This window comes from Macrosteles quadrilineatus, unplaced genomic scaffold, assembly GCF_028750875.1.
Source record: "Macrosteles quadrilineatus isolate MER2022 unplaced genomic scaffold, UCM_ALF_1.0 Scaffold_8__2_contigs__length_117827958, whole genome shotgun sequence".
NCBI classification, from domain to species: Eukaryota; Metazoa; Arthropoda; class Insecta; order Hemiptera; family Cicadellidae; genus Macrosteles; species Macrosteles quadrilineatus.
In genome coordinates this window covers 60514215-60758007 of record NW_026542601.1, presented here as the reverse complement: position 1 = coordinate 60758007, position 243793 = coordinate 60514215, and the positions used below count along the sequence as shown (strand labels likewise).

Genomic DNA, 243793 nt, shown 5'->3' with positions numbered 1-243793 from the left:
TTTATTTTATGAACAGAAATATATTTTTTTATTAAACCTTAATTTTATTTTTCATTATCAGCAAGTCTGGTGAGTTTGGTTAGGCTATGATAGTTTAATTTTATAATTAAAAAACTATAAAATTGAATTTGAGGCATTTATTATTTTATTTTATGAACAGAACTATTTTTTCGATTAATAAACCTTCATTAGATTTTTTCATTATCAGCACGTTTGGTTAGGTTATGACCGTTTAATTTCATAATAAAAAATATAAAATTGAATTTGAGGCATTTATAATTTTATTTTACGAACAAAACTAATTTTTCAATTAGTAAACCTTTATTATAGTCAATCAGAAGCCTCCAAATGACACTGTCGGCAAAACTAATCCTGAAAAACAAATTGTACAATTAGGTTGTAGAGGTGGATTGAGTAGATGATTTGAGTCCGATTGAAATTGAAAACTCAATACTCACAGACTCAGATCCAACAACAAACTCGAATCCGATTTTCCGATATCGATAGTGTACACAATTCAATATCGATAGTGAAATTGCAGACTCTCGATAGATCGATTCAATCGTATTCTGTCCGAGTATCGTAGTGAACCCTAGGCTATCCGACTTTGTCATCTTAAACTTTTTTTGTGCTGATTAACAATAGGCAACGTAGCCAACAGCATAACAAAAAATGTTCAATTTAAACAGGATTTTTTATACAACTCTGTAAGTACCGTATTATATTTTACTGCTGATTAGTAAAATAATGCAACATGCAAGTTGATCACATTTTTGTAATGAATTTGAACATTTTAAATTCAAATGCCAGAGCAAAACCGTTGGTAAGCTGAGATGACCAGCCGCCCAATCACAACACGTACGGAGTTAGCGTCGAAGCAAGAAGCTAGGAATCGCCCCATTCCTTCTGTGTTCAATGTCCGTACAAATAAAATCAAAACATATTGTGTTATTTCAAAAATCTTTACAGTGTATATACATAGACTAACCAGACTACTCATCCCATTGTAAATTTTGAAGCACGTTTTTCGTGTCTAGTTCATGTACGTGACACATGGGCGCTAGTGTTGACGAGACTTTTTTTCTATTATTTTAGGGTTAATTTCTTGATTTGTGCTTTACTTTTTGGTTGTATAACAAGGGGACAAGTTGTTGCTTATGATTAGATCGTATTATTTGGATGAACGAGGTTTTAAATGTCTGTAATAACGGGAAACAAATTGTAAACAAAACACGACCTCTACATAAACCGTACAGAACTAACAATAAAATTGTCTTCAGCTGTTCCATAAGGATGAGAAATCTACTTAAGGGAGTATGTTTTATCTATGGTATATACATATTAGACATACGAAAAATAGTCCCGCGTGCGCATATGCCATGCAAGACCTGTGCTTGGGACGATTTCCATAACTAAAGTTGAACATGATATAAAAAATAATCCTAAATTAATCAAGATATTAATTTAAAATAAACTATGAGACAGCTTCAGGGGCCCATTTCATAATAAACTACAAGTTACAAGTTACAACTTGTAACTTGTAATTTCCATTAGATTTGCATTAGGCGATCAGCTGATTTACTAATAATATTAGTTTGTACTTTATTATGAAATGGGGAGTGGTTAATCGTGAACTAGTGGTCGAGTGAATGGAGTTACGCAGTTTCAGTTTCACTGCCGGCCTAGCGTGGGCAGTGTATGCGGAAGGAGGGTGGAGGTAGGGAAAAGACCAGCGGACTGCAAACATTTCCGCTGCCACACGGGGTTCACTCCCCTTGTATTATGTACTCGAGCGCCTTCATATAGGTCGCGAGGACAGTTGATGAAACACAGTTGATGCAACCCGCATGATGGAACATATATATATATTTTTTAACTAGATACTATAGTAGTGATCGGCCAAGTGCCAGCTTAGATGTCACGACCTGTACTAATGTCTCCAATGTCTGTACGCTAAATATTGTTTGGTGTATTTGTGAAGTACTGATCTCGTTAGGTATTGAATACTGTACTTAACTGACTCACCTTTGGCTCGCTGAGGCTTCGCCTCCAGGCACGGCCGCCTTTAACTACCCCCCTTTTTGAGACTGCCAAATTACACAACTATGTGGAAGGTTTATTTAATCTAAAAATTTGTCATAAATTATTTATTCTAAAACTATGTCAATGATTTTATTTTATAGAAATAAAATACCCCCACCGCAGCAAACCTGCAGACTAAGCGAATTTCCATTAGCCTGATAGGATTTACACTAAAATGCCCCCTTAAAAATATCATATTTATTCCCTATTTAAATAGAATTAGTTTAACGAGTACTTAGGTTTGCTGCATTGCATTAGGAAGGGTAAAAAGGTGTTTTTTAGCGAATTTCCCTATAGGGAAGTAGCTATTACCGTAGGTGGCACGGTAAGACCTAGACCCGGGACCGATTTACTTTTTCATTTTGATGTCCCCAGAGGCCAAAAACACTATTCGTTCAAATTTATATATATATATATATATATAGACATATATATATATATATATACGTCCGTGAACGCGATAACTTGAGTAATTTTTGTCCGATTTTGATGAAATTTGGTTCAAAGGTGTAAAGCGTGATAAACTTGAATGAGTTCGCGAACCAGCACGATCGGACCATGGGAACGGGGCTTTACGGGGGGTTTTATGGGGTAAAAATTGGTTTTTCTCACTTATGACCCTCAAAACACAAAATTTCCCAATTTTTCTTTAGACCTTTTTAAAAAGCTTAAAAAAACAAATAATTTAGTATATAACAGTATTTTTGTTCGATTATTAGTAACGGAGAAAATTAAAAAAATTGTAAATTTAAAATTCCCATGTTATTCTTATGGAGAATATTGTCAAATGTTGTAGTTTGCTTGTTTATGAATATATTTTGATCAAACTTGGTAAATTTATTCATTTTGTACTAAGCTATCAATATTTTACTCAAAAACACACTTTATTAGTTTCCTTGTAGCAGCAAACCTAGGTACTCGTTAAACCTAATGTTATTAAAATATATTTAACTGAAAATCAATTCAGACGAATGGAAATTCGCTTAGTCGGCAGGTTTGCTGCGGCGGGGGTATTTAATGTTAATAGTTTAGTAAGAAATGAATGTATTTTCCAAATTCGATCAAAATATGTTCATAAACAAGCAAACTACAACAGTTTACTTATTTACCATAAGAATAACATGGGGATTTTAAATTTACAGTTTTTTGGAATTTTCTCCGCAACCATTAGGCGCACAATAACGCTTCAATATACAAAATTATTTGTTTTTTTACGCTCTACAAAACGATTTTTAAAAAAAAGAAATTTTAAAATTATATTGTGTTTTTAGGGTCAAAAATGGGAAAACCTATTTTTAACCCATAAAACCCCCATAAACCCCCGTTCCCATAGTCTGATCATGCTGGTTCGCGAACTCGTTCGAATAAATGTAGGTTTACACGTGTCTACCGAATTTCATCAAAATTGGATCATTTTTGCTCGAGTTATCGTGCTAACAGACATACACACATATATATGAATTTGAATGGATGGTGTTTTTGACCTCTAGGGACCTCAAAACGAAAAAATAAATCGGTCCCGGGTCCAGGTCTTACCATGAGTACTACGGTAATAGCTTATTCCTTATATGGGAAATTCGCTAAAAAGAGATTCTATAACCCACGGCCACCTTTAACTCCAGGCCACGGCCTGGTAGAATTGGCAACGTCGCACGTAGGGTTGTTTAGTGCCAGACGCCCCATAAGATAACATGGCAGACAGGAGACATTAGCTCATTAACTCGCAATTTCTGGATTTAAATTTATAAACATAAATTAATTAAAATATTTAAATTAAACCTACACTTCTGGTTCTGGCACACACCGTTGGGAGTGTCATGCAGTTACGGCGTACACGCTACGTAAACTACATTATTTCAGACTATACGAAAACAAAATGCGTCGCGGAGTGAAAATTTTGAAACGTACGTTTTTATGTCCCTGGCCTTTTACTTCGTAGATACTGAATATACATAAATAAATAAATTTCTATACATTTCTAAAAATAACAAGTTAGGTCCAAAACATGGCATCTTTTCAATCTATATATACAGTTGGTGTTATCCAGCAAATTTAAAGCAAGGTAGTTAATATGTATACTATAACTTCTTTAAGTATTTGGCATTTAACTTTGAAATTTCTTCTTTGGCCATTGGGGTTCGACTGTTCCTATGTTAAGCACTTCGTAACGAACCATGGTGCCTAGAGAACAAAGCCTCGCTCACACGGGGCGAGTTTACACGCTACTCACCGGCGTGTAAGCCAGCGAGTCGGCGAGTGTGCTAGTATTCGTTCACACGGAGCTTGTCCACTCGCCAACTCGCTGACGTGTAAAAAAGACGCCGGCGAGTTGGCGAGTGCGCTTGTAGTAGTTCACACGATGCTTTTTCCACTCGCTCAGTAGCTGGCTTGAACTAAATCCTCCGACATCTTCCGAATAACATGCGCACAAGCACAAGCAACTGTGTTCACACTGGGCTACTTTACACGCCTACTCGCTCAAAAGCTATGGCGAGTTGGCGTGTAAAGTAGCGGCAGCGTCAACTTTTTCAGCCCCGTTCACACGGGGCGAGTTTACAAGCTACACGCCGGCTTTTTTACACGCAGCTAGTAAAATAGCTCAGTGTGAACGACGTACTCGCTCAAAAGCTGCTTGTAAAAAAGCTCTTGAAAAAGTTGACGCTACCGCTACTTTACACGCCAACTCGCCAGCTTTTGAGTGAGTAGGCGTGTAAAGTAGCGCAGTGTGAACACAGTTGCTTGTGCTTGTGCGCTTGTTACTCAAAGATGTTGGAGGATTTGGTTCAAGCCAGCTACTGAGCGAGTGGAAAAAGCATCGTGTGAACGACTACAAGCGCACTCGCCGACTCGCCGGCGTCTTTCTACACGTCTATTGTGAAAGATGAACAATGTATTGTGAGTTCTTTGAGAAAATAAATATATATTCTATTCTAATTTTCGTAAACCGCAGGGCCGGATTTAGCATTTTTGCGCCCTTAGGCCCAAATAATTTTCCGCCCCCTAGTAAAATCACCTATGTGTGATTTTTGTTAGTAAAAAAATCATTAATCGTTGGCACTTCGGTTTCGTTTCGGGTTTCGGCTTTTGCTTTCGGCCCTTTGCTGTTGCTTCAGTTCGAGTTCAGTTCAGTTCAGTTGCTTGTTGTTGCTCACGCTCACGCTCACAGTCACAGTCAAAGTCACAGCACAGTCACAGCTTTTAGCGCAGCGCAGCACTAGTAAGTACTAGTAGTAGTAGTCGCGCCGCCGTTTTAACTTAACCTAATTTCATTTTACACTATCAGTGTTAATTTCTCATTAGCGGCTTGCATAAGTTACTCTTATCCTATAGTATTTAGTATTTGAAGAGTTCATAGCCACTAAGCAATTATTATAATTTTCAAGTAAGTATTTAAACTATTTTATGATACACCACCTGTAAAGACCAGTGCATACATGAAACAGGCAATTAGTTAGGCTTAGTCTTATGTAAAAGTCCCCTAGGCATAAAACTAAAAAAGTACAATTCATTTTCATATATTGTCACTAACTTGAATCGTAAATTTTATTTTTCCTGATGAAAAGTTAATCACAAATTTTGAACATTTTCTAATTAAGTAATTTTAGAACACAGAATGTTGGTGCCTAAGTTAGGTTAGGTTAGATCTCTTTAAAAAGCCTAAAGCATTGCCAATTTCACGTTGTATAGGTAGAGCAAACAGTAGTCTATGTAGGCCTACTGGTTCAGAGTATGATCCAGTTAAAATAGGTGTTTTACGTTAGAGGTGTAATAACATAAAATAAGTTAACCTAACTTAAACTAGGATTGCTTTCATCGCAGTGAAAGCCAGTTGAGCAGAGCGATCAGGTTTCATGGTTTAATCAAGCAATAAAAGTTTCTGGATCTTTCTGTTGCTTAGACCTGTACGCATCGATTGTGTAGGTTAAAGAGATCAGCTGGGAATTTTTGTTTTGCAGTCTGCCTTCATGTCTTATGGTAACACTGATTGTTTTGTTGCAATGTCATGGTAAGATAGGAGAAAGAGGCAACTGTTAAGGTTAATGACTGTTATAATTATGTTTTTAAACGTATATAATGCTAATTATTGCTGAAACTGAAATGGTTAATATGGTATTATGAAGGTTTGAAATCGTCAATATGCGTGATTCAATCTACTCGATATCACGGACGATCAGTTAATATAAAATATCAGAAATTACATTAATAAATGTGAACAAAAACCAAACCATATTCTTTATTTTTCATAAATCAAACAACAACTCAAACTCTTATTTTTTTTTAACCAAAAACAATTGAAAAACATATGACTGTTTTTATATTAATTACTAAACAGTCTTTTGGCAAACTTATATGAAATATATTGAGGGGTTTTCTTTATCAATGATTAATCATGGTACGTCAATCATCCCCCCCCCCCCCAAACCCTCAATATATATTTCAAATCTTCCTCTTTCTAGACCTTAAGTTATACCCAGGCTTCTTGCTCTTCGAATTCTCTTCGGCTTGTCGATTCATATGTTTGATTTGTTTTACATTTTCTTCATACCATGCAGTCAAATTCATAGTTTCAGGAGACTTTTCATGCATGAAGTTCTAATCACCAGTTCTTTTTATTTCCCGACCAAGAAAGAGTGGCCGACGTCCTCTCATGCTTGTACTAGCTTTTTGGTTGTTAGCCTTGGTACAGGCACAGATAGTGCAGGATTGGACGTAGTTCTTGATGTCCCGATGCATATCTTGAGTGTGGGGGGTTTTTCCCGGAACCTCAATTGAGTCAAGGGTGTCGCCACCTCTGGTGGATAGGTTCATCCGGGTGGGTCCCACTTCTATACCTGCCTCCTTTTGGGAAACCCTGATGGCCTGGCAGTGATGTTGGGTCTGACGGGCAAACGAAGTAGATCGGGTGCTGGGTCCGAGCCCGCCAGGGGTATCTGGGGATCTATCGCTCTGGTTATCTCTGGTTTCCCAGCAACTGGGTAAGGCCTCGATCGGGTAGTGGTGTAAATGGGAGGTTGGGGCTCCCCCCGTCAGCGTGCTGACGGTCCCCTTCCTTCTGGCTATCGATGGCGGGTTTGCCTGTCAGGGATTAGATAGGTCCCGAGTGTTACTTGCACTAAATGCGTCGGGGCGCTCTACCATGGACCTCTAGGTCCCGATCTAGTGGAACCCAGGTGGAGTGACGCTTAAACAAGTAGCCGGAAACCCTGGTTAGGATTGAGGGGCAACCCTCTTTCCGAAGGGTCTGCTTCGGCAGCCGGTGAGCCTGATGACCTTAAGTCATCCGCCCATGATGTGCAAAAGGTTGATGCGTAAGCTTCGGCCTACATCATGGGGCCCGGGTAAGTCTCACGACAGGTACCGGGTATGCAGTCAGGGGGCTTCGGCTCTCATGACAAATAATGTAATGTAATGTCCCGATGCATATTTACCCAGAAGAAACGACGCCGAATCGAAGTGTAGGTCTCATCTTGTCCTGGATGGCCAGCTTCAGGGCTGTCGTTGTACTTCTCTAGAATACTTACACTCTGAGACTTCGGAACTACAATCACAGGGGAAGATTCTGATAGATGAGATTTGTACATAAGTAAACTGTCTTCCAAGCGAAGGTTCTTATAGCATGTCTTAAACTGGAATGGGATAGCTTCGGAATTAGTGTAACGTTTGGTTATCCAGGATTTCATTCTACTACAAGCTGCATCTTCATTCTGCCATTTCTTTATCAGTTCCAAGTCAATGTCACAATTTTCCCGTTGTGCCACCATAAGAACAGGCTCAATCTGTCTTAACTTCATTGGGACTGGAACTTCCCTCTCCATGAGTTCTTTGGATATCTCACCACTGTCTACCGGTTTTCTTGACAAGCTATCAGCAATAGTTTTATTGTTGACTTGACGTAAATCCACACAAAGTCTGTAGTCTCCGTTCTTCTTTTTGGGTAATACTATTGGTGAAGCCCATCCTGAAGATGACGTTTCAATTAGCCCTTGATTATCCATTTCCTTTACTTTGTCGGGGTTAAGAGGGTAAGGTTTCTGTTTGACAGGAGTGTCATCTTTACAAGAGATCTTATGTTTTACCGTAGTAGTGAACCCAATTCTGCCTGTAATTACTTCTGGAAAGATACTGAGTAAATTATTCAAGTCTGTTCTTTGATTGAGATCCAATATTCCCGTTTTCAGTTCATCCAAAACGTTGTTTTCTAATTCTGCTCCCAAATCAAAGTGTTTGTCCTCTAACCATCCCAATCTGACTCTATTTTTAATGCCAAAAATTATTTCATTTGCTGTATAATCTATCAACACACCGTATTTGACAAGGAAATCATGCCCTAGTATGATTTCCGGGATTAAATCCTTAATCACTTTTACCGGAATGTGAATAGATTCTTGAGAACATTTGGCTTCAAGAAAAGTAAATCCTTCGATTTTGTAATTTATATCTTGTACTGCACCTTTGACAACAGTTACGCCGTCTGGACGAACAGGTTTTAACAATTTTGCCACCGTCATGCCAATAAACGAATGTGATGCTTGAGTATCAAGGATTGCAGTATAATATTTGTCACCAATCTGTAAACTAATTGCCGGTCGGGGATTACCCACACTCTCACTAGAAATTTGACCAATATAGGTTCGTTCTGACTTGTAGTTTTGGGACTTAGAAACTCTTCTAGAACCATTCTCGTCCCTATTAGAACGGTTCTGGTCTAGATAATTTTCCGGACAACGGGCCTTCACATGCCCAGTTTGCCCACTTTGATAGCATTTAAAGGAATTAACAAAGTTCAAAGATCTTGCTTTTGAGGAATACAAGCTTACCTCTTCGTCTAGCTTTGCTACTATGCTCCTGAGCTCGTCAAATGATTTTGGTTGAGCTACCTTAACGAGAGACCTAATCTTATCATGTAAAAGTTCCACAATATAAGTAACATTCTCGTCAATACTCCCACCATCATTCATTCTCTTAAACAACTGTAACTTTTGAATAACAAATGTCCCGGCTCTCATGCCACTAGGCTGAACATCTGTCAAGAATTTCTTAGTGATTAATGCTTTTACAAACTCTGAATTAAATCTCTGCATAAACTCATGTTTCAATGTGTCCCATTCTAGACTTAGACCCTTAATTTTTTGCCACCAAGTACCTGCCGAACCCCTCAACTGTTGGTTCTCAATCTGCAGATACTGACGGTATACACGTCCGTTTTAACAAAGACTCGCACGTAGCTAGAAACGCTGTGGGACATTCCTCCAACCTCCCATGAAATTCCGGTAGGCTGTCTTTGATAATTTTGGGATCTACAGTAGGCATGAATGATAGTTGGGATTCTGGATTATTCAAAGTAATTGTCTTTTCCTGTGAGGATATCTGTGTTCCAATAGCTTTAATTTTATTGTGAAATTTAGTTTCCATGTAATCAATTTTAGTTTCCAATTCATTTAATTTATCAGAGTTACCATCAAAATTTGTTTCTAATTTTGTAATTTTATCAATAGTCACGACAACATCTGACTCCAATGATTCAATTCTTTTGTCTAATTTTGAATAGTTGTGAGAAATTTGTTTCATAAATGATGACATTTTACTATTAATATCTATTAAGTTTCTCAGATTGGATATCTAGTTTCTCCGAAATTTTGGACAGTAGAGTACTCACCGGGTCAGGTTGTGATATTTGTTCTACCAACTGGGTATTTCGTCCTACCCGTGGTCGAAGCTCGTAGGCTTTGCTTCCTGTCTCCTTCTGCTCACTTTCTTCCAGGCCTTTCTCTTGCATTTCAGTTGTCAAATCTTCAACTCCTAATTTTGTCATTTCTTAATAAACAGGTCCTGTCACGGTCGCCAATTGAAATTGTCAATAAGCGTGATTCAATCTACTCGATATCACGGACGATCAGTTAATATAAAATATCAGAAATGACATTAATAAATGTGAACAAAAACCAAACCATATTCTTTATTTTTCATACATCAAACAACAACTCAAACTCTTATTTTTTTTACCAAAAAACAATTGAAAAACATATTACTGTATATTAATTACTAAACAGTCTTTTGGCAAACTTATATGAAATATATTGAGGGGTTTTCTTTATCAATGATTAATCATGGTACGTCAGGTTTTGTCTTTAAAACAAGCCTAATCAATAATTTTAGAATTTGAAATCTAGGTTAAAAACCAACATTTATGCAAAATTTGCTCAGGACTTAAAGCGGTCGAGATGACTAAGATTCCCGGGTTTGAAAGGGTTATAGATATGTTATAATACAAAATACAACTATTTCATCAATTTAACTTATCAGTTTTGCTCAGAACTATCTACATTTATGACAAGTTTCATGAGTAAAGATGTGGACATTACTTAAATCGATATTTTTCCTTTGTTTGCTTGCTAATGTCATCTGGTGAACCCACAGTTCTGGTTGAATTCGACCTTGAACCTAAACCAATTGACATTTTCTCAATCTTGGCCATATTTTGCAATTCAGATAGAAATAATCCTCCATGGACCCATACGATTCCTTTTTGATGGTGTGACCTTTTTGAAGAATTGCCGGGTACAGTTTCTTAACTGGGCTACGCTAATATTGATTGAAAAGGAATGTGATTGTGGAAAGTGGAAAGCGTCTCAAACTCATTGTCGAGTAAAATATTTTATTCCAAAACCATCCTTGGCCCACAACTCTGCAAGGTTTTGATGACCTGATCTCATGGCTACTGCCAATATCAATAAACCTATAAACGCCAATTTCAATTTTGTCAGTGGGCTTTCCATCTCTGAGCTTTGAAAAAGTTTGAGATTTACTTTCAATACACATTTGTGTACGTAACAATTACTTCAAGAATCTCATCATCAATCATTAAATTGTAACATTCAATTGGTTTTAGCTTACTTTCCAGCATTTTAGGGCCTGGTACCCGTTTTATAATATTCACTGGTCTAGCTCGAGTAGTAGCTGCTGCAACAGTTGGATGTTTTTTCCACAATGTTTGTTTATCTTTTGCAATAAAAATATAACACCTCTTCAATCTCGTTATCAACATAAACAATATTGTGAGGTTCAAAAGCATTCTCAAATTCGTCCACCTAGGCATGTTTAGAGATATCCTATTTTCTTCTCCCTTCCGTGTCATCTTCTGTATCACCCATTTGTATTACCCATTTGACAAAAAATCATAATAGAATTATCAAATCATCATCAACTTATGAACAAATTAACACGTTCGCGGCGGCACGTCAAATGGCGGGCGTATCCCAGGTCCGGTGCAGCCCTCAGCATCGAACAAACCCGATTGCCGCGTGTGATTGGCTTTCCAATTTCGGGCTGACAAATAGTAAATAACGTGCGAGGATGTCCTGCTTTACAACAAGAGTCGACGTAGTTCGCTAAACACCAACAGATAGCAGCACTGCTTGTAACGTAGCCGGTCCCATTGGAATTGTATTGCCAAATGGAGGGAAAAAGACGGGACAAAAGTAGAATTTTGAGATTGCCAGACGGGGATTTACGGGAAGATTTACTACCAACCAACACCACAACAAAATACAGTATACTATTGAGCAGTGCTGTGCAAGGTTTCAAGTTTCTAGCTCTAATCCTGGCTTAAAAACAAATCATTTCGTACTGCATTGCAGCTTGGGAGCGATCGCACCCACCAGGATGGCATTAGGGTACCGTTCCCATGCCGCCGCAAACGTGTTAAATTTGGGATGCCACAAGGTTTAATTTTGGGACCTTCGCTTTTTTTGTGTTACCATTGACTATATATGTGTTACCCTAAAGGGCATGGAAGATAGTAGTAACCTATAAGCAAAATTCTAAATTATTATGTGTTTATATGCTAATGGTTTTAATTTTATTGTGTTATCTAACCCTCCAGAAGAAACTGAAATTTTACATAATGTAGATTTAAAAAGAATATTGGAAACTATTTCTACAATCATAACGTATTATTAAATTCCCAAAAAACTAAATTTATAAATTTCATAACAGCACAGAAAAAAATCACAAAAGAACCAACAATAACGTGCAACTCAAATAACATTCAAAAGGAAAATCAATAAGTTGTAATCAAAACTAACTCCGGAATCTTTGCATTATCAAAAATGTCTTTTTATTGTAATTTGAAAACCCTAAAAAGTAGGCTATATATATTTTGCTCACACTCACTATCATCTTTCATTCGGTTAAGCATTTTAAGGGCCATCAAAAACATTACATATGGATAGCATTCGGAAGCTGCTAAAAGAGGCTATCAGATTTATGCTTAGGCCTAAGCTTAAACTAAAGGATTTGGCAAGAGAACATTTTAAGAAATTACAATTTTTTACAGTTTATGGGCAATATATTTATGAAACATTTCTTATCGCAAAACATGAATCAGAGGAAGTAATAAATTCATTGCATTATTATAATTTCAGGAGGAGAAGGGAGTTTGTCCAGCCCCACAAATTAAAATATTTCTAAAATTTGTCCCTGAATTCATAAAAAAATGGACCTACCAATATTTAAGAAAAAGAGCATATACTAAATTTAGCATTGTATTCTTTTGACAAGTTTTCCACCTCCCAGAAATAGTAATAGTATTTTTATTTTATGTATTTAGACACTATTCACTGTACCACAAGTATACAGGAGTTATCATGTACAAAGATGTTTTAATATGAATATCAGTGTTATGGTCTGACTCACGAACATCATCAATTTCGTTGTGATCTGACTGAACAGTCTCATCTTGTAAAATATCCTCCTCTTCTTCGTCTTCACTTCAAGTAAAAACAGTCTGATTCTAGCAGTCTGCCGATCATCTAAACTGATTATCAATTTATTATTTATAAATTAATGTCTTTAAATGTCCAATTTCAATACACTTTGCAAAAATTGATCTTTTTAGTAGAGTTTCTGCAGTGAATGTTTGAATTTTAACACAATTCAATTTGGAATTGCTGCAAACAGTTAACTCTGCTTTGACCACCAGTGTTCTACCATAGCTAGTAAGAAACATTAATAATGCCAACATAGGACACTTTCACCCATAAATTTGTTTCTCCTTTATCTCACCCACACCCATAAACTAACTCATTTAATTATACATTTTAATGCCAAAAACCTCTCATAAATTTAGAAAAGCGTCAAAGATGTACATTAGATATATTTTTACAGAATGCCTGAAGTAAATGAGGGAGTTTTGCAGTCATCTGTCGAAAAAGCAGAGGCAGAGGGTAGTACAGAACAAAAAAAAACAGCTACAAATGGAACTTCAGAAAATGGTGTCTCCTCCACCAGCCCTGAGAAGAAATCCCCTGATAAGAATGATCCTGAAGTTTTGCTGGCTCAAGGAAAAAGACACTTGTTCATCAAAGACTTTTCAACTGCTGTGAGTCTGTTGGGAGATGCTTGTGCGAAATTTGCTGAAGCACATGGAGATCTGGCCGACGAGTGTGCAGAAGCATATTTCAACTACGGGAGAGCCCTCTTGGAGCTTGCTAGAGAAGAAAGTAACGTATTAGGAACAGAGCCTGAAAAAGATGATGGTGAAGAAAATGAAGAGGAAGGAGAGGATGAAGGAGGAGAGGAAGAAGGAGAAGGAAAGAGTGAAGAGGGTGAAGCTGAAGCTAAAAACACAAAAGAAACAGAGGCTGATGATGATGCTAAAGATGATGATACCAAGAACGAAGACAAAGAAGCCGTTGCTGATGAAACCATTGATACAACAAAAGAGGTTAATGAGGTCGAAGAAGGTGAAGAGGAAAAGGAGGAAGACGTAGATAATCTCCAGCTTGCATGGGAAGTGTTTGAACTTGCCAAAAACATTTATGAACGCCAAAAAGAAGATGCTAAGCTAGCACAGACATATTTGTTTTTGGGAGAGGTTGGAATGGAATCTGAAAATTATGTCAGTGCAGTTGACGATATGAAGAAATGTGTTGAAATCCAAAAACAAATTCTTCCTCCCCATCATAGAGACATTGCAGAGACCTACTTTCAGCTGGGAATCGCATGTTCTTTGTCTAACGAGTTTGATGAAGCAATAGTTAATTTTAAAACATCCTGTGAAATTTTGGAAGCGCGAATCAAGGAGTTGGAGGATCATGGTGCCCCTGAAGTGGATACTGAAAAAGACCCTTTCTACTCAGTGGAAAAAGAGGTTAGTGAAATAAAGGCATTGTTGCCAGAAATCAAAACGAAAATCTCTGACATGGAAGACTTCAAGCAAGAGACATTGAAGAGAGTCATTGAAAAGATAAGAGAGGCGCCTCAAAGCAGTGATGGTGCTGGTTCTTCCTCTTCTTCTAGCTCAGTTCCAGTTACTAATGGAACTGTTCATAAACCAGCTACTGATATTTCACATCTTGTAAGGAAAAAGAGGAAACCGGATGAAGAGACTGTGAATGAACCTGTGGTCAAAAAATCTTGCACTGAAGAAGTAAAGAAGTAAGTAGTGTTGTTCAGTTTCAATTTCTAATGTACATTAGTATTTTTCTTAAATGGTCAAATGTGATTGAACTGTAACAAACTCTTTTCGCTCAACAAATGGAACTTAAACAAGGGAAAGACTGATTTTACTTGATCAGATGTAGGTTGTTTTAAGTGAATGTAGCTTTATTTAAATATGAGTAAATCTATGACTTAATTTTTAGATGTATAATATCCGATACTGAAACATGTTGATTGCTCTTTTTTGCTTCCAATTTACCTTATAGTGTTGAACCGCTGAATGATTTCTAAGTTATATAAATTCAAACAAAAAATAAACTAAATTCTAAATTCTATGATTGTTATGTTCTAATTTTTGGTTGTCTTCAATTCAATGAATTGTTGTAATGAAGGCATGAGTAAACTATTGTGTACCTGTAAGTTTTGAATTACCATGATTTTGCTTTGTATTAGCTGATTTTTGTACTAATAAAACTATTTTATTTCATATATGTCATTTTTTTATTTACATGAAAATGTCCATGAGGAAGAACACTCGGGCCGGCCTTGAAAGAGCTTTAAAATTGAGGGGGGGGGGGTGGTTGAGTCATTCCATGAGTTGTGGCTCGGATTCTGGGGTGATATGATGTTTCGTCTCCAGTACCGATTTGACTCACTATTTTTCCCCCAAATAGGCTAATGTTTTTTGAATTTCAAGAGCGTGAAATCTGGTCAATATCATTGGTGTGGTTTGTGCAATAATTTAATTGATTGCACAAAGTACTATATTGACCAAATTTGCAAAAGCTCCCCAAAAATAACATTTTGCGGAAAATCTGGTGTTACATAACCCCAATTATTCAGACATCAATCATAATATGGAAGTTTTACATTTCTCACAGGCCCGTTTAACCAGAAATACATTGGAATTGGAAGAGTGTGAAATATACAGAGCAGTTGAAACCGACCATCGAAACGTTTTGAACGATAAACTTTCCTTCCAATCGAACTATATTTATAATACAGCTATCAGGATACTGGTGGGGAACAATGAATGAATGGAGACGTCATAGGATAGACGACCTTGACCGCCAGTCTAGACTCTACTTCAGCCAGGTCACATTTGATTTTGTCAATGTCCCTTTGTGTGTTTTGTAAACGTTTGTCTGTTCTTTGTTATCGTGTTCATATAAGTTTTATTTATTGAACTCTGTTAATTACCTGAAACCTTGAGGCCTGATGATGGTTCAGAAGAACCGAAAGAAGTTTTTCAAAATAGCAACAAAGGATTACTATGTGCAGGTATCGTAAACCATTATAAATGTAGTATTCTGTGTGCAATATACTGAGGAGCTACATCCGACGACTGAAACATGCTGCAATATCATGTGTGGCTGCCAGGAGATCATACTGACATTAGTGGTTTTGGTCACTATGTCACTAATACCTTGATTATTTTTGCTAATGCACAACCACATTCAACATAATATATCTTCATTTTAGAAGTTAGCCTCCAGATTACGTTGAACATATTAAATTGGTGTAAATACCTGCTTCTTAGTAATGTACTAATTTTTGCTAGTGTCGCAACTAGTTTCGACTTTCTACAAAGTCATCTTCAGGCGTCAAGGATGTAAAAAGGGTGGTCACTTCATATGAAGGTCGTCATTACATACGAGGATGTCTAAAGGGTGGTCACTTCAAATGAAGTGACCACCCTTTTGACATCCTGGACGCCTGAAGATGACTTTGTAGAAAGTCGAAACTAGCTGCGACACTAGCAACATTTATAATTACTACAAAGCAGGTATTTACACCAATTTAAAATATATGCAATAAGAGGCGTTTTTCTGTTTCCCAGAATAAAACTGGCCAAATAAATACCGAATTGAGGTAAATTTGGCCATGCCCACAAAATAATGGAGGCTCATAATTTGAAATCTAATATTTTTTGTACATTCACATACATTGTAATCAATTAGCACTATTATCTTCCTTTGCGAACAAGTGTTGGCCTACCTCGTCTAATGCAAACTGCCGCTGAGTCAATTATCAATTCTTTGAGACCGCGACACAAACTTGGGTACATTTTCTAAGCTGAATATTAGTACAAGGTGAATGTGGAGTGAGTGAGATGATAAGGGGGATGTATGTCATAAAGAAAAACATTCTAACAGTTGAGCTACGTCTTTCCAGTTAGAATAGGTACATATTTAAGTTTCCTTCTGAATTAAATAGTTTTTGTTCCACAGAATTAAACAACAAATGTTTTGGCGACATCAATTACTTTGCTTTAAAGGTACGGAAACAGAACTAATATGTTGACAATTTTAAAATATATTTAAAAAATGTAATCGTTTGACCACTAAAAGTAAATACCATCCCAAGATTCCCACACTATAATAAAATATATTTTGTCTCTTTTCACACTCTAACATAAAAAATCTATGAAAACTATCAAAAGTTTAACTAAGACTCATTTCCAGTATTTATAATGTGATTATATACAGCTCTTTAATTGGAATTGGTGGCATTAAGAGGTTTATTGAAAAAATGAGACCTTTCATTCAAGTATGCGGGTGATAGGTTTACAGGTTACGGTTTTCTCAAAAGTTGGTGATCCATATTTGCCGTATGTATAGATAAATGATTCTACTTGGATTCAAAATAAAATGTTCCTTGAATTTTATAAAATAAATTTACTATAGTTGAAAAGACGAAAACCTCATTTTAAAGTTTATGAGTGCATTCTTTCACAATTGAGGTAGTTATTTGTGGAAACAGCTCGCAAAAAGCTGAATCAACTTTAGGTAGCCTACATCAAAAATCTAAATGAAATTTCACAAACATAATAATGAATCAAAATTTGAATATAATTCTTGGTTTGTAATGTTTATGTTAACATGCAACAACAGGTTTATAGGTTAAGTTTAGTTGATCGATGGTCAAAGGTTGGTTAAGTCTAAAGTGATGAACGACAAATAGACACTGCACCAGCTGATCGATTTAGCAGTGTTGCCTACTTGTTTTCAGGCATACTCGTATTAACTTACGTGCCTTATACAAGCACACTAGTTTTGTATTGTTTGGTTGAAATACCAGAGTGCGGGAAAGTAAGTAAATGCAGGAATCAGCTACTTTGTTGTTTGCAGAAAGCCTGCATTGTTAGGTAACTGTAGGAAATAGTTATTTGTGTAACTAATGTGTGAAGTGGCACTTTGCTGCACATGAAATGTTTAGCTGCAGGCGATTGTGGAAAATTTCGTGAGTGCAGCAAAGGCACTTTGCGCTCGTGTTACACATTATATTTTTCCTACAGTAACTAAAAAGCATTGAAATAATTAGTCTTTCAAACACCAAACAACAAGTTTTAGGTTTGATTAAATCCAAGCTTGAAGGAAATGGGAAACACTGCAACAGCTGATCGTAGTCGTAGTATCTTTAAGTTTTGCCAACAATCAGTATAAGAAAGCCAGCTTTGTCCAAGGCTACTGAAAAAAAGGTTGCCTCAGTTGTGTGTATGAAGTCACCTGCTGACCCCGTCGGTGCTGCTTTTAATTCACACAGCTGCCACATGTCAAATTCTTTGTTGTTGTTGTTTGCTTTTCTGAAGAGGTTCTGTGAAAATAAATAAATGAAAAACAATCAACAAAAACAAAGAATTTGACTGGTGGCAGCTTTGTGAATTAAAAGCAGCACCGACCGGGTCGGCGGGTGACGTCATATGCACGACTGAGGCAACCTCTTTTTCAGTAGCCTTGGGCTTTGTTAGGTAACTGTAGGAAAAATAAATTATAACTACTTGTAATACTTTAATACTTTTCTTTGAAATGGTGAGCATACGAAAGAAGATATTTTAAGCCAAGTTTGAATGGAGATGAGTGTGTAGGATGAGTGGCGCAATCTTGTGGTCTTGTTAGTGACTAAGGCCGACATATTCCTTAGACACAGCTGTTAATAAATAGCCCTTATTTAATTACAGCTGTTAAAATACTGTTCTGCTAGCCACAATATAAGATGTAATCAGCCGAGCTTTTGCAAAAACCTTAAACGGCAAGGTAAAAAAGAAACAACCATTTATAAAATTGTTATAACATTAGCTATAAAAGATGCACAACAGTCATTATATCTAAAAAAATAGATTCACTCAGTTGAAAGTCAAATTTTTTCTATACATTTATTTACAGTTGAGTTTCACTAACATAACATATGTTCTATCTTCTAACATTGACTTTGGATGTTGCAGTAGACGTCCCATGCAAATGGACCAGATGTAGCTTAAGTGTGATTACTCAAACTGAACATAAAGCAGTGAATCTCCCATAGAGTCGATAGAGTATACAGGGTGGTAAAATAGTCCCTGGACAGTTAAATATTTTAAAAAATAATGAAGATAGAGCTACAATACTTGGTACAAAGTTACAGGGCATAAAACTCTATTTTAACACATATTCAGTGATCCAATAACTCTTCAGGGGGACGGCCCACAAGGAGTCGGAAGAAAATCTTAAATGGAAGCATAGGTCAATATGCACATCAAATTAAAGGTCTTTTTTAGTAGAATACAATGCCGCAAACCGCACTTCAAAAAGTTGATCCAGCGCAAAATGGCAGATGTTCAAAGATTTCTTGAATCCGCCATTTTGAATCTTTAAACGACTGCCATTTTTTACTCAGGCATTTTTTTGAGCTTGAATTTACGGCATCGTAATCTACAAGTGAAGACCTTTAATTTGATGTGCATATCGACCTATTTTTACGTTAACAATTTTCTTCCGATTCCTAGGGCTGTGCCCCCTGAGGAGAAAGCGTATAATAGCAATGTTAATTAAATGAATCTTTGAACAACTGTCATTTTGCGCAGGATCAACCTTTTGAAGTGCGGTTTGCGGCATTGTATTCTACTAAAAAAGACCTTTAATTTGATGTGCATATTGACCTATGCTTCCATTTAAGATTTTCTTCCGACTCCTTGTGGGCCGTCCCCCTGAAGAGTTATTGGATCACTGAATATGTGTTAAAATAGAGTTTTATGCCCTGTAACTTTGTACCAAGTATTGTAGCTCTATCTTCATTATTTTTTTAAAATATTTAACTGTCCAGGGACTTTTTTACCACCCTGCTACTATTTAAGTTGCAGCTTATTTGTTTATATTGCTTTTCATAGGCCTACTATTATCAGTGGTGTAGAAGGGCAAGAATGTGTAGGAATGGCGTTCCCACTCTTTATAGGCAACCCATATTTTTCTACAATACGTTCCTGCACTGGAAAATTTACCACTACAACACTGCCCTACTCTGATAGTAGGTCGGCACATAAAAGATGCTACAGATGCGTAATAGAACAAAAAATAGAAAAGTGTATTTTACTGTATCATGCTCAAGTCAGTGGCTCAACTGAACTACAATCCTTTTTATTCTAGAACTACATAAAGATTTAACATGGCAATGTAATATCTACTGCAATGTACATACATAGTCAAAGATTCTACAACAACAAAATGTATTAAACAAATATTAGTGACTAGTATCCATATCAGTATTATTTATGAGGAACACTCACTTAGGTTACTAATAAAATAAAATGTCGATAGTCTAGTCAGTATATATAGATTATATAATATCTATTCTAAATCTACATTAAGATTAATTATTTATTTAACTTATCACCCATTTCAAAGAATTGTATATAGGTAAGTCATAACTAGAGTAGATATATACAGCGATATCTACTTAGTTGTTAGCACTGTGAAATTGTTTTAGGAAACAGATCAAGCTCTGGAAGTTTTCTCAAAAAGGGTAAATCTTAATTTGCAAATGTGTTTATACCTGTCGTTCCATTTGTGAATGTAACATTTTAAACAGAGGTTTATAGCAAGAAAATCTTATCTAGGGCATATAGAGTATGATAATTGTGCTTGTTTATAATTATTATACTCTGCAGACTAACCAGCAACTCAGAAATAAAAAAAAAATTCACCACAGTCAGAGCTCTCCCCTACAATAAGCCATCAATTTTCTACACCCTGGGCCAGAAATGTAGGTTTGGAAACTGCTCAAAGGCTTACAATCATGACAAATGTAAAATGTGAGTTCATCCGGGGCTGCAATTCTGACCATAGGAGGTTTAAAAAGAAGTGTATACTCCAACCAACACAACATTATACATCAATATTTTTAAATAAATAATAATGGATAGTTTACATATATTATGTTTAATTAAACCAACATAACCTTACAAATCTACAAGGATAAACAAATGTTCAACTTACTTGACTTCTATCTTTGAGTATTGATACCAATAGACATACCACCCCCATGTTAAAGTTGTCACCAGTTTTTCAATTAAAATCGTATGTCTAGTTGATATGAGCCACCGACAGATTATGCTGATCTAAATTACTAATTTCTGTCGAATACACAAACTATTTTACCAAGTCAAAATAATTAATTGACTTATTGTGAGCTATAACAACTGTTGTGACCCAGCAATTTGGCCTGCAATAAAATAATGAGGCTGGAAATAGAACTTTAGACACTAGCACATTCTGTGACTGGCTCATACAACTATGTTATTTTTTAATAAAACAAATTTGTGACACCTGGGGCCCATTTCATAATAAACTACAAGTTACAAGTTACAACTTGTAACTTGTAATTTCCATAAGATTTGCATTGGGCGATCAGCTGATTTACTAATAATATTAGTTTGTACTTTATTATGAAATGGGCCCCAGGGGCCTTTTTCATAATAAAGTACAAACTAATATTATTAGTAAATTAGCTGATGGCCCAATGCATATCTAACGGAAATTACAAGTTACAAGTTGTAACTTGTAAAATGTAGTTTATTATGAAATAGGCCCCTGGTCTATATAGATGGGATGTCTACTTCAGTATCTAATACTCAATGCTTGTATCTAATGATCCTATGTATTTTATCTAATTACAGCTGTTTCAAACATCAACGAAGCTCATTAGGTTATGATTGGCTTATGAATGATGCACTCTTGACACATAAAACAGCTGTTGTTTGATAAAACTACTCAGGCAAGATATATTATTACTCACTATTGAGATGAATAGATTATAACTGGAGTCACTACTCTCCAGTTGTAAATTAGAGAAAAGGGTGCCATCAAGATGGCCGCTTGTTGCCGTGGTTGGTCACACAGTCTTGGTTGGTTGGACTTGTCAAAAATAACCCCATCTGATTGGTTCGAATTTGACAGCTATCCAACCAACCGATCATAGGCCAACATAACAATACGAAAAACTGAAAAAGCAGCAAAACAGTGGTACCGGTACGCTTTTTAAACACATAGTGGTGACTCCAGTTGTAATTACAGCTCAGTGTAACTCCCCAACTGAGGAACATAGCTGGTGAGTAATACATCTTACATTTACCATTCAGGAGCTAACCCTGGCGTAAAAACTACCCATTAAAAAGGGTCAGGTAATGTAAACTGCTAATTTTGACCAACCCGAAGCCGAAGCGAATCCATCATGGATATTAAAGAACAGCTGGTGGTTGCCACATCAGCTGTCCAAGGATGATCGCGAAGGTCGTCTGCTGACTCCGGCTAGGGTGGCCAACTGTGTGATGTGTTTGTCAAAGTTGTAACTGACCACCGAGTGTTGTGGTGATATCTGGGTGTCTGACATGACTCCCAGCCTGACTGAGTCTCCATAGCTCATGATTGTCAGAGACAGACCTATGACAACAAAAACAAAGTATCTCAGATGCAATATGTAATAATTGTTGAACCTAATGACTTTTAGTGATTGAAATAGACATTCCATCTATCTGGAGAAAAGTAGCCAATTTGTTATCCTTATTGAATTAATGAATTTCATTAAAAAATCACACACAGTCAAGAGCTGATGTGATTATCTGACCAGCACAGAGTGTGTTGCTGATAACATTCAATTTCCTCCTTTAGTTTGTAACTATGATGCTTGAAGTAGCAAAGAATGCTTCATTGGCAACTCACTGGAGTCCCCATGCCAACTGAGGTCATTCAATGTAATTGACCTTTAGTTTGGCTTCATTAATAGTTTTTGTTTTCAATTACAAGTAATTGACACTAAAGCAATCCTTATGCGACTCGATAAATCTACAACTCATTTGTTTATTTTTCCATCCCAGTTTCAAGAACTTTAATTATATTAGATTACCTTTATTGCAGCCTGTAGTTCTTGAGTAGGCAAGATGTTAATTTGTGTTACACAATCATATGCATTTTTCCACCTGGTGAACTCATTAGGAGTCTTCTTCATTTATCTTCTTAACACTAACACTATAGTCTATATTTACACACACACACACAGTCATTCACTAGCATCGAGGTCTGGTTGGTCGGACAACGGACACGTGACAGAGTCACAGCAAGGTCTTTCTTCCTCCTTTCATTTCTAGGACTAGTACATACCACACACAATTCAATTATGAGACGTATGTGTGAAGGTATGTTCTTTTATAATAGCATATTTTTGAATTTGGGCCGTTTTTGAAAGTTGAGGGTAGTTAAGACTTTCTTGATTTATGGTCGGGTGGGTGCTTTGATCTATGTAGTGTTGCCGGTTTCTTGCTGTGTTTCCATTTTCGTTAGTTTCTATGTCGTATATTAATTTGAAAATTGTAGAGCTGGTGTAGTCTTCATACATTTGTATTTAAACGTTTCTATTTTTGGTACCTTTATTGTACTTTTTTAACGGTTTTGAATGGGTTTTCTTCAGAATCATGAAGGGACTGGGAAAAGTTATTTGACGTCTTAGATTATTCTTATGTAGGTATAATGTGTAAATATGTTTGTGTAATGTGTAAATATTGTCTATAGTGTTAGTGGTAAGAAGATGAATTAAGAAGACCCCTGAAGATGCTGCATCAGGAGGAGAATTGCATAATGTAACACAATTAATTATCTTACCTACTCAAGCATACAAAAACAACGGTAATCTAATATGACTATAACTTACCATTATTTGATCCAAATACTGGCAACAGATTAAACACAACTAAACTTTACATACCTCGTCTTGCAGTTCAAATATAGTGTTTGAAGTCCACTACATATGTTTCGCCATATATGGCATTCTCAAGTGGTTACAGAAAACATTTTATCCAATTTGGACTCGTCAACATGTTACTTCAAATTCGAAAATATTCAAGACGAGGTATGTAAAGTTTAGTCTATACTACGCAGTTCAGGGGCTACAAAATGGAATTTAATTAAACACGATCTGTAAATCCATCTATTAATAGTTGTTCAAGATATACCAGTAAAACAAAAAAATATATTATTAAGCTCAAATGTTTGACACCAAACTGTTTTAGCGAATTTCCAATATAAGGACCTATTTAATATTGTTACAAGAATGCATACTACTACTAAATACGAAAGTAAAGTTTCTTTTACTTATGTTGGCCTGTGGAGGCCTCCAGTACATTATCCCCTCCACTTCCTGTCCCCACAACATCCGTCTTCTCTTCTTCTCCGTGCTGGTAGCGTCAACCTAAATACCATTGTATAAAATGTAGATATAAAAAATACCCCCACTGCAGCAAACCTGCCGACTAAGCGAATTTCCATTTATCTGAATTGATTTTCAATTAAATCTATTTAAATAACATTCTTGGTTTAACAAATACCTAGGTTTGCTGCTACTAGGAAACTAATAAAGTGTGTTTTTTAGTAAAATATTAAAAGCTTAGTATAAAATAAATAAATTTGCCAAGTTTGATCAAAATATATCCATAAACAAGCAAATTACAACATTTTATAATATTCTCCATAAGAATAACATGGGAAATTTAAATTTACAATTTGTTACCAATAACCGTACAAAAACACTTCGATATAATAAATTATTTGTTTTTTTAAGCTATTTAAAAAGGTCTAGAGAGAAATTGGGAAATTTTGTGTTTTGAGGGTCAAAAATGAGAAAACCCAATTTTTACCCCATAAAACCCGTTTCCATGGTCCGATCATGCTGGTTCGCGAACTCATTCAAGTTTATCCCACATTACACCTTTAAACCAAATTTCATCAAAATCGGACAAAAATTACTCAAGTTATCGCGTTCACGGAGATATATATATATCTATCTATTACTTATTTATAATACGCAAGTAGGTTTTTTGTGACAATTACTCCTCCGAAACTACTGAACCAATTGACATGTTTTTGGTGTCATTGAAAAGAGGGTAACGTGAAGTTGTGCTGGAAACTTTCTTTTTTGGGAAATTAATTAGAGAGTGAGGTCCTGCGGGGCCCTTTAAAGTTTTGTATTTCTCAATAAGATTAACATGGGAAACAAACATTTTTATGAAACTCCAGAGAAGAAGAACATATGTTAATTAATTTTAAACAGTCAATAAGTTTGCTAATTTAACAGTTTTCTACAAACATTTACTGACTTGGTTGAAATGAAATATTTATTTACTATTTGAATTTGGGTTGGCGTAAATATTATAATGGAAAAAAGCGAGAGAGAGCCTTGATAATTTGATTTACTAAAAAGAAAACTGAATTTACACTGTGCTGCATTTCTTAGTAATCATTGATAGAGCCGATTTGCAAACTATGGAGACATAGGAAAGTCAGAACACCACCAAGGAGAAGAAATAGAAATAATGTTTTTTATTTTTAGAATTTATAATTGTTATTATGGACAACCTAATGCGGCTATGAGTAAGGATATTTGTAGAAAACACTAAAAAAAAGATCAGCTTTAGAAAAATTATCAGATATTATCAAGAAATGTTGATTATATTGATCTGTTATGTACATCTTGAGTATTTCCATAATCTTCGAGTTGAATCTTTTAAAGCCATCAGAAATTATGACTGTTATTTGTTTTAAAATAACGCCTGTAATACTTAGCAATTGCTCAAATTCGAGACACAGGTACAATAATAAAAAAAACCTGAGAATACCAAATTGTTAAAAATTTATGATAAGTAAAGGAAGTAAAACCATATTCTGGAAATTATAAGGGGAGATGAGAAATCAATTTGATAATACTTAAATTTAATAGGTAGGTACTCTTAGTTAATAGTACCCACGCTAAAAATATTGTTAAAACTTTGAATCAAGTTTCAACCGGACTCAGTCATTGCACAAGTTTTAATTAAACTCCCATTGGTTCATCATCTGAAGTGATAGTTAATCATCTGAAGTTATTTACAGTTTACTGCCTTCAACTTAGTTACTTATATTCCTTTCACAAAATTTAAGCAGTTGGAGGGGAAGTTCCCCCACCACTTTTTTGCTTAATGTATGTTGCAGCTGATTGACGTTTTGGCAAACCTCACCTTTTGAGTTATGGTGTTGTTTTAAAGGTAGTATCAAGTGGAGGGAATGGATTTCTTCTCCTAAAACCGCCTAAATTTTGTGAACGGAGTATAAAACTACTCGAAATCAATGTATTTCATAAGTAAGTACCCTACATACTTAACTGATGCAAAATAAATGAAAATGTGATAGTTAAATAGTAGAGTACAAATGTCAACCTAATTTTATACAAAACAAAAAACTTGTTGATTTTTAGTTATTAGGTTGAAGCAAAACATAAATTAATCTTCAATAAATCATGACAGGTCTACCAACCTGTGTGATTGTGACGGCATATCTCCGAGACAGGAGGTTTAGGATGATCCGAGCAATGATTGAAGGGAAGATCTTGGGAATTATAGAGTGGTCGAGACCAAACAATGACGCTAGGTAGAGAGGGGCCTGGTTAGCTCGCGCCCTGAACAGAGCTGCTTGTACAATTCCTACATGCAGAAAATACATATTAATGTCAAAGATATATACAACTGGGTTTCAATGATCAACAGCAAAATTGTTATTACCGCATGAACACAATCACAAATACCAAAACATTTTAGTTACAGTACTAATTTTTGTAATTTTGGCTTTGTTGTATGTTTACTTTCTACATAAGGATTCATATTTGTAATACAACGGCTGCCCATAAACTAAGGTCTCCATTGAACCCCCCATCATGGATCAAAACAAAGTACGGAATTGATATCAGGGTAAAAGTATCTCATTTGTAGCAGTAGAATAAAGTAGGTGCAAAAATCTCTGTTTTCCATTTTTATGCAGCATGAATACTCGTCTCTTATCCATTACAAATTCAACTATATTTACTCTTTTTTTATTGTATTTCTATGAACTGGCAACAGCACAGGCATCTGTTCAAACTTTCTAACAGAACTTAATACACATTGAGGTTCGTATCGCCTAATTAACACAGATTTATTTTGGATGTCATTGAGCTGATTGAAACCCTGCAAAACTTAGTTTATTTTAAGTTCGGTTTTTTCCCTGTGGTTGCATATTTTATGAAATACTCAATGTTAAAGTGTTAAAAAACCCTCGCTATTGTTTAGTTGAACATGATCCAGTGATTCACAGACCCAAGTTTTCGAAAGGTTCGTCAGGCAGCCACAATGGCAGGTCTAGGCACAACAAGCCTCCCTCGTGTGGCACAGAGCTGGCTGACTGAGCCAGTAGCTTCTCCTGAGGGATGAAGCGAGCCGTCGTCATCACCATTTGTGGAACCTGCAGATCACCACAGACATCCTGATTAAACATGGTTGTCTTCAGTATTTGAAATGTAAACATGTCCAATTCATCTTAACACCCTAAGTTCAGTGATCCGTCAAAACTTAACCTACAGTAGACACCCTGTAGTTCGGCCACCTTGGGATGGGAACACCGGCAGGACTACAAAACAGCTGGACTAACCGGATGTATTATCAAAGGTTAAAAATACTGTTTTAAATTAATTATCAATGGCTAAAATCAATAAATATAAATAATTTAATATTTTTTTTACTGAGACTAACCAAAATTAATCTTCTGTTTTGACATCTCTTTCTTGAATTAATGTCTTTTTGTTTCCATTTAATGATGAGTTTTTGCTACACTGGACTAGTTTTGCCTTATAGTCTTTGTTCGTTTTCACCATACAGCAAACACAACGCTCACCCCGTTCAAACCGCAAAACAATCTAATACACAAAAAAATATCTGCCTTAAAAAGGCATTATATGTTGTAAAATAAAATAACATACTCATATAAAATCACAGATTAGAACGGACTGTTTAACACACCCGTTTACCATAGGTAAAGTGCAACCGATCTGATTTAGAAGCAGAAGCACCCTTCAACTAAACTGTTTACTGCTATGGTCGGAAATCAAACATTAAGTTGAATTGTGTCGAAGGTCATTCGTCCTAGATGATGTGACTGATCCCCCTGAGACTGACCGGACCATCCAGCAACCAATCCAACCAAAGTTGAAATAGAGGGAGTCTACATACACATAAGAAATGCACTGGTAACTGTTGATTATTTTTTCCTCCATCAACAAACTCGGTTATCAAGTATGTTTTCAGTCCAGTAGCCAATTCGTCAGGCTGTCTTCAGGTTCCTTCCTAATATAATTTCAGTTCCTCTGGTTGTAGAGGACAGGACCCTTGTATGGTGGTTTCTGTTTGTAAAGAGTGGAATTTTGTTCATCTAAGCGGCGTGACCAATAAGTAAAGCCTACAAACATTGAGCAAAAAAGCTTCTAGAAGAAATATAACAAACATTTAACAAAACTCACTTTAAACCCTAAATATCTGAAGTAATCTCTGAGGCTGGCCGACACAGCCGCCAACATGATCTCACAGGACGAGGCTCCAGTGGCCGTGTGTATGCGATGGATGAACTCCAATGGCACAGGCTCCGACCAGCTGACTGCCTTACGACCACACAGTGACACGGTCTGCAAGTGGTGACTGTCCACACCCGGCTTAGGGAACAGTAACTCTCTCAGCAGCACCTGGACAATTGACAACAACAGTGTGAGGGTATAACACTGAGGAGTATGAGAATACACCTTTCAAAACTAGCAGTGGAAAAACGTTGTACCACTGTGTTTGCCCAAACATCATGTGTGAAGGTAAAAAACAGTTTGTGAGTTTCTCCTAAATCTCAATATGTATGAACATATTTAATTATTATAGTTGATTCGGGGTATCATTTTGATTATTGTTATTGATTACAATTTTTATTAATGGACAGTCTAAATGACATAATTGTAATATTGTATTGTACTAAATATGTTTTTGTTGAACCTATTACATAAATGTTTATTTTCACTTAACTTAAGAATGTTTCTGAATCACATCTGTATGGTATTAGACCCAAATGCTTATTTATGTTACGCAATTTTATTTTCCTTACCTGACATAGTGGGCTTTCTTGCACTGATTAAAGTAGCTAATTGCTGCATTTACTCACTTTTGTCACACTAAATCTTTTGCCACACTAATTTTTTTTTGCCGCACTCCAGTATTCCAACCAAACAACACAAAACCGTGTGCTTTTGTTATGCATGTAATAAGTGTATGCCTGAAAATAAGTTGGCAACACTTAAAGATATACTAGGGCCTACGACTATGATCAGCTCTGGTGCAGTGTCTCCCATTTCATTCAATGCTTGGATCTAACCTAGCCTAAAAACGTGTTGTGGTTTTATAGTGTTTGAAAGACTAATATATATATATGCTTTATAGTAACTGTAGGAAAAATATAATGTGTAACACAAGTGCAAAGTGCCTTTGCTGCACTTGAGAAACTTTTCACACTTGCCTGCCGCTAAACATTTCTCCCATGTGCAGCAAAGCACCACTTCACACACTAGTTACACAAATAACTATAGAATTAATGAATGCCTATAATTATTTTATTAAGAGGAATTTAATCTGTGACTATTAGCCTAAATAAAAAATGAGCAATTGCTTATAAAATAATGTAATAGTATATTACATTTAGTGATGCATGATTGTGAAATGCATAAACAATCTATATATATAATACGCTAAGCCGATTTTTGTGAACAGAACTACTCCCTCATTTTTGGACCGATTTTTATGATTAAAGTGTCAAAAGAATGGCCCTGATCTGTAGTTTTGCAAAGTGTTTTTATTTTTTTGAAATCTTTATTAGTTTGGGCTGGATCTTCCATCAAAGTTGGGTTTTCTCCCATAAGATTAACATGGGAAAATCTAAGTATTTAATTGGAAACTTTGTCTCCACTAATTTGAGAGAACGGCTGGGCGTAGAAACTTGGTAGAGGTGTCCAAAGAGAGGTCTTGGTCTGTAGATGAGTTATCAAAAGAAAAACGAAGTAAATTCGCTTAGGGCTCTACCCCAGAAGCCTTTAAAGACCCCTCCACAGATTTGTTTACATTTTGGCCATGTGGATAATACTTTTTAATGAAACAGCTGTTAATTTTTAAATTGTATTTTAAACAACACACATTTATTGGGAGTTACTGAACTGTCCAAAAGAAGTATTTGCAACGTTATTTTCTGATTTTAAAATTGATTTAATTCTGTATTATGTCATGTTTTGCAATATAACGTTGCACTATGAAATCAGTTGAAAATCCTTTTATCACTGTAACTCTTACAATTATTTCTTATTGAACTATGTTATATCTATTTTACGGGTTGGTGTCTGCCTTTTTCACCAACTTTGCCTATATTTTATCATATTATTCTAGACAGATCATCATAGGTTCATGAGATTATTGTCATACATGTTTCCAATCAATGGAAAAACCTTCGATTGTGTAATTGTAATACAATACAAAATAATACAAGTGCAGAAGGGCACGGTGCCCATTTTAGCCGTGTCTATATTTTGTTAAAATAATAGTAGTTTACAGCAACTGGATAAAACATTTTACAATGTTTATGTAGAAATATGTGCATGATTTAGAAAGTCATTAAGTTAAAACTGCAATGTACTGCAGACTTTTCAGAGAGGTTACTTCGATGTATTCATTCAGCTTAGTGAACACGTAATATAGATATGTATAAAAATAAAAACTTGAACTCTTAGAGAGCCTTTGAATGTTATTAGACAAACGAAAAGGATTGTGCATGTTTACTAGCGCTACTCAGCAACAAAAACAATTTAATTTATCTTAAAATATATATTCTTAAAGTGCACTGAGCAGCAGCCTAAAAAAATCTATGTAACTTACCCATATAGTTACAAAATGCTAAACTCGCATTGTGACATTTACAATTCGGCTTATATTTCTCCAACAGATAATTCACCTGCAGACAAATTTTATTGTGCTCTTACCATGTCTAATAACATCCAAACACAGAAACCTTGCCTAAAATGGTACCTATCTTGACAAATTATTTGCAGTGGCCTATATTACGGACCGTGGCCCACTGGGTTGGTAATATTATTGAAAATAACACAAACATTTTGGCATTTAAGCAGCTACTGTCATGACAGAAAGGTTATATTCCTTTTAAACTAGACCACATCATCCTTTATAAGATACGTTGAATAATAATGCATGTAAACGTCAATATTTATGTAACAGCCATATTAAAATTATTTTTCCTTTTTGGAAATGCCACATTGCTTTGTCATTTGCATTATTTGTTGCCGCACGACCATATAAATGAGGAGGCCCCTAACAGTTCCAGGTTTAAAGCCAACTTCACTTCGAGTATATTTCACTACACCTAACATTCTGTAGAGAGATTATTTTGACAACTTTATGTAATTGATAAGGCTGAGACAACTAAGGAAAAATCAAACTTACACTGTAATGGATATACCTCCCTTTGAAGTTAGGACGTGTCTTCCCAACAAACAGATTTTTTTTCAGATAAAATCCTAGATTATGCATTACACTGATGAAATCGCGGAAGTGTTTAACTACAAAGGATCTACCAAAACGATTTTAATACTATATAAAGGTTCTTCCAAAATACGTTCCAAAATATTCTCAATATATGTATAATTTCACTCAATTTATCGCAGTTAGATGAATTTAGCGTGAGCCTTGAAAGTACCTAACCGTCGATTTCGACGGGTTTCACCTAGTCAAAATGTTCCTTATCTCATTATGTTCCGTTTATCGATTGCTTTGATTGCTTAGCAAGAGGTTTGTACAATCAAAATATGTTTCTTTCGATTGTTGCATTTATTTAGCCTAAACGTCTGTCTCCAACTGTCTACAGCTCATGAGCTCTCACGAGGATGTTACGTATAATTCTTTTTGTCTAGATTTCTTATAGAATATTATTGTCCACTTCATATAGGCCTACTGCTGACATTTGAATAAAAACTTACGTCACTCCGTCATCTCAGCAGCAATAGAAAATCATTTTTGTTAGCATAACATTACAAGAACTTTCAGACTCACTATAAACATTTCAATACATACAATTAAGAATTTTGTTTATAAAATATCTCGTCAACATTTTTTATTGCAAACCTATTGCGACTAAGACGTAGATGTAATGCCTTCATCGTTTTTTAAGTAAGAAATTATAATAATAATAATCTTTATTTGTCATAAGGATACATTTAGATCATTGACAAAGTCAAAATCATGATCATACATCATTCGTCAAACAAAAGAAAACAACACTTTCAATATTATTAAAAAACATTAGGCCTTAATAATTAAAATATGTTTATATCAAGACTAAACAAACAACAATAATTAAGGACCAAGCAAACGAGTTTCACCTACTCTTGGTGCGGTTATGATGACTTTGCTGAGGTAGACTAGCTCACGAAGTACATGATATCCCAGTATCATCCAGTAGAAGTAGACCGGAATGTTGAGTGTGAGTCGGAGCAGTTGGAGGGAAGAGTTGACTAGGATCCACCAGACCCACATGAGAACTGCTCTGGTCACCACAACCGGGTGAAACGTCATAAGCAGCGATCGCCAGAACAGCCGAGCAGTCAATCTGTGAAATGGTAACATTAAGTCTCGGACAGCTCTTGAATTGTTGTCAGAGTATCAAGTCCTTTCCTTAGCTTTGAAATAGTTCAGTGTGTTCAACGTATTATAAAATAATCTGGAAAATTTAACAATCCTTCTTTTATAAAACGGTAGGGAAGATTTCGCACAGCAAAATAACCCAGAGGAGGATGCGTCAAAAAGAGGAGAGTCTGTCTATAGCAGGATTCAGGTGCTTTAAAACAATACTAGTCTAACCTCAGTTTATTAACATTATGCTTATTATTTTTGTTTTATACTGTATATAGATACTACGTTCTTCTGGTATATGATTCCCATTGAACTAAGTATATGTAAATTATCCTCCTACTAATATATTCACAATAAGGAAACCCTCCAATTCTCACGCTTTCCCTTCAAAACGACAAGAGATTCGAATATGAATCAAACATAAAACGCGTATTTACTCACCCTCTCCTCTTAGTCTCATTCTTGATTATGGCCACCAGGTTTCCGTTCTCATTGCGGATGTGTATCTTGATGATGGAGACCACCACAATGGCCGCGAGGATGATGAAGCTCTTCAGTGTAGGGGTGCTGCAGGTGATCTTCGGGTTCTCCAGGGGGTCGTAGACTGAGACAAGCTCATTCCAGGAGTTGGAGAACGATTCACACACGTGTTGGTAGACCTGGGGAATGGCCACAGGTGTTTTGAATGTTCCAGACAGCAAGTGCTCATGGTCTAGATACTCTTCTACCTCTTCCGACCTGGAAGTGAATATTGACAGTAAATCACATGGAAATTATAAAAAAAAAAATGCGTTGTACACAAATTATAGATTACATAATGTTTTAAAACGGAAAAGAATTAGGAAACTTGTTCATCCACAGTTAAAGCATTGTAATTATTATACTTTAAGCTGACAAATTAATTCAAAAAATTTTTCAAGGAATTTACAGAAATGAAATTTATTAATATTGTGTTTACTTAATCTTTGACAAATTTACTTCCTTCCATGATGAGCTTGATTCCAATTAATTAATGGTTTTGGGTATTTTAGTTGTTTTGTTTTAATTCAAGGCCACTGCCAAACATACATTCTGCAAACAAACATTGAATATCAGGACAAAAGTAAAGATACGGGTCAAAAATACCCCCACTGCAGGAAACCTGCAGACTAAGCGAATTTCAATCTGTCTGATTGGATTTCTACTACTCAAATATTTCCATTAACCCATTGAGTGCTATGCAACGATTCATCGTTGTTTACTAAAATCTCTAAGGGATGTAGAGAGGAAGGTTATTTTAACAAAAAGTAGCAAAACGGCCATTGGTGACCTGCATGTTCATAGAATACACTAACAACCACTTAGCTAAAAGATTCGCCCAATCCGATAATTCAAGGGGTATGTCTAAACGATGGAGTAAAAACTGGAATTTAAGCTGACGTCAAAAATTTCAAACAGATGGCGCACCCGACGGCACTACAACCTAGTTGTTCAATGCATTACTAGGTAGCAGCACTAGTTAGTCACGGACTATTTAAATGATTTTTTCAGCTGAACCACAACAGTGGGGTCGCCGGAATTTTATCCCCCTGGAATTTTACCCCCTGAGCAAAGCTGACGTCACTATGACGTAGAAACCTGAGCGTTCGCGGGCGGAATTCGCAGAGCGTGATTAATTAGATTAGCAATAAAAACCGGAATTTTACCCCCTGTCCACATAAATGGCGTTTAGAGAACTGAAGATGTACGGGCCGGATTTTTACCCCAGGAACTTTACCCCCGGATTTTTACCCCCCGGAATTTTACCCCCTGGCCTAAAATTTTTTATTTCTGGATATAGAAATTATTAAGAATGATTGATTTTCTTATTTCTGTTTTTATTTAATTGTAAACATTTAATTATTAAGTAGCCTATCTTTTTTTATTTATTTTGTAATCTCAACTAAGTAAACAGAATTCACTGTTTAATTTTGATGTTCGGGATTTGCGTTTGGGGCCAACTATTGGTTAATAAGGATGTAAAATAAACTGAGTAGCTACGGTATTTTAAATGATAATTGGGTGAACATTTCTTAAACGATTTCATTGTACCACCGTGAAACACAATGTATTTCGTTTCTAATAGTACAATTACCCAAAACAAAAACATTTTTTTACCACGGTTGTATAATAAATAGTCAAAAAAATCTTCGAAACAATTACCATTCAGATGTTTGTTGATACGTCATATAAACTAACAGTTTGGCTTCAAAGATCGAATCCTGATACTTGGATCTCAAAATAAAAAATTAAAACCTGTTTGATTATAGTTGATGTTACAAATAAATTAAGATAGGCTACTTAATTATAAAATGTTTACTATTAAATTAAAACTGAATGAAGATAAGTAACCATTCTCACTAATTAATATATCTGGTCTCGGGGGTAAAATTCCAGAGGTAAAATTCGGGGGGGTAAAATTGATTAATAAAATAGTGAAAACAATACAGTGACAATTCCAGAACAGGTAATGGAATTAAAAGGCAAACAAAAAACTAAAAAAGTCTTACAAAATATGAATTAATAGCCTAGCACTTAAAGGGTTTATAAGACATATTTATTCCTCATTTAAAAATCATTATATTAAATGAGTAGGCTACTTATTTTTGCTGCTAAGGGGATGTAATAGAAAATTTGTGTTCAAATGATAATACTGTACAATGAAATAAATAAATACTGTAAAGCCAAATTTTATCAAAATATTTCCATAAACAAGCATAATAACAACATTTTTCTTTTCTCCGATTCCTCGAGTTATCGGGATCACCAACACATATATGTATGTATGTATGTAATTATATATACAAATATACAAATATACAAACCAACATCCTTTTTTATACTTATAGATAAACATTTCAACGATAGTGTTTTTGGCCTCTGGGGACAACAAAAATGAAAAAGCAAATCAGTTGTGACATTGACTATACAGAGGTGTATACGGTAGTCAATGGTTGTGATTTTTATTAGCTCGCTTTCTTGTCCGGTACAAATTTTGCAATCAATTTTATACTAACTTCCCGATGAGCTAGAGACTTCAAACTTGAAACATAGCTCACAAATGGATGACAATGCAATATACATTATATAATTATATTTTCATATTTCCCTTGGGCTACACCCCATGGGCTTGTTTTATTAACTCGCTTTCTTGCAAATTTTGATACTACCCGATGAGCTAGAGACTTGAAACTTACTTAAATTTGACAGTTCGAAGAGCAGAGGTTAAGAGGTACAGGTTATGCTCCCAAGAGATTCTTTATACAAACAAACATTTAAAAAAAAAATAAACAATCTGGTTGCAGATATAAAGGTGGTGTTTGTTAATAATGTAAATTGTTATTTATTTAGTATTCTATAACGTAAACAATAAATTAAATAGATTGATATATTTATAGTTAGTAGGTAGACCATACATTCAATCTAATACATAATTATATGCAAATAAATCTTAGATTTCCCACATGGTTCTGTCTTAATCTGATATGGATTCTTGAAATAGATTTAACATCCACATTAAAAACTAAAAAGTAGAAAATAATTTATAAATAAAAAACATTTTTTAAAACAAAACGTTTTTAAATGCACAAAAAAGTAGAAAATAATTTATAAATATGTGGAGAGTATTAATACTTGTAAGATTTAAAAAAAAACCCGTGGAGTGCATGCAATTGATACCGTAATATACATAAGCTCAATAGGTGAAGGTTTTAAATCTTACAAGTATTAATACTCTCCACATATTTATAAATTATTTTCTACTTTTTAGTACGTTTAAAAACATTTTGTTTTAAAAAGTTTTTTATTTATAAATTATTTTATTATCATTGCTACAATTTAGCCTATTTTAAGTTAAAATCTGATTATATAAATAAATGTTAGAGTTAAACGTCCAACGAGTACCTATACAATGTGTTGTGTTATGTTTGAATACCATGATAATAAGCTGCAAATGCTTGTGTTATTTACTGCCAACATTTTTTCCCACAGACTGACTATTTTGGGATACTTTAAACAGGCCGGAATGGTGGATTATAGTTTAAATTTTACAAATTAAACTTATGCCCGACCTTATATAAATAATTACATATTTTGATCAATTATTATTTTGAATCAGATTATGTGATGAAACTCATACCAGACGTGGGTATCTGGCTCCAGCAACAGTAAGTCTCCTAGACCGAGCCTCTCCTCACTGAGGTACAAGTGGTGCAGACGTATCAGCACGTAGAACTTGTCTGCGGAAGGGATTACCAGGAGATGCCACGGAGGATGATCTGGACGGATGTACTTGGACACCATCTCACTGATGAACTTCTGTTAGGACAAAGTAGAGAGAGATGCTTGAGAGTTCTGTGTTGGATACAACTTTTCTACTTACATTAAAATAGGGTTTTGAATTCATATTACAGTAGACTCTCAGTAATCTGGCTGATATAGGACCGTGATACTGTCGGATTACTGGAATGTTATCAATAAAAACACTTAAAATGCATTTCAAACACGTCTCCGAAGATCGCATGATCGGAAACCGCTATTGCCGCGATTGGGCATGACGAAGATGTTTGCCGCGATATTGCGAAATACAATGATGACGTTTCTGTGACTGCGGGAGTGGATGATGATATCTACACGGCCGCGGGAAATAATCAGAATTTGCCGCGATCGCAGAAGACCTCACCCGTCAAAAGACACCCGATAACTGGAAAGCCGGAGTGGTGCCGGATTAGAGAGGGTCTACTAGGAATAAAAGTATTTTTATTCAATCAATCAATCAATCAATCAATCCCTAATAGCCTTAGGTATACTGTATATAGAAATTTCTTTAGAAGAAAAAAAACATTTTTAGTTGAAGTTTTGGAGATGAAATGATGAACCAGTCCAAAGAAAGTTCTAAAATTGGTGATGAATAATTTTGTTTGGGTTGTTTAAAAAACTATAAAAATCTGTCTTTGAACCAAAGGTAGATATTGAGTAATATATGGATTACAACTACAATTCCTGAGTATGTATAATGCCACAAGTCACAACTTCCCCTTAGGGTAGCGGTAGAGGGTAGACCTACTCGAGATTTTACTTCTCCCCTTTAAAGTCAATTTCCACCCACTGTACCAGACTTTTTCAAAATAAATTATCTTTTTCATATGCATTTATAAAGAGCAAATCATCTTTTTAGCGAAAATGGTTTTAATCTTTATCTTCAACGATCCCCATCATTGATTTTTTCAAGTTGAAAAACAGTAAAGAATATTTAGCAATATGTACATGCACTCTTAACCTGACCTGACAGTTAAGATCATCTCGGAGTCCACTGTTATAGACCGCCTCCGTAACTGCTACATGGTTGTTGATGTTGAAGTTGATGTCGGATCCTCGGCACCAGGCGTACCAACCCCACAGAGATGTAAGTCTTGTCCGCAGGTGCGGAAACACTAGTTGTCCATTCTTCTTGCGGTCCAAGATTTCTGACTGTATACAGTAAGGATTGCATTAGAAACAAATCAGTCAGAAATAATAGTCTAGACTCTACATCCATCCAGTGGTGACACATCATTCCTCATTCTGCTGTTACCACTTTTTATTAGTTTTTTACTCGTTTTGAATGTACCATATTTTACCGTTCAATATTTGTGTTTGTGTGTCTATGTACTGTATGTGAATCGACGGCCTTCTGAGGAGTGATCATGACATCTTTTGTCGCCTGAAGATGACTTCTTGAAAGTCAAAACTACTTGTGGCATTAGCAAAGTTTTTGATTACTACGAAGCAGGTATTTACACCAATTCATAAAAAGAAATAGTTAATTTGGGGTGAAATTCATACAACCTTTTAGTTGGTGTAAGTTTTTGGGGAGATTTCTTCATAATTATCGAATAGGGGGGGGAAAAGGCTAGAATTGTAGTGGATAAAGTAATACAGAACACTCCTGCTGTTGTAAGATTTTAACTAGTTCACAACCGCGACGGGAGCTTGTATGAGACTATAGACATCCTTAACATCTTTACTCACCTGCAACTTGCTCCGAAACTGATGTATGTCACAGTGGCCCTTGACTTGCAGAACGACAGTGATGATCCCTTGGTTGCGCAACGTGTCCACAGTCGTACGAACAGACGTGGATGAGACGAACTCCAACTCAGGGTAGAGCCTCTCCAACATACGCAGCCAGAACATGCGACAAACGTTGATACCTGAAAAACAGGTACAGTAGATCAATAATGGGTAGACTATGTGTGACTTTAACAGGATGAACCTGAACACATGGAACCGATGCACACATGGAATCTAGCATAGAAAATCAGGAAAAAATTAACTTCAAAATATGAGTTATGTAAAAAGCTTTGTCACAGCAGATTTGTTTCACAATGGTCAGAATCATGGTGGAAGGAAAATACACAGGTGTGCTATTCCCCTCATATTCTGACGTCACTCAGATTGCAAACAAAAGATCACCTGATTGTTACTGTCAAATTAGTATGTATTTTTTATTATTTGATTGTTATTGTTTTTATAATGTTTTCAAAATAGTTAAATGTGTTCATTATGAAAACAATAACAACCAAATCAAAACAAATACTATAATTTAATTTGACAGTTACAATCAGGTGATCTTTTGTATGCAATCTGAGTGAATATAACGGGAATAGCACACCTATGTATTTTCCTTCCACCATGGGTCAGAATTGTGTATAGTTATAGAGACTTGTATATGTTATAATAAAGAGGTTAGAATTTTCAAAATATCCAAAATGTTTTGTGCTTTGAAGTGTCATGAATTTAGCACTGTATTTTAGATTCAGATAATAGTTGAAATTTTAAAAACATGTAGGCTAATTAAATCTAGATAAAGAGTCAGAAATATAAAACAAATTTACAAAGAAGACCACTGACTCACCGAGACACAGCAGTATAAGGAAGGGCGTCACAGAGGCTGCCAGGATGAAGGCGGAGAAGGTGTAGAAGGTCCTGAAGAGTGTAAACCTCTGCCTCAGCGACCCTAGAGTCCTACGAGCCTGAGACGACATCTTGGGCCACTCCCCCTCCATCACATGTCTGCGGAAAACCCTCACATCACTCATATATATTAGAAACTGGTTGAGACCTTTGACCTATTGATGCAAGAAGAGATATCTATTATCATCAAGAGGTTGAAGCCAGCAGTTAAAAAAAATTAGATTATACCGGGTGTACACAAAAGAAGTAAACAGCTTTGCTTAAAAATTACTGTGAAGTTTTTCTGACTTATAAAGAGTAACATATACACCATTAGAAAAATAAAAACCTCAAGTTTTTTCCTATATACTACAAGTGTTCAATATGTGAACCACAGCTTGCTTTGCAGACATCTATTATAAAATCAAAAACATCTGACCAAACATTTTGAAGAGTGGCCTCATCAACACTTTGTACTACTCCAGTAATATGATGCCTATTCTCCAAGACATTAAACGGCAAAGGAGGTATAAGACTCTGTCTTTAACCTAACCCCACAAGCAAAGCCATACTCACCCTCCGCGTTGATATTCTTGGAGTGTTTACAACCCTTGCACTCAACATAATCATTAGACATTGCTGGTCTCCCAGAGCTCTTTCCTTTTCTAAAGTAACCTGTGGCCTTGAATTGCCGATGCCAGTCGTAGATTGACTTCCTATTTGGAGGGTCTGTTATGATGTTATGACTGGGACGGGTGGCGTCGTCCTGTAATCCGGCTACTAGGAGGTCACGAATTGTGGATATTTATAGGGATGCACTGTAGATGCGATGCTCCCTGGTGTGGATTAACGTCCGCGCTAGTGAGTACTACGACTATCCGCAGTACTATCCTAATAATTAGACCAATTTGTTAATTACGAGGAAAAATGTGGTTCGGATTCCACAATAAACTGTAGGTCCCTTAGTTGTCATTAGCTGTATGGGCTATTAATTAATTAACAGCTGTGTCTAAGGAACATGTCGGCCTTAGTCACTAACAAGACTACAAGATCGCGCCACTCATCCTACACTCATCCTTCACTCATATTTGGGTTAAAATACGCACATAGTGGCGTCCCCATCTTAAATAATTGATAATTGATGATAAGTCGTCCTAAAACGTTAAACAGGGGCCAATTAAAAATTGGCTTTTCAAATTTTTGACCCTCTAAACACAAAATTTCCCTATTTCTCTCCAGAGACCTTTTTAAAGAGCTAAAAACAAATAATTTAGCATATCAAAGTGTTTTTGTACAATTATTGGTTACAGAGAAAATTCAAAAAAATTGTTATTTTAAAATTCCCAGGTTATTCTTATGGAGAATATTGTAAAATGTTGTAGTTTGCTTGTTTATGGATATATTTTGATCAAACTTGGTAAGTTTATTTATTTTATACTAAAGTTATTAATATTTTACTAAAAACACAATTTTTTACCCTCCCTGTGTCAGCAAGCCTATGTACTCATAAAACCTAATGTTAAATACATTTAATTGAAAATCAATTCAGGCAACTGGAAATTCACTTAGTCAGCAGGTTTGCTGCGGTGGGGTATTTTTAAATATTGGGTAACAGAGATAATATATTTTTTTAACAATTACTGTTACAAAATTGGGTTTGAGAGAGGCACATCACCAGGATAGGGACATTTTAAGTACAGTATTGTAATCACTTGTAAGTACATACATGATATCCTAAAAATATGCATATTAAAAATTATTAAAAATATGCTCTTGCACCTGTGTACATGGCGAAGCTGTATAATTTACTACGAAATAAACTCTCAAACAGTGGGATTTAGGTGCCTGAAATTCTATGTTGGCATCAGTGTTTATTTATCAAAAGTCAAAGTTCATCAGTTTTCTTGATACTGTAGCATGTGATAAGCAAAAGTCTTTGTTATTGGGTTTTGAACACCTCATTCTCACACACTGACACTGATATAGGGTAAAAGAGCACAAAGTAATAGTGTTTTCCCATCCTTGGTATGTCAATCCAACCTTTAATCTGCCTAAATGATTATTGTATACAACCTTTGGGTGAATATTTCATAAGCAGGATTTAAATGGGCATAATGAGTCCAGAAACAAACTTGGTAAATGAAATCTATAAATGGATTTGTTACCAAGTATGTTAAAGTTTTACCAAGTCGAATACAGTGATTAACACTTAGCATGTCAGTATTTTTTTTATTTTTCTAATAAGAACCCAGAAGAAATACAGAAATAATAAAAACAATTGAGTCGTTTAAGCTTGTTATTTTAATACTTGAAGTTGAAGTATTTTAAAATTTAAAACAAAATAATCAAACGGGTTGCTGTTTTCAAGCCCTATATAAAGACTCTCTATGAGCAAAATCCAGCCAGTTGAAAAGCTGCTGTCAGGTGATTTTATGGGCCCCCGGCCCCAGCTAGAGCCCTCCACAGAGAAAATGTTGATCATAACAACAGTAAACTAAATTTGAGGCAATCTGGAAGCATAACGTGTATACTCATAATGCCTATAGGCATGCCTATACTACTTCGTGTTTTGTGTGTTTTGTTTACACTATATTATTCCATTATCCCCCCTAGGGCCCTAGGACCAGCCCATAATAAACTCTACCATTCAAATTGGTGTTAGAAGAGGGTAAATACCATGGGAAAATATTATTTTAATAGGCAGAATGGAAAATCAAGTAGGCTAAAGGTCGGCTTCTACAGGGATGGGAATAGCTAGGTCTTTTTCCAAAAAATTGTAATTGGTTACAGTAAAGTATTATGAAATAAATAAATTTGAAAATATTTATCAAAATATGTAACTATAAACAAGCAAACTACAAATGTTTAATTTTTCTTCATAAGAATAACATGGGAATTTTAAATGTAGGTAGCCTACAGTTTTCTGGAATTTCCCCCGTGTTTAAATAAATAAAATGAATTTGTTGTTTTAAGTAAATGAAATTATTTGTTGTTTTAAGATTCATACAATGGCTGTTTTAAGGGTGAAAAAAAAAACAATTTTTGGAACAAATTTAAAAACTACAAAAAAATTGCGAAATCGTTGCAAGCACTAGTGGAGTGCACTTCCACTCTATAGTTAATCATGCTAGTGCTGATGAAGTGCAGTAGTTCCGACGCGGTAGTAGACCACTCCATCGCGTCGTGATTCCTTATCTACAAACGTGATTGTATTAACCAGTTATTAACACAAGGAACAAGGGACACGGGCCAATAACACAACTGGCAGCCTGTCAATTCGTGGGTACTGGGTAGTGGATACGCTTACGGTAAATCCTGAAAACTTGTGACATACGTGAATGTATCGAAAATTGTTGACTTATATTTATACCACAGAACAAATATTTGTCTGACTCTATTTGTTTTGCCTTGGTGTTACGCATAAAAACATGCATGGAATAAACATTTATACATTTCTTATCTGTGATTGTAGTCTGCAGGGTTCGATGAGTTTCGCAGCGTAATGTACAGTATAGCGTCTTTGTGTTATTATACTTCGATGATAGTTAGCCACATTCGCGGGAACTTTTGTCATTTGTATACCCGAATGAAAAAGAGGTTCCTAAAAATAATTATCAAACTAACATAGGTCATAGATTATTATTAGATGATAAATAATTAGTGATACCGCAGTTGGGTAAAGTGAATGAAATGCCTCAAGTGGTAACTTATGCGGTGATTAGTTAACGAGGGTAAAACAACTGTCAAACTGGAGAAACAATTAAATTCTACTGTTATTTTTAATTTCACTTAGAAAACAACTACCAGACCAGAAGGTGTTTCAGGTTTTGAGGTACCATTTTCAATCTTTCTTTAAAAGCTCATATGAGTTGTTACCAACGTTGGTTGTTACACGGAGATGGTGTAAACGCAAACCTACTCCGTTTCGTTTCATAACAGAATTGCTATTGTCTTAATTCACGGCGACGCCCGTCCTCTCGCGTTTGTCTGCCATCCACAGGAAATGGGATTTAGTTTGACTAAACTAGTTTTTACAGAATAATCTAGACTAGCTTCGTTCGTGATAGCGTTTGCGTTACAGTGTATATTTTGTTAGGCCGGAAGATGATCCATCAAAGTGACAATAATAATATATTTTCGAGCCAGTGTTTTAGAAATTAAAACAAATATAGAGCCTGGATTATAAAATTCCTACTTCCAATCTCTTTCGAGCATCTAAATCCTTATAAGCTTTACTTTTCAAAGAGCTACTGGGTGAAATTTAACGTTTGACATAACAACGTAGCCTGACGTAGCCCCATTCGAAAACAAAAGTGAATTCCACACGCTGGTCATTCCAAAAACTAACGGCAACAGAGATAGAAAAACTATTCCTGAGACAATTCCTATTCTCAAACCAAATACAGTAAGTCTAGATAATATGAATGTGCAGTTTTCATATGAAGTACTACTTATGGCTAGCTCTTTTAATATTCAATACTTTGGCGTTTCGATAAATTAACAAAATAAATATTCTGTTATAAAACAACATAGTAAGAGCAAAGTAATATCTTATGAATACGTATAATTGTGTAAAGATACCATTTTATACTAACACCGCGTGAGAGCGCGTAATAACTCTACTAGTTTGACTATTTCTAATTTAAAATAGGCTAAATATGCTACAAGTAAGTTTCATAACTAATTACTAAGAAACGACCACCCGCTGTTTGGTAAAAAAATGCACTGCGAACAATTCTAGGCACTTTTATAAATCAAATATTTTAAAGATTCAAATTTTTACTGAGAATAATACAGTTTTGTTCAAATAAAGGTCTATAAAGGGGCATAATTAATTGCCTCTATATGAAATGTGTAAATAGTTTGTTCTTTGTATTATATACTTAGGTATGTTGGTATGTTATTCAGTCCATTTAGCAATAAAAATAAACCATATTAAATTTGTAAAAAAAAATTATGTTAATAAATTGTTAAATTTGTTTGAAAAATTACTCACGTCTGAGAATGCGGTCGGTTGGAGTCCATTATGTAACCATTATAAAACTAACGGACAATACCTAAATTCACTGTAAAACATAAAACTATAACACTTATAGTATGCAATCACACTGGAACAACATTGTTCTTACGACTTGGCTGCAACAAGTAAAGGGTCTGATCTGATACTATACTATAGACTTCGACTCTATAGCTTACAGTGTTGCCAATTGATTGGTAAAAATTCCCTGGCTAGGTATTTTGGTAAGTGTGCGGGTATTTTTTAATTTCTGAACGAACGTTGAATATAACTACACTTTTTAAATACGTAGCAGGAAATATATTAATATGAGAGTTTTAAATATGGGAACAAAGATAAATTATTGGGGTTTCTGGGAATTTAAAAGTAGGTTGGGCGTAACAACTGTTGTTTATTATTTGGAATACGCATAGTGCCTAAATAAGTTACCCTTCGGATCAATGTGTGATGAATTAGGAAAAACATTACTGTTATAGCTTGAAATATTGATAGTGAATGCACATAGGTGGATTGTTTTGTAATAGTCTCTGTGTTTTTTTTTATTACCACAGAATAAGGAATAAAGTATTGCATTTCTTTCAAATATTAAACTATAAATATTGTAAAGATATTGTAAAGAATTACCAGTAATCACTCAAAAATCTAATAAAGATCAATTTGCTTTGTTACTTTTTTAAATTGCAACAATCTGTTGTTGTTACTTATATCTCCAACAAGTTTATGATTTTTTAGCTTTGATTTGTTTGTTAACTATATTAGCTGATTATCTTTAATAATCATATTTGATATTGAAGCTCACTTGTGCAGTTTTGATGATAATAAAAACGCGCTATTTTGTAGTTGTGATTTTCTAGATTAAAACCAACAGTAAAATCCTCGTCAGGGTTTCGTCCAACTTTCGAAGTATTTATTCATGTGTTTTCTATGTTTATGTGACGGAGATCGGAGATCTATGTTTACCGGATAATGTATTGGAGGTGATGGTACTGTCGGGAAAATTGGTGAATATTTCCCAGGCCCATCAACACTTTTTGTAGTGTGTGCGGTTGGCAGCATTACACATTTCCCTACTGCTACTCAAACAGCTGATTATGGGTTCATTGTTGACTCTGCCACCGTTTATCAGCTGATCAATGTTTTGAACAAATATTTGGTGTAAATGCTGTTTGTTCTACATGGTTCCACAAGCACCTCCGTCACTTCCGTGAGCATTACACATTAGTTTGAACTAAAACAGTAAATTTGCGTAAGAAGTAACCCTTTTTAATTTGTTATTGGCCTATGAATGGAAAATACAGTATAATAAAAATGGTTACCTCTAAATATTTTTAGTTAATCTGTTATCGCATTACACGTTGATTTAGAGGAGGTTTAAAAATATAATGCGTTTGTATATCATTGTTATTTTATGTATTGTACATGCTTTTGGCCGCATTACTATAAAACCAAAAACCTTGCTTGATGCTGCTACCTGGTGGCAACACTAGAAAGTTTTCAAAAGTACTGCCGTACTGCTTTGCCGACATATGCTGCATTGGCATTACCATTGACTTTATATCTCTACACCCAATACCATAGATTAAACATACTCCATCTATGCCAGTACCCAGTACCACTGGTACGTACCACAGACAACAGAAACCACTACTAATATTGTCTGTGCCAGACTGCCAGTACCATCTATGCCAGCTAGTACGAGTACAGGCTACTACTACTAGTAAATACAGTAGTACAGTATTTAATACTGTAATTACTTTATATATTTAGTGATAACTAGAAAATATCTGAGGCGATTAGGCCATTTATTAGAGCTTAAACAACTATAATGATTAAGTATATGAAGCTTTTATGTACCCTTAATAGTTAGGCCCAACGGAGAAAATTCCAAATAAACTGTAAATTTAAACTTCCCGTGTTATTTTTATGTGTAATAAGCAGTACAGTAATGAATTGTTGTTTGTTTATAGATAGGTTATGATCAATAACCTGTCAAATTCGTTTAATACTAAGCTATTACAATTTCACTAAAACACCCTCGCAATGTAAATAGCATCATGTTAAATTAGAACTTGCCAGGGACCGATTTACTTTTTCATTTAGATGTCCCCAGAGGCCAAAAACACTATTAGCTCAAATTTGTATATATATTTTAATTTACTTAATAATTATATACATATACAGGGTGATTGATATAAGTGTGCCAGCCGTTTTATTCGAAAACTATAAGAGATATCAAAAAAAGTTAAATGGTAAGTGCCTTGGATTTTTTATTTAAAAAATTGTAGTCAAGTCAACAAAATTATTTTAGCCGCCATTTTTCCAATATGGCCGCCAACTTTGATTTTTCTTATGGAACACCCTGTATTTTATGATGTATTCTGGTAGAAAATGTAATTTTAAGACGATTTTATTCTTGTAATTTTTTTCATAAACCTAACCGTTTCAAAGATAATAATGGTTAAAGTTTTAAAATTTCTGCATGAGAAAGAGTTTCGATAAAGGCCTTAGCAAGCATGCCAGCTGTTTTATTCCAAAACCATTCAAAATTTCACAACTTAAACCATTATTATCTTTGAAACGGTTAGGTTCATGAAAAAAATTACAAGAATAAAATCGTCTTAAAATTACATTTTCTACCAGAATACATCATGAAATACAGGGTGTTCCATAAGAAAAATCAAAGTTGGCGGCCATATTGGAAAAATGGCAGCTAAAATAATTTTTTTGACTTGACTATAATTTTTTTAACCCTTTACTTCCCAGAATTATGAAATTTAATAACAAAAAAATTTATTGTGAATTTTCTTTTTATTTTTGGTATTTTAAGGCTAAAAATGTGTTTGTTTTCAAATTTCCCTCATAGAATTAAAAGTTAGAAATATGTATCCATATGGATACCATGGAAACCTAAAGTACCATTGTTCGCTAATTTTCATACGTTAATAATTTTAATTTTACTTTGACACTCCCATAGTATCCATATGGATACAAGTTTCTTAAAAGTTGTATCAAATTGAAAAATAAGTTACTTGTTCATCAATTAAAACAAATTAATTTAGAATGAGTACAAATAGACATATTATGTAAAAAACTTAATTACAATATCACTAGATGGCATCATAAGCCACTCGTCAATTTTTTCATTGTCATTCATCTGTAAAACACATCATTATTATATTTAATGATTTCTAATATCGGACTGAAACAATCATTACAACACTTGTAGGCCTATATTTATCATTGTGCAGACTTAAAAAAACAGACTTATATCGAAGAAAATACAAAAGAAAAACAGTATCCATATGGATACTGTGGGAACACAGACGACACACCATAGCTATTATTAAAAATAAACCTGTATCCAAAAGGATACTATGGGAACACAGAGGACTCTTTAAATATTGTCAGCATACTCTGTGTTCCCATAGTATCCATTTGGATTCAGTTATTTTATACAAAATATATAAAAAGTAAGTAACAGAAAACTATAATTCTATGTATATTTCAGTAGCTAAAGGTGCAATGAAGTGCAATATAATTTTTCCCAGCTTCGTAACTAATTATAAACATAAAAAATCTTATCTTGAAAATCTTAAATTTCATGATGTGTCAAAAACCTGGTTTGCATCACTTTGAAATGATATTTTTCTTCTTTTCGCAGGCATGCCAACACTAGGAAAATTAAAAACCCTTTCTAATAAGCCTAGAAACAAAATGCATAGAGGTATAGACTCAAATCTCTATCTACAGAGAGGTAAAAAAATGAGAAATAATATGTATCCAAAAGGATACTATGGGAAGTAAAGGGTTAATAAAAAATCCAAGGCACTTACCATTTAACTTTTTTTTATATCTCTTATGGTTTTCGAATAAAACGGCTGGCACACTTATATCAATCACCCTGTATAATAGATAACTTGAGTAATTTTTGTCTGATTTTGATGAAATTTGGTTAGAAGGTGTGAGGCGGGATAGACTTGAACGAGTTCGCGAACCAGCTTGATCGGACCATGGGAACGGGGGTTTACAAGGGTTTTATAGGGTAAAAATATTGATTTACCTCTACAAATTTTTGATCCTCTAAAAACAAAATTTCCAAATTTCTTTCTAGACCTTTTTAAAGAGCTTAAAAACAAATAATTCAGTAGGTCTATATCAAAGTGTTTTTGTATAGGTAATTATTATTGTTTACCGAGAAAATAAAAAAAATTGTAAATTTAAAATGTCCATGTTATTCTTATGGAGAATATTGTAAAATGTTGTAGTTTGCTTGTTTATGGATATTTTGATCAAACTTGGCACATTTATTTATTTTAAATTACTTAAACTTAAGCTATAATTATTTTACTAAAAAACACAATGTATTTGTTCCCTTGTATGTAGTAGCAAACCTAGGTACTCGTTGAACCTTATGTATTTAAATATAATTATGCTAATTGAAAATCAATTCAGGCAAATGGAAATTCGCTTCTAAGGCGGCAGGTTTGCTGCGGCGTAAATCTACACAAATTTTCATTGTCTTCATTGTTTCATTGTAATTCAGGTGGTTTAGCAGCTATATAATTATAGTAGAATAATAAAACACCTAAATATCCAGTAACTATATTATAACGTGACAGGGTTTTTTTATTTCACGATTCTGAATCAACCACTGGACGGATTTTCATGATTTTTGTCTTGAAAGAAAGACAATTTTGAGAACTAGGGAATGTCGAAGCCATAATGTTAGTTTAGGGACCCAGTTTTGTAGATATTAAGTTTTATAGTTCTTATAAAGAAGGTATTTGATGCGGCACGATCAAAAAGTACTAGGTCCCACCGAGATTTGAACTCGGATCGCTGGATTCAGAGTCCAGAGTGCTAACCATTACACCATGGGACCCGTGTGGTAGAGCTACGTAAATTTGTCAAAATTAACCTGTATCAAAATAATTTCGACAAATAAAAATTTTTTTTCGCACTAATTTCATAATTGCGTATTTTTGTGGAAATGTATTACTATAATAGAAGACAAGTAACGAATTTTTTGAACTAACGTTTTGTACAATCTATAATTCCCTCTTAAAACGGAACAATTTTCTAAAATCCCTACAGATTGTAATGATTGTAGTGATAACGTGAAGTAACTTATGCAATACAAATGCAAACATTTACAATGCAAGTACTAGAGGTAATGAAGATATAATCTTATTTAGAACAAGCTGTAAAACGAATTCCCTCCAGTTTTGTATAAATTAATAAAGAAGCACAATGTGTATAAGGTTAGGTAAATGGCAAATGCCATTAATAAACAAACTAAAGAAGAAACGACCGTTAAAAAATTCTTTTCCGGCTTTCCATAGCGCAAAAAACTATTGGACCGATTTGGATGAATTTTAACAAAAATATAGCCCAACTACTGTCATAGATTAGAGTAGGCAAGATAGATAGAGCTATAGGCTTGTAGATAAGGTCTACTCGTTCTATGCTGATGTACAACGTGTAGAGATATAAAGTCAATGGTACAACCGAGTGCGATAGATGGTTTGCTGTTTTGATTTTATAATAAGACACAGACAATTAGAGTAACGCTACTCAATGTTTTGTCAGTGCTCAAGGTTTCGCTCTGGGCCTTCAGAGTTTCGTTTCGTTTCGAGGTGGGGCCTTATAGTAAATATTAACTTCCTTGATTGTCTTTACATTACAGTATATTCAACGGAACTCCGTTTTACAATTAATTATTGACGTATGATACTATATGGTTTTGTTATCTTACCATGCATCTGGATAATGGCTTTCATGCATTCGCACAAACTACTCCATTGAAATTGGCTTATTGGTTGCAAATTACCCGTTGAAAACAAATCCCTTTTCACTGTTGTACAAAATGTTATTGGAGCCCATTTGGACTTACGGGACATGATGATACAAGCACCGTTAACATAAGCACCGTAAACAAGCACCGTAAACAAGCACCGTAATCCAAGCTCCTGGTGTTTATTTATTCTTTGCTAATGTTACCCATGGATAAAGAGAAGAATTCAGATTATGCAGTAACAAAAATTTAGAAAATGATAGAAAATTTCCTTACTTATCGTCTTACCTTCTTGTAACCATAACAGTGAAGTAACATCCTGAAGTCTGCAAATTAGTCATCCACTAGTAAACCTTTCATACAAATTTTTAGTTAACATTGTCAGAATAGTTCGAACTTCTTTGAATACATTGAACCAGAAATAAATGTTGTAAAAGAGATACCGTATAGCACACTGTAAACAAATTGTGCCGTTGGTACTAACAAGAAAATCAGCTGTTTTCATTTTAGCTGTTTATAAGCGTAAATGAAACTAAATAAAAAATAATGATATACAATCAAGCGATACAGTTTCATTTCTATCATTGGGTACCTAGTAGGGCAGGGCAACGATCACGTAGGTAAGATCTTATATGATCGTTGGTTAGTTGATCGGATAAACAATAAGGCGGGTTACACACCGGTGTCGCGGATATTATGTCGCCGATATTTCTGATGTGCGGACATGATGTCTGCGACATGTAATAAAATGCAACCATGGGAGAAGGGACACGTGCTGGCGACATGAGAGGGAATCAGTTCAGTTTTTCATCAGTTTCAATAATGTCATCCTCTGAAGAAGATGGTGTGTTGTTGCTGCTGATGCTACGGAGACGAAGACGACTACGAAAAGTAAATGTGAGAAGAGAGTTCTGGACCGATCCTTATTGGAAGGATAATCAGTTGTCCAGTCAATTCACATTGACTCTAGTATAATATAACCACCACTCGAGTAAACCCACCACTCAACTCACAAAACAAAACAGAAGTACCAAGACTATGTGACAGTGCCGAAACTACTAGAAACGTGTTATGCGAATGCGCGGGCCCAAGAGACACGAGACATGTCTGTCCAAACACCGACCGGTTGGTTCGCTCAAGACACGCGTCTGCGACACGAGTCGCAGACAACGTGTCCGCGACACTGGTGTGTAAAGCTAGGCGCCCACCGGGCAACCCAGCGGGTGACGCGACGCGACGCGGCACGGCGCGACGCGGAGAAAAACTTCCGTCCGCTTCTCCAGGGTTCGCGCCCACCAAGCAACTCTAGCGGAAGCGCGGGGCAGCGCGGAGAGTTATTCTTTTGGAGGGGATGCACAGTGCACTTCGATTCGGACCCGAACACTCCCGAAGGGCTCACGATACTTTCCGAAAACACCCGAATGAGCGGCAGACGAGGGGCAGACGCCGTTTCCGTGCCTCTACCACGCGCCCACCAGGCAACTCAACGGAGGCGCGGCAACACGAGAGGAAGAAATTGTCCACCGAATTCTCACTGCCGGATTCGAGAAGAAGTTTTTTTTCCGCGCCGCGTTGCGCCACCCGCTGGGTTGCTAGGTGGGCGTCAGTCCATAAGATAACATGGCACGGATACGTGGCAACTTTTTTCCACGGCGTCGCGCCGCGCCGCGTCACCCGCTGAGTTGCCCGGTGGGCGCCTAGCTTAAAGCTTCATAGATAACATAGGTTGGTTTTCGAGGGGCATGTCGCGGACACGAAAAATATCGGCGACATCATATCCGCGACACTGGTGTGTAACCCGCCTAAGAATGGGGACATTCTTAGTAATGTAACCTTGCATTTTTTAGTAATAAAGTTTTTGATTTTTTTATTCTTGATTCTCATCGAGTCATCCCATTGCAAAATCTGAAGCTTATTTTTAAAATTCTGGTTCATGTTGGTGAAACTGAGCGCTAGTGTCTACGATATTTTGTTTATCTTATTTTACGGTAATTTGACGGGTTTTGCTTTACTTCTTAGCTATAAAAGCAGAGGACGGCCTAATGTTTATAATTAGAGCATTTAATTTGGTTAAACCAGTTTTAAAATAACAAGAAACGCATAGTAAACAAAAACACACACCAGACGAAACTAAGCTGGATCCTTAAGAATGATAAATCTACCAAAGATGAAGAAATATAATTATATTACTTCATCCATGGTATAGATTTACTTATTTAAGTCTATACAATAGATGAAGTAATGAGTAATTATTATATTACTTCATCTATGTATATACTAAAGGATTATGTTTAATGTATTTGATTTAATCTACGGTTTTAGCACGTATTGAAGTTCGCGAATAGCTTATACACTTACTATGTAAGCATATACTAAAAACACAAGTAAACTTTTCATCCCATTGTAAATTTTGAAGCTCGTTCTTCGTGTCTAGTTCACGTCCGGTGACACTGATCGCTAGTGTCGACAAAACTTTGTTCCTATATATTATTTTAGGATTAATTTAATGATTTTGGTCGTGGTTTTGCGTTCAGATAAACTTAAGACCAATTATAAGATAAGTCACTTATTAGAAGAGACACGTGTGTACATTCCTCTAAAACCGCAATAAAAAAAATAATAATACAGTAAATACTGTTACTCTAAATCTAAATTCTTGTACTCCTGTCACAATAAACAACACACAACTTCCTGAAGTAACTTTTGTTAAATACTTGGATCAATTTAGACACGAAATTAACATGGAAAACTTACATTATTTGGAGAAAACGGCAACAACTAAATTAAAATCTAATCAGTTAAATTGGCTCATATCGGAAGAAAATTTAAACTTAATCTAGAAAATAAATTATTGCTGTATAAAACGATATTGAAACCAATATGGACATACGGATACGGAATGCAACTTTAGGGCTCGGCGAGTACTTCAAATATCGAAATCATCCAAACATACCAATCGACAATGCTGAGGAAGATAACTAAAGCACCATGGTACGTTACCAATAGAACGCTACATCAAGGCCTTAAGATGCATCAGGAGGACGAAATCATAACCTTAAGTGAAAGATATATTACTAAATTAGAATCTCATCAAAATCATTTAGAATTGAACTTACTCAACAATACGGATACAATTTACAGACATAAGAGGCCCTCAATTCTGGACCTGCCCTTCAGATTTTTGTGATGTGATTTTTTTAAAAACATTTGTTGTTGACAGTGCTTAGCAGCTATTTTATTGCTCAAAAGTTACTTACAAAAGTTACTGGCATTACATGGCATTTACTTATTGTTCAACATAAAATATAGAACAGATTGTAAACAAAAAATGAGGTGTTAAAAATGACTGAAATAACAAGAAACAAATTGTAAACAAATCACGACCTCTACAGTGCACCGGACAGAACTAACAACAAAATAATTGTATTCAGCTGACCTGCTGACCCAAGGAATCGCCTATGCTATCGCGATGGATACAGTATTCGTGACGTGGTAATCTGACACGTTGTTACAACCAATTCAAGAGATAAAATTTCTCTCAAGTAGGCCTATCGGAACAAAAATTCGATAACATATTTCACGGTACTCTATGATGTAGATGTTCCACCATAGATAAAAGGAGTGTCTTCCACCCAAAGATAACAACACAAGTAATCTTTACAATTACTGAGGCTATTCATTATTTGTTCAAATTACGCTGTTGTTATCAATCTGTTTGAAGACTTTAAATCGTGTCCCTTATCTTATCTCTGAGCTTCAACCAAAGTATGCCTCAATTTTACAATTACTGTCTCGTTAAAGTGAATCCATTAATTTAATTTTACCTACGACCGTTTTTTAAAGTAGCCATTTCAGTTTAGTTCTTAGATATGAAAAGTTTCAGCTGTTTACTTTCATAACAGCATAGTTTCATTTCATAACAGCATAGTTTCATTTCATAACAGCATAGTTTTTCTCATAACAACACGGGTAACGGACCAATGAGATTCAAGGATTGAGAGAATATAAGTAAGATTGTAATGCTTCGAACGTCAACTAATAAGCTGATCAGTTGAGAATTTTAATTGTTGATCCGACTTGTTCCTGTTGATACTCGCGTATTTATAACCTAAGTTTGTGGAAGTTTAAGGAAGGTAGATTAAAATGATTTAAAAATGTCAGTTAGTGAAAGTGAAGTTGACGAGATAGAAATGAGAGCACATACTGTTTGCGATAATTTTTTGCCACCAAAATCGAAACAAAGGTATGAAATTACATACTTTACTAGCAATTCATTAAATGTACGAAACAAAATAAGGTTAAACTGATAAATGAAAATGTGTTTCTTGTTTATTTTGAAAACCTCATAACCACTTTTTCATCCAACTCGTTGCGGACCACATATTCGATGCTTTATTATTCCCAACTATATTATTCAGTTGTTAAAAAAAAAAAAATGCAACATTTCCCTAATTGTACCTTGTACCTGATACAGTATTTATGGTAAGAATGCTGCTAGCAGAACCTATTCCCTGAAAAAGTAACGTATTATTTAACGAACTTTTACAAACACGTAATTACATGAAATCAGCTGATTATACAATAAGTCGTTGCATCACTTTCAGTGGCAATGACAATAAACGAAAACATAACCTCTCCAAGTAGTTATGAGTAGTGATTGTTAGTAATTAAAAACCAGATTGTTAGTAATTAAAAAACGGTCGTAGGTAAAGTAGTGTACGCAACTCGCGTTAATAGTCTTTACGACACTCGTAGAAGTTTTTAAGGCAGTTTTTAAATTTTCTACTCGTGTCGTAAAGACTAACTTAACGCAATCGTTGCGTAAACTAAACTACTATAAACATCTAATTATTAATTTATTTGTCTATTTATTTACTGCGAGAAAATATTTTAAGCGTTACTGTAATTTTCAAGCTAAGAATGTTTTACCATTTTGTTGAAGTTTCTTCTCATTACAGGTTTATTTTATATCCGACATTATGGTTGTTTAATCACAGTCAAAAAGTGATCATGCATCGAATGTATAGGTGGAAAAGAATACATTATCCCGAAATGTAATAACAATACTATAGCTTACTCATATATATTACTTAAAACGAAAAACAATTGTATTAATTACAAAATATAATTAGAAACTTAAACCTAAAGAAATAGTGTAAAACAAAGATTTTTGCTAAGTACCATTGGTTTATTTGTATAATGCCAACTTTTGCATCAAATAATTAACACAGTACTAATACTGCATACTGTACTTAGAACAATATGAGACTCAGTGGCTTTGTATAGAGTACCGCCACCGTTATGAAAATGTTTATTTATTTTTGGAAGAGCAACGATTTCAGAATATTGAAATACGAATCCCTGTTCCTTGGCGCCTGCCTCCCTGCCACTATGACGCAGACATGTGCGCAGCGGGCGCATGCGCGAAAAATTGTTACGGCAAGCGAGCAACAGCAAGCCGACTGGTTGACTCGATGTTTCAGTTTCGATCAGTCACGATCAGCTGTTTTGCACTTTCGCAGACAGCGCCTGCCGCTAGATAGCGTTCGCGTTTCGCCTCACATTCAACGAGTGGCTCAGGCTCAACTCTCTTCTCTTTGTCAGTTTGTTTTGTTTAGTCTACACTCTACAGGCAGGCAGACAGCTTTTGTTGTGTGGTTCACGGTTTTCATTATTTCCTCGTGAGTGTCAAATTCAGTAGTTATCATGGGGACAGCCAAAGGGAAATTATTGCAATAACAGGAGTAGGTGTGATTTGTGTTAGTCAACCAAGTGATCTTTATAGTTTGTGGCAAGGATCCAGCGATAGTTCTCAATTTAGTGAGATTATACTGAGCTGTTGATAGGTAAGTGTGTTTAGGTACATTATAATTTTAAACATAAATGCTCGTAAGTTTTACTTGATTATTTTTCTCCTGACATATAACCAACAGTAGCGTATAATCAATTATTGTTGTTATATCTGATTTTTAGGTTAAGATCAAGCTGACATTGCATGTCTATTGTGCCTACTTTGGAACAGGTTTTGCATTTTTATCACGGTATATAGACACTGGGTTACTGGACATTTCAACTGAACTGTAATTAAACAGTTCAAGATGAACTTACTTAGCAATGGTTTATAATATAGTTCTGTAGTCTTCTATATGTTTTTTACGATTTAAAATAGACTAATCGTCGACATTTCAGAAAACATTTAGTTTTTTTTTGAAGGAACTGAAAGAGTTTATTTGAAAGCAAAAACATATCTTACCTAATCACAAGTTCACCAAAATCGAGTGAAGATATCTTTGACGTTGTACAATTAAGTTAAAGATAGTCTATGTGTAAGTTTTTAACTTACCTATCATAAAATGAGACTAAAGTGATGATTATTTTCACATATAGCAAGTCTTATCTAGGTACTAATTTATCGTGCTACATAAAATCAAGGCATAAAAAGATAATGACACTAATGACAGGAATCTTTTCTACAATTGTCGTCTAGTTATAATCCATATCATGGCAATTAAAATAGGCTATTGTTCATATTTTCGTTTAACGGGTGAACACGATTAGGGTCACACAGATTGTACAAAATTAAGAAATAGGCACAATAATGATTCCCAAGAAACGTTATCACATCCCCGCACCTATGCTCTACTAACTGTACACAATGTCAACAAGAACAAGTCGTAAATCGGAAGACCAAATATTATTCCAGTTTTTGTTTTATAAACAAAATGTTATACACGCATAATTTATCTAACTTCACAGTCCATTGTATGAAATATTCCCGATTCCCGATTACCTATTTGCGATCAAGAACATATGGTACCGGAATTAATAGGCTACATTTATTAAAATAATTATGTCTTGTTAAGTTACGATGAGTATAATTTCGTGATATTATTGTTTAAATAGTCTCACGCTTTTCAGTCGGTTAGTAACATAGAACTAGTAGCTTAGTATCTGTAGCCAAAGTTATCATAAAATCTAATGTAACGGAGAACATTGAACGATGCCAAATTACTGCAGATTCAATTGACTTCCCTGGATACTACAACCAGAACACCGCTTATCAATTTATTCACATGTGTTACAAACACGTGATAAGTTATCTGAGATCGCAAGGTCAATGACATGTTCCGTATTCATTTCGCTTTTGCACGTTCAGCAAAGCGTCGCGTCGCGCCGCAGCTGCGGGTGTTGGGTGGGTTGGGGATTTTCCACAGTATAGTTGGTTGCCATGACAACCAGGCGTTGCCGGTTTTTGCGAACCTTAGGCCCCGTTTATGCACCAAGTGCGGGAGCGGTGCGATAGCGGGCCCGCTCCCGCTGTAAATGAGTCTGTTTATGCACGAAGAGCGATAGCGGTAGCGGTTGGTTAAAGGAGAATGGAAGGGGGACACAGTCTTGCCAACTCAAACTCTGCCAAATAATTAACACAACTATTTGTCCTAAGTGCACGTGCGCGTGGGTCAAGTTGGCAACCCTGGCTTCAGCCCAAGCAACCGCTGCGATTCCTAACTACACAGCGGGCGAATTAGAAATCGCAGCGGGAGGTCAACCGCTACCGCTATCGCTCTTCGTGCATAAACAGACTCATTTACAGCGGGAGCGGGCCCGCTATCGCACCGCTCCCGCACTTGGTGCATAAACGGGGCCTTAGACAGCTGGTTAGTGGCTGCAACAGCTGTTTTGTTCTAAGACAAAACATCTGACACGATTGTCTGGGGAAGCCGGGAAGGCATGTTGTGAGGTTGTGAAGCGGTGTTGGTTGGTGTTGCCGAAAACTATTTTTAAATTCTTGTTTTTACCCGGTGAATAATAGGCTACATACAGAAATCTGTCTTTATTCCGTAGCAAAACCTACCTTAAACGGAATCTTTTGACGATATTGTCATAATTGTTTCTTGCCGATAGGTAACTATTAACTAATGTATGTATAGCCTATCTTCCTAAGTTACTGTAAATTCATTGAACGCACAGTAAAATTGAACCCCCCCCCCCCCGATCAATGTATAATTTGTACCTAGTGTTTTTTTTTAACGTTTCTGACAAATTAACACATTTTGACGCTCAGATAAGATTTTATAATGGGACAATGGTGTTGTAAAGGTGCCATCAAGTCTATAGCCTACCATCAATGAATGTCTTGTTAGCCGAGTGGTTACAGTGCTGCCTTAAAATCCTGAAGGTCGCTGGTTAGGTTCCAGCATTCCAGCCATGGTGCAATTTGTCATTGGGTTATCAATATTGATTAGGCCTAATGATGTTATCTAACAAAAAAAGGTCGTCGTTAGCATAAAGTAACAAGACCAGGGTTTGGATTAGGCCTACTCCCTTTCAAAACGTTAAAAATTCTACGAAGTTGATGATAAACCAGTAAGTTTTTGTTCAAATGTTTATTGTGGAAATTTTCCATCACAATGGTAAAAAACAATACACAATGTTTCGGGATCTGGAATCTGTAACTTATATAACTTATGTATCATAGTTATAACATAGGTCAAAACTATGGTTCACTTGAGGAGTTTTAGCCAGAATCTCAGCAGTGTTCTAGTCCACAATGTACTAACACTAAGCTTATTTGTGGTACATGGTGCATATCTTTAACGGAGTGGTTTAACTTTGGAATCAATCTAGTCTGGAGTAGTTACAACTAGATTTGCCTCCGACGGGTTGACCTAGTAAAGAAAAGGTCGAGTTATAAATATTTGATGGATGTAAACCCGTAGTTTGTCGGCCAGGACGGATGCAAGACCGGCGAAGAGGTTTGAACCGGATAAAACCGGATACAAGTGGATGTAAGACGTCGAGGCTGGGTAATTCAAAATAAGTCGGGAGTCGGGAGAAGCTGCCAAGAACGGTTTGTTTGTTGTTCTCCTTGGGGCATCAGACATGCAAAAATATCGCACGACACCGCGACCTATGTAGCATGTAGCCCGCTATTGTGTTGGGTTTTCACGTTCGAGTGTTTTTGATACATAGAGACGGACTCAAAGCAAGATCCTAATGTAATTTTTTCTACTCAGTAATTAAGTCTATACGATTATTTTCAAACGAAACCTGTGCGTTTCACTTATTGCGATAATTAAAGAAGGGGTGATTTTATTCACAATGTCGTGGCAGAATGAAAGAGAATATAAAAATTTGCCGTTAAAATAGTTGAATGTGGTTTTTATGGACGTGAGGGATATTTTGTCTTGTAGATTGGGAACACTGGATCTGTTTAGATTACCTTTACACAGCTGTTAGATTAGCCTTACACCTTAAGTACAGCTGCTTTTGGAGATAGCCAATCAATTAACTGAGCAGATGTCAAAAATAGGGCCAGCTGATCCAACATGGTTGATGTTTTGAGAAATAGCTATTGGCAATAGTAAAACTTACTCAGGACTACTTTTTTAAACTACTTGCTCATTAACTTCTTTTTGTTGGAACTAACTAGGTAGTTATAGTCAATAAGTCTTTTATTGGGCCAAACCTCAAACTGACAATAATTTGCATTAGCCAAGTCAATAAAAGAAAAAAGAAAACCAAATTTCTTTACTAACCAACACTGGAAAGTTAACATATTGGTATAAAACTGCTACTAACTTGATGTCCTTGAGTATTGTCGTCAGCCAATTTATTGTTACCATTAGACAACAGGTTTTCTACAGGAAGCCTGCGATTAGCAGTTTTTTTTCACATGAAATAATAAACCAGTTTTCAACTTTTATATTTATTTTAATTTGTTGTAACATGATATTTAGTTTTGCACAATGTTTACATACCAGCATCTTAAAATTCGTCGATAAAATCACGTTTTAACAGCGATATATTTTGATTTTATTAGTCATGTATAGCCTACTACTCAACTGTGTGCTTGATGTATAAACAAGAATATCTATGGTAAAACTGTTGTGAAAACCAAAAGACAAAACAGTATGATTGCATTATTATTGAAACAATGTAGACTATAAGTTATGTTGGGTAAGTTTGTTTGTGTTTAAAAAATGCCAAATTTGTATAAACTGTATTTCAAATGTCTATCCTTCTAACATTTCGTTGCTGAATTTGGCTTACCTACTAAAGTTACAGATATTGTTGCAGCATAGCTTGTCATAATAAATTAATGGGAAAAACATGTTTGACATAAACCGTATCACCGTGCGTTCTCAACATAAGTTATCATTAGTGACATGACGGCCCGATTGCAGCGTTATTACTGGAAAGGGTAGAAAATGCACAATGCATTTTACTGACGGTATTTAGTCTTTTATGAACAACAGTTATGCTCGAACATAATTGTATAAAAAAAATGTACGACATAATTTTTGTGGCTGACTAACAATAAACTAGAGTTCAATTCTATAATTAAATACCCCCGCTACAGCAAACCTGCCGACTAAGCGAATTTACATTTGCCTGGGTTGATTTTCAATTAATCTATTAAATTAACATTTATGTTTAACGAGTACTTAGGTTAAACTTAGTTGTTACAGGGAAACTAATAAAGTGTGTTTTATTAAAATATCAATGGCTTAGTATGAAATAAATAAATCCGCCAAGTTTCATCAAAATATATCCATAGGTAAACAAGCCAGCTACAACATTTTACAATATTCTCCATAAGAATAACATGGGAATTTAAATTTTTTTTTTATTTTCTCCGTAACCAAGCACCGTACAAAAACACTTTGATATACTAAATTATTTGTTTTTTAAGCTCTTTAAAAATGTCTGGAGAAAAACTGATAAATTTTGTGTTTTAAGGGTAAAAAATTAGAAACCCACATTTTTACCCCATAAAATCCCGTCCCCGTGGTCCGATAATGCTGGTTCGCGAACTCATTCAAGTTTATCCCGCCTTACACCTTCAAACTAAATTTTATCAAAATCGGACAAAAATTACTCAAGTTATCGTCTGGACGGACACACATATATATATAAATATTAGCAGAACACCCGTCCTTTGTACGGGGTTGGAATAAAAGTATAAAATGCTTATTGCAGTTATACTCAAGCTTTGCGTTTGCAATAAGGGAGGACAAAGTTTGATAAAATTTGCTTTTTTAAATTTACAGTATTCTATAGTATTGCACATCTACCATAGCCATAATGTTTTACCACTTCACCTAAACAATAGAGAAAAATAAATTATTGACAATTCGCAAAATATCACAAATTATTCATGAAATGAAAAACATAAACATAACTGTAAACAATCCTACTTTGACAGTTCTCATTGCGAATCACAGGTTTTTGTTGCTGCTTAGTTCAAATTAGCTGTTTTCATAAATGCAAAAAAATATAGTGCTGCACCCTGTTGGTAAATCTTATAGGCTATTCCATAATAATTTAATGCTTTTCCATATCATAGAACCAACTTTTTTAGTTGAAACAGCTGACTAAATTCTTTAATTCCCTTTAAATATGAATACTCATAAGGTTAACATGGGGAATTACAGAGCCACTGGGCTGGAGCCCGAAAGGATTTGTGAGATAAGAAGATGCCTATATGTTAATCGGGGATGTAAGCTATCATCATACCAAATTTCAGCCCAATCCGTCCAGTGGTTTAAGCGTGATTGAACTTCAAACACACAAACAAACGAACACACAAACTTTCACATTTATAATATTAGTAAGATATATATTTGAACGAATGGTGTTTTTGGTCTCTGGGGACATCAAAATGAAAAAAGAAAAAAGTAAATCGGTCCCGGGTCCCGGGCCTAGTAGTCCAGGAGCTGAGGGGGGTTGAGCATGCATGAAAGTAGTACGCAATGTTATTACTGATTATTGTAATATGGACTGTGGTGATCAAAATTACGTATGTCGCCCTGATGTCGCCTATTTCAAAAGTGGTCGATAAGGTGGGGGGGAGGGGGCAAACATGGCGGTTTGCGCTATGCGTTAAAACGCTGATAGTTCGAAAACGGTAAAAGATAGAACATCTGTTAGAACGTCGTTGTAATCCTAACAATATGGACAACAATAATGGTCATTGGGTCCGAGGTCGTATCTCTATAAATAAACAAGTTATTGTATAAAATATGTAAAAATGGACTTTTCGTGTAGATTTTTTACCGAAAGTAGAATTAATTTGTGAATGTCGCAAAGAAGTAATATCAAAAATCTTTGCTGATAGTTGTAATATGGACTGTGGTGATACAAAATACGCATGTCGCCTACTTTTCAGGTGGTCGAGAACTTGGGGGGAGGGGGGCAAAGATGGCGGAACGCGCTATACATCGAAATGACTGTAGCTCGAGAACGGTACGAGATAGGACATCGGTTAAAACGTAGTTTTAATCCAAAAAATATTACCAATAGAAAAGGTCATTGGGTAAAAAGTCGTATCTTAACTAATAAAAAAGTTATAACAATAATAAGTTTAACAAAATCTACATCGTACAGCTATTTTTTTCGAAAATCGTATGGATTGTTGATAAATAATAGTGTAATTACTTAATTACTCGGCTATGTATTAACTAGATGCATTTTCTTATAAGAAAAAAATATATTATTACGAATACATTTGGTTTAAAATGTAAAACACGGCCTCCAAACTACTGTACATATAATACTTGGGGTTTCGCCGCAATCAAATGCATAATACAGACTACCACTACAAATCCAATTTTAATTATTATAATGTTGTAGGTTATTACAATATAATTATGTAACAGATTCTTATTTAATACAGTTATATGAAATAAAAAACATTACTACAAAAGTAAATACCTTATAATAAAAAATACGGCAAATCTCTTCATTCTATCCATAACAATTACACTGGTTGTTCATATTATTTGTTGAATTTAAATAGGTACCTTTTTAATTTCTCTTAGCACCTGTAATACAAATAAAAAATTGTAAATATTTTCTTTTATACAAATGTATATACATCTATATATAATTAATGCATGAGAGCGGTCAAGAAATTTAAAGTTTATGGTGTTTATATTTACAATGGAATTAAACTACTATATATTATATTTCATATTTAATTATTATCTTATTTGTTTGATTATTTATTTATCATTATTTCATTTATATACTCAGTGTATAATGAAATACAAAATACAAGCAATCATTATTTTAATACCCCCGCCGCAGCAAACCTGCAGACTAAGCGAATTTCCATTTGACTGATTGGATTTACACTGAAATGTCTACTTAAAAATATAACATTTATTCCCGATTTAAATAGAATTAGTTTAACAAGTACTTAGGTTTGCTGCATCAGGGAGGGTAAAACTGTTTTTTTTTGTAAAATGTTAATAGTTAGTAAGAAATAAAAACATTTTCCAAATTTGATCAAAATATGTTCATAAACAAGCAAACTACAACAGTTTACTCATTCTCCATAAGAATAACATGGGAATTTTAAATTTACAATTTTTTTGAATTTTCTCCGTAACCATTAGGCGCATAATAACGCTTCAATATACTAAATTATTTGTTTTTTGAAGCTCTACAAAATGGTTTGGAAATTATTGCTAAATTTTATGTTTTTTGGGTCAAAATTGGGAAAAACCTATTTTTACCCCATAAAACCCCCCGTAAACACCCGTTCCCATGGTCCGATCATGCTGGATCGCGAACTCGTTCGAATAGACGTAGGTTTACACGTTTGTACCAAATTTCATCAAAATCGGATAATTTTTGCTCGAGTTATCGTGCTGACGGACACATATATATATATATATATATATATTATTTTCTTGCATTTTTAGGGCTACTAATATAATAAAATTAAAACATATATAACAAAGTACCCTTTTAGTAATTATTTTATTTTTCATGACGACATGTTTCGGAACTAAGTCCATTGTCAAGTCATTTTTACCATAACCTCATTCTTTAAACTAACAAAATTAAAAATATAATCATATGTAAAAATAATAAAATATGTTAACTAAATCTTAATACATTTTGGTATTAATTTTTTTCATTATACTATATGAATGTTTTTCTTTCTTTCCTTAGTTTTTCAATTTTATCGTAGATAGGTTGGTTTAATTTTGGAATCATTGTGTTGAGTATGTTGTTGGGGTCCTTTTTGTTGTGTATATAAATATTTAGCTCTTCTTTCACATTAAGTTTCTCACGTTCTTTTTCAAATTCTAAAATAGTTAGATTGTCTTTCATGTTTTTATAACTGTGGTCTGTGTTCATTATATGGTCGGCGAAGTTCGACTTCATTGATGTCTGATTTTTTGATTTCAATGCTTGTAGATGTTCCTTGAATCTTGTTTTAAAAGTTCGAGATGTTTGACCTATATAATACTTGCTACAGTCACTACAGTTTATCTTATAGATTCCTGATTTGTTGTACTTTTCGTCTTCATTATCTTCTGTGTGTTTGATTTTTTTATTGATTAATTGGAAAATATTGTTCTTAGTTCTGTAACTTACCCTTATATCCGAATTTTTAAACGTATTTCTTACTGCTTTAGTCATATATTTGTTATAAGGTATACATATATATTTCTTTTTCTCTTCATTTTCCGTTGTTTTATTTTGCTTTTGTAATTTGTTTTTCAATTTATTCTTTATCATATTGTCTATCATTTTTGCCCTGTAGCCATTTTTCTCTGCTAAGTATTTAATGGTATTTTTCTCTTTTTTGAAATTTTCTTTATTCAAGGGAATATTAATAAGTCTGTGGATAAGTGAATGGAAAGTAGCGATTTTATGACTCCAAGGATGATTAGAATAGTATGGAATAATGATGTCTGTGGTCGTAGGTTTTCTAAATATGTTAAATGTATGTCTGTTGTTATTTTTTGAGACCACAGACATCATTATTCCATACTATTCTAATCATCCTTGGAGTCATAAAATCGCTACTTTCCATTCACTTATCCACAGACTTATTAATATTCCCTTGAATAAAGAAAATTTCAAAAAAGAGAAAAATACCATTAAATACTTAGCAGAGAAAAATGGCTACAGGGCAAAAATGATAGACAATATGATAAAGAATAAATTGAAAAACAAATTACAAAAGCAAAATAAAACAACGGAAAATGAAGAGAAAAAGAAATATATATGTATACCTTATAACAAATATATGACTAAAGCAGTAAGAAATACGTTTAAAAATTCGGATATAAGGGTAAGTTACAGAACTAAGAACAATATTTTCCAATTAATCAATAAAAAAATCAAACACACAGAAGATAATGAAGACGAAAAGTACAACAAATCAGGAATCTATAAGATAAACTGTAGTGACTGTAGCAAGTATTATATAGGTCAAACATCTCGAACTTTTAAAACAAGATTCAAGGAACATCTACAAGCATTGAAATCAAAAAATCAGACATCAATGAAGTCGAACTTCGCCGACCATATAATGAACACAGACCACAGTTATAAAAACATGAAAGACAATCTAACTATTTTAGAATTTGAAAAAGAACGTGAGAAACTTAATGTGAAAGAAGAGCTAAATATTTATATACACAACAAAAAGGACCCCAACAACATACTCAACACAATGATTCCAAAATTAAACCAACCTATCTACGATAAAATTGAAAAACTAAGGAAAGAAAGAAAAACATTCATATAGTATAATGAAAAAAATTAATACCAAAATGTATTAAGATTTAGTTAACATATTTTATTATTTTTACATATGATTATATTTTTAATTTTGTTAGTTTAAAGAATGAGGTTATGGTAAAAATGACTTGACAATGGACTTAGTTCCGAAACATGTCGTCATGAAAAATAAAATAATTACTAAAAGGGTACTTTGTTATATATGTTTTAATTTTAATATATATATATATATATATATAAATATATAAATATATATATATATATGAATTTGAACGGATGGTGTTTTTGGCCTCTAGGGACCTCAAAACGAAAAAAAAAATCGGTCCCGCGTCCAGGTCTTACCATGAGTACTACGGTAATAGCTTATTCCCTATATGGGAAATTCGCTAAAAACAGCAGCAATTATAACGCAACCTAACGGACGAACCCCAAGGCGTTTGGAGGCCGTGTTTTACATTTTAAACCATATGTATTCGTAATAATATATTTTTTTCTCATAAGAAAATGCATCTAGTTAATACATAGCCGAGTAATTAAGTAATTACACTATTATTTATCAACAATCCATACGATTTTCGAAAAAGATAGCTGTACGATGTAGATTTTGTTAAACTTATTATTGTTATAACTTTTTTATTAGTTAAGATACGACTTTTTACCCAATACCTTTTCTATTTGTAATATTTTTTGGATTAAAACTACGTTTTAACCGATGTCCTATCTCGTACCGTTCTCGAGCTACAGTCATTTCGATGTATAGCGCGTTCCGCCATCTTTGCCCCCCTCCCCCCAAGTTCTCGACCACCTGAAAAGTAGGCGACATGCGTATTTTGTATCACCACAGTCCATATTACAACTATCAGCAAAGATATTTGATATTACTTCTTTGCGACATTCACAAATTAATTCTACTTTCGGTAAAAAATCTACACGAAAAGTCCATTTTTACATATTTTATACAATAACTTGTTTATTTATAGAGATACGACCTCGGACCCAATGACCATTATTGTTGTCCATATTGTTAGGATTACAACGACGTTCTAACAGATGTTCTATCTTTTACCGTTTTCGAACTATCAGCGTTTTAACGCATAGCGCAAACCGCCATGTTTGCCCCCTCCCCCCCACCTTATCGACCACTTTTGAAATAGGCGACATACGTAATTTTGATCACCACAGTCCATATTACAATAATCAGCAATAACATTGCGTACTACTTTCATGCATGCTCAACCCCCCTCAGCTCCTGGACTAAAACAATTGTTGGGGTTTTTTCAAACGTTCCATGGGATTTTGAAAGGCTTGACGTTTTTTTCTGTTCATTCTGCACACGATGAATATAGTTTGTTTACATTTTCATTTCATTTCCAACAATCGTGTAATCCGTTGTACAAACGATCAAGTCACAGACACTCGTAGTAATTAGTTTAAATCAATTAGTGTCAAACCTAAAAAAATTATTGAAACTTAATTTCAACGATAATTAATTTTAATAAGTTTTAGTGCATTATGTGAATTGTTAGTTAAAACGAATTTATTCACATTTCAATCTTGATATTTACCATTAGATACAGCCACCAAAATAAGTTTAGAAATTGTTATTTTATCCAGTTCGACCCAGTTCCCACACTTTGTAACATATCCAGATATTTTCGCCTGACTGACCTCAGGTCAAATGTGACTTCTCACTTGGTATATTTTGGGACGACAGAAGTGGGGGTGGGTAGATGACGTCATTGTACGTCACTACAACCTTCTGACGTCACACATCTGATCAATACAGGAATCGGCTTCGTGCCTCCGACCTCCGACCCATGTAGGCTATACTTTTTACTTCTAGGAAATTTTCTAGAAAATGAAAACAAACGAGAAAAGCTAAATTTGTTCAGTTCTTGAAAAGGGGTGTGTTACGATGGCTTGTCTAAGTAATTTAGGCCTAGTTTAATTATCGGTACTGTATTTCAAACTGACTTGTATTGTAACCTACAACCAAGTAAATATTTTAAAATAATGATTCATTCATTATGATATTTGTTAATAGTACTGTAGTAAAATAAAATATCACTTAATACTTAGTGCAAAAAAGGGTTCACGTTCCTAGAGTGATACGTTAATGTTTCAAAACGCCTACTCTAACGAAATACTATAAAAATAAACTACTTACTAAGAAATAAACTCTAATGTTCCATATTAGTTTTTTCATGGCCATTTAATGTGTTTATATTATGTTTCCGTAAATTTTCGCCATAATCGCTATGATGTTGGACCGTGTTGCTTAGTCTATGCTGATATGTACGTATTTGATTGATAATGTGTTGAATTTGACTCGATGTGGTTATAAGGTAAATCTGACTTTGCGGAGCGCTCTACTAAAGATTAAACAATTATAAAATACTAGCAATATTTGTCGAATAGACAATTGCTGTGATTTAAATTCGGTGTTATTTATAGTGTTATAATAGTGTTATTTCATTTGCTGTTCGGTGTCAATTATGTATTAGTGCCAGTACTGTATTGTTTTGTTATTATGATGTAGCTAGTAATACTAGATAGAAAACATGAATAAGCTATAATCGTGAGGAATACTGAGATATGCATAAATCAATCATTACTAATAAACAGCTATTTAAAAAAAGTTCCTAACTTACTCGAATCAAAACACTCAAAATTAGTTCTCAAACCATTACTGGTTATAAGTACTGCATTTTGATTGAAGAAAAAACAACGTAATTTTGAGTTTTTTCTTACCTAATAAATACTCATCATACTCCAAACTTTAAATGAAGTTGAACTGGAATTGGATTTAATGAGTCGATGAAATAGCAAATGTTAAAGATTTACGGGTTATATTGTACCGCAGACAAATGGAAATAAATCAATTGGTCTGTGACTTCACACAATACACAATGAACTTTGTTCTACACTTGACCGCATGTCTTACGTCTACCACGGTGGTTGTGTTTACTATTTGAGCTTCATATATTTTTAGTACCCCGAGACACCAAGAGTCTTCCCAGATGTACGATGTTGCCAGATTTTCGACCTCGACAATTTCAATTTATTTTTTTTTTAACGTAAGACATGATTTTGTTTTGCAACAGTGTTAAAATGGGTATTTACTTTATGGCTTTTCCGTATTGGTATGTACAAATGCCAATCGTTTTACTCAATTTATTTGCATTTGCAACGGTTTTGTAAGGCAGCGGTCCAAACTTTTTGATTGTTTATATTGTAGATTAACTGACAGCGCACTTACAAAATTATAATATAGGCCTACTGTATTTATTTTCAACTCCCACGGAAGCTCCAATTTTTAATACATCCATTAGTAGGCAGCAGCCTTATTACATAAGGCAATATAACTTTAAACAACAACTACGAACTCTGTACAAAAGTAAAATAATAAACTAGACATAAATAGATAAATATCTATGCATTGATTACATCGAGCACATGATATAAATTATGTGCTCGATGGTTGATTATAGCCACAGTGAAGTTAGGTCCTTACTTATCTGTGATGATAGATCTAAGCTCTCAATCGGTCCAACTCGGGCTCGAACCAGCAAGTAGACTACTGAATTGCCCTTTCTCACTTGTAAGATACCAAAGACAAAAGATACTCCCTATATTAATTATGTTATTTTATTTAGCCAAGTTGTATATACTTGTCTGCACGCAAATTTATTTCGTTAACAATATAAAATTCTTTCGTGAAACCTCTTATATGTAGTAAACACATCTATATCTATACTATTATATAAAAATCTAATGGTGTCTGTCTGTATGTGTATTACTAATAGGCTCAAAAACTACTGAACCGACTGGGCTTAAATTTTACAATAATATAGCTACCATACCAAGAACCATTATAGGACGATTCACACTTTGATACTGACCATGGGCTTTGCCCCTTTGGCTTTAAAACTTCTGAGGTGAGGATTTTAAAAGTAAATATTGATTTGTCTCCATGGCTGCTATGAGAACACTAATAATGTTTGTTTACATTTGCTTTGACATTTCAATTTAAACAAGAAGAACTGCTAAATTGCATATTTCACAATTTCAGACAGCTGATACAAAGAAATTAAATATAATATTTTCCATAACTATTTATGATGTATATTTTAATCTTAAGTTTTATCATGGATTATTTATTCTAAAACTATGTCAATGATTATAAAAAAAGATTCTATAACCGTTGCTGTATCAACTCCGGCTCTGCTTTGGATTTTTTAAAGCGTCTTAAGTTATGAAAATAACGTTATTGGTATGTTTTCATGGAAACAGTATGAAAATTACAGTGTATAGATGGTTTGTATGAATTTGGAGGATTTTTTTTTATAAATTCGAACTGCTTAAAATGTGTTGGATAAACAACTTGCACTTCACATAGATTTTTGTATATTTAGGTAAATTTAGTAGTTGTGTTTTACTACACCACTGATTAAATCAAACCAAGGAAAATATCATAAAACTTAGCTGTACACGGTGTTCTTTTGTTTCTAAAATCAATGAAATATTTGTTATTATGTTTACTTAATGGTAAGTGTGAAAATGTAAAGGCAGTAGACTATGGAACTAAATAAAAGAACTGGCTTCTATATTATGTTGATGGTTGAATTTTTTTTAGAGAAAAATAATAGATGCAATAAAACATATACCTAATGCCTATTACTATTAATTTTTTTGTCCTCTGATGTTTTGATAATAATTAGTTTTGTCTGCCATCTTAAACGCTCAATTTCATTTGTAAATTAAATAATATGTACTAAAGATATAAAACAAATGTGTTAAGAATGTGGATGGGTTTGTTTACTTTGGGGCAGAGCTGAATAGCAAAAACACTGTTGCACAAAAAATCACAAACTGAATCATGGCTGGTAACAGAGCATATTACGCTAACCTCAAATCCAATCTGATGACCCCCAAGACAAAGATGAAGGTATTCAAAACTCTAATTAGGTCTGTTGTTATGTACAGTGCAGAAACCTGGTCCCTTTCCACATTGAGCACAAAGGCCATTAGGGTTGAATTTTGTTTGTAAAAGCGTTGGCGGATGTGTATATTTTATACAACAGATTTTAAGATAAAAATGTTTCTATTTCGGGTCCTCTTCCCGTTGCAAAGCACGGGTACAAAAGCTAGTATATCATAATTGGTTCAAAGTTTTTAAAAGTTCATAACAACACATGTTCTTAATAATTTGTATAGTCTGCCATTTTTGAACGTTGAAGGTCAGGTCGTGGTGGTGAACTTAAAATGAACTGACCTTCCTTATAGATCAATGTCTAGGCTCTGGCTATGTGTGCGAGGGACGGGGTGGGTTCATTGATCGTTAACTGCGGGAGTGTTAAAATGTTGAACGCTGAACCACAGAGACTAAACTTTAATAATGATGCTGATAAATGATAATGTTCAACCTCTAAAACTGCCAGTATTTTACTTTATACGTGTAAACTGTAGCTGATCTGAATTTTATCAAAGAAAATATTGTTTCGTATTGTAGTTTTAATAGACTACTTGATTCCCGTATGTAGGACGGGCTAACAACTAGTTCGAAGCAAAAAAGCAGTTTAGTTTCTTTTGATCTTTAAATTTTTATCTAATTAAGAAATAATGACAGATAATAATGATTACTAATTATGACACAGACAGGAAATGTTTTGCTTGAAATAGGCGTGTGCTCCCGCCATCTCCGCGTCCCGCCACCTCCTTACTTAAGTACTTTTCAAGGTCTTATACAATAAAGTATCTCTTGACTCTAAATTAGCCCTATAAACTAACTAACAAAACAGATGTGGAATAAGTTCAGTTAAATGCTCAATCAATGGTTTTACCGTTGCCTTGCTAATCGATTATGGAAAAGCCCGCAACCTGAGTAGGTTAAACTATGTTACATAACTTATTTTGCATGAATTGCTGAACATAAATTAGTTTGCGATTTGGATTTCACAGTACAAATATTTACGCCAATCGTGGTTGTTAATTAATACTGTAAATCTGTAAACTGCAAGGTCTTGTTCTATCGGAGTTTTATGTGTTTAGTCCATGGCTGTAAAGCAAAACAAAGTGCAATTTTTAATCTTTTAACTCTCAATAAGTAAAGAAAAGAGATCCACAATAAAGACATTGCGTGGCCTTACACTAATTAAGAATAGCTCCTACTCTCAATTTTTCCGGAAATCGGGCTCATCCACTGATTTTCATTCTGTGGTCGCTGGGCTCATCTGTGTAGATTTGCGAGTAGCCTATCTATATTTTACTACACAACTGACGTAGGGTTTGAGAAGGCGTATGTTAATCTTGCCAGAGTAGCATAACTTGTGATGGGCTTACGTTGCAAACTAGAAGTTGTGAGTGGTTTTATTTAGCTCACTGGAGTATGCCTTGTCATCAGCTTAGACAGCGCCGTATACACAATGACAGAAGGTGTGTGTGTGTTGTGCGTGTGCTTATTCAGCGCAGCACATCAATGACGTATAGTATGCGTGCATGTGTGTGTTATGCGTGTACCACGTGATGTTTATGCGGCGCGTGACGTTCTAACATGAGGCCAAGCGTACACAGCACGACACGGAGGCTCGATATGCAGAGTTATTGCTATTATATTTGTTACCTTTTTTGTTTCCTTCGTTTTTACCTAAGAGATGTTTGTTTTAATTTTATGTACATTTTGCCACTTTATGTGGCATATTCAGACCATAGAGCAAATAGTATATATATCATACAATACAATATTTAAAATATAATATGAATATTATGCGCACAATGATTCAGACCCCCTGAAGAAATGTCAAAATTTTGCACTTATTCAGCTAAAGAACGAAGGCGACAAAAAAGCCAAGAAAAGATTGATAGCCCATGCGTTATCTATATGAATTTGAACGGGTGGCCTTTTTTCCACCTGGAAACGTGAAGATGAAAAATAAAATCCGTCCTGGGCCATGATACCTTTGGTAATAGCTTATTCCCTAAATGGGAAATTCGCTAACAATCATTACAGATGTAAAACCTCCAAATTCTGTTTTAGCTCAAAATTTTTAACTTTTAACTTAAAATGTTGAAGGAAAATGAACAAAACTTTTTATAATAACAACAATGAGTCATGGCCATTGCAAAACACCACCGAGCACATTTGCGTTTTACTGATAAGATGAAAGTGTACTGCAAGCTAACTGATAATGGGATTTTATCAGTCAGATACATAACTGGTTTGAACTGGTTTAAGATTGTGCCTATGGCTTCAACAGAGGGAAGCCGTTGTAGCAATGGCACTGAGGCACTGACCCCGGCAGAGTTTTATGTAAGTTGAGGTCAAGGTGACGTAGACTGCCCTAGATGCAGCGCAGCGTCTCTTGGCAACAAGCTTTGTTTTGTAAAAACATAAACATCAATAATTTAATTTATATTTACTTGTTTTTTTTACACCCATTGCCAATTTTATCTTTTTATACTTGTTACCAAGGCCGACCTTTTTTTAGATAGCGTTTTTAATTGATAGCCCAATTACAAAATGGAATATAGGACCAGAATCGATCTTGCTTGAGTCCAATAAGTGCCTACAGATGGAATATGGGACCAGAACCGATCTTGCTTGAGTGCAATAAGCGCCTTCAGGTGGGGATATGGGACCAGAATCGATCTTGCTTGAGTCCAATAAGCGCCTTCAGGCCGGTATCCACAGTGCGAGGCAGCTCGCTGCGAATGCCTCGTTGCGAATGCTCGGCTTTGCCTCGGACTGTGTATACCGGGGTTGCTCGCTGTGAGGCACTCGCGTCGCACAATGTGAGGCGAGCCGTGTACTTGTCGGTCTCAGAGCAGTGCTCAATGAAAGGTGCCTCGCTCTGAGCTATGTGTCATCATGGATAGACATGACATCAGAGATTTATATAGTAAAGTTTATGGAAAGCAAAGCGGGTGGTTCGCGTGCTCGCAGTGAGCATTCGTGGTTACAAACTAACTGCCAGCTAAAGAGCTCACCCTGAGGCAGATGACACGAGGCATTCGCAGCGAGCAGCCTCGCACTGTGGATACCGGCCTTTCAGATTTGATAGCGAGCACTAGCCAGTTTACCCAGGCAGTCAACAAAGCTGGTTTATATTTTATTCGAGGAAATTACGTGTAAAGTACCGGGGTATCGAGCCATAGCTCAGTATAATTTATTACGAGAGTAAAGCAATAAAAATGAAACTCACTTTTTTACAACTAATTTTTGGCTTTTATTATGTTCTTGTGTCGGGAATATTCTCAGTGGGAGGGATCTTACCTTTCAATTACAGCTGTACAAATTAGGAAACATATAAGAAACTTATAACATATAAGAGTGCATACAAATTGTAAAATCTACCCTTTAAATAAGAGTGAAACATTGGCACTCAAACTGCACCAACACGAAACACCATCACTCATCAACACCATTCAACACTACTTGCTCTATTTTCCCCTATAATGAGTAATCTTCAGTGTAATCTTTGCTCAATAGTTACAATTTTTTTTTTTGCTGGTATACTGTGGATGGCTTGTTATAAACACATGTGACAAGTCTTTGGTTTACTTTTTCCTTGTTATGTCGTTCGACCAACATAGTTGCATAGCAACCCCTATGGGCCCTATGGCCAATTTAAAAGTTCAAATGAGTTGTGTATCGAAATATGAATTTTCCTGAAGCAGTGAGTGGCTGTTTGTTATCAATCGTGTTTTTTTGGCTATAAGTCCCTAATTAAAAAATTTAGTCAAAATCCTTCTGCTGGATTTGGAGATAGGTAGACAGATAAACATACCTTGCTTTTATTAGAGTATAGGATTAATGGAAAAAATAACCATATTTATATGGTACTGTATTTTTATACAAAATTAAGATTGTTATGATACTTCTCTCATATAATATAATACTAGCTTTGCAAAGTAACACTGATGTGCAATGTAGAACAACCCAAGAAAAAGGAATGAACACAGCAGCCCATAAATCAAGTGAGTGATTGAGCAAAGATAAATTACAATGAACAAAGAACAAAGTATTGCCAATTGGCATTTAATTTGCTGTATGACAGTGCTCAGTGTAAGTGTTTTAGTAGTTGTCAATTCAAAATAAATGCTACCGTACTTATATTTCAGAAACTACATTCATCCAAATAATTTAGTAGATAATTAATAAGTTATTATTTTTAAGTGCTGCCCTCAGTATGTTAGTTTGTATTCAATTTTTACATTTGCATAAGGGAAACTTTGGTCATTCTTGCATTAATATTTTGTCTTGATGTCCGACAATTTTGTTAAACTTTTCAAATACAAGTACGATGAAGATTTACCTTAATAACATAATACTTTTACGTAATAATTTGCCTTAACATTCTTTTGAAAATCAAAAATGATACAATCAATAAGACTTATTCAGATTTCAGCCAGTGGTGTAAACATTTTACAAAATCCTCATTTTTCTATGTTAATTTGAGCAGAACGATAAGGTTATTTTTATATATTTTTCAGATCAACCAATTGGTGTGACTTGGAGCAGTCTTGAACCGTGAACCACCTCTACATCAGCTAGAGACATCCTAGATAACCTCAGTAAGAATGCAGTGCTTCTAGTCTCCAAGGAACAAAAGTCTGCTAGGAAAAGGAGAGTGACGGTTGAATTTCACCAAGGAAGCCCAAAGTAGCCGGTCCTTATGAAAAATTTGTTCGGTCTTAGTGTCTCTAGGAGTTTCATTTTCGAGTTTTCCGCACAGCCGCAAACCCGGCGGCTCGAGCATCTCAATAGGTATCATCACCAGTTTCCGTTAGATCTGCAAGGTTGGCCGCGAAGATGGACACAGACTGTATTATTATCGTAATTTAGTTAGCGAATTTGAACTTATTTTCAAATTTTCAGTGTGATTAGGTTTAGTGCGATGGAACCGTTACTGGACAAGGAGAATAGAGTGAACGGGTTGGCTCCCATTGTGCGATGGAGCAACCCCACTCCTACTTCAGCGTCACCCTCCTCCAGACAATCTCCCACAAAGTCCGGAAGTAGTGGGATCGGACCAGATTCTCCTGCAGGAACTCCCACAGTGGCCTCGAGTGGAGAAGAACCGAACCTCTTTGCCTCCACTCCGTCAGCAATATCTTGTAACAATAATGAATCTCCAGAGAATGCGACGACAATAATTGAAAACCCAGGGTACGAAGTGAAATTCAAGGAGCCAGAGATAGCCGACTCTATCATCAGTAGTGATTCCTACATGGATGAAGACAGTGAGGAAGATAAACCAAAGATCCCAGATGGAGGGTGGGGATGGGTTGTAGTCATGGCCTCTTTAGTTATCAGTATGATTGCCGACGGAATTAGTTTTTCATTTGGGCTGCTCTTCCTAGAGTTTTTGAAAGAGTTTGAAGCTAGTAAAAGTGCGACCTCTTGGATTGGAAGTCTATTCATGGCTGTTCCACTGATGTCTGGGCCAATATGTTCTGCCCTTGTGGATCGGTACGGATGTCGATGGATGACAATACTCGGAGGGTTGATCTCAGGGTTGGGATTTATCTTAAGCACATTCTGTGACACCATATATCTCATGTACCTAACTTTTGGAGTTATAGCTGGTATTGGGCTGGGCTTGTGTTATGTCACCGCCGTTGTCAGTATAGCTTACTGGTTTGACAAGAAGCGTACCCTAGCCACCAGCTTGGGGGCCTGTGGTACAGGTATTGGAACTTTCGTGTATGCTCCAATGACTCAGTTTTTCATCAACGAGTTCGGTTGGAGAGGGACTGTTCTCCTCCTGGCTGGAACATTCTTCAACATGTGTGTCTGCGGCGCTGTCATGAGAGACCCTGAGTGGTGGACAGAGGAGCAAAACAAGGGCGGTACTTTGTCAAAACAGTCTAAAAATACTTCCTCCTGTGGATCCATCTCTGGAAGATCAGCTGCCAGTGAATTTCCTGGAGTGGAAGAAATTCGGAAAATGATGAAGTCTGGAGAAACTCCAGAGTATTTACTGACTGCTTTGGCAACGTCAATGAAGAAAGAGGGAGAAGAAGCGCCCGCTGATGGTAACATTCATAATTTCCACTCTGTGGTCAACCTACCAACCTTCATTCGCCAAAATGAGAAGGTGATTTTAAAATTTTTTTTTGATATTGTGTATAAAATGTTATATCACATAAAACAGATTTGATTGTGGCACATTTATCACATCTTTATTATATAACATTTACCTCACTAAATACTAGTAACATTTTCTTGCTGCCAAGCTAATATGACATTAATTACACCATTCATGGTAACAGCAACAGCTTCATGGTAACATTTACCTCACTAATAGTCCAGTCAACGAAGCTGAATGAGTGGGAAAAAATGGTGCAGTCCCGGATTTTTGCACAGTTGTAGGGGATACCCTCCAGAACAACATACTAAAAGTCCTGACTGATGGGGTGTGAGCTATGGGGGGGAGGAGGATGTAAATACAGTACACAATTTTTTCGTTTTCTGTAAATATCTCGAAAACGGTGCCCTCTAGCGGTAAAATGTACTTATACAAAAATGAAGAGCATTAAATTTCCAACCATAATGTCCATTACATCGTGTTCCTAAAATCAACACTTAACGAGATACATGGGTCATAAGAAAAAAAATATTCAGAGTAACTAGTATTATTGTGGTAAAGTGATTGTTTCATACTACATCAAGTTGTATAAACTGATAAAAATGTGCTAAATACTCGTCTATGCAGTACAGCTGTTGAAACAATTGAGGGGAGAAGAAGTCGGGCCGGACTGGAAGCTGAGAGACCAAACAGTGGTAACCACAATAACATACTGTAATATTAAAACTAAAATAAACTTGCAGAAAATGTTAATACACCTGTCTTTTGGGATCCCTCTTGTACTGTACAATAATAATAATATATGAACAGCTGATAGGTTAATGTTTACATTTTTTAGTAAACAACTTAGATTTCACAAACAACCATCAAAATGCTGTTGATTTATTGTTTATTTTTTGGTTAAACTAACAAACTTATAATCTTACTAGCTGTAACCCGCGGGCTTTGCCCCGTTTAACTTCTTAATTTTCAAGATTAATTCGTTCGCATGGCTCAATCACATCCTGGTTGAAGTTTGTTCGCTACGCTCACTCACCTTTAGGTTGGAGCTCGTTCGCTACGCTCACTCACCTTTAGGTTGGAGCTCGTTCGCTACGCTAACTCGCCTCCAGGTTGAAGTTCGTTCGCTACGCTCACTCATCTTTTGGTTGCAAATTAGCTGTTGTCATAAATGTAAAAGAAATAATAGTGCTGCACCCTGTTGGTAATCCTTGTAACTTTAATGCTATTGAACATCATAGAACAGAACCAACTTGTTTAATTGAAACAGCTGTTAAGATTCAATAATTCCATTTCTCATAAGTTTAACATGGGAAACTCCAGAGCCACTGGGGCGGAGCCCGAAAGGATTTTTGAAATAAGAATATGCCTATATGTTAATCGGGAATGTGAGCTATCATCATGCCAAATTTCAGCCCAATCCGACCAGTATTTTTCGCGTTCACTTGTCACAAACATACATCCATACATCCATACATCCATACATCCAAACTTTCTCATTTATAATATTAGTAGGATTGATTTAATAATAGTGTATATATGGTTACCACTGTTTGGTCTCTCAGCTTCCAGTGCGGCCCGACTTCCTCTTCCCTCAATTTTTTCAACAGCTGTACTGCATAGACGAGTATTTAGCACATTTTTATCAGTTTATACAACTTGATGTAGTATGAAACAATCACTTTAAGAAAATAATACTAGTTTCTCTGAATGTTTTTTTTCCTTATGACCCATGTATCTCGTTAAGTGTTGATTTTAGGAACACAATGTAATGGTCATTATAGTTGGAAATTTAATCCTCTTCATTTTTGTATACGTACATTTTACCGCTAGAGGGCACCGTTTTTGAGATATTTACAGAAAACCGAAAGATTGTGCATCTACACCACCCTTCCCCCCATAGCTCACACCCCATCGGTCAGGACTTTTAGTATGTTGTTCTGGAGGGTATCCCCTACAACTGCAAAAATCCGGGACTACACCAGTTTTTCCTGCTGAGGGTCATATTTTGAGCTTTGTTGACTGGGCTATAAGTAACATTTTCTTGCTAATTGCCAAGTAAAGCTAATATGACATTTATTACACCATTCATGGTAACAGCAACAGCTACAGTCTTAGCAATTTCATCTCCACTTAGATTGGCATTCAAGGCAATCATAAAAGTAATCTCGATTACAAATTGATTATATATTTAAATTAGTGTAACCAATTAATCAGTTTTAGTAATGGTTATTAATTTATTCCCTGTCTTTTGTCACAACTATGTGTAGCTTAATGGTTCGTTTTCAACTATTATAAGACACAGTGTGCACATTGGACATATTATATTAGCTTGAAAACTATTTAATTATACATTTAGAGGAAGAGTAAATAGGTGTATTTCTTATTGTGGAAACGTTGCTCATAGGATTTTATATTGTGTTGATATTCTAAAAAGTTTTGGAAGAAATGCTTTTGAAAAATAATTTAATTGTTTATAAACTTTAAGTACCATTGGTTGTAGATAGTATTTATAATATTTTTCCATCGGTTGGGCAGTATGCCCTTGCAGCACAACTGTTCACAATAGCCTTTTTTTTATTCAGGTACCCCTAGAAGTGTTGGAGTCGTTGAAGGCTAACCAGCGCCTTTACAATCTCATCGTGGAGAACTACCCTAGTCTGTTGTTATGTCGCAGTATCAGCGACCACGGCCATCTTAACAAGGCGGTGAGTGATCAATGCCATATCATTGCAGAAATTCTTTTGGTTGTCTTCCTAAGCTCGATTTCACGCTCACTAAGCAGTACAATTCTTATGAGGTATAATTGAGCTATTAAACTTATGTTTATCATCATGTAAGATGTGTCAACTGTTTGCCTTGTGAAGGTGCTGTGTACTAAAAGTTACTTATTTCTCTAACTTAGTGCTTTTTATTGGTTAGTTAAATTGTTGATTTAAATTTCAACTTTAAAAATTAGTAAAGAATTAAAAAGTAAAACAGCAGAAAAAAAAGGAAATGAAAACAATAGTTTTGTTCATAGCATAGTATTATTCCATGTAGTATTATTGTACAGCAGTTGTAGCACACTCTTCCTACTATGAGAGCGCTGTAGTAACTTACCGGTATGTGATGGCGAGGGGGGGGGGGGGAAGGAGAGCAGGAGGGGACGACAAATAGAATCTGCTCTAGACACCAGCGACTGGTGCTAAACACTACTTAAGTGTACAATTAAATGTATCCTCTGTTTCTTACTTATCTGTGGTTAGTAACAACTCTACAAGGCATCTCGCTCCATTCTACACTCATCCTTCATTCATTTTTGGGTTTCTGAATCACCATACCCTGTGTTAACTATGTAAAAATAATAAAACTATCTGATATTTATTGTCGTAGGGTATGGGTGAAGTGATCAGTACTCGAGTGCCAGTCCCAGTCACTATGTCAGTAAAGGTGAAACCTCATGCGAAGAAAACAGAAATCACATCACCACTGAACGACTCAGTAACACAACCCCTGGTGCCAGAGGCTCGAGAAGTCACAGTGATCGGTAAGATGTCATTTAAACAAAATTAGAAGTTATACATAGAAGTTGTATTAATCTAAGTGATGATAATTATAACCAAAATGCCTATAGTTATAGCCTTTAATCTAAAGTGTGTTAATTTATATCTTCATAAATAAAATTATCTAAATCATTAAATTCAAACTTTGATGCAACAAATTTCTTGTTTTCTTGATTTTTCTCCCTTGAGCAGATTCAAAGACTTAATTCATTAGAAATAAATAGGTTATGTTACCTGTAACCGTCTTCAATCCTTATAAATTATTAAACTAGCCTATATAGTCAATAACTTTCTGATGAATATAGTGAGGCCTTAGTTTACTTCGGTTTAAAACAACTTGTGTCACATACTGTCTGACTTTTAAAAATTTTGAATGTCATAAATATAAAAAAAAAACACACACACACAAAGCACACAACCAATTTCTACAGATTTATCAGAACGTACGTCATCGGCACCTGTCCAGCCTGGAAACTTTTAGTATTTTGGCAGCAAAACATTTGAAATGTCGTTGTGCTTGAATGTTGTGTATACAAACTGTATGTTCAACAGTCAATAAAAAATATAAAAAATTGACTATCAGGTTATAGAAGCTTTATAAAAGTATTGTCCAAATCTAAACTCACGAAAAACTGTCCCTCCCAAAGATCTGTTTGATCAGATTATAAGCCAATTCTTACATTTTGCACAGTCCAAATGTTAAGATATTTGCTCAAAGTTACTGAATGTGCTGGAATTATTTGGTAATAAATCTGTAAAGCTACTAATATAGCGTGCTTTATTCTGTTCAAAGTTACTGAATGTGCTGGAATTATTTGGTAATAAATCTGTGAAGCAACTAATATAGCGTCCTTTTATTCTAATAATATATCAGGTATTCTAATAATATACCTGTTATTCTAATAATATATCAGTTATTCTAATAATATATCAGTTATTCTAATAATACAGGGTGTCCGGTCATAAGTGTTAAATAAAATTTTGCAGCAATCTACATGGTAATGGTGACAGAATGTCGCACATTTGAGGTTCCCAACTTCAACAGTTAGAGAATAACAAATAAATTAAGATTTTTCAAAAACTATTGTAGTTGTTATGAAAAAGGTTAGATTTCTCTGTTAAAAATGCACTTACTGTCAATTTCAATGTAATTTTCAGAATCCTCACAAAATTTTAAATAGATATAACACATAATCGTTGGGGTACGGAAAAATATTCTATTTAAATTTCTTCGTTAAACAAATTATTTTTATAACGATGAAAATGCAAATAACATTCAGAGCTTTATTTATCGGTTGCCGAGTTCCGGTGAGGTTATCAAATATTACTAAAAACTTTCTTATTTAAAGGGCTTTACAATGATGTATAACAACATTTACCTACAGTCAAATCCATGGTGAATTTAACGCACTATTGTGAAAATCACGGTTAAGCCAAAACAGATATTGTAAAAAAAATGAATTTTACTTACTATATTTTATGAGCTGACCACTGATGACGAGGGTTTGTGTAGTTTATGATTGACCAGACTACACTTCCATCAAACTTAAGAGTTTTTTTTAAGACTTTGGAAAATTTGTTATAAACAAAAAGTACAATACATTAGTAAAAAACACAATACACACTTGAATTTTAATACGAAAGGATAGTTAACACATTAAACAAATCAATGACATACTTTGTCCGAAGCACAACTTTTAAGGTGGAATCACAGTTTGGGTGTAAAGTGCCCTCCGTTTTCCCGCAAGCAGGCCCTAGCTCGCTTGCGAATTGCGCAAACTGTGACCCCATACGTCAATTTTTCCCTTACATCCCTAGCAGCCTTAAATATTCTCTCCTGTAACTCAACTTCACAGTTTACAACAGTTAAGTAAACTCTAGTAAACACCTTAGTACTGGGGGTGGTGCGATCAGGATACCGATTCTGGTACTCCTTCTGAGCAGCCGACGCATTACCGTTACACAAACCATAAATAAAATGCATTTCAACATACTCCTGAATCGAAAAAGACATAGTTGACCGATCACTGTCAACATGTGACTGATAGATTTTTTTACATATGACTACGTTTTGTTTTCTTATCGCTTAGGTAAAGTATTGTAAATCAGTAAAATACCTGAATCTATTGACTAATTCCATTCAACAAAATAGAAATTCCAGGAGTTAATTGAAATCTTATCTGAAATATGAAAAATATACGATAACCGTAACTTTATCACAAACACATTTTACTACTATATGTTTCTTTTTTTAGCTTGATAGTTATAAACAAAGCTTTGCATGCGAGAAAAAAAATACAAATTATTTGTTGCCTGCACTTAAATGTATTATTATTCACAATAGCTTTTCTTTGCCCTACCTTGTTTTTTTCACAATAAAGATTGAATTACATTAGGAAATTTTAAAGTAGGTAAACACTATTATACACCATTGTAAAGCCCTTTAAGTAAGGAAGTTTTTAGTAATATTTGATAAACTCAGCAGATCTCGGTAACCGAGAAATAGATTGATTAATATTATTTAAATTTTCGTTAATATTAAAAATAATTTGTTTAACGAAGAAATTTAAATAGAATATGTTTTCATACCCAAACGATTATGTGCTATATCTATTTAAAATTTTGTGAGGATTCTAAAAATGACATTTAAATTAACAATTGATGCATTTTCAACAGAGTAATATAACCTTTTTCATAACAACTACAATAATTTTTGAAAAATCGTAATTTAATTTTTATTCTCTAACGGTTGAAGTTGGGAACCTCAAATGTGCGTCATTATGTCGCCATTACCATGTAGATTGATGCAAAATTTTATTTAACACTTATGACCGAACACCCTGTATATCAGTTATTCTAATAATATATCAGTTATTCTAATAATATACCAGAGATTATTCAGACGAGTTTTAAATTTTAAAAATTAGCTTGTAGCCTACATTTAGTTGATCTTTTCACTTAATTTCAGAGAATAAAGAGGAAGATGCCACAAGCCCTAGCGAAGGTGAAACTGATGCATAGGCACTTTTGAGAGTTTAGTTTTTCACGCTTGCATGACATAAGACTACATCACTGCATGATTTACATCTCATGCACATCATGCATGCCATCAGTATTTTGCACAGTGATGGCTAATGAATTAGATAACAATGTCATTGTTTTTTTTGCACATGTGTCAGCATTTTATACAATTAAATAAGAGGTTTTAAAGTTGTATAATGTTGTGGATTTAAATTTCGGAAACGTCTTGAAAAGTTTCCTTAACATATATTTCAAAATGAATATATTTAAAAATTTTACAAGGAGTTTTATTCCCAAGTCAAATATAGGAGAATCAACAATTTTTGAATATAATTTCAACAAAGGACTTTTTTTAATGATAAGTTTTGAAAGAGTAGGTCAAACCTATAAAATAATTCTTTTCATGTTTTTAAATTAGTAAAACAACGATAATATTTCAAATTGGTTGATTATTTTTTGTAATTTTCTGGATCAAAAGTGTGATACACTGTTAATGCTGATACATGTATTACAAAAATCAATGAAATACAATCTTTGATTGATTACTTTTTTTGCCCACTCTCCTGTAAATAATGCAAAACCTTAGACTAAAATGTTCATAGTTAAATAAACATTTGTGCAATATTAACTTTTTTTTAAACATTTGAACAGAGTTTCTTTCTTAGAAGAATTTACTTTCTTGATTGGTATGAATCAGTTTGATTTTGAAAATATTCCCACCTTAATCTATATCACTGGGTAGTATCTGCTTCAGCCTTTGTTTAGGAAAAAAAATCTGCATTAGTTCAACAGATTCTAGCTGAAGAAAAAAATTGATGAAACAATGGCTAAATAAGCTCAATTCATTTAAGAAAAATAACCTAAACTTGCATTCCTAGAAAGTATTTGTTTGCAGTTTTCTATTAAAAAAAAAAAATCAATACAGAGAAACACATTGAGAGTTTGGGTGTCAAAAACACAAGTGGTGGGATGTCCATGTTGTAGTTCTTGGCACCTCCACAAGTTAGGAGCAGTCGTCTTCCAGCTCTGTATTTTCCTTTTTTTTCATCGTTAAGGCCAGTCTCTTGGAAGTTTGTTCTCTATGGTTTGTGCATTTGAACACAGATTAAATAAAAATCTGAAATTGCTACCACAACCTTGACTGATACTAAAAGGACATTTATTTCCTATCGCTTCTCTGTTCTCATACTTTCGGCCCCTTCTAGAGTTTGGTTGATAGCTTCTCTAATTTACTATAATATTAATTATCCATTAGAACCATTAAAAAATATTTGAGTGGTGGTGACAGTTATTTTCCTCACCTAATATGCCTTTATTGCAAAAATGGCATACTGTTAAGATGGAATGGAAACTGGTAGATAAAAAATATGAATTATTTAGTAATGGTTTATAGGCTAGTTCTTATTATTTATAGAACTCATAATAAACCTAACTAAAGAATATGCTGGTCTTCATACTTTTTATAGTGTGTTTTCTTAATTAAGTTAACAAGGAATGAGACTGAATTTTCAATGATTTTAATGATTTAAGTCAAGAAGGTTCAACTTGGTTTTAAACTTGAAGTACAATAACATTTTTTATAATTTATTTTTATCTAGTTGGCCATCGTGAGCTCAAATCGCGAGGCGTTCCTCCAGCCAGAGTAGACAGCGTTCCTTGGCTACGCAGACAGTTCAGCCTCAAGGAGAACACTAATCCCCACTATCTCAAGCACATCAAGGTCCACAGGTGAGTCATGTCTTGAGACTAACAAGCACAAGTAGACTTCTCATCCCATTGTAAATTTTGAAGCTCCTTTTTTGTGTCTAGTTCATGTCCAGTGACACTGATCGCTAGTGTCGACGATATTTTATTTAAGGGTTAATTTAATGGTTTGTGCTTTTGGTCGTGGTTGTTTGTGTTCAGATAAACTTACGACCAATTAGTAAGAGAGAAGTCTTTTATTTGTTTGAAGTTGAGTTCAAGTGAAGTTATTTCATGATTTGTACTTTACTGTTTGGTTATATAACTAGGGGACGAGTTATTTTTTATGATTAGATCCTTTTATTTGGTTAAAAAAGGTTTTAACCCTCCCAGTGTTACTTGACGAAAATTCGGCAAGCACCACACTTTGTATAGTGTTACTTGCCGATTTTTCGACAAGCAGACATCGTTTACGGCGAAGGCTCTATAACTGACTGAATCGGATTGAACTGGATCGAGTTAGGTATCGTTCTTTCCGTTACATTCTAAGCTGTCTCCAGATGTCTGTCTCTAAGCGCTATTCATTTTAGTTCTGAAAATATTGTAGCAGACAGCTGACGTGCGTGTATTTGTAAACAGCTAGGTTCCCCCGGACCGATGACTGATGTGTTTTATTAGGTACGTTTATCATTGTTTTAGTGTTAAAAATCAAAAGTAGTGATATACGTGGTAAATTATAAGAAGATTTAAGTGGTTTTGAAGTGCTGGTTGATGATCCTGAAGAAGTAGGTAGTGATATTGATGTAAATTATCAGCCAGATTCCTAGCTATGGTTAGGCTATGCATTCTTAGCTAAACGCTATGTACTGAAATCAGTTTTTTGCCCATAACTTATTTATTTGCAAATATGCTTCCTTATATTATTATATATTTGTAATCCTCATAAAATTTAGAACAAAGTGGCTATTTTCAAATATTTATAGGCCTATAATTTATACAATTTCATTAGGCGCGAACTTATTTTTTTTTTGAAAATTTTCGAAATTATATTTTTTTTACCTAAAAATTTTTTTTTTTGAAAAAATGTTCCTTATGTTTTATATATAATATTGAAGCCCATGATTTTCCAAACAAAATGGTATATAGAACATTAGAATTAACATTGTTTTAAGCTTCTCAGATCCGTTTTAATAAAACCTTGCAAATGCGCCAAAAATAGGTGGACATTAAGGCCTAAACTATGGACACTTGGAGGGTTAAATTACTTAAATAACAAGAAAAAAATTGTAAACAAAACACAACCTTTACAGTGCACCGGACAGAACTAACAATAAAATTGGCTTCAGCTGCTCCATAAGGATGAGAAATCTACTAAGGGAGCATTTTTTATCTATCTGTTAAAATTGAAGCCGCTCACTGTGTAGATCAACAACTGAGGCAAAAATTAATAAAATAAAGTATCGCAAAGATAAGATAAACAAAACCGTTTTAAATGAATACCAAAACAAACTTATAACTTATAATCACTCAAGAATTCATCTAAATATATGGAATTCCTAAAGTTGAAATAATACAACTGTATAATGCAATTCAAATGTAGAAATTAAATTAAATTTGAAAAAGGTGAACTAAAACTTCATATTTAGGCATCCAAAACCTACCACATCACTAACACTAACTGTGCCGTTTTAACAACATGCCCTACTTAAAGCAAATGCTTAGTGCCTGTCAGCAAACCAAGATATTGTTTCAACACTCTCACATATTCACCAAGCATTTTTAAACATTTCCCCATCTCTATCTTGTAATAACCTACATACCATCACAGGAGTTTGATTTTTGTTACAAAAACTATTACCGTCATCAGGATTAATTATTCTACTTGATGATCTTTGTTAAAAAATTAGATGGTCTCAGTAATAAATTTGTTAAAGACTACTTACATTTCTTTGACACACTTTTTTTATGTGAAAATGTGTACTCACTTGTATCAGTGTCTTAGGATGGGAAATATTATTAACATATCAATAATTATGTATTATTGACCACATATTCTTTGAACTTTTTTATAACCTTGTTTTATGTTTTTTGTGTGATTCTTAGCAGCTTAAATGCAATTCCCGTCTGCATGTTTGTAATGGTAGTACACTTTTTGTTCATTAACTAACAGCCAAAGTTGAGACCATGCAAAAAAACCTGAAACATTGTTAAAAGGCTTCCTACTTTTTTGTCTATTTGTTTTCTATTTAAATCACCTCTAATGAGCAGTTGCAAATAATGATAACTTACTTTCTGGTTTGACACTAAAATAAGATTTCCTCAATTGCTAGTTCACCAATGAAATCAATTGGAATAGAGGGAAATATGCTAATAATATCCTTGGGGAATGAAATATACCCTATAAATTTATGTTAGCATGAAAGATTGGGTGTGGCTATTGATATAAGGAATGGAAGAGGGTTGGCAGGGGGTGGATTCATTACAAGACAATTGTGTCAAGGAATTTCAACTATCTTGATTTATTCGTTTCGACATTCTAGGACCTTTAATTTCCAAACTAACCCTTTTCTTGTTTTTTTTTTATGTTGATTGATTCAGAGTTGAACTTTGATATTTCATTTATAACAGTTTTACCTTTGTGTGGGCAAGTTATTTCAAATGATTATGACGTTTATGGTAAACACCAAAGATGGCTTTTGGCCATTGGTTTTAAGGATTTTGTAAGATATTAGTTTAGCAGCAGGCTTACTTCTGACAACAATATATGGAAATGCACAATTAAAATAAACACATAATCCCAGAATTTCCAGGGCTACTGACTCTTTCATCAGTAGTAGGCTACTGTAGTTTTTGTACTCGTAGGGTTTTCTGGTTGGCGGTAAGTATGCTTAAACCTCCATTACAAAATCTTTCAAATGGTTTGTTTTTTTATTCAACAGTTCAATAAGAGTATAGCCTAACTCTTCAAAAATATTAAGAATGAACCAGAAAATTTTAACTTAGACAATTCTTTTGGAATATAAAATTGAAAATCTTTTGTAATCCATAAAAGAATTAGATTTACTGTTTCTAATTTTTTACAGACTTTTTAGTCTCTTATGTGGTGGTAAGGAAAAAAAAGTTATTTTAGCTTTTTTTATATGCCTCATAAATTAAATTTAAACAAAAGTTAGTAAACTAATGATATTTGGTAAATTTTAGCTAAATGTTAGTGAACTGAATATAAAAATTAGTTTTTACAAAATTATTTAGCATTACCTACGATTGGATTGAATAATTAATTAGATGTGAGATCTTGATTTTAAATTGTAACAAGAGGAGGGTCGTTATCACACTATTTGTCACTGCAGTACTAAATTTAACCAAGACCAATGGAATCCTTTTCATATTAAATTAAAGACGGTTTAAAATTTTGCACTAACAAATGCCATTTTCCTCTTTATTGCAAATTGCAATTCATAATCACTTAAACAAAATCTATTTCAGGGACTCTGTGATGTACCGAGGAGCGATGTTGAACATACACAAGTACCACCTGAGAGCAACGTCTTGCCCTGACATATATCGCAACTCCATGACAACCATAGCTCGGGAGGCACCTGAGGTGAGAATCATTGGCTAAATATACGGTAAAAATAGATGAAATCAGAATCTGTTGAATGTGTTGGTGAGTTAGTGATTCAGTTGATAGTGTGACAGACCACGGATCCCTGGCAGCAATGTTGTGGGTTCGGATCATGGTACTGGACACAACAATTGATCTGTACAGTTTGACTCTCTTACTCTACCAGCTTACGCCTTGCTTTGCTGGATACGTTCCACGCTCAGTCCCGAGGCCTACGTGGACAGGCAAATGCAAGGTTAAAAGAGGTCGCCGAAAACATAAAAAAGTAGGTACTACCTGATGGAGAATCATATAGAAATGTTATCAGAAGATGGACGGAGATCCCCGTACAATTATTTATTCACATATTGTCCTATCTACTTTGCTGTATTGGAAGTATCTCTTTTGCAAGACTCCTTCTCAAGACTAAACCAAAGACGAGATAATAATTGTGATCTAAGATGATTTAATCAATATCACGATATACTCGTGTATTGACCTAACTATATAACTTTCATTATCTCAACAGACAATAATTAATTAGAAATCACCTGGAAAATAGAACATAAATAACTGTCTAATAAGATAAGATGTTCAATAACCCAACTAGGTGAGCGATTTTTATATCAATTATTTAAGATGGGGATGCCACTAGGTGCGTATTTTAACCAAAATATGTGTAAAAGAGTGTAGATTGTTAAGAACCATGCACCAAACGTGGAAGCCCTTTCAGATATTCTCTCTGCCTTAAACACAATTGCTCCCTGGCATCAGCATGTACAAGGCATTTAGCCACTTAGCATTGTTTACTAGCAAGTGTCAGAGTCAATTGGTCAATACAAACACTTCCTTGCCACTTGACAGTCAATCAAACATGAGTCATCAGCTGGCACTTTGAGTTGTGGTTTATAGGCTTTGATAAAAAAAAAAATAATAAAAAAATGTAGTATTGTTAATCCTTGAAACTCCATAAATTAGTGATTTAATTATACTCAGTTTCCGGTGGAGACACACACACACTAACGAAAAAAAAGTAGCAAATCACCTGATTCAAGATGACTCACCAATAATTTATACCCATCACGTAAACCTCCGCCAGAAGTTTAATTATCTTAGAATTGCATCTGATATCAATTCATAGACCTACCTTAGGGCTATGCCTCATAGATCTATAAAGCATTTCTTTTAGTTTAATTGATGGATATAATATATGGACCAACATGATTCGGGTGACATTTAATTGCGTATCATTTGCTTTGGCTTGAAACTTTCAGATGTTGTATTTGCCCAGGTTTATGTCCTATAATAAATAGTTTTGCCAGAATATCTACCAACTGTTGTTCTGAATAGCCTATAAGAAGGTTTCAACTGACTAAAATATCGCCATGTGTAGAACGAGCACACAGCTAGTATCAAATAATATCTTTTCAGCTCTAAGTACTTTTTTAGACACAAACACCCTGTTCAGAAGTTTTTTGGTACTACATTCTTTTGTCGGACATTGTCTTTAAAGTCCAGACTAATTGGGAGTTAAAAAACAAGCACAGAGAGGAATAGAAACTACAACTAAAGGAAAGTGACAAACATGCAAGTATTATTTTTACTCTAATAGCTGAATTCATATCTTATTATTACTGCTTCGCCACAATGTTACAGCTATTCAACCCACCTTGTGGTTTGTGACTTCTTATTATTATTACTACCCAGCCCCAGTCGTAGGTCTCTGCTTGTTTTACTGAGTCACAGTATTTTTACTCATCTGTTATAGAACTGGCGAGAGGATCTGAAAGAGCTTCTGAGCGATATGATGGACTTCTCTATGTTTCTGGAGCTCCACTTTCTGCTTATGTCCCTCGCAACCATCCTTCTGTTCACATGGTTTATTGTGCCGTACTTCTACATCACTGACTTCATGAAGGTAAAGCGCCACTCTGGTTTCTCATTCATAATACAATTTAGCTGTGTCCCTATTCCATCTATTGTACCTTCTTGTTATAACTTACACTCAAAAACAGCTTACCATGTGACTTACAGATCGTCTGTAATGTTTGTCACAAATAGACTGATGGCTCATAAATTAGCCCAACCATTTCATTACCATATGGCTTGTTCACCAATTTATAATGGTTTACGATACCTGATAGAATTCCTTTTTTGCTGTTTTGGCAACTACTTTCGGTACATCTTAACCATCATCAGGCCTCAAGGTGTCAGGTAATAACTTCCAGTACCTAAACGGAGTGCTAAACATCCGGAAACTAAACAACTCTTTGAAAATGAACCAATTTGACTTCCGGTATAATATTTCATCAGTGAAAATTTTATTCAGAAAGAATAAATTTCTAAATAAATACTAAATGGTGTTTTTTGCTAGGTCTATGGGATGACAGAAGACCAAGGATCAGTTATAATCAGTGTCATCGGAATAACCAACACCATTGGAATGGTGAGTACTGTTATAAAATGTATCTCCTTAGGTACCCTTAATAAACATCTAGATGAAAACATGAACGTTAAAATCTGAAAATAGGTAAGTTATTCTTATTTTAAAGTCAATACCTCTGCATTTTTTTATTATTTAATTTAACATTGATTTTACCTGAGAGAAAGTTATTGCTATTTGAAATCAAAATTCAAACATTTATATTACTTTCAAACTGAATCTAGCAAGGCTAATTTTATCCAATTATCCAATTTAGAAAAGGAAAATTTGCCTGGTTCGTTTCACGATAAAACTTGAAATCTTATCAGTTCAATGCTTTGCTTTTTTACAAGTATAAATCTGGATGTTTACAAACTGTTATGTTTAAAAAATGAATCTAAACAACAAATCTGTTTCCTTATTTCTTCCTTTCCAACTGTTTTGAAATCAACTAATGTTTGATGATAATAGCAGCAGTTTTCTATTTTTCAGTAACCAAAGAACGAAGGGTTTTCTCAGCATGACATTTGATTAATTATATTTACCATCCACACTCCTCATAACCTTGCCAAAAACAAGCTGTTGTTCATTTGAAATACCTCAAACCTTGCCAAATTGGCACATAGGTTATAATTTATGGATGCATTTTAGTTGTGTGATTATAAAGACAATTTTTAGATTTTTACATAAAATAATATTTACTAGAGTACCTGTTGCTTGAAATCGAGCAATTGTCAAGTACCGATATTATACAGAAGTTATTTTAAAACTACAGTAATAACAGTCATAATTTTCGATGAGTTTAAAAGACCCGACTAAATAAATGCTTAATTGAAATACTCATGCTATTTTAGCGCTTTGAAATAATAAACGCTTCTCGTAAAAATATTTTAGCATTTTTTTGGACCCGGCCTTATTTTTAGTGTTTTCTACAAATGTTTCCCGACTTAAAGCTGTTACCAGTAAACATTTCTTGCATGTATTTATTTGATCTGACTTTAGGTGGGTTTACTTTACCACTGTGACAACATGATGTGTATATTCTTCATGGTTTTTTTACTTCCAAAATAAGTTGCTTAGCATAACTGGCAAAAACGATTCATCTTCCCAAGTGATTGTGTACCTGGATTCCTTACTGTTAGACTAGGCCTCTCCTCTACTCTTCTCATACGTATACGATTTTGCCCCCTCCTGTTTTCAATATTTCTCCTTTACTTACTTACTTACTGGAGTGGCCACTGGTACCCTAAGAGGTACTTGGCCTCGCCCACACACTGCCTCCAGATCTCTCTGTCTTTGCTGTCATTTTCACTCCTTCCCAGTCTTCTTACATCTTTTTGTACTTGATCCTTCCATCTAAGTTTGGGACGGCCTCGTGGTCTCCTGCCTTCGGGGTTTCTATCAAGTACATTTCTCGTAGTGGAGTCCTCCTCTCTTCTCGAAATATGACCAAACCATCTCAATCTTCTGCTCTTGACTTCCGCTATGATGTCAGGGTCTTTATAGCGCTCTCTAATCTCGATGTTGTGTCTCATTCTCCATATTCCATCTTCGAGCGTCGGGCCATATATTTTCCTGAGAACCTTGTTTTCAAATGTTATAATTTTCTTTTCTATTTTTTTCTATCATTCCTTTAAACTCAAGAAATCTTCTGTTCTTCCAACAAAACTGATTGTCTATAACCTCCTACCTATTATAAACATCAATATTTACTCCCAAAAAGCTGGTGAGTTTCTTTTGATATACAGCTGTTTTTTGTTTTTAAATTTGTTTTCAATGTAATTCTTATGGGGAAAATGCGACCTATGAGCGTGTCTCGTGCCTTTAAGGGTAAGAGTTATTAATAATGCTAAACCCTTTGAGCAAAACTACGAATTGAGACGAATTATTTAACACCTCAAACGTTAAAATCGGTCCAGAAATAACTGAGGAGTTTTGTTCACAAAAAACAGCCCTCACGTATTAATATAAGAGATTACTTTTTATACTTACTTAAATAATTTTCTTTGAAATGGCGACCATAGGAAAGTAGGTATTTTAAGCCAAGTATGAATGGAGATGAGTGTAGGATGAGTGGCGCGATCTTGTAGTCTTGTTAGTGACTAAGGCCTACATGTTCCTTAGATACAGCTGTTAATTAATAGCCGATACATCAAAACATCCAAAATTTGGTGGCAGAGACTGATTTATGTATCTGGTTTGGTGCCCTTAGGCACTGATAGCCACCATCTCCATACACTTTGTAGGTTGTCCATGGAACTGCGTACGAAAATAAATTGCAACTTCTTTGATGTCAGTGGCCGCTGCCTCTGTACTGTTCGTAGTCACAACAACCAGCTGTTGCGCATAGGCATCATTGTCAGGCCCCACAGGCCATAAAGTCACAAATATTTCTCTGGGTGTTGGTGTTATAAATATGTTACCATATCAGAGTTTTGTAAATGCAGAACAGACACAAATTAAATATAAACATTGTGTTTGATAAGGGAACCTGCCTTTTTTTATTCATGCATATTCAAAAATTTTTTTAACCTTTGTAACTAATGTGACATTAAAAGTAAAAAAAAACAAAAAAAACATATTCTTGCCTCATTATTTTGACTTAGGCCCCAGTGGCTATCTTGCATGCTTTAACACTAGACTAGAATTTGTTCCAATTAATCACACACAACAAGCTATGAGGTGTGAACAATTTAATTCCTCAGGTCAGTCAAATAAAACAACATTTAACAAGGAAGCGCCGAGTGGTTAATAAAGTGTTGACATTTGGTCAATCAACTGACATTGGACGTCTGTCTGTGTCAACACTGATGAGTCAATTGGTTTAAACTTTTTGTGACTCACAGACTAAGCAGTTTGATCTAGACCTCTCTAACTCAATTGCCTCACTCAATGTGTTTATTGAAGTAAAACCAGTTCTTTCTGACTTTAAATTTGAAATATCCGCCTATCTTAGTAATTTTAAACATGTCATGAAAAAAAATATGTGTATTGTAATTGTAATTTGGATCAGTAGGCTCTCTCTGATATTTGTTGAATTAATCATAGTTTGTTGAATAGTCACTGCAAATTTACATTCTGGCGATCTTGGCGAGGCTTTGGTACTCTAATAACATGTATTATACCACAACCTTGTACTGTCTCATAAGTTAATGTGTTCAACCATTGAACTGTCATATATTTTTCTATTTCTCACCCACCACCACACATATTTGCTGTAAGGCTGACTTGTGGTTTAGGTAGAAAGAAATTGTGGTATCTCTATCATCGGCATGCCGCTGATGATGTTCAAAGTGTTACCTATTTGTTCACACATTGTACAATGTTGCCAGATTGGGCTGGGGTGGGCCGGAGACCAGCCCTGGATGAATGTGCCCAAAGTGTACGCAGTGTGTCTGGTAGCTTGTGGTATCTCTATCATCGGCATGCCTCTGATGATGTTTAACTACTATCTGCTGATGGTGACTTGTGCTCTCTTCGGTATCTTCTTCGCCTCCAACTTCTCATTCACCCCGACCATCCTGGTACAGTTGATACCTCTGGAGAGGTTCACAACAGCTTACGGCCTTGTGTTGTTGTGTCAAGGGATTGGCAATCTTCTGGGCCCTCCGTTGGCTGGTGAGTAATATTACTTCCATTACTTACCTTACCTCCTTGGCCACTCAAACCTAAGAAGGTTTTTGGCCTCGCCAAAAAGTTGCCTCCACTGCTGCGTTGATAATAATTTAATATTAATTTACTTCCATTAGCGATAAAATATTTTGTAGTTTTCCAAGCTCAAGTTTACCATTTTCCTTTTCATAAATTCAAACCTGCAAGATGTTAAATCACAAGATGTGATGATTATGCTACAATTTTGTGAAGAATAAAACATGAAAATGTACTCCTAGTCTTTTACATGTGATATTCCCCCTACAGAGTACAATACCCCTCTATGCACCTTGGGACCTGACTATTGTACTAACAACATGAATGCCCAAACTGTCAAAAGTCAGTAAAAAATATTCAAATATGCCTCAAACGTCTATTTTATCATTGACTATTGGATACAGAAGTTAAATAAATAGTTATGGATTTTAAGAAAACAGTTGACTGTTTTGGTTTCATTGTTCCACTTATAGACTAAATGTTGCAGTTTATGTGCTTCTGAGCACAGTTTATACAAAAATATTGTCTGAACCATCCAAAAGTCTGAAATTTGTTAATTAAAACTAGTTAGTACAGTTATTACAGATTATTGCAGACGTCCCGATTGGTAAAAGAAAAACTTTCATGATGTTTCATGATCTGGATGTTTCAAGAAGATTTAACAATGTTCTCAGATTATAAAATATTAAACAATTTAAAACAACAGAACACAAACCCAGCCGAAGCTGAAAAAAAAACCAATAAAAACCCCCCACAAAACATCATAGTAGTTAAAAAACAAATATCCAAACAACAGAATGCAGAATCAGTATTAGATTCTAGATCCCAAATCATGAAAACTTTACTTTTCACTAATTGTGATGGAAAATCTCCGCAATAATCTTGTAGATAAGATAATGTAAACTCGCACACAATCACAATAAAGAAACTTTGAACAAAAAACCAGTTAGAATCTACTATTTATTCTCAGGTGGAATCACATTTAAAGTTAAAATTTATAAGGCTGATTGGTGTGTTGGTGTTTAGGTTGGATGTTTGACCTGACACAAGATTGGGACTTGAGTTTCTACATGGCCGGGGTCTGGATCATTGTCAGTGGAGTGTTAGTCGCCTTCATACCTTACACCAAAAACAGGCTCATCTGGGGCGAGGGCACACTAGAGAAGGATAAAGATAGCATCGCTTAAACATTGTGAGTTTTAGTTGTAATTATCCTGCATACTTTCGGTTTAGAGTGCAATGGAGTCTCAACTATCCGATCTAAACCAGCCTTGGCAATGCCGGATAAACGGAAAGGTTGGATAGCTTGGGAAAGGTTAATAAAGTTTTTCTATTAAGCCTTTAAGTTTGTTTTTTTACTGCATAGTTTCAGTGCAATAAAACAATCAGAAAGATGAAATATGAAAGACTTAGTATAAAAAATTCCTAAAGCCCTTGGGAAGCAAAACAGGTTGTCTCAATGTACATTACCCGCTACAGTGTTCAGTCATACCACACAAAAATAGCTGAAGATTTCTTGGTACAGATCTTGGTTGTTCGTAGCTGGAGAAACCTTTTATGGTTTGATATACCATTTGAGAAACCTTTTGGTCTGTGTTTTATTGTTTCTTTTATTAATTTATTATAAAATACAAAATTTTTATAAATACATAGTACTGAATACCGTACTTTTCTCGTGAGGAAGACACTATAAGGAACTCGTTTTAAATATTCATTATTATGGTCAATAGTTAGGATTAATGATATAATTCTGGAACCTTTTCTCTGTCCTGTACAGTTTTTATCACATTATTCTAGGTATTTTCTAATGTAAGAAATTTGTGAATTTCAGGTGCTTCAAGCAGTCTTTTTAAGGAAATCTTTCAGTAAGTTTTTCTATAAGATATCGGTCAAGCTTTTAACTCTACGTTTGGACTCCAAATTTCCAAATTTATTTTTAAAAATAGTTTCTTAATAGATTCTACATATTGTTAGAAAGAGCGTACCATTAATTAAGTAGCAAATGCAAGTACTTAAGAGATGTTTTAGAGCTTTGTACATCAAAATGATGTTTAATAGCTTTATTTTAGCCAATAAATATGGTAATATACTGTATATTTATAGTCCTGTGTTCTTTATGTGTAGGATTCAGTTTCTTAAGTAAAACCCTAAATTACTTAAATAGTGTTTAGCATTTTATTTGTCCTTGTGATTAGCTTAGTGTATCAATTACACACTAAATAATAGTATGATCAATGAAAATATGTTTAACATTGTATACTTAATAGTTTTAAGTTCAGTATTTCAAGGGCAGTTGAGAAAAAAAAAAGTGTTTTCTCAGTAAGTAATGACAGTTAGTTAGTTACAGCGGTATAATCTTTTCCAGAAAAGATTCATTAAAACTTAATATTTTGTCCTTAAGAATCTTCCTCTTTGGTAAATTTACTTAGGAAATAATAGGTATTTAAAGTTAATAGTTTTATCTAAATGTATTTTTGACTGAAATAACTACCCTCCAAAACAATTAATTTCTCACTGTAATTTTTTTTATATAAAAGTGAAACCCGTCATAATTTGTTGGTATTTGTTGATATTGTTTTTAAAACTCGTAGATTTTGTGATTGTTTTGTTGTCTGCCGTTATAAATTATTAATAAGCCAAAAAGAAATTACCCACATATCTCATTAGCTTAATTTATATTGTTAGAGTCTCTACCATGAATAAAATTGAACTAGATGCAGAAAAAACCGGGTTTGGTCAATCAACAGTGTAAATGGTAGAGTTATCAAACTTGCCTACTGTTGTGGTGCATCAACAATTAATTGTATAGGGTAGTTAATTGTGTGTTTTGCACATTTAAGTAATTTTTCTTAATGTCCACAATTGTGTACAAACCATTTACATTGTTTGCTAGGAGCATAATATTGTACATTATGTTTGTGCTTCCATTCAAGTTTTAGATTTTTTTGTTGTTTTGGAGTACCAATGTTAACCCTTTGGGTGCCAGAAATTTATTTTGGTACTTTCCAAAAAGTGCCAAAGTTTTTTACTAGGTATGTCCGAAAAGTGCAAGGCTTAGCGTATTGAGCAAGAATGAAAATCTTTAAAAGTATAAATTTTCATCCCAAAAGTGCCAAGGAACAATATATTGTGCCTCGATCGTATGAAAAATCTAATGAAATAATCGTTGTTTTAAAATAACAACTGAGTCGACCATAATCGAAAGTCGCACCGGCCCGATAATATTGTTGTGAAGTAGTTTTTGGATGTTCCATGCAAAACGATATATCGTTGCATGGCACTCGAAGGGTTAAGAGTTGGTGTTGCAGAGGTTTATAGATTAGAGAAGAAACTTATTGCAAAAAACTCACAGTAAATTATTTATGATAGAACGATAGAAGTTTTAGCAGCATAAACGTACATATTTTTCTTAATATTTAAACAAAGTTGTGAACTGGTGTAATTTAACCTCTACGTGAAAAGTTAACTTTACTTTCTCAATTTGAATCTTGTTACTGAGTCTAAATTTAATGAAGCTTAATAACGTACTGCTACATTTGTATTTTGGAGCAGAGGTAAAGAATGTATAATTTTATGATCCTAATTGAGAAATACATATTTATTTGTGGGTGATTTCTTTTGACTTTTCAAAAATATGAGTCTAAAACTTAATTCTGATTAATACGATCAATGTATGGAAACATTTACTTGGAAACTTTGAAATCTAGTTTTGCGTATTTGTTACTTTATGGAGTATTCTCGCTTGGGGATCTTTATTGTGTATCGTATACACAAGTTTTATTGTTTGTGTTACAAGTGCTTTAAGTAGTATTTTTAATTAGTTTGTCTAAGGTTTGTACCTGTTAGTAATAAGGTGCTAGATTTTCCTGAAAGACTGTTAAAACACTGTCGATATTTCAGATAGTTTTTTTAGTTAGTTTTTGTTAGTTTAGACTTAACCTATATAATGATTGTAGAAAGTTAAGTTTTCTCAAAGGAATATAGTCAAAATCAAAACAATCAATATAAACAAATAACCATACAGATAGCATGAGTGATCTAACAATACTTGTCATTCTAGTTCTGGCCGGTGAAAATTCCCTAGTAGTTAAAAATAAATTTATCTTCTGTATAGTATAAAACATAGTTTAGATCAGTGGCGGCCGGTGCATCAGGGATTTTGGTCGGAGTACTTTTATTACAGAAATAAACACACTAAAAACGTGTTTTGGAATAATACAGAATTTTTGACACACAAATTATTGTGCATCGAAACTTTAAACAGATAGTGATAAAGGAACTCTTTAATATTACATTTGGTTAAGATCATTTAGTTAAATTAATTGAACTACATTGTTTGAATCTTTTATCACAGACCCATTGTTGTTGTTGTTATGGTTTGGTGATCCCTCCAGTCTCTTCTGGTTTGTAACACTTGTTTTACGTTTACAAAATTGGAATTATAAATAGTACTTTTTAGCTCAGAGTTATTTAATTATGGTATATTGATAGTTTTTTACAAATAATATTTTGTTTTTTGCTTGGTTGGATTTTTTTTTACCAGTTTTAACTAGCAGTTAATTATAACTATTTTTCTTATTTTGTTTCTTTTTATTTCCTATTATTTGTAATATAAGAGAAAATAAATCAACGAAACTAGGACTTCCATAAAAGTTTGAAATGCAACCTGCAACTGAAAATAAATTATCTTTTCTTACAGTCACCCGACAAAGTTGGCTTCCTTGTACTGTTCATAGTACAGAAAGCTGCTAATTGCTGCATATTTATACTTCGTCGTACGGTTTATGCTTTGGCGCACATCAGGATTCCAACGAAACAACACAAAACAGCGTGGTTCTACTGTATTATGCACGTAATCCGTGTACGCTTGGAAATAGGTTGGCAACACTTAAAGATAATAATACCATGAGCAGCTGATTGACTATTATAACTACGATTTAACCTGTCATTTTGTGTTTATAGTTTTGGTATTTCTGAACTTTCTGGACTTTCCTTTAAAACGTTTTTAAAACATTCCTACGATCTTAATAAACAAGAAAATACCTTTAAAGCATTTTTTGTAGGCGGGGAAACCACTTCAAATTACAAAAACATACGGAACTATATTCTCAAGTTGCGGAGCACATTTCTTGCCGAGGAAAAATAGCGGAGTGATACGGACCGGGTACTACTTTCTCTAGGGCACCTATTTGTGTTGCCAGCTGAACCTAAAAACGTGTTGTATAGTGTTTGAAAGACTAATTATTTATATGCTTTATAGTGACTGTAGGAAAAATATAATGTGTAACACGAGTGCAAAAGGCGTTTGCTGCACTCGAGATCATTCCGCACTCGCCTGCGGTTTGTGCGTAAACATTGCTCTCGTGTGCAGCAAAGTGCCACTTTGCCCACTAGTTACACAAATAACACTATATTCTACTCTCAATAACAATTTCCATCAAACGGCGTCTAACTGTCACTGTGACCTTTTCATCAGTCTAACAAAATAATTATAATTACAAAAAAGTTAACCACACATTGCTTATGGTTACTTATAACTAGATCATAAGTATTTAGTTTCCTGCACCATCATAAAAAGAAGGCTGTGCTTTTATTAGTGTTTGTTTTATTCTTTACACATTATTTGTTAAAATATTGCTAATCAATCATTTTTTGTAGACTAGGAACCGGATAGGCTTAGATCTTCATTTGCAATATTAGACTGGACAATCAGATAACGATTTTAGACACAAAATATTTCCATAGATATAAAATAGTATATCACTTTTTGTTAAAAACAAAATAGTAAGTCTTTAAGGTTGGTCAATGATTTTGTTATCAAACAGGTACTGTTTTGTGTGAGCATCAAGTAAATTTTTCTTGTGCTGCCATTATCATAAATTATTAAGTGTGACAAAAGTTAGACATTTTGTCCGTGTTGGATTCACTATGGAAATAAGAGCCTGTGGAGAGAACCTAGAGCTGTAGACGATTCCAATTTGTTCCTACTTTTAGTTTACACATAGATTTTTCTACAATTGAAATCATCACCATGGTTAGTTTCCTGAGCAAGAACAGGTTTTGTTTTTGACTTGCAATGGCCAAAAACTCACACCTTCAGTTATGTTATTAATCAGAGTATCAGTCACGTTAGGAATTGGCAAGAAAATGAATAGCTTGACTCTAGATAAATAACTTATTTTAAGGCTCTGGTCTGTAATCTATAGATGTTAAGTGAATGGAAGATATGTGTAGAAATGAATAAGGTATTTTAGCAGCCTAGACCAACCTAAACTATTGGTACCTATTGTCATTTACTGTACTTGATCAATAACTTTTTGTTTTTATTCTTATTTTAATCATCATAAGTTTATTTCAATAGGATAAAATCGTATAGCCATTTCTAAGGATTTGAAAAACATTAATGTTTCAATACTACCTACCTACGTCAAACAACAGAGTCTTATATACTGCCTATAATGCCTTTGTACTATGTAATGCCTTGCCCGTATACTGTATAGACCTGTGAGTAAAAAGTTGCATCGAATGTTGTCTTTAATTTATTTTTCCATTGTTTGTGAACAATCAATAGTATTTTATTTTTTAAGACATCAAGATTAAACTTAGCCACTGTGTGAACGTTATTAGCAAACCATTTTGAAGTTTCTTAACTCTGCCATATGATTTTTTCATTCTATTCGATTTGCATGTTGTGAGCAAACTGGTCTATTGGTAGTGTGGGACTTCAGTCTTTGGGCTCAAAACCCACCAACCACCAATAGATTTTTATCTAAGTGAAAATGGCCCAAGCTTTTAGACCTTGTCTGAAGTAGTATTTAAAACAGTACAAGGCTAGAGCCTTCGTCCTAGGATGGGAAGTAAAGAAATAGTTGGATACTGTCCGCGAGAGTAAAGAAGTCCCCTGAGCTCTGGCCTATTCGTAGTTTGAAGGCGTTAGTCTTGAACGTTTTGCGCGACAATTAGAGCCGTCTTCACTCTGCTTTGCTAGTTGTTAGGCTTAATTTTTGTATGTAATATCTGTATGATTTTTATCAATGTATATCATAATATTTTTTGCATAGTGATACAATCGAAGGAAACCCTCGATTGTAACCTATTCCTCTCAAAACAGGTAATAGTTTTTTTACATGTAGAGACAATTCCTTTGTTCGTGTAAAAATCGCGTATTAGGGCCAGCGCGCACTATCCCGACCACGACCACGACCACGACTCCGACTGGTCAGATACGACCAGTTTTATAATAGGAATAAATGGAACAGCGCGCACTGGTCGGCTGGTCGGACCCTAGTTGGGCCCTGGTCGCACGACCAAAATTTTCCAGTTTGGTCGGGCCCGACCCGCTGGTCGTTGCAGCCAAAAATAGCACAGAATGTAATGGGACGACGCGCACTACCCCCGACTTGCCTCCGACCCAACCAGTACACCACTCAACCCCCAGTATTCCTAGACTAATCAAACGGCAAGCACTAGTTTTTTGCGCCGGTCTGTGAAGTGACTCATTTGGTAAAATGTCGCAGGATTTTGACACTTTTGAAACCCGTCTTCATATTGACGTAGCTCTTCATAAAATGTTGCAAAATGCCCTTTCAGACTGTTCTAATAGTTAACATTGGATATACCCAGTATAGTGTCTTCTTCCGCTTAACCACAGAAAACGTACTACTATAACCGGCTTAACGTACTTACAATACAAATGCACCATAACAACTACTTCTTCAACAATCATCTTGACACTGAAGTTTGTAAAACATTCGTTGCCTTGGTCGGGTCGTGCTCTGGTCACATGGTGAATGACAACCACTGGTCGGGCGTTTGGTCGTGGTCGTGGTCGTGGTCGGGATAGTGCGCGCCCGGCCTTACATCTACGATTACACGCCTATCAAAGCTATCTATTTGTACTCTATGGTTGTCAGCCTTTTTGCGTTTTTACCGGGTGTACAGAGTTTTGTATAGTAGCACCACGTTTTCTTAAATCCATAGCTACAAGGACCATCCAAAACAAAACAGAACACATGAGACTGCACTGAATCAAATTACGTGACCACATGATGATAATCCACTTACCAAAACAAAGATATGAGTAATTATGTTTACAACAGTTGTTTACAGACAGACATCGAGGCGAGGCGCCCTGATGCTTAGCGCCTGCAAATAGTACGCGATACCCTCCAAATATAGCTGCGTATCGCTCTTGCTCAAGGGACTTCTTTACTCTCGCGGACAGTACACATGTTGAGACTCTTTTATCACCTTCCGAGCTGTGAAACTTCATTTTCTTCATATATTAATATGATAGCTTTATGCATAAAACACACACAAAAAAAAGTATCATAGACAAGTGGAACTGTATTATTTGAGTTTGCATAGTCTATTACCTTTTTTCACAAAACTATTAAGTTTTTTTTCCATTTTGAAAACAACAACAAACGGATTGAAAACTTATGATTAAAACAAATATTTTCCTGAAAAGTTAAGTCTCAAAAAGAGTAAACTCAAACAACAAATTTTAGTTAATTAAATGTAAAATATACCACTGCATTGCTTTCAGTGAATAAAACATAAAAAGTTTAACAACTACACAATTTACAATATTGATAAGTTTCTTTTATCCCTATTCAGGGGTTGAAGATTCAATTAAACAAGAATAAAAAAGTATATACATTTATTTACACATTAATACAATAGTTCACAAAAGGTACCTAGAGTAGGCTACAAAGTTTCATTTAAATAAATTTTATTTATAATGGTGTTAAACAGATGCAGACTTCATTAAGTCACAATTTAATTGGTCAATTGGTTCTTTATTTCAGAAGTATTTTAAAGTAAAGGTACATATTATAGTAAAAATTTATCTGGACAAAAATATATTGTTTTCTATATCGTGTTAACTTTGTAACTGCATAGATTTTTTTAACCTTTCTAATTTTTAAAAGCAATAAATTAATATAGATATACATAAAAAATTTTACAAGTATGAAAAACAAAGAATGAGCAAGAGGGCAAAAATTAATAAATTAACTTGAGGTGATGTTACCAAATTTCCAAGTGGCCTCTCAAAATTTTTAGGCAATTGTACAACCATGTCACTTTGAAAAGCTGTGTCCCACACCACTTTTTATGATAGGTATTGAGAGTCAAGATTAGTTCATTTCATTGCCTTTTGGTTTCTGAAGTAGTAACATCCCATCTATGTAGACCAGCTGTAGCCAATTTGATGGAATGGTTCACAAAATGGAGAAAAGCTATAAATCCGATGAAGGGTGAAGCAAAGATTTTCACCCTCCAAAAACCGTCAGATCCTCCAAATATTGAACTTATAGGTGAACAGATCACATGGAACCCTCCTGACCAAGCAATAAAATATTTAGGTATATACTTCAACCAAAAATTAAATCGGAAATTTGGAAATTTCATATAAAATATAAATAAAGAAATAAACACTCTATCAACTGTATCTGAATGAGCCAAGAAGTGTCCTATAGACAGAATTAAGTTAGTGTAGTAGCATGTAGTCTTTCGTATTTTGTGTTCAGATACACCTCAATGGCGGTAAAATGTAAATCAGCGAGACAAAAGTGGCAACACCGCTATCCCGTCAAACCGACACAGATGTAGCACTAATTATTATAATAATTATAATTTTTATTATAATGGACAGTATAGGAAATTTTTATGTTTACACTTCTGTTATTTCTGTTATTGCCATGGCAATATGCATGACATTGCAACGTTGCCACACACCAACGCCGCCTTGTGTCACAGGAGGAAACTGGGTAACACTAAATTCTGACAACATTTTGATAGGTAGTTGAAGTTACATGAATGATGCAGTGATTTCCATTGTTAGTTATGCTTGGTTTAAAAATTGGCATATCCAACAGCAATCACTCTGTCGGTGGCTCAATTATAATTTGACTTGTCCATTTCCATTCCCTTAATAGCTACAACTATAACAGGAATGGGATGTCTACTTCAATCAATAGTCAAAGATAAGCTGACTATCTTTTCAAATACCTTAATGCTTTTTAGGACATTTCTCGACCGGTTCACTTGGTATGTTTGCTCCAGGTTCACACACAGTCCCCTTGATGGCCTCTTTCACCGGAACCGTGAGTAGTCGGAAGTTGACGTCAGTAGGGTCGAGAGAGCTGTAGAGGTATTTGTGCAACCTGTTGCTCAACACCCAGATGTTCTGTTCCGGCTCTTGGTCCACCTTGAGATCGTTGGGGAAGTTGAGAGTTTTGCTGTTTCTCTCAACGACACCCTGTGACCTCGGAGAGTAGTGGGTCTGGGAGTTCCAACAGCCGACAGAGTTAGCTGTCACTAGGTTGTAGAACATGATTCCGTTTCTGGAAAATGAAACTTTTAGCTGTAAAACTTGAAGAAAACATTTGCTGGGTTTACGTGAACACCTAAATTAAAAAATATATATATATGTGTCCATCCGCACAATAACTTGAGTAATTTTTGTCCGATTTTGATGAAATTTGGTGTAAAGGTGTAAGGGAGGATAAACTTGAATGAGTTCGCGAACCAGCATGATCGGACCATGGGAACAAGGTTTTACGGGGGGTTTTATGGGGTAAAAATTGGGTTTTCTCATTTTTGACCCCTAAAACACAAAATTTCCCAATTTATCTCTAGACCATATTAAAGAGCTTAAAAAAACAAATAAATTAGTATATCAAAGTGTTTTTGTACGGTTATTGGTAACGGAGAAATTTCAAAAAATTGTAAATGAAAAATTCCCATGTTATTCCTATGGAGAATATTGAAAATTTTGTAGTTTGTTTATGGATATATTTTGATCAAACTTGGCAAATTTATTTATTTCATACTAAGCTATTAATATTTTACTAAAACACACTTTATTAGTTAGTTTCCTTTTGGCAGCAAACCTAGGTACTCGTTAAACCTAATGTTATTTAAATAGATTTAATTGAAAATCATTCAGAGAAATGAAAATTCACTTAGTCGGCAGGTTTGCTGCGGCAGGGGTATTATGAGTTAAATGCTGTTAACGTTGTGAGTTTGCTAATAATGTTGATTAAATATGATTCTCTTTTATTAAAGGGTTTATGCTTAACTGTTTTGTTATACAGTACAAGCTACTGTTCATAATTAGGGTCTTTTACTTGGTTAAAACTGCTGTAAAATAAGTTAAATAATAAGAAAACAAATGTAACTAAATACAAATTTATTTGTAAACTATTTATTGTCTTCTGGTACTGTACTTGTTCAGAATAAAGCATAAATTGTCATATCTATGCTGAAATAAGAGAACAAAATTTAGTCATTGACATCAGCACAATCAGATGTAATTACTAATTAACATAAAAGATATCTAAACATGCTTCATATTTTACTGTAGGACAAGAAGTCTACTTGCAATATTCAAAATCATTGGAAGTATCAAGTCAATGATTGGTAAAACAACTTTTTTTATGTGATGATTTTTTTATGTGCGATTTTTATGTGACCAACTTAAAATCAAGACTATTTCTCACCTGTCCATTGCGGAGGCGCTAGCATGACTGTTGCTCTCTCCTCTCGGCTCTCCTAGGAGGAAGAATGAGTCCTTCTCCTCCTGAGTTAAGTTTCCACCTTCCCGTCTGATGATGGACGTTGCTACCTCAAACTCGCGGAAACTCGACATCGGATGGAAGAACATAGTTCTGTCTTTAGTTACAGGGTCAACCTAAGGAGAAATCGATTAGTTTCAGTAAATGTTACTATTGATGCAATTCTTTAACACTCTTGTACCTGTGGTTTAATGTCGACAACAATAAAAGTCATATTTATAAACTAAAATGAAGCTGTAAAAACAAAATGTATACCTTACACCTGGTTTAAAAAATTGCTTATCTAAAATGTGTTCCACTGCTGTCATTGATAGCTGTTATTGAAAGAGACAATTTATTAGTTTAATTGAAAGATAAAAAACCAACTGATGTAATAGGTAGGATAGGCTAGTCAACTGAAATTTTAAGAGAGTGCCAACTATAAGCATCATCATTCTTTTGAGGGAATTCTAGAAGTTGTATTGATAAAGAACAAGCAGTAGGCAATTGCAGTTTATTGGAAGCTGTGATACAGCTAGTGATACAACTATGCCGTGATAAATTTTTCTCTATTTTTACTAGGTTTTTGACCCCGGATTGTTTTTTACATTACTTCAGGCTGGGCCAAGAGGTTGCGGCATAATCACATAGATAAAATTCATTGGTGATTGGAGGGACTTGGACTAGGGCCCTCGAGGACCAAAGTCTGGCGCTCTACCACTATACAAGCTTGCTTTCTACCCTGTGATACATTGGTATACAAATAATCAAATAATGTTAAATCGCCAAAATCCTAATCACCGTTATGAAAACAAAATGATTGTACTTCTTTGACACTCACCGGTGACAGACTCAGTCCAAAGATTCCGTCGGTCCATCGGAAGGTGAGCCCATCAAGGCTGTATCTGCTGACGAGAGGGTCAGGGAAGAAGTGGGGGTGAGTGATCCTCCAGGAACTGTCTGTCTTCCAGCGGTAGGTGATCAAACCGTATCTAAATGGGGAAGATAATTATATTTTACAAATCAAATCAAAAGTGAAGTTAAAACACATAACACACACAAACAATATGAATAAAATTTACAAAAACTATCAGGCCTGTCGTACAAACTGTACTGGTTGACATTTTTCCCGTCCAAGCAAGACACCGACTGCTAGCAGCGAATAAGTAAACTGTTGTAGTTTGCTTGTTTATGAACATATTTTGATCAAATTTGGAAAATGTCTTTATTTGTTACTAACTATTAACATTTTACAAAAAAAAAACAAACAGTTTTACCCTCCCTGATGCAGCAAACCTAAGTACTTGTTAAACTAATTCTATTTAACACGTTCGCTGCTGCCCATCAAATGGCAGGCGTAGCCCCAGTGCGGCGCAGCCCGCAGCGTCGAACAAACCCGATTGCCGGGCTATTGGCTTTCATATTTCGGTATGACGAATATCAAATAACGTGTGGTGATGTCCTGTTTCATGACAAGAGTCGACGTAGTTTGCTTAACACCCACAGTAGATGCCATTATTTTACAATAAAACAAAATTAATATAGCACAAAATTACAGTTAACAAACGTAATGAGTGAGTCAAAATCAACCAGGTATAGTTTCGGAACGAGTAACGATAATTACAAATGGATTGCACCACAAAACTGCCACTGTCATCCACGAAGCACGGACAAAAATACTCCGACCTACACCGGAGTGCGGCTGCACTCAAACGGAATAAGTTTGGCGGGTGCACATTACCGCCCGGGCGGCGCGCCGCAGCGTGGCAGAGCGCGGAGCTACCGCCCGGGCGGTAACCCGCAGCGAACGTGTTAAATAGGGAATAAATGTTATATTTTTAAGTAGACATTTTAGTGTAAATCCTATCATCAAGGCAAATGGAAATTCGCTTAGTCTGCAGGTTTGCTGCGGCGGGGGTATTTTAAATATTGAACCGTCCCCGGACTTCCACCCTAAATAATCTGCTATCAGGTAAATAAGAAAGTTGACATTTTCTACACCAACCTGAACACATCAGCAATGTAAGCGTAGGCGTCCTCACAGTCATTGTCCCTGATGTCTACAGTGATGAACGTGAATAAAGCACTCTCTGGATTCTGATCTTTAGGGATCTGAAAAGTGAAAATAATTATATAAACATTTCTTTTTCAAAGTAATAAGTTGTGAAAGATAAATTCTAGCAAATTACTACAAAAACCAAATATAAAAGCAGAGTTTCTATAGCAGATGTACAAAAGTTTTATTCATAAACTAGAATTTCATTAGGGTTTTTGTTAACACCAGCGAGAAAAGTTCCACCTAATATCAAAATGTATGAATACCACCTTTTGTAACGGTATTTTGGAAGTCAGGATAATACTCCTAAATTGATTTTATTGTAAATCAGACGTCCTCTTGTGATTTGTGAGCTATTTTTAAAACGTTTTTATTAGCTCGCTTTCTTGTCCGGTACAAATTTTGCAATCAATTTTATACTAACTTCCCGATGAGCTAGAGACTTGAAACTTGAAACATAGCTCACAAATGGAAGACAATGCAATATTATATCATTTAATTTTCATATTTCCCTCGGGCTACGACCCACGGGCTTGTTTTTATTAACTCGCTTTCTTGAAAATTTTGATACTTTCCGATGAGCTAGAGACTTGAAACTTGAAACATAGCTCACAAATGGATAACAATGCAATATTATATCATTTAATTTTCATATTTCCCTTGGGCTACGCCCCATGGGCTTGTTTTTATTAGCTCACTTTCCTACAGATTTTTGAATCAATTTTATACTAACTTCCCGATGAGCTAGAGACTTGAAATTTGAAACATAGCTCACAAGTGGATGACAATGCAATATTATAGCATTTAATTTTCATATTTCCCTTGGGCTACGCCCCTCTGGCTTCCAAATTTTTCATGTTTACATTTTGAAAGAATGTAAATATATCAATTAATTAAAGTCAGCTGTAAATACTTAAATTTGACAGTTTAAAAAGCAGAGGTTAAGAGGTACAGGTTCTGCTCCCAAGAGATTCTTTGTACAAACAAACATTTCAAAATAAAGATAAACAATCTGATTGCAGATATAAAGGTGTTTGTTAATAATTTCATTTGTTATTTATTTAGTATTCTATAAAGTAAACAATAAATTAAATAGATTGATATTTATAGTTAGTAGGTAGGCCATACATTCAATCTAATACATAATTATATTGAAAGAAACTCAAATAAACCTTAGATTTCCCACATGCCTCTGTCCTAATCTGATATAGATGCATGAAATAGATTTAACATCCACACATATTAATAAAAACTAAAAAGTAGAAAATAATGTATAAATATGTGGAGAGTATAAATACTTGTAAGATTTAAAACGAGAAACGTGGGGTGCATGCAATTGATAATAATACATTAGTTCAATAGGTGAAGGTAATTGTAAATTATCTATTGCATGCACCCCACGTTTTTCGTTTTAAATCTTACAAGTATTTATACTCTCCACATATTTATAAATTATTTTCTACTTTTTAGTGCATTTAAAAACGTTTTGTTTTAAAAAAGTTTTTTATTTATAAATTATTTACATTGAATACCGGGAAACTGAGCTTTGCCCGGATTGAATAAAACATTGAAATAAGTGAATTATTGACTCCTTCTCATGGCTTGGTAGCATTTGGATAATTTTGTTGTTTATCTTTCCAATTTCAGCATTCAACGGAGCAAGGATAGCTTGAGTATTAAAAATTTTCTAATATTGTCCGCTAGCAATGTGGGTACATAATGCTTATTCAATAATAATTCTCATCCACCGACATGGCGACTTTATAGGTTTGAGGAATTTCAGACTTTAGTGCGCTGACGTTTTTGAAAATGTCAAGCTGCGATTCATTGACTCTCCTGCTCAAAATGATCAGCGTGTTGTTCATCATATTGCTCGGCCATAAGATCTGAAATTATTTCACTACTTTCATTTATTCATGCAGCACTTGAACGAGATTCTGAAACATTTGGTGAGATGTATGTACATCCTGTTGGATCTTGCTCGGCTGCAGACGAAGTGGTAAAGTTTGTTTCGTTGTAGTCAATTGTAGCTTCCCTCCCTTGCAGATTCTGTAAATATTTTCGCTTCCGAGGTCTTCCACGTTTAATTTTTAATCTTGAAAATTAACCTTGAAAACATTAAACACTGATGTAAACCTAACTAAATACAACCATTCTTTAAAATGTTTAGTCCAAATTGACCAATGCAGCTATTTTTATTTACACCTCAAATAAAATTATGACAGTAATGATAACATTTATCAGCATTTTTAACTGCCGCTACGAAAAGGTATTGCTGATAACATGGTAACTTACAAGGGCTGTAGGACAGAAACTGGATTTTTCCCAACATGGTGACCGACTCATTTCACGTGGCCAAATACCCCTCATTAAACAAAAAAAATCAAAAATCCTTGGACGAAAATAACAGTTTGTCCGTACACACGCTTGTTTTAGATTATAGGATTACATACAAAATAGAAAATCTCCACACTACACTATTTAATCAGCCCCTGTTATTTACTATACTACACTTATTTTATACTTGTATCCATTCTAGATTATCAACTTAAAATAGAGTAAAACAAAATAAGTTAACAAATAACAGCCAGGCGAGGTGGTGTATGTGAGAAAATAAGTTTTTTTTAGTGGTTCATCCTTGTTGTCTTATTTTCTTCAACACCATTTGGATGCTTCTCATTTATTGCCGTATTGCCTTGTTGAAGTTTTGATGATAATGAATATTTCTTAGTAAATCTGTTATTATACATTGGCTGTATATTATATATGGCTGAATGCTAACATACAATACGGCCAAACCCTACCTCATACTTCCACAGAAGCCTGTCGGTCTCCAGGTCGAACACAAAGAGTTGGGGTGGACAGATGACTTTGACAGTCCGAAGAGCGTCAATGATTCCAGAGTCAATCACCCACAGTCTTCCACACTCGTCAGCCTGGTGGCAGAAACAGAAATAGTCAAGTAAATGCATTTTTACTTAACCCAGAACCAGAATAGCAACAATTGTATACAAGGTTTCTTTAATATTCAGGTAGGTAAATATAGCTTTATTTACAATGTTTCTGCTTTTGCATATTTGAAGCAAGCTAAATTTGAATTAGAGTGGATGAAGTCTTGTAGTTTTGTTACAAAATAAGCCTAGGTGCTCCCAAACAGTAGCCAAACTTATTTGTTAAAAGCCTAATCACAGCTGAGTCAGTTTTGGCTTCACGATTTACATAAAAGGTTGCGTTATCATTTTTTTAGGATCAAACTGGCAACATTCTGACTACGGGGCAAAAACTATCACTTAGCTATCCATATACTGTATATTGTTATATTTATTAGGAGTGAGATAATACAGAAAATGTGTACAGTACCGGTAGTTAGTTTACGTTTAAGTTTTAGAAATATTCTGCCTAAAACATCATTTAAGAGCAGCAAAAAACAATGATGCTCAGGACAAACCTTCATGCGGAACACAGAGGTGAGGCCGTTGCAGTTCCCGGATTGATGCCACTCCCAGGAGGGGTACGGAGTCAGCAGCGGGCTGGGGGAGGGATCGTTCATGGAGATGACGTTCAGAGTGGCTGGAACTCCTTCCTTCCACCGGGGCACTGACACAAACACTCGGTCTTTCCATACCTACAATGAAACATATATGAGTTAGCAACACAAAAGATATTATAAAATTATCAACAACATAATCCTCCAACATGTAAAAATTAAACATCTATATATTTAATACGCTAGGCATATTTTTGTCATAATTGTTTTGGAGCGGTGGTGCTACCGATCACCATGTTCAAGGTGTCGTTAGAAAGGTCTTAGCATGTAGTTTTGCCATCAAACAAAAAAAACTTTGGAATTCCATCAGGCCTCTGCCCCAGTGGCCTTCAAAGTTCCCATGTTATTCTTAGGGAGAAAATGTTTGTTTACATTTGAACAGATGAATACTTTGAAATGGACACTAATATTTGAAACAGCTGGCTATACTAAAATTGATTAGTTGAAAATATTGATGTTTCACTGTTTTTAACCAGTTTTTATTTGCACAAAATCAAAACATAACCAATAGTATATTTCATTACTAGGACCGAAAGTGGCATTTTCCGTCGCGCGCTCAAGTTTTTGTGTGAGGCGAAGCCGAACACAGGGAACCCCAATTTCACGTGCGAGGCGAAGCCGAGTATGTGAGAGCTATTTTCACGTACGAGGCGAAGCCGAGGATGAGAATAATGGAGCAAGGGCCGGTAATAACTTTTCGGTACGAGTTATGAACGATACTTTTCATCACGACGCAAAAATACACAACCACAGATTAGCAAACCTCAGTAATATTACAACTATTTTATTTCTCAATTAATTTGATTGAACATAAAAATAAAATAAAATCTTCTAAAAGGAAACCTACATATATTTCTCAATAAATTTTGTTTAAACATGAAAATAAAAGAATAAAACAACTTTTAACAATACATACAGCTGATTCAAATCATTAAATTAAACCATAATAAAACACTAGCGCGTGTAGAGAATAAATGGAGAACTAATTGAGAGCGAGGGAAAGTAAATTTAGAGCGAGGGAAAATCAGCTGATCGATTTTCCCTCGCCCTAAATTAGAGCTTGGGAAACGACTACTTTCATTGATGTCAGCTGTTATCAAAAATAGTTACTTTCGTTACGGAGTGATGAAAAAAACGTTTGACATAATAAAGACGATAAGACGTAGACCAGGACAGCCAATAGGATGAGACCGACGAACTGTAACTGGTAGACGCGAGCGAAATACAAATAATACTATTGTCGTTGATAGCCAAATACAGCAAGCACCCTTCCGTGTTGGGTTTAAGTGTGCTCCCCAATAGGCGCCTGAATATTTCACATTCAATTTAGGACTGTTGGATAATCGCTGCATAAGCTGTTGATTTTGGAAGACAAGGAGGCGGGTATGACTACATTGGAAACAGAAGAGAGGAGATATTAGATGAGTGGCAAATGCGTTGGGAGCAGAGTGTTTTATGTTAACATTTTAAAGGTTCGGGTATATACCTAACACCAGAAAGAGACTGGAACAAATTTGGTAGATGGGCCATTATGAAACGCAGTTTGTAACAGGACATGGAAAATTTCAAGTTGAATTTGTGAAGATTTCACATGGTGGAAGAGGAAGTATGTATATGTGGAGAAATAAAAACCACGAGTCACATATTTTTTATAAATTGTTCACTTCAGGAGACAAAGAGGAGAGAACAGGAATAAGTCTTGGATAAGATAGGTCTAGAGATGAGAAAATAAAACATGATGAGTGACAAGGAAAAAAAATTGAGACGTTTACAAAAGTAGCTAGAGAAATAGGAAAAACCAGGAATACATACAGGCGTTAAAATTTAAAAAAAAAAATTAAGAAAGAAAAGGAATGAAAACTTGCCCATGAAGGGGAGAGGAAAGGTTAGAGCGAATCTCAAGGATCCCTATCGCTCAGGGCTGTATGGGGAAGGGAGTCGTGCTGTTAGGCATTTGGAAACCTAATGCGGCTATGAGTAAGGATATTTGTAGAAAACACTATACACAATAAATGTTGATTTTATCAATCTGTTATTTACATCCTGAGTATTTTCATAATCTTTGAACCGAATATTTTAAAGTCATCAGAAATTATTACCGTTATTCGTTTTAAAATAACGCCTGTAATACTTAGAAATTGCTCGAATTCGAGCAACGGGTACACTAGTATTATTAAAAGTACTTTGTTTTAAAACTGGCTGAAACAATATTGTTATTTCTGAATTGCAATTCAATATTTACTCTGAAACCAAATTAATTTAAAAAAAAAACTATCATGTCAAGTGAAACTGTGCAGAAGTTACACGACTGTTACATATTTTTCTATTTGCATTCAAATAATTATTCAAATACTAATCATCAATTATTAATACAAGTATTCTAGAACTACTATTATTAAATTATCCATCTACTTTATTGCCCGTTAAAAACATGTTTTTAAATTTGTGAGCATGCTTCTATATTCAACTATTGACTTAAAGATGCTGAAGTCTATCAATGGTCAAAGATTCAACACGTTCAATGATAACTCACCTCTATCCCCAGAGGGAGGTTGTTTTCGGGTATAAATGTCCCGTCAGCTATGGCAGCCTGTCTTGCTTGGTCGGAGGGGTACGCAAAGTCCACCTGACCCCAGCCGAACACCTCTTGGAATTTAGGCTTGGTACTCTGTGCTCTCGGCTTGGGAGACTGTCGGGAGCTTTGTCCTCGTGAAACTTGTCTAGAAGGTTGTCTGGAAGATTGTCTAGAGGATTGTCTGGAAGATTGGGGATCAGGCGAACCCAGTGAGCCCATGGCCTGGGTCCCCAGTAACCAAACGGAAAACATCCATGGAACCAACATTCCTGGAAAGAAAACGTGTTTGAAATACTCGGTTGAAAACACTAGGTAGTGTAATAATTGCATTTTTCCAGGTGAAAAAAAAACAGTTCTGCCAATCATTAATGGCTTTAAGATATGTATTATCATTGACTATATAACCACAACTTTATATAGTCAATGGTATTATAGTCTGTACGATGGAACCAGTCTCTTGACTTTCTGTCTACCCGAGTACCTGGGGACTGCCAATGGACTAGTCCCTGATAAACGAGGGTCAGTAGACAGGTTGCATCATACAGACTATCATGTAAAATGCTCTCAGAGCACAGTCAAGCATTATGACCACCAATTAAAAGAAAAAAAAGATATGTCACCTAGGCAAGGAGAACCTCTAAATTGAACACTACCCTTCACAAAAATAGAAATATACTTTTTACCGTTTGTTTCTTAGACCCCACAATTTTGGAGTTTTTTAAATCGCCTTTTCATCTAATGCCGGGCCACCAATGGTGCTCATATCGAGTTATAATAAGTTTCTAACGCAACTTGAGAATTTTAGCTTAGATTAAATATATAAAACATTAAATTACCGGTAAGTCTCTCATTTGGTATCAGAATTTGCCTTTAAAATGTTTCAGTTCTTTTGTGGACACCAATTTCAGAATACAGTATTTCTGTATTTTGTTCAGAATACAGTTATGATTAATATAATTACATTGCAATAATATGATGATACACCATGGCATTAATGACTACTAAGCCCAACGGATCATGTACACAGGATGTTAATTGGTATCCTTCAAGTCTCAATGACCTAGTGTTTGTAATGTGTAGAGAAGGTCGCCATTTGTAGTGGACATGTTTTGTAGAGTAGGTCATTGATACTATTGTATTACTAAAGTGGCATTACTAAGCGATACAACTCTAGTACAATAGTGAACCAAATGAATAGGCTCCAACACTACAATACAATCGGTAACCCAATATTACTTCAATCATGTTAGTTGTTATAGTCCCCAAAAACTTGGATCGCGTCTCATTATAGCGTAACCCTGAACCCCCTGAACTGCTCAACTGCCTTTCCAAAACAACCGTGGGTTTGACTAATACCATACAATGCTAGGAATGACCTCCAGTACGCAAAAAACTTTACCTTGCTTTTGAAATTGGGCCCTTTATAAGAGCTATGTTGAAAATCCAACTATACTTGGAATTTTACAGAATAAATTAGAATTTTTAAATTTGAGTATACACATTGATTACCAATTGTATACACTAGAGGCCGGACAATTTAATATGTGCACAACATTAATAAGCTTATGATTGAATTTAAGTTGATTTAAATATTTGGGCTAATAATTGCAATAAAAGTTGGTTTTAAATAAACTAGCTGTTTTACCAGTGATTAAAAAACGGGACGAGGACGCAGATAAAATCTTTATTCTGCGTCCATAATTCATGAAATAAAATCATTATTACCAACCATAATTGACAATGTTAACAAAACTCTTAGTTCTATAAATGTGTCGTGAGATCAAATGGAGCTCTAGCTGTTCACTTCAATAATTAGTTACTTAATACTTCATCAAATTAATTCTTTAACACCGTTGAAAACGTGTCAGTACATATATTAATTTGAAACTGTTTTTCTTTGTCACAGCTATTTTGAGAGAACGGCTGGGCATAGAAACTCGGTAGAGGTGTCTAAAGAAAGGTCTTGGTCTGTAGATGAGCCATCAAAAGAGAAACATGGTGAATTCCCTTGGGGCTCTGCCCCCGTGGCCTTTAAATTCCCATCCCATGTTATTCTTATGGAGGAAAACGGTGTTTTTGTCACAGCTAATTTGAGAGAACGGCTGGGCGTAGAATCTTGGTAGGGGTCTCTAAAGAAAGGTCTTGGTCTGTAGATGAGCCATCAAAAGAGGAAAGAGGTAAATTCCCTTGGGGCTCTGCCCCAGAAGCCTTTAAAGTTGCCTCTTCAGATTTGTTTACATTACGACCATATGCATAATTCTACACTACTTTTTAATGCAACAGCTGTTAATATTTAAATTGTGATTTATTGAATTTGTCAAAATAAAGTACAGTATTTGCAATGGATTTTTCTGATTTTAAAATTGATTTTCTTCTGCATCGTGTCATGTTTTGCAATATAATGTTCTATTACCAAATCAGTGGAAAATCCTAATATCACAGTAACTTTTAAAATTATTTCTTATGGAGTTAACTTATATCTATTGTATGGCTTGGTTTCTGCCTTTTTTACCACTTCTTGGATATTGCACGTAGAAGATATTCTTTGGCGTATTGAATCTGTCGTAGACGATACTTGGTTGGTGTAATTTTTAAAATTACAATGGGAAAAAGTGAGAAATACTGGACAATTTGATATAGGCCCAAAATAAAAGAATGCTCGAATTCGAGCAACAGGTACACTAGTTACAGTTTATGTTTAGCTAGGTTTTAAATATTATAGTAAACAAATACAAAGGTTATACCTTTGTTTAAAGCTTTTGTCATAGTTTATCATACAAACGATTGATTTTGGTTACCATGGATATTTAAAACTGAATTTAAATTCAATCAATGGAGGCAAAAGTTTTAACAGAACCTAGTTTATATATATATATATATATATATATAACTTCTTGGTATAAACAAGCAGATCAGCCTTTTCCTATAGAAAGACTACTCGACCTGGAACACTTAGATTAGAAGATAGGGAATCCACAAAAAAATTTGAGACCTCAATATGCTATCTAGATGACCAGACGTCACATCAAATGTGTGGATATAAACGGTAATGTAATGCAATATTTTATGGAGTAGTAAGTACTCGAGTATGGAGTGTTTAGAACAGTAGCCTAAAGATAAATAGGTTGTAATTGTATGCAAGTATAATAGTACCACATAGAACTAAATCTAAATCAACATAATTAAATAGCTTGAAAAGTAGTAAACTTATTTGTAGTTTAAGAAAACTAACTTAGCACCGCATCTACAGATGTGAAACGAAACTTTTACCTGAAACAGTTGTATCCACAGTACATGAAAGCCACTAAGACACTGCAACAATATTAAGCAGAAGGATGTTTTTAACGATCACAAGTTGGCGACCCTGACAGAGTTCCTGTCTCCCTTCTTCTTGCTTCCGGTTCCGTCACGCGCATCAACCGCTTTGATTCTCTCCTAACCTAAAAATCTGCTCTGGCGAAAAGGGCATTTGATTTGATAAATGTAGCGTGCTTAGTTATATAGTTTATTTTTAAATATAATTAAATTAGGAACCAATACAGACCATTCAAAGACCATAACGGCTGATTAAAACATATGTAAACTATGCGTGTTTCTTAGTATTTGTTTGATGTATAATGTTTAAAAACCAACTAGCTGTTACCTTTCTGTTACCCACGGGCTTAACCAAGGCAAGGAATTACGACCTTAAAGGGCAATTTATGAAAAATGGATAGTTTTGCGCAAGGTTTCTCGTCATGACGAACACATTAGGTACATATATGGTTAATGGAGGAGTGACTTATGGTTTTGTCAAAAGTTCATGGGTACTTTGGGATTTATATATGGATACCATTTGCTTAACGTAACAGCTGTAAACATTCAACGTGACACAAATTCAGCATTTGGATAAAAATTAAATGACATACGTAGGGTTCACTTGCTATAAAATAATTGATACATTCATTTATTCGGTAAGGGGATAACAGATTATTTAAATATACATTGTAATATACTTGAAAATCGAATATACTTGTAATATACTACTTACTTGTATTTACTGTAATATACTTGTAATCTAGTTTTTAAAACTATAGAAACACTATTGACAGTTTAAACAAACAAATTTAGTTTCGGTATTTCGTACAGATGCATAAATACAGCTGCCATAAGTTTTTTTTTCTATTTACTAAATCAGCACTATATTAAGGAACCATAGAGGGAAAAACCACCTCTTTCCATTCTTCAAAAATAGAAGATAATAACTTATCTAAATAGTTACTGTAGTCTACGGTAATTTTGTCCCTTATACTTAATCAAAAAATATATACATATATATTTGTGGCTACAATAGGTAGGCGTTATTTTGAAAATAGCTTAAAAATATCTAACTAATAGAAAAAAAACACGTTAATGCAATAACAACATCCCCCCCCCAACATTCTCTATTTTTGCTACTGGTTATACATGGTTGATTTCCTAAAGTACATTACATGAGTAAATCATTCCAATTAATCATTTTACAAACAAAACTAAGGTCTTAATTGAAAAGGTGATACTAAGTAATCGTTAGAACAAATTTTAAAGATCGAAACCCCAAAATAGCACAGCAACCGATCATATTAGAAATATTGTTACGTAACCTTAAAACCTCTTCATTCTTCAAAGACTTGATTGAAGGTCCTTGCTGCCAAAATTGTTATGTTATGTAACGAGTTGATCCAATAAGGATGTGGAAATCGGATTCAGGAAGCTATATATTCTGTCAGACCTTTTTATTTCCTGAATTTCTGTTGTATTTTATTGCAATTAGTGTTTTATTTCTTTTAGAACTAATCTTAAAAATTGGAACTAAAATATAACTAGAATAAAGTAAGGAATAATTTGTAATTTAATTTTAAGTGGCAAGTGATAATTTTAAGGGTGTCAAATTATACAGGATAGTTTCATAGATGAGGCGATAAACATAGACTACTACATAAATAACCCTTTAATCTTTCAAATTACTAGAGAATATAATTCAATAACGTTCTTCTAAATTGTTAGGATTTAGTGAATTCCGAAGAAGCAAATGATAGGTTAAAGAACTATGGTAACATGATTAGGGAGAGGCGAATCGGCTTCTTCTATAATAGAATATTTTGCTGCAATATAGTGAGGGTAATGTTTGTGGAATGTAAATAATGGTTTTACATTTTGAGCTAAAGAAATAGTGTTTAGTGAACGCGTCCTGTGTGAATGTATCCTTATTATTCTTACCAAGTCTGTACGTACGTAGAAGGAGAAATCGAATACCAATACGTACACCTTGTGTTTTAGTCATGAACATCATCTCTACGGCAGTGAACTTTTGATGGATAATTGACATTACTGGCAGAAGATAGCATATAACCAGGTAACATTTGTAAACTGTTAAACATCTGTTCTCAAGAAAGTTGGTCCAGAGCGCTCCAGCCTACCGCTATTATTTATCTTGCAGGTTACTGTATTTTTGTCGATTAAATATAATTGAAACGATTGATGGATATTCTCAACTGCTGTAAACCATGGCGCTATTAAAAGCTGAAATATGGTTGCACAAGTATAAACCAAAGAAAGTTGGCTCCTGTCTTGGATTCTTTGTCTAGTAAGACCAAGGATCAAACATGTAGACGGGAAGAGTCCTGTAGTCATGCTGCAGGATGGTATCTTACACTTCCGCAGTTTGTATCTCACACGCAACAGATAGGAAAGTACTTCCGCTCACCTTCACGTCTGCAGTAACTAATGAAACTATTCCAATCAGCTGTTGTTAAAACCAGCTGTTGTTGACTCCACAAACAGGTGATTGGCGGTATTCCGTAACGAGGATTTGGTTCACGCTTCAAGTAACTTCTGGTTGCAGTCTTCTTGGTGCAACGTCATAATAAGTTGCCTCGCCTTTCAAGGAGTTTAATGTGGTAAGGAATTCAGAAGGCCTACTTTGTTGGATTTACTGGCTGATTAATATATCGTTGCATTAAAATATATTTTGTGACATCATTATTGAAGTGGGTATATAGAATAATTATCGTATTCTAAGTCCGAGTCATAAAACTTGATTATTATTAAGCTCTTTATAATTTAAATTACTGGTTATCTAAATGTTATCAAAAAGTCTATTTTAAAATTTAAAAAAACCTCAGAGATTTCTTATAGAAGTCCTTGTGTGACACGGAGAACAATGTAGGTTAGCAACTTTTATTTATAGTTGTGTAACATTGGAAATTCGTTTGGTTTCTGATAGACCACCTAAGTTTTTATGATTATCAGGGAATTTGTATGGCATAGTTACTTTAAGATAACTTGAGGAGTTATGGAATTACAGTAGTAGGGTCTAGACCAGTATCTTTATATTTCACGGTTGTTTCTGGTTGGAATCGAAAAGTTAAATCGGGTTGGAGACGTCATCTGCCAGTTGAATAGTCTACAAGTACAACCAAACTGTCTACGAGTGTAGAGACATTACATGTTGACTTGACGAAGTCTCTCGACCATGACCGCCTGTTGTCTTCGGGTTCTGGACTCTTGGTGGCCTTCCGTAGTCTGTTGTTTGGGTGTTTTGCAACTGCCTCTCTGTTTCGTTACCAATTTACACCAGGGCCCAGACCCACGTAACATTTTGGTGATTGTCCATCCGAGATTGGACCATTGTAAGCCATAGGGGTAGGTAGATAAACTTACATCCACACCAGACATGGGGCTGGGGGCAGTTCCAAGTATGCTACGAGTATAGTGCAATTCCATTCCAACCTCTTTTCTACCACTTGCCCACGCATAGTTCAAAGAACCGGTTACCGCCAAAAACATATCTTGACTGAATCAGCTGATTAGCTCGTTAGAAAATACAGCCGGTAGCTGCGGCCTAGATCCAGCAGACATGCCTGGTACGTTCACTTTCATTGAGGCCTGTACTATCTAATTTGCGATTGAAAGGGCACGAATGCTCGGTTCAGACTGGTTTTATGAGGCCGATGTGTCTACAAATTGAGCTTGAAAATTGATAACTATAGAACGCACCGGTCTGTGGTATTTCCACAACAATATATCAGATGTTTTGTAAGTTTTTTGGCAGACTTTTTTGTAACAAAAACGCACAAAAACACGAAAGCTACTTCGTTATTATTCTCCTTAGCTTTTACTGGTGTTTTGCATGAAAATAAGAGACATCTATAATTTTCATTAATTTATTCTATCCTCCAAATCACTGAGAATATATTTGACAAATTGAACTGGTGATAAGACCTTTTCAAACAGTAGGGATTTTGGTTGAATGGAAATTGTCTTTATATTCGATGTATAGTATGACGGATATTCTTTTTTATGTGCGACATGAATTACTTTGTATCCTGTGTGCTATGCCGTTCTAAAGTACTGCACTTAATCTTATTATTACACAACATTGGTTTGTTTCAAAATCTTTATGGTCAAGTTATGTTATAAGTAGCAAAATTCAAGCCCTGAAATCACATAAAATCGATTTACAGCAGTCTAGCTGACAACTGTTGATTACCTCAATCAATCAATCAATCAAAATCGTGCCGATTACGCTATTACGTTCAGTAACCAACCTACATTTGATATTTCTCGTATTACATCACAAACACAGATCCAATTTTACGTCAGCAATCAACCTCTTAGAAAATGCAATTCTGCCCGAAGACCTCAGCAGCGGCGGAAGTGTTGTGTTCGCCCGGGAGCTACTTTTAAATTACACACGAGACTGGGTAATCAGCCACTTAAATATCAGCTGTCCTTGACCGACAGTTTCACCAGATCAGCTGTTTTTAGATAATGCCCACCAATCAAATGTTTTGCACGGACACCCTTCCGTTCCGCGCTTGCCACACTTAAACAATAGGCTGCACCGAAGAGGAAGAAATTGGAAATGTCTAGCAAAGAGAAATGCCATATCGGTTGCGACTGGAGAATGCAGTAGTGTTAGAACTGTTGTTTTTACGACTATTGCATCGTGGCAATTTGTGGATTTTTATAGGTTTCGAAGTTACGAAACATCGAGATTGTGATGTGCTCTCTAGAATGTGTTCGACGAACCGGGATTTGGTGCAATACTTGAGTTATTTGATTTTTTTTAATTTCATTTCATGATGCTACAAAACAGCATATGCCAATGTTAACAATAGCAAATTTAGAGTCGATAATTTCCGAAAAGAGTCTGCCTATGTTTTGTATTTAAAACAATAACTTTGACACATGACAGATTAAATTCGTTGGTGAATAATAATCACCTGATCTTTATTCATAATTTTTTTTATCGGGTATTTGCCCTGTCTAGCCTGTCTAGCTGAGTAGAATCGGACGGTTGTTAAATAAGTCCATAATAATTGTTAAATATAATAGTGATGAATCAACCTACAACATACAATTTAATAGTCATAATAAGTGGGACAATGACGATTATTGCCCGGTTTTGGTTTATTCGTGCAGTTTAAAATTTATACCCATTTCCCCATTTCTGTGGATTTTGTACAATGACGGAGTTGTTTACTCCGTTTGTTACTCCAGTCAACATGTTTTAACCCGGAACCATAATTTACACAAAGTAGGAAAGCGCAACACAATGACCAGCTTACAATGTGATTATACACAATGGAGAAACCCAACCTTGAACTTGAGTTGCACAATTTTCATTGAGAAACCGGAGCAGAACTAAAGCCAGAGTTGCGGAGAGAGAATGGAACAGGTATGTGAAGAGGGAAGGGGATTGATTTGGGTAAAGTGTCGTATCACTCGGGGGTAGAAGAGAAATAAATGTTAGCATATGAGCATATCACTGAATATTGCGGATACTTCGGGAAATGGGACAAGTATCGGGAGAAGGGGTATTTGATGAGGAGGAGTTATTCTAGAAATTGTATGACGACTACAGTGAGTTGGTGTTTTTGTTGGAATTTTAAATTGGGTAAATCAACATAAATATAAATATATTTAGTAGGTATTGTAGCGTACCGTATGCAGTACAGGAGGGATATTTTTGGACATCTATAAAATTGTTGCTCAATGAATAAAATTTGGAATTATTATCAGCTTTAATCAGTTATCTTAAATAATTACTAATTAGGGTAGGGAAATAGAACAATTCAATATACCAAACTTTGAGATGGGTTACCTATTTCGTATTTTAACCAATATGAATTAAGGATGAGTATAGAATCTAATGGAGTGTGATGGCTGATGCCTTGTGTAGCTTTGTTACTGACTAAAGCTGTTTTATTAGTAAGGACCAGTTATTAAAAGTCCAATTATCAAGGTTAGCTGGTATCAGTTCGTTATTTAATGCAGATCACCACCTAATTCGGACTTAACACCAGGTTCTAGTAATTGTGCTATCTACCAAAAAAAATAAGTATATTTCACGTAATATCATGGAAAACTATAGGGGTTTCTAAAGAAACTTTAATATCTGTTATTGATTTCTTTTCAAATTGGGTTATTGTATGCGTTATTTTAAACCTCTTCTTCGACATCCAGCGACTGCCTCAACCTCTGGAGCTAATACTCCCTGGACGATAATCCTGATTAAATCAAAGTCACGACGTCGCCGTCGCCGATGACGACTTTATGGTCCGTCACAAAGAGTTGCCACCTTCTCTCAGCTGAGATCATACGTTCACTTTGCTATTATACTTTTCCTTACGTAACACAGCTGTCATCACTGTCATCACCCTATTCCTTAACACCTTGATTACTTGACTCCTGAATGAGAAACGCAAAGTCCATGTGTTTGAATAAACTTGTGATATCGGTTCATTATTATTGTTATTACTACGAATCGAGAGGGGGCGCCACGTAGGTGCGTATTCCCGAGTATGAGTAAAGGATGGTTGTAGAATAAAGTTTGATGATCCGTGTAGCTCTGTTAATGACTAAGATCAGCTGTTTCGTTACCAAGGATCATTATTTAAAGCCCAATGATCAGGAACGGCTTGTCCAGTTTCGAAAAATCAAAAAGCTACTATAAACCTTTCTCAGGATTGAATTGAACAGGTGACCTTTTGATTGTTAGGCGACCAAGAACCATTAAAACAGAAACACTAACACCTACTGTGTTCTTTAAAACTGTCATTGTAAACAGAAATGTTTGGAAACTTGAGCCAGTAATTAGTCATGGATCATGTTACTGGTTGTATTTTATCTCATGAATATTTCTGTAGATAAATCCCTGTGGCTTCTATAAAATATAGTAGGCCCTGTGCATACACCTGCAAAACTTCAAAAGAGTTAAACTAATTATTAAAATATTATTAACCTATTATAAGTATTAAGTATAAAGTATTATAAACCTTATTCAATTATTAAAATAATTGAATAAGGTTTATTTGATTGTTTTGAATCAACATGCAACCTACTGTGTCCATTTTCAGTGTAGCTTGTAAAACTATTGCGAAAAAACTCTAATGCAATCGTATATGTTTAGGACGTTTGTTTTAATTGTGACGTGTTTTAACCTAAAACCTTCAGGAATAAAGTAAATTAAAGTATTAGAGTAAATAAGTAAATAAATAATACGTCTAATAACACATAAAACATGCATTTACACTTATACTGTTAACTCACAATACAGAGAATAAGCATAAAAGATGGTAAGTGGTGATCGATTTCTATTGGACACTCCAATCATCATCAGACCCAGTACGTGAATTACCATCAAAATGAATAAGTCAAGTGTTATTAGACGTATTTTATATTTACTTTCTGTAAATTTAATAACACATACAATGCTGATCAAGAAACGATATCCTTCACAAACTGTTACTTGACATCTTGTGTAGAATGCGTACTATGTACACGCGCGTATCTAATGCGTGTGTAGAATGAATTAAATTATGCATTATAGAGTGTAAATTGATTTCAAAGCTATATTATTTTGTTGCATGATTCCTTAGATCGATATACTGCTCGAAAGATTTCGAAGTTACAAAAGATTACCTCTAGTTAATTCAGTGGAGCAAATCGAAACAGGCCAAGTCATCTTAGTATTCAAATGTCCGTTGGTTTCTCACACGATTAAATCAACTCACTATTACGAATCAGCAAATCAGATACGATCATTTAGAGCAGCCTAAAATCGCCGCAAAGACCTTTCACCGCCTGATGCGACAATTGCAAATGACATAATGTTACAATCAAGTGCGGAATTGCACACGCGTGCCCCAATTTGGGGCTAAACCTAAGTGTTGTTGCGCAATCATGTAATGGACATGATAATACTGTCCTGGGGGTCCTATAATGAGATTATCTGAACGTGATCTAGGATTGACTTATGTAAAGTTACGATTGAGGGTTGTTAGGAGCGATCATCATCTCACTCACACAGATTTTCCACTGTTAATTAATTAATTAATGTAATATTTAATAGAATTACTACAGCTTTCTCACTTAAGTATCCTTGCACTTTCATGGCTATAAATCAGTGATGCACTTGGTGTGTGCATTTAAAAATGTACGTGATGCAGAGTGAGAGGGATTGAATTGTTGTATGATCAGAAAGTTTACGGTTCGATTGTGAGAAAAGTAATAAGCGTTTTGATGGTCCGTAGCTGGGCCCAAGTCCCTGATCGTTTGGATTTTAAAATGGTCCTGGTTAATGAACCAGCTGATCCATGTCAGTAAAGCTGTCATCTAATTCACTCAACATTTTCATTTTCACCTTATCATACGCATCCTGTATGTCGGCGTCGCTAAGATGCAATCTAATCTGTGTAGCTTTGTTACTGACTAAGATCAGATGCTTCTTATACAAAACCTCCTTATCATGTCATTGTTTTAAGAATCACCACCGGAGAATAGATACACACAAATCCTCTCTCTTCTACAAACAGGCAGTAGGCATAACCACGCCATCACGACACGAAAGGAACGGGGTTTCTATGGACCTAATAGGGTTAGGTAAGAAGTTCCGTGGCTAGCACACTGTTAAAAAAATGACTTATTACTAACAGTCGGCCTGTAATGAGAAATGTGTAGCTTGGTAGAGCAGAGCAAGGATCCCTTCAGCATCTTTCCCACAAAAATTTAATATTCTTCCTGAGAATCTTTTTTATTCAGGATATGATCTGTTTTCTGATGTTATCCTGTTTCAGAATTGCTCAATATATTAAATAGGGTGTGATCACCATGTCAAAAACCTTAAAGAAACCAAGTAAAAGAAGATCGAACATGTAATTTTGTGGTAGAAGAGTATAACACTCAGTCTCAGCATTGCAGTAGATGAGTAGTCCAAGTGTGGAAACGTGAGTGATTTGGCCAGTTGAAAGGTACGAGTCGTTGCATTTTTCAGCGCGTGAATAACAGCGGAGGACACCTTTACAAAAAATATACAGTATACAAGTCAAGTCAAGTCTTGTTAAGTCTAATATTCTGTTTATTATCGATCAAAGACTTTTAACTTAACCTTAATATGAAAAGTGAAATCAATAACGAGTTTTAGTCAGTTATGTGAATTTGCATTGTAGTGGCCGACCAAACATTGATTGTATGTCAGGATTACTAACTTTTCCATAGCAACAATATACGATAAGAAACTGTAAGTGGTCTTCTAGTATACTAGTATACTATTTATTGCAAAAAATAAATGCACGTTTTACTTTAATTACAAGAGGATTGCAAGAGTTCTAAAACCGTATATTGTGGGTCGAGAGAGTTGTACGAACCTTGGGAGCAATGTTAGACATTTTAAAATCGACTCAAGACTATTTTAAACGTTACATACATAGGCACGTCAAGTGGAGAGTAAATCCGACTGAAGTAAACTGTAAGCACTTTACCATCATTATATGATATTTTCTAATTTATCGTCGGCAGGGAATTGTTTTATCGGCTCTTTCTCTTTACTTTTGCCCGTCGCGTTTTGTGTTTTGCGTTGTTTTGCTCCAGATCAGTTGATGAGATTCTTAATTTGTTACTGTTAGGTTTATGTCTGGAATATGAATACTTTAGGGGGATTCAAAGTTGTTTATTCATTTCTTATTATTTTACTTACTTGACAATACAACTTAAAATGAACTTTCTTGTAAACTATTGCTTGTTCTCCTATTATTACCGTACCAAAGACCACTTTAACTAACAGGACACAGTAAAATGGAAAATATTTAAAATAAGAGAAAAACATGTATCGTCATCATTCAAGTGCCTCAGTGGACCCTCAGAGACAGGGTTCATATTTAAAAAAAAAAGGTACAGGGTAAACACTCTGCATGTAGTATATAGTTTATGTACAGCTTTTGATTATTTAGTCTGTGAAACTATCGTAAGATTGGCTACGGAATCAACTGATGGTCTTAAGCCTGTTGGCTTAACAAAGCTAAAGAATACTCTAATTGCCCCACTACATTCAATTTCAGTCATATGTCTGTCAAAATATGAAGCTACGTACCAATGATGTATTGTGTTGATCTAAGGTTTACTTATGGATGCAAGATAAGCTCGTAAAAAGATAAACTCTAGTTCTTCAATAGCTCGTTTTGCTTGGCGAGAGCTATACCTGTGGTTATACTCTACAATTATCTTTATCGTTGTGCTTTCAATGCGCCATCAAACATTGCAACTGACTACCCGCTGTACTTACTGAACAGTAGTTTCGTCCAGTGGAAATGAACGACTACTATAGTAGCACTATTGCTATACTTGACATCTGTTTTTTAATGACTACTAAATTGTAATTTTAGTAGGTAATTTTTATTTAGTAGGGTTGTAACATAAGAACTCATCTGACTACAAATGCTTAAAATATAAGATAAATTTTTAACATTATTTAGACTTACATGTTATTTTTACTACAGTCACCTGACAAAGTGGCCTTCCATGCACTGATTATATCACAGAAAGTTGCTAATTGCTGCATCTAATTACTTTTTCCGTACACTATTTACTTTTACCGCACAGTTTCTTTTTTTTGACGCACACCAGTATACCAAACAACACAAAACCACGTGCTCTTATTAGGCACTTAATACGTGTACGCTTGAAAATAATATGGCAACACTTAAATATAATACGACTACGGTCAGCTGGTACAGCGTTTCCCATTTCGTTCAATGTTTGGATTTTAACCTAGCCTAAAAACGAGTTGTACAGTGTTTGAAAGACTAATTATTTATATGCTTTATAGTAACTTTAGGAAAAAATATAATCTCTAACGCGAGTGCAAACTGCCTTTGCTGTACTCGAGAAACTTCCCACACTCGCCTACGGCTCGCATTTAAACATTTATCTCGTGTGCAGCAAAGTGCCACTTCGCCCACTAGTTACACAAATCACTATTTTTCAGCATTTAGCGGGTGTTTGTGCATCTTTTTAACAACTTCGACACTAAGAAAAAAATTATTACGGCACAACCGGCTCCCACGACCAAGATTTGACAAATTCAATACTGGTCGTATTTATAAGGTCGTAATTGTAAAGGTAAGATAGCTTGCATTATATATATAATATCTTTGACTATTAATACTACAACTATGCTCAGATAATTTAGTGGATAAAATGCTTAACGGAAATCAGAAGTCGCCGATTGGATTCTGAGAAAATTTAGTTGGTCCTCTGATGGTTCAAACCTGAACCAAGCTGTCTTTGATAGATTCTGATTAAAGAACAAGCAGATTTTTGTCAATACAAGTCTTTCACCTGTCGCCTTAAACTAAGCATCCTGGTGTGTTGACGTCAGAGAAATTAAATTAAAAAATATCCCATCCCCAATCAAAGAAGATAAACAAAAAATACAAATAGTAGTACTATTATTCAGCACACCTCTTCAAGTTGTTAGTAAAATCACGCTTATTTACTAACTATTGATTTAAACCCAGCCCATAGTCTTATCACGGTTATGTGTGAACTAAGGGGTATTTTTCTCAAAATATTCAAGTACTGACCGTGTTCCAGGGGCGGTCTAGTAGGTGCGTTGTACAAGGGCTGGGCGGCCAGGGCGGGCGAGTTGAGCCCACTCGGCGGCTGAGGGGGTGCCGCCGCCCAGTGGTAGTTGGCTGGCCACACGAACGACGACATGGTGTATCCCGGACTATACGTATGGCACTACACTGTCACCGGCACCGTGGCATGTCCACTGGCTAGGGTGTGGGTATGTGGGTACGGGAGCTCTCTCTCACTCGGGGAGAAGGGGGTGGGGGTACACATCACGGCACGACACTGTAGTTTTATCATACGCGATTCTTTCACTGTCACATAGAAGGGTTGTCATACAACATATGCTAAGTTGACATGTCTGCGAACAGTTAGCCCGAAAAATGTTTGTGAGTTGTGAATAATTGGTCAAATCATGAAACGTGTCAAAGATAGTTTTCTAATTTGTATACTATTCGTTACACTCTTCAATATCTCGAGAGAAGGACGAAAGGCGCTCCTCTTCGGATGTCATTGACATTACTTCCTCTGGACCACGCAAAAATACATCTTCTGGTAGATTGCGATTTCCAAAGAGTCAAGATTTTGATCATACATGTAAAGTCTTTGAGATGATAAAAAAATTTAATTTTTTTCTGTTTCATAAAACTGATCTAATTTACGTGTAGCCTATTATATTATTTGAGAGATTATTTTAGCAATCACTATAAACTGTGGGCCAGTTGCGATTTTGTCAACCTTACGCATTAAGTAACTTATAACTCTATAATGTGCATGGCCAAAGTATTAATGAACGATCTTTTGAAACGTGGATTCGTAACCTAATTAGTTGGTGAAGTACAAAATCTATAGATTTATTGTTTTACAGCACTCTGTTATATAAAATCTATTTACAATGTTTACTACTTGTAACACGAACAAATTAAAATATGTTCAAGTAAACAACCACATATGCAACTAGTAGTACAGTATGACAAACAGTTCCACAATGAAAACTTGATTACGGCAACAATGCAACGGCCGACTAGATTACGTCGCCACGGCCGCGTGCGCTCCGTCGCCGATCAAGACACTACTGTCCTACTGTAGTGGCAAATAGCGAGCAAACCGTCACGGTACAATGTGTTCACTGGTTAACAAAAGCTCTGGAGGGGGTATCACGTAATGGTACTTCCTAATTATGAGTATTTAATTACGAAATTTGATATTTGATAACCAATATTGCAATTTTATTCTGGTAGAGCGCCGCGGTGTATCAAAGTAAACCGATGTTTGCTGAGTTGATCATATGTGAATATTTAAAAACTTTTTCATCATTTATCTTAATAGATTTTTATAAAGCATGCTTGTACCATCAAGACGCTTTAATTGATAGTCAAAATAGAAGTGGCATTCGGGCTAGTCATATTCTAACTATTTTATGTTGGGGTGGGTGGAAAGAAGTGTTCTTAAGTTGTTATTCATAAACAAATCGAGCGATTCACTGCGTCAACAGAAATGAACAAAAAACATTTATTCAAGCTGTTATCCACGGGCTTCACCCCGTTTAAATTCATTAGTATTAACAAAACCATTGATTGGTTAAGTTAGGCTGAAATAAACAAAACAGAATACAGTAATACAAACAAATAAGTACAGCTGAGGTATTTTTAACATTAGGTATATGGAAAGTTCCCTTTAGAAAGGAATTACGACCTTAAAGGGCAATTTCTGAAATAATGGATAGTTTTGCGCAAGGGTTCTCGTCATGACAAACATTTTAAGTGTATGGTTTATGGGGGTTTGACTTGTAGTTTTCTCAAAAGATCATGGGTACGTGATATAAATGATAAAATGTTTGCTATCTATATATTAATATGCACACATTGATTATTGAAAACCTTTTTTCTCAGCTCGAGTGCATCGCAGGGAAAATCTACACATACTCTAAGAAAGATATATGTCTGTAGATGTGCAGAACCCATTAATTAATTAAAAAGGCTAAAGAATAAGCACAAAAAATTAATTTAAAATTTAAAAATTAAAAAGTTAACATGGGCCTTATGGGTTGCAGAAGATCCATCTTTGAAAAGATTATTTCGGTTTACAGGCTTTATACGCCACAATGCGCTTTACAATATCCACTTTAGCCGTATTGGTGCAATCGAACAACTGTACTGTATTATGGTCTGATGAAACGAGGGAATAAAATACATAAAATACTTGATTAATAATTGATGTAAAAAGGACAAATATTAAAACATGAACACTTCAAACTGTGAACATATTAGAACAACATAATAATCACAAGCAGCTGATATTAAAAGATACATTAAAAAGATATTTGATTATAAAGCACAAGCAAATCAATCTACTATTATAAATAAACGGTATCAGCGAGGTGGTTGCTGTATGTGTGTATGTGTGTATGGGAAAAGTAAACTCGAAAAATACTGGTCGGATTGGGCTGAAATTTGGCATGATGATAGCTCACATTCCCGATTAACATATAGGCATATTCTTATTTCAAAAATCCTTTCGGGCTCCGCCCCAGTGGCTCTGGAGTTTCCCATGTTAACCTTATGAGAAATGGAATTATTGAATCTTAACAGCTGTTTCAATTAAACAAGTTGGTTCTGTTCTATGATGTTCAATAGCATTAAAGTTACAAGGATTACCAACAGGGTGCAGCACTATTATTTCTTTTACATTTATGACAACAGCTAATTTGCAACCAAAAGGTGAGTGAGCGTAGCGAACGAACTTCAACCTGGAGGCGAGTTAGCGTAGCGAACGAGCTAACCTGAAGGCAAGTGAGCGCAGCGAACGAGCTCCAACCTAAAGGTGAGTGAGCGTAGCGAACGAGCTCCAACCTAAAGGTGAGTGAGCGTAGCGAACAAACTTCAACCAGGACGTGATTGAGCCATGCGAACGAGATAATCTTGAAAATTAAGAAGTTAAACGGGGCAAAGCCCGCGGGTTACAGCTAGTATTATATAAAATCCTCAACATGGTCCAACTTAAGAGACCCAGACTATTAGTGCAGGTCAAATTGTCGCAACTTAACCTACACCCCAAAAAAGCCAGGATACCTAAATTGGTTGCGGGGTTTTTTTAACTGATGAAAACACACCCATCCTCTATCTGCGAAGGCTTAATAGTTCCCCTGTACATATTATTCTTCGATTTCACTACTATAACTTAACAATCTAACCACTCACATCTAGAGCTATTATTTGTGAACTTTCTTCATAAACATTTTTACTTTACCGCGAGCAACAAAACCACTTTCAGAGAAAGTAAACTCGTTCACGCAACTGGTAACAAGACGGCGGAATTTTCCTGACTTAGCCGTTCTTATCTTTAATACAGTAATCATGGTAGATCATTCGTAAAACCACAGAGTAGAAGGACTAGTTCTGCATAGTTGGATTGTTGCAGTTTGCCACGAGATGGATTGGTGCAACTGAACGAAAGTCCCGCTGAATAGCTTTGTCAACGACGCGGTCACTCTCTGACCTCTGATCAAGTTTACTTTGATCGTAGAAGCCTACCAACAAGTTTACTTCTACTTCTACGCAGTTTACATAGATAGACTCAGAACATTTTCTTATCATCCGTGTAAAGCATTATTCTTAAAATTGTACTTTATTTTTTTACAAGATACAATACTCGTTCACCATTTTCGTAAACATGATTATTTATTTATGAATACATTTATATAAAATACTAGCAGAGTACCCGTCCTTCGTACGGGATTTGCATAAAATGCTTATTGCATTTATATTATACCATTTTTATACTCAAGCTTTGCGTTTTCAATGGGGGAGGAAACGGTACCTATACTAAAGTCTTACACATCTACCATAGCCATAATGGTCTACCACCTCACCTAAACAATAGAGAAAAATTAATTATACAAAATTCGCAAAATATCACAAATTATTCATGAAATTAAAAACATAAACAACTGTAAACAATCATACTTTGACAGTTCTCATTTTTGTCTGCTTACTTCATATAAGCGGTTTTCATAAATGCAAAAAAATAATAGTGCTATTAGTAAGATTACGACCTTCATAATATTAGTAAGATTACGACCTTAAAGGGCAATTTATGAAATAATGGATAGTTTTGCGCAAGGTTTCTCGTCATGACGAACATATTAAGTATGGTTTATGTGGGTGTGACTTGTAGTTTTCTCAAAAGTCCATGGGTACTTTTGGATTAATGTATGGATTAGGCTTAACAAGTACCTAGGTTTGCTGCTACAGGGAAGGCAATAAAATATGTTTTTAGCATTATATTAAACGCTTAGTATAAAATAAATAAATTTGCCAAGTTTTATCAAAATATATCAATAAACAATCAAACTACAATTTACAGGGTTATTACAAATGATGTTCCTGATTTTGATTATAAATATTACTGGGTCAATTTGTTTCAAGACTATTTTAGTTGGTACCATTGGAAAGAAAAACTCACAAAGTTTCATTTACATTGGTTTGGGTGCATATCAGCTGTTTGTCAAGTCAATTGTTGTAAGTGTTGTGTAATGGCTGAATTTGAAGGCAGGACAGCTTTTTGCCAGTTGGAATATTACATTAACCAATCTGTTATTAGTGTGCAACGACACTTTAGAACCAGGTTTAACGATGATCCCCCTAGTAACCACTATATTGGCAAGTGATACTTGAAATTTAAGAGAAATGGCTGCATTTGAATGTTACTTGTAGTAGGGCTGAACTTAACAATGTGCTGCCTGAGATATGAAACGAGCTCGGTGGTCCGAATAATGACACACCCCTGAACTGCAAGACAAGATCTCCGGACATCACCCCCTGATTTTTTTCTTGTGGGGATACATCAAAGATAAGGCGTACACATCACCATTATCAGATAGCATACTTGAGATCCAGCAACGGATTACCAATGCTATCGAAACAATAGACCTGGACACACTTTTCAAGGTCTAGCAAGAGCTTGACTACATTATTGACATCTGTCGTACCACAAGGGTTCCCGTATCAAGCATTTACAGTTCTGTGTGTCTGTGTTGAAACTTTTTGAGTTTTTCAAAAATTGTAACCATTTTAATTATTTGCATAACAAATAAAACTATATTTTATGTATGTATGAAATCATGAACATCATTTGTAATAACCCTGTACTTAATCTCCATAAATTAAAATACGAATTTTAAATTTAAAATTGTTTGTTTAATGTTTTCCGTAACTATTAACCATAAAAAAGACACTTTAATGTACTAAATGATTTGTTTTTTAAGCTATTTTAAAATCTTTTAATGAGAAATTGGAAAATTTTCCGTTTTGAGTGTCAAAAATTAGAAAAAAATATCACCCCCACAAAACCTCCCATAAACCCCGTTCCCATCATGCCATCCAATCATGTTGGTTCTATTATAATGTTCAAAATTTCTACTTATACTATTATAAAGTCAATGGTCCTACTTACTGAACGTTTGTCTGAAGATCTAAAGGACTATAAGGACAACTTAGACTTAAACCCCACAGTTACTGCAGAAGGGTGTGCCAAGATTTGCAATCAGGATACATTGACTGGTACACCCGTGGACACCTCGCCTTGCCCTACATCTGGACGGGAAACTAAAAATTGGCGCGCGCGTGGCAACGATATCCGTGCGGAAAGGGCTTGCCATAAATACATAACAAGCTGCAACTTGGATCTATGCCATGTGAGGTGCTTCGGGAGTAAAATTAGTTGTGTAAAAAATTAATGTGTAGTAATTTGTTGATTGTTTTTTTGTTGAATGCAGTTTTTAAGGTGGAGTTCCTAGGTCAATAATATGTAAATGTATTAAAAAGTATGACATTTAAAAGCTGGACGAATTAGTATGGTTCTCGAAGCACGACTAATATGACTGCATCATCAATTATATTACAAATTATTCACAAACATCGAGATCCATCACATCTGTATTCAAATTTGAGATTAGAATTTGCATTTTTAAGAGCTCGTTTTTACGTGAAAACAATTACAGTTAAAAGATGGTATCAAACCTTAACACTTATCATAAATGTAGATTTAACCGAATCCTGAATCGAGATGCACCGCACTCTCCAACCCCCTATTTCTGGCGACACCGTATTGAGGATAATTGTTTTCACTACTAAACTGATGCTCATCTCTAATTTTTTACAAAATGATTCCCCGAATTGAAACCTATTTGAAACTCAGATGCGTTATGATTTTGCTTGGAAAGAGTTTAAATTTTTAAAACTTTTACAACTTTTAAAAACTATTAGCCTAAAACTTCCTGCAACTCGTGTAACGCGAAATGCACACTCTGTCTACTCCAAAATCCATCATTTTCAGATTTATCAATGTTATTTTATATTCAATAATACAGTAGTATATTATATCTCATATCTCAATCATTTGAACCATGTCTTTTCATTAACAAATTTCATAAGAGAAAGGTCTTAGGTTACAGAAATGTCATAGCAATATACATTAAAAATAATATGTGACTTTAAAATTAATTTCAGCTTCATGGGGACCGTTCACTTATTTGCAGGCCTACTCTTGGTCGGTCACAATGTTGACACGGGAGAGTGGGTGACGGGTTCTGGGTGTTACACGTGTGGACCGGTTAGCACCTTTGCACGTGCCTTGGTGTGTGTGTGTGTGTGTGTGTCGTGTGGCAGGTCAAGGTATAATGTTTGTTCGGTCAATGGCTCTAGTCAGGCTCTGGAGTCTGGACGCAGCAATCTAGATTTATCTTGTCCAAACACCCACAATCTCATATGGTACGGGGAAATAGATTCGGTGCGCCGAAGATGCGGATGCGCTCCTTGTCTTCTCAAAAAAGGATCACCTATTTACCACCGGGTTATGCTGTTGCGTCCTCATCACCCCGACCTGAGTCCTTAGCGTCCGTAGAATCTGGAATCATTGACTAATGTGTACGCATTAGTCAATGATTACAGAGTTTACGGACCAATGCCAATGCTGGAATGTAGGCTATACTTGTAAAAATAAATTGGGAATTATTACATTGTTCTCATGAAAGTTCCATATCGCATGTAATAAATTAAGACAACTTTAAAGTATTCTATGTTAACACTATCCGTTGTACCAACAGTGTATTTTGACGTTTGTTCTTGTCATTTCACCAACTATAAAACTTACAATATATATATATATATATATATATATATATATATATATATATATATACAATATTTAAGCACACGCATCGCCATAACCCTCGCGCTGAAATAAGCTTTATGCATTAAATGTAAATTTTAGATTATACGTACAATACGATGAGTAACATACTTACAGTTTAAACAAATTAGTGATCTCCGATTTGAAGAGTTGAAATACGACTGTAGCAAGGAAACATTCAATTCAGTCCACAGTCAAGAAAACACCTCAGTGATACAAGAATATCAATAAATGCGTTTTTGTATGCAATTAATTATTCAAACATCAACAAGAATGACTACCGGTATTTAGTACGTAAAAGGGAGCGAGTGTTCTTACAATCTACTTCGCCGTGCAATCCGATATCATCGTTGAAAAGTCGAACGAAATACAGAAATGAGCGTTTAAAACAAACATAAACTAGTTAAACATACAATCTCTCATATTATTTATTTAATTTCCACATACTGAAAATATAGGTATTAGCAAGTATAAAACATACTCCCTCGGTAGATTTATCATCCAAATGGAACAGCTTATGCCAATTTTATTGTTAGTTCTGTGCAGTGCACTGTTACAGTAGGCCTACGTAGAGGACGTATTTTGTTTACAATTCTTTTTCCTGTTATTTCAGTCATTTCAAACCTTGTTCAACCAGATAAAACGATCATAAACCATAACTTGTCCTCTAGTTATATAAGCAATCTGTAAAGCACAAATCAAGAAATTAACCCAAGAATTATAGAAGCAAAATTTCGCCTACACTTGCGATCATCACCGGGCATCAACTAAACACGAAAAACGAGGTTCAAAATTTACATTGGGATGAGAAGTCTACTTGTTGATTAGTCTATGGTATAGACCACAACAATAGTACCGTATAGGGTTAGGCATCTCTGATTATGAACTACATAGTAATTTTGATGACAAAAATATTGTTAACTTTCAGTACATTTTGTGTTTAATTTTTATATGGAAAATTGGAGAAAGTAAAATCAATGGTATTTATCATTTCAAAAAATGTAATTAAAAAAATAATACTGTTAACTCTACCAGTTATAATAGTGTAGCTACATCGATACACATGACAGTTAACAGAGTTTTTGAGCGGAGCGAGCGAAGCTCTTATACGTCTACTCTTATGCATTTCGTAATACGCAAACTCCTCCTAGACGGTTGAATCAATCGTTTTCAAATTTTGCATGGTGATAAAGACCATATCGGTGAGTGCCAACATCTATATGGCGTTTAAAAAGTCCCTCAGGAATCCGCCCCACTGGTAGTATCAATGTAATCCTTATGGAAACAGTATTTGACATTGACACATACACAAAGACATATGATCAGCTGTTGACTTTTGAATGCAGTAGATAAAGAAATAGCTGATAGCATTATTCCACAGATATTAGAACAGAAACTGTATGGATCATAAATATAATCAAATGACGACACTAGCTTGAGGTCCGTGACGTAGGAAGTGGTGAAGGAAGTAGTATAGGTGAGCAGTCTGGAGTGTGGAAACTGTTTATGACGATTAGATTTAGGTATCTGCATTCCTAAAACTCTATGGGAAGGGAAGGAAACAGGTCCAAGACGTAGGAAGTGGTGAAGGAAGTAGTAAAGACGAGCTGTTCGGGTATGGGATCTGTTTATGACCATTAGACTAAAGGTATTTGCAATCATGATGCTATGAGAAGGGGGGGAAACAGGTCCATGACGTAGGAAGTGGTGAAGGAAGTAGTAAAGGTAAGCAGTCCGGACTGTGGGAACTGTTTGTGACGATTAGATTAAGGTATCTGCAATCCTAAAATTCTATGGGAAGAGAGGGAAACAGGTCCATGACGTATGAAGAGGTGAAGGAAGTAGTGGTGAGCATTGTGGAGTGTGAGAACTGGAAACCGTTTGTAGTAATGTTGTTCAAAGGTTTATTGCGGACATTTTCCATCACGATTGTAAAAAACAATACACAACATTTCGGGATCTGGAATCTGATCCCGTCCTCAGGTAAAAAATCTTAACTAACATATTACAACTAACAATACACAAACGCCCAACCTAAGTTGGAATACAGTACAGAAGGTAGCAGTCAAAAATATGCACTGTATAGCAGTTGTGTATTGTTTTTTACAATCGTGATGGAAAATGACCGCAATAAACCTTTGAACAACATTAACTCACCATCACCAACAATGAACTTCAAACGTTTTTAGTAGTTAGATTAATGTATCTGCAATGCTGAAATGCTATGAGAAGGAATGAACGCATCCCCATGACATAGAAAATGGTGAAAGAAGTAGTGAAGGCTAGCAATGCGAAAGGGGGGAACTGCCTTTGGCAATTATTATAATGTATCTGCAATCCTAAAATACTATGGGAAGAGAAGGAAACATGTCCACGACGTAGGGGGTGGTGAAGGAAGTAGTAAAGGTGAGCAGTGTTGAGTGTGGGAATGGATTAATGTATCTGCAATGCTAAAATGCTATGGGAAGAGACTGTAGACTGTAGGTTAAAAATGATTACAAAGCACGAATCTATACATATTTCGATACATGCAATCGTTTACAATAGAAATTTACAACTGAGTTTACATCAGCTGATTTTTACTCCATAGAGACTACAAACGATTTTTAATCCCTAAGGAATAAAAATGCTACTTTAGACCCGCAACGCATGCATTAAAAACGACTGTATGACATATTGTACAGTATGACAAAAACAATATGAACCCTTGATGACTCCACTCAATTTTGTGGAAGCCTCTGCGAACGCCACCTAGAATTAAAGATCTAGAAAGAAAGAAAGGATAAATAACTATTAGGAATTTGCCAATTCCTAAACATGCTACATATTGCAGAAAAACATACTCTTTACAATGACATCCAACTGTATATAGCCTTCCCATTTATCTTAAATTGGAATCAGACCAGAGACCACTCAAAATTTAAAAGATGCATAAAAAGACAGTTAGTTAATATTATATCTCCTGTTACAGCATCCAAGAATTCTTAATTGGACCACAGGAATTGGGACTGCTGTAAACCCTGGCTCATAGCCAGATAGCCACAGTTGAGCTTTGTAATTATTGTTGTCTAGCCATAGTTTGTAAATAAATACCTTACTGTATAGTTTAATAAAAATAAGGAAAACTGTACAATTTTAATAGTGTACGTTTGTACCATGACTTAGCTAATGCAATATTGTCAATTTTAGCTCAATAAAATGATTTGATTTGATTTGAGGAGGAGACTACTGACATTGACTATATAGTCAATGCTAGTATGCTACTGAGTTGAGAGTGGAGTGGGTTGGGTGGATACAGGACAGGACTGAGCTGAACGAGTGAGAGACTGAGACTGACTGAGCTGATCACTGGACTGCACTCCTGCACTTGAGTCTGGTCCTGGTCTCCGTCTCACTTGACTCTGAGTTCTGAGTACTCTGACTGTGTGACAAGAATGAGACAGAGACCGAGTCCGAGACCGTCAGCAGACCGAACCGAAACGAAGAGAAGAACGAAGAATGAAGATGAAGATGAAAGAAAAAGCAAATAATTAAATAATACAAAAAAACTACATTTTATTGAATTTATTCATCAAATCAGCGGGTAAATAGATTTGAGGAGGAGGTAGCATTTGCATAGCCTATTCTGACTTAAAAATTATGGAGACAATAATGGACAAAAGGTGTGTAAAATAATTATAGCCTCTAACTTAAGAACATCATTTTATTTAATTGTTTGCATAGGCGTAGCCTAGCCCTAGGCAGTTTACATTTTATTAAATAATTATTTTAATACACCTTTATTTTGGCTTAATTTGGAAAAGATAAACTCATTTACAGGTCTGTTTCTTTCTGAGAGTTTAGATTATTAGAAAATACTGATCCACCTACACAAAGCCAAGGCCCAGATTTTCTTTTTTAATAGTTAATAACCTCGGTGGCAATTATTTAATAAGTTATGTCTAACGCGATACCATGTAATTTTTTTATGTCTACTTACAGTTGTTTTTCACGCTGAATCCAAAAATGCAATCAGTTTTTGTTGAGAGTTTCCTATGTGGATGTAAAACGAAGGTTAAAATTTCGAATCTAAGGTTCATTTAGTGGTACTGATGGTATTATAGCGTGGTCTGGATGGGTCCGAATGTGAACTGAGGCTGCACTTTACTTACTCGGTCCTACACTCATTCAAATGAAAATATCGATTATTCGATTGTTTCATTCGATAGCCTATATCGTTTGGTTAGTTAGGTAAGGTTTAACAATTTATCGAATGAAACAATCGATTAATCGATATATCGATCGATATTTTCATTCGAATGAGTGTAGGACCTAATGTAAAGTGCAGCCGCACTGAGGACTGAGTGAGGAGAGCAAACAGCTGTTTATACTCTACTTAATGCGGAATAAAATCGATTAGTTTTGAAACCAAATACAGTAGACTCCCTCATATCCGGACACCTTTTAACCGGACATCGGTTTAACCGGAAATTTTTTTATCAGCACATAGGTTTAACCGGACTAGATCTGAGCTGAAAGCTGGCGGTACTGAAACGAGTTTTCTTGTGGGAAAGATTTGAGACAAGTGATCACATGTCAAGAAGAACTCAGACGACAAGTCTCGGGGTACAAACCAACGAAAAACAAGAAATAATTTAGACGTAATAATTATTTGTTAAGCAAATAAAACTTTAAAACGAATTAATTAAAATAAAACTAAACAATAGCCACTGCTAGTCACTGTCAGGCAGGAACTGGCTGGTCTAGACTCAAGTCTATAAAATTTAAGCTAGCCTACTTAAATTTTTTTTTATCAAATTTTGGAACGGAAATATGTGGATTAAAAGGAAAAGATGATCGTGAAACGCGATAAAGTAAGATTAACTGATATATCTAACCTTCCGATTACCGGTGTGTAGGTAGATATGTTGTGTTGTTGTCGGCGTTAAATACTCGTAAAATCGGTCGGTTTACCTTTATTTGATGAGTTGGCGTGCTGTTACTGATAAATATGTCGTCTGAGTGTGTGATGTACTTCACTGTGATTAAAAATAGGCCTACGTTCTTTGGCCCATGGCCCAAGCTAATGCTACATGGCTAATGTTATGGCTTTTTAGTTTTTACATAGGCCTAGGAGTAGGCCATTGTGGATGAAAACTGGTAAGTTATGGTGTTTGTTGAATAGAAATACAAATATAACAAATACAAGAATAACATACAAATAAGTACAGCTGAGGTATTTTTAACCTTATGTGTTGGGAAAGTTTCCTTTAGAAAGGAATTACCACCTTAAAGGGCAATTTATGAAATAATTGATGGATAGTTTTGCGCAAGGTTTCTCGTCATGACGAACATTTTAAGTATATGGTTTATGGGGGTGTGGCTTGTAGTTTTCTCAAAAGTTCATGGGTACTTTGGGATTTATACATGGATTTTTCTTTCACATGATTAAATCATAATACCCCCGCCCCAGCAAACTTGCAGACTAAGCAAATTTCCATTAGCCTGATTGGATGTACACTAAAATGCCTCCTTAAAAGATCACATTTATTCCCTATTTAAATAGAATTAGTTTAACTAGGACTGTTAGTGGTTAGTTTAATGAGTACACGGTACTTAGGTTTACTGCCAAAAAGAGGGTAAAAAAGAGTTTTTTTATATGTTAATATTTTAGTAAGAAATGATGAATGTATTCTCCGGATTCGATCTAAATATGGTTATAAACAAGCATACCAGAATAGATGACTTATTCTCCATAAGAATAACATGGGAATTGTAAATTTATAATTTTTTAGAATTTTCTCCGTAACATTCAGGCGCACAATAACGCTTCAGTATACTAAATTATTATTTTTTTTTTTTAAGCTCGACAAAATGGTTTGGACAGAATTGTGAAATTTTGTGTTTTTAGGGTTAAAAATGGGAAAACCCTATTTTTGTGCCATAAAGCCCTGTTCTCATAGTCCGCCTAAAAAAAAAGTACGCTAAATCAGCTTGGGGTCCAGGTCTTACCATGAGTACTACGGTAATAGCTTATTTCCTATATGTGAAATAAGCTAAAAAGTTAATTAGTAAATATGAGAAAGAAATACTGTATGCATCTGAAAAACGTGCATTGTAACTTATGTGTAGTGCATGGAATCCAAAATGCTTGGATTCATTTTTAAATATTATGTCTATAGAATTTAGTCACTATGTTTCAAATGTTTTTGGTTTTAGGTTCCATCAAGGATAAAGAGTGATTACAAGACAAACAATAATGGAGTCTGCTGATGAACGTGAAAATGCAGCAGGCGGAGTAATAGAAAGCACCTCCAAAAATCTTACTTCTCGATCCGACTATTCTTACTCTGACACTAAGGAAGAGTCTCCGAGTCATTATTGTAAGATTTGTGATAAGTGTTTCCTAAATGAGGACCGCTTAAGTTCCCATTTATCAACCCACTTAGAACATTATCAGTGTTCAGAAAGTCTTCAAAACGTTAAACCAAAGAAAAAATCCAGGAAAGGTAAGCTTACGACCAACAAAAATACCTACCTCTGTGAGATCTGCTCAGAAACATTCGTCAGTAAAAAAATGTTAACACTACATTTAAGTACTCACACCAACGATGAGAGTCCTCCTGAGTGCAGTTTTGAATGCCTGACTTGCAACAAAACGTTTCTATCCAAAGCAATGGTGGAGAAGCACATGGTAATGCATACAAGAGAAGTATTTTTATGTGATTCGTGTCCAAAAACATTTTCAAACATGAAATATTTACAGTCACACTTGTCAACTCATTCTGGTGATAATCTCTTTCTGTGTGAGATATGCTCTAAAACCTTCACATCTGATAGTCGTTTGAGGGCGCATATAGCAAGTCATAATGGCGAGCGACCTTTTAAATGTATGATATGCAGCAAAAGTTACGCCACCGAGAAAAGTTTAAAAGTACATGTGATGTCACACACGGGGGAGAGGCCTTTTAAGTGTACTGTGTGTGAAAAGTCATTTACATCCAAGGTAGTGTTAAAACAGCATATGCTCATTCACACAGGTGAGCGAAATCATCATTGTACGGAGTGTGGAAGGGCCTTTTTGAGAAGAGGATTTTTGAAGTTACATATGAGAACACACACCGGGGAAAGACCTCATACTTGTGAGGAATGTGGAAAATCCTTCACTCAAATGCTAGTGTTGAAGGCACACATTCTGACACATACTGGTGAGAGGCCTTTTAAGTGCCATTTGTGCCCGAAAACAACCACACAAAGGTCACACTTGAAATCTCACATGCTAACTCACACGGATGAGCGACCCTGTGTATGCCCGCATTGTGATAAAACTTTCAGACGAAGACCTGAATTGAAAAGACATTTGTTGAAACATGTTAAGGCAGAAAATGATGATTCGACACAGTCATAGGACTATATGAGGAACAAACTTTAGTGTTGTTGGCTCGTAAAAATCTATATTTATGAAAGTTATTATTTTAAATTAGTAAATTATTTCTTACTGTATATTTTTCTAAGAACCTACTGCCTTTTTACTCTGCTTTTTATTTGCATTTTGTGTTGAAATATTAAGACATCATTATAAATAATGTATTTTTTTTAATCATTGAAGATTTGTGTCACATTTAAGTCTAGTCAATAATAACAAATGATTGATGTGAATTAATTACTGATTTAAAATTTGCCACTCTTTCAACTTCAATATTTGCTTTGACTCTCTGAGAATGTTAAACAGTTCTCAAACTTTTTGAGTTATTTCACATAGGAATTTTTAAATATATTTTATATTATGTTGTTTATTGTAGTGTAAACATTTTCTATATGTTGTGCAAAACCTAACAACGGGCAATAAACAAATGTTTCTGTATTCAAGATACAGTATATTTTACCTACATGAGTAGCTATTGATAAAAACATTCTCATATAGGCCTAACTCAATAACTGTAATCCGTGCATTGAACGTAAAATAAGAGTAAAATAAGAAAATCCAATGTACTCTATTGAAGACTTCAACAAAAAATGCATCAACATTTAATGAGTTTTATTTAATACAGATAAGTAAAAAAAAAAGGTAGGTACTTGTTAGGCCTGTTGACTAAATGTTATTCGGTTTATCATCACATCATCATTAGTCCAGGATCTGAAGGGGATTGAGTATGCATGAAAGGCTGATGCAATTTCGTTTCTGATTGTTGTTATAGGCACTAAAGTGATTGCGAAAACGCATGTTGTTGCCCCCCAGTGTGGTCGACATCCCGTTGTGGAGGGGGGCAATATTGTGGGGGGCGCTGTTTACTAAAACTAGTGATGTGCGATATGGGTCAATGTATCGATACGTATCGGAACATGGTTCATCGATACGTGTATCGTATCGTATCCTCATGTATCGATTTTTACCCGTATCGGATAAAATATCGTATCGTATTGTTTATTTATACAATAAAAAGAAATGTAAATATCTCAAATATACAAGCTGCATAGACAAATACTATGTTACTTATAAGCTTGTAAAGAGGGTTAGTGCATGTAATCTTACCTCAGAAAAGCCCTTTCCTTTCTGTGTGATTTTATTTGTATCGAACTCACATACATAACCCGCAAATTCCGGTAAAACCTCAAAATTGTAAAACATTTTGTTATTGTTTCCTTGTTTTTTACACAGGGATAATTAATTGAACCAAAAGGTACTTATAATGATGGTGGGTATGCCACTTACACATTAAATAATATAATATGGATAATGAGTGACCCCAATTCCATTAATGGTGACCCTAGTTTTGAGGTTATTTGCAAAACATAGCTGAAAATACATGTTTTATCAGTGTTTTTGAGGATGGTAGGGTAAAATATAAAATTTCCCCTACTACTTTTGAGGGGAGGAAGATGGGAAGACAAATTTCTTACCTTAAAAATAAGATTTATATTAATAAATAAACAATACGATATTCGATTTTCGATACGATATTGGCTATAGGTGTAGTGTAACTACCACGTATTGAATATTGATACAAAATATCGATATTTTGCGGTCCTTGGATCGATATCTGTATCTATACGCACATCACTAACTAAAACGCCTATAACTCTAGAAGTATTATAGGTAGAACATTGCAATAAACGTCAATTTACTCATACAATTATGATCTTTAAAAATGTACTGTGTTGAAATTCGTATCTTTGTTGGTTTTTTTAGCTATTTTATATTGAAGCTAAAAATCAATATATGGGGTAAAAATAGGTTTTTCCCATTTTTGCCTCTGAAAACATAAAATTTCACAACTTCTTTCCAAACAATTTCGTAGAGCTTAAAAATAAATAATTTTGTATGTTGACGTTTTGCTGTATGCCTAACGGTTGCGGAGATAGTAAAAAAAAAAAAAACACTTTAAATTCAAATTTCCCATGTTATTTTTATGGAGAATAAATAAGCTGGTGTAGTTTGTTTATTTATGGATATATTTTAATCAAATTTGGCAATTTTGTTTATTTCATACTAAGCTATCAACATTTCAATAAAAATAGCTCAATACTTTCCCTGTAGCATCAAACCTATCAACTCTTTAAAATTAATTTTATTTTAATAGGAAATAAAGCTGACAATTTTCAGTACAATTGTCAGAAAAGCTGACAATATTTTAATAGAAATCCAGTCAGGTAAGTGTAAATTCGCTTAGTCTGCAGGTTTGCTACGGCGGGGTTATTTCTTTAATGACTCTGATAAAATAACTAAAATAAAAAACCTACAAAGATACGAATTTCAACGCAGCAACATTTTTAAAGATCAACATTTTATGAGTAAATTGATGTTTATTTCAATGTTCTACCAATAATAGTTCTAGAGTTATAGGTGAAACGGCGCCACCCGCCAGCATATTGCCCCCCTCCCCCCGGGATGTCGACCAATCTGGGGGGCGATAACATGCGTTTTCGTGATTATAGTGCCTATAACAACAATCTATATAAATAAAATTAGAGTTTTGTCTGTACATTGCTTAGAATAATGAACTTTTTGGTTATTTTTACATTTCATAGGTCAGAGAAACCGAATCAAACCTTATCTCAATTTCTGTCTGTCTGTCTGTCTGTCTGTCTGTCTGTCTATCTGTCATTCTCTTGGTAACGCTAAAATACGCACTTTATTACAACTACTCCTCAATAACTATAGCACTGTCCCGCCTGAAACTTATTTTCCAAATACTATACATATATGAGATGGTTTTAGACGTATTTCATCGAATATGAGACAGTTAGATATTTAACAGTAAACCCTTGAAAATCAAGTTTTTGTCGATTTTTGACGTGGAATTTCTGGAAGAATGTTGCTTTGTTTACAACTAATCATATGCACATGGTTTTAATTGAAATACAATCTTAATTTTGACATTGGCATACAGCTGTGATTAGAAAACGTTAGCCTATTTGAACTCAAGGTTAACCATAGCCTTATCGATTCACACAACTTAAAAACCATACGAAATGTATACTATATTATATAACTGAACACCAGTTCTGCTAATTATAACAATGGGTTTTGTACATTTCATCCATTACCGTACAAATAATTAAAATAATAATACATTAATTGGTAAGAAGTAAATTTAATTCAAATTACAGATTCAATACAAAGTATCTATATAAATAAAATTAGAGTTTTGTCTGTACATTGCTTAGAATAATGAACTTTTTGGTTATTTTTACATTTCATAGGTCAGAGAAACCGAATCAAACCTTATCTCAATTTCTGTCTGTCTGTCTGTCTGTCTGTCTGTCTGTCTGTCTATCTGTCATTCTCTTGGTAACGCTAAAATACGCACTTTATTACAACTACTCCTCAATAACTATAGCACTGTCCCGCCTGAAACTTATTTTCCAAATACTATACATATATGAGATGGTTTTAGACGTATTTCATCGAATATGAGACAGTTAGATATTTAACAGTAAACCCTTGAAAATCAAGTTTTTGTCGATTTTTGACGTGGAATTTCTGGAAGCCCATGTTAACCTTATGAGAAATGAAATTATTGAATCTTAACAGCTGTTTCAATTAAACAAGTTGGTTCTGTTCTGTGATGTTCAATAGCATTAAAGTTACAAGGATTACCAACAGGGTGCAGCACTAGCACTATTATTTCTTTTACATTTATGACAACAGCTAATTTGCAACCTGGAGGCGAGTGAGCGTAGCGAACGAGCTAACCTGAAGGCAAGTGAGCGTAGCGAACGAGCTAACCTGAAGGAAAGTGAGCGCAGCGAACGAGCTCCAACATACAGGTGAGTGAGCGTAGCGAACGAACTTCAACCAGGACGTGATTGAGCCATGCAAACGAGATCAGATAGTAAAAATAAAAGTAAGCCTACCGTTATAGGATCGACCGGCAGACACAGAGGTAATTTAACCTTTTATTGATTGTCATACCGATCCGGAACAACAAAAAACAACATAAAATGAAGCTATGTATAATAGTTTGGCCAGCATATCTTAAAATATGCAAACCAACTGCTGTTCGTTATATAAGAAGGTTTCAACTGAATATTATAAGATCCCCGTGCGTAGAACGGGTACACAGCTAGTTCAATATAAAAGTTAAACATTTTAGATAACAAAATTACGATCAGCTGATTGTTATTCTTTAATATCTGTGCGCTACTAACCAGCAAACAAACTTGACCAGTTTATTATTGTTCATTACTCTTTACACCAAAATAAAAGTTATAATAGTTAATAATGTCCTAAATTATTTCACGTTTATAAATAAAAGAAAATCTACTCTTCTTTTAATTTATTTTTTTTTTGAGGTAATGTTTTTAAAAAAGTTCATATTCCCATATGAATTTGCATCAATCAGATGTTTCATACTGTACAGTAGAGATATTCGTTGACATAGTGTCAAACACAAATTAAATTTGTTTACAACTAAACATATGGACAATATTTTTGTTGCTTTAGTTGAGAGGTTACAAGTTAATCTTTAATACATTATTTGTTGAAATATTTTCTATTGTTTCTAAATAAATATGTCCTGAAGAGTATGCCTCGCAAGAGAAAAAGCAATTTGGGTAGAAAAACAAATAATGCCAAGAGACAAAAATTGTGTGTATCCACGGAATCAGTTGATTATGATGATTCGGACTCTGATGATGGTGTACATAGCAATAATGAGTCGACAATTTTAAGTTCCGTTGTGGTTGAAGATTATGCACGACCTTCAACCAGTCGAGAGCGTGTCGCCCTATTTAGGTCTCAGCAGAATGAAAAAGAACGTGAAAGCAGGCGAGACACTGAACGTTTAAGATTTAGCCAAAGAATACAAAATGAGACGGAAGAGGAGCGAGAAGCTCGACGGAACAGGGACCGAATACGGCACGTCCAGAGAAAAGAAAATGAGACAGAAGAGGAGCGAGATGCACGTCGGTGCAGCAACCGAATACAGCAAGTTCAGAAGAGGGGAAACGAGACAGAGGTTGAGCGAGAAGCACGTCGGAACAGTGACCGAATACTACACGTTCGGGGGAGGGAAAACGAAACAGAGGAGGAGCAAGAAGCACGTCGGGAGAGTGACCGAATACTACATGTTCAGAGGAGGGAAAACGAGACAGATGAGAAGCGAGAAGCACGTCGGAACAGTGACCGAATAATACACGTAAGGAAGAGGGAAAATGAAACAGAGGAGGAGCAAGAAGCACGTCGGGAGAGTGACCGAAAACTACATGTTCAGAGGAGGGAAAACGAGACAGATGAGGAGCGAGAAGCACGTCGGAACAGTGACCGAATACGACACGTACGGAAGAGGGAAAACGAAACAGAGGAGGAGCAAGAAGCACGTCGGAACAATGACCGAATATTACACGTCCAGAGAAGGGAAAACGAAACAGAGGAGGAGCAAGAAGCACGTCGGGAGAGTGACCGAATACTACATGTTCAAAGGAGGGAAAACGAGACAGTGGAGGAGGGAGGAGCACGTCGAAACAGTGACCGAATCCTACACGTTCGCAGGAGGGAAAATGAAACAAGAGAAGAGAGAGAAAGTAGGCAAGAACGAGATAGAGTTCGGCAAAACCAACGTAGGAATAATGAAACTCCTGAAGAGCGGGAAGCTAGACATATAATCGACAATGATAGGTACCGTCGCACTGTTGAAGAGCAAACTCTACTTTTGCATGACGAGGCGACCCGAGTGGAGGAACTTCGAGCAAGCCAGGACATTGCTGACAGAAATGCCCGTGTTGCCGCTGATTCTGAAAGACATAGGGTGAACAGAGTCGTTGAGAGCGACGCAGAAAGACAAACTAGGATCGCGCGGGAAAGAACTCGGCATGTCGAAAGAAATTTAACAGAATGGCGAGACACACACAACAGTGGATTCCAATATGATCCTTTTACACGTTACAGTGAAGCTGCCAATATTGGAGATTTTGATAAAGTTTGTAGGTTTTGTCACGCTTTGAGTTGGTCAAAGGAACCACGTGGAATATGTTGTGCTTCTGGTAAAGTGACCATACCGTCTATTTTGGAAGCACCTGAGCCGCTACGTACATGGATATCGGACGAATCACCTCAATCGCGAAATTTTCTTAGACATATCAGGGCCTACAATAGTGCGTTCCAAATGACTTCTTTTGGAGGTAATGAAATCCGTGAAGGACCATATATGCCTACATTTAAGGTTCAAGGACAAGTGTACCATTTGATCGGCTCTCTTTTGCCACCCCCTGGACTTCCGCCGTCTTACCTTCAGATTTACTTTGTTGGGGATGACCAAGTCCAGCTTCAAAGAAGGCAAAGTTTATTTCAAGACCTTGATCATGACATGTTGGCCGCTTTGCAAAACATGCTTCAGAATAATAACGCCTACTTGCTCAGCTTCAAAACTACTTTAGAAACATTTCCTGTAGATTCACCTGATTTCAAAATTGTTATTAGAGCCGACAGACGCCCTGCAGGGGACCACCCAGGTAGATACAATGAACCAACAGTCAATGAGGTTGCTATTTTGATGATTGGGGATCCAAGTGACCATCGAGACATCATTTTAAATTCAAGAGAACAGGGTTTGAAACGAATATATGAAACCCACCGATCTTATGATGCCCTACAATATCCCCTTATGTTTTGTAGAGGCGAAGATGGATATAGTTTCAATTTATATCATGTAAACCCGGTTACTAAACAACCAACCACAAAGAAAACTAGCTCACGAGAGTTTTACGCCTATCGCATTATGGTTAGAGAAGGTGAAGCAAATCACATTCATAAATTCAAACAGCTTTTGAACCAGTACTTGGTGGACATGTACGCTAAAGTTGAGAGTGAAAGGCTGCTGTATCTTCGTACGCACCAAAAGGAACTGAGAGCAGAGAATTACATACACCTTCAAGACGCTTTAAGACGAGACGACAACGTAGAAGAAATGGGGCAAAAGATAATTTTACCTGCCACCTTCACTGGAGGTCCTAGATATATGCATTCTCGCACACAGGACGCCTTTTGCTATGTTCGGAAGTTTGGTCGTCCAGAACTTTTCATAACAATGACAACAAATCCAAAATGGATAGAAATCACGAGTGTAATTGGAGAAAGGCAGTCTGCTCACGACCGGTATGATGTGGTATCACGAGTTTTTCATTTGAAGCTTAACTGTATGATTGCTGTTCTTATGAAAGGCCAGATTTATGGCTCAGTTCGCTGCTACATGTACTCTGTTGAATGGCAGAAACGTGGTCTTCCACACGCTCATATCCTGATTTGGCTTGAAGAATCCATTCCTCCAAATAGAATAGATCAAGTCATTTCTGCAGAGCTTCCAAATCCTGAAACTGATCCTGAACTTGCAGATATAGTCAAGACTCACATGCTGCACGGACCATGCGGAGCTTTTAATGTGCGACAGCGCAAGCTTCCCTGTATGAAGGATGGTCACTGTAGCAAAAGATACCCTAGACCATTTGTCAATGAAACGGAAACAGGAGACAATGGATACCCAACATACAGAAGGCGCTCCCCAGATGATGGAGGCCATCATGTCCTAATCAGAGTAGGTAACGATGAAATCCCTATGGACAACCGATGGGTAGTACCTTACTCGCCTGTATTGTCCCGAACATTTCTAACACATGTTAACGTTGAGTACTGTAGCAGTGTAAAATCTATAAAGTACATCTGCAAGTACATAAACAAGGGCAGTGACCAGGCCACATTTGCAGTAAGTAATGACACAGACGAAATTAAAATGTACCAAAGTGGTCGGTATATATGCACATCTGAGGCGGTATGGAGAATTTTATCATTTCCTATACATGAGAGGTTTCCCGCTGTGTTGCATTTAGAGGTCCACCTTCCAAATGAGCAAAGAGTATATTTCCAGCCAGGCAATGTTCGGGAAAGAATGGACCAAAGTACAACTCTTTTGGCCTTCTTCAATCTCTGCCAGACGGACGCCTTTTCAAGAACCCTCCTCTACAACGAGTTGCCCTATTATTACACATACTCTAAACAAAGAGGTTGGTCCAGGAGGCGGAGAGGACAACCAGTACCAGGACATCCTGACGTGAGACAAGATCCGTGCATCGGTAGGGTGTACACTGTCCATCCAAGCTGCAGTGAGCGTTACCATCTCCGACTCCTCCTACACACTGTTCGAGGTCCAACATCTTTTGAGGATCTCAAGACTGTTGATGGTGTGCTCCATCCAAATTTCCAATCCGCATGCCGTGCCCTTGGTTTACTAGAGGATGATGCGTGCTGGGAGGGCACTCTTGCAGAAGCTGCTGTTTCTGACAGTCCCACCAAGTTGAGGGATCTCTTCAGTGTCTTATTAGTATTTTGCAATGTGAGCAACCCTCTTGAGCTCTGGATCAGATTCAGAGATTCCCTCTCAGAGGACTTTTTGAGATCTGCACATCAAGTCGACATTAACACCACCTTTGAAAACAATCCTATCATATATGACCAGTGCCTAGCAAGCATTCAAGAGACAATCACTCGCATGGGAGGACTTGGGCTCGAAAGCTACAACTTACCAGTACCAGCCATAGATGTCAATCAGTTAAACCATGATTATATCAGAGAGACAAGTTACGACCATCCCGAACTCATTAGGTTTATTGAACAGTGTACGCCAACTCTCAACGAGGAGCAGCGCCAAGTGTATGAGCAAGTTTTGACGAGCATAAATGGACAAAGAAACAAGATGTTTTTTCTTGATGCTCCTGGAGGTACTGGAAAGACCTACCTCATAAAGCTGATTCTCGCAAAGGTTAGATCAAACAGTAAGATTGCTCTTGCTGTGGCCTCTTCTGGCATTGCAGCAACCCTTCTGCCAGGTGGAAGAACTGCCCATTCCATGTTCAAAATCCCAATAAATGTAGAGCATATGGACATCCCGATTTGTTCTATATCGAAGAGCGCTCCCATGGCACGAGTTCTACAAGCAGCCTCCTTAATAGTCTGGGACGAGTGTACGATGTCCAATAAACTGACAATCGAGGCCCTCGACAGAACACTCAAAGATATGAGGAACAGTAATAAGATCATGGGTGGAGTGACGGTATTGTTCTCTGGTGACTTCCGCCAAACTCTGCCAGTTGTAGTGAGAGGCACAAGGGCGGATGAAATTAACGCCTCTATGAAAAGATCTACCCTATGGCCAATAATGAACAAACTGGCGTTAACAAAGAACATGCGGGCCAATATTGGAAATGAGGTGGAAGAATTCTCCAATGTTCTGTTAAAGTTGGGAGATGGAAAGCTGGGTAACGTTGATGGAACTATCGATATACCACCTTCTCTTGGTGTTATTGTTCAAACCCAAGATGAACTCATCGAGAAAGTCTATCCAGGAATTGAAGACCTCCCAAACAAGAGCAGTGCCTGGTTATGCAATAGGGCTATTCTCACTCCAAAAAATGAAGTTTCAACAAAGATAAATAAGAAAGTGATGTCCCTATTCCTAAGCGAGGACAAGACATATTTGTCGGTGAACACAGTTCTAAGAAATGATGACGCAGTGCACTACCCGGCAGAGTTTCTTGACTCGGTGACAGCACCTGGACTACCCGCCCACGAACTTAATCTTAAAATTGGTATTCCCGTTATGCTTCTAAGAAATTTAAACCCTCCTAAATTATGCAATGGGACTCGGCTTCGAATTCGAAGTCTCCAGCGAAATGTCATAGAAGCCGAAATTCTAACAGGCTGTGGTGCGGGAGAAGTGGTGTTTGTCCCCCGGATCCCCCTCATCCCAAGCAACTATCCCTTTGAGTTTAAGCGCCTGCAATTTCCCTTAAATCCATGTTTTTCCATGACGATCAACAAATCGCAAGGTCAGACACTGTCAACAGCAGGGATTGAACTAGGTGACGCGCAATGTTTTTCACACGGACAGCTGTACGTGGCGTGCAGCCGAGTGCGATCGCCAACCAACCTTTACATACATGCCCCAGGCGGTCGAACCACTAATATAGTATATGAAGAGGCATTAAGTTAGGCAACCTTTTAATTTTTTGTGTTTTTTGTTTTTCTTCACTATTTAATATTTATTTTCAATGTATGTCATTTGTTGTTTTTGAAATTTTGATATTGTAATTTCGCTGTGACAAATGTTAAGCGCTTCAACTCTGCTATCTTTGCCAACTTTGTTATTTAAAACTTTCGAATATTTTTTAAGATTTAAGTTTTTTAATGTATTTTTATGTACTAAATTATGTTAAAATAAATTAATCATTGTTATTACAAAAAGTTTGTAACCTTATTCTTGAATAAACCCGTACGAAGAACGGGTACTCACAGCTAGTCAGAAATAAAATTGCGTCAGCCTTTTCATGCATACTCAACCCCCTTCAGATCCTGGAGTACAGGTAAAATTAGTTGTTGTACGGAAAATCGTTTAACTAAAAATCACCGATTGACGCTAAATGCTATTCAGTATTCAGTTTCTCGTTAGATAAAAATAAGTTGTGGTTTGGGACAGTGAATAATGACTAAAATTAATTCGGCGATTCTATAAACTAAAAATAACCGATTGACGCTAAAAATAACTGATTGATTATTCGTTCATGAAAACTATTGAATACTATTGCAAGAGGGGGTCCACCCATTTGACAATCTTTTTGAGGGGTTAAATAAATAAAGATAGGCTACTAAATAATGAAATGTTTACAATTAATTAAAAACAGAAATAAGAAAATCAAACATTCAATTTCTAAAATCGGCCAGGGGGTAAAATTCCGGGGGGTAAAAATCCGGGGGTAAAATTCCGGGGGGTAAAATTCCAGGGAGATAAAATTCCGGCGACCCCTACTGCTGCGAGAGAGACGGTTATTATTATAGCTCAGTGGTTGTGGTGTTTGTGACGGGACAAACGACATTAAAAAAAAAGATGAATGTAAGAAGAACAAGAACAATATCAAACAATCATTGGAATGAAAACAAAACAAACCATCATCTCATCACCATCACAAATTCTTGCGTTGTTTAGGTCGAATTTGAACTTAAGCATAGCCTCTACTAGGCATTTAGTTTTTGTTACTGTATAATTCATGCGTTGTCCGCCCAAATCCAAATTAACCAAGAATAAATCATTTTGAGGTTATGTTTCGCTATTGGATCCCAGGCTACCTTTGCCTATTGCTAGGCCTAAATTGAGGTAAACACGTATGTTTAAATTTGGGTTTTAGTTAAAATATTATTCTGAAAATTGTAGCCTATTATTGTAAGGAACTAGCTTATTAGTTTTAGTCATGCTGCCAAGTACAATGTGTAAATAAGGTCTAGTACCAATGCTTATTATTGTTAAGTAATTCTTTTTGTTAGGTAAAGTACAATAGCACATTCATTGGGCTAGGCCTACTTACCTATTCCTATTATGTCTTGCCATGTTTTCCACATTTAGCCATCCTGCATAAGTTACCCTAAATAAATATAAACCTTAACTGACATGAGTTCAATAGTGTTGGCCACCATCTCATTTTCGCTAGAGGTTAGGTACTTAAATGTCTTCAATGAAGTCGGAGACTGTGTAGTATGTCTATCTATTAACTATTGTTTTAGTTTGCTATTGAAGGTGACAGGTTTTTTTATGGTTTTGAGTTGTGGTGGTAATAAATTGAAGAAGTAAGAGCCGGGAATAGTGAGGACTAGGCCTATTGTTGAATTTCTGCAATCGATGTTGTGGCAAGTCTATGCTATGTGTCTTGCGGAGGTTGTATGAATGTTGTTCTGATCTTAGGGTAGGTGTCGATTTTTTTGAAGTGTGATGGATTCCAACAGGTACAGGGATATGACTGTAAGGATTTTGTGATCTCTGAAAATCGGCTTGCAGTGTTCATGGGATGGCAGTTGAAAGATTGTCCTTATGGTCTTCTTCTGGATGGTGAGGATGCGTTCCATGTTCTTGTCTGCTGTGGATCCCCAGACAACAACTCCATAGTACGCAAATGTGAAGAAAAGAGGGAGTGGTAGGTTATTAATGCTGTAGGTTCAGTAGTGATGGCTCTAATTCTTCGAACAACGTGGTGTGCAGAAGATAACTTCCCACAGAGGTAGTCAACGTGGTCCTGCCATCTGAGATTTTGGTCAACATATATTCCGAGGAAATTTTGTTGAGCCCGATAGGGGTATGCTGAGGTCATGCCAATTGCCACCAGATTCGTTTTTGTTGTTTGGAGTAAAGTTTACAAGGACAGTCTTTGCTTTGTTAATATTAAGTTTCATAGAGTTGCATGTAGTGTTTGCTCTGTCAATTGTTGAGTTTACTAGGTTACTATTGTCAATAAGATGGTTGGTGGGTACTACTATGGTTGTGTCGTCTGCAAATAAATTACAATTTATGTTGCCTTTGAATGATTCTGGTAGGATGTTGATGTCAGGAAATACAGTGGACCGACTATCAAGCCCTGTGGAACGCCTCTGGTAGTCTTCCTCAAACTTGACTTAATACTTGATACGGTGTTTTGTTGCTGGTGCTGAATTTCTACAAACTGGAATCTGTCTGTTAGGTAGTCTACAATCAAACGCCGGGCTATGTCTGTAATGTTTAATTGCTGCAGTTTGCTCATAAAAATATTCCAGTCTAAGTTATCGAATGCTTTTTGCAGGTTTAGAAAAAATCCTGTTGCACTTTTTTACCTACCCAAATGTCGTTTATGTCCTTGCATAGCTTAGGTATTGCTGTGTTTGTGCTAAACCCCTTCCTAAACCCATGCTGGCAAGGGGAAAGTAGGTTGTTGTCTTCCAAGTAGGCTATCAATTGATTATGGACTGTCCTTTCGAGCAGTTTAGAGATGGTGGGTAGGTTTGAGATAGGCCTATAATTATTGGGGTCTGACCTTTCGCCCTTTAGGTACTGGGTAAATTTTGGTAATTTTCATTTTACTCAACCTTTTATATAGGTTTTGCCAAAGTTCAAAAATTTAAGTGTTCATGGTACATTTTTTATTCATTTTGCTTCCGACTAGTTCATGGATCATAAACAGACTTTTCTTAGCACTGCACTAATTTTTTGTAGGCTACACAAGTTATGAAGAAAATAAAATTTAATATGATGGATACCACAATATGTGTCTTAGGCCCACAAAAAACATTAGGTGGACGTAACTTATATATCTATCTGCCGCCCTTAGTGATAATCACAAAATATGAACACTTTGCCAATAATCTTGAGTATTCTTGTGGGCGGCAGACGGATATATTCGTCAACCTTAGGCTATTCCTACCCTTTTTTGATTTTTTATCCATAAAAATGTAGGCTAACTATAATTCTGAAGTAGGTAAATCTGACCACTCAGTTCTGCTCCCATAACCTCATAGGTACCCATTCCCCACCAAGACTTCCACTACGTAACGACTGTTCTTCTGGTTCATCATATCCATCACATTCCATACTATCATTTTCATTGCCAAAAAATCCCCTCAGTAATAATAAGTTACTTTTACCAAGCATCTCAAAACATCTTTAAATTTCAGATTGTTCCAATTGGTCACTTTAGCTCAATAACAAAAAATGAAGCCCAAAACACAAATGTAAACATCACTCACTAACAACCACGTGTGAAGTGCCAGTTTCACAATATTAACTCTATGGTGAAAAATAATAACTGAAGCAGCTGATAAAATTATTATTGCAAACCACGAAAACAAAATACATTTATAATGCAGTGTAATGTTTATTTTTGCATTATAAACAATGAATATCAATTAGTTTAATGGGCGATTATTGTCTTTAGCCCAGAAAAGAAATTTCTCGGGATGGATGTATCCGTTTTCAGCCTGCAAAGTAAACGAAGATTGACGGAGATATCCGTCCAAAGCCCTGGAAGGGTTAAATCAGCTCACTTGAGTTTTAAAGATTCTAGGCCTAATGCTAGTCAAAATATTATGGGATGAGTTTTAGACTTTTTGAGTTTTAGATTAGCCTGAATATTTATTGTTAGGTCATAGAGTTATTAAGGACACAAAACTGTATGCCAGTGACATTTGGCCAGTGAGTTTTGGGGGACGTTGGTATAACCAGAAAACCCGTTATCCGGACTGGCCTCGGTCCCGAGGAGTCCGGATAAGAGGGAGTCTATTGTATGCAAGAGGAATACCCAACAACTGACTTTTCTGAAGTATCAATAATCTTTCTATGTATTTATGTATAATATTCTTTCAGATGTTGTGTAAATGACGCCATATAGATGATCTTCATAAAATCACAACCAAGTTAAGACTCCAAGAATCAACTTATACACTGCCCTAACTTAGAAAGGTACTGAACCGGATATGTGAATTCTCAAAGAAACTGTTGAAATAACTTCATACAAAAAGAAGCAGTTATAGGTGAATCGGTTAAGGTAAACTGATAAATGAAATGTGTTACTATTAAAAAATTGTTTTGGAGAACCATAAGTATTTGCATACTTAAATATTATCCTGATAATTGGAGATAACAATTTGTACAAATGCCAAATCATAAAGATCATGTATACATTTTGAAGTCTGTTGTTTGAGAATTACTCACACTCATGTATAGTCAAGGCAAAAGCCCTAACCAGTGTCTTACATGTCAGAAGTGTTTCACAAGACGGTCCGATTTGAAAAGACACATGTTGAGTCATTCAGGCGAACGCCCTTACGAGTGTCTTTCGTGCAATAAAGCGTTCACACGTCAGTCGTACTTAAAGACACACATGTTTAGTCACACCGGAGAAGGATCCCATCAATGTCCTGTATGTGATAAATGCTTTACACGCCGATCTGATATGAACCGGCATATGTTGAGTCATACTGGACAGCGACCTTATGAATGCCCAGCTTGTGAGAGAACATTCACTAGACAGTCGGACCTCAAGAGACACATGTTGAATCACTCTGGTGAACGGCCTTTTCAGTGTTCTGTGTGTACCAAGTCATTCACGAGACAGTCAGATTTACGGAGGCACACTTTAATACACACGGGAGAGCGGCCCTATCAGTGCATGTCGTGTGACAAGTCATTTACTCGTCGATCGGACCTACGAAGGCATGTTGAATCACACTGGAGGGTAGAGTTTGTCAACACGTAGCATGTATGATTTATAATAGAAGTTAACATGTAGGTTACCTAATATAAGTTCTGCTACAGTGATACTAATTTAATCTAAAATAGCTAACACATAAGATAGAAGAGAGTTTCCTCAAGTCAAATTGTTGGCTTTTTTACTGCCAATTTAACTATGTTGTAGCTTGGTTGTATTAATGTCTAGTCAAAAGATGTAAAATCTGAGGTAATCTCTTTGAAAACTACATGCCTGACAAACAGTCAAGCGCAACAGTAACTAAGCACTATTGTTTTACAACAATTGTTGAGTCTTAAACTCAACCCCTAATCAATCTTCTTAATTGCCTACCACTCTAAAGAATCTCAACCCTCAACAGTAATTGAAACAATTGCCGAAGTCTAGAAGTTAATTACACTAACAAATCTTTTTATGTACGGTACAGGTTTCTGCTTAACCAGAATAAAGGGAAGAAGTCTGTTTTGGATGCAGTTTTCCCAACATTCATTGGTTATTGAAGAGTTATTTTTGTAGGAAATATACCCCAAATTGTATCCCTCTCCCTGAGGTCAGATGTGAAATATAGTTCAGGTTGTTGAAACTACCAAAGTGTAATGCATGTAACCTTGGTGTAATATAAGCCACAAGTGTCCACTATTTATAATTTTGTTTGGTATCAAAACAGAACCTTCTCCCGCTTAAACTTGATTTGCTTCCACGCTATAAGTTCGGAAAACTCTTTCTTCAAACTCTGTGCACTCTCAACCGCTCTAGGTCAGCTCCCTCAGGTACCAACAACCCAGCATGCCCATCAGTAATGTTGACCTCAGTGACTTAGTCATGACACTCGCAGGTAGGAACAGATTGGTAAACATAGAGGCTCCAGTCTGGTCTGGCCAATACTAGTCGTGATGAAGGTGTTGTGTAGTTGGCACCGCTGAGGCACAGCTTGTGGTACTGCAGTGTGGTGGCCATGGCTCTTAGGCCTACGGGATTTAGGATACACAGCCACACACGCGCCTGCATCCACCAACACAACTGGTTGATGTGTGACGTACTTACAGCTGCAAGTCAGGCTCATAGGGCAACCAGCCTACCATCTCCTGGGTGTCACAAGGCTTTAGCTCTTTTGGACTGTCCACCTATGTATCCCTGTCCCTCTTCGTGACCTGATTAACTCTGGAGAAGTTCAGCCAGTTCAGAAACAGGTGTCCCTTTGCCGAGTCACCTCAGCCAGCTAACACCAGGCTAATCTTTCGGCATCACTGTTCTCTACCTCTGCATTGCCTTTGCCTGTCCTGGTGTCCAGGAGCTCTGTCTGAGAGGTGGGAGGAATGTCACATTTTGAGTAGTCAAAACTGGCAATTTCTAGTCGACATTGTGAAGTGACACAGCTAAAAATCACTAACTTTTTTCATTGTCTCTAACAAAACTGATGGTCTAGCTCAGCAGGCCAACACCGTGCAAACAATGCTATCACTGTGCAAATTTTTATGATCGCTTTCAAACTTCTACTACCCTTTACGTACATTTTCAATGTCCAAAGACTTTCTCAATTCTTATCTGTAGATTGATGATGAACTTTAATAGGGAGACCCCTTAAGCCACAGAAATATAATTTGTCTGGAGTGTTGATCTTACCTCACATTGTTATTGGCTGTTGGCTGAGTGTTATAGACTAATCATTGCAAATGGGTGGGAGGCAGATAGAATAGTAGTGGATGGAATAACAAACAAAGTCGCTAGAGTCAGATTTGAACTCGATTGCTTGGCCTTGATGGTAGCTTGTTGGAGACTTTAATATGTGCACGATACTTGAATATGTATTAGATCATTATTGTTGCATCTTGATCTGTGAGAAAAAAATGACATTTTGATAGTTATGTGACCCTGAACCTCATGCTGTGATCCCTGGAGGTGTAAACATAAGCTGAATAGAAAATCAAGATTTAAACTTTTTAATCAGAGTAGCTTATTATTTTATTTATTGTTTATTGAGATGACATTGTTCAAAACTGTTATTGGTACCGGTAACCAAATGTGAAAATATTTAAAAAATCAAAGACATCAGTTTTGGGGCTACTCTGTACCAACTTTTATCTGTCCATATTGTTAACCTCATAACACGCAAAGAAACGACTATACTGTACGGTATATCTTATACCCATGTCCGGATGGAAATTTTATTTACCGATTTACGCCAGTGGTATTTTTTACGTTTTGAAAGGGAACGGTCCAAACCCTGGTCTTGTTACAATCTAACGTCGACCTTTTTGTTAGATAGCATCATTAATTCATAGCCCAATGACAAATGGCATCTGGGTCTGGAAACATTCTCGCTGGGATTCGAACTAGCGACCTTCAGATTTAAAGGCAAGCTCTAACAACTCGGCTACCATTAACAGTTGAACGTATTCAAGGCAAACCTACCCGGTTATTTCGACAAACAGTAAGCATGTTATTTAAAAATTAAATTTAAGTTTGATAATGACTGTACAATTTAAGACTAATAATATAAAATTGTTAACATTTTTAGCCTTATAAGTTGCTATGATGGTTACGAGATAACAATGTAAATGTAAACAAAGAATCATAGCACATGCTTATAAGCAAACTAATATAAGATCTAAATACAGTACAAAGGAAAAAAACATTTGGTTGTAAACTATTGTTCAAAGAATATAAAGAAAGTATTAAAGGGCATTAGGAAAACACCACTGATTAAATAGGTAGGTACAGTATTTTACTGATTTTCTTGATTTAATCGAAAATTTGAACTAGAACAAAATGTAAATCAACTTTTTTAACTTGTATAAGCAAACTCTCGAGCCAATATTTATCCAAAGTTACCACAAGGCTATTAGAAAACATTGTTTACCTTTACCATTGCCTGAAAATAGTTACTGGTTTTCATGCTGGTTTGATTCATGCTGGAAATGTGTGCTTATGTCAAATAAATGTTTTTATTTGCATTGCAAATATATATAGATTCATAGGCTAAATGGGAACCATAACAAGCGTTTTGAATCGCTGTTTTAACTAGATAGCAATAAATTGTGGAATCAAAATACTGTACAGGGCTATTCAACAATATGGACCCAGTTCTGGGACTTTCTTTCTGAAAAAGTATAAACTAGAAAAAAATAAGTTTTACCATTGTTTTACCCTAGGAAAGAAAAAATGATTAAAATTGTAATTACACTGATTACAATTGCTAATGTGCCCCCCCCCCCCCTGTGCTGTATGGCAAACATCTAAGCGATAGCCCAATTCATTATGTATATTGCATAATGAGCATATTGAGTGCCCACACACTCACACTGTATGTAAAAATTTGAAGCAAAGGAAATAGATGAAGTTCATTGCACCACGGTTTTTGGCTTCAAATTTTTACATTACATGGAAAGTATTCGGTGTGTAGTCAATGGTACTAAACCATAGTATCTAGGCGTTTTTCATTTTATTGAACATTTTATGTGGTGATTTTTTTTTGTAAAAACCCATAACAATCCGGAAGAAATTGAATATTTTTTTAAATGCCTGAAGGATTTTGATTAAAACTTAGTATGTTATAGTCCTTTCAACTCTAAACAAAACCGTGCAACCCGCATTGCTGAAAAAATTGTCGTTCAAAAGTTATATTGCAATTTTTGTGATTTTACCACTAAAATATCATATTTTCTCTTACCACTTGCCCATGATAAGGGTTGTTGACTAGCTAATGGGAGAAACGTGTCAGATTGCTGATATCATTATATTGGTTATATTGGTCTTAGTTATTTGTTCTATTGATTAGAGTATACTAATTTGTAAACTTTATTTTAGTAATTTAAATTGGAATGTCAATTTTAATAGATGTGACATTAATTTCCCTCCAAAATATGACGGAAAGGGGCAGGGATGGATTGTTGGCACTTGGAAGAATTTTGAAATGTGTGTAAAAAGTCTTTGTGAATACATTATATAAAGTATAAATGTATATCTATTTCAAGGGCAAAACACTTTCAAGGAATCTAAGCATTTGGAAATATTAACTGCAACCTGTTATTGACTGTACTACTATATATTCTATTTATTTGTATTGTATAAAATTTAAAAATGTTATTTGCTTTAACTTGTCATAGACAAACACAAACCTGCATTTAGTATTAAAATTTGTTGTATTATAACCTTTTCAATTCTGGAATCAAAGAAATGCTTTAAAATAAATGTGTCCTTTAACGATAATCTCTTTAAATACATTTGACCTGTTTGTGTGGATTGTTGGAGAGTGAAAATTTAAAAACGTACGTTTTTATGTCCCTGGCCTTTTACTTCGTAGATACTGGATTTGTAGTTTATTATTATGTGTTTTAATATTTTTTGGGACGGGGGCAACATGTTACACACATTTATTTGGTTTTAAATAGGTTCTAGGTATTTTTTTCGTATTTTTAAAGTCTCGAAATTCACGACCATGACGTGTCCCTAGGGTACATTTTCCAACTTTCACGCTGTTTTTAGACTAATTATTCATGCCGAAATATATAAAGCCATATTTTTATATCATCAATGGTTATTAAACTTACAAAAAAGGAGCATATTATAATTTTATTGTCATTGCAGACTGACTACTATGACAAAATAAGTCTGTCCCTCGATTTGGCGTCACGACCATTTGGGAAAAATTTTCAACTTTGGAGCACGACAGTGGCAAGCCTGGCGTCGATGGAGTCAGTTGGTTTTAGAGACTAGTTCGGGGTGTACGTCAGGATTGTAGTGCCGGTCGTTTTGAGTTGAAAGGAGGAATTACAAGATTAATAAAGGAAAGATTGTGTTTTTTGTAATTTTGGTGTGTCCATGACCGTACGTAGCCATTCGATGAAGTAGACATGGTGTTAATTTTTGTTTATAAGATATTTCAATTGCTAGATTAACCTAGAAGTCCACTTTGTATCCTCGAACATGAGGTGCAGGGCTACCGCCAGAACAGAGCCAAATAACACGTAATTTCACAACCAAAGTTTCACGACCATCGCGGTTTTTTTCACGACCAATCCAGCCTTATGGATTATAGTGTGTTTGGTCGTGACAATAACTTTAGTATAATTGTAAATTGAACAGTTTAGTTCAATTGAAACACATAGTTTTATTATAACTAACAGTATAATTGAAGGATTGTTTGGAAAGATTTAGATTATTCCAGACAATTCACGACCGTACCGCTTGTCCCTGACCATCACGTTTATGATTTCTATCATAAAAATTTCAAAAATTAAAATATCGTCATATTTAAATGTTTTATACACAAAAGAAGCACACCTCTATACAAACATAACGATTTTTCGGGTCTCAGGTAAGTTTTTTGGGAGTAATACAAACTTAAAAAGATTTTATTGGCTTTTTTCTATTTTTTGAGTTTGTTTTATTTTTTTCTAGAAAGACCAAATATACCAAAAGCTCAGTGACCTTTTTATTGTATAATGGTCATAAAAGTAAACTAGTTTATAGCAAAACATAGTTATAAAAATAATATTAACTATTTTAAATATTCATTTAAACGTCCGTTATGGTCGTGACAGGATTTTGTGTTTTTCTACTAAAGATGCTCTTTAAAAAGAAAACTACCAAAGATATTGCGTTACCATGGACATTTTATGAAACTTCAAATGTTAATGAAATAAAAAAAATAATAAAAGTTTTGAAAAAAGGGGGAAAAAATTTGCAAAGTGCTTTTCCTGAAAACGTACGTTTTTAAATTTTCACTCTGGAATTTCCAATTGAAATTTATTACCTTTTACCATTGACTATTTTACATATACGTACCATTTTTTATGTACATACCTACTTTGTATTTGTAAATATATCTTTAAAGTATTACAAAAGGAGTTTAATTTACTGTGTTATTTAAGATAGTCTTTATACTCCCAATTGTTATTTTTTCCCTGCTTGACTTCATAAGTACATTAATATAACTATTCATTACTGTACCGCACCGGTTTGGGGGGGGATTTTGAAATGGTTACTTTGCAGAACAACATTGTAAGTTGTCAGAGCAGATCCCTAGTAGAGTATTCAAATAAAAGACTATGACATTTTAGCTGTGGTTATATCGGCTCTACTCATGGAAAAAATCAGCTCAATATTGGTAAAATAGTTTTCACGTTATTGACATACTCCAAACATTCATATCATAATATTAGTTCCTTCCATCCAAATCATTGACTCGATCATAAATGTAATAGAATTATTAACATGCTAATCTGTTTCCTGGAAATTTCTTTGGGGGAAACAAACACAATACTTTTTTATAAACATTTTGGAAAAAAATAAAGTCAATAAAGTTGATGACTTTTGCAGTTAAAATATAAAATCGCCCTATTTGCACAATACCACAAATTATTTATTAAATTAAAAACATAATCATAACTTTAAACAGTTTTAATTTAATTCAGTTAATTAGTGCTTATACCAGGAAAGTTGTAGGGTAGTTTTGATTTTGTCCATTGTGTATGTTTTTTGGGGTGCTCAGTCCAAATCTGAAGTTTGCTAACAAAAATTCCTGGCGCAACATTGACAAAAATGTGGAAAATTGTATTTTTTTGCAATTTTTGCCTTATAACTCAGGAACAATAAACTTTTTGTAAATAGTATATATTATTAAAATTAAAAGTACAAAAAATTTGCTACAAAATGTACACCTTAGGTGTTAATCTCCGATGAACCGTTAAGGCTCCAGAGCTATTTGAAAATTGGAGCATTTTGTGTTAATTTGAAAATTTCTTGTATTATTCTATCAATGTCATATATTAATTCTATATGCCCAGGTAAAGGTCTTATACAAATCCATATTGAAGTTGTTTAATTTTGTGTTACTGGATCGTTAATCTTTTATTTCCAGAATGGTTTTTATGAACCTTGCCGTTTAAATTTTCCTGGCTAAGATGGTTGTATAGGACAGGCTCTGGCTCATGTTTTAATGCATCAGTTGTGTGTGAGCGTCCGAGCTTCAGAAAAAGCAGATGAAAAAGCTCGGACGCTCAAAACTGATGCATCAAAGAGTGAAAATTTAAAAACGTACGTTTTCAGGAAAAGTACTTTGCAATTTTTTCCCCCTTTTTTAAAAACTTTTATTATTTTTTTTATTTCATTAACATTTGAAGTTTCAGAATGAAAGTTGGAAAATGTACCCTAGGGACACGTCATGGTCGTGAATTTCGAGACTTTAAAAATACGAAAAAAATACCTAGAACCTATTTAAAACCAAATAAATGTGTGTAACATGTTGCCCCCGTCCCAAAAATATTAAAACACCTAATAATAAACTAGAAATCCAGTATCTACGAAGTAAAAGGCCAGGGACATGAAAACGTACGTTTTTAAATTTTCACTCCAAAACGTGTGCCAGAGCCTGTCCCATTAACTTACAACTTTGAGCCAGGATAATTTAAACGGCAACGGTTCATGTAACCATGACATGAAAATAAAAAATTAGCGGTTCAGTAACACAAAAATTAAACAATTTCAACACTGCGGATTTGCATAAGACCTTTACTATCACTCTTGATTATAGTTGTTAAGATAAGTATAAGGTGTAAAATTATAGCAACCCGATTCCTAAAATCGTCCACAGGTTGGGAAACCCTGAACCATAGACTAACAAACACCTAATAATCTATGACTGAACTTAAGCTCTCACTGAGTTTTTTATGATGCTCGCAATCCAGTAGAACCGGATTATCTTGGATTTGTTAAAAAATGAGCAACTGTAAATCTAAAATTTTTGAAATAATATTCTTTAGCTGTTATATAAATACTAATTGGAATATAATCGACTGAAAAGTTTGGCAAAGTTAAATTTTGTTTGCTTACGGCTTACAGTTACTTCCCGAGTGTATCCGATAAACTTTTGTCACATTACATCGTTGCTGTTTTTGGGATCATAATTCATCAACAATGTTCTTTCTCTTTTCGTAGCAAGCAAATTAAATTAGAAGTTTGACAAAATGTTAACTTTTCAGGATAGAGAATATCCACAGTTTTGCTTTGATTATTATCGAAACATTGATCCGTATCAGGGTGGAAGATCCTTATCATTGATAACAAAACTGCAATTATACAATAATCAATGCCCGTATCACAAAATAAATGTACACTAATAAAAACAAAGTACACCGTAAATAAATAAATAAATGTTGTGTTCTTAATCAACGACCATTTTCCGATCTCCAGAATATTCTGAGAAATAAAATAGTTATGAGCATTTGCTTACTCTATGAAATTGAGTTTTTTTCGTAAAAGAACTAAGAAAGAAACATTTCTTTTTCTTTTCTAATAATGTGTGAATTGTCAATGTCATGTCATGTCACTCATGTCATAGTGTATCGTTTATTGTCATATTTTGTAGTTTCCTTCGTACGTAACCTTACCATCCCAAAAACTTTGTTTAAAATACGTATTTAGATTATGAAGAAGTGTTAAGTGTTGATATCTTATTTGTATTGACCATACAAATAATACTATATAGGGCCTAGTAGAATTTCCACTGAAGTGATGAATATTACGTTTATATTTTAGTCATCCGATGAAGGCTAGGCCTACCAGCCAACTACGGAGGCTTAACAGAAAAGACATTAATTTTTTAGACTTTCATTGTGCTGTGCTAGTGAGTGGGTCTGGGTTCTAAACATCAAAATGTACTAAACTTACTAGCCAGTGCCAACAACTTGTTGCATTTTGTGCTTGTGTTATGAATGAAAAGCCATATTCATTTACAATGTAACAGCCTAAATAATGCTGTTTCTTAAGTTTAATGACTAAGAACCAACTCCAAACCAGTGAAACATTACGTTGGTTAGTCTATGGTGAAACTAAAATCTAACTTACACAAATTTAGACTGTTAACTATCAAGGTCTTCAAAGTACTACCAATGCTCAGCTGGATATCTACTAAAGGGGAAAGCCAATATTGTAGTTAGAGCTGAATTAGGCCCGTTTCATTTTGAAATAATGTCCATTGTATCTCCAAGGGCAACACTGAGATGGAAAGAGTGGCTTCCTTTACTCACACAACAGGTTTGAAAATAATTGTTCTATCATTAGCGATAAGTTCCTATTTGTTTTTTACCTAGTACCGGTAAAGGTGATCATGATGTGTGCGTATGGTCTGGTAAATAGTTTTGTGATACTAGGCCTGCGCTATCATATATTATAGGTATCGAATTCGTTAACATCAGCCTGGAACAGAATGCTAGCCTATCCGTTTGGTCAGAAACTGTTCAAATCCTTCATGCCTGATAGAATCTGTTCTATCTGTTCATGGGTGACAGACAGAAGATATCCACTGTCCATTCTATTTTTTGCTGTTGAAGACTGGTGATGGAGATTTAAAAAAAAATATTTGTACCGTAGGTTTTTAAAAGTTAGACAAGATCTCATGAACGAAAAACCGAAATTCCTGCAAATTCTCTTAGTACCTACAAAGCTTTTGCTATTAATTGGTTAGCTTAGGTCATTTTAGCCTACAGTAGGCCCATCCAGCAGGTTCATGCTGCTGTTTTATATTAGCACCTCTTTCCTGTGATCTGTAGGATCACTGTAACTTAACCTTTATTCTTTCCTAAACACTTAGGCTATCTTAGGCCCTAGGCTTGAAGTTTTGATACGAACAACTTTCTAGAATACACATTACTATTTTTTTATTTATTGCCAACAGATTTTACTAACACCAATTTTACAAGTGAATTACCATAAGTTAAAAGTTACATATCAACTGTAACAGTGGCGGCGGTAAGAGCGGGCCAATGGGCCTCCCGGCAAGTTTGTTCGCCGGGCCCCCTCTCCAAAAAAAAAAAAAAAAAAACATTATCACATGCATTTTCACCTAAACTTGACCTTAAGCTTGGCACGGCATCTCCCGAGGCGTCATCAATTTTGTGTCGCGTGATCCTCACGGACTTAAAAGCTTTGACTTTGAATTGGGCATTATTGTAGCCTATTGAGTAGGCCTACTGAGAAGATAGGCCCGAGCTTGATTTTCTGACTTTGTGCTTGATATATCAAGCTTAGGCCAGGCTCTGCTCGGCTCAAAAATCAACAATTAAATATAAAAATCAACAGTTTCCAAAGCAAACTGATTTTGAACCAACCTGATTTGACCCGAGGCTCATAGGTAGGCCTAAGTACCAATTTTTGACCTGACTCAAAGTAAACAAATCTAATGTGCAGCCTCCTAATAGTAGGCTAAGAAATGAAAGAAATAAATATCCTTCTTTATCATCAATGAAGGAACCACGACTGCCGGATCAGTTGTTCCTGAACATCAGCGGTTCAGGAACAGCTGATCTGGCAGTTAGGCGTTCGGCTCGATAGGCTACTCGAGAAAAATCAAATTTTAATTCCCTGAGGAAGCGGGACGTTAATTTTGGTCCTGCGAAATGTCGGAGTAGGGGAGAGGGGGGTACATTTGAACGTGGGGCACATTTGAACAAGTTCAAATTTCCCGCCATAATAGCAGCTGATGAATCTTTTTTCAAGTCAATGTGTAGCTGTATAACCTGTGAATGTCTGTCAGTGATTTCCCTCCAATTTCTTCAACCTTTGTCTGCAGTTCAGAGGAATGTTGGATTTTAAAGGTAAGTTAGAAACTTTATGTTCTCTATTCGTAAGGATTTTACAAAGAGTTGAAATAGTATAGAAGAACATGATTAATACCACTGAAAAGTGTGTTTATTAAGCTATCTGTACATATGTAAAACTTATATTTTACTCAGAGTATAACTGAGATAACCTTACTTTTAAGAAAAAATGTGCTCTGGGGCACATTTGAACAAGGGGAATGGTGTACATTTGAACACAAGTCAAATTGTTACAGCTTACTTATTTCAATGTATTATTATTAATTAAAGCATATAATTGTTGTTCTTATGTTTTGTAGAGCACTCTACACCAGATAGGCCTAACCATGTGGCGCATTCTATATTTAAGAATTACTTACAACCAATAATAGGCCTAGGCCTTCACTCAAAGTCTAATGTTAGAACATAATATTCTCTAAACTGAAACCATGTTGATATTATTCTAACTTATATATATCTAACCTAATACTTATAAAGAACTAATAATTAGACTAAACTCTTAAGCCTATGATAATTTTCTTAAAACTAAAACGAGTTTGATTTCTTTCAGATTGAACTGAAGATGGTCCGTACTTACAAAAGAAAAAATACCCATCCAGAAGTCAATGAAGCGGATGTAGAGGCTGCAATAAATGCAGTTCTTAATGAGAACATGCCTTTACGACAGGCTGCAGCTGTGTATGGCATTAAGCACACCACCCTTTTTTATAGACTGCAAAAAAAAAAGACCTAAAATCGGCCCAGAGCCTGAGGTTCCTGTCCCAGACTGCGAGCCATCGAAGAAGTACTCTTCAAAGTATACCGCAAATCAAGTCTTTGATGAAGAACAGGAAGTGTTATTAGAGCAATACATAGTTTCTTGTTCTCAAATGAACTATGGACTGACGTATCGGCATATTCGAAAACTTGCGTTTGAATATGCAATTCACCTTAATCAATGCCCGGAAAAATGGAAGGAAAATGAAATGGCTGGAGTGGACTGGATGAAGGGGTATATGAAGAGACATAGTTCTCTTTCCCTCCGGAAGCCAGAGAACACAAGCTTGGCGAGAACTCTAGGATTTAATAAGCAGATGGTAGAAGAGTTCCAAACAAATTTGGCAGATGTCTATTCAAAAGTTAAATTTGATCCTGACCGAATCTATAATTTAGACGAAACGGGCATAAAAACTGTTGTCCAAGCTCCCAATGTTGTCGCCAAAAAAGGTTTAAAGCAAGTTGGACAGGTTGTGTCAGGCGAGAGGGGTAATATGGTCACAATGTGTGTTGCTGTGAACGCCGCAGGTAATACTATACCTCCAGTCTTTATATTTCCGCGTGCAAGAATGCACGATACCCTCATGGTTGGATCTTTAGCAGGGAGTTTGGGATTGGTCAATTCACCAACAAGTGGGTGGATAAATGGAACTCTATTTTTGAAAGTGCTACAACACTTTGCTAAACACACACAGTGTTCGAAGGAATCACCAGTTCTTTTATTAATGGACAATCATGAATCGCATTGCACGCTTGATGCAATTTTGTTTGCCAGAAAAAATGGCATTATTATCTTAACAATCCCTCCTCATTGCAGCCACCGTCTCCAGCCACTGGACGTATCCATTTTAGGACCCTTTAAGAGACAACTAGCTGTGGTACAAAATAACTGGCTAGTAAACAATCAAGGGAGAAAAATCACTATTCATGACTTGGCGGCCCATGCATCACAAGCCTTTGACTTAGCATTCACTCGTAAAAATATCACAGAAGGTTTTAAAAAATGTGGAATTTTTCCTTTCTCAACCACAGTGTTCACAGACGAAGATTTCGTGACAGTAACAACAGAAATAAGTAGGCCTAGGCCTGAAGATTCGCCAGTAACTGAAAGTGTAACAGTTACGCCTACCAATCAACAGCAGGTTGACTTAAACAGAGCTAATCCTCAGCCTACTCCGTCTACCAGCAATAATGAACTTAATTCCGCTCAGAGCTCTCCAGGACTGAAATCTGCTTTGCTACCTAAAACAACAGTGTCTCCTGGACCTGAAGTTGTGCGGCCTTTACCAACACTGTCAACATTAACTCTTACAAAAACAGGCAAGATTTCTAAAAGAGAGAAAGGGAAATCTCGAGTCTTAACCTGTACGCCAGAAAAAAACCGAATAGAGCAGGAGGCAGCAAGAAAAGAAGAAATGAAAAAGCTAAAAGAAGAAAAGAAAATGGCACGAGAGAAAGCAATTAAGAGGAAACTTGAAATGCCTAAAGGAAAATGGGGGTTAAATTCTAAACAAAAATCCAAGAAATATGAGAGTGATTCAGCAAGTGAAAATGAAGATGATATTTTTTACATGGAAAGTGAAGATTCTTCAAGAGATGATGTGTTTTCTGATGCCGATTCAGAACCTGATCTCCAAGACATGAAATCAAAGATTAATCCTTTGCTGGAACATTATTATGCTGTGTTTTATGACTTGACGTGGTACATTGGAAGGGTTATTGACTTTCCAGATGAGGGACTTGTTAAAATGAAGTTTTTATGTCGAGGGCTTGGCGAATTGTACTACGAATGGCCTAAACATGACGACATTCAAGTAATTGAAAATAAGTATGTATTTTATGGCCCCATTAGACTAACAGGTTCCGGACCATTCCAGATCGACGACAAGTGCAAGAGAAGAATTACAATGAAATATAAGTCCTTAAAAAAATAAGTGTTTTCAATTGACCAGACTTAGGAACCAATGTTTGTGGTTTTATTAAAAACTATTTGTTACTTTAATTAATGTGAATTAAGTAGCCTTTATAACTATGCCATTTTTATAGTTGAAATTACATAATAAAGTGTGTGTTCAAAACTACCCCTGGTTTGTTCAAATCTGCCCCCGGGATGTTCAAAGGTACCCCCAGGTGGGGTACATTTGAACACTTTGCAAGGGTTAAAAAATTATTTTTTTCCCTTAGAAAATATTATTATATTTATTTGTACAACCAATATTAGATGTATGAAACCTTGAACTATATGTACAACCAGTTGTTGATGTCAAATAACCTTTTTTAAAAAATACAAAAAAAAATTCTGAAAACCGTTCAAATGTACCCCCCTCTCCCCTAAATAGAAGGACGATTTTTTTATATATGCGTGTATGTTGTGTGATTGTGTCTTCGTTGTGTTTTGTGTTTCATTTTGACGAGTCCAGGATTAACATAGTAAGGTGAGTGAAGCCCAAGCGGATGGATGTTTGTGACAAGAAACGCGTGTGACAAAAAAAATACTAGCAAACAGGGTTGAAATTTGGTATGATGATAGCTCACACTCCCGATTAACATATAGACATATTCTTATCTCAAAAATACTTTTGGGCTCCGCCCCAGTGGCTCTGGAATTTCCCATGTTAACCTTATTAGTGTTCATATTTAAAATTAATTACCTAAAGAATTTTGTCAGCTCTTTCAACTGCACAAGTTGGTTCTATGAGATTTAATAGCATAAATAGCATATACCATATGATATTAATAGTTATGATATTAAATAGCGTAGTATATCATATGAATATTAAAAGTTATGACAGGGACGTATTTAACTATCTGCCGCCTCTAGGCAGGGAATAAGTTAGCCGCCCCCTCCCCCCACCATCGTCAATGCGCTCACTGACCACAATAAAATTACCCCAATAACAACATGCCCTGCCAGCTGTTTTTGTAGAAAAATAATCGGCAATTGCATCAATTTACATGGATTTACATCAATAAATCCAATAAAATTTTGAACCCTCTTACGGATGTTTTTCTTTCCCCATTTTTATGCAAAACGCGATTATGTTTTGCATACATGGAATGCAATGTTGTTTTGTCCAATCAGGAAAGTCATAATCGCTATACATTTGGACAAACTGATTGATGATCTTCTTCTCTAGTTTCTTTTAAAAGCCTTATAGCGGAGGGATTTTATTCGGTTGGACATTTGGACATCAAGTTCGAGTTTAATATCATTTTTGTTCTCATCTTAGCTGGGGTTTTCTTTATTTTTCAAGTCTTGCCTTGACACTTTTAATATAGGATTTATGGTGTAGGCCTACAAGCTCATCAAGGAAACTATCTTCAGTGATTAGATTCTTTGAAAATTTTCTTAAACTGTGTCGCATCCCATAACTGCAATAAGGATTTTATACTTACCCTAGTCCTATACGCCAATCCCGTATGAAGGACGGGTACTCTGCTAGTATGTTATGTTGTAAAAGGTATTTTCATCGACTCGGTAAATCCCGAGCAAGTAACTATAATAACAGTGAAAGCAAAGTTGGAGGGAGTAAATTAAGATTTATTGTTTACATTTAAAATTTTTTATGTTTGCTTTTATACATGGTAGTTCGTATAAAATTATAGCAGCCGCTAGTAATCTCTCCCGTGAACTTATGTTACGCACCAACCATGTGTATGGGCAGTCTAGGAAACCACTGACGGCGGTTGCGTTTTGAGACCTGGATAAAAGCCACAGCGCATCTATTACGCGTAGGAAACCATAGCCTTACTCTTCAGGTCTTTATGTTGAATGGCACTGGCAACAGTGTGGTCTCTTTGTACCATCCTTTCCTCCAAGTGTTAGTGGCTGTCAATGTAGTTTTGTACAATTTAAAATATGCTACCATCTGAACCAAACCATTGTCAACTTCACCTAACTAAAGTTAGCCTACACTGATGTAGACTTAAGGAAGTAAGTTTATTTTTATACAGAGTGTTTCACAAAGATAAGTGTTAGGCTAAGTTCACAAGCGTAATCGCCACTCATCCCACACTCATCTCCATTCATACTTGGCTTAAAATACCTACATTTGTATGGTCGCCATTTCAAAGAAAAGTATTAAAGTCAGGCCTAGTCTGGCCAGGGCGGCTGGTCGGCGATCCCCAAGGGCCTCCGGCTCAAGGGGGCCCCAAAAGCCAAAAAATCAATTCAAAAAAAATTTAGTTATGATAAAAAAATATTTTGATTAACTGTTTCACAGCGACGTAGTCTTGCAAAAACAATTTTAAATAAACAATACTCTTTTTTTAAATTGAATTACAGTTAGGGGTAGCCCCTAAGTACAGTGATAGTCACTCGGTACTAGAGGATAGTCACCGATCTCACTGCAACGCACCGTTCGAATCAGCTCAGTGCCCAGCGCTACAACAACAACTGGTGGCGTTCAATCGGTGCAGTGGTTTCAGTCATTACAAAGAAAATTATCGAATATAATTTTACTTTAAACATTGGAGTTTTCCCGCTTGATTCCTATTGTTTGTTGTCATTTGCATTAATATTTTGTTACTTTGGTATAAAACATAATAGAATGACAACATTTACTATTAATTAAAAATTTTTAGTTTATTACATGACTGCAAGATTTAAATTATTCAGTAGGCCTAATGTCTCTAACTCAGTATAACAAATATTCCTGTTTATTTATTACCTGGTTTTTAAAACAGATTTTACTACAGGCATTAAAATCTAAATCATCAGTATATAAAACACAGTGTCTTGGCAATTTTATATTTTTTTAAACAACAAAAATAAATGCAATTACATTTTATGTATCATCCCTATAAACTGTTCCCAATTCCTATCCGTCAGTTTATCTACAACTGATTTTATTCGACCAGTCAGCCTCATCTCAACACCAAAAGGTCGAGTATGGTGTTACGACTAGTTTAATCACCGACGACTGTTTCCAGTCATTCCTACGTACCGTAGTGGGTTATGACGTATTGTTTGAAAGATTACTAACGCAAGTAGTGGCTCAAGTAAAATAAAAATGGATAGGAAATATTTCAAAATAAAAACAAATTAAAGTCAAACTGTTTGAACTTATGGTTAGCAGGTTAGCTGGTTTCAGTTCCGATTCTGCTAACAATGAGAAGTCGCAAACAGGCAGGCGGAAATCATCAGAAGTTTTTTGTAAGCCTTACAACGTTTAAATTAAAATATTTTTGATTATTTATGTTTGTCTTTGTTGCTGAAGTACAACTATGGAGTAAAGTGTGTGATAAACAGTAAATGTGGTCCATTCATAGATGTATTCAAAATTCAAAAGTGGTACGTGATATGCTTTTTTACCATGTATGGCAAAAACTCCAAGAACTAGGTTTTGGTCTTATTTTTAAATTTAAGACTTAAAACAATTATAAGAATAGGCCTTTAAATTTGGCAGCTGTAGAGGTGAATAGAAATACGAGCAAATTTTATATCAAATTTAAATTGATTGATACCTTGGAATTAAATTTATAAATACAAAGATTTTAATCTATGGAAATTTAGCAATTATTAATTTAATCAAAGTTATCAAAAACGTTTAATCATTTAAAATCACCTTAGGCCCCTTTTATGCACCTGCGACATGCAGCAAACATATATGCTAACTAATTGTTGCCGTGAGAGCACCCCATGGTCCTTGTTTTATTTCTGGCTGGGGGCCTCAAATCAACATCTAGCCGAGGGCCTCCAATTAAGCCAGACCGGGCCTGATTAAAGTATAAAAGTATTAAAGTACCTATGTATAAAAATACCTTATTAATACAGAACTTAAAACAAATGCTTTTTTACTGAGGTAGTGATGGGGAAAGACTTCACAACGTTTATGGCCATCAATGGCAGGCCTACTTAGGCTAACTAAAAACAATAATCCTGGTAGCCTTGTAAGGTGCTATGGCGCGCCGGGGTCACGGCCTTCCTATCTGAGGCTCTCCTGACTACGCTCCTCTGCCGTATCGCCTTACAAATAAAATGCTCGGAATCGCTCGAGTCGAGCTGGGAACCTCCAAGGTCCTTCCGCTACTCAATTTTGAATCAAACGTCTTTATTGTCTGTTAAAGCTCAGAGTGACACCTCACCACAGGGGGTCAACGGTGTCATCACACTCATCATCGCTTTAATGATCACTTTTAAAACAATTGCCAACGCTGGGTTGTTCTCGTGTGTCTCGTGCCAGGCTAATTCGCCGGTCTTAATCAGATTAACCGATGCAGTATGCTAAAATGTCACCCTAATTGCCAGGCTAACTCGCCGGTCTTTCTAAAGTAAAAATGATTAAATAAACTAAACTAAATTCCCTACTGGCCAGGCTAACTCGCCGGTCTTTCTATCATACAACAATTCAAATAAATAAAATAATTCCCTACTTGCCAGGCTACTCGCCGGTCTTTCTAAAGTCAAATTAATTATGTAAACTAAAATAATTCCCTACTGGCCAGGCTAACACGCCGGTCTTTCTAACAACCTACAACAATTTAATAAAATAAAATAAAATCCTACTTGCCAGGCTAACTCGCCGGTCTTTCTAACCTACTACAATTTAAATAAAATAAAATAAAATCCTACTTGCCAGGCTTACTCGCCGGTCTTTCTAACCTACAACAATTTAAATAAAATAAAATAAAATCCTACTTGCCAGGCTAACTCGCCGGTCTTTCTTAAGTAAAATAATTAATAAACCAAAATATCTGAAATATAACTGCAAGGGCTTTACTTCACAAATAGTCTAAATTACACTTACAGCACTACTCGACTTGAGATTGAAGAGGGCCAACACCAGAGAAACTAAACTGGGATTTCAGTTGGGCTTCTTCGCTATTTGACTTTGATCATCTCAATTACTGATTTTCACTGTCCTCGGACGGCCAGCGGCTCTGGTTTTATCAGCCGCAGGAGTAGCGAGCTCCAGCGGTGATATCACGGATTACTTCCGTGTTCAGCGGCCGCTGTTATCGGGGTTGACCCTTGTCCCCGAACCAGCTTGTTGTCCGCGCCGCTAACACCTTTTGCTTACACTAACGGTTTTAAATATCAACTTAGAGCTGGTCAACATTTACAACCGTTACAGCCTACCTAGTTTTTTCAATCCTAGTTTTAATTTTTAGAACTGAATCTTAAGTAGTACAAAATAGCCTAAATGAGCTGTGTATAAGCCTACATACATTTAAGAATTATAATTGGTAACCTATCTTATTTTTCTTTGTTTCAGCAACGTCTTCGCAACCTAATACAAATAATTGGATTCAATGTCAATCCCTTTGAGAAATGCACTCATTTAGTAAGAGGAGTGGGTAAATTGAGCTACTATTACACATTACATCTGACAACAATGTCAGCTCCATTTTATACAAGTGAAAAACTTGAAAGTGATAATCCTAAATGGGCGGATATTGAGATCAGCCAGGCAATTGGTCCTGCCACAGGTGAGTTAGAAACTTCTGTACAGGTTAAACAAATTAGGATTTATAAAATATTTATTTCTCTACAATTATCCATCTCTATTCACTATTGTAAATTGTTTTTGTGTGTCTTATTTTGTTATCAATTAGGTCTTAGAATGACTCTCGCATGTTTGTGGAAAACGCCTTGCACCAGCCTTGACTACGCAATTTCATTAATTTATTGCAGGCTTTTAAAATTTGACATAAATAGACTCTTGATAATTCGAAATTGGTGGGCCAAGCATATAAATTTGAATTATCAAGAGTTTTGAATTATCAAGAGTTTGATTTATCGGGAGAAAAATAAACCATTCGAATTACAGAGAGTTTGTTTGTTTAATACATACAAAGGTACAGCACGTTACAATAAAACATCATACCGTATTTTAGTACACTTTTAAACAATCAACGGCTTATTTTTCAGTTACTGTAGTTGCAAAGAAATCTGTTATTTAGCGCTAGATATATTTCGCCAATAGCTGAACTATCAGCTGTCGACAACTACGTTTGTGCTCAAGGAGATGTCGCGCAATCTAGAGATCGGATTGCCAACTTAGAAAAACAAGTCAGCGAACTAACTCAGACTACTGCCCTAACTAAAAAAACATCAAAACGTCCAACACTAGCCTACCATGGGAACAGGATGTACTGTACTGTATAGTTTCCTGTTATAACAGGAAGAGATCACTTCGAATTATAGAGTGTTTTACCGACTTAACTTCGAATTACTGCGTGACTTTGATTTATAGAGTGTTTTTTCGACGAAACTTTGAATTACAGCATGACTTCGAATTAAAGAGTGTTAACCTACGAAACTTCGAATTACTGAGTTACTTCGAATTATAGAGTGTTTTTCCGACGAAACTTCGAATTACTGCGTGTTACAAATTGACCTGCCCTCTATTTGGACTTTGAAATACCGAGTGTATCAAAATGCATGGTAAAAATTTGAAATATTGAGAGATTCTCTAGGGACTGAGCCTTCATTTTGAATTATCGAAAGTTTTGAATTATCAAGTGTTTGAATTACCAAGAGTGGACTGTAAACACATTTTTGAATATTATTTTTTGTAGCAACACATAATAAGATTTACGCCACACTACATTATTTTGACGAACTTCCCACGCAAGGATTTAGTCCAGAAAACAGCTGTTTGCCGCCAGCTTATTCGAATGGGGTTTCATTGCGTAATACTGTTCTGCAATGAGTTTTACCGGACACCAATCAGCTGATTATACTGTATTTGCGTGGCAATGATTGGTTATAAACAAAAATATAACCTCTCTTAGAGGTTATGACTGGTGATGTTTAGTCCTTTAGTTGGTGGAAATATATAAGGATTTGTACGAATTAAGTAGTATGGCGTAAACTATCGTACGTAACTCGTCCAAAATGTGTTTACCGGACTCGTATGGTAATCCCGTACTCGACTTCGTCTCGCACGGGAACGACCACACTCGTCCGGTAAACACTTATTTTCAGGACTAGTAACGTAATATACTATTGTGCTTTTACCCTCAAAACATATTTTGCAATCTCTTTCTTTAAAGCATTTTTTTACAGTAGGCCTAGAGCTTTTAAATACTGACAAGACAAGTGCCACTATGTTGAAGCTTATTAGGCCTATTAGCTTTGAAGAACATTAAGAAATACAGTAAAACTAAATTTAAATCCCATAGCTTCATCTTATATATTAAAAAAATTTGGTTTTTCGTTTCCGAGTTCGTTTGGCTCTTCTACCCGACCGATTTTCATGATTGAGGTCTCGAATTGTAGGTATGCACGCACAGATTTGCCAGCAAGCATCGGCATAAATGTATCTAAAATCCCACTCGACATACATGTAAACGAAATTTGCTCCCCATGTATTTCTTATGGGAGTTAAATTTGGTTTTTCTTTGCCGAGTTCGTTTGGCTCTTCTACCCGACCGATTTTCATGATTGAGGTCTCGAATTGAAGGTATGCACGCACAGATTTGCCATCAAACATCGGCATAAATGTATCTATAATCCCACTCGACATATATGTAAACGAAATTTGCTCCCCATGTATTTCTTATGGGAGTTAAATTTGGGTTTTCTTTGCCGAGTTCGTTTTGCTCTTCTACCCGACCGATTTTCATGATTGAGGTCTCGAATTGAAGGTATGCACGTACAGATTTGCCATCAAGCATCGGCATAAATGTAACTATAATCCTACTCGGCATATACGTAAACGAAATTTGCTCCCCAGGTATTTCTTATGGGAGTTAAATTTTGTTTTTCTTTGCCGAGTTCGTTTGGCTCTTCTACCCGACCGATTTTCATGATTGAGGTCTCGAATTGAAGGTATGCACGTACAGATTTGCCATCACCCATCGGCATAATTTGATTCGTTTTTTGAATTTACGTTAACTTCATATTAAGATGTATTTCACCAGTTATAATTATATAATCCTATATATTTTGTTCTAAGAACCTTCAGTGAAATATCAGCTTTCTTTTATGCTATTAGTTATTCAAATCGGACCAGTTTCAAGCAAACGCAAGGTGAACAACGAACATAAAAATTATTTTTCATAAGGGATTTCCGTGATTACAAATCAATAGCTTCAGTATTGTTCATGTTTTTTAAAAGTTTTAGACTCAAAATAATAAGTAAATTATAGGCTTTAATTTGAGCTACTGATCGTTTAAATCAGTTAAGCTCAAGATACTGTATTACTCAATTAAAAATCATAAATTTCTTGATTATTTCTTGGATATTATATTTATTTTAACGCTGCGGAGCAGCATGGGTCGTCTAGTATTCTTTTAAAAGTCATAAAATTTGTTTTTCATACTAAGCAATAGCTTACATTTTACTGATACATACACTTTTCTTACCTTCCATGTTGCAAAAAGTACTCGTAATCTAATTCTTTTTTAGAAAGGGAATAAATCTGAAACGTACCTAATATACAATCAAACAAATGGGAATTTGTTTAGCTGGCAGGTTTGCTGCGGCGGGGGTGAGCTCATTTTATTGTGTTTGCCAGGGGTGGTGATCAGGCTGTGGTGCCACTCAGTGACTGGGGAGGAGAGTACGGAGCTGGTAGTGGCTGTATGGGGCATCTACTTCAGCGGCTTGGCGTACATCGGTCCAAGACTTGTCACCTCGGACCCGTCACAGTTCCACAGCAACACGCTCATATTGCACATGCAGGGTGGATACTTCACAGCACCTCACTGCTTCAAGGAGCCCAGAGTCGAGCCTCGACGCGTAGTCTCAGTGCTCATGACCCCAGTAGAGTTACGTCAGAGCTACTCCGTCAGCCGACTGTTGAGGTGAAGAGAATTTAGTAATCAAAGCAGTATTGTCGAGATTCACTCAACCTTGGGGAAAATGTTGTATTTTTATATAGTGTTTTTGTCTTGGTTGGTCAATTATTAATTTTTATGATTTTTATTACTGGAATTTCACAGGTGTTTATAAAGGCTATTGCGCGGTAGAAGAGAAAAGTTTCTAACATGAAACAACTGTTCACATGAAGCCTCATTTCGTAAGATAGTGAAGATTTAAAAATGTGTAGTAACTTCTAAATATTTTTGAATAATGATAATAATAATTAATAAAAATTATTAGTAATTGTGTGTTTTCCATATGGGTTTTTGTGCACAGTTGTTCCTCGATTATCTGACAGATATGGGGCTGGAAGTTAGATTACCGAAATGGTGGTTTTGTTGATAATTCATTTGATTAAGATGAAATATAACTAAACTAGGTTGTATTTGGGACAGTATAAAAACACTATGTTTTGAAGTTGATGAAACTAAGCACTACGCAGTATGTGTAAGCCCAATTTCATTTGATTAAGATGAAATATAACTATACTAGGTTGTATATGGGACAGTATAAAAACACTATGTTTTGAAGTTGACGAAACTAAGCACTACGCAGTATGTGTAAGCCCAATTTCATTTGATTAAGATAAAATATAACTAAACTAGGTTGTATTTGGGACAGTATAAAAACACTATGTTTTGAAGTTGACAAAACTAAGCACTGCACAGTATGTGTAAGCCCAATTTCATTTGATTAAGATAAAATATAACTAAACTAGGTTGTATTTGCGGCAGTATAAAAACACTATGTTTTGAAGTTGACGAAACTAAGCACTGCACAGTATGTGTAAGCCCAATTTCATTTGATTAAGGTGAAATATAACTAAACTTGGTTGTATTTGGGACAGTATAAAAACACTATGTTTTGAAGTTGACAAAACTAAGCACTAAGCAGTATGTGTAGGCCCAATTTATCAAAACTAGCCACACAATGACAGTACATACAGAATCCTATAGTGCAGAGAGAGTTGTATTTATGTCACCATGGATTTGTTTTGCTCCTACCGATTAAAAACTGCCTGCTACTACATCTAACTAGTACATCTAAGCCCCTGGACTAAGCTAGGTACTGTAAGCTGGGCATTTTTCCAAGGCAGTCCATATAAGAAATGTTTTTTTTTTAATTGCCTGTTAAATGTGTGTTCAGGCTGCATTCACTCCAGCAAGCTATCAAGCAACATTCAGTTGCAGCTGCTTCTCTTAGAGAGAGGATCTCGGACGGAAGTTTGAGTGGGAGTAGCAGTGAAGGAAAGGTACTGTAGCCTAAATAATTCCTTTTCATATTCACTCTTCACTACTTTTGCAGTAACTATTCTATTGTAATGCCAATAACCACTATTATAATACTGTTCTTGCAATTCCTATGCAATATAATATGATTGAGGTTTAGATGCTTAGTTCACTCTTTTAATGATCTATTTTTTTAATAAATTAGGCATGCATAAAAATTGTGTCTTAGCAGATCTAACATTTTAAGAGAGAACTTCTTATCATGCTTCAGCATGGATAAAAACTAATATGTTTTGTTGAACCAACATATAAAAATCTATTTAACCACCTAAAATAAAAGTAAATAATAGCTTACATATTTTTTTACACCCTTAGAGTCAAACAAATGTAAGGGGAAGTTCTACACCTTGAGCTTGTTAAATACTAATTGCTTACTATTTCTGTTTGCAGACAAATGGAAAAACATGTTGACTGGTAACAGAAAGAAATACATTGAAACATTACAAAGAGTAGATGGACTGTCATTAGGCCTACTAGTTTTATTATGTAAAACATTTTTAAATAATTAAATAGGTATAATATTCAAACAAAATTGTGTACAGTTATATCAGAATGTGAGTATGTCAGCAGCATTGGTACAAAGGTTTACACAGTTTTTCTTGAGGAAGAACATTTTTAGGGTCAAAATATACATTATCAGAAGTAAAGCCTAATCTTCAAGCACTATATATATTTACTGCATAAACTTTCTATCGACCTTGTCAAAATGTTTTTCTATCACATCTTCATTTAGGCTCATTAAACTGTGTGTGTGTAGGAGAGCGCCATGTTGCGTCGGGTGTTACATCGTGCCAAGCCTACAGGTGCAACACCACGACTACATCAACAGCTGACAGCTGTGAAACGAGAAGTGGAGGAGGTGAGGTTCAGAGTACATCTGCTGACTCATGAGAGGGATAAGAAGAAGTCAGCCTTGCGCAGGCAGCTGGAGGACAAGAGTAAACTTACCGATCGAATGTTGGACGAAGGTGAGGCTTGGACGTCTGGTCAAAAAGTCATAAAGATTCTAACTTACCAAGATAGGGTATTGTAAACACAAGTGTCATGTAGTTCTTCTTTGGTTATGTTGAAACTTTGACTTTAGGTTACTGAAGTAGACATCCCATCTATAAGGCATATACGGGATGGACCAGCTGTAGCCTATTTTTATCCAAAAAGAATTTTGTTGAATGACATACGCACAGAGTGTGATACAGTCTTGCATTCTTTTTTCTCCAGGTTACGACGTTTTTGGTCAAGATAGCTGTAGGCCAGGGTTTTAAGGATTTTGTGATTGATAAGCTTACCTTACTGATGAAAATAGTTGAAAACCACAAATAAACACACAAACACAGAATTTTCAGAGCTACTATATCGGTAGTCAAGTCTTTCAGGTTCTTTAGGTTGTAAAAAGATACAGAGAAAGACTATACCTACTACTTGTTTTTATTACTAAGATAGTTGATGTTGCAAAAACGATGTTAGGCCTTTAGCTTACAAAAAGTCGTTCCATCAGGTTAAGTTGGTGTATTCAACAGAAATCAGTGATTTAGATTAGCGAATTCTGTCAGTGGCTCAATTAAACTATGTCAATTTTGACTCTAAAATTGGCAACAACTTGAACAACTTTAGAAGCTGGAATGTCCATTTTTATGAATATTAGTCAAAGGTTTTGCTAAAATTGCCAAGCAAGGACACAATACTTGTTTTAACTGACACTTTTTGGAGGTTTCGCAAACCACCTAGTGGAACGATTAGGTTTGTTGCTTAAGAAGGTTGATTAAATCATAGGTAGCTTAAAAGAAGATTTCAGATTTAGAATTGATATAAAATAATTAATAATTTTTTTGTAAATTTTAAGTGCCGATTATTATTTGTTAATATGTTTTCTATTTAATAATCATCATGGTTATGAATTATATTATTCTCTACCTTAAAGGACCTTGAACATATTCATTGCTCTATTCTGATAACAAAAAAATAAATAAATAGGGTTGAAAATATGTCTATATTGAGTTCCTAAGTTAACATATAGCAATCAGTAATCATCTTTAACCTTCTGTCGGGCGCATTGATTTTCAAACACCAAAGGGCGCTCACGGATGTTACCTCCGGGAGTACAAAAACTATACAATGATGAGTAAAAAACATTTTAATAGCAATAAAACTCTATGAAAAACATTTATTATGAGTTATTACACTATTACTTAAGTTAGTTAGGTATTAGAAAGAAAATGTTATAAACAAATTAAAATACGTAAGTGTTGTGGATAAAAATGATTAACTTTTTGTTCTTATACAGTCGTATATTAGAAAACAAATTTTAATATTCTATGGCATAAAAACACGTAAATGGTCTAATAAAAATAATAATTTTGTACAAAGACAATCCATTCAATTAAAGCTCTTACACAAAAATTGCATCAGTGTATGGCATAAATATACCAATGATATTATGAAAAAGATTATTATATCAAGGATAACTTACTTTATCCAAGCTTTTTAGAAAAAATTGCAATGGTGTTTGAAATAAAACACCTATTGTCTAATGCAAAAAATAATTTGTTAGAAGACTACTCATTTTGTCAAAGCTCTTTTTCTTGAAAAAAAAAGGTTTCCAAACTCATGCACCATTAGTTCTTTCTACTAAATGTTGTTCCTTGTGTATTCCCTTTCAACACTAGCCAACAATCTCACAATTAGTTCTGCATACATTTTGTAATATCGCTAATAAGGTCAATAAGGTCAAACACAAGGGCGCACACGGAACTAGGCTCCGGGAAACCTGTAGCGTCACAGGGCGCTCTCGGAAGCTACTTCCAGTAGCGACGCGAACCACCCCCCCAAGGTCGACTGACAACTGGGAAAGGGGTAAGAGAATATAAAACCGATTCCGCAAAAGAGGTTTGTGAGGTAAATCAGGCCACAGCCCTGCACACATACTATGGATTTTATAACGAAAAAAGTAGTGACCCGGAGGTAACTTCCGTGATGCGCTCGATGGAAGGTTAACTAATATTATTTATTTCAGATTTAGAATTGGTGGAAAAGAATCGGATGCTTCACAAAGAAATGGAACGTCTGAAAGATCTTAAACGTGTTTCTATTGATGCCAAAGAAAATCTGTTTTCTGTCAACCAAATGCTGTTAGCTCTGAGACGAAAGCGCATTTCAGAGTTAAATTATATATACCCCATCAGTCAGGTAAGAAAAAGCTAACATGCAAATGAAATTTAAAATCTTTATTTCTTACACTAACCTGGCTTTATTCATTGTAATAGTTTTTGATTGTTTTTACAACATTTAAATATTTTTCTGTAAATTATACAGGGAGCGGCAGAAATATCTGACGGTTTTCAAACGAGTACAGTCCGGCAGCCGAGTGGAGGGGGGTGGTGGGGAGAGGCTCATTCTCAAGGCCAAGTGACCCCATTTCAGTTGCCATGGAGCAGTGGACCAGTATACATCGCGCGTTTGCCGTTGAGGCGTTTTTTAAAAATGGCGATTCTGTTGTTGGTACGCAACGTAAGTTTCGTAGGCATTTTAATGTGGCTCTTGGGGAACCTATCCCATCCCGAAACACCATGAAATTGTGGGTGGATACGTTTAGATCACAGGATCAACTGCAAAACGTAGGCCTACAGGCCGTCCAAGGGCAGTGAGGACGCCGGAGAACGTGGAGCGAGTGCGACAAGCTGTGCTAACGAGCCCGCATCGTCCGGCGCGTAGACAAGCTGCTGCTCTTGGCATGTCTGATCGCTCTATTCGACGAATTTTGCACTCAGACCTTCACTTTCACCCGACGATTGCTATTTTATATGGGTGAAAGTGAAGGTCTGAGTGCAAAATTCGTCGAATAGAGCGATCAGACATGCCAAGAGCAGCAGCTTGTCTACGCGCCGGACGATGCGGGCTCGTTAGCACAGCTTGTCGCACTCGCTCCACGTTCTCCGGCGTCCTCACTGCCCTTGGACGGCCTGTAGGCCTACGTTTTGCAGTTGATCCTGTGATCGTAACGTATCCACCCACAATTTGATGGTGTTTCGGGATGGGATAGGTTCCCCAAGAGCCACATTAAAATGCCTACGAAACTTACGTTGCGTACCAACAACAGAATCGCCATTTTTAAAAAACGCCTCAACGGCAAACGCGCGATGTATACTGGTCCACTGCTCCATGGCGACTAAAATGGGGTCACTTGGCCTTGAGAATGAGCCGCTCCCCATCACCCCCCTCCACTCAGCTGCCGGACTGTACTCGCTTGAAAACCGTCAGATATTTCTGCCGCTCCCTGTATCTATTTTAAAATTAGTTTTAAAATACGTTACTAATAAGTTTAACTCTATGTATAATATTATATAGTATTATTTATTAAAGTTACAACAGTCATAGAATTAAGTAGTGTTACTTACCTGCACCTAAATTGAATAGTTAATGTATATTATTTGCAGTAAGATGAAGTGTTTTAAGTTGAGAATATTACAAAATTCTGTTCCATTAGTTCTTACCCCAGATCGGGAAAAATAATTCTGTTCTGTGTTTTTAGTTTTTTCCAAGTTTATTGATTTTAAAAAATCTGAGCGACTTTTACAACATATTAAGGGTTTTGTGAGAAAGTTTTGCATATAAATAAGCCAATAATAATAAAAGACTGGACCCAGTAAATTTCAAATCAATAGAATAGTTTTCATCATCCATTCAAAAATATGTGTGTAACAATTTGTAGTATGGATTATGATATGAAAAAAATAATTTAGTGCTTGTATATTGCACTTTTATCAGTAAAACTGCCAGATTTGGATGTATTCATTGCAAAGCTAATTTATACTCAATGTAACACTAAGCCTCTTGTTGATCTAATTTGATGTTTTTTTTTTCAGATTGGAGACAACAAGTTTGCCATCTGTGGAGTCCATCTGCCCAACTCAGAAGATTTTGCTGGACATGATGAGATTATGATCTCAGTAGCGCTGGGTTTTGTCGCTCACCTGGTCCAGATGATTGCGTATTTCTTGCACGTTCCTCTCCGTTACTCCATCGTCCACGCAGGCTCTCGCAGTAAGATCATCGACCATATCACTGACAAGATACCTGATAAGGAGAGAGAGTGAGTACCATTTTATCTCTTCATATCTTTAGAATGCCCACAAACTCAGTTGAAACAATAGGCTCTTCTACCAAGTTAGTGAAGGTTTAAATTCCAAGGTAGTTTTATTCCACTAAAGTTTTGTTCATTCAGTTGGGTAGGGAGTTGAATTTATGGTGTGTAAAATGAGGTTTGGAAATTGAAATTACAAAACCAAACACTTCAAAGACACTGTATTGTCTTTGTGGCTATTCACAACCCTTTAAGCTATAATTGATTACCTTGAAGAAGTGCTTGATTTTTAGGATTCAAGACACTGGAAGTAAAACATACTGAATGCTTTAAACTTTAAATCCCTATTTTACATCCTATATTATTCACTTTATTCTCTTTTTTTAATAGTTCAACACATTTTTGTGCAGAGAGAAGCTATGGAACTAAGTTTTAATTCCCACCAAATCAAGGCAAAAAGTCCTACATTTTTTGTATCAAATTCATGGTTCTTTTTTAGATGAAGACACTTGTTCTTTTTGTGGGCTACAACAATATGCCTCCAGGCTCTTATAGATCCAATATTAACGAAATGAAGTTGTGTTTTTAGATCAAATCAGGCTGTAATTAATGACTGAATAAACACTATAATAACTTTGACTATTATACCTGAATATTCATAGCTTCATTCTTTACAATAATTTTACCCTGCGGCAATCTCTTGCAACAATATGTGAAACAACATTAAAAGCATGAATTTAACCTATAATCAGCAATATAACATTGTACAGACGTCCTTTTACAGTATTGAATTTGTTTCCAGATTTCCTCTATTCTCTAAGGGCAAGGATAAGCTTCAGTTCAACTACGGAGTGTATTTGCTCAACAAGAACATCGCACAGTTGAGATGGTATTGTAGCCTCACCACGTCAGATCTCAGGTGTACACTGCCTAACTTGCTGGCTCTGCTGAACCTCAAGCCTAGCCTCAGCGGGTGAGTTGGGTTTACGTTAAAGTCAAACACTGTCCGCCAATTATTGAAGAAACAGGAGGTTTATGATGTTTTGGGATTTGGAATCTAAATAATTAGTCTATTAACAGCAAATTTTGAGTTGTTCTTTGTATAAACAGTCCTATAAATCATCTCTTATTGTTTAAATTGACTTAATGCAGGAAATCTAGAAAACCATATTAGATGGCATATACCCTGGAAGCATATATCCTGTGTATTTTGCCAGTTTGGACTCTTTCCCATTCAGGTAAGCCTGCTATCCTTTAAAATAAAATCCTAAATACCTAGGCACTTGTGCTCTATGTTACACCCTTAGTAGTCAATTGATTTTTTAAATTCAGGCATGCAAGCTAAATAGGTTAACATCCTTCTGTAGGAAACTAGTAGATTTGACCTGTATGTGTTAAAAGTTTGGTCACTCTAAGTCTAAAGATAATATAAAAAAAGATGCACAAAGATTAACTCTAAACAGCATACGGGAATGACAGTGGTGACTGGTGATGATGTTACAGGGCTGGACTGGAGGCAGGCAAGCGTACAATGTCCAGCTCTACACTTGAGCTGCAGGGTGTGAGAGGCTTGCGGCCGCCTCAGGCTCCTCTCTGCTACTCCCTAGACAAGGGCTTGGACCGGCTGGACCACGGCAGTCCACGCCTAGTGCCTCGGCAACGGAGCATCACACACAACAGCTCCGAGCCCAACGAGATCTTGGTAGGTCCTTGACAAGTGATGCTCAGACAGGATTAATAATCAACCAATTGATGGAATTGTTTATTTCAGTACCCAATTTTAAAAGTATATCGAAGAAATCTGAGGATAAACTGCAACTTTGTGACTCTTAATCAATTTAATACTTAGGGTTATGGACTTTGTCATTGTAATCATTGAACTCATTTCTTATTAGTAAAATACAAATTAAAAAAACAATCTTTTAAAGTGTCTGAGAAGTAGTTTATTCATATTTTGTAAAAGCGATTTTCATAGTTTTACAATTTAACTTTCTATAATTGTAAACAAATCTCACTAATCCAACGTTAGCTGACAAATTCTGTAATCAGACCAAGGAGTGGCTGTAATACATAGGACATGAGAGATTATTGTGCAATGTAACGTCTTTGTCAAAATATCTGTTAATCTAGATAAATCAAAAATATAAAGTGTATATAAAAATATATTAATTTGGTCATCTCTATGTCTAAATAATTTGTTATAGTACAATCTGTTTTATTGTTTTTTGTGGATTAATTTTGACTACAGTAATGTGGATTTTTCATTACATGTTGTCTGCAGTGCCAACGTAGCATTCAAGATGTTGCATTCATGTTTTGGCAAGATGCCTTGTCAAACACCTCAGTATAGTAAATACAAGTTTTTGTGTGCGAATATAAACACTTGTTAAACCTTGATTGTTACCTTTGAAACTGTAGACAGGCATCTTGAATCAGAATTAGTTACTATGAATATCCACTTCCAGGGCTGTTACAATACAATGAAATTAGGGATTGACGGGTCCCAAAATTTCTGGAAATTTTCTGGAAAAAAATATTCCTGATTTTCGGGATGGGATTACATTTGATTCGGGAATTTTTCGGGACACGACTTGATCCGATCGTCGGCGATTTTACCACTTAGCGAGTGTCGATGACGATAAGAGATGTTCGGAATAGTTCCGTGAACGCAGGAGGTGAAGTCATTTCGACGATCACGCCGTGACCGCGGAGTCATACCTACGATTGTGAAGTAACCACGGAGTCATACCGACGATCACGCCGTGACCGTGAGTCATACCGACGATCACACCTTGACCACCGAGTCATACCGACAATCGCGAAGTTATACCAACGATCAATCACGCCAAGACAGCGGAGTCATACCAATGATCCCGCCGTGACCACGAATCATTTTGACGATCGCACCGTGACTGCGAGTCATTTTGACCGCGAGTCACAAGTTTCTACACCTGTACATTTTTACCCATTTTTATTGTTTTTATAGATCAGTGCCACAAATGGTAAAATTTGATTTTTTTTGTCTTGTTTGGTAAGTGCAATAGGTACTTAATACTTTCTTTTTATACACAGGAAAAAATCCCGCCCCGTCCCGTCCCGAAAATTAGGAAGGAAATACAAATCCCGTCCCGAACTAAAAATTCAATACCGTCCATCCCTACATGAAATGTAGTAATTTTCATACAAGTTATCTATAACTATGGTTGTTTCTATCTCCAATAATCCGGCAGGTACCATTTTATTATCAACATCATGGAGTACTCTAAGGGAGTTCAGTGACTCGATATTGGGTAAAATAAATAAACAAAATAAATAACTGTAATTAATTTTCAGGTACCGCACAGTTCAGAAGACGACGGACAGCGTGAGTTCCTCAACTCCTGGATGGCGCAGGGCCCAGCGCCGATATGCTCTGACTCTGAGCGCAGCTTGCGTTCCAGCAATGACATCCTGCTGCAGGAGGAGAGTCTGGCAAGCATCATCAACAAGATCAACTCTCCTTCCAAGTATCCGACAAACATATCCAGAGACTCCACGGATGCCTTCACTTACCAGAGTATCCGTCAGGTCACGTCCCAAAGTACATACGCAGATTCATAGCACTTGAAAAGGCACTAGGCCAAATTCGTTGTAACAGTGTTGGGATGGATTGACATTTTTGTGTACAATTGAAAGGTTTGATTTAACAATTAGAAAAGTAAAAGGTCTCGTTTCAGATGTCCTTTTCACTGTGCTTTGTTCACAAAATAAGTGGCGGAACATTTTAGGCTCAGCTTATAAAAATATTTTTTGTCAAAATGATTTATGCTCATTATTAGGACACAATGTCCGCAGAAAATTACAGTAAATTTGTTTGTGTTCTTTTTTTCAATTTTTTTTTAAATTTCTTGTGAAAAATCCACACTGTTTAAAAACTGTGCCTTTTCAAGGAACCAATATTTTGACTGATGTATTATACTTTCCACTGTGTATTATATAATTTATGTATATTTAGATGATGATTATTGTGTACTATATTTTTGTGAATGCCCGTTAGTTTATCTCCGTGGGCTCCCCAAGATTATTCTTATTCCAGGTGGCTGTGCATTTTAGGTTTAATATACCATAGTTTAGTGCAATGATTTAATTAATGTTTTTTCACAATTGCATCGATGCCAATGACCTTGTAACACTGATTCTTTAATTTGCTAAACACGTTCAAAGTAATCTTGTTTAAAATGTCTATCAACAGAAAATTTGTTCCTCAGTATTAAAATGCGACATTTGCTTTGCCAAGCTTTGATACAATGTGCCCCACACTTTTATGTCATTTTTAAATATAGAAAATCCACTTAACATAAGCATTTGTAAACTGTAGACTCATAGTAGTTTTTTTACACTTCGCCCTTTAAAGTCCCAAAACAGAGAACCTAATCTTAGTTAATTATATAACATTATTTTATGATATGAGGGCAATCAAGAAAGCAAGGAAGGTTTTGGAATAAAATAAAAAGTTTGTACAGAAAAATAATTATAATGCCTACATTTTAAAGAGCAACTAAAATACTACTTTTCTAAATAGGCACTTATCATAGCGGTGGATGAGCATTGAAATTTCATTGTCGTAGAATTCCGCTGCCTGCGAGCTGAGCCACCTAGTGAAATGCAACTGGAGCTACTTGTCATTAACAAAGTGCTGTGCTGCTTACCAAGTCAATTCTGGGAAATAAACTGAACTGTAGGGTAGTTGCTAATTGAATGATTTTGTGTGCAATTGGAATTGGCCGCATGAGGTCAGGCATTGTAATGCAAAAACAAAATGTTGGACATCAACTTTAGTATAGCCGTTTTGAAACTAAAAGCACTATATTTTTTCATTTATCAAGTTGTTTCCGTACAACTCCGCAGACTTGACAATAAAAAAGTGTATAGGTTTTAAGGTTATGACTGCACCTCATAACTAGTGAGATTTTCAATTGCTGCAAACTTTTAACACAGTAATATTGCAACAAAGTGTAACACAAAGACATTTCCACAGTCATTGAGGAGGTGAAAACGTCTGTACTCTGTTCAGAGTAAATGTTCCTTACTTTCTGAATAGCCCTCATACATGAGACATCGTTAAGATTTTAACTGGATATCTTTTCAGCTTTTAGGTTTGATTCAATTTGGTACTGTGTTTGAAGCAATTTGGCAACTACCTTTAAGCTGCAAAATTGTATTGATTTAGAGTTGATTTGTTAAAAAATGGAGGTGTTACTTTTGCCTTTTACCATTAGATAGGCATAACAACACATCATTTCACCTGATTACTAATATTCTTACCAGCCATTGCTTTTAATATTTGGGCTATCCATTTAGCCAAAAATAGTTACTGTATGTCCAAAAATAGCCACTTAAATAAAATCTACCACAAATAAAAAAATAAATCAAGGTTAAAAATGTTAAAATGTTTTATATTTGAACTAGTAATTAAAAAAACAAACTGGTAATGTTTGAGAGGATTATGGAGAGTTGTATTTAAAATAAATAAATTACCAATGTGGTCACATAAATAAACAAAAATAAATTTCCTTGAAGATTATTAGCCTGTAAATAATAATCTCAAACAGCTTCATAATTAAAAATAGAACACAGACCGTAAAAACTGCAAAACATTATACACTTAGAATATAAGAACTATGTGAGCTTATTTAGTTACCGGCAGTAAAAAATTAATGGCTTGATGACATTCCTAACTTCCTAAACCTAAAACCTTCCTATACTATATGCGTATTTTGCTTGGTTGAGTAATTTTACCATAAAAAACAGAATATGAAATTACTATTAGCTAGGTTCGTGGTATTGTAATGTTAAAAAAAATTATGAAATATGGTTTTGTATAACAACTTAATTCCACAAATCTCATTTATAGTTTGGTTTTGTAAAACTGGAGACTGGCTAAAGTATTGTAATTTAAACTTTAAAAGAATATTTATTTGATTGTTAAATTAATAGGTATTTTTTACTCATATGTAGTTCACTTAAATCTAGTCAAAGACTTAACTATAAATATTCGTTAAGTAACTATCATCTTGTTTGATTGTACAGTTAGGCTATAAAATAATATTTATCAAAAGAACTATTTTCCAATTATTCACTGAAAACATATCTGAATCTTATTAAGGTTATTTTCTAACCAATTGTTACCAAAACAATTTAATAAATTAAAACTTTGGTTCAATTCAAATGTTATTATTTCTTGGGACTAAAGTACCTAATTTGGGTTATTAAACTTATTCTTCTTGTTCATATAAATAATTGCAACTTTATTTAAGCTTTAACAGTCATTTCTACAAATTTTACATGAGGTAGTTTTTGTAATAGGTATAGTAGCTTACTGAATTTGTTGCCTTTTTAGTGTTAATGCTATTTTTTGATTGATTTTTGTTGTTATTTTAGTAAATCAATTCATTTATTAAACACTATTAATGGTATATAGTTTGAATGTTTTTGGGATTGTTTGTCTGTAACTATTTTCATTCATATATTTACACATATTAGTAATTTCCTTTGTTAATCATTTTAAAGTGTTGATTGTTTATATATTTTGCTCTACTGGTTCAGATAAAGTTATCTGTGATATATTGTTAACTTTGTATAACTAATTGTTCCTTTGAATAAAACCATATTACAAATTTATTTACTTATATTTGAACTAACCTCTCGTTTTTTGTGACACAACTATAAATATTTTTCAAACTAGAAAAGTATCATTGTTGATCCAGTGAGAGATTTTTAGTGAATATTAACTTAACTTCCAAACTGCATCAACCTCCACCCTCAATGAATAATTCTCAATTAAAAAAAAGAGCGATTTGGAAAATAGTTATTTGTGCAACTAGTGAGAAAAGTGAGCAATTGACTCACTCGAGAGTAACCCTTACTCACGAGCCGTAGGCGAGTGAGGAATGGTTTCTCGAGTGAGGCAAATGCACTTTGAACTCGAGTTGCACATTATAATTTTCCTACAGTTACCATAAAACAAATAAATTGGTGAAGAAACATAACCTATTTTTACACAGAAGTGATCTTTATTATAACATTTGATGTGAAGTGACAAATACAACAGTACAACAGCTGACCAGCTGATTTACAGCCAGTGCTGCCAACGTATTTCGGGCGCATACGACGTTGCCTGTATGTTACGCGCTCACTATTTCGTGCCTTCACGTTGCAAATCTGGAGTGAGACAAAGCAATTAGAGGGAGACAATGTTAACATTGTCTCACTGATGAGCGAATTGGCCACTTTGCTTTCTCAAATCAGTGAGAGAACATGTACATTGTTAGGTAACTGTAGGAAAAAGACAATGTTGTAAGGAGTTTTCTTTTATATTGTAACAACAAGATAACCAATAATTAAATTCAAGAGCATACAAAAATATCATAGTTGAGGCAATGTTAGTTTTTTTATTTAGGCCTAACTTTTACATTATTTTATTTAATCAGAAAGTGTTTTCAACATGTCCTATTTCCTGTGAGGATGATTTTTATTGAAGTCTCGGATAGGTGGATCATAGCTGGAAAAAAACACATAGGATTTAGGAACTCTAAAATAAAATAAACCCCCCCCCCCCACCACAAAAAAATGGTTGAGCTTGGTGGGTGTGGCTTGTATTGACCTTGGTCTCTAATCTGTATTGGACCTATGATTCCGAATGATAATCTATATTAAGTGTCTCTAAAGTAAACAGAGTGTTTTAGTAATCTAAACTTGCCTGTCAGATGTGTTGACATAGTGAGATGTGGATAGGACAGTGTTGGAGCCCTTTAGCCGCAGTCTAGTCTCGTAGGCTAGTCTAGCCTCCAACTCTTGGATGTAAAGCTCTTGTTTCTTTCTAGAAAAAGGTTAGAAACACTATAAATATCAGTTTTTCATGACTGAGACCTCTTGTCAGTATGATTGATTTTAGTGACACAGGATTAAACCTTACACTACTAACATGCAATTTGTTCTATAGCAGGTTGAAGTGTATAGCAGTAGAAACTATACCGATCTTAAAGTTATGGCCATTTATCAATCAATGGCGCTATCATCTGTCAATAATGATATTAGGTAAGACTTGGAGTTGGGACACTCCCTTACAATTAACGTTAAATATGTTGTTGATGTTGTAAAACATTAATATAACATCAACAGTGTTTTCAGCAAAAAGCTAGTTAACCATAATAAGTAGTACCAGTTAGTAGTTCCTTTACTGATGGGGAAATACACATGTAATTGTCAAGTAGGAACCGTCTTTATATTTAAAATTTTATACACACACCATATGGTACCTCAGGCAGTAAGAAATTATTGGTAATATGGTATTTAATATCTTGATAAATGTTTCATTTATCTACATCTCACTTCTCAGACTGGACGCTGAGCAGCTGCTGTGTGTGGTTATGTCTCTCAGTGACCAATGCACTTTTGGTCTCTCGTAATTGTACTGTCAGATTATCCAGTTTATCCTAAAACACCATTGTATCCATCACTTACATAATCTACTAGGTTTGGTCTACATCCTACAGTGCTTGACTTCAAAATAACAAGTAGAACCTTACTTGTTCGTAACTTACATAGCATAGCCATAAAACATGTGACATTGTCAAAGAATTACTAAGTCTGAACTATTGAGATTAGAGTAATTACAATATGATCTATAGAGAATCGATTACAGTTTCAACTTGTTATAAACATGTGATATGTATTTATTTTGAACTTTTTACAGCTGCAGTAAAATTATGAATCATTATGTATTTTTTTCACATTGCTAAGTACTAACGATGACACATAAACTAGATAAAAAGTGTAAATAATGGAGAACTGCTAAGTTGGGAGTGAGTTTTCTTTGAAATTTTTTACTTTACAATTATAACCCATAGTACCAAATTGTATGAGCATACAAAGATGACTGAGAAATTTCCCCTTATTATTGATTTCAAATATTAACTCTCTACAGTGCCCAGTCAATTTTATGAGGAAATACTTGATACTATTTTGCTTTTTGGGGCCGGTGTGACATCTGAAACTTATTGTGCATACTATTTTGCTTAATACTATTCATTACTTTGCATGTTGATTTTCCTGAGAAATACTAGTTGAAAATATTGATTGGATACCTGCAGAGAGCGAATGTGTTTGTGTTGATCTTTGATTATAGACTCATTGTCTTTAATACGATGAAGAAGCATTTCCCTCTCACGAGAATTCTGCTCTTCCGAAATAGCTTTGTCTCTTTGCAGGGACTTGAGCTAAACCAAGAAAAGTTGTTTTATTCCTTTATGAGCTAAGTAAAACCTTTAACTGAACTGATTTTTGTAATTGATTGCAGTATCCAAAAGTTAAAAGACATTTATTTTTGTCTCTGCTGTTTTACAGTTTATAAATTATCTGGTATGAACATAGTTTTTTAAAATTTTCTATAAACTATTTTTATAATAGGCCTATAATTATTTTGAAATCAACAGTTCAAAAAGATTGATTACGAAAGATATATACGAGTTTATTAAAGTTATAAAAACAATCTAGTAAGACATATTTTAAATAAATTAATCCCTTGAATTTCATTTTGTTAAATAAATATGTATATATTGCTGTGATCGTTTTTTTCTATTGAAATTTAAAGACATTGTAGTCAAATGAATCACTAACATTCTTTTTCTAAAAACTCCATCTTCATAAAGCCCTTGGCCAAGTTTGAACAAATAAAGCAACTGACATATGAATTTTTTATTTCCAAAACACTGTTGTACCAAAACCATCTAAGCAACATTTGATTGTGTCATTTGAAAGGGTGACATACTTCCTGGTGCACTGCTCGTTCCGCATGACAGTGCATGTGGTTGGACAGTTTATCCTCCAAATCCTCTCTGTCTCGATACAACAGTTCAATAGTTTTCTTCATTTCATGCAATATATCCTTCAGTTCCTCTAGTCTGTCTTCTGTTTCATCCTGAAAACAATTTTGAAATATGTAGGAATAAGATTTAGGAAAAATTCAAGAGAAACTACGACTCTGGCAATGGTTTACCCAAATTTCAATTTTGCCTGGCTAACTGTCTTGTTCTATCCTTTCTTTAATGTCTTTTGTAAGTTTGATATCAGCATGGACCATCATACGTCATGTATGCCTAGTAATCAAAACTTGGTGGACACTTGATGGTTTGATCCTGAGAAAAGTGTATAGCTTTTTTATGGTTTAAAAATCTAAACTGGACCCAGTTGGCCTTGATCGTTGGGCTAATGGTCCTGACTAATGAAACAGCAGATCTTAGTACCAAAGCTACACAAGGCATCACAATCCATTCAATGAGCATAAACCCTTTAAGAAGTGAAATGCTTTTGAAGAATTGTCAGACTGGAATTTTACCGCCGAAATGAGCTTTGCTCAGCCGACGCTAGGATCACTCGTCCGGCAGCCGTGCTACTCTTTCTCTCTCTCTCTCTCTCTCTCTCTCTCTCACTCAGCCAGCTGACTTGGCCGTGCTACTCGCAATAGTAGCACCTTCGCTACCTAGTGGCCGCCGTGGGAAACTATCCAAAATTAAAATATTCCCAGGCTGAATTTTTAACAAAGGCATTGCGCTTCTCAAAGGGTGAATAATTGTGTTAAAATATGCTCCATCTCAATGATTGATAGCTGATGTTAAGGGAATATAGTCATAAACTTTCTTTTTAAAGAGGTTGGACTGCTTCTTTCAATCTAGCATTTGCCCGCTCCCATGGGCTTGGAACATATCCTGCAAAGCAAACACAATGGGTGAGCCATTCCAATACAAGAATTAACTGTGATGGCGGACTCCAAACCTTGCCGCCGCTGTGTTACAGTCTGCTGCGCTACCAACTGACACACCAAGTGACCAAACTCACTATAGATAGAGTCTCAATCAGTTGGTTTTGAACCAGTGTTTTTTTCAAAAAGTGTTCATTGACATTTTTTTTCTATAATATGTTTGTCTTTTTAGAAAGGTCATCTAATAATTTGTTACTTCAGTTGTGTGTTTCCTGGCAATGCTTGGTTTTTTATGCTCTACATTCCTTTTCACCTGTAAATCCTGCTCATGAATCTTGTGTTTTACTAATATGTGATGGAAAATGTCTCCCATAATCCTTTAAACAACAAATCTATACTGCTATCAAGTATAATGTTCATTAGTCATTCCTAATTCACTGTGAAAATGTGTAAACTTGTTGTTACTGAAATTCGTCTTAAAGCACAAAAGGGTATTCATTAATTAAAATTTCCCCGGCTACCTGGCTTCTCTGTAGCTTCAGAATGGTGTGCCCTCGTTGCTCTAGTCTTTGTTCCAGTTCCTCCTGATTCCTCTTGGACTCCACCATCACCCTAACAGCGTGTCTCATCTTGCTGTATAACTCCTCGTGGTCCTTCTGCAGCTGTTCCTTCGTCCTCTGACTCTCCACTAGAATCCTCTCCATATACTTCCTGTTCTCTAGCAGTTCTCGGACTTTCGACTGCAACTGTTCAATGTCCCTGAAATGAAGCAATGTGAAAAAATAAAAGAAAAAGTGGTGATACTCTTATACACTCTACAATTCTTCCTTAGTAAGATATGTGGAGGACAACTTTTCAATAGTTGTGTTTGTGGCCTTTGGGTTGATTTTGAAAAAAAAATTTTGGGCACACACATTTCTTAGCTTCACAAAGTTTCAACCATAATAAGGCCATTTATCATTACAGTAGTGAAATAAACTGTTAGCAAGCCAGCAAAGCTTGCTAACAGTTAATTTAAAAAAGGACTGTCCAATTTATTAATTCATGTATTAAAATATCAGGAAAATCTCACTATTTTATTCGATGTTATTATACATATCGATCTTTTTGTGTGAACAACATTTATTTGTAAAACTCTACAAACAAATGAAAATGAGGAATTACATTTTTTTTATTAATGCATACCTGGAACTTAGACTGCTTTTATCTGAATGAGGTGTTGATGCTTCCACTTTTCCCTGAAGTATATTTTTCAAGTCAACTAGTTCTTTGTCTAGCTTCTTTAATTTTCGTTCAGTATCCTTTCTTTTTCTAAAACAAGTCAAAATCCATGTTAATACAAAGTAAAATATCTTATCTGTAGTTAAATATGTATTTAGTTTAATGTTTCATAGCCTATTATAAAAAATACTTTTTAATTAAAGCTATTTTTGAGCCATTTCCATAATTTTGGTAAAATAGGTTGTTTTACTGATCAGCCCTGAGAACTATTTTTACTTTTGTTTACAAGATTATCTATGATCATATAGTTTGAAATGTCATGTTGTATATGTTATATACTATTCTAGAGTCTAAAATATGGTTTTACAATTTAAATATTCAAATGTTATAAATCATTGACTTCTACAAAATAAGACAATGTTTTTCTATCGCTTTCTTTGATATGAACTTGTCATGGAAAAAGTAATCTTCTAAAGTACTGTAGGCCTACTTACTGTACAAAAATACTAAAGTTATGGAGGTTATAATTTAGTTTGCTCAAGCAAGGCAAATTAAATAGCAAACTAACCATATTTCCTAGTTTAATTTAAAAATAAAACTAATAATAATTTTATCGTCTCAAAACTTACTGAGTTTCCTTAGCTAAATCCTCAGCTGCTTGAACATTGGTTCTATTTTTTTCCATGTCCTCTAAGTAGTTAAGCTTACTTCGAACTTCCTCGTTTTCCTTTTTGGAACTATCCAAAAGTATTTTATACGTATTCAAAGCTTCCTCGGCTGACGCTTTGTTTTTCTTTTCTTGTTCGAATACGTTTACTACCTCCTGAAGCTGCATGTCCTTTATCCGTATGTGATTTTCAAACTCATACAACCTCTCTGCTGTAAATTGCATTTCAGTCTGCATTGCCTTCAACTGTGCCTCTGATATCTTCTTTGTTTCCTCAAGAGCTTGGTTAGTGTCTCTTAACATATCTTCTATCTCCCCAATCCTGTTGGTTTTCATCTGGCATTCTTCTATGAGATTTTTGAAAAATCTATCCCTAGGAATGGTTTTCTTACTGAGAAGCATCATTTTGTTGTAAAAATCTCTTTGTTCTCTGACCACACTGTCTCGTTTCTTCTCAAAATCCAAGAAAACATCTTTTAGCTCATTAAACTGTTGTCTCCTTTGTTGCAGTTCGTTTTGTACTTTCTCAAAGTCTCGTAGAGCACAGTCGCCTTGTGACCGTAAGGTTTCCAGATAATTCTCCTGTAAAAGTCTTCTGTTTTTAGTACAGAGCACCCTTGTTAATCTGAACTAATTTGAGACTAGATTAGTCGGATGAAATAAAATAAAAAATAAAAAAACAAGGAGTGAAGAAAAGCAGTGATATTCGAAGAATTAAGAAAAGTTGGTAGTAATAAGGATTTACTGTACATGCCAAAAATATCCCTAGTACCCAAGCACTTGTTCCCTACATAATTAGGAAATAAATACTAAAAAAAACATCATTCATGATTACCATGATTCATGATTATCATAAATTACATCTGGAATAAATTTCAAAATGTAGCAATAGTTATATCCTATTACATGACATTGCTAGGCCGTAAGTGATTTGTATCTTTCAAACCCACACTACATCTTACAATCAACACTAATGTGGTAAAAGTAACAATGATTTACAATTATCTCAATATGACTCATAATCACCTTGTCTTGCAAGCTGGCTCTCAGATCCTCTATTATCCACTGATCATGTTGGTACATGATTTGACAAAAGATGTCTCCGTCTATGCTCAACAACTCTTCCTCCTTCATCGCCTCTAGTTTGGCCACCTTGAAACATGGCAGTATCATACAAATTACTAGTTTTTTTCCAAAGCTACTACAACAGGGACACAGTGTTCTGCGTAATTGCATTGATTTTAATATAATACACTATTCTATATGTGTTAACCAATTTAAAAGACAGAAGGCTAATAATTACTAGCCAGTATCGCCCCTTGCATTCATAGTAGAAAAACTACTTTTGTTAACACCTTTTTATGAGTATTGAACCAGTTTAAAACTTTGAGGTGCCAAAAATATTGCACTAACATTTAATTGTACCTACATAAAATAATATTTCCATTGTGATGAGTAAGAGTCACTTTAAAAGTTTACTAATGCATTCGAGCATATCTGCATTCGAGCAAATTGAGACGGTAATTACAAGTGTTCATTGCTACACTATACATTGTTTTCAGTCTTATTATGTAGCTGACTATCTTATTAAGTATAAAGTCAAGTCCTTTTGTTTATTTCAAACACTCTACAGTATTTTTTAGCTTCTTTAATTTCTAATCCAACCAATAGTGACCTGACTCTTCAGTGCCATGACTTCCTGGGTTTCTCGCACCAGTCGTCGCTCAGCCACAATACTCTGTTCGCGAGCCTTGGTCACGTCTCTCTCTAGGGCTACCAACCTCTCTTGCAGACTCTTGTTAGCATCTGATAGGACTGAGCTCTCTTTTTTACACTCCTTAAATCAAAAACACCATTCCGGTTAAAACTGCCTTATCTGCCAAGGGACCAAAAACCCTTGAAAATAACCATTTTCGATTTACATTAAATCTTCCTCTTATCCATTATTCCGTGCATTCAACAAAAATGTTTTTACATTTTTGTATCTATTGCCGAGGAAATATATTATGTGTGTGTGAATCAGTGTTTGCAAAACTTTATGACTTTGGAATGAAGAATAAAACGACGTTCACCTGAATAAGATTTCAAAAGCGGTTGCCTTTTCAAGGATTTGGATCACCAAAGTTTAGTCAAACAAAATTATACTTACAGGATCCTCAGATGAAATGCTACACTAGAATTTGAATCATTGGTTTTATCAGTGTCATTATAGTGATTTGTAACACCGCAAAACAGAAGTGATTACCATTCTGGATATAATGTATAACATGTTAAGGCGGCTTCAGACATGCGCCATTCGCCAAGCACTGAACACCGACTCGCCAAATTGCGAGTAGTGTGGATATGTGTTTGTCTATTTGGCAAGCAGCAAACATTCGTGCTCGTGTTTTATCGTTCATTGTTGGTATTTTTGCACACATCAAAGTGAACGAATATTTTTGCTATTCCCAAAACGAACAGTTGCTTGGAAAACAACACATATGTGTAGACGTCTACTCGTTAATTGGCGAATAGCACGACATCTAGTAAAATATTTTGTGCTTTGCGGATGGCGTATGTCTGAAGCGGGCTTTACATCATAATATTCCAATCATCTTTACTCAGTAAATTATAGTCCTGCATTCTTTTGTAGATTTTCTCGTATGTTTTTTTTGCCTAATTTGATTCAACATTTGACAATGGTTTAATGTATCCAAAGTCTATACTGTGACTAAATAGCATGTCTTCTGTCAGCTTCCTACTGACTTTCACACAGTTAAAATAATTATTGATAACTTACTCACCCAGTGCATTATGCTCACCGTACCCAACAAAACACTTGCTAGTTTTGTTCGTAAATCGTTAAACCGTGAGTTATTTACTTGGTTATTTATTACCAATACCGCAAATCCTTTTCATCTTACCTCCAACTGGGCAACAAAGTTTGAAGACCTTTCCAGAGCTTTGCTCAGCTGTTCGTTAGTTAAAGTTTGATTTTCACACAAAACAGCCATTTTATTCGCGTGGTCCTGTTCTAGTTTTGTTATTTTTGATTTGTATGAGGCTTGAATATCTTTCACGTGTTGTTTGCTGCTTTCCAAACTGTTTTGCAACTCTCTCATATCATCCTAACACAAAGAGAAAATATTTGTGTAGTTAATACTATGAGCTTTGATCCAGTGATGCTTTGGTGAATAGTTGTAATTTATTTATTGTTAACTTTCATAGTTTATATTGATTTGTTGCTAATTGTTAATTGTGATGTTTTATCTGTTAGCCTTACAAGTGCATTGTACTCTTACCTTTTATACTGCACTTTGATGTATTTCTTTTGTTCTTTGACGTTGTCTATAGCAATGTAAATTGATAAATGACAATAAATGGATTCTTATTCTAATTCTTACTACTAATTTTAACAATGTTAGTGTTGTATATTTACTACTAGGTTTCAACTACAGGGAATATAATTAAAATGGTTCTACCTCTTTGGTGCAACAAATTTTTAAAACGTGATCCATAGGTTAAAATGACTTTTGCCAGTCAGACAAGTTTAATAAATCATCCCAGTTCAAATTGATTTATTACACTTCATTTCTGTATTCCATATCTCATAATTAGGCTAATTGTAGAATGGACTCGAATACATTGTTTAACTTTGTCACTAGGACTGAAAATGTCTTTATCCAGACCATTTATTAAAAACCTAATGATAAAGGACCCTAATCTAAAGCAGTTAAATCATACTCATCAAGAGTAACATGGTGTAACACATACTTTTCTAAGCCATTTTAATATCCCACGTTAAAATCCTGTATGTGTGAAATCAATATTAAGCTTACTAATCTGTGGCTTAGCCAGTGGGGGAGGGCCCAATAAATAAATGGTGTACAGATTGGGTGGAAGTTGACGGCATTATATGCCTACTCCATTCACAAAATTTAGACGGTTTGAGGGAAAGTTCCCCCACCACTTGTTTTTGCTCAATGTATATGTTGCAGCTGATTGACGTTTTGGCAAACCTCAGCTGTTCTATAAATATTTAAAAATATAGAAGGTTTGTGTAAAATAAAAATTTAAAAAATACTTACTTCTAATTTTTTAATGAGGTAAGTCTTTTCCTCCAAACTTTTACTTAGCTTATGATTAGCTTCCTTTTCAATGGATAGTTCAAGTCCCAGTTTATCTATTTTACTTTTGAACAATGCCTCCGTATCTTTTAACGTTTTCTTTCCTGCTTCTAAAGCCTCCTGGAGTTTTCTAACTTTTGACTGGAAAAAATATTTGAAGACAATTACAAATTAAAAAGTAAGATAGATTAAACAAATTGCTAAATAAATCTTTTAAGTGTACAAAAGTCTATTTTCTTAATTGTGTTGCAATCATAAAAGTTGCTGTGGAAAAATTATTAAAGAGTTTCAATTTCTTTCTGGTAGACTTTTGATTTACCTGCTACAAAAGGTTGATTTTCCTGAATTTATAACACAATCCAATTCAACGCTTGCAAGAAAAAGTAAGAACATATGATAAGCCTTTGTACTTACACCTCTTCATCACGCAAGCGACGAATATATAGTCAAAATTGTAAGTGGTCTGTAAATCAAGGGAAATATGTTTACTCCTAATGTGACCACGGTTGTCAAAGTAAAGTTAAAGACGATTTATTGTTTTATTAAAAAATACTTCCATTAAATATTATTAATATACTATAGTTCCTTCATAATATTTAGGCGGTTTTAGCTTTAGGGGAAGAAATCTATCCCCTCCTCTTGACCCTTCCCTTTAAAATATGGCTCAACCGCTGAAAAAGCATTAAGTGTAATATCCTACTACTGTGAAGTAGATTTCTTATTTCTATGTGAAAGCCTGGCAGCCTAAAGATTGTGTTGATGTAAAATAACTTGATCTTTCTTTAAAAAAAATCACAAAGGTGCCAAAATGGACAACATTTTTTAAACAGCATATTTTAAGTCTAGAATATTTATATCAGAATAAAAAAAGCAAAATTAAAACTCAACGTCTCGTTCAACTACACTGTATTCGAGTCTAGCTGCAGTTGGCCCATACAGATGGGATATCTGCTTCAGAATCCAACGGTTATGTAATAGATTAATTTTCTGAGCTTATAGAGGGGGTAGGAGACTATTTATTTATAACTAAAGTAAAGTACCTGTAACTGTGCACTATCTTCCTCTTCATGATTTACTTTATTAGTTTGCACGTCAAGTTTCCGTTTCAGACTCAAAATCTTTTCTTCTTTATCTAGTTTTTCTTTTTTCACAGTGATCAGTTCACTTTTCAATGTTTGCCTACAAGAAAACCATTATTGACAACATAGTTTGCTAGCTTAACGTAAATGTGTGAAAAGTTGTGCAAGTTTTTAAAACTCACATGTCAGCTTCAGTCTGTTTCTGAGTCGCCAGCAAATGTTTTCCGAGCTCCATAAGACATTTACGACCGAGGTGTAGAAAGTCAGCTGGGTCCTCTTTTTTAACCTGAAACAATGAAAATTGAAAACAGAATACTCAAAACATGAACACACATGAGAACATGAGAAATATTTTATATTATATTGACTACGTTTTATGATTTGCTTTTTTATAAAACATGAAATAGTGCTAAGTGCGCATTACATATTTCTGATTGGTTTGTAACACTGTCTCTTGATATTGTTCGTCATTGAAGTTTTATTTGAAAAAGATTTTATGCTTCCCTTTTCTTATAGCCAATGTATATAATTTTAACAAGCCATTAGCTTAGCGATAGCGTATTAGTGCAAGCTAATGAAACATTTGATCACTTTATGAAGCAGAACTTCCAGAGAACACATTTTAAAATTTCCCCTCTGAGTTAGGATACACTCCTCATCTACTACCAATAAGAAGTTTGAAGTGAGGCTCTTATACTAACAATACAGTATTGTGCTCATGTTAATATCCTAATCATAAATTTTAAATATTTTATTTATATTTTTTAGATACAGTAATTTATTCATTCTGGTATTTTCAGATAATTTTATCTAGTAGATAAATCCATCATCCAATTCAATTCATTTAGTTCATTGTACCATTGACTATTTGTACTTCCATCTAAATAATATTTAACTTGATACATGTTATTTTGAGATGCTTACGCTTACACTTAAACATGAACTGATGATCTCAGGAATCTTTGAACTTCCACTCAAATGTCTCTTTATTTTCTCCAAATCATCCAACAGCAGATTTCCTTCCTCTAAACAACTCTTTACTAATTTTTCTTTTCTTTCAAGTTCTTCATTTAGATGTGACTTTTGATTCTCTATAAAAATAACCTTTAAAATAATTATTATTTAATTTCTTGCAGTTCCAATAAAATAACATTAAATGAAATGTTTTTTCATTTGGAATAAACTTGAATGAGTTTGCGAACCAGCAGATCGGACTACGGGAACAGGGTTTTATAGGGAAGATTTATGGGATAAAAATAATTGGGTTTTCCCATTTTTGGCCCTCACAACATAAACTTTCCCAACCTTCTAAAGCATTTTGAAGAGCGTAAAAAAGAATAATTTACTATATTAAAGTATTATTTTACTATTAACTACGGAGAAAATTCAAAAATATTGTAAATTTAAAATTCCTATGTTATTTTTATGGAAATTAAACCACATAAAATAAACGTATACGAGTGGAAATTTACAGGATCTGTGGATCTTTGTGAATTGCACCACAACCCACGCATTACACTGCTTTTTTACTCATCCTAACTGTATGTGAGTTTACAAAAGATGTCTTAAGATGAGAAGTTGACTAGATAAAAATTGGTAGGGTCTATAATAAAATTAAAGAAAAAACCAATCACAAGGACTGAAAGAGTTAAGATTAACTCACCACAAGAAGGTAGAGCACATTCCCTGTGTTCTGGTGGGTCAGTTCCCATGTCTAACATGAGAGGTCTCTCTGGCAGCAAGTCACACAGGTCAGTGCCTCTGTCGGTGACACTGACCACTTCCAGGAAGGATTTGTGTGGACCAATCCTCCTCTGCTCTGTGTTCTGTCCATTACTATACTCTGCATAAGGTTCGCCCTGTTGATGAAATTAAGTTCTCATATAAAGCAATACATGTTATCATACACAAACTACCACATAGTATACAAACTTTGTCGTATCATTGACTTCTGGATACTGAAAGACATCCCATATATATGAACTAGTAGGTATAGTGAGCCAATCCCAGAGTGTTCTATAGTCTGAGATTTCGTTTTCTCCCTTAGGCCTATTATTTGTTACGCTGGTAGTGGTAGTCGTGACATAACAGATCCTAGAGTTAATGCAACTATAGTTCTTTCAGTTTGGCTGGATTAAAAAGCAACAGGAATTAACACTCTTTGTTGCTGGCTTAATTAATCTAATTTAATTTGCAAATTCTAAAACTAGCGAGAAATAAAAAAATGTGAATGTTATGTATAGTTCTATGTTATGGTCTATATAGCTTACTATACTATCAAATTAACGCCAGCGGTGGTTCCAAGAGGGGGTCTAAAGAGGCCAAAGCCCCCCCCCCCTTGGACCTTGGAAATATAAATATAATCATGCATTTTGTCATACACCTGCACTGGGGGATTTAGACACAGTCCTAGATATTTAAAATGGCTTTAAAAGTCACCAATCTGCTTTAAAAATAAAAAAATCTTTGGGAGAGAGCCCCCAAAGCTCTTTCCTGGTATCAGACCGCAGTGGGGTTTTGGTCAGACACCCCCGTTAGCCAGGTTAGCCCCCCCCTTGACAAGATCCTAAAACCGCTACTGTTGAACACCATGTCAAATACAAAAAGATGATCTGTATCTTCATTATCAGTAATTTGTTTTCAACTCAGTAGTAAAATCAGAGAGCAGAACAAAGATAACATATGTGTATAAGGTTTCCTCTATGGCTCTGTCTCATGAACTGATACTAGCACCACATCAAACAAAATGGAATGTCTGTTGAAATAAAATAAAATAAAATAGAATACTCATAGAATTGAGACTAATTATTTTCAAACTTAACTTAATGTAGACTTAAACTTGACTCAATCATGGTTTGCTATGATAAATTGTTTATTTCTTACTGTCTATGATGAGAGTAATTGGTCTAGATTGACTGAACCAATAACCTTTTTCTGAGAGTGTTTGTTGGATTCTGATTGCTATTGTTAACAGATTTACTGACATTGACATTAAGTGTGCACTTAAATTTGGTCTACTGAGAATTCATTTGTAGTAGGATCTTTTAGGTATTACCTGCATAAATTGACGGCTAAGTGTGTTTGCAGGACCTTCGATGAACATGAGGTTGTATCGAGAGTCCGATTTTGAACAAACCTCTTGGTCTTCAAAATCAGCTACAAAGAGACAAACTACTGTACTCGTCAGATAGTTGTGTTTTAAAATAAATGTTGGGAAACCAGGTGTACAAGGAAGTGTAGCCTACTCTGCTTCCCTAGACTGTCAAAAGGTTTTGCCTGAAATTAGTCCTTGATTGTATGGCTTTTAATAAAGTGATCCTGGCCACAGAAACAGCCGATCTTTGCCAGTAATAAAGCTATAGATAAACGCACTTCATTCATCACTAGACTTGTCTTGAATTTATATTCACTTTAAAATACACTCCTATATTGTGTTGTTTGCTGTCAGAAAAATCATGGCCAAGCTATTATTCAGAAGTAACTAACAGAATATTTCAATTTCCGAATTTATATGATGACTTTGAAATGAACGAATGGGGTTGAAAAGTTGGCCACACACAATAATATATGTCAGGAATATTAAATATGTGACTTTATGTAATTTAACTAATCCAAAAAACACCTAAGTATGTGTTTTAAAATGTATATTGAAGGTACAAGATATTGTATGGTAGTTGTATAACCTTTCTATGATTCAATGAATTATATTTTACCATGGTACAAAGCTTCGTCCCTGTCATCCTCAACGAACACCGTCTCTCTTGGATCAGAGTGTGGTTGAGGCTCAAACCTGAAATCAAATATTTAGAATTTTTTATTCCCGTACAATAATATTTCAGTAATGTATTCGACAAATATGTGTTGAAACTTAAGATAATCAATACCATAGAATTAAAAAAAAATCAATGATAGGTTAATTTTTATCAGAAAGAAACATAACTGCTTACCTTCGTAGAAATGGGTTTCTAGCACCATTAATCAATTTTGGCTTTTTTGATGAAAATATTTTTGATAAAAAGTTGAAAGAAGGTTTATCTTCATGTGTTTTGTACTGGTCTGATCTGAAACATGATTACAGATTTATGCACGTAATAAAACATAATTATAAGAGAAAAAATCTGTCCTATATGATTTTTTCTTCCAATCACTATTGAGTTTTATTAATGCAATATTATCAGCCTCATCTATTGAGGTTCATAAACACCCACTGAATTTTGTAAATAGGTACCGTAATTAAAATCTGAATGCATGAATAGTACTTGTTTTGATTACCGAGGTCATAAAACAATTAAATATTTTCAAAATAAAACTAGTTTGATTACTAAACGAAAACTTCAGCTAATTATTTATTTGCGATTTTAAATGTGACAGAAATAAACACAAGAGAAAATTTGCCAAGTGGGTATGCAATAAATTTTAGTAAGTTGGTCACATACCGATTACTAAAGTAAATTTAAGTAGATACATATGTTTTATTGATTAATTCATATCGATATATTAACTAGGCCTACTTACTCAGTGTATTCATATGCATTCGCATCTCCTATTTCATTTTGCTTAAACTTTGTAAACATCGCTGATGTGGTCAATCCTGGCAAAACATGTCAAACAACTAAGTTTAAAATCTAAAATCAGAGATGGAAATTTTATAAAACTGACTAACTAATCTCCACATAATTTACTGATAAATCAATCAAAGGAGTGGTACAACTATATATTTTTTTTAATGTCATATTTCTTACACTTGCAAAGTATTAAATATACAAAAAATATTACAAAACCGTATTTACTCTTCTAAATAAAAAAAAAAATAAACTGACTAAAAGTCTCAATAGGTTGGAAACCTACCTGATGAAATGCAGATTCAGGTTAATTAATGCAGGTTAATCCTACCTCTTTTTTCACAAAAAAAAAAAAATACCGAAATATTAACAATTAAATATAGGAGAGAATAAATAAATAGTTTGGGTTGTAGTTAATTTAATATTAAAGTGCAAAAATAAGAAAGCAAAGATTAATTTTGTTAGAAATAGGTTATCACAATTTTTAAAGTTTATTCATAATTGTTTACTAACACTGATTTAAATAAACAAAATTTGTTTGTTTATGTACAAACAGTTGATATTTCAAATTTAATCTTCTTAGTACATGCTCAGGCTAAGATGCAGACCTAAAAATGTACTCAAGAGAAAAAATACTTAAGACTTTGTTTGATCATTGGTTGTTTTATAATCATTCACTGCCTTAACAGTTTTATCTTCCACCCAAACAAACCGAATAAGCTCAATCCACACCCAAAAAAAGATCAAACAACTGGTCTCTTAAACTAGTTCTATCAACCAACCTGTTACAAATTACCATCATTGACTTAAACATTTTACAAGTGGATTTCTCATCCCATTGGAAAATCTAAAGCTTGATTTCAGTAAATTTGCTTCATGCCACTTACAATATTAAAGGTTCCAATGTCATTTAATTTATTCATTTCCATTTAGTTATTTTTCACTACACCATACAAAAAATTAAATCCGTTGAAACAACACTCAAATACTCTGTGTAATTTATTTGATCTATATTACAGATACAAAAGGGTTAGCTGAATTTATTTCTCTCTCTTTATTCTGAATCGAACATTCCATTCAAGGAATATCTAATTGAGAATTCATTTTTAGAAAAGTTTTAATAATGCATTTTAAAGACAAAAGTTTGGTATTGAAGATTTTTCATTGCATTCAGGCACAAATTGTATATTGTTGTCACGTCACCTGCGGAAAAAGTAGTCAAATGGAGTTGCAGTGTATAGGCTCCTGAGCTTCGTGTGTGATAAATTGCCTGCTCGTATTATCTCCAACCAGCCACAAGTTTGTCATATATTGAGTCTAACCTTCTGTAAGAAATGTAATAAATATGGGAGTACAATTTTTTATATGAAAATATTGACTTTTACTTTATGGATCAGACATCTCATCTCAACTTTTTATTAAATAACCGGTATCAGCAATCTGACACACATTTTCTCTCATTAGTTGAATAAACCATGCAGAGAGTTATCTGTAAAAATGTTATTTTCTCCTTATTTTTGTTACTACGATAGTTTATGTGTCACAAGATGATATTGGGTACAATAAGCTGTCCTTTCAGTTTGGTTTGGTCAAAAAGTTGATACAGTCAGTCAAGTGAAATTAGTAACTTTATATTGAGGGCAATCTGAGTTCAATAATTCAACTACGTCCATTTTCATTTTATACAATAAATTGGTTACAACTTTAATATGGAAATGGAATGGAAGGTCTAGTTATGTTTATTGACAAATATTAAATTACATTAACACTAGTAGAATAGTTTTCCTACCCTTTTTAATCTCCATTTTTTATCTCCCTTTTACTTGCTGGTAATAATTGTAAAATAAATCAATCGATGAATTGTTCTAGAGGTCGTTAAGTGGTTGAAAACTCAACCAAAAATATGTAATGTACATACTTCTATTTCCCCCACACGCTGTAAATAAAACATGTGATTGGAATTTCTTTCATTTGTTTTGATTTTCTGTTTATGTTTCATTGTTATTTCGTCACGGGCATGGCAACCCATAAGCCCCATGCATTTTTTTTAAGTTTTAAGTTAATTTACTATGTTTATTTTTTAGCCTGTGTTAATTTATAAAGGTATTCTGCACATCAACAGGCAAATATCTTTCTAACAGCATTCGTAGATTTTCCCTGCGATGCATAGGAGCTGATAAAAACGGTTTTAGAAACATACTTGCCTAGATAAATTCTATTCAAGAGCTAGACAACAATGGTATTCCAACACCATGTGTGTTAAAAGCCCTGCAGCTATAAAACACAACTGTGACAGCTGTATAATAGAAACGTCACTAAAATTTCAACTCTATATCTGCATAAAGTTTACAAAAGTTGTCATGTGACCAAAGATAAACACAATCACCTCAAGTCTACCAGCTGGTTTGATTGGTTGTAGGGGGGTGTGTGGGGGGGATGAAGCTGGTTGCTTAGCAACAGAGAGTGTTGTCTAATGCAACTCACATGTATAGCACTCCACACTGGATGACCACACTCGAATTCATCCTTTTTATCGCTCTTCATTCACGCATTATTTTGGAATCTTTGCACTCAAACAATATGATGCACTGAACCACCTCAATTTCATAGCAACCAGCTGGTTATCCAGTTAGAGACTTAATTCTCTCAAAAGTTGTACATACTTTCAATGAGGATATATCCTCGCCTTACTTACAATTGATCATACAGTATTTTAATTTGATTTGTATTGCATTTTAAATGTATATTAACCATGAGTTAATATTTTTGTTAAAATGCTTATTCTGTTGATAAGTGCTTTATGTTTACTTTCAAATACTGTACTATACCAATTAAAGATTGTAATTAACCGTAATTAAGAACAGTTGTCCAGGTATTTATTAAATTTTTGTAGTAAATGGGTTCTTAATTTGTAGTAGCTACTGTAGAACTAAAATCATCCTCCTAACTCAAATTATCAATTTTATATCTTGTGATATAAATATAAATTTGTATTTTAAACTGCAGATGATAGAAACACATATTCTTTTTTAACATTTAAGATATTGTAGCAAGGAAGATGATTGACTCAGTAGGCAGCATCTGTAGCAATAAGTTGGTCTCCTAGCAACAAGTCTTGTTCGGCTTCTTCCTTAAATATAATTTATCTCTGATTTATTCCATGACATTTATTTTATTTTTATAGGTGCATTCTAAAATAAATTTACCACAATAATAATATCTATGGTTCTTAAATAAATTTACCTACGACCGTTTTTTAAGTAGCCGTTTCATTTCAGTTTTTAGAATTGCAAAGTTTCAGAGAGGTAACAGCATTGTTTACTTACATAACAGTATAGTTTTACTTAACGACACGGGTAACGGACCAATGAGGTTCAAGGAATGAGAGAGAAGGAGTAAAATTGTAATACTTTGAACTTCAGCTAATCAGTTGTTTACTAATTTAACTGTTAATGATTGGTGCAACTGATACAACTGATACAAATAAAAATAACTCGTCTTCACAAACTCTATCTTCGCTGATAGAATAGTTATTTTTTAGCTTATTAAATTCCAATGGTTTACAAAGGGAGTGAGCGGCTCTTGTGGCAGAATGCAGCGAATCACCATTGGATGTATCTCACAGCTTCTATGTCTAGCCTGAAGTAATGTAAAAACCATTCTGGGCTACAGCTATATAGCGTCTGAGGATGTGAAGGTGGGAGTGGGACATAAAAAATATGATATCCACAAACAGGTCATACAGCAAAACACTGGTATTTCATCCCAATATCAGTTTTGTATAAAAGGAGTGATATAATTAAGTTACAAACATTTTCATCAATCTTCTCTCTAAAGAAGTTCTATACTGAGGGAAAACATCAGTGTTATATGGTGTAATTTTTAATTCTGTGGTCGCTGGGTGTAATGTAAATTTTTTTTAGGAGATATACATGCCCTCGACTCAAATTTTCTTTGTTGAATTTACCAATCAGTTAAAAAAAAATATCATACACAGCAAGGTGTTGTATTACAATATTTCGATAACTGTTTTCCTCTATCAAAGCCAGTTGTGCATTATGTTTTTAAAGAGGTTGGTAGGAATTTAAAAAACTTATTTAGATGTATTGATACGAAAAAATATGAACATTTGTTATGCAAAAGGAGGCATATTTTCCATTCCGTTTTGATTGTTAGCAAGTTGACCAACAGATCTGTCAGTGTCACAGGTGTATGTGAGTCAGTTGGACTCAACAGAGACTGTTGCTAGGCAACCAACCTCCCTCCCCCCTCAGTCTCATGATTGCTCTTATCTGAACATTGTCTTGCCTTTTGATGTAAATTCTAGTGATTTCAGCTCCTCAAGATTGAGTACTTTAGACCTTTTCAGTATCAGATAAACGTTTTATTTTTGTTTCTACCACAGAAGAGAAATTATTCTCGCAAAATTAATATTTTAGTACAAAGAGCGTCTAGATTTTTACTCTATTATTTTGCTGCATGGAATAAAATATTATTTAAAAGGCTTCTTTCAACCGCTGCCATTTTTGATCAGTTGTTTTCTGTTTAAGTTTGAGTTTGTGGCATTGTATTTTACTAAAGCCGGCTCTAGACAAGCACCATTCGCAAATCACGAAATATTAGACGTTCAGCCATCTAGTTGTACTATTCTCCGATTACCAAGTGGAAGTCTACACACATGTGTTGTTTTCCAAGCGACCGTTCGTTTCGGGAATAACAAAAATATTCGTTCACTTTGATCTGTGCAAAAATACCGACAATGAATGAAAGGGAAAACACGAGCTCGAATGTTTGCTGCTTGCCAAATAGACAATCACTTATCCACTCCACACTAATTGCGATTCGGTGAGTCCCTGTTTGGTGCTTGGCGAATGGCGAATGTCTGGAGCCGCCTTAATAAAGAATTAATTTTATTTTAATCCCTTTCAGTCCGTATCCATGAGGAGGTAGTGCACCACTGAATATTGTGTTAAAATCATGTTCATGCTAAGTACCCTAACTTTGTTTTTAAGTTTTGTAGCTCCATTTTTTATTATCTTTTTTAAATATTTAACTGTCCCTAGACTTTTTTACCACCCTGTAACTTATTCAATAAGTATTGTACTAATATGTAGCATTTTGAAATTGAATTGAAGGTGATACTAGATGAAATAAAATGTGTTACATACAGGTAGTGCTCAGTGTTTTTAAATATTGTTTGAACTGGCATAATTTGTGTTTCATGATTAGGTCTGAGAATTGAGCAATGAGCAATCGTGGTTTGAAGTTCTTTATCTGTAATAATCAATGTTGAACTAGTACTATGTAACTGAGCATATTTTAAGGGATTTCCACTGGGCGACAGTGGCGCCGGACTTACCAGGGGTCTGGGGGATATGGAATACCCCGCATCAAAAAGGGGGTCCAGGGGTTTCCCTCGGAAGTTTTTGCATAAGTTAAAGTGAAAATCACCCATTTCTATGTATCTTTTAATGCATTTTTCGATTATATTTGCATGTAAATAGTCCATATAATCTCACTTAATTATGTATTCTTTGTAACAGGCCAAGGCTCCCTTCACAACCTCTTTGTGCCAAAATTATAGCTCAATACTCTAAAATATTTACACAATGTTATTTTTTTTTAACTCCGATACATTTAAAATGTGACTTATAAAAAAATATGCCGGCACCACCAATAGTCACTGGGCGACAAAATCTCAGCACTAGTGTTGCCCAGTTAACATGTTATTTTATGCCCTGCTATGTAATATCTTCAAGTGTAAACTAAGTATGACAATTGTTCTTAAATTTTGACTTCAAAGGGATTGAAATAATGTAATACATGTTTTCATTGATTGTCTTCTCATAAAAAAGAGCACATTTATAAGTGACAGCAGCATTAATTTATTTTTGTCATATTGAATTAAAAGAGTTCAAATTAGATGTCCTATAATTTTTCTAATACATTTTCTGTGTAAAAGCCAAGGTAATTGTTGGTTAGAAGGGCATTGTTGTAAGAGCTTATGTCAATTGGTCCCTAGAGTAGTTTGGTTAAACCTTACAATTGAGACACATGATGGGGCTTGAAGCTTAATGTTGCCGACTACTAGCGGATGTACATAGCTGCTTTAACTTATTTTATTTAAATTTCTAGGCTCTCTTGTAAGAAAATGTTATCAAAATGATACAATAGGAATAAACTTATTAAAGAGTACTTAAAATTCTATAGACTTGATGATTAATTTTTACTCGTTTAGAAAGTTCGATTATTTCCTTCTGAAGAAGCCTCCTAATAGGGCAATGTTATATTTCATCACTACAGATACTCTTTTCGACCAGAGTTCAAGTTTAAGATGGAGGTGAAACCGAGGTTGGAAAATGAGCGAGGTAAAAGACACATATTTTGCCTGTGTGATGAACTAAATTTTTTGTCAAATTGTAAAATTATTTGAACAAACTACGTTACAAAACTAAAAAAAGTTTTAATTTAAAGATAACCTTTCAGAATTATTTCAAGCTTTATGTTTTCAATTTAATTTGCTAATGGAAACAAAAGCAGCTGTTTAGTAAGTGATTCAATCGTTTTGTCTATTACGATTGTGTTAGTGTAGCCTACTACTATTATATTATATATTGATATGTCGAACTATTTAAAATAAGACAACAATTAACTACAACCGATTAAACAATCAATATATACTTTCGATACACGCAATTGTTTACAATAAAAATTTACAACTGAGTTGACAACAGCTGATTTTTACTCTCTAGGGTCTAAAAACGATTTTTACTCCCTAGAGAGTAAAAATGCTAATTTAGACCTGCAGCGCATGCATTCAAAACGGCTGTTTTTGCTGCAGTATGATGAAAAAATATTTAATTGATTGTGTTCTGATTTATTGTGAGAACTGTCAACTACTAAACACCTGGAACTCCTTTATGGTTTGATTAGTTGTGATGGTTGTGTATACATTTCTTTTTCCTTAATACAATGTTGGTGCCAGAGAAGGTTTGTTATGACCTAACTCAATTTTACAACTTGTGTTTTGACAACAACAAAAATAAACAAATTTGTTATGTATTTTGTGGGTAGCCTAAGAAATAAAGCTTACAACATTTAATGCTGTAGAAGAGGAGATGAAATAAAAGAAACCCAACAAGTGGTAGCATTTAATGTCAAGAGAGCCTAGTGGTAGGAGGGTATCTCAAAGTGGATGGGGGGTTGTAGGAGATGACAGGGGGTTAAATACATGGGGAGAGGGGTTAAAGCAAAGATTCAGTAGACTCTGGTTTCCCAAGTAACTTCATGTTTTATTTAATTCCGAGGAGATAAATTTTATCCTCTCTGCTTTATGTGAGCTCCTTCTTTTACTTTCAAACAGATAGGTATCCAGAGCCTACCATGATATAATAATGATTGGGCATTGGGGAACAAAAATGCCATTTAACATTATTTTAATCATCCCATGCTCAATTTTTTTAATGTTTAACTAAGACACTTGAAATAAAGGTTAGTTAACTTATCGATTTGTAGTTGTTACTAAATTTGTTTGTACATGTTACATTGTACTGTAAATATTTATTTACTTATTTTAATATTTTTACACAGATCAGGAGGAAAAATCCTATTATAGTGACTACAAAGTTTAACTTGAGCATGAAGCATTCATTAAACTTTACCTATTGACTAATGACTATGAATATTTTTATTTGTAATCTTCTATATAAAGGGTCACAGTCTGAAAGTATATAGTAAGCCCCTGTCCCAGCAGAAGTAAGATGACTTTCTTTACACAAAAATACTACAGAAAACCCATCTTACTAATATTATAAATGTCAAAATATAATTTTAAAATAATTTATAATTTAATTTGTGTAACAATCTGCAGTTTTATACCCTAAATACAACCCATAGAGTCGGCTTTTGTACATTTAAGTGTTTGGAGGAAAGTTAAAAAAGTCACTAAATTTAAAAAAATTCTAAATTGTAGTTGTACTTTGTGTAATAATAGCTAGCACGCTCAATGAGGGTTCTGTTCAGTTCAGAAGACGACAAATCCCAACATTTACTTTGAAATTCAATTAGTCCATCCTCCAACCATTTCCTTCCTTCTCTTCCTTCTCACTGTCTCTTTATTTCTTGTCACTTTTTTATTCTTTTCTGTTCTTGCTTTTCATCCACGTCCTCTAAAGATTAATCATTTTCAAAGCTCTAATTAACCTTCAACTTGATTAATATTTTAAAGAAAGATGATAATTTTTTTAGCGAATTGAATACAATTTGAAATATTGGACACTTTTCACAAAGTGAAACAACTATTAATATCCTCAACATTTTATGTCCAAGTGTGCCTCAGGTCAAATATATATGCCTCTGGAAAACTATAGGCTTCAGAATCTCACAGATCCATTTCACTAAGTATGTATCAGATTAATTAAATTCCCTGCTATTAAAAACAAGAAAATTCTGTACTTTAATTGAGTTGTATGTTTAAGAACCACATTGGATTGAATTTTAAAAGTTGCTATCTTAATGTTATACAATAAAAATATTAAGTAAAAAATTGAGAGAATTACTCTGGAGGATAAATAAGAGAATTGTTGAAAAATAAAACAAACGTATCCATAAAATATATGTTTAATAACAATCGTAACAACTGCACACTATCAGCTTAGAACTAGGTTGGTCCTCAATCATACGCAAACAATTCCATTACAACTGGAAATAGTGAAAACAACTACAAATATAAAAATATACCTATCTAAAAATACAAACAATTTAAATACTTCAACAATCAAAACTCTTAAAATTAATCTTATAAAGCCATCACTGGTCGAGTATTTTCCTTGTTAAAATGAATTTGAATTAAATGCAATTGAAAGACAGGAATGTTTTGTTGGTCACTTGTGTGAGTGTGTTATTGTCTCTGATAATACTTGGCGGGAGGTCGTTGTGCGGAGGTGGAGAGGGAAGTTAGCGTTGCTGAACCAGGTTCAAGAACTCCTCGCGGGTCTTAGGGTCGTCACGGAACACTCCCAACATGGTGGAGGTGACAGTCTTGGAGTTGATCTTCTGCACACCTCGCATAACCATGCACATGTGTCTGCAATAACACAATGATCAGTAAAAATACAAAATAAAATGTTAGAGTGGAAACTTGTGTGGAATAACTTAGCTGATGTAGCAACTAGTTAGGGTAAATGTAATGTGTACATTAACAGAATCAGTAGATATTGGTTTAGTTTGATTCAAAATCTTTGGTTTAAAATGAGTTAGAGAAGATGATATAATAATCTCTTAAAAATGTGCAAACAACTTTAGAGAAGTAGTTACCCAGTAGCTAGATAACTTCATTTGTATTTAGGTCTAAAGTGCATTGTTTATTTGTAAGATGTGTGTATAAATGAATATGCATTAAATTAAATTCATGTAAATCAAATTCATTTTAAAATTATATTTATGTAAATAAAATACCTATTAAAACCTATTAAAAAAATAAAATTAATACTTACACTCCCTCAACAACAACGGCTACGCCCATGGGTTGAACTGCTTTGGTGACTGCGATCGCAATTTGCTTTGTCAGACGCTCTTGTACTGCAATGGAAATTTAGCTGTTAATAAGCAACTCTCCTTAATATGACTTTACCATAATTACCTAATGGGTTAAATACAATAGATAAGATGGAAGGAAGATATATATTGGTGTTTTTACTCTTATCACAGATGGTAAATAGATTGAAGAAAAATAATAAGTTTGCAAACAATAATTTGCAATAAGTATTTTCAGACTTGTTCAACAATATTTTCTTGTTCTATGCTCATCCCAGCCATTTTCAGACTTGATTTTTTTAAATAAGCACAATGAGTGATTTGGCCAGTACAGGTCAACTATATTACAGTTGATTTTAGTTAAATTAAGAGGCAATAGAAAAATTGGTATCAAACCAAAATGACAGGTTGCCATCACAGTTTTTTAGTTCTAACTTAAAATGACTACCTCAAAAAGTATATGATCCGTTGAATAAGTAACAAACCTTGAAGCCTCCTGCTGTAGATTTCGACGATCCTGGCCAACTTGGACAGACCAAGGATCTTCTTGTTAGGAAGGTAGCCAATGGAGACTTTGCCGTAGAAGGGCACGAGGTGGTGTTCGCACATGGAGAACATTTCAATATCCTTTACAACCACCATCTCATCGTGGTCTTCATCGAACACAGCGTCATTCAGAACATCTGCACATAGAAGGAGTGGTTAAGTTATCAGTTATTTTAATGTCTGAATTACAGCTTCCCATGTTTGAAAGAAACGGAATACTGTATATATTTTTTCAATAATGACTTATAGAGTTATTTAAACAGCAGAGTACATATTAGTAATGAGGAATTTGAGGGATCCATCTTGCCAAGGCTTTGTACTCAACTTAGTCATTCATCTCTGCGACCTTCTATTAGAAATTATCCAGATATTATACTGACTTACTTCTTGGACTATAAAAGCCTGAATGGAGTGTATAAATGATATAATTAGTGGAAAATTATATAATTTTGAGGATTCAATGATAGCGTAAAATGTTTACCTTCAAGACACTGGTCGTATCCCTTGGTGAAGAAGAGCATGGCCTTGGCAGCCCTCTCAGGTGTCTTCAGGAGTCCTTGGCGGTCAGGGTTCTCTCCTAAGGAGCCCAGCAGCATGCGGTAGCTGTGAGCCATGTCAGGCAGAAGTGCCTCCCTTGTAGGTGGTCGGTGGTCCAGCTCCAAGTCATGGTGGAATGTGCACTTCTCGTGACCTGAAACAAGATGATTTAGGGAAGGATTAGTTTTGATATAGCTGATGGAAAGCAGTTTAACTTATGTGTAAATATCTACGTCCATCCTTTAAATCATGAAGACATCTGACTTTATGTTTTATACGAGTAAAAAACGCTGGATGAGTTATTGCAAAACTAAAAAGTAACATACACCTAGCATAAAAGTAATATGACCTTGACAGCGCACATTGAGCTAAAGAAAAAAGTGTGACACAGATGTGGAGTGAGGTGACACCATTAATTATTGGCAAGAATGAATGTAATATAAATGGGATGGTACAAGTCCAGCTCCATTTTTTAGCACTTAGCTTTTATAATCCCATTACTGTATTTCATAAACTCAAGCTTTGAAATATTGGTTAAACAAAAAACATTATTATTATATAAAATAGGTATTATAAGAAGAGAATGAAGTAGGTACAAGAAGAGTTACCTCCGCTAGGGCGCGAGTTGTATTGGGTATTGAAGTGTATTGGGATATTCAGCTATAGCTATAAACCATTGGAGCGTTCTCGTTCGCCATATTTTAATTGCGTCGGGTTGTAAAGGAAACACCATTACGTAGACAATAACTATGTGCGATAGAGGACAAAAACATAACCTCGAAGACTACATAGAAAGTTGAGCAATGCCAATACCCTTGACTATGGTTTGTTTTGCTAATTTGCCATGCACGACCGCTATCAAAAACATTCCAACCCGTCCGTGGATCTTGTTTAACAACAAAGGAAACCGGTGAGAAAAAGAAATGAACAAACTTTAAAACCGAAAAGATAAAGATCAGTTATTTTATAAGAAATATGAGATATTCCTTTAACCTTTCAGGACTAAATTTCCAAAGTCCTTTTAATGATTTAAAAATCGGTAAGCTGATTTGTGTTCTTATAGATACAGTACTGTATTAAATAACATAAATACCATAATGCAACACAATAAACAAGGGCTTTACAACATTTTTGTCATCATCTGATGAGATAAAGATCTATGATTTGTGGACAAAGACTGGGTGTCTTGCAAAAGTAATCAATAAAAACACAGTTGCAAATTCAATTTATCTCCGTAAGCACTGTTTATAGTCCATACAGAAGTTATGTATATATGAAAGCAACACAGATCACTATCGAATAGCAGAATTTAAAAAAGAAAAAAACATATTCACTTCGTAGATTAGTCTTTGACAAGGAAAACGTGTGCGATAAATTGAGGTTGTATGCTACATAAATCAGTTGACAAAAACGAAAATAAATCACTCATATTTACAGGGTTAGAAGCATTCCAGTTAAATAATTCTAAATTACAAGATAAACATGACGCACTCTCCACTCGAAGTTAAGTATTATTTATCTCGTTATTATTCAGTAAAGAAGATTCATTTCCAAGACGGGAAATTCGCAAACCACTTCAAGAAGCCTTTGCTTGACAGTTTCAACAGACATGATTTAATCCTATCGTTATTTATCGATATTAATCTTCGAGTTTTAAGAGTGGGATTTCCTCGTTTGTTGTTGGTTGTTTCCCTCTTTTATCGTCGTCGTTGGTCGTTCAGAGGTTGTAGCCGACGAAGGAGCGGCTTGAAGGAAAACCACTTATGGAATGTTAAAAAGCTCCTTTCCTTCATAATGATTGGCAGCAATAATAGCATTGCAACTACCCAGGACTTATAACCTATATTGCAAAATAGACACTGAGGTCTAAACGTTTTGTTTGTCTGCATGGTTAAACTATTAACTAGTTTGTCTGCATGGTTAAACTATTAACATTAATTTGACGAAGGCAAAGTATCAAAAATCACGTCCGCCAATAAGGGCCTATAATTCAACAATTCATGATTGAGAAACCAGTATACAAAGGGAAAGACTTTTCACTTATTGTTTTAGGTCTCTGCTCTAATAAATCTATTATTTACAAACGCCTCAATACTAAGTTTGTTAGTTTAAGATTAACCAAAACCATCATTAAAGAGTTTTAATCCAAACTGCAAGTGACGGTCTGCAAAAACCCTCTGCGGTAATTAATTTTAATAAAATACTCTTTTGTTAAAAACCATGTTAGGAGTCGGTAATTTTAAGTTTAGTACATATAGTGATGAAACTAGTTACATTAAAAAGGGTGCTAACCTTCCAAGCATAAACATTGGACGAATAAATTTGGTAGAGGTTATTATTATCCGATTTTTTATTATTGCAATCAGATTAGAAATTAGATGTTATTTAAATACACAGACAGTTCGCTTTATAAATTGTTGGATAAGGTGTATTCTCAGATAAACATTGTTAAAATGTTACTTCACGTATTTATTATTGTTATCCATCAAATTATTATATATTCAGGTTATTGCATTTATTGAATCATTTGGTTTATTTTAGCATTATCCTTATATATAATACGTGAAGGCGATTTCTTGAAAACACTACTCCTCCGTTAATAATGGACGGATTTTTACAAACGACGTGTCAAAATAAAATATTTTTTGTGTAGACACCCCCTTTCACCAATTCATGTAGTAAAAATCCTCGGGCTTTGCCCCACAGGCCATCAAAGTTGGAGTTTCTCCCATAAGATTAACATGGGGGAATCTAAATATTTTATTGGAAACTTTGTCCCCACTAATTTGAGAGAACGGTTGGGCGTAGAAACTTGGTAGAGGTGTCCAAAGAAAGGTCTTGGTCTGTAGATGAGTTATGAAAAGAAAAACTAAGCAAAATCCCTTAGGACTCTGCCCCAGAAGCCTTTAAGATCCCTCCACAGAGTTGTTTACATTTTGGCCATGAGAATAATACTTTTTAATGAAACAGCTGTTCATTTTTAAATTGTATTTGAAACAACACATATTTATTGGGAGTTGAATACTACCAAATAAGTATTTGCAATGTTATTTTCTGATTTTAAAATTGATTTTCTTCTTTATCATGCCATGTTTTGCAATATAACGTTCCATTACGAAATCAGTGGAAAATCCTTTTATCACAGCAATTCTTAAATTATTTCTTATTGAACTATCTTATATCTATTGTATGGGTTGGTATGTGCCTTTTTCGCCACTTTTGCCTACATTTTATCATATTATTCTACAAAATATCAAATATTTATGTAGAAGTATCTGCTCTTATTGTGTCTAATAAAATCCAAACTTAGAAACATTGCCTAAAATGGTACCTATCTTGACAAATAATTTGCACCTGCCTATATTACGGACTTTGGCGCACTGAATTAGTAACATTATTGAAAATAACACGACATTTTGGCTGTAAAATATGGTACAAAGAGAAAATACTATTTAAGCAGCTACTGTCATGACAGAAAGGTCATATTCCTTTTAAACTAGATCACATAATCCTTTGACTGGGACGGGTGGCGTCGTCCTGTAATCCAGCTACTAGGAGGTCACGAATTGTGGATATTTATAGGAATGCACTGTGGATGCGATACTCCCTGGTGTGGATCAACGTCCGCACGAGTGAGTACTACGACTACCCGCAGTGCTATCCTTATAATTATACCAATTCATAAATACCAATGCAAAAAAAAATTGGTTCCAATTCAACTATAAACTGTAGATCCCTTGGTTGCCATTCGCTGTATGGGCTATTAATTAACAGCTGTATCTAAGGAATGTCGGCCTTAGTAACTAACAAGACTTCAAGATCGCGCCACTCTTCCTACACTCATCTCCATTCATACTTGGCTTACCTACTATGAATGGTCGCCATAAAAAAACGTATTAAAGGATTAAAGTATTTATCATATACGTTGATTAACAATATGTAAACGTCAATATATACGTAACAGCCATTTTACGGTATTTTTGCTTTTTGGAAATGTTCAATTGCTATGTCAATTGCATTATTTATTGCCAATGAAGCCGCCAAGATCATATGAACTAGGAGGCCCCTAACAGTTCAAGAATAAAAGCCAACTTTACTTCATGTATTCCACTACACCTAACATTCCGTAGAGAGATTATATTAACAACTTTATGTTATTGATAAGGCCGAGAGAGGCCGAGACAACTAACTGACATCCCCCATGTCAAGGAATTCCAGCTTTATCAGTAACCCCACAGTCAATTTCTCAAAACTATGCTAGAGGGTTCATTCATTGGCACAGAAGTGCGATATGAACTGACAATATGTATATTTCACCCAATTCATCGCAGTTAGATGAATTAACGTAAGCCTTGAAAGTAACCGTCGATTTCGACGGGTTTCCCCTAGTCTGCTAAATTATCAGAATTTTTACTTTCTACATGATGCAAAATGTTGACAAATATGTCAAAATAAAAATAACAAAGTCGTCTACCTTTCCAGAACAAGCGAAGAAGCTATGTTAAAAGACAATTTAGTTATCTTGGTCTCAACTGATGTTTTGAATGAGAAACTACAACTATAAGTGTAAATCAAGATCGTTGTAATGGGATCACCGTGTATCAGGAATATCCTCCATTCTTGCACGTAATATTTGAACTGTTTGGATAAAAACAAACAAAAAAGTTATTTGCAGGAGAATATTGACAATTATACCGTTTGGTTAAATGATAGATTTAGATTTTTATATGCTATACAACTCACCAGTAATATACCTAATATATTTCTTGTTCTACTAATTATTAAAATACACGATAGACCACCACCAGACACGAAGTTTAAAGAATTCCAGGAAATAATGTGTACAATTATATATGATTTAATCTGTTAAAACATTTTCTAACAAGTATTCTGATAAAAAAGTAACGTTGCATGATATAAAGTAGATTTATAAAATTGCATTGCATAAATTTTACTTAAATTGAATTTGGTTCTAATCGAACCTCATCAACGAAGAATTGTCAGGAGATTGGAACGCAGATTAATTACATCCCCAAGACGTAATGTAATCTTGTCTGAGTCAGCGTCAAGACAAAGTTTGTTATCAGTTGCCGTGTTTACATGTTTGTAAAGCAAGATTGTTAAACTGGCTTCGACATGAGTAGTTACTGGTTATCTGCTGGACTGCCTGAAATGCTTACAAGCTCGGAACTCTATATTTGCGTCAGTAAAACATCTTACGAAACTTTTCAATTTTATCTTAAATGTTTCGCTGGGAGTACGTAAATATTGTTGTGTCGACTGTATGCTAAGATTGCGCCATTTCTTTGAATATCAACCGTATGATAGTTCGATAGTTGGAAAGGACGATTTGGTAAAACATCTATATTGTTATATATGCATATTTAAAATACTTTGAGTCTTGGAATTTGAAAAGATAAAAGTTTTCTTCCGATGGAATATTACGTATTCACGAGCTGTTTAATTCATCCGCGATGAGGTCGTATACAAGCAGCAAGAGGTCGCACAAGAAGTGGTCGCCGGTTTTTATATTTTACAACCGGTTGAATTAACGCAGAACAACAATTACCTTAGACCTTGCCCTCTTAACCTGACCAACAGTTTCGTAATCAAGTCTGCAACTAGCTTTCAAAATAACTTTATAGTTGTAGAAACACTTTCGTAGGGTTTATATGGGTTTCCCCGTGTAATAAATGTCCTGCTAATTGATTGCACATCAACGGCAGAAATTCTTTGCCAACTGGGCAAGTGGGCATCTTATATAATATGGTTTGCAAAATTGTTACATAATCATAGAATGGATGAAATCTACATCTTAATGACCTGTTGGCAAAGCAAAGCTGCTGGTGTCTTTAAGTTTTTTTAGTACCTTTCTACAGTTATCAGCTGTTCCATTGTTGTTAACAGGTTTGAATTTTGAAAAACATAAAGTTGTAATATGGTGTTGCAGTTGAAAGCACAGTGTATTGAATGGTTTACATAAACGAAATTTGTGGTGGTATTTTTTGTCTGGGGGTTTGTGAAAAATCAAGTATCGGTCACCGATCTCAAACATAGATAAACTTAAAGCAAAGCTGAGGGAAGCCACTTTTCTCAGCCTTCGATCAGACGAACTTCAAATAAGAAAATAAAATCTAAGAGGGATGGACGTTGTTTAGTAACTTATGCACAGAGACATATTAGTTCTATGTGACTAATGTGACTGTTAACAAATAAACACAGTCCAGTGTCCGATAAAACCATGACATGTTTTTCAAACTGTACCCTACATGCAAACAAGTTTGCTTGATTTTTTGATAGGAATCTCAAGTGTTAAATCCTTCCCCCCAAACACTTTTGGGCCACGGAAATAACCAAGAAATGTACTTAAAATAAAAATGTTTAATGTAATGAAGCATAATCTCGTCTATAGGTAACATGTTTTGAGTGTGCCCAACCAAAATAAAGAAAGAGTTTTGGATGGTACATGTTTATATTATTTTTCGCAAAAGGTACAAAACTAAAAAATTGTGTCCCTGCAAAATCCAAATTTAAATTCTATGATTGTACTCAATTTTTTTTCTAAAGATAGCCCAGTTAAATTGTATAAATGTATAAAAGTGCAATACAACTAAGATAAACCCATTAAAAAATAAAAACATTATGTATTCTTCGGTAAAAATGATGTCTTTCAGCCAGTTACTCAGCTGATTTCTTCTGAGACCTACATACTCTTTGTTCGTCGTCTTTTGTGTCTTTTGCTAGGCAGCGAAACGTAAAAAAACAATTAGTTGATGGAAATGATATGAAACCCGTGCTTCAAACTAAATAATGTAATTAATATTCTAGTATTCGGACTTGTTTAATTATTTTGAGAGGGGGTTGAGACTGTCCAAATATATCCCCACCATTATGAAAGGTTTCCCCACCATTATTGAAGAGTTTTTAGTGAGATTTTTTGAAATTACATTACAATTGTTCACCATTGCAGCATACCACATTTGATTATAAAATTAAAATATAAGTTGTCGATATATTTAAAAACAAACATTAGCATGACATTAGAGTTAATTAGGTATAAAATTCATAGGGCTTGAATAATTTACATTGAATTTTTATCAATGCCATGACAAAAAATTGGTAATGTTTAGATAAAATAAAGAATTTAAAATTAAATAAAAATTGAGTTCAACATTATTGAACTCATAATATGTTGTTTACAAGCGATAAATAGTATGATATGAAATTTCTGTAAATAAAAATTGACAACTAGGTATTAATATTTTTTAAATTGTGGGGAAAACAAAAACTGCAGAATAATAATGATATATTATGATCGATGATAAAGTTACTGAATCTTCAAAATTACAACAGTTGATTATAATATTTGAGTACTAGTAAGTATGTAGTTAGTTTTTATTTACACAATGTCCACACAATTAATTTTAATACATCATTATTAAAAACAAACAAATAATATTATTGAATATTTTAGTGACCAACGAGTAAATGAGAAATGAAGTTAAACCCAGGACGACTTGTTATCACAGCCCATTATACCTGGGGTGGTCGAAGTCCTAGGGGCTTTAGGGGTCCCGGGCACCTCGATGTCAGTTTCTTGCACCTCCTCCTGCCACGACTTGGTTCTGCTCCTCATAGCCTTCTTCAACATCTCTGTGGACCCGTTCATCACTACACAATAATATATATGAGCGCGGCCTACAACCTGTTGCTGCTGTACTGCCTATAGACGGAGCGCGAAGTGAGGTTATGTCAGGAGCGCGCGCGACTGTCGTTTACTCCGTCGACTCTCAGATATAGACACCAGTGGCTCTGTTACGTCATCACTGCCTGGTCGATACTGCATCCATTCCAGCCGACCAATCACAGCTCGCCTCGCCTTGCCTCTGACCAATCAGACTGCTCCTACCCCTTCATTGAAAAGCCACAAGTTTGTTAACTACCCTTATTGCCTTTAGGGGGTATTTCCTGACGCCTATATTGTTTTAACCTTTGATCCTACTTCTTAAGGGCTGATTTACTTAAAATATTAAACGACAAAGGCTGAATTTTAATATTGTTTTATCATTAATTAAACTACGATAAACAAGAATAAAATTTAGAAAATTAACTTTTGGTTACTAATAAAATTCCCTCTTCATAAAGAGTACTGGTAATGATTGTTTCAATGCAAGCAGAAAGGTTTATTTTTTAACGAATTTGTACAATAATTTAGACCTCTTACGATATACTCGTACTTACTTTTGGAGGAATTGTTTAACTGTGACATTTTAAATATAGTACCTACTGTAAGTGATAACATTTCCATTTAACTTAAGCAAAACTTAATTATGTGGTTATAGCCTACAAATTTACAAAACCTAACATGATCACATTTTAAAAAATTATTTTTTATTTATGCGTAAACTGAATCTGTCTCTATTTACTCTTTGAAATTATCTATACATCTGGTAGGCATACACATCCATTTAATTCTATATCAAATAAGTTTAAATAAGTTTTTTTAGTGACACCTCAGTGTAAATTTAGTAGTTTAAATTTAAATACATATTATTAAATCAATACAAATCTGAAATCTCCGTTAGCAGACTTGTACACAAATTTGTTTGTTGATAGTTCTTATTTATGGAAACCCAATCCAGATGTTCGCCTACATTAGAGGTTATTTTTGTAAATAGTTTTGTGGATATTTGTTGGATTGGTGGCAGTACATTTATACGTCGACCCCTCGTTGCAATGATGGATACAAAAGCTCGTATGCCAATCATCTGTTTGTGACGCACTCCATTCAAAACATCAAGTGGAGAAGCATTGTTGGACACGAGATTTCACACTTCATTGTTGTATGTGTAAATTACCAAAAGTTCTCTTAAAATTAAAAATGAAAAAGGCAGGCTAGTTTCCCATTATCTAGTAGGCTGAAATTGAATTTTTCGGAGAAATATTTCTTATATCGTTGTGACACAATAAGCAAGCACTATTACGATGCGATATACCAAATAAGTGTCAACTTGTAGTTAAATAACTAAAGTCAAACTAAACATTTCATTTGGTTACGTTGATTCTTGTTAGTTCTCATGAAAATATTTTCTTTCTGAGAAAAATAATTCCTTAGAGTAAATATTACCATATCTGTTTATTATACGCATTTAAATTCTTCAATTATGCAAATCAATGTGAGTACACCATATAAAGTGGAAATTACATCAAGCAAACAAACGCATAACACAACAAGGTGAATGAGAAATGTTTTGAATTAATAGTAAATTCAAAAATATAGCTCGTGATATTTGCATAAAATAGTCATCCAACAGACATCTTCAGGCTAAGGAATATATACATTAATTTATTATACTTTAACATTAAAGCAAGTATTGGTACAATCTAAATGGATACCGGTGACCAAACTACGCCTGATTTCGTGACAACATTTTGGTATTTCACAACTCGCCAAATTCTAGTTAAATTGAATCACCTGGCCTTTTAGCTGACAATGGAAAATCCCAATAAAGCTCTGCTGTGTAAACTTGTTGATAACAGACAATATTGGTCCAGATGAAATGACTCACTGGCCTTCGGTTACCTGCCTGCCTGATATCATTTTCACGTAAAGAAACATTCTGTTGATGTATGGTAATAACAAACTCCGGATGACCACATACACTAGAATTAGAAGACCCACTTCTCTATGGGATGACGTAAATTGGGAACACTAACAAGGGAGACCAGTTAATTCGCAGAAAACTAGACCGAACTGTCGAAAATCCCAAAAGTTGAAACAAGGAAGACTGCTGTAGAGGAAAGGCCTGATCTGACACGAATATCAGTGACGTCATTAGACAACCGGTTCATCGCCTACCACTGCAGTACTATCACCGCTTATCATAGACGAACGTTCTGTTTATCATCAGCTGTTCTCTGAGTCATCCTGGCTCAACTTCCCAACTCCCAGCTGACTGTATCATGACGTGTGTAGGCGTTGTGTTTGTTTATAAATTTGTGATTGTTTCCATTTTATTTTAGATTTTTTTCATTATATAGGTAATCTAGAAAAAAACCGTAAGTCGTGTCAAAGATGAAATAGTATTTACATGTATATAATTGTTTTCATGTAGGTATATAATTATACAAGTTCCAAAACATGTTACTTCTACGAAAAATATTAATTTCAATTTGTTGAATCCGTTACAATTCTTAATAATCAGCATGTAAACCCGCAAACTTTTCTTTTGTTTATTTTTAGTTCAAACGAAAATGATTACTAAGTTGCGAAATTATATTTGTTAATATAATAACCGAAATGAGCGCGCTGAGCTGTATACTCGAAACAAATTATACATGAAAAATAATTGGGTCATAAATTTGACAGTTTTTCATTTTAGAGTTTTAACCAATTTTAAATAGCAAAGTTTGTATAAGAAAACTGCTAAAAAAGCCATTTTTTAACACCCTTTAGACAGACAATGTCCTTGCTTAAATAAGTGTTTGTAGAGTTGGTTGTTAGCTTAGACAACCAACTATCAATGCTGAATGACTCAGTTAACCTATTTAGTAAAAACAGTTTCCTGAAGACATGTCAGCCATTCATAGTTAATATCGACAGTTTATTGTTTCACTAATATCTGCATGTCATATGTGCTATATTCTGTAATATTATGTGCAATACGTGTATCAACTATATTTAAATACCTAATGATAATGCAAACAATTTCCGAAATGTTTGAGGATATTCACTCTCTTCTATGCGAGTGAGAACGGTTTCCAAGGACGACAGGGCTGTAAACCAACGGAAAGTTTAGTAGTCAGAACCAGCCACTGGTTTACACCAATACCGTAGTATTTACCGGTCTTGATATCTATGTAAACCGATATATCGATATATCGTATCGCATTACGACCACAGCAGGGGGCTCGACCACAGGTAACGGGTGTGGTGAGGACAACAATGCAACTAGTCTTAGATAACCGGGGTATAAATAACTCGAACTGTGGTCACGTGATGGTATTTAAAGCAGATTGGTAAACAATTCATTATTTTATTACCAATAATATACGTTTTTTACATAGAAAATATTCAGACAACCCATTTAGTAAGCTGACCTTTTACCTATGAACTGTATTTTGACCATATTGCTCAATGGATGGTTATATTTTTAGTTTGTTTACCCCTATATATTTTTAATATATTTAAATTATATATTGCATAAACATAAAATTTTTGTCTGGTGTTTAGTTGGGTCTACAGCACAACCATTTTTGCTTAGTTATTTTAATTTTAACGATTCTATGGCATTGAAAATAAGTATTCAGTAGGTAAGAATAAATGTTTATATCGAAAGAGTTTCCAAATTATTTGAAAAACATATATTCCTTTTTTACATATAAAAGAAGACTTGGATGATTACACGATACTCAACACACAAGAATACTGTGGTTCGATCACTTGACATTGCAAAATCTTGGTTATCTGAAATTGTCACAATACCGAACGTGCTAGAAATATGTACACAAAATAGAAACCGGTTTAAAACTCAAAGTTAGAAAAATGATACAAGATTATTTAGAATTGTATGAGGAATTAAAATACAGACAAACATATTCATAATTTAAGTCGATGTGATTCTAAATTTAATTAGTTAGTGGTCTTGGATTTCTTTGAGAAATAATTTCTTCAGGGATGAATTACTACGCGCGTTCTACTGCCCTTTAAGTGCAACAATGTCCCATTATTAACAATAATAATAACAAATAACAATAATGACCTCTACCAACAAAATATCGATTCCGTGAAACTTTTATCTAGACAAACAGAAGGACACTTTCATCTGTCAAGTGATAACACGTGCTAGCAAATGACTCAGCTATCAGTGGAATCAGGTATTGGCAATTTAAAAACAAAAGAAAAAGATAACTTCTAAAAACACTTACAATCAAATAATTACACAAGTTTACGTCTTGAAGTATTTTGGGAAAGAGTTATTTAACTATGAGGCTCTTAACTAATCATCCTCAAGGGGAATAACCGATGCCGATAAGACTTATCCCGTTATAAGGAAATGAGTGGATATTGATATATAACCATAAGTGTTTAGTGATTGTAGCTTTCACACCATGTTTTCATAGTAGTAAATTATGTGTTTGGATACATCGTTCAAACCCTAAATACTAAATAGAGGGACGAGTACGCAATTAACTGGGGTACGTATGCATCTACTTATTCTCTTACATTAAAAGGAACATGGTTTTAATTGAAAAGGGTAATAGACTCGATTTTTCAACTTTTCTACTGAAAATACTCGCATCCGCATTCAGAGGCAATCCAAACCAACAATACAAACGCTACGCTAATTAATAAGGTACAACCAAAACAACCATGATAATTTTATATTTTATTTCATCAATAAAATTCACTATTTTTAGCTAATAATATATTTTATTTAATAATATTAAATATAAACTCAATGTATAGGGCACGATCTCCAATAACAAAATAAAGAAGGACTACACAATCGTCTAAGCCCTGATGCTAGCCGTTGGCTATTTGATAGCACAATCGAGTTGATGTTAGTATACTCTGGATGCCAGGCGAACGGTCGTTAAAAATTATACTTTGATGTAAATGAGCAAGTGTGAAACTGCAATAGTGTTTAAACACTAAACTGTTCACAATTGAGAATGGCGAGGTTTGAAAATTTCCGTTTTACATGAGTAAATTTTAAAAGAACTGAAATATTGTTCAGGACATAGTAACAGAGAAAGGACCCCAGAATCTTTATTTCGCATTTCGAACTGTTATTATATCAAGTCCTCTTCTTATTGGTTTGGGATCCAGGCTGGAGCCATTCTAGTGAGGAATAAATAGCTGTTGCTTGAATTATTTGATTTTATCCGTATTAACGTTCAAAATGTTATTTCGACGACCTATCTCTTAAAAATATTTGAACGCAACAAAAATAGTTAGGAACGAAAACTATGATTTGGAAATAAATTAAATCAGTTTCTAGGAAATTGTGATCAAGCACAATTTTTAGTCGTGACTTTTTTACCGCTTTGTTTATATAAGCAGGACAGAGTGCTTACCCAGACAAGTGATATATTTTATACCTACTATTTATAGTGAATATTCGTTTGTAAGTTTCTATAAAATGAAATTGTCAACTACTGGGTTTAAAAAAAATTAGGGGTGAAACAAAATATAAATACAAAACTACTCTACCAGTTTGAGCGGTATCAACTTTTGCAATCGCGTTAACACTATTCGTGCTGTCGACATGTTTGAACATAAAAGTTGCATTTATTTCAATGTTAAGCAATTGCGGGAATTCCCGTCATCAGCACCCAACGTGTTAAGGTATTTAAACCCTGAACAAGAGTTAGGGGATACTCGGCTCAGGCATGTAGAGTACAGAATAGACCTAACAGATGACATTCAATGGGTCCAAAGCGTCGTCACTTTCGTTGTATATGTCGTCATTAGTAACTAATATGCTGTTATAGCAGTGCAACCACAAGGTGTTATCAAGGAGACCAAGCCGGAAAAACCTTCGACCGGAAGTTATTGAAGGTAAACCTTGACCACAGAAAACTTGACGCGAGAAATATTATATTTCCCACCTGAGCAAACGGGTTGTGAACAGGTGGAATAGCAGCAGACCTGCGTGTGCACTGTGCAGAAAATGTTACACTAACCTAATCGTTTTGTTGTGCTATTGAAGATGATAACAAAATATAACTTTTGAAGTATAAACTTTTTTTGTTAGCTAAACGTTTTCATAGTATGTTCAAGCTATTTCCTTTCAAATACCAATGTGTATATAAGAGTATAATATACCGTGGTCCAGGTAGGGAATCGTGTTATAAATGCTTTAAAATCAATATATATCATAATTTTAATCAAGTATACTGATGCTTTGAAATGGTTAATGAAACAACAAAATTTGGTTTGTATTGGTTAATTATTGGTTTGGCCCTCTCTCCCTGGTTTACCCTCTGAATTAGTTCAAATTTATTTCTCCCTTTGAATTTGTGTTGCCTTTAAACAATACTTAATTAAGACATATTTAATGAAATATACATTCGGTACATAACAATTTTAAATGTGCAGTATGTAAAGTAGTATATTTAAAAACTGAAGCTTCCCTGATGTGTGAGAATAATCATTTACCACCCAGGATGATTTCAAAAGGATACATGTAGGATGATCGCGTTAAATATTTTCACAAGTTTACCGCATTAATCCTTTAAATAAAAACCCTTAATTCCTTCATAACTCGTCCTAGTTTACATATAAAATACTTTTCTTTATAATTCCATTATCGTTTATAATGCATACATCCCGGAACTTTAATTATTTTATGTGATAAGCAGAGTAGGTCACGTCGACACCGAGCAAGACATCACCATTTAAGGAAATGGGATTTCTATTGAAGGGTGAAATCCTTCAAAGAGAGAGGAAAGAGCTTTTACGGGTTGAAACCAAGAGCCATTTGCTCTTTGCAAGGGAAATCTAAAACTGAACTGAAATCCTTAAACTACTTAAACTTAGAAATAATGTGATTATTTGTTCATCACAGTTATATTTATAAAAATAAATAGTCACTGTTTAGAATCATTGTTATAAACAAACAATAGTTTTCAACTTGCAAGGTTTTTTTTCTTATCATGAAGCTGGAATAAAATGTATCTAAAAATGAATATTCTTTAGAGAATACAGCTATCAAGGTTTCAACATGAATAAGTGTACAGAAAAAGATAAATTTTCAAATTACAAATCTATACTCTATACATTTAAAATGTATTAAATCATGTGCTCTGTAATTTGATTTAAGTTGCGCGATTATTCACGGAAACGGGACACACTGTAGTTTAGTGGCAAACCTATGAATTGGACATTTTCATCGTGTATGTAAACAGATATGAATTTCAATTAACAGTGGGTATTTGGTAGAGGGGGTGGTCTGTGTGTATGAATGGATCAATTGCGTCCCTTCATTAGATATTGCAAACAGCTGATCTAGATTGGCCCAACAATCAATACCATTGAAACTAACAGCTGTGTGGCATCCTGGTGGCATCACACTTGATGTATCGTTACATTTTCAACAACACATTTGGCAAACATTCAAATTGAAATGTGTTATGTAATAGTATATTACGTTACTAGTCCTGAAAATAAGTGTTTACCGGACGAGTGTGGTCGTTCCCGTGCGAGACGAAGTCGAGTACGGGATTACCATACGAGTCCGGTACACACATTTTGGACGAGTTAAGGCCTGTTCACACCGGCGTAGCCCGACGTCTGCAGACGTATTCGGTGTATTAATACGTCGCCCGTGCACTGTTCACACCGCAGCTACGTCTGACGGCTACGTAGCCGGTGAGCCGGCTGTTGTTTGTTTATTTTATTATATTATTTTATATTTGTTAATTTTATTCTTTATTTTTATTAGCGTTTTATGGATTTCAGTTAAGATTGTCACGGATCAATTGCAGCTTTTATAGTAACCTGAAAAGTCTGTTGATTAATGAGTTAATGTTGACAAAAATGTTTCACTCTAATTCTAGGCCGTATATAGTAGACTTGTGCTATATTATAATATAAAATAAATATTATCAGAAAACATGCAATAATTTGGCTCATCCATGGATTACATGATAAAATATTCTATGGTGTAAGTAAAACGTAGGCCTATGTCCAAAAAAATTCATTAATGTTTCATAAATATCAGCCCACAATATGAACCATAATAAACCATATTAAGAGAGACGACTTTTTCGATAAGGAGATTTACAAGCAAAATGTTAGTGAACATTAGGTACTCGTATGATGAAGTATTATTATATTGATCATATAAAGTTTTCTTAAGGTTGTTATGTTATAGTGATTTAATGATTTTTTTAAAGTGATTCTTAATTTTTGTGTTATAGTCCAACATTTACCGCTTAATAAATTAATTATAAGGTGGAGGGAGGGTGGCGGTGACAGCCCGGTGTGCTAGTGCGCAAGCGCGTATTCGGCTATGCGAGCTACGCGTAGCTAGCCGGCGTAGTGGCAGCGCCGTAGCTTCCGTAGCTCACGTATTAATACGCCGGTGTGAACACTCTCTATGAATTACATTAAGAGCTACGTCAGCTACGTATTCCGAAAAAGTATTAATACGTCTGGCTACGCCGGTGTGAACAGTCCTTTACGTACGATATTTTACGCCATACTACTAAATCTATACAAATCCTAATATTTTTTTACCAACTAAAGGGCTAAAAATCACTAGTCATAACCTCTATAATAGAGGTTATGTTTTTGTTTATAACAATTCATTGCCACCTAAATATAGTATAATCAGCTGATTGGTGTCCGGCAAAACTCATTACAGTACAGTAGTACGCAATGAAACACCATTTGAATAAGCTGGCGGCAAACAGCTGTTTTCTGGACTGAATCCTTGCGTGGGAAGTTCGTCAAAATAATGTAGTGTGGCGTAAAATACTATAACTTATGACTGTTTTTTTTTTAAGTTAGCCTTTTTAATTCAGTTACCACATGTGTAAAATACTACTGTACAATTAGTGATAATTGATAATTGTTATATCATTATATTGTGAACTATTATAAAATGATTTATTTTCCCATATTGATTGTTTAAAGAGTTTTTGTTACCTTAGGCGAAATGTTGGAATAAAAACAAGTGTCAAAATGTGATTTGATAACGCTAAAAGCTTGACTAGAGGGAGCTGAAATTCGTTTAACTAACTTGCTACAATGAAAATGTACGTCACCGTCACTATATACCGTCACGTTTTATGTGTATGTATTTTATGATCATAAGTAATTACTATTATCATATAATTTCCAATTGTAACATTATATCTACACTTCACTACTCTAATTTCGGACTAACTCACGCAATAACTGCGAAACCATTTTGTAATTATGAAATGTTTATAATTATTAATATATAATAAGAATTTTAACAACTTAATTAACTGTCCTAAAAGTACCGTTTTAATTTCAATACTTGTATTTTCAATCACACACTAAAGCTTCAGCCGTATTTAACGTTACGTAATAAGGTTTTACTAAGAGTTGCTACTATATAATCGGAAAGAGGACAAATTTAAATTAATTCAGAATTATAATACAACTAAATATTACCTCAAAATAATTTATTTGACGTTTTATTCGAATTTGTTTGAAAAATGAAATTGGTTTCATACAAAATATAAATTAAAAGTAATAATGAGATAAAAGTCCAAATGTAAAAAAAAAAAAAAAAAAAAAAACTTAAGTAAATATCAGTGTCTCAAATTAGAGGACAATATGTTTTTGAAACACACTGATAAACAACGAAAATATTTTAAAATTAAAAAGTAAGAATTCAGATTGATTTGAATTAGTAAACTGGCAAACATTATTTTTGTAAACAAAATTAAGTCTATATAAACTATCTCACTTCATGTTCAAACTTGTAACCGATTTTCCTCGTAGTAACGAGTTTTCCACATTATTAAAAGTAGCCTACAATCAGCTCATTCGAGAGACAGTCCCGCAACCGGCCGGCCTTGAGTTGCTGATTGGAAACTGTCAGAAGCTGTAACCATGGCAACCCTGTCGCCATTGTTATCAACAACAATTACGTGCTAACCTAACTAAAACACTCCCAGCTGACTAATAAATTCAACCTCTGAAATTTATTTCTCTGAATGGTATTTGTAATGTGCTATTTAAGATTATTTGTTGACTAACATATGTTGCGACTCTTGTTTACATTTTTATTTATATCTCGCAAAATAATGTCATAGCGACCAATTAACCCATAAGGCCCATCTTAAAGTTATAACAGTTTAAATTCAAATGGGAAAAGCCCTGTGATCCGATTTGTACCATTTCAGATTTAGACCTTCTCATGGTTGGTTACTATAATGTGCTAATTTCGTGCAGATCGCTTCAGCCGATCAGGAGTATTTGTAAAACAAAAGCAGGAGCATAGTATAAGAGCTTCGCTACGCTCAACTACTACACTATTGCTATATCGAAATCTAGGGTTTAACCATGAATTACATTTTGAATTCACTTAGACGAAATAAAATAAATTATAGAATAGTAAAAGTGTCCATCTGGGAAATAATTAAATTAAGCCAATTGATAAGTGGTTGGTTAAACTAAAATCAAACTTATTGTAGTTACGTAAGAAGTACCGGTATGTATTATTGTTATGTAACCGTGATCATTGACATTGACTGAGGAAGTCTAAACAGGAAAACTGTTTATGGTATAGAATGTATTAAGGTGAAATATTTTATTGCAAAGAACAACCGGGAATTAATATACGCTATGAAACGATACAATTCCACAATTATTTTAAAGATTATAATGATGTTTATTTTTTTTTAAATATCATCTTATGAGTGGATTCTGAGGCTCAAGTATCAAACTATGGGTTCTGTATACAAAAACTTAGTAACCTAACAAAACTTTAATTTAACAACAAGTATATACTTAAATAATGTACACAAATAAACTATTAATTAACAAATTGTGACTATATCAACAAAACAACGATTGAAAAATTTAAAACATAATTATATAAAATTAAAATAAGTGAAACTCACTGTTTTTGTTGTCGGACGATCCGTTCTTGACCTGGATGGTTTGTACAGTGGTGATCTCAGGCTTCATGGTGTTGGGTGTTTGTGTTGGTGTGTGTCCGTGTACGACTACTGAGAGAGTGGGAAGAGACAAGGCAACTTCCAACTTTATATCCTCCCCCCTCCCCCCTCCCTACCACTACATACTATACAGTATACAAATTGCAACTTACTGCCCGGTTGTTGCATGGGGGTTGCACGAAATTTGATAAACTCGGAACATCAGGGTACAAAGGTCCATACAGTTCACGGGGAACGTTAAATAACAATTTTCTTCAATTGCGGTTACGTAAGACTCTGGGGATGTTAGACGCCGGTGACCGGTTCGCAGGTTGAGCGTCTGCAGAAACCGGCTTTTGTGGGCGGTTCAAAATTGGCAAATTTGAAGAAAATTGCTTCAAGGGTGGTGAGTATTCGAGGGGATTTTTTGTTTTACGAACTTTGGGAGACCTAATTGTCTTGCAGATTTACTTTAGCTATTGAGTAGCAAGTGTGTTTATTTGTAACTCTTGCCACGGTGCTTGAAAAGCTCTGTCGCATCCTGGCACATTCTGTAAAACTATTGTTGCAAAGGTGAGATATGGAGCATCATTGTTTGGATACCACTTGCAAGGCAGCAAAGTGAATCTTACTATTGAGTAAAATTACAATATTTTGCCAAAAAATGTATAAAAACATATATTATAGTATATTAAATATGTATGTATCGTGCTTAACAGCTATTACAGTAAGTAATGTTTTTTTTATCAAAACCCTCCTGGTCCTGGCTTAACATGTGCTTGGTTTTCTATTCTAAGGGTTTTGATTGATTATTATACCTGAAATTAAAAAGCTTGAAACATTTTAATAATGAAGGAAATGTACTGTTACATGTTTTAAATTCCATGGGCTTCAACAGAAGATGACTAGTATAGAACGTTCGTGTGCAGCCTGAAGATGGCTCCAATTAGGAACCGAAACTAGTTGCTGATCACAATCTAAGGATCTAAGGTATTTACACAATTTAAAAATAATACCAATTAATAAATGGCACAAACTACCCCCATGTTTGTTTAAACTGTAGCTTTTTGTTTCCTAAAAAATCGTTAACAGAGATCTGAAAACCCTAATATATTTGGATCCCGGTAAAGATTCGCCAATAATTACAAAATATTTAGAAACACCTATTGTCAATGTTTCGTAACAATAACTGCTATGCCTTCTTACGACATTAACAGTACTTACTACATAACCAGTATTTTGTTAATACAATGTAAATGTGTATTAGATAACAATAAAAATTCACCTCATTAGACAGAGCTGTTCGGAATCGAATTTGTATCCTTCTGGATAACTGCTGCCTTCTAGTAGACCGTTGCCACATTTGTATCTAGTTAACCATGACTCAAGGTAAATAAGTGCAATGATAGTATGTACAGTATGTATAGTATCGCAAATTTGTTCATGGAAACGAAATAAAGGTACTTGTCAATGGTAAAAAAACTGAATGCTTTACATACCTGTCATGATAAGTTTATGGATTTCCTTTTCCCAAATAAAATTAGTTGTTAGTAGAGAGTACAATTATATAGAAAAATAATTCAGAAACTTGTCATACTGCCTAAGAGATACACCACTTCTACCATTGAAGGTACGAGCTTTGTGGAAGACAGCCAATTTATAAATTGAATCTAATATATTTTGAAAATTGTTAAAAGCAAGAATGTATTTAATCGAATTGGAATATAATTATGTACGAACTTCCTACGTAATAAATAATAGAGGACGCTTACAACAAATTAGAACTATCACAAAGCGATGAAAATAAGTTTGAAACTTTCCTTATGATTATTGTAATACGATGCGGGATCATTCAGGAAATTTTAAAGGGGAAATGTTGTAGTAGTTTCCTATTAATTGGTGATAAATAACTTAATATTGATAGTAATAATTTAATCTGATCAAATGATAATAATTTAATTTCAATTTAAATAATAATTTTAACAGTAGTATGGTATAAATTAAATAATACAGGAGATGTAGCGTATGTTTTGTTAAATTCTCATTTTCCAAAACATAATTTGCTTATTTAGTTAAAGATCTATAAAAATGAAAATTAAAAAAATAATTAATCTAATTAATTAAATTAATTAAAAAAATTAAAAATTAATTAAACTGTCACAATAGTTTCTTATAGCCTATTCGCATCATGAACATATTCTAAATATAGACATCTCTGTTATACAACTCTGCAACAACATGTTTTTCCTCAAAATCTCTCTGATAATAGAGACCCTCCAGTAATAATAGAATTTAAAAATCTTAAGAATTTATTCGGCTCAAACACATTTTATAAATAGACTTTCTATTTAATACCTTGTACAACTCGTTTGTAGTTTTTTTTGTATCAACGATAATATGTACATAACACTACTTACAAAATCAGAAAAGTATATAATATTCAATTTTAAAACATTATGGTCAAATGCAAAAAAGTAGGTACAAATGAGAGTAGTTTAAAGTATACTAGAATTATCTAATCTAAAAAAATCTAATGGTGTCAGTATGTGTGTGTGTGTTACTCAATAGCGTAAAAACTACTGAACCGATTGGTCTTATTTTACAAACATATAGCTACATACAAACATATAGTCAATGATCCTTTTAAGGACTATTCACGCTTCAATACTGGCCGAGGGCTTTGCCCCTTTGGCTTTCAACGTTCTGAGGGGAGAGTTTAAAATTAAATATTGATTGGCCTCTATGGCTGCAATGAGAAAACTCACAATGTTTCCTATGATAATTTCCGATGACATCTCAATATCATCGATCTCTATTAACTGTCAAATGCACTTTAAATCATAATTCCACACAGCTGGTTTAACAAAATTAAATCTAATATATAAAATTCTCGTGTCACAGTGTTTGTCTGCAAACTCCTCCGGAACGACTTCACCGATCGTTATGAAATTTGGTGTGTAAATTCTGTAGGTATGCGAATCGGACGTAAACTATTTCCCGTTTCGAAATTCTTAAAAGGGCTCCGCCCCAGTGGCTCTGGAGTTTCCCATGTTAACCCTATGAGAAATGGAATTAATGAATCTTAACAGCTGTTTCAATTAAACAAGTTGGTTCTGTTCTATGATGTTCAATAGCATTAAAGTTACAAGGATTACCAACAGGGTGCAGCACTATTATTTCTTTTACATTTATGACAACAGCTAATTTGCAACCAAAAGGTGAGTGAGCGTAGCGAACGAACTTCAACCTGGAGGCGAGTTAGCGTAGCGAACGAGCTAACCTGAAGGCAAGTGAGCGCAGCGAACGAGCTCCAACCTAAAGGTGAGTGAGCGTAGCGAACGAGCTAACCTGAAGGCAAGTGAGCGCAGCGAACGAGCTCCAACCTAAAGGTGAGTGAGCGTAGCGAACGAGATCATCTTGAAAATTAAACGTAACGGTACTTTCTTTCCATCGGTCTGTCTTAGGGGAAACCTATAACTTAGGCGATACGAAGTTCGCCGGGTCAGCTAGTATGCCTATAATATTCTGTAAAACAATGTGGCAGGGTTATTTAATTTATTCTTAGAATTTTTCAATTAATGGATTATTAATTAAATTATACGAAATAAGCAAGTAGATTTCATAACTCATGTCGTATCAAGTAAATCCTTACCCTAAGTAAGTATTTAAATGTAAGCTAATGCTAATGTGAATCATTTTATTGAAAGATTTTGTGGAAAAAGTAGTAAAATCCTTAGGTTTACATTACTTGAATATTATTTTGATATATTTTGTTTACAATGTTAATACAGTAGGCCCTACATGCTTAGCAAGTGTTTGGATTGTATCATACAATTTAAAACGTAAAAGAGTTTTTTTTACAAAGGGATAGTTGTATATTTTTGTTAATTAAAGAGAAGTAATGTTCACCATTTGCTTTTTCATATATTTATTGATTTAAGATATTACATGAATGTCCTCGTCAAGTTTACAAAAACTTGTCGGCGAGGTCCAATGGATTCAAAAAATGACAAAGTTTACAGATTTTTTTTATTTAGTTTTGTTTTCTGAGTGCAAAAAATTATGAAACTAGTTCTGTTTGTGGCGGGCACTTATTTATAACAAGAGTATTTTGGCAGCTAGACTTAATTCTAAAAGCATTAAAAAGAAGTGTATATATTTTGAAATCAAAATTTTGGATTACCCTTAATGATGATGTTTTCTAATCCAGGTATAGCTGCTACCTATCTCTATCATTAACTTTAAATACTCCATGTAGATTTCACATTGCAAGGGTAGCTCAGATTGCAATTAGCACAGATCAAACATGCATCAACCCCGTGCGAAGGAAGGGTACTCTGCTAGTAACCAATAAGAAAGATTAAAGCCAATTGGAAAATTAAAGATATAGAATTTTTAAACAATTTAAACATTTAATAAGAGAACCTACTAACCTTATTTTTTAATATTGATAATTTCGTATGTAATAATCTACACTTTCCAAATTTTAGTTGCCAACTCGGCCCCTCACCCACACAACGATCTCGGTCGCTCGACCAATTTCCAAAAGTGAACCATTGGTATGATGGTATGAGCGCTTGCCCACCAATGATATGAACACCTCTTGCCCCACACACCGATAGTCGAATGACAACGACTAGATGTCGGCGTGCAGTCTGCAG

The 243793-nt window shown here is 34.9% G+C and overlaps 10 protein-coding genes and 1 non-coding gene across 13 annotated transcripts; 6 read left to right on the top strand and 5 right to left on the bottom strand.

The window, feature by feature from the left end:
* The first annotated feature begins 5295 nt into the window (after nucleotides 1-5295).
* LOC129001713 (histone-binding protein N1/N2-like) lies at nucleotides 5296-15012 on the top strand. Its single transcript, XM_054429109.1, has 2 exons — nucleotides 5296-5464; nucleotides 13249-15012. The coding sequence occupies exon 2, from the start codon at nucleotides 13250-13252 to the stop codon at nucleotides 14522-14524; it is 1275 nt and encodes a 424-aa protein (XP_054285084.1). The 5' UTR covers nucleotides 5296-5464; nucleotide 13249; the 3' UTR covers nucleotides 14525-15012.
* Nucleotides 15013-21280: 6268 nt separating this feature from the next.
* On the bottom strand, nucleotides 21281-44453 carry LOC129000058 (uncharacterized). Its single transcript, XM_054426916.1, has 12 exons — nucleotides 44274-44453; nucleotides 39240-39397; nucleotides 38354-38535; nucleotides 37628-37813; nucleotides 36483-36661; nucleotides 32768-33064; nucleotides 32081-32303; nucleotides 28126-28344; nucleotides 26930-27074; nucleotides 26115-26281; nucleotides 23922-24018; nucleotides 21281-22217 (listed from the first exon to the last, which is right to left on the bottom strand). The coding sequence occupies exons 1-12, from the start codon at nucleotides 44300-44302 to the stop codon at nucleotides 22042-22044; spliced, it is 2058 nt and encodes a 685-aa protein (XP_054282891.1). The 5' UTR covers nucleotides 44303-44453; the 3' UTR covers nucleotides 21281-22041.
* A 4651-nt stretch (nucleotides 44454-49104) lies between these two features.
* On the bottom strand, nucleotides 49105-49176 carry Trnaq-cug (transfer RNA glutamine (anticodon CUG)). Its single transcript has one exon. It is a non-coding gene; the product is annotated as a tRNA-Gln (tRNA).
* A 6401-nt stretch (nucleotides 49177-55577) lies between these two features.
* Nucleotides 55578-101176, top strand: LOC128999365 (monocarboxylate transporter 14-like). Of its 2 annotated transcripts, XM_054425831.1 has the most exons (12): nucleotides 55578-55934; nucleotides 75130-76736; nucleotides 79313-79435; nucleotides 80103-80256; nucleotides 83241-83276; nucleotides 84892-85021; nucleotides 88463-88580; nucleotides 90349-90498; nucleotides 90955-91026; nucleotides 94335-94620; nucleotides 95677-95842; nucleotides 96482-101176. In XM_054425831.1, exons 2-11 carry the CDS (start codon nucleotides 75534-75536, stop codon nucleotides 95835-95837), a joined length of 2433 nt encoding a protein of 810 aa, XP_054281806.1. In that variant the 5' UTR covers nucleotides 55578-55934; nucleotides 75130-75533; the 3' UTR covers nucleotides 95838-95842; nucleotides 96482-101176. The 2 variants fall into 2 exon arrangements, with proteins under 2 accessions (XP_054281806.1, XP_054281807.1); XM_054425832.1 differs by lacking the exon at nucleotides 83241-83276.
* Nucleotides 101177-103295: 2119 nt separating this feature from the next.
* On the bottom strand, nucleotides 103296-129553 carry LOC129000418 (protein yellow-like). Its single transcript, XM_054427382.1, has 8 exons — nucleotides 129275-129553; nucleotides 114348-114658; nucleotides 111716-111892; nucleotides 111072-111203; nucleotides 108217-108323; nucleotides 107053-107203; nucleotides 106158-106348; nucleotides 103296-104999 (listed from the first exon to the last, which is right to left on the bottom strand). Exons 1-8 carry the CDS (start codon nucleotides 129405-129407, stop codon nucleotides 104666-104668), a joined length of 1536 nt encoding a protein of 511 aa, XP_054283357.1. The 5' UTR covers nucleotides 129408-129553; the 3' UTR covers nucleotides 103296-104665.
* Nucleotides 129554-139960: 10407 nt separating this feature from the next.
* Nucleotides 139961-143936, top strand: LOC129000706 (gastrula zinc finger protein xLCGF3.1-like). Its single transcript, XM_054427670.1, has 2 exons — nucleotides 139961-140116; nucleotides 142653-143936. Exon 2 carries the CDS (start codon nucleotides 142693-142695, stop codon nucleotides 143839-143841), a length of 1149 nt encoding a protein of 382 aa, XP_054283645.1. The 5' UTR covers nucleotides 139961-140116; nucleotides 142653-142692; the 3' UTR covers nucleotides 143842-143936.
* A 4526-nt stretch (nucleotides 143937-148462) lies between these two features.
* LOC129000417 (trichohyalin-like) lies at nucleotides 148463-149922 on the top strand. Its single transcript, XM_054427381.1, has 2 exons — nucleotides 148463-149683; nucleotides 149863-149922. The coding sequence occupies exons 1-2, from the start codon at nucleotides 148463-148465 to the stop codon at nucleotides 149920-149922; spliced, it is 1281 nt and encodes a 426-aa protein (XP_054283356.1).
* A 54-nt stretch (nucleotides 149923-149976) lies between these two features.
* LOC129001849 (uncharacterized) lies at nucleotides 149977-154197 on the top strand. Its single transcript, XM_054429305.1, has one exon. The coding sequence runs from the start codon at nucleotides 150041-150043 to the stop codon at nucleotides 153914-153916; it is 3876 nt and encodes a 1291-aa protein (XP_054285280.1). The 5' UTR covers nucleotides 149977-150040; the 3' UTR covers nucleotides 153917-154197.
* Nucleotides 154198-167342: 13145 nt separating this feature from the next.
* LOC129000416 (UV radiation resistance-associated protein-like) lies at nucleotides 167343-192211 on the top strand. The gene is made up of 11 exons (XM_054427380.1): nucleotides 167343-167999; nucleotides 177535-177748; nucleotides 180785-181073; nucleotides 182278-182383; nucleotides 183178-183388; nucleotides 185431-185603; nucleotides 187280-187506; nucleotides 188300-188470; nucleotides 189001-189199; nucleotides 190831-191077; nucleotides 192105-192211. The coding sequence occupies exons 1-11, from the start codon at nucleotides 167934-167936 to the stop codon at nucleotides 192209-192211; spliced, it is 2010 nt and encodes a 669-aa protein (XP_054283355.1). The 5' UTR covers nucleotides 167343-167933.
* A 2683-nt stretch (nucleotides 192212-194894) lies between these two features.
* Nucleotides 194895-212414, bottom strand: LOC129000415 (uncharacterized). The gene is made up of 20 exons (XM_054427379.1): nucleotides 212257-212414; nucleotides 209256-209369; nucleotides 209022-209098; nucleotides 208364-208464; nucleotides 206972-207167; nucleotides 206233-206399; nucleotides 205491-205594; nucleotides 205270-205408; nucleotides 204191-204370; nucleotides 203027-203230; nucleotides 201799-201960; nucleotides 201150-201275; nucleotides 200086-200705; nucleotides 199421-199546; nucleotides 198757-198994; nucleotides 197306-197455; nucleotides 196623-196754; nucleotides 195868-195971; nucleotides 195236-195355; nucleotides 194895-195037 (listed from the first exon to the last, which is right to left on the bottom strand). Exons 1-20 carry the CDS (start codon nucleotides 212412-212414, stop codon nucleotides 194986-194988), a joined length of 3270 nt encoding a protein of 1089 aa, XP_054283354.1. The 3' UTR covers nucleotides 194895-194985.
* Nucleotides 212415-218473: 6059 nt separating this feature from the next.
* On the bottom strand, nucleotides 218474-239240 carry LOC128999913 (GTP cyclohydrolase 1-like). 2 transcript variants are annotated; one of them, XM_054426691.1, is made up of 6 exons: nucleotides 239097-239235; nucleotides 228027-228158; nucleotides 220432-220641; nucleotides 219890-220087; nucleotides 219365-219449; nucleotides 218474-218955 (listed from the first exon to the last, which is right to left on the bottom strand). In XM_054426691.1, the coding sequence occupies exons 1-6, from the start codon at nucleotides 239161-239163 to the stop codon at nucleotides 218826-218828; spliced, it is 822 nt and encodes a 273-aa protein (XP_054282666.1). In that variant the 5' UTR covers nucleotides 239164-239235; the 3' UTR covers nucleotides 218474-218825. The 2 variants fall into 2 exon arrangements, with proteins under 2 accessions (XP_054282666.1, XP_054282667.1); XM_054426692.1 differs by lacking the exon at nucleotides 228027-228158 and having other exon boundaries at nucleotides 239097-239240.
* Nucleotides 239241-243793: the final 4553 nt, after the last annotated feature.

Excerpts from the sequence above, each read along its gene's own strand:
- LOC128999913 (XM_054426691.1), bottom strand. The coding sequence starts at position 239,163 with ATGAAGCCTGAGATCACCACTGTACAAACCATCCAGGTCAAGAACGGA. Across the intron at positions 228,159-239,096 it reads ATCGTCCGACAACAAAAACA|TGATGAACGGGTCCACAGAG; the intron begins GTGAGTTTCACT and ends ATTATTGTGTAG. Across the intron at positions 220,642-228,026 it reads TAGGACTTCGACCACCCCAG|GTCACGAGAAGTGCACATTC; the intron begins GTATAATGGGCT and ends ATCTTGTTTCAG.
- LOC129000418 (XM_054427382.1), bottom strand. The coding sequence starts at position 129,407 with ATGTCGTCGTTCGTGTGGCCAGCCAACTACCACTGGGCGGCGGCACCC. Across the intron at positions 114,659-129,274 it reads TAGACCGCCCCTGGAACACG|GAATGTTGGTTCCATGGATG; the intron begins GTCAGTACTTGA and ends TTTTCTTTCCAG. Across the intron at positions 111,893-114,347 it reads ACCTCCCTCTGGGGATAGAG|GTATGGAAAGACCGAGTGTT; the intron begins GTGAGTTATCAT and ends GTTTCATTGTAG.
- LOC128999365 (XM_054425831.1), top strand. The coding sequence starts at position 75,534 with ATGGAACCGTTACTGGACAAGGAGAATAGAGTGAACGGGTTGGCTCCC. Across the intron at positions 76,737-79,312 it reads TCATTCGCCAAAATGAGAAG|GTACCCCTAGAAGTGTTGGA; the intron begins GTGATTTTAAAA and ends TTTTTTATTCAG. Across the intron at positions 80,257-83,240 it reads TCGAGAAGTCACAGTGATCG|AGAATAAAGAGGAAGATGCC; the intron begins GTAAGATGTCAT and ends ACTTAATTTCAG.
- LOC129000416 (XM_054427380.1), top strand. The coding sequence starts at position 167,934 with ATGTCCATTGTATCTCCAAGGGCAACACTGAGATGGAAAGAGTGGCTT. Across the intron at positions 185,604-187,279 it reads ATATATACCCCATCAGTCAG|ATTGGAGACAACAAGTTTGC; the intron begins GTAAGAAAAAGC and ends TTTTTTTTTCAG. Across the intron at positions 188,471-189,000 it reads CTCAAGCCTAGCCTCAGCGG|GGCTGGACTGGAGGCAGGCA; the intron begins GTGAGTTGGGTT and ends ATGATGTTACAG.
- LOC129000417 (XM_054427381.1), top strand. The coding sequence starts at position 148,463 with ATGCCTCGCAAGAGAAAAAGCAATTTGGGTAGAAAAACAAATAATGCC. Across the intron at positions 149,684-149,862 it reads CTGATTCTGAAAGACATAGG|GTTTTGTCACGCTTTGAGTT; the intron begins GTGAACAGAGTC and ends TAAAGTTTGTAG.
- LOC129000058 (XM_054426916.1), bottom strand. The coding sequence starts at position 44,302 with ATGGACTCCAACCGACCGCATTCTCAGAC. Across the intron at positions 39,398-44,273 it reads AACCGACCGCATTCTCAGAC|ACATGTGATGGAGGGGGAGT; the intron begins GTGAGTAATTTT and ends GGTTTTCCGCAG. Across the intron at positions 27,075-28,125 it reads TCAGATATTTAGGGTTTAAA|GTTCCACAAATGGTGATGAC; the intron begins GTGAGTTTTGTT and ends GGTGATCTGCAG.
- LOC129000706 (XM_054427670.1), top strand. The coding sequence starts at position 142,693 with ATGGAGTCTGCTGATGAACGTGAAAATGCAGCAGGCGGAGTAATAGAA.
- LOC129001849 (XM_054429305.1), top strand. The coding sequence starts at position 150,041 with ATGACTTCTTTTGGAGGTAATGAAATCCGTGAAGGACCATATATGCCT.
- LOC129001713 (XM_054429109.1), top strand. The coding sequence starts at position 13,250 with ATGCCTGAAGTAAATGAGGGAGTTTTGCAGTCATCTGTCGAAAAAGCA.
- LOC129000415 (XM_054427379.1), bottom strand. The coding sequence starts at position 212,414 with ATGAAGAGCGATAAAAAGGATGAATTCGAGTGTGGTCATCCAGTGTGG. Across the intron at positions 206,400-206,971 it reads ATGTGCTCTACCTTCTTGTG|AGAATCAAAAGTCACATCTA; the intron begins GTGAGTTAATCT and ends TTATTTTTATAG. Across the intron at positions 200,706-201,149 it reads GAGCCAGCTTGCAAGACAAG|GAGAATTATCTGGAAACCTT; the intron begins GTGATTATGAGT and ends AGACTTTTACAG.